This window comes from Sprattus sprattus (assembly GCF_963457725.1).
Source record: "Sprattus sprattus genome assembly, chromosome: 9".
Taxonomy (NCBI): Eukaryota; Metazoa; Chordata; class Actinopteri; order Clupeiformes; family Clupeidae; genus Sprattus; species Sprattus sprattus.
In genome coordinates, this window is record NC_137928.1 from 24,931,959 (window position 1) to 25,134,458 (window position 202,500).

At 43.6% G+C, this 202,500-nt stretch overlaps 6 protein-coding genes across 12 annotated transcripts in view; 3 read left to right on the plus strand and 3 right to left on the minus strand.

The window, feature by feature from the left end:
- Positions 1-1,500, minus strand: part of dner (delta/notch-like EGF repeat containing) — a gene marked incomplete at both ends in the record, with an annotated part of 51,704 nt that extends 50,204 nt beyond the window's left edge. Inside the window, one exon of the mRNA XM_080844747.1 lies at positions 1,234-1,500. Coding sequence (XP_080700873.1) covers positions 1,234-1,500 — 267 coding nt within the window. The remainder of the gene's footprint in view (positions 1-1,233) is intronic.
- Positions 1,501-7,732: 6,232 nt separating this feature from the next.
- On the minus strand, positions 7,733-71,283 carry trip12 (thyroid hormone receptor interactor 12). 6 transcript variants are annotated; one of them, XM_080844693.1, is made up of 44 exons: positions 71,110-71,283; positions 69,211-69,294; positions 66,487-66,517; positions 54,130-54,276; positions 52,800-52,928; positions 50,555-51,726; positions 42,634-42,739; positions 38,602-38,738; positions 38,195-38,278; positions 35,384-35,479; positions 34,809-34,960; positions 33,998-34,033; positions 33,710-33,805; positions 33,423-33,515; positions 33,013-33,174; positions 32,648-32,716; positions 31,956-32,121; positions 31,501-31,621; positions 30,732-30,888; positions 30,304-30,457; positions 25,193-25,421; positions 24,517-24,635; positions 21,768-21,978; positions 21,350-21,450; positions 20,934-21,105; positions 20,406-20,547; positions 18,966-19,157; positions 18,299-18,447; positions 17,385-17,542; positions 17,225-17,298; positions 16,754-16,953; positions 16,483-16,610; positions 15,319-15,470; positions 14,784-14,926; positions 14,191-14,347; positions 13,769-13,867; positions 13,358-13,472; positions 13,048-13,202; positions 12,416-12,580; positions 11,739-11,903; positions 11,375-11,488; positions 11,168-11,262; positions 10,358-10,461; positions 7,733-10,004 (listed from the first exon to the last, which is right to left on the minus strand). In XM_080844693.1, exons 4-44 carry the CDS (start codon positions 54,225-54,227, stop codon positions 9,808-9,810), a joined length of 6,564 nt encoding a protein of 2,187 aa, XP_080700819.1. In that variant the 5' UTR covers positions 54,228-54,276; positions 66,487-66,517; positions 69,211-69,294; positions 71,110-71,283; the 3' UTR covers positions 7,733-9,807. The 6 variants fall into 6 exon arrangements, with proteins under 6 accessions (XP_080700819.1, XP_080700821.1, XP_080700823.1 ...); XM_080844695.1 differs by lacking the exon at positions 69,211-69,294; XM_080844697.1 differs by lacking the exon at positions 52,800-52,928.
- On the plus strand, positions 69,707-74,447 carry fbxo36a (F-box protein 36a; the record flags this gene model as incomplete). The annotated part of the gene is made up of 4 exons (XM_080844700.1): positions 69,707-69,802; positions 72,238-72,346; positions 72,723-72,895; positions 74,229-74,447. 4 exons carry the CDS (start codon positions 69,707-69,709, stop codon positions 74,445-74,447), a joined length of 597 nt encoding a protein of 198 aa, XP_080700826.1.
- Positions 74,448-78,305: 3,858 nt separating this feature from the next.
- zbtb38 (zinc finger and BTB domain containing 38) lies at positions 78,306-93,631 on the plus strand. 2 transcript variants are annotated; one of them, XM_080844446.1, is made up of 3 exons: positions 78,306-78,569; positions 79,528-79,643; positions 89,034-93,631. In XM_080844446.1, the coding sequence occupies exons 2-3, from the start codon at positions 79,629-79,631 to the stop codon at positions 93,018-93,020; spliced, it is 4,002 nt and encodes a 1,333-aa protein (XP_080700572.1). In that variant the 5' UTR covers positions 78,306-78,569; positions 79,528-79,628; the 3' UTR covers positions 93,021-93,631. The 2 variants fall into 2 exon arrangements, with proteins under 2 accessions (XP_080700572.1, XP_080700573.1); XM_080844447.1 differs by lacking the exon at positions 78,306-78,569 and adding an exon at positions 84,449-84,542 and having other exon boundaries at positions 79,525-79,643.
- Positions 93,632-95,488: 1,857 nt separating this feature from the next.
- rasa2 (RAS p21 protein activator 2) lies at positions 95,489-143,935 on the plus strand. The gene is made up of 24 exons (XM_080844293.1): positions 95,489-95,565; positions 106,021-106,174; positions 107,910-108,013; positions 108,750-108,844; positions 111,722-111,798; positions 114,430-114,513; positions 115,128-115,200; positions 116,166-116,242; positions 117,198-117,299; positions 119,724-119,877; positions 120,404-120,552; positions 121,201-121,315; positions 121,449-121,523; positions 121,850-121,973; positions 122,702-122,808; positions 123,822-123,908; positions 124,366-124,443; positions 127,976-128,049; positions 128,740-128,846; positions 139,764-139,846; positions 140,225-140,433; positions 140,619-140,722; positions 140,965-141,145; positions 142,152-143,935. Exons 1-24 carry the CDS (start codon positions 95,508-95,510, stop codon positions 142,180-142,182), a joined length of 2,502 nt encoding a protein of 833 aa, XP_080700419.1. The 5' UTR covers positions 95,489-95,507; the 3' UTR covers positions 142,183-143,935.
- Positions 143,936-182,768: 38,833 nt separating this feature from the next.
- The window catches only part of LOC308370591 (transmembrane protein 255B), a gene marked incomplete at both ends in the record, with an annotated part of 82,345 nt that continues 62,613 nt past the window's right edge, over positions 182,769-202,500 (minus strand). Inside the window, 2 exons of the mRNA XM_080845270.1 lie at positions 182,769-182,903; positions 201,828-201,987. Coding sequence (XP_080701396.1) covers positions 182,769-182,903; positions 201,828-201,987 — 295 coding nt within the window. The remainder of the gene's footprint in view (positions 182,904-201,827; positions 201,988-202,500) is intronic.

Below are 202,500 nucleotides of genomic sequence, written 5' to 3' on the forward strand. Positions count from 1 at the left end.
ACACACACACACATAGGCACACACACATGCATGCAGATAGACACACAAACACAGACATGCAGATATACACACACACATACTCCATAAACACACACATTTATACACATAAGCACACACCCGCACACACACACATACACACACACACACACACACACACACACACACACACACACACACACACTTCATCAACATATACACTCACAGTCTATAATTACACAGGGAAATTAAACCTCAATGAGATAAATAAAATAGAAAGCAAAAGGGGAAAGGTCATGGCATCCTCTAAACTAAGGCACACTAAGGTCAGGAAAGCACTGCAAAAACAGAGTTGAAACCAACTGACTGAAGAAATAAGCAGATTAGAATGATGATGTAAAGCGTCCACGCAAACTTTGGAACCGGTGGTACTGACCACCCTGCACACAATGGAAAGGACAACACAAATTGTGGCATTACTGCGCCACTGTCGATGGTAGAATGCAGGAGAAGCAGCGGTCACACGTATACACATATACATTATCATATACAGTACATTATCAAAATGAACATGATCCACATCAACCTTCCTTTCAGCAACCATTGAGCTGTAACTCTGAAATATACTGCTTCTCTGCTGTGAGTACATGGTCTGTTTCCCATTCTACATAACCACACACACACTCATACAAATACACTCAATCAAACACATTACAACACAAACAGACACATTCATAGAAATAGTGTATTCTCATTGAGGATTAAAGCCTTGGACCTCTGAGCAGGTTGAAAAGAAAACACTGCTGTGCTATCGGCTCTACAAATACAAACACACACGTACACACACACGTACACACACACACACACACACACAAACACGCACACAGTCGTTGTGAGTCAGGGCTCTCGTCTCTCACTGTTCTGTTACCACAGCAACATAGCACTCCTCCTCACATCTTGGTGATGGCACATGGAAGAGTTCAGAGACTTGGTTATGAAAGCCCCAGCACACACACGCACACACACACTCACACTCATACTCACACTCACACTCACACGCACACGCACACACACACGCACACGCACACACGCACGCACACACGCACACACGCACACACACACACTGTAATGTCATTTGCCACTAGAAATGACCATAGAGTTCATGTATATCATGCTAATGTATGTTCAGTATGATAGTTACACATCCCTTCTATAGTTTTCATACACTCACCTGCACACGCACACACACACACCTACCTCACAGTTGTGGCCAGTGAAACCGGGGGTGCAGGTGCAGATGTAAGCCCAGGAGTCAGGTGGGTTCTCGAGGGTCCCCTCGACATCAGGTTGGGGGGCGCACAACCCCCCATTCAGACACGGCCGTCCCTCACAGGGGTCAGGAGGTGGGGTCATGGCGACGGGAGTGGTTGGGGCAGGGCTCAAAGGTGTGAGAGACACCCCCCCCACGGTGAAGACCAGGATGAGGAGGCGGAAGGCTTTCTGAGCAGCCATGGCGACCTGCATGTGTTGTGTTCACTTGCTTCTTCCGTCTAAGTAGGACAGTTTTCTTCCTCCTCTGTTCTTCTTCTTCTTCTTCTTCTTCTTCGAGCTTTCCGACCTGCGTTCACCGCTTCACTGTGTGAGACTGTGTGTGGAGGCTACTCGTCTGCTGCCTAGTTGACAGCCGCACATACGTGTGTGTGTGTGTGTGTGTGTGTGTGTGTGTGTGTGTGTGTGTGTGTGTGTGAGAGAGAGAGAGAGCGTGAGAGACGGAGACAGGCTGAGAGGATGCTGCTGATGCACCGTGTGTTGGCTCACTGAGAGAAAACGAGAGAGCGAGAGAGTAAAGTAGCCAGAGAGGGAGGGAGCAGGGGAGCGACTGATAGAGAGTGGGATGGGAGAGGGAGGGGGAGAGAGAGAGAGACTGATAGAGAGTGGGATGGGAGAGGGAGGGGGAGAGAGAGAGAGACTGATAGAGAGTGGGATGGGAGAGGGAGGGAGCAGGGGAGCGACTGATAGAGAGTGGGATGGGAGAGGGAGGGGGAGAGAGAGAGAGACTGATAGAGAGTGGGATGGGAGAGGGAGGGGGAGAGAGAGAGAGACTGATAGAGAGTGGGATGGGAGAGGGAGGGGGAGAGAGAGAGAGACTGATAGAGAGTGGGATGGGAGAGGGAGGGGGAGAGAGAGAGAGACTGATAGAGAGTGGGATGGGAGAGGGAGAGAGAGAGAGAGAGACTGAAGGGGGAGGGTTCTCTGGCACACGAGCAGCTGCTGATGCTGTGACGCCGGTTGACGACACTCCATCTCCCCCCACCATTCTTTCGATCACACACACACACACACACGTGCACATGCACACACACGCACAAGCACGTGCACGCACACACATGCACACACATACTTCGGTAAATGGAAGCAAATAAATATACCCGTTGTTACATAAGCATTTACCTCTAATAATATGTCACTTTCATCCTCCATGTTATTATTACTCTCAAATTCAAGGTGTCTAGACTCACGCTTGTCCAAACAGTCAGCCAGTATGCGTTCATACACAAGTGTGTGTGTTTGTGTGTGTATGTATACATAGCTATACGCATAAGGCCCATGTATAGAAGTCTCTGTCAGCATGTGCAAACCCGTATGATTCCAATGGTCCTCCAGGCTGGTGAAGGAGCCAATGCAGTGCAGTAAGCACTTGTTGGTTTTGATAAGGAAATGGCCCAGATTTGACAGCCGGCTAATTTTACCTTCACTGTCCCTTGGGGTCTTTGCTATGACACTCGCACACAACTTGTGGGAAGCAAGCAAGAAAGCAAGCAAGCAAGCAAGCAAGCAAGCACACACACACACACACACACACACACACACACACACACACACACACACACACACACACACACACACACACACATACACACACACACACACACACACACCTAACAGAAACAGGTGAAAACAGAGAGACTATCAAAGATTGTTTGTGTGTGATCGATAAGAGACTGTTGTGTGTGATCGATAAGACCTCATCAAGAATCTTGACACACAAAATCTTGATCGATGTTGAAGATGCTTCATCGCTGTAACTTCATGCAGACTGATGCGATCAGGAAGTCATACTCAAGTGGAAGGTAGGACTGGTTTAGTTCCCCTGGCGGAGTTGCGTTGCGTGCCGTGGTACAGCTTCCCTTTGATCGCAGATACAAATAACACACCCTGCCGGCATACTTAACATGATGAAGGTGCATTTTTTAATTGCCACTAACTTAACAATATCGATTGCAATTACATTTGTAATTGTGGCCTTTAATTACAAAAGCACTATTAATTAACATAATCATGCATGCAGTTCTAATCAAATTATAATGTTTGTGTTAGGCTTGTTTTATATGCACCACATATTCTGCTGTTGATGCAATAGACAAGTGTGAGACTGTTCAAATATAATACAATGGCATTTTGAGAGGGTGAAGGAAAATGGAGCTTTTGTTCATAATGCAAGGTTGAGCCACTGTGCTCCACCATGTGCACAGCTGTGAGCACCTTTGGGACAACAATCAAATGGAATCAAAATGGCTTCTACATATTCAATTGGTGGACCCTGATTAGATATTTACATATAAACTAATAAACATTCCACTTGAAAGTTGATACTATGAACCCGAAAAATTTGTCTCTTGACCAGAAAAGGCCTTTGTAACACCCACCCTCAATTTGAGAGAAGAAGCATTCTGATACCATACAGCAGGGGTTTTCAACTGGTTTTGTCCAAGGGACCACAATTCTGACTAGAAAGTATTCGCGGCCCACTGATGCATGTACCTGCACAAGCGTGTTTGTAAGCACCCCCGTCGCCACGCCCCCCTTGCACAGATATTCTGCCTGTAGCACTTGTCAGTGTAATTTCTTCGCTGAATATGGGTGTGCATTAGTATATTTCAGGCCATGTGGCTATTCAGACTATTTAGATTGACATATTTTTCTTATTTGAGAAAGAAAAAATCAATATAAAAAATATTTAATGGTGAACTGATCAACATAGGCTCATGTCACGGACCCCCTGCAATGCCGTCGCGGACCCCTGGTTGAAAACCTCTGCCATACAGCATCAAATACATACCGCACTCTATAGGTATTGTGGGGAGTCTTGATGAATAGGCCTTGATGAACTTACATAAATGAACTTAAAAAAATACATAAATGACCCCCCCTGTGGCACTTCTTTAAACAGAAAAAAATGTACCTTTCCATTTGATTGCATGACAGAACTACTCAATGTACACATTGAAGAACACTTTAGTTAGCCTTTCCTAGCACAAACGTACATCTTTATCTGCCCTCCAGATACAAAGGGACTAGCAAACCAGGTCCTAAGATGCATCTTCATCACTCTTCCAAGCATACGTTCACTGCTGTGTAAACTACTGGCCAAATGAGACTTCATGGTGATTGTTCTAAATGTCCGGGCTGCATGTGCGCTGATGCGGGACACTGCTTGTTGCCGTGCTACCTGGACAATCGATGACAATCTTTGCCGCTTAACTGCCCTTTAATTCACCCGGCGCATGTCTGTAATGAGACCCAATGTCAGCCTGCAAATCCTGCCTATGAAGAATTACTATGACACACACCACCCACATCACATTGTGTCAACTGCAGAAGCTTACATACCTCCACTATTTGCTACACACATACACAGAAGGCTAATACACTCATATTACAAACTTCACGCAGAGAACCACCATGTGGGCCGGTTAGACAACGATCATTCCAAAAACACAGGAAAATATAGCTGCAAGCAGCGATGGCGGTTTCCTCCTCCAGACATTGCGAACCAGGGAAAAATGTATTTTTGTGACAATTTGTCATTGTATAGAAAGATCCATGCTGCAGACTTGCCAATGGGATATTACATTTCAAATGCATTAATTTGAAGATCCTCAAGGGCCATGGCTTCAAGCTAAGAGTGAGAAGGGGTGTGGTCATCCCTACATTTCCTTTAATGTTGTGTGTGTGTGCTTGCGCGTGTCAAAGGAGCCTGTCTGTCTGTGTGTGTGTGTGTGTGTGTGTGTGTGTGTGTGTGTGTGTGTGTGTGTGTGTGTGAGAGAGAGAATCTGGAGCACACACGCGCAAAGGAGCAGAGAGAGAAAGACCTTCTACTGAAAATCACCCTAGAAATTAGCCAAGCATGCATGTTTCAAATATTCACCAAAAATCCACTTTTCATCTTACAGTCAACTTTTTTTCAGATTTGCGTACTTAACACTCTCAAGTGTCTTCACATGAACTTGTGATTGAATAAGAGTATCACTTTTTGACCTGTTGATGTGTAAAGCATTATTTTAGCGTTAACAATGTATCCAATTTGCTTTATATCAATCATTTTTTAAGATATGAAGTTGCCTTTGCACATGGGAACATGTTGTAGTGTCTTCCAGTGACATATCAAGTTTGGTGTTGATTTCACAAAGATTTGCCAAGATATGACTTTACTTCCTGTTTGGCGACTTTTCAATTGAATTTGAGTGGCTGTACCGGACAAACGGTTGTGAGGATCAAAATTATTTCCATAACTTTTGTGAGGCTAGGTCTGAAGATCATCTCAGGAGATTTTGAAGAAGATTTGCCAAAAATTGTAGGAGGAGAAGGCTTTCAAAGGTTTTTGATAAAACCGGAAATAGCGGAAAATCTATATAACCGGAAATTGACGCCATTGGGTGGTTTTAATTCGTCTTGATCCAGGGAATCCAATGGTACCTCATTTTTGAAAATCGGTCATACGGTTCAAAAGTTGTGTGTGTTACAAAAGTCCAACTTTGACCTGTTGGTGGCGCTAGAGTGGTGTAATTAGAGCCATGAAACTTGGTGAGAATGAAGAAGGGACTGTCCTTAATGAGTGTGCCAAATTTCACAAAAAGTTACCATATTGTTCTAGGGGCTGCCATTGACTTCCATTGCAGCAACGTAATAATAATAATAGGAAAGCCTACAATAACAATAGGTTACCTCCTACCGGAGGAAACCTAATAAACCACTGATCCGTGATGATCAGATCAGTGGATTATCCTCCTCAGGGGACTTGGGATAAACATCAAGAAATAAAATGGTTCCTGGTACATCCAAGTTTTCCTACTTGTCAGTGAAGGAAATAGCATTTTATATCTATTTGTAACGGTTGCTTTTATTTGAGGCTAGAATGTAAGCATTCTGGTTGAATATACTTATGATGGTATTATGGAATGACCTGAGTGGAGTGTGATGAGTGTTCTCACTCTCCCCTCCTCTTGGTCAAGTCAAAATGTCCTTGATGGCCCTGCGTCTCATGAATACAGGGCTTTTGAGATCTTAAATCTCACAGCTTGAGTTCTTAACCCATCCTATTAAAATTACGACCATGCGGACACTTACAATTTGTGTGTATCGTCACAAAAAAACGGCAAGTGCAATCTGTAGTTTTTTGTTCGGTCATTTTTAAGAATACCACCCTGCAAATTCATTGACCATACGTATAGGCCCCAACACTTGCATTAACACTCTGAAGAGTTGATTTCTTAGGTTCAGCATGACTTCCAACATCTCCCTGCCTATGCATGGCAAACGACACACAGATCGCTACATCCCGAGCCTCAGCCTAATCTTGGCAGTCTTAGAGCGATGATTACAGGTAGGAAGGAGAGGGGTCCATAAAGACCTGCATGAAAGACTGAGCTTGGCACATGCATCATCATCCTTGTCACAGCTTTACATATTAAATGTTCCGTAACACCTGTGTCACTGATCTTTGCGTTCAAAATATGCACTTTCAAATGAGAACACACCAAGGTAGCTGGTTCTACCAGGAGACTGCATATGAGCTTTGATTCATAGTGTCTGATTTGCTGTTACACACATACGCACACACACAGACTGATTTGTTCTCTGTGTGGGTAAAGCTGGGCTCACATAGAGAGGATTTATGCTTCCTAATCTCAGGCTCCTCACTCCCAGCCCGCTTTGGCCTTCTCCAGGAGAAGGGGTTCAAAAAGGCAGTGATGCCACATCACTCTGGAGGGGAAGTAACACATCCAGAGGCAGAATTTTGAGAACATGAGGTTGATGGGCTTCTTCCTCATACGATGACCTTTAAAGATTCTTTGAAAGCTGACAGTCACAAGAATATGACTTTCCCCCTCAGACTCTGTGTGACTCTGTCTCATAGTCAGCTTTTGAACTGAATCAACAACGCTGGTCATGTCAAGGCAATTTTCTTTTGCTGTATTGGACCAGGTTGTAGTTATGTGGACCAGACCAGGAACAACCAGACAAAACAAAGACAGGTGGACCGGTGATGCTGATGGTATTACAGCTGAGCTTGTGAAAGACACCATTTTTATAAACACTGATTTAAGTGTACAGTGGGTTAGGAGTTCCTGACCATCTGGTTCACATTCACCTTGTACAGCAACTTACATTTCACATTTTATCGTTGAACAGTTGTGTTTTACCAGAGTGCTTTCCGGTAGCCCACAGTAGGCTAGGCATTTCTCTTGATTGCATCCATGACCTTGAAGTTGTAAGCATCAACTTGCTCATAAATTGCTTAGCCAGTGGGATTACAATTCAATTCATAGCAACACCTAGTTTAACCATCCTTATCTGATTACAATACCCCAGGCATACAGCCTTTGAGTGAAAAATCTGATGCCATGATAATTGACCAGCACCTCAAGATCAGTCCAACCCATCCCACTCTAGAACCCAGTAAACGAACCACAACTGAGTCAAACAGTTACTTTATTTAAGTTCAGGTAAAAACACGAACCTGATGCAGTAAATTATTGCAGATCTTAAAAACCAGCACATGAACGATGGGGCACAGGAGAGGTGCGCGCTGCTGCCCCCTCCTGCCCACTGACTGCAGTGCACACCACGGTTTGTTCCAAGCCAGCAGTGCAAAAGAAAAAAAAAAGAAAACTACAGCAAGAAAGAAAAGAGATGAAAAGGACAAAAAACAAATGAAAACAAAACAGAACAAAATAGAAAATTCAAATAAAAAATGTAGAGCAGATACTACGCCTCAAACCAGGGCAGAAGATCTGCAGATAAACTTTATTCTGTTAACTTTTTTTTCCTTTTTTAATTCTGGTTTCATTTTCTTTTGTTTTCTGAAATGCTCTCTGGCCATTATTAAACAAAATGAGACCAGACATTTTTTCCCCCTTTCTTTTCTCTTCTCCTCATGTTCATGTGCGCTGCTTTTTAAAACGGGATTGTAAGGGAGACAATAAGCTTGGCTAAGCCAATGCCCAACCCAAGCCCCTGACACAGATTTGAGTTTTTATTTAAGTCCCCCATGTTTCCAGCAAGCGCATGCTACTCTATCAAACATGTGCCAAAAGAACTTTCCTTTTGCCTTCACCCCCCTCCCCTCCTTTGCTCGTTGTGCCACTTGAGGGGCGGTGATGGAATTAGGGGAGGCGGAGGGGGGGTGGTGGTGTAACTGTAGGCCAGAACATCATTTCAACTTGGGTATAAAACAAAACAATCAAGTAACAACAACAATAATAATAATTATAATAATAATAGTGATAGACACTATGCTTCTTTTTTTTTTTTTGTCACTACTTGCATTCAACCAACTGCAACTCTCACACATCTTCAGAAAAATCTGCCAGAAACAGTTAATAATAATAATGGGAAAAAAATGAATTCAACACACAAGGAGAGAGATGGAGAAAGAGAAAATAATAATTATTATAATTACAATAAACTGAAGCTGAACTAGAAAAAAAAGCAAAAACACACACAGGGTGGAGAAGGGGTGTAGGTGTGTGTTTGTGTGTGTGTGTGTGTGTGGTGGGGAGGCAAGGCTATATCACAGGAGACATATAGGAGTGGAGGAACTGACAAGAAAGAGAGAGAAGGGGGAGGGAGGGAGAGAGAGAGAAAGCACACACACACACACACACACACACACAAACACACACACAAACACAGACACACAGCTAACCCTATTAAATGTGTGTTGAGCAAAATCTGCAACTTTTTTTTTCTTTTTTTCTTTATCTTGTCTGTACAAATGATCTTTGGAGCTCTAAATGAACCTAGCCTGCTTAATGAGAGAGACCCTTCCCTCCACAACCACCACCCACCCCCCAAAGCACACACACACACGCTCGCTCGCTCACTCGCGCACACACACACACACACACACACACACACACACACACACAGTGATGGCGTCACCATGCCAGAGTGTCAGGAGGTATAGAAATACCCCTTGTTTGTTTGTTTTGAATGACACAGCGGTGCAGGTTTATAATGTTGTCAGCCAGGTATTTCTCTCCCGCCCCCTCAATCTTAGTAAGATTTTTTTAAACACATTACTCAACTACTGATATTTTTTTTTACATTTTTTTTTCTTTTTTTATGTTTTTAAGTCATAGGTTGTGTACATAGGGTGGGGTTGGGGGGAGAGAGAGAGACAAGAGAAGTGCAGCGTGAGTCTCCAGGTTTTTCTTCCCTCTCATCTCTTTCAGATCTGCAAGCTACTTTTGCATTTTTTTTTCCTACTTTTCTTTTCTTTTTTTTTTTTTGGATCAGGAAGGGTGCACGGAGCAGTGCATTCCCACAGGGCCAGACCAAAAAAAAAAAGCAAGAATTTACAAGAGTAAAACATAAGAAAGAAAAAACAAAAGAGAAAGCCAGAAAAAAAAAGACGGTCAGATGACAAAACTCCTAGGTGGAAGTCATGATTTCTCTGTGAGTAGGGGGGGAGAAGGCATTCTGAACGAGAGGAAGAGGGAGCGAGGGATGGCGCGAAGGGGGGAGGGCCGCAGAGAGGCGGCAACATCAGGAGAGGTGGAAGGACTGCTGGCCCTCGCGGGCCGCGATCAACAGTTTCTCGCGCATGATCGTGATGCTGGAGTAGTCGGGCAGCTTCAGGTAGTTCACGCAGGTCATGACCGACGGCAGGAAGTCATCCGGGTTCTCCGTCGACTCAAAGGTCTTCCGCACGATGGTCAGTGGTGGGTTCAAGCTCCGGAACCCTACACACACACACACACACACACACACACACACACACACACACACACACATACACACATACACACACAGGGTTAAAGAGCAGGAAAAGCTAAGCTCACGACTGAGGCTGCCTTTACACACACACACACACACAGGCCACAGCTTGGCATTTTAGAATGTATTTTCCGAAGTATGGAATTTTGTTAAGGGGGTAAAGATCAAGAAACAAGACAAAAAAACACCCAACACCAAAAGAACAGGAAAATAGGAGGCAGAGGCAACATGGCCGTTAGCACACTACACAAGGTAGCGATGAGGCCAGCGGACACAGAGAGTAATATGAACAGAGAGAAGGAGAGTGTAATGGTCTGACCTCCGACGGGCAGCCTGGGGCTCCCTGTGACGAACTGCAGGAAGAGTCTCTGCTGCTCCGCATCGAAGCTACTCAGCACCTCAAACAGGAACCGCACCGCCCGGCTACTCACACACACACACACACACACACACAGAGATATAGTGAATTACATTAAATTGAATGTACATCCATGTTCGTTCATGCAGTTTGCATTTTGCATGTTTGAGGCTTTTACTTAAGGTTTGTGTAAATACAGAAATGTAGGCAAAGCCTTGACCACAACTTAATACCACTGTATATACCGACATTACATTATGTAAGGGATAACGGCCGACGAGCTGTCCAGTTCTACGAAGTTAATGGACGCTGCGGGGCAAAGAACACCACGACGCGGAGCGGAGTGGTGTTGGTCCGCAGAAGTCCATTAACTTCGTAGAACTGGACAGCTCGGAGGCCGTTATCCCGCTTATCTCCCGTTTACAACATCCAAAAATGTTTTTATTATTATTATTATTATTATTTAGAATTTCCTTTATCTTTAGGAAATTTAATATGCATAATAACCTGATGAATTCTTGATTGGAAGCCTAGTGCTCCCGTTAGAGAAAGTAGTGCATTTTTTGAAGAAAAAAAAACCGTTACGTTGGTTGTCAATGGTAACCATTCATGAGCATTGATATGGAACGGCGATTTAACGTTTCTACTGGGACTACGTCCAAGGTGTCCGGTTATACGAACTTAATGTACACCCCATTAGCCAATCAGAAAACAGTATTTCGTTCCAGAGGGAGATAAAGAGGTGTGTGCGTGTGTGATGTGCGCGTGTACCTGTCGTGTGTGTAACCATGGTCTGGCCGACAGCATTCCATAAGTGTCTTCACATCCCAGGTCTCTGACTTGCTGCCACAGAGTAGCTGGTCGAGCTGCAGGAGAGAGTAAAACGTTACAGGGCGATACAGAGGATGGAGGGAGGAAAGGGAACACTGAGTATGATGGCGCTGGACCTTGCCCAGCTGGGAGAGGACACACACTCACCTCCTCTGGGTAGAAGTACTGCAGGTGATGCAGGGGGAAGACCGACTCAAAGCCTTCCCTGAAGGACTCAAACTGCCGTGACACGCCCTCATTTAGGGTCCAGAACACCACCAACTACAAACACAAAAGAACAAGAGAAAGAGCCGTTTAGGGACTTAAAGTACAGATGCTTTCAACACTCATTTACTCGTTTATACCCTTGTGTGCAGGTTCCTTGGGAAAGTATGGTTAAGCAAGTTTGAATGTTTATTTTTGTGGCTATTTTTTGGTTGCGCGTGTGTGTGTGTGTGTGTGTGTGTGTGTGTGTGTGTGTGTGTGTGTGTGTGTGTGTGTGTATATATATATAAGACAGACAGGTACCCACCCTAAGGTACTCTTCCAGGTTGTGGATGGAGACAGGCACATCTTTGCCCCCCTTCTTGAGCTCGATGTTGGAGTACCCGGGCAGGGTGAAGTCCAGCCCCAGGTCGTCCACTGAGCAGCCGTTCATGTTCAGACTCTCCAGCGCCTGCTGAAGGGTCTCCCTCGTCTGATAAGACAGATGGGAAGAGATTTGAGGGTTTAACTGAGGTGCAAAATATGCAACAAAGGCTCATCTATGGGTTAAACCCATTTTGTGGTTCCTAGAAGGTAGAGCGATGCATATGCCATAGTAATGATCCCAAAGCCCAGACTGATGATACGCAGCTTAAAGCACTATGGAGATGATGTGATGTGATGTGATGTGATGGCCAAGATAGTGAATGTGTGCCAGCAGAGGAATGGAAGTGACTATGCTGGAAATGTAGGATTCTAAATGGTCATGACATTTCTGTGATCCTACGGTAATGTGGTGGTTTGAGTTATAGTGGCTTGTGCTTGTGGCTGGGCTGTCTCCCAGACATGGTGTGTGTGTGTGTGTGTGTGTGTGTGTGTGTATGTGTGTGTGTGTGTGTGTCCTATGAAATGACTAATACAATATTCAGTGGAGTTCAAATGAGCAGAAATGTTGTATGAGTGTTTGCTTGTGTTTGTGTGTGTGTGTGTGTGTGTGTGTCTCACGTGGGAGCGGTCCTGTTCCAGTCTCTTCTTCTCTCTGATAATGTCCTCCAGGTGCTGGATGGACTTGGCCACACTCGGGTCAATGTTGACCAGGTCGTGAGAGCTGATGGATGTCTCATGCCGCAGCATCCACTTGTAGAAAGGAAGGCCCAGTGGTAGGTCCAGCTACAGTACACACACACACACACACACACACACACGTTAGCAATGTATAACAATAAAAACTGCTATTTGAAGATGCTCTGGTGTGATCGGTATTGCAAAACAGACTACATTACAGGCACATGAAACTACACTTCTAAGGTATGGAGTTACTTCACAACAATACAAATTAACAGGGGTCTGGATCCACATATCACTTCCTGTAGTTCGAACATTATTCCAGGATCAGGATTAACACAAACACACTCATCAGAAGAGCCCAACAGAAGAAGATGGGAACAGGAAATGGTCTAGTTTGATGGGATTATTAGAATGGAAAAATGTACGGGGTGGAGGTAAGATTCCTTCCAAAAGGTTAAAATCTGTGTGTGTGTGTGTGTGTTCATTGGTATTTTGTATGTGTTCCTCAGAGTGAGAGACAGAGCGATATAAAACAGGAAGACAGGACAGAGTAAACGAGATGGGTGTACCAGTCTGAAGTCCATGATGGCTTTGGCCATCAGCTTGCCCAGGAAGCGGAACTTCATTTTGATCTTGGCGATGTGCGCGGGTTTGGTGGTTCGGCCAAATGGCACGGCAAACAGCCCTCTGGAGCAGAACATGTACTTGGTGCTCTCCTGACTCCCTGCACAGCAGACAGACAGAGGGACAGACGAGAAGACATATTTCATATCAGGGGCTCATTGGAGAGCTGTGTTACAAAATCAGGTTTCTCTTCTGCCTGAACAAGTCTGTGTGTGTGTGTGTGTGTGTGTGTGTGTGTGTGTGTGTGTGTGTTACCTTTTGGGTTGCTGAGGGTGACCTCCTCTCCTCTCCACAGGCCCAGGTCAGCTCTCTGCAGCTCCTGAGATACTAGAGCATAGAACTCCAGCGTGGGGCCCAGACCAGTGCCCACCTGACACACACACAAAGAGAGAGATGTGAGGAAGAGAGTGAGATTGAGAGAGGGAGTTTAGGAAAGAGAGAGATAGATCAGAAAAAAAAGATGTGTGTGTGTGTGTGTGTGTGTGAGAGAGAGAGAGAAAAAAGAGAGGGGAAGGCAAAAGCAGAGAGAACTAATGTTGATTTGGAAAAGAAAGGTATACAGGGTGATTGAAACAAGTATTTAATTCAGTAGTCTTTCACGTAGTCCTGACCAATAATACCACACAGGTCTGAGGCGCTGACAGCTGATTGGTTGAGTCGACATACCTCATTCTCATACTGGATTTCCAGCATGGCTCTGGAACTGCCCAGGTCCTGCATCAGGGACTCAGCCTGCTTCAGCAACTCATCGCGGTTTATCGTCCGCTGCATGGGCAAACAGAGAGTTGTCAAAAAAACAACAACAGAAAAAACAACAAGCATCCACTACTGCATTAGCTAACTTAACTTGCGATAACTAGTCAGCACTTGTCTGCTCTCCACATCTCAGTGAACACTAGTGCCTTTAGTGCAAGTAGTGTCTAGAGCAGGAGGAGGCCTGGCAGCATGTGCCAACATCAAATGTGCTTTCCCTTGCTACATTTTTCACTAATTTCAGACATGCAGCAAGTATATATTTACAGACAGCAGGGTAAAGTGAGAGTGTGTGTGAGGGAGAGAGACGGCGAGTAGAGGAAGTAAGGAGGTACCTTCTTCCTGTCGAGGCGTGGAGCGACGCGGCTGTCCTGGGAGTCAGACTGATTTATCTCGGGGTTGGTGTCGAGCAGGCGCTGCATGGCACGGTCGCGGTCAAACGCGGTCACGTAGAACAGCATCTGCCGTGTGTCGAACGGGAAGAAGAAGGGGCTGCAAGGCAGGAGGAAAGGAGAGAGAAGGAGAAACTGTCACCATGACTGCGTGTGCGTCCTAGGGGTTAAAGAGAGTCTCTTCACACATATATGACATAATGCTTAGCTCTGCTGAATATCTGTAGAGCTATATATAGTTTCTATAGTTTTCCTTTTTGTCAAACTGGGTAAAACTCTTGTTAATATGCATTTCCCCTTTATGCACGCACGCACGCACACACACACGCACACAGTTAGACATAATTTAAACTTCACACCAGGTCAGCATCTATGGCTATTGTCATGGCAAGGATGGGTTACATGTGCGTGCTGTAACCCAGTCTTGTTTGGTGTGGAAGGCCAAACTGTGTCGATGCTAATCTCTTAATCTCTTCAGTACACTGGTATGATGGTAGTGTACGTACACACACACACACAAGCACACACACACATACCAGGTTTTGCCCAGCTCAGTGAGCCAGGTGGGGATGTTGCCGGTCATGATGACCAGAGGATCCTGCAGCTGGCGGTTGGCTTTGGCCGTCAGCTTGCTGTTGATGAACTCAGTGGTGGCCACCATCTCCTTACACACAGCATTCTGCAAACAGCCAGAGAAAAAGAAAAATCCTTCCTGATTCCAATCTTTACTAATAACGGCACAACTGTTCCGTTTTCTGCCAACGTAAGTGGTTTACAGCCGCATTTCTGCACATATAGATTGGAAATATATGTGTGTGTATTGTCTTGGGATGTGTGACAGCACTTTGTTTGGAGTTGTGTGTGTGTTTGCTCATATCATACCATGTAATCCAGTATTGTCTGATGGAGTGTGTGAGCATGTCATTCAGAGACACCTGTGTGTGTGTGTGTGTGTGTGTGTGTGTGTGTGTGTGTGTGTGTATACACATCGTACAGGCAGAACCAGTATCGTTTGATGGAGTGTGTGAGCATGTCATTCAGCGACACGTGTGTGTGTGTGTTTACACTTACATCGTACATGTAGAACCAGTATCGGCTGATGGAGTGGAGGACACGAAGCAGCAGGATGACGTCCAGGGAGGGGTCATCGAAGGTGATGGCCTCCGGGGGATCGGACATGAGGTATGTCTCCAAGGGGTTGGTGATGCTGGGACACACACCATCTACACACAGGAATACACACACACACAGTCAAAGTCAGTTGTTTTTTTGGCAGCCATGTTTAGAGCTGCCCACGTTTGCCGAGGTAAAATAGGCCCAATGAATAAAGAAGGACTATCCTAGACACATAAATGCTTTGTCAGGACTGAGAGGTATCCAACAGACTTAACACGGGTGCAATACCAGTTCCATACACCAGAGGGCACAGCAACACATTCTTCATGAAATTCAAGTCTAGTCTCATGGCGTCACAAGAAGGAGCCTGTGAAACTGAACCTAACTTAAGTAACAGTGCTTCAGAAGTAAGGTTGCTAGGTGACGGGGACGCTGGCGAGTCTAACGCCGCCCTGTCTAGCCCAGTTTTTGTCATATTTTTACTGTAATTTTAATTGATTCTAAATGTCAGTTCTTCTGTTGTATATAATAGCGTAGTTAAGTTAAATCGCTGTACATAGCCATTGATTTTTGTACTTTTTGATCTATTTAAAAATGTTATAAGGGTCTTCGTTAGTTCAGCTACCAAAACATCATTCCGGAGACTTGTTTTTATTTAATTTTTTATTGAGGCGAGGACGCTGACATCTTTGAAAGACTCTTAACATTGTCCGTCCCACCTGGAAAAGGGCTCTAAGGGAAAGGGCTCAGGGATCCAACCATCACACTCATCATACCCATCATACTCGCCTGGACGGACAACTTTCCAACTTTCCTCCATCTCACCACAGTGTAGCTAGCGAGGCTAGGCAGCATCCCTAATTGGTCACCATGGTGTTGAACTATACCAGCTCGCAACTCTGCCGACTTCACCCCACAACCACTCCTGGACTAAACAACCCCATCCTCAAAGAACTTGGGACTCCTTCGACGCCCTCTTAATAAGCACCTTGAGACATCTTTGTATGTGAAAGTGTGCTATACAAATAAAATGCATTATTATTATTAATAGAAGTGAATATGTGTGCGACAGAAACAACACCTGTGTGTGTGCTTATGTGTGTTTGTGCATGATCGTACCGTGCCACAGCTCGTCCTGCTTCTTGGCATTGCGGGGGGAGGTCTTGGTGGGAGCTGTCTGTGCTCTTCCTCTCTTGCCTCCCACTGCGTCCTTGGTGCCGTCCTCATCCTCCCTCACTGGCTTATACCTGCCAGACACACACAAATTACTTTTTTCCATGAATGCTGTATTGGTGCATGGATTCACAGTGCACAAGCACTCAAAACAATGAACAAGACCATGTATGGTTAAAGCACTTCTGTGTGTGTGTGTGTGTGTGTGTATGTGTACCAGATGGTGTGTGTTTTGGTCCAGATGCCGGCACGGCCCAGCGGGTTGGCCTCGTCGTCCGTAGACTCGCGCTCCTCCTCGGCCTGCAGGCTGTACTGGCGCACGGCCTGGTAGACGGTCATGTTGTAGGGCAGCAGCGTCTCGCCCATGTAGAACTGCAGCCGGTGGCGAACACTGCCTGAGTTCAGGAACTGGGCCGCCTGAGGGGAGGTCAAATGGAGAAAAAGTGCCGTTTTAGCACAAGTCAACCGTAGCCTAATATCACACTCATTGGTCAGAGGATCTTCAGCTGTATGTTGTAGCTGTGTGCTCATGGATACATTAGCAGATGAGAGACAGTGGCTACAACCACTTATAAAAGTTCCAGTTCTCAGAGTACCTTTCTAACCTGGAGTATTTATCTGTGGTACATTTAGTCATATAGTGTGGAACTGTAACATAAATAGATAGCACACTTCATAATAAACACACCAGTGATTCGTCAATTTCATCATCGGATCCATCATCATCACTGTCCTCATCCTCTTCCCTGATTCGTCCATAGCCTGTACAGACAGAGAAATGTGCTTGGATGAGTTCATACGAGTTCATGAGTTAATATGGATGCTTCAGGGTTAGCGTCTGTACCCACCTCGGACCACCAGATATCTCTCAATGGCCTGCACCAACGCAAGGGGGTCGATCTTCACCGGGCCTCCCTTCCACTGCTTGACATTGGTACAGTCCGGGTGCCTCTGCAGCTGGCACTTGAGCTGATGCGTGTTGAAAAACTTCAGAGCCTGGGAACCTCTGCGGACACACACACACGTACGTACGTCAGTCAAAACACTGGCATATTGAGGCGCTCGGAAGCGTCAGCTGGTACTGGCAGGCACACAATGGGACTAGCGAGCACTGGCACAATTTTGGCAGCCCACTCACTCTGTTAGTATGGGAGCAAGTTGGTTTGCAACAAACTCAGGGTCATGACACAGATATATTCCTGGCTGCTACTCTAAGTGAAGGAGCCAAACGGGAAAAACAAAGACGGAATGAGCGATTGAGGAAGGGAAGATATAAACAGCTCATTCAAGACCAGACAAAAAGAACACACAGAGAGATGGACAGGGAGGAAGAAAGGGACAAACTGAGTTAGGCTTCGAGCTAGAAAGGCAGATACATTGATGAGACTGGACAGACTGGAGCTGCTGAGAAAGAATGCAACCATGAGTGAGTATGTGAGAGAAAAGGAGAGGGAAAGAGAGAGAGACAGAAAGAGACATTGAGAGACAGAGAGAAAAAAAAAGTGAGACACAGAGCGAGAGAAAAAGAGTGAGACATCCAGACAGAGAGAGAGAGTATCAGACAGAGTGAGAGACAAATGAAGGCAGAACCAAGAGACAATATCTAGAAAGGTGACGAGCTCACGGAACAAAAAAAGAAGGATGAGCCGCACAGACAGCGCTGGACAGCTGGAGAGCAAACACCACACCAGAGGAGCTCAGAACAAGAGCAGACAGAAGATGGACAGACAGAGGGGAGGAGAGAATAGAGTGTGGGACAGACCTGCTGCCGTTGCCGTTTCCGGAGGGGAAGTCGTGCACCTTGACGGGGAACTGCTCCATCTGGCTCAGGCAGTTGTTCATCTTGTGCACCAGCGCCAGCAGAGGCAGGTTTTCAGCCGGGTCTATCCGTGCCTCCTGCCCTGGCATCTGCTGCAGTCACAATGCACAGGACACAGAATTCAGCCAATCAGGACACAGAATCACATCATTCAGAACACAGAATTGAGCCAATGAGGGCACAGAATTCAGCCAATAAGGAAACAGAATTACACCAATCAAGAGCACACACACTTTTGGGTGAGAACTTATAACAACATGCAGATTCCATACATATGTGTGTGTGTGACTGTGATAATTAACACATGCATTAGGATAGTTAGAACAACCATGCAGGAACGTCTCCACTTGCACTCAAAGGCACCAATCACAGCACCCAGTTTTGGATGAGAACCAAGTACAATATGGTACAGGGCAACAACAGACTGCATTTTACGTATGAGTGTTGTCTGTGTGTCTCATGTACATATGAACATACATGGAACATGGAACAACACATGCTTGGCATTGTATGCACGCATGAATATGGGTGTGTTCCTTGTATTCCTCGCAGATGTATTTGTGTTTGTGTGTGTGTGTGTGTGTGTGTGTGTGTGTGTGCTTGTCCTTACCGGGCATCCGCAGAAGACGTGCAGGAACCTCTTGATGCGCTGGTCGCGGCTGACGACGTTGCGATCGCCGCAGGAGGTCAGGTAGAGCAGCATTTGCTTGACCAGGCCACTATGCTGGATCTCAAACGACGACACGTCCGACTCCGACACAATGCCAGAGATCTCCACAAGGCACTCCACACCTTCATCCACCTGCCAAGCACACAAAACCCAGAGAGCACATTGAAAGATTAAAAATGTATCTGTACAATAACCTATGTCGCTTTGAAGAACAGCATCTGATAACTGACAACAAACGAATGCTATTACAAATAGTAAAATGAACATGAGTGGCATTCTATCATGTTAAAATAAGATACACGTCTATGATTTATGTTAAGGTTACAGAATAATTAAACGTTGAACAAAACAATCCCAATGGATTGTATGAAGTTGCTATTTCAGGTGGAGAAATTAATTCAAGTACTGTAGTACTGAATTGGTATTTGGGAGTTACCTCTTCTGGAGGTGTTGTTAGTTTAACTCAACACCTGATGAAGGACAGTGCTCACTTGAACCCCAGTGAAACGCTCACAAAGGAATCTTTGTTATTGTTGAGCATAATTAAGTATTGATAATGATGGTTGTAGTGCATCCTGTTGTGTTACAAGACTAAATTGCTGGGTATAACACTGAGGATTGGCCACTTTAGGAAGTCCCCAACCAATAGCACAAGGTGTTTCTTTTCCTGTGTGTAACTAAAACTAAATGGACCACAGCATTCTGGGAACAAGAATGTAAATTCTTCTCTCTCAAACCTTGACTTTACTGACTGGTACACACCAACAGGATCCGATGAAGTAAACCGCTAAAGACACCACCATGTCCATCTTGCCAAGATGTGTGTAAACCATCTTAATGATCACACTGTGATATTACCCAGACAGCTAACAGTCTGCCTCTTTGGGGTGCTGTGTGGGTGGCAGGGTGCCGGGTCTGGTGTTACACTATCTGCTGTGTCATGTTTAAGCTACGTAATGTGCTAGGTCATGTTCAGGTGTAACCTTGCATGCAGGTCTTCATCTTATACATAAAACATGATGAGTTCTTTTTAGCAACACAATGCGGTGTCTTTGGGACGAGCACTGGACCTACACTTCAAACAGTAATAGGATCTGATAACCATTTCATGGTTCAAATTATCTCATTGGAAGGTGCGACACTGGTGCTATTGTCATGACTTCATTACGAAGAGATACATGTTAACAGCCCTCCATACAAACACAGCCATGCCGTTATCTGAAACGATGCACTAAGCTACTGTGTGTATGTGTGTGCTGTATAGCCATAGATTGGATTTTCACAGAGCAGTGTGTACATGAATTGACTTGAAAGGAAACAATCTGAGTCTGTGTGAGTGTGTGTGTGTGTGTGTGTGTGTGTGTGTGTGTGTGTGCATACCTGAAGGCCAAGCTGCTCTGTGGCAGTGCAGAGTCTCTGTAGTACATTCAGGGCTGGGTTACTAACGTCCACGCTGTCAGTGTTGAAGTAGCGCTCCACAAACTTAACGGCCTGCTCCTTGATCCAGGCCTTAATCTTATCCCTACAGAACAGAGAGAAGAGACCGCTGTATTTAGTGTATATAAAATATATTAAACTATAGCTTTAAGGTGTGCTGAACATTTTTACTAAATAAAATCAAATTGTGTCATACTAGTTCATGTTAATTGAAAGTGTAAAGTGTGAGTAGCAAGCACTAAATTAATCGTGTAAAAACAACTGAAAATGACCAGATTTAATAGCACATTTCAAGACAAGAACTTAATTTGAAAGTCTACCACTCAATCATTCTTGACTTGCTGTTTTAAATAATTCCACTAGAAGAAAAATCTGATGCAATATTAGTTCCTATTCCAAAATAACGTCACATTCAGGTCACATGTCTCCACACATGAAAAACCCCAAGGAGAATCTGAGATGGTCGCCCACCTGTTGTTGGAGACGGAGTCCTTGGCAGGGGGCCTGGCGAGGCCGCTGACCCCAGCGGTGCGAGAGGGCTCAGAGCTGGAGTTATTGGTCTGGACCCCCAGTTTCCACGTCTTAGGGTTGAGGTTGGCCAGGAACGAGGACTTGGGTGACTGAGTGGTGGTAGGACTTTTGGCTATGGAGGAGAGAGGAGTGGAGGGAGAGAGAGGTCCGCAAGGAAGGTCAGACAGAAATGAGAAAACAACCAGCTACCTTCACACATCTACTGACAAGCGATAATCCTACAGAACACTTAGTAAACAGAACTGACAAACAGTGTTATAGACAGTCAGTTAACCTGTTTTAACTCCTACTACATGAGTAAACAGTGGTTGTGAATTGACTTCAGCTCAGTGTACAGGGAGCAGTGGTGTCCCTACCCTGATTGTCAACCTTGTCATCGTCTCTGGGAGGAGAGTACTTGGGCCTCCTGGGGCCACGCTTCGGGAGACGCTTCCTCTTCAGCACGTCACTCAAACGCCTGCCGAAGAGATGGAATAACAGAGCATTAGAGGACGTCAACGTCTGGTCTGTACCCATACTCAACATGAAGGCCAGCATGCAGCAATGAAATGAGGCACGGATGCAGAGCATTTTAGAGCCACACACAGCACCGCTGCAATGCAACCTACCTGCAGTAAGTTTAAACAAGTCTACAAGTGAATTCAAGTATGTGTGCTTGTCAGCATTCATCACCAATGGGGTGTGTCTCCACATTAGATCTCTAAACCAGAATGTGTGTGTGTGTGTGTGTGTGTGTGTGTGTGTGTGTGTGTGTGTGTGTGTGTGTTTCTTTACCCCTGTGGGCTGAGGTCCAGAGAGTCGTCCATGCTGTGCTGGAAGCTGGGGGAGCCCAGGTCAGCGGGAGGCTGAGCGTTGCTGCTGGCGCTGCTGGTTGTCGTGGTGATGGTGGTGGTGCACAGGCTGGGAGGGGTGCTGGAGCAAGCCCTGGGGGGGTTGCTGAGGAACGTCTCTGAATCGGCCAGCGTCTTCACCTGGTGCATCACTCCTGCAAGAGAGAGGGAGGAGGACGAGGGAGAGAGACAGACAGAGAGCGAGAGAGAGAGAGAGAGAGATGACTTGATTAATGGAAAACAAACACAGAAAGGACTCATCTTGTGCTTGGACAGTCTTGCTGTGCCAACTGTGATTCTTGCAAGTCACTCTGGCGTAGTGAGAGAGGTGAGGCTGTACTAGACTTGGACGGCACTTTACCAGACCTACTTTGATTCACTTGAAACTACAACCCCAGAACAGAATGCAATACATTTCTAATTCTAATGCATCCGTTTTCTCTGCGCACTTTTCAACTGCCTTGGTAGGGATGTCACGAGAACCGATACTTACGGTACTAAAATAACAAAAACACAGACGATACCCATTTTTTTTAAGCACCGTAGGTACCGTGAGCGTGTCTTTCAAGTATCATGACTAAACTAGGGAAATTCACAGGATGTCCTAGTTTAATATAGTTACACATAAATATGCGATTGGTTTGACAAAACATGATTACCCAATTTATTTATTTTTTTCGATGCCATAGACTCAATGTAGCCGATGTATAAGACGATTTGCCAGTGACAGCTGGAATTTCGCCGCGACCACACTGAACATTGATTGATTTTGTATTAAATACGTCCTTTAAAAAGCTCAAAACTCATGTTCATCTTGTTAACTGAATGGCTGCACTGTTATATCCACGGTTTTGTTTTGCACTGTTGTTTTTGCACAGTACCTTTTGAAAAGATGCCTGGAAGTCTGGAATGTGCCTGGGGTAGGGATGTCACGAGAACCAATACTTACGATACCTTTCGGTACTAAAATAACAAAACACACTGACGATACCCAATTTTTTGAAGTACCGTAGTTACCGTAAGCGCTGGTGCCAGCTGTTAGAATCGGTGCTCCAGTTCTTCTGGAACTGACGGGGGCAGTATACGCTTCGGTGTTCCAGTCGAAGTTTTGACATGTTTTTCACACGCAGATCTGCCATTTACTATTGTAAACGATCAAACTAGTGGATGCGGCCAGGTGTGAAGTGTTGTCAGACTGGAAATGGCGTATCGTATCATAGGCTCATTTTGGAAGATAATTATCATATCTGGCAACACTGGGAAGGCGGTCGACCAATGAGAGCACGCGCAAAAAGGTGGAACGTTATGTAGATACCCTTTCCAAAAGACGTAATATTAGTTTGTGAAACACCCAGAGAAACACAAATATCCGACGAGGCAAAATCGCGGACACTTTTGGAATCCCTGCGGACGCATTATTTAGGTCTCGAAAAGAGGACATGTTCGGGTAAAACAGGACGTCTAGTCACCCTACTTTTGAACATTATCCAAACGATGCTACCGTGTTCTTCAGACAAAGGGAGATTGTCTTTCAGGTGTTTAGGTTAGCTATGCTGTAGTTTTAACGTTAGCCTATAGCCTACCTTGGTTAGAAGGAGATAGAGAGAGAAAGAGAGCATGTATCTTGCAAGTATCAGGACTAAACTAGGGAAATTCACAGAATGTCCTAGTTTAATATAGTTACACATAAATATGCAATTGGTTTGATAAAACACGATTACCCAATTTTTTTTTTTCAATGCCATAGACTCAATGTAGCCTATAAGATGATTTGCGAGTGACAGCTGGAATTTCGCCGTGACCACACTGAACATTTCGATTTATTTTGTATTAAATATGTCCTTTAAGAAGCTCAAAACTCATGTTTATCGTGTTAGCTGAATGGCTGCACTGTTATCCACGGTTTTGATTTGCACTGTTGTTGTTTTTGCACAGTACCTTTTGAAAAGATGCCTGGAAGTCTGGAATGTGTCTGGGGTCACTAGTTGTTGCACTTTAACCATTAATTGCACTTTATTATGTTGTGCTATGCTATATTGCACATGTTTTGTATATCTTATGACATTTAGCTATTTTCACATATTTAAATAAAGAAGTTCATGTTTCAAGTTCAAGTGCACGGAATCTTGGAAAATCCTTTTTTTTTTTTTTTTTTTACCGTGGTATCGAAATTGGTATCGAGAATCGTGTTATTTTACTGATATTGGTACCGACTACTGAATTTTTGGTACCGTGACACCCCTAGTCTGGAGTCACTAGTTGTTGCACTTTAACCATTAATTGCACTTTATTGTGTTGTGCTATGCTATATTGCACATGTTTTGTATGTCTTGTGACATTTTGCTATTTTCACATATTTTAATAAAGAAGTTCATGTTTTAAGTTCAAGTACATGGAATCTTGGAAAATCCTTTTTTTTTTTTTTTTTACCGTGGTATCGAAAATGGTGTCGAGAATCGTGTTATTTTACTAGTATTGGTACCGACTACTGAATGTTTGGTATTGTGACACCCCTATGCCTTGGATTAACAAATGATCTGTGTCTAAAGTAAGATTTGTGTGTGTGTGTGTGTGTGTGTGTGTGTGTGTGTGTGTGTGTGTGTGTGTGTGTGTGTGTGTGTGTGTGTGTGTGTGTGAGTGTGAGTGAGAGAGAGAGAGAACATCAACAAGAGGTTATGTAAGAGGCATTTTACCCTCTCTTCTGAAGAAGACAGCGAAGACATCTGGTAGTTTCTGCATGAGGATCTCTGCCATCTGCAGAGAGCCCACTACAATCTTCAGGTCTTGACTCGACAGCATTGAGGCGATATGACTGTACACGTACACACACACACACACACCATATTATTCCCACATCCATGAGTCAATAACTACTACAGAAAAATCCAATAATTAGCTCATTTTGGTCTTATTTTTTCATCCAATTTCTACTTTAAATAGAAAAGGTCCACTACCTTACAAACATGAAAAGTCTTTCCATTTCCCTCAAAAGACCCCAGGTTTCAACTAAATTCTAAATGTGTTACAAGTACCTGCACTTCAAATCAAGGGTGAGTGCCAAGCACAAAGCTTCCCCCATATCTGCCTATTCCAGTGATGCTACTGCACTGTTTTGTATTTCCTATGTTGTGCATTATGCCTCCCTAATAGCACAGTTTCCACCCATTTCTGCTTTTGGTTATTGTCTATTAAACAGAAAGCTTGATCCTGCAATTTTTGATATTATTCTAGTCTTGGTTTCATTTAGAGCCAGGGAAAAAACCTGTGACAACAATTGCTATCTCCAAAAAGGGGCAACAATTGCTATCTCCTTTCTCCCTATTCTTCTGGCCGTTGCCTGGGGTCTCATGGCGGCGTGGCACTGCTCACCTGGATACTGCGTGGTTGCGCAGCACGTCCCTCAGCAGGTCTGCGTCGGCAAAGTAGATGATGCGGAGAATGGCTCTAAGGCACTTGTGTCTGACGGCAGGGCCGGCCGACGAGCTGTAAACCTCATAGAGCACGCCGAACAGCGTCTTGATGAAGCACTTGGCCAGCTCTGGGTCATCCTTCATCAGCTGGGCACGAGCGTCCTCACGACGCACCTCCTGGTGACTGCCTGAAGGGGGCAAGCGGAGAGACAGATCTTAGTCTGAGTTTGCATCTGTATCCATTTACATTTTATAATCTAGCAGACAATGACCTGAGTGGCGGTTTTTACAATTTAATGACCAATATCTACATCCAGTGCATTACTTTACATTTCTTCATGTTACCTAAAGGTGCCTATAAAGTGACTATCAGAAACTCAGTGGCGTGTAGATATAACCTTCTTTATTACACGGCTCTTCTTAATGCTGTAGAATGCTCCATTCACTTGAATGGGGCTTCCCAACGTTCTGCGGTCAACTATTTTCCGATAACTGACCGTTGCTATGGACTTAATGACCGCTGTCAAGGAAAGTGGCCTTTTTGCCTCTAATTCACGTCTTTCGTAGCACTCCGCAAGTAGTACGGTAACTTATCAATGGAGTTTCAGCGGACGGTTGAGCAGCTGTGTTCTAAAGAATGTTCAACTGTCTTTGAAGTTCAACGTCTTTGGCGAACTATTTCTCTCCTTTTAAACACTACGTATAGTAACAAATGCATTGTAAAAAGACACACGGTGTTAAGTAATTTGTTTGTTTTAGTTGTAACCGTATAATAAGCGGGATAATGTATAGAACACCGGTCATTGTCGGGAAAATAAGCCCCTTCAGGGTGAATCAACACCCCTCCGCTTTCGCGTCGGGGTGCTGTTCGCCCTGTCGGGGCTTATTTTCCCGACAATGACCTGCGTTCTATACATTATCCCTTACGTATGTGTGCTCCTTATTGCCCTTATTGTCATTATTCTACCAGAGGTGGCAACATTGTGTTTCATAAAGTAGTAGCAAGTAGCATATTTTTTTTTGTAGGCGGGGGTGGGGTCTGGGGGCCGCCGAGGCCCCCAAAAGCCAGAGAGTTCACGTGCTCCGAGATGCAATCTAGGTCATATTAGGACATGTTTTTCTGCAAAATAACTGCAGTATTGAGTTTATAATTTCCTCTTTTCCCTTTACTGTTGCACACAATTATACAAAGACATACACAAAAAAGTGTTTTATTACCCAAACACATGGTCACTTGGCACTGAACATTAGTCAACATAAAATAAATATTAATGTTTATCTACTGATCTGTGCTATGTATGTAATATCTGTAGGATTCTAACTATTTAAAGCATTTTTATAATCAAAATCGCTGAATTTGCGCATGCCCTGGTGAAACAGAGAGGAGACATGCGAGGTAAGGCAGCGACGAGCTGCGTCTCATTTCATATAATATTAATGTATTTCACATCTGTGTAGAAGCTATTTAGACTTGCTGATCTGACATAAAACTGCATTGAAAAAGCAGTATCTCTGTTTCAATGAAGGGGGCGTGCGGGAGCTTAAAAACACGACTTTCAATCGAAATGTGAAGTGATAAATAATGGTGGGAGACCAATGCTGAAGCTAAAAGTTTGTTTCAAAATACGGGATAGAAGATAGCTCGATCGACTACTCACATTCAAAGCCAAATTGCTATTTGGAACCCCAAGAATATATTTGGCTTTGAACGAACAGCGAAGACTACCGTAATTTTCGGACTATAAGCCGCGACTTTTTCCCCATTTTTCGACCCTGCGGCTTATATAACAGTGCGGCTTGTCTATGGATTTTTACAGCTAACGGCCACTAGGGAGAAACCTAAATCTTTTTAGAAAAAAAAAAAAAAAAAAAATGTACCATCCACAATGTTTACACATTTGCTTCAACACGCTGAAGTAGCCGCAAAGCAGACTTCTACCGCGAGTGGTACGAGACAGAACGACAGCGAGAAAGACGGACATTGCGAGCGCAAGACAGTTTGTGAGACACCCTCATTATGGAAAACAAACGTAGAAATGCATATGATGCAGCGTTTAAGTTAAAGGCAGTCAATTTGGCAGTAAACCAAGGAAATAGAACAGCTGCACGTAACCTTGGAATCAACGAGTCAATGGTGAGACGTTGGAGACGCCAGCAGGAAGAATTGTCTCAATGCAAAAAGTCAAAAAAAGCTTTCAGAGGTCACAAAAGCAAATGGCCGGAACTTGAAGACGTTCTCGAAGATTGGGTGAACACTCAAAGAACAGACGGCCGAGGAGTTTCCACCGTGCAGATCCGACTGAAGGCCAAAACAGTCGCCACCGAAATGAAAATTGAACATTTTAGAGGTGGACCATCCTGGTGTTTCAGATTTATGAAGCGAAAGGGACTGTCCATCAGGGCGCGGACGACTGTGTGCCAGCAACTCCCTCCCGACTACCAAGAAAAAATAACAAACTTTGGCGAATTCACACAAAGAAAGATAGAGGAATATTCCATCGGACCGGACCAGATCATAAATATGGATGAAGTGCCATTAACATTTGACCTGCCTCTCACTAGGACTGTTAACAAGAAAGGTGAATCGTCCGTCACATTGAGAACCACTGGACACGAGCGAACAAATTTCACTTGTGTTCTTGGCTGCACAGCATCAGGAGTGAAGCTTCCGCCAATGGTGATTTTTAAGAGGACTACAATGCCAAAAGAAAAGATCCCAAACGGCATGTCCTTTAAAGTCAACAAGAAAGGGTGGATGATGGAAAGCGTAATGAAGGAGTGGCTGAATGAGTGCTATGTCAAACGCCCTGGAGGATACTTTCGGCAAAAAAAAGCTTTGCTCGTTTTGGACAGTATGAGGGCGCATATCACAGATTCGGTTAAAGCAGCCATCAAGAGCACAAACTCCGTTCCAGCTGTGATTCCTGGGGACACAACGAAGCATCTGCAGCCACTGGACATCAGTGTCAATTGTGCGTTCAAAGTGGCACTACGCGTTCAGTGGGAGGCGTGGATGACGAGCGGCGAGAAATCGTTCACCAAAACGGTTCGCATGAGAAAAGCCACTTTCGCACAAGTTTGTGAGTGAATCCTGATGGCGTGGAGGAGTGTGAAAAAATCCACAATCACCAACGGGTTCAGAAAGGCTGGACTGCTGCGTGATGGAGAGGAGGACGCCGCCACACCTGAGGCCTTTCAGAGGCTGTTCGATTCCGACAGTGACGAAGAGGAGTTCGTTGGTTTTGAGAGCGACATCGAAAGAGAGGGGAGAGTGGCTGACGAAGCCCTGAACCTGTTTGTTTCCGACACTGAAGATGAGGACTTTTGTGGTTTTAGTACGGAGGAAGAAGACGAAGATTAGGATTAATGACTTGACTTTTCTGGTTACAGCCGTGTACTTCACCAAAGATGAAGAGGAGGGTTACGGTAGGCTAATAATGTATTTTAAGCAGCCGTGTTACTGCAATTTTAGGTTTACTGTCGTGTTACAGGCACTTTATTTGTTGATGATGTTTATGAAGATGAAGAGGAGGATTACGGTAATAACTTTTCTGGTAGGCTGATAACCGCATATTTTAAGCAGCCGTGTTACTGCAATTTAGACTTACCGTCGTGTTACAGGCACTTTATTTGTTGTTGTAGCTTTATATGTTCTGTAGCTTCTGTAGCTACTATTGCACTAAATGGTTGAAAACGTTATGCAACTTGTTTGTTCAAATGTTAATAAATGGGAGCTTCCCCAAACAGTTGCCTCTTTCCCGACAATCCCCTCTGTGCACGAACCATATGGTAATTAAACATAAAAAACCTGAGGCTTATAGTCCGGTGCGGCTTGTATATGTACAAATTGTGCAATTTAGCTTCTGCGGCTTATGTTCAGGTGCGGCTAATAGTCCGGAAAGTACGGTAAATATTAGCAAGGGGGAGCTTCTCACCCCTCATTCGCTAACATTACATCGTTATCAGAGTAAGCCCTTGCTCCGTTGATTTCACATTATTTATCTGAGGATTGTTTAATATCTATGTAAAGCCATTTAACATCATACAAGTGTTTGTGATCACTTTGAACCCAATACTGCTTTTAATTAATTTTGAGGAATTAAACTTTCCAGCTGAAGTTGTTTCCTGGTTGTTACGGTTAAATAGTTGCTATGCTAGCTTACTAGCTAGCTAAGGACACTTAAAATTACCTTCAACGATTTAAATGGAAGAGTTCAATTTGCATGAAATGATAGCTAGTTATCTAGCTGATGTTATGGTCTCCTTGATTGAACTATATACAATTATAATGGGAACTGCCTGTGCAACTTCGTATGAAACCGTTTATATTCACGAGTTCATATATCCAGATATTAACACGAGTTCATCACAAGCTAGCAACTGCCAACTGTATGTACCTTACCAATATGTGTGTAAAGAATGCTGATATGAAATATGAAAAACAACCAGTTGTCAATGTGCAAGCTGCCAATTGAATGGTGATTTAAGCTTCTCTATTGGGTTCATATATTTGTAAATCTGACACTGAAAGAGTCGGTGCCTCAGCAGCCACGAACCTCACCGCTAGTCGCTGGTCAACATTGGTAACGGCATGTAAAAAAAAATAAAGTACGGCCAATCCGATTGGCGCGTTGCCGGCGCAAGGAACGATTCATAATACGGGTTATAGGTGAGCTTTAGGGCTGGTTGGATGTCAACCCATGCACATGAATCCTCTATAAGAATGATATCTATTTGTTGGGAAATGCGTAGGATATTCAAGTCAAGCGTAGCAGCGTAATTGGGGTCTGGAAATCGTATCTGCTACGCCAAAATCGTGTATGTTGGCAGCTCTGTTCTACCCATTGAGCTGCGGTGCAGGATCAGTATGCTTGATCTATCTCTAGGAAGGTCAATTTGAATGCTTAGGTTTCTTTGTGCTAGGCATTCCAGAGTGTGTCGACCCGCCTGCACACACTGGGAGACTAGCAGACCAGAAGACGAGTGTGTGAGTGTGTGTGTGTGTGTGTGTGTGTGTGTGTGTGTGTGTGTGTGTGTGTGTGTGCGCGTGCGTTTGCTATGTGCTCTTACCAGAGTTGGGGTTGGCTAGTGGGTTGGGCTTCCTCTGGATGCCTCGGGCAGTGCCCGTGTCCTCGTTAATCTGCTGCATAGAGTTGAAGTCGATGGTGTAAACACGACCCAGTGTGGTAAGACTTATTTCATCCTCCCCATTCTGATGAGCCGTCTAAAGGAGAGAGCGAAAGAGGGGGGGTGAGGAGAGAAAGAAAGAGAGAAGAGAGTGCATATGCGAGAGCGAGAGAGAGAGATAAACAAGAGAAAAGAAGAGAATGACCAAAAAAGAGAAAGGCAGGATGGAAAGAGAATGAGGGAAGGAGGGAGATAATTTGATGTTGGGGAGAAAAAAAAGAAGCAATTGGCTTTAGGAGGTACCCAAATGACCAAACATTTGAAATATATAAAAAATATTGCTTGAGCAATGTGCTGTTGGTGAGCTGTACCTCTATGATGCGGCTGTCAATGCGGTTGTAGGGGTGCCAGAGGCCCCGGTCGTCCCTCCACTGCCAGATGGCCCCCTCTGTGGTCTGGGCGCTGCCTTTCTTCAGCATGGCGTCCACCGCAAAGATGCCCTCTCTGGGCAGGCATGGCATCAGCTCACTGCCAACACAAGGACACGGAGAACATGAGAACACTTAAATCTCATTAAGAGGAGGCTTCTTTGTCAGAAAAGCTGTGTTATTCATCTTTATATTTTAGTTGGCCAAGCTTAAGTTAAACTGACTGCAGTGGGCCATAGAGTAGTATTGCTGGACCTATTGTCTGTCATGTGTTTCGATCAGATAGGCCTCACATTTTCAAATGCAGATAAATCGTTTTTCTCCTTACATGAATAAAACAGGCCTTGAAAATAACCTCTGGGGACTACTTCATAAATGCTGGCAGACAGCTTTTAGACTAGCAATCCCTACAGCAAGGAAAGACTACCAATCCCCAGTATAAAATATTGAGCTAGGCCAGGGGAAAATCTTCCCACCATAAAAAACAATGCTAATCATCTTTCCAGGTAGGATGCCTATTCGTGCCTTTTCTGTGAAGGAATGGCTCTGTTTACCATCACAAAGCTCTCCAAGACTCAAAAGTCTCCTTTCTGACTGGCTGAACTTTATACGCACACAAACACACACACACTCAGTGAAGTGCTGGTTCAGTATCACTTTGACTGTGCTGTGAGAAAGAAAACGAAGTGAATGCAGCAGGGGCAGGAAGTACCATATGAGTGAGGTGAGCTCGTAGAGCTCCTGAGGGCTTCTGGGCACCAGGTCGATCTGCTGCTCCAGACAGCTCCCATTGGACGCTCCGCACAGCAGGAAGCGCAGGGTCTCTGCTATATCTGCACACAGGACACATACACAGTTACTAATGTACATCTCGACCGCCACTGACATACACAAGCCTGTTACTGATGGACTTGCACAGGGGGCCACGAGGCACAGTGCCACAAGGACAGCAGTTTTGTCCCAGTCTGTGAGGGTTTATGAGCATGGCCATAGCTACACATGTGAGTGAAGGAGAGTACAAGGAAGAGTGTGTGAGGATGTGTGTGGGTGCTTCTCAAAGGAAAATAGAGGTGACAATAAGTGGTTGTGTGTGTGTTTGTGTTTGTGAAAGAAAAAAAAAAAGAAAGAAAGAAAGAAGGAAAGAGAGAGAGGAAGAGAGAGACTCACTCTGCTTCATGAGCTGCACAGCAAGACTGGGGCAGTTGGAGCACATGAGGGAGAACATGCGCACCACCATTATGAACATGCCCGAGCTCAGCACTGGTGGTGTCAGCACCAGCAGCTGCTGCACGTTGGTCAGGAGGTCACGGGACGCCACCTGCTGCAGCAGGTTCTGGGGGAGGGTCACACAGGTCAAGGGTCAGATGGAATACACGACAAACATTCTTCAATGTACCATGCAGGGCACAAAATTAAGTGTGTGAGTTTTCAAGTGAGTGCAACAAACAGAGGCAATTTAAAATGCCTCAAGTTTTAGTCATGTCCGAACACTATACACAATTTCACAATTGAATACAATGCGGAATTACATTATCTGCAATAAGTTCATTCAACTTTCAATGAGATAACAGAAATGGATCCAGCTGTCATGAATGTCCTACATCAAGCCAACTTCACCACGGCCATCAATCCATCTAATCATGTACCCGACACCAAACAAATGGAACATGAAGCCATCATTTACCCGGCGACACAGAACTGGCGTTTGGCAGGTGCTAATTCTGCAGGTGCTAATTCTGCACCCTGGTAGCATGTGATGGAAATCCATGTTTTATTGCTTTATGTTGTTCACACAGAATCCAAGCATGTGTTGTTAAGTTAAACTACACAAATACACACACACAAATCGCTGCCCTTACCTCTTCATGCTGAAAGTTATCCACCAGCCGGGCAAAACAAAGACAAGTGCTTTCAACGGATTTCTTATCCTGCGGAAGAGACAAGAGGAAAGATATGGTCAGCCCGGTGATATGGTTACCTCAGACATCTGCACTGTAACCAAGGTAGAAATCACTGTGTTGGTGTGGTTGTATTAAGGTGCAAAAGTATGTGGCTTGTGTGGTTGTGTGCTTGTATGTATGTGTGTGCGAGTGATTTTGTGTGGGTGTGTTTATATGTTTTCTCTGTGCCTGAGTGTGTGTGAGTGATTGTGTTGCACAGTGTGTGAGTGGATGTGTTGCCTAATGCAAGTGAGAGTGTGTGTGTGTGTGTGTGTGTGTGTTACCTGATGTGTGAGTCTCTGCGTGAGCAGGGGCAGCGAGTCGGCCACAAAGTGGAACTCGTCTGGGGTAATGCTCTGGCAGCAGTTAGCGGCGATAGCCAGAGCGTTCCGCTGGGCGTTTATACTGAAGAACTCCAGGTACAGCAGACAGTCTGCCAAACCACCCTACACAGACAAGGAGGAGCAGAGAGAGGGAGAGAAAGACAAAGACAAAGACAGAATTAAAAAACGATTAAAACAATGAGAGAAACTTGCACAAGGCATTGCTTTAAAGTGTGATTTGATAATGAATTAACTCTTAAATCTGACACACACATAAACAGAGGTTAAAGGACAGTGGGACATTCACAGTGAGCAGCAGAGGCTCTTAAGTTGATTAAATCATCAGAGGATCTGATCAGACGGCCACTTACAGCCTGGAGAATGGCTTTGCTGTGTCGCCTTGACAACATCTCCAGAGCGGTCAGAGCCTGCTCAGCCACATCAATGAACTGGATCACCTGAAGCTGCACACAAGAGACACAGCAGTGAGTGAATGAGTGGCGCGCACACACACACAAGTCTCTGAAGGTAGACAGATGTTGTCTGTTGTTTGTCTTATTATGTATGCATTAATAACTGACTGATCAGTTACAATGTGCTTGGTTGAGGATGTATAAGTGAAAATTAGTCTGGGTGTATGTGTGTGTGGGTAACATACTTTCTCCAGGAAAACAGGGATGGCGTCCACCACCACGGCTGAGGAGCGTGGCAGAGCCTCCATCATATAGGTGAGGGCACGGGACGCGTGGTTCATCTGCACACACACACACACACACACACACACACACACACACACACACACAAAAAACACACACACACACACACACGTCAGTGAATAATTCACACACTGAAATTACTATTTAGATACTTCAGTGACACACTCACATAGTAGCATCAGTAGCACACAGACACACTTGCGTGAACACTACACACTGCTGATACTCACAATATCAAAGTTATGCTCCATCTGTAACAACTGGATCTGTGGAGGAAAGAGACAACATAAAAACGTAGTAATGCTTCTGGAGAGCAATGCAGAGACCCAACGGGTTAACAGTAAATGTGCATGCATCTTCACAGTTCAGCCATCACGGAGCCAACAATCAGACCAGTGCTCATCCACAGAGACTGATGTCAATGAGAAAGTCAGCATGACATGCTGATTCATTAACAACCAGCACTATGCAAAGAGCTCTAAGCCCAATTGATCAAAGTCTTCCATCAGGGAGTCCCAATCCATTTAATCTATACTTGAACATAACGGACAGATACAATACAATATTCTAACTCAAAGTCAAAAAGACTCCTATTGTCTTAATGTGTCCCAATTGCATTACGTAATTACAGCACTTGTTGCATACAAGGCTGGTGGGTCCCTCTTGGTCCAATTCAGATGACCCCTACAGCAGTCGCTGAAGGCTAATAGCTTCTAACTGACAAACAGGGAAAACTGCTGTGGGTGTTACAGGCTCCATTATGGAAAAGCTGGGGCATCTCCATGGGGAGAGAGTGGCTGTGTTAACGCGGGGCAAGACAAGAGGCACCTCCACAGCTCACTCTCCTTCAGCAGCCTTACCCTGACACATTTTAGCGACCCAAATTAACACGGAAGTAGATTGGCTGCCATTAGTGTGCCAACTGGGACTAGATCCAACCCCATTTGAGAAAGAGAGAGGTAGAGGTAGAGAGATAGAGAGATAGAGGTAGACAGATAGAGAGTGGGTGGGGGGAACACTAGCAGACAGTAGGGCACTGACCAGGGCGGGCACGACAGTCTTGACGGGGAAGCCTCCCAGCGTCTCCTCGTTGCCCATAACCAGGAGCTGACACATCTCTATGGCAGCCTGGAGCTGCTGGGACTCGTCACCTGTGGCCTGGAGGCCTTGCAACAGCTGCTGGGCCTTAGAGCCTGAGAGAGAGAGAGAGAGAGAAAGAAAGACGGAGAGAGAGAGAGAAAGACGGAGAGAGAGAGAGAGAGAGAGGGGGAGGGGACGAGGGGGAGAGGGAGGGAAGGGAAAAAGTGTAGAGAAAAAAATGGAGACATTAAGAAGGACAGTGAGTGTTTGGTGCAGGAGTAGAGATGGAGCAAGAGAGTAGGCGGAGGGTCAGGCAATAGAGAGGGATGGGGAGAGGGAAAAGGGCAAATAAAAAAGATTAAAGGTCAGAAAAACAAGAACTCTGACATAAAAAAAAACAGTCTACACTTATTCAGGCACACACTAACAAATCAATACAAGCACAGTGAAGCACACTAACACACATGACACACTGAGGTCACAGTGAAAAGGCTTGTTTTTTGTCAGTCACATGGCGTGTGAACAGAGGTACTCACTGGCCCCGCTGCCTATGGTCCTGTGGAAGAGTTGAGACATGCGCGGCCCCAGTGGTCCAAACAGGTGAGGGGGGAGACCTCTGGCCTCCAACAGGGCTGCAAGAGCAACAATACCCTCAGTTAAAAACTCTTTACAACACACACACACACACACACAGTCAGACTGCACAAAGACTATACCACACACACACACACACTCTCTCTGAAGGGCAATATCATCATGAGTTAAACACACAGTACCCACACACACACACACACACACACAGTCAGACTGCACCAAGACTATACCACACACACACACACACACACACACACACACACACACTCTCTCTCTGAAGGGCAATATTATCATGAGTTAAACACACAGTACCCCCCCCCCCCCCCCCCCCCCCCCCCACACACACACACACACACACAGTCAGACTGCACCAAGTCTACCACACACACACACACACACACTAGGGATGTCACAAGAACCGATACTTACGATACCTTTCGGTACTAAAATAACAAAACACAGACGATACCCCATTTTTTTTAAGCACCGGAAGTACCATGAGCGCCGGTGCCAGCTGTTAGAATCGGTGCTGCGCTTCTTCTGGAACTGACGGGGGCAGTATACGCGTCGGTGTTCCAGTCAAAGTTGACAGTTTTTCCACATGCAGATCTGCCATTTACTATTGTAAACGATGAAACTAGTGGAGGCGGCCAGGTTTGAAGTGTTGCCAGACTGGAAATGGCGTATCGTATCATAGGCTAATTTTGGAGGATAATTATCATATCTGGCAACACTGGGAAGGCGGTCGACCAATGAGAGCACGCGCAAAGAGGTGGAATGTAAGGGAGATACCCTTTCCAAAAGACGTAATATTAGTTTGTGAAACACCCAGAGAAACACAAATATCCGACAAGGCTAAATCCCGGACCCTTTTGGAATCCCTGCCGGACGCATTTTTTATGTCTCGAAAAGAGGACATGTTCAGGTAAAAGAGGACGTGTGGTCACTCTACAACATTATGCAAACGATGCTACCGTGTTCTTCAGACCAAAGGAGGTAGTACTTTCAGCAAAGCACCTGAAAGACAGTCATCTGTATTTGTTTAAAGAACTCAAGGATAGTTCTGATTCATACTGACAAAATCCAAATAATGCAGTTTTTCAGTTTTTTAAATCTGTCATACTGAAATACACATGATGTTTAAAATGATGGGCACGTGTGTTACAGTACGTAGTTTAGGCTAGCTATGCTGTAGTTTTAACGTTAGCCTATAACCTACCTTGGTTAGAAGGAGATAGAGAGAGAAAGAGGGCATGTATCTTGCAAGTATCACGACTAAACTAGGGAAATTCACAGAATGTCCTAGTTTAATATAGTTACACATAAATATGCAATTGGTTTGATAAAACACGATTACCCAATTTATTTATATTTCGTTATCTCAGTACTTGTACTCTGTGCAATGACAATACATTTGAATCTAATCTAATGTTGTGCTATGCGTTATTGCACATGTTTTGTATGTCTTATGACATTTTGCTATTTTCACATATTTTAATAAAGAAGTTCATGTTTCAAGTTCAAGTGCATGGAACCTTGGAAAATCCTTTTATCGACATTGGTATCGAGAATCGTGTTATTTTACTGGTATTGGTACCGACTACTACATTTTTGGTATCGTGACACCCCTAACACACACACACAGACTCTGAAGGGCAATATCATCATGAGTTAAACACACAGTACCCACCCACACACACACACACACACACACACTAAAGGGCAAAACCACCACCATATGCATATAAACTAGTTTAATACCTTAGACCACAGAAACACAACTTCTCATCAGTACAGCAAATGTCAATATCAGTAACATACACACTGGACCACCACACAGAAATTCACACTACTTTGTGATATCAATGTATAACCACTGCCACAATACTGCATAAGAACATCACAAAAACACATGCACTGCAGCATAAGACCATAGTGTGACCACTAACACACACTAACTGCACCATGAAATAAACACCGTCACACAACACTGAAGCAACATAACTGCTACACCACTGGTTAAGAAGATTCAGCACCAATGTTATAGTGCTGCTGTTGCTCCAGGGCTAATGGTGTAGCTATTGCCCTTGTGCGAGAGGCAGACCAAAGTAATCATGTTTAAATGTTTTTTGCTGACGGTCATGCAGCTGTGAAGCTCCATGAGATATACACAGCCGACCCATCAGCCAATTAAACTCAAGGTCATGGGTCGGGTTGAAAGATGACTAGGGCAATATGGGAGCTGGAAAAGACGCCCTATTTGGATCCATTTCATAAGAGTACGGGTGGACAAGGTCATGGAACACTGAGTAGAAGGTCTCTCAGGATTTAGAGGCAACTAAAATGTCACGTCATGTCTCTTCTTCCCACTACTTCTGTTTAGGTGCGTTTAATTCACTATGTTTTAGTTTAGTTGGTCAGGTGGTGAACTCTCCCTACTCTCTCACTCGCACAGACACAAAAAAACACAAGACATATTAAGCGACACTACTGGTTTAAGAAGGAAACCACACACCACAACTAACCCCAAAACTACATGCATCACAAGCACATACTATCCTTACATGAATCTACCACTAAACCCCCAGCCCCTGTTTACTTCAAAGTGCAGGCAAGCCCTAATGCTCTATAAATAAGGTCTAATAAAAGTATGTGGGCTGAAACCTCTAATTACTATGGGCAGAGTGACCTAATGCAGAGCAGTTCAGCTAATTCAGGATAGTATTCAGTGCGGCTACTCTAAAGTGATTTACCTTGCAGACGGCCCATTTCGGAGTCATCCGACTCACTCTCACCGGACGTGGTCATGCCTACAGCTCCAGCTACTGAGCTCGAGGCTGGGGAGAGGGAGAGAGAAAGTAAGAAGCAAAGACAAAGATGGAGAGACAGAAAGAGAGAGGGAGAGAGAGAGAGAGAGAGAGAGAGAGAGAGAGAGAGAGAGAGAGAGAGAGAGAGAGCGAGAGAGAGAGAATCAAATGAATCAAAGCAACAAAAATTCTAAAGATGGTAACCAACAAACTTGACATTTCCCCTTATGGAGGAAGTTATATTCAGCTGATCTGTAAAGGCGAATAGGTGGAGGTCTTTTATTGTGAGGTGGATAGGGGAGGGGGAGACTTGTTTGCCCATGGCGGATCAGGGGGGGTAAGCTCTTGGGTACCTGAAGCCCCCTGTGGTGCCTCGTCAGTGCGCGCGTTGGAGGAGTTGGCTCCGTCTTGGTTGTTGTCGGAGTCTGCCATTTTCTCCTGTCGGCGAGCTTCAGCTGCCCCGCGCTTGCCCAGGCCTGAGCCTCGCCGACTGAGGGTGGAAAGAGAGAGAGAGAGAGATGAGTGTCAGTCAGTCACTGCTTGCCCACGGTTCATATATAGGCTTCACTGATTAGAAAAACAAGGAAGCTGCTTATGGTACATGCATGTGTAGATAATTAGTGATAGGAAAGCCGGCACAAACGACTTGGAGTTTCTTCTCATTAGAGATGCTAAGTGTAAATCATGTGGTAGATTACTCTACTCAACTCTTCAAAATAAGTCATGACATGAAATTCGGTTGGATTTTTTTTTTAACCCCTATGCTGAACACCAATTTGCCCAAACATGTGAGCTTGAGCTCTTGAGCAGCAGTGTGTTTGTGTGCACGTCCATGAGCCAATGTCACTTGACCCAAACTTGGCTAAACACTATGACGGGTGACAGAACAGATGCAATAGCTAGGTTTAAAGCAGGACAGGGTTCACGCCGAGGCCATTCTTCAAAATGGCATGTTAACACTAAGAAAGTGTTGAACAGCACCAACTAATAAATGAACATTCAATTTGGTCATGAATATTTCCTAATCTCAACATTTATTTAACACCGGGGTAAGAATTATATTTTATTTCTTAATTCAATTTAACGATTAATCGAAGAAAAAGATTATCAAATAATAGTTGTTAGTTGCAGCCCAAAGTCAGTGTGAGAGATATGTTAAATGTGCCGATCTCTGGTAATTTTAAAGCAGCAATATGAAGTTCTGTTCCAAAACTAGCAAACTAACTACCTAAAAGGTATGCAAAAACCTTGCACACACCACCAACCCCAGTTGACACTGATGGAAGCTTGCCAACACACTAACTGGTGTCTTTTGGGAGTAAAGCTTGCAATGTCATGCTGTGAAAGCTTTTCTTCCATTTTCGCAGGGTGTTCCAGCCCGGAACACAGAACTACATAGGGCATATCCTGGATGGCTTATGGGACACAGGTGTTGATCTGTCCTTCACATGACCATATGCTAACAACATGTATTTGAGGATGGTACCAAAACAAGTTGCTATTAAAACCATACCTTAAGAAGTGTCAAATGATTGCATAATGTTACTTTAACAGGAAGTGTGACAGCTCAGACAATTCACAGATACAAAAAAAAATCCTTCCTGTGTGATTCTTTCCACATGCTGGCCTGACAGTGGTAAAAGCCAGGTTGTGGCAGGAAACCTCATAGCTTGGCAGGGTGATTATAATGTTTTGGCTTTTCTCATGAAAGATAGTGCACTCACACAAAGGGGATCTTATTTGGAACATATTTGACTCTGTTGGTAGATTGGGAATTGCGTGCTCTATTAAGCTGTAACAGGAGGACATTTTACTAGAGATTGCTTGCTCAGGCTCGTGAATGCCATCTGCACTTGTTTCACAGGCACAGGGGTTAGGGTGCCCATCAGGCCACATTTTCATTGTCAAGACAAAGAAACAGCGCTTGACAAGCACACCAAGGAAAACTAGCAGTGTTGAGGTAGTCTGAAAATTAAAGAGGAAGGGCCCAATCGGCTTGAGGGATAGGTACATAGGAAGAGGGGTGGCAGAAATGTGACAGGCTGACAGCATGAGCGTGTGTGTGTGTGTGCAAACAGGGCTCGAAATTGGCACCCGCCAAGCGCCAATGGCGTGTAGATTTTTGGGCTGGCGACTAAATTGTCTCCGATGCTCCGCCACTTGGCGAGTGACATTGCGGGGCAAATCTCCCGACTATTGCGCCCGTCATGGTTAAAAATAGCTTGCAACGCCAACACGAACAGTGGGAGAAGTGAAAGGGTAACAAAGTTCTTAGAATTTTAATACAACAATAACAATTTGCACGCAAATACAATGTTCTAATATTTTGCCAGCGAATACAAAGTTCTAATACTTTGAGCTTATAAAGTTCTAATATTTTGAGCGCGAATCAAAAGTTGAAACCGACTTAGTTGACCACACGCAAGTTAACGCAGTTAAACGAAAGCTAAAATAATGCGACGATTCATTGCCGTTGCATCACCTCAAGCAAAGGTGCAGAGAACATCTAGGGAGGAAGAAACAACAGCCACAACAGCAGCTACAGCTACACCAAGAGCATGTTGCAGTAGGTGGCTCATTGCGAATAATGGGGAGCCACGGCAGTGGCTGAAATACGTTGACGGTGGTAGTATAAGCGTATAGAAGAGCAATGGCTGAATAAGCTTATCGCCGACCGGTGGGCTCTCGCACGCCCCATTCAGTGAAGCAGAGGTACTGTTTGCCTTCCCTCTGTTTTTTCAATGCGGTTTTTTGTCAGATCAGTAAGACTATAGTATAATAAGCTTTTGAATATCTATGCTATAGTGTTAGTTGGACAATATTTATCTATCATATAGGTGTCATTTAAAAGCTTAATTTAGATTTTTTTTAGTAGACCTAATGCAGCGCTTCTTATGAGGTTAAATTAATTCATCTGAAGTACATTTTTAATGGCCAAATCTTGAATGTGCTTTAAAAAAAAAAGGTCATGCAAAGGTTAATTAAATAATTAACGTATCGTGAAGGAGGGCCTTTAAGGATTCCCGGGTACAGCATGATACAGCACGTGTTGCGGCTGTCACCAGCCAATTGGGCAATATTGGTTGATTTCTTTAAATCCATTCTGAGAGTGATTAACGATGATATTAAAATCATAGGTAAAGATTGTTTATAATCAAACAATGTCAGAGTAGGTCTGAAATGGCAGGTTTAATTTTGGCTGGTAAAAAATATAATTGGCTGGTATTTTTTTTTATCTACCAGCCATGTTGTCTGGTAAGGCAAAAAGTTAATTTCGAGCCCTGTGTGCAAATATGTGCACCTCTGTGTGTGTGTGTCTGTGTGTGAGACAGAGAGTGGATGACTCAGCTTATCCCATAGAGAGAGAAAGAAAGAGAGAGGGAGAGAGATGACGACAACATGTTTAACAGCTTTTATCTACTCCCTCATATTGAAGCATGTGTCTTTCAGCCCACTGGCTGACCTGAGGCAGTGTTGCAGCACAATTTTTTCACAATCATACTCAAAACTAAGTCCTTTCAGAGACTAAGAAAAAAAAAAAAGATCGTCATTAACAGACCCTTTTTTTAATGGATGTGAATGGGAACCCATTTTGGGACTTTTTGACTACAACATTAATATTGCGCTTTTGACAACACAAAACGGACTTCAATAAACTTTATTTAGCCCTGCCTAACAAAAAAAACATATTTTCCTTTTGTCAGGCCCTACTAACAACTACGGTAAACACTGATCAAATTTTGCTAGCTTGCGAACTTCTGTCACCAACCCACCCAAAAAAAACACCTAAAAACTTTTCTTCGCCTATGCAGTAATTTATAGCTGAATAATATATTTTTTCAACCTGTTATGGTTAGAAATATTTTCTAAATTACCTTCAGAAAACAAAAAAATCGATATACATTAAGTTGGAATACCTGGAATTCTCCATGCCAAACAGGAAATGATGGGATGTATACAAATAATTCCAAGATAAGGCTGAAGACCTAATCTCCAACTACCAATACAGCCCAAAATATGAATGCAGCAAGCAAGGACCGGCTGAACCTGGCTAGACAAGCCAGCGCTCACGCGGTTATCATGGCAATCATCGCATTCATGCTATATGATTCCATAAGCAGTCATGCTTTAATTTTATTGAATATTAAAAACTGAATGTAAGTAAAAATAATACTCTCTATGACCTCAAACAAATCTAAATCAAGACTTTTTAAGGATCAACAGGCCCTCTGTGAGAAGGACATGTTGTCCTGTAACCTCATCTGTTAAAAATAATGCATTTACTCTGTACTGTGATATGCTTAACCAATCACAGTGGGCTTTGTTAACAGGCAGCACCTTGAGGCCAGTGACTGAACAATCAGAGGGGATGAGTGTGCATGTACCTGGTGCTGGCGCAGGAGCCCGTGGTCTTCTGGCGTGTGCTCCGCCGAAAGCTGGGGAGCTCTGCTGGGGGAGACTCGCTGCGCTTCTTATTGGACTTCCTCAAACCTAGACAGACACACACACACACACACACGAGATTAGCATGTTAGAAAATAGCACACGAGTAAGAAAACACATGAACGCAAATATCAACCACACAATGAGATGACACTGTGGGAGGTAACTGACAGGCTGCAGTGAGCGTATGCCCTTGGAGAGGTCATCACACAGACTCATCACATACTACATTCTTTTTTAGACCCAGATTTTTTTTAATCATGAATAGCCTGCAGACCGTCTCACAAGCCTTTTCTTGTGGATTATGAACAAACATAACAGAAGAGGTCCGAAGACATGAAGTCCTTTACAAACCCTCTTTAAACACGTATAAGGACGCTCAAATGACGGCAAATTTATGGAGAGAATTTCCCATTCTCACCCGCGATTGTTTGGAGAGAACGCGCTAATTCACCAAACAAATACTTTCATATTAATTTTCCACCACTTGTGAGTCATGGTGATATCATTCATTGAGTTAATATCAATTGCACCCGTGAGGCAAGCGGGAGTTTGATAGAATGAGCCTGGTCTGCTCATATACAAAAGCTAACATTAACGTGGAGTAAACGTAAAAGTATTTACAAGCACTGACAACATACACTCACGATAAGGTACACCTGGCGATTCTCTCGCCGTTTACCTTTCATCTTTTAATAATGTAACTCATAAACACATTAAAACAAGTGCTGAGGCCGTCATTAAAGATGTGTCAATAAACAAACTTTTGAATCATGTGATCTGTCTTTTTCGCCACTGGTACTGAATTGCCAACCTTTGTATTTTGTGTAACAAATGTATTCATAACATCAAGCCTTTCACCCACTACACTTTCATGCTCCGGTACGTTTTTTTCCTTTGTCCTGCTGCAATAAATACGCTTACTTCACTCAAAATAAAACCTACAGTTCTGGCGTTGATTTGCTTTGCAACACGCACAATCCGTAGGGAACCTAATGGAACCTTAAGGAACCGTAAATCAAAACTTGGGTAAATTACGTGCTTACGCGCTGCGTCTAAAACTGAGTAAATATCGGCCTTAACAAAGGAAGATCAGGGAATATTTGTAAACCCTCACAAATGAAACCAAAACATGTCTGAATCATGTAAGAATTCCGCCACTTTAACCTGATATGTACTCTCTCACTCACACACACACACACACACACACACACACAGCCAGGCTTTTAGCTAGGATTTTTTTAGGGGGGGTCCATTTTGTCATTTAACCCAACGCGGTGGAGCGCGCGCGCGCCGCAGGCGCAAGTATCGTAGGGGGGTCTGGGGGCATCCCCCCCATCAAATTTTTTATTCCTAACTGTCTGAAACTCTATTTTACTGCATTTTGAAGTGCACATTTTGTGCAATTCAGGTAACATTTTTTGGTGTGTCTGTTGCAGTATTGTTGCTTAATTGTCACATATGATGTACATCAGTGTACCACACAAACTGAAAATCATACCAACACAGAAGAAATTCAAGCAAGAACTGCCATGTACATCTTGTATACATGCAGGGGGCTACTTGTCAGTTGATAGTCACATAGTGTTAGACTTGGCTGACCCAAATAAGAAGTTTACATTTTTTTTTTTTTTTTACTTTTTATGAATATCTTAGTCCTAGAGTCTTCCTTGACTAGTGATTACATATTCAATTTAGTTAATCTTTCATATATTTTGTGCAAGACACTTAGCCGTTATAAGCTATGTTTTTATGTTTTTATATGCTACGTGTATTATATGCTAATATAGGGTGACCAGATTTGAGTTTGTGGAAAAGATGACACTTCGTCGGGGAACCTGCCCCCTCCCCCGCGACGGAGTTTTGACATATTATTGTCGTGCCTGGACAACATGAATGTACTGTTTTTACTTCATATGCATTTACTGTAGTTAATGCAATACCTTATTTCAACTGAAACACCTCATCGTGTTGCTTCACTATATTTAAAATCATGTACTTACAGTTCATACATGTGTAAATAGTGTTACAAATCACGGATGCGTAATATGGCTTTTTATTGCTCTACACGAAACGCAACACAATTTCAAAATGGCACGGGGTTTATGCCCTGTTACAAGTTATCTCGAACAGACTGTGTTCCGTCACACACCTGTGTAAATGCAGTCCCAACACAGAACAACGACATGCAATTATTACAGTAAGGAACATTGTTGAGCTCTGTGCATTACAAACAGAAAGTATGCGCCCGCCGCACGGCATTATGGGGCGACTATGCCGGCACGTTACAATAGGCTATGTATTTACTGAATTAAAATAATTTCAGCTTGTCCCATGTCCATGTGTTTACGTGCTGTTCTGAAGTCACGTTGGTAGGATTTGGGTATAAATTAGGTTAGGATTAGGTTTACTTGAACCAGCGGGGAAAAAAATTCAACCCGCGTCAACACTTCAAAAGTAGCCCGCGGGAAAACTGCGGACCTGGCAACACTGCCGTTAACGTTAACGTTCACGTTCACGCATTAGACGTGTCTGTTTAGTGCTACGTGAACTATCTGTTCATTTCAATCTGTTATTATTTTCTTTTGTGATAGAAATATTATTACCGGAAAAACAGGGGATGAAAAACTCAGGGCGTCTGTAGGGCGTCTGCCTTAAAGTAGTGCGTCCAATGTTTTATTATTTTAGAACAGTGCGTCCGAAGACGCTCGGACGCATGCCTAGCTAAAAGCCTGCACACAGCACACATTTGCATGCTACACCAGAATGATCCATTCAAAAGTCGTAAGAACGCAAAACAAATTATTAAGCTGACAGGAAATGCAATATTTCTAGTCATCTTAGACTAGTCACTCTCTCTTTCTCACGTCTCTGGTGTTTCAGCATAAGGCTCAGGGTATAAATAGCCCTATCTGGCTGTTAGCCTGTGGCAAACCCCCTACCTAATGTCAGACCTGCTGCCACCATGAGGTAGAAACTCCCACCCCTCACAGCAATCTACCCCCACAGCAGACATGTAACGCGACACACACACAGGCAGAGAAGCAGTTCCTACTGCCACTACACACTCTTAAAACAAAGCGGAAAGATACACAGACAGACATACAGACAGACAGACAGGAAGTGTATAGATTGCAAGACTCAAAGCAGACCGAGAGAGACATACTTCGAAAGCAAAAGCGAGTGACAGAGGGACAAACACACAGGAACTATGCCCAGGGCACGAGGCGAACAGGAAGAGGCAGAAACAAACACGCTCGAGTGGGAGAGACGGGGGCTTTCTGGGGCTGTGGTAAGGAGCACTTCAGTGCACTCATAGCATCATGAAGATCAAGGACAATGGCTTATTCAGAACTGCTTGTGGAAAACTCACCCTCCTGAATCTACTCTCACTCAGGAATACTAAACTCGAGGAATTTTAGGCACTCATGGCATTTTGTTATGATGGCACCATATCAATTACTCTGTCGGGTTAAAAGTTGGTCAGAATAAGGTTTCACAATTGAGGCCTGCTGGTGAGTAGTTCCAAGACCAGAGGAAAGTGAAAGTTTCTACGGAAATGAAACAACTCACTAAAGGGGGGAAACTCCCACGTGCTCTGGATAATTACTCATCCCCACCCACAACCGTCGTCCCTAAAAAGAGTTCCTAAATGTCTGAAGGTCAGCTCGTATTGCACTTTCAAAATCACTACACAATCTACACCTGCTTCAGAGCATTTACAAACACAAGGCCATACTCTATTGTCTTCTGCCACCCTAGCCTTACAGCAACCCTTGCCATTGTGCCACAGGGCACTGCTGCCACTCTCTGTGGGCATGTTCCACCTGCTGTAACTTAGACAAACACAAACACACAGGGACATCTACTCACCATGACTGTAGAGCTCTGAAGACAAGAGGGCAACAAAGCATAGCAGGAGGCCACAACACCAGAAGGAACCGTGTGTGAAACCACCAAACAATTCTAGAATATGGCTCCACCAGGTGACCAATCCCTAGACAGCAGAGAGAGAGACTAAAAGCCTTGTTGACCGCTAGCTAGACAGACAGCTAGCTGACCACAGCGAGAGTGGTAGGAGTCCAGTATTAGCCCTGAGAGCTAAAATGTGTTGAATCATGGCGCTGTGGGCAGTGTACTCAAATATATCCTCTCCCCAAAATCTGATGCCCCTGGTGCGGGCAGTTCAGTCTGCCCGTTTCTCTGCACCTCTATTTCGGGCGCAGCACTGGTCTGGAGCAGAGCCCAATGGCACTGTGCCTGGCGTACCCACCTCTCAGTTTGGCATACACACACACACACAGGCCGGATCCCACAGCCTGCCCGGCCCAACTCTGACCCCCATAGCGGCAGGTATTCAACCCACAACCACCCTCACACCAGTGAGCTGGCATGCAACCCAGACCCCGTGTATGGCGCAGAGGTACAGGTCAAGGCTGGCGCCTATAGAGAATACAACACAGAGCACTGGGCTCTTAACATATGTGCAAGGAGGCCCATATGCCAACACAGGGCAATTAAAAAAACAACACAGGGCATTCCACCTGTGTATACAAAATATCCTCAACTTGTAACAAGAATCCCTCTGCATTCACCTCATCTGCACTAATGGTGTTCAACACAGAACCTAAACAAAACGAAGCTTGTTTAACCTACATAAAGGATCCCCCAATAACACACATCAGAGTAAGCCTAATATGATACCCGCCAGCACTCAACCCTGCAGACCTGCGAGAGATCATATGACCACTCGGATAGAGAAGTCATCCAGAAGCCAAGCTACAAAACCATTCCCCTCTGAACTTTACCCCAACAGGGTTACGTCTACATTTCCCACAATTCCTCCAATTCCTTGTAGTCCCACAGGCTACTCCTCCAACTCTGTCCCAGCGTTCTGAGCAGCAGCAGGAACAGAGAGAGTTCAGGTTGCCAGACCTACCTCCATGCCCCTCCATGGGTGCTGCCGCGCTGAGCTCTACAGCACTCACTACAAGCTGGGTATTTTTGGAACAGGAGGCTGGCACTGAGCTGGGGAAGTAACCCTACCCCCCTCCACCAAACAACAAACACACACAACTACTGCCACCACACACACAAACACGACTACCGCCACACACACATGCACACACACACTTGGAAATTAGCACCCGCAACTGGCTGGTGAATTTCTGAAGTGGCAGGTACATTTAATCAACCTACTAGCCGGTAAGGCTGCAGCAGTATAGAAATGTCCTTGCGGTTTGGGCAATTTCCTTACGGTACGCAGCAAAAACTGTCAGCCCGATTTTCACAAAACATGGTTGAAAAGTGTGGTATCATGGCAACATTAACAGACAAGCCAGTCATGAGGCTTTGTTGCAATCCCGAACAGCCACTTATATTAAAATGTTACGAGCCATTCACTTTTATTTGAATGCAATATTTCCATATTTCCTTTGTGTTTTCTAATCAATGAATGGTCGGTCAGTTGACCAGAAGGTTACAATGACGTGATACGCTTGCTAAATGTTATGTGTTTGCTCAGTGCAGAGGTCTAGGCGTGCTAGAAACGTTTTTTTTGATTTTCATGTTGAGGACTGAAAACAGACATTTCTGTATACGTGTAGTCATTAAGGCAAAAGATTAAGCCTTAAGCTAGATGAGGATGGCAGCACTCTCAGATAGAGGGAAAAGCTGTTATGATGGAGTCAACATCACAGTACACCTCCTAGTAGCCCGGTGTGGAGTTAATGCAGTTATTAATTTATTCAGATGAGGAGGGATTCCGAAGCGAAGTGTATTTATGTGTGTGTGTTAGACTGTGCCTTTGTTAAAGCTTGATGTTAAAAAGTAATTTTTTTGCTTTTGTGCATTTAAGTGTGTGTGGTGTGAGGAAAGATAATTAAAATGGATACCCATGAGTTTAAATATTAAATTCTTACTTAAGAGAAAATATATTGATTACAAAATGGCGGCTGATTAAAAAAAATTAAAAATATGATTCTACCAGCCACTTTCTGTCAGGGATGGAAATTACATTTTTTCTTCCACCACCCAAAACCACACACACAAGCACCCCGAAGTCTCTCACACACACACTAGAAATACTAGCACAATAAGATGCAGACACACACACCCACCCACCCACCCACAGACAGACGGACACCCACTCTGTTTAGAGCCAGACACGAGCACCAGTTAAAGACAGGAATCACGTGTCTGATAGAGTATTCATTGTGAATTATAATGTTGTCACATCACACATTATATACTATATACTAGATCTAAAACAAAGTGTGATTGTGTGCGTGTGTGTTTAAGGCCATGGAAAGTTGTCATTGTAACACAGCTGGGGAGGCAGAGTGATGTGTGTTTACATACAGCCTATGTGCCTTGGTGGACCTAATAATAAATCCAAGGGCCAAGAGGGCCTTGAGGGGTGACAGTGAACACTATGCGAGTCCTGGTTTATCTACACCTGTGTTTGAGTTGATTTCAACATGTGTTACAAAAGTGTGTGTGTGTGTGTGTGTAATTTGCGGTTATACTATTACTACTGTGAATGTTTCTGGGTCTAGTGACATTTAGGCAAGCGTACATGTGTAACCAGAGTAGTCACTGGCACACACCAATACACAACCAGGGCAGCATTCTGACTTGGCCCGGCAGCACCACTCTGTATCACTCATTTGGACTTGCTGGTCTTGCACCATCTGTGACAGACACACAATCTGCTCGTCTGTATTTAGAACCCCACCCGCCTCAAACAGCCAACCACCGACCACCATCCCTACTACAGTCTGATGCCTTCACCAGACCACCATCAAACTTACTGTATGCACTTCAGAACAATTCAGCTCCTCTTCAGTTCCAATATTCTACACTGGGTTGCAAGCAGAGACATGTCATTGGGCACCCATGCAAGTGTCTCTTTGGCCCTTCTCAGAGAAATGTCCACTAACTGACTGTTTGGTGTGTCATGCGTGCTGAAGTGCACACAGCTGTCACGGCAGGGTGCAAAGCAACGTGAGCAAGAGCTCACCATGCCAAACTATGACACTGTGCTTCTGTACAAATCGAAGCCATTCATTGAGAGCCATCAAGTAAGCATTTAGCATCTCTTTCAACTAATTCTTACAAGCAGCATAAAGGCAGAGAAACTTTTTTCTGGACTATAACATGGCAATAACTGGCTAAATATCCCCATGTCAGTAGGGATATAATACAATAACAATAATAAATAAAGACACAATATCTCAATCTCCAATAATCAAGTTTGTAGACACATACTTCCCCAAAATCCAAGCCATATTACAGCCAACTATCCTAGGTAAGCAAGCTACTTGCTCACAAAGCCCCAAACAGCTCTAAACATTAGCTGGCTTAAAGTCCGGTCAGCGTTCCTACTGGCAGTGCGAATACAAACAGAAATAAAAAGCCGTTGGAGGTATGTCGTTCTCGGCTTCTCTCCCCAGTGGGTAATCCCTAGAACCGTTTGGTCCGAAAGCACCTATAGTAACTTAACTAAATAGGCTTATCCAGGAAAGCAATTACCTATTATTTGAATCAGAAGAACGTGATCACTCCACTGACAACAATAAGTAAGGATAATGTACGTTATGAAATCAAATTATGAAGACCTTGGTGTCTTATGCAAATCTGGGTCTGCTCTGCACACATTTACAGCAGATGGTAGACACAAAATGTCTTCCCGTAACAATTGTGCGTTCTCACTCCTCTAGGTTTGTTTCCTGAAGACTATGCCCACATTTGATTATCCCCCAACCCTCTACCTTAGAGTATAATTAGAGGACACAATTTAACACAGTCACATTTTTACAGTCCAACACACACACAGAAAGGACACCACAAGCCCCCACTCACTTGCTAGTTTGGCCTGTAGTCCCGAGGGCCCAGGTTTGGAGGCGGTCTCAGTCTTGGAGGAGGATCCTGGCAGAGACAGCTTGGGCTTTGGCAGGTTGACTTTGGGACTGAAGCGAGAGGCCCACTCAAACTTTGAGCTGCCTGCTGCTGCCGCTGCTGCTGCCGCCGCGGCTGCCGCTTTGGCCTGTTCCTTGTCCCGGCCGCTGCGGCGCGGGGAGGGGCTGGACGCCGAGCGTGAACGCCGCGCCTTACTGCTACCCGCGGCGCTGCTGCTGCCTGCGGGCTCTCTGCCCTGCTTGTGCCGGGCGCCCGGCTGGGGTGGAGCGCAGCTGCCTGCGCCTGCTGCTGCTGCCGCCGTGGGCGCCGAGGACGAAGAAGAGGAGGAGGAGGAGGAAGATGAAGAGGAGGCAGAGGACAGGGAGGAGTCTGTGTTGTTGGCGGTGGCGGAGTTGGTGGCGTTGGTGTTGGTGGCGGCGCTACACCCAGCTCTGGCCGAGGCGGCCGACTTGGACGCCAGCTTGCTGGGTTTGGCGGCGGCGGAGGTGGAGAGCACTGCGGGGGCAGTGGAGGTGCGGCTGGGGGTTGGCCCGGCGCTGGATGAGGAGGAGGAAGAGGTGGTGGAGGAAGAGGAGGAGGACGAGGAGGAAGAGCAGGAGGCGCTCAGGCTGGCTGCAGGGAGCGAGTCCGCCTTCTTGCGCTTGTGGCTGGGTGGCGTAGCAGATGTGGACGGCAAGGCCCCAGGGGAGGAGGAGGAGGAGGCGGCGCTCTTCCTGGTGGCAGAGGCACTACTGCTGCTGCCACTCCCGTGAGTGCGCTGGTTAGCGCTGGCGTTGCCTTTAGTGTTTGTCTGCGCCTGGCTCTCGGCTGGCGCCCGGCGCTTTTTTGACTTGGATCCTGGGCAGAGCGGAGGCTTCCTGGCCAGTGAGGAGGCTGCTGTGCAGGCGGCCAAGGAAGATGAGGAGGATGAGGAGGTGCCCTCAGGTGCTGGGGGCAGGACTTTGGGCTTCTTGGCGGCTGAGGAGGAGGAGGAGGAGGAGGAGGCGCCGAAGCTGCTGGGCTCGGGGGCGGAGCTGCGCTTCTGGCCCCTGCTGCCCTCGCGTCTAGGCGGCTCTGAGGGGCCCGCCGCCTCTGGGTCCGCTTCTACTAGCAATGAACTCACCGACAGAGGGTTTCTGTGCAGAGGACAGAGTGGCCAGGATAGAGAGGGAGGAAGAGAGAGAGAGAGAGAAGAGTGGGGATGGGAGAGAGTGATGGAGAGTTAGAAAGAGTGATGGAGAGTTAGAAAGAGTGACGGACAGTTCGAAAAGTCGCAGACAATAGAATAAAAAAAACACAGTGGAGATGAAAGATGCAGGAACATCAGCAGACGCAAAAAGTAGAATGAAAGAACATACGAGAGGAAGAGGTGGAAAAAATGGTTGAGAAATTATGAGTAAGGGAATGGTACGTAGAGAGAAAGAGTAGAAGTGGCAAGAGAAACAGGAGCAAGTAAAAGATGAAGTGATATGTTGGGCAGAGAGATTAGATTAATGGAGGATGGGTCAAAGAGAGGACAAAGAGATGAGGGGAGGGAGGAGGAGGGAGGGGGTTGGAGAGAGATGGCACTTGTTAGAGCAGTTCTTAACACAGTCCTGTACACAGGCCAAAATCACAAAGCCTCATTCACATTCAGGCCTGGGGTGAATAGCCACAGCCACAAAAGACTGATCAGAACAACCACCAATCAGCTGAGACTACTGCAAAAGCACAGACTAATCCCTCACGAGCATACACTTGCACCCCAAGAGGAAGAGGGAAGGGGAATTCAAGAACATGAAAAAGATTTGAGAATGAAAGAATAAGAAAGAGAGTGAGAAACAAACAATGGTGGGGGAAGGGGGAATACAAAAACAAAGAAAGGTAGAACGGTGTCAGAAAAATGTATATAGACAGACAGTCCTGCAATGAAGATTGGACCCAGATAGAGATATACATCACAAGAGGCAGACAGCTGGCCTACAGACACTGAGCAATGGAACAGACAGACAGTCAGACATCAACAGACAGACAGCAACAGACAGACAAGACACCAACAGACAGACAGACAGACAGACAGACAGACAGAGACAGACAGACAGACAGAAGCAAGCAACAGAGCGGTAGAGCGAGACAGGGCTGAGGCAGAGGGTGAGGGTAGAAAGGCAATAAAGAGTGAGAGAGAGAGAAAGACAGAGAGAGAGAGACAGAGAAAAGGATGGAGGGGTACCTTCTGGAGCTGTGGCCTCTGGAGGAGCCAGAGGCTGAGCTGGGTGGGGCTTTGGGAGCCTTAGAGAGGTTAGGTCTTCTACTTTCAGGAGGGGAATGTGCGTTATGTTTTACCTGCCCTGCCTGCAGCCTGTAAGACCACAGAGGACATGACTCGTGTGGGACAGGGCGGCAGAGCACATCCACACATAAGACACCACTGCCAGTCAACTTAAGATCACCACCCATTCACATATGCACACCATCATATACAACTACTGCAATGTGTTCGCACTCAGGCACAATCTTAACCTGTGGTAACATGTGGTGTGAGTTAAGATGGCAGAGTAACCTCCTGTGCATGTGTGATACATCTTTGATGTATGAGCCTTTCAAACCTCAGAAATGAATCTGTGTTTCAAAGGTGCCTGACTGGCCTGAGGGGTTGGCTTCCGGTTTGACTACATTGGGAATTAAGTGCTTTGAAAGATTGATGGTGGGTGGGAAAGTTTTAAAATTGCAAATTCCACAACTATGAAGAGCCACCTTAAGGTACTGTCACCTACCCCTCACCCATTTACCAACACATTGATGCAGTGTGACACATGTAATGCACTGACTAAGACATGTGAATTGCATTAGACAGGTTGCAAGTTCATTACATCATACACAGACATAGGCACACAGGCTCTCACTCAAAATACTTACAGTGGCTTACACTTCATATAAATTATATTTTACCTTTCAGTTAAATTCTTAACTTCTATAACCAGTATAGAAAATGTATGTGTATGTGTTGCCTTTAAAATGCAACCTATGGCCTTCATATTGCTAGAACTTTGCTTTACCAGCTGAGATGTAGAACACACACAAGCGCACACACATTAATGCTACACGATTCACACTGATCACAATCACGATTTCAGCCTGTGTAATTACATTACTGCAAAAGGCTGCGATTCATTTATATTAAAAAAAATTGCGTGTGTGAATGTGACAACCTATTCTCTGTTTGTGTGCAGTGTGCTTATTGTCTACACCCATAGTAAAGAGATGAGTGAGATCTAACCAATGTGGCAGCTCAATATGCACCCTTTATGGACAGGGTAACATCATTCCCATTGTTTTGACTGTCCAGTTAAATATTTAATATGTTGTTCACATGCCTGTCTAATGTGCAGTTGAAAGGGACAGTACTGAGCTGCTCAAGCAAGTACTCATGATCCCATTTGTTTATGTCAATAATCACGATATGACTTTCAACAAATCATGCAGCGCTCCAACACACCCTCTCTACCTCTTTCTTTCTTTCTCACCACACACACACACACACACACACACACGTGACTCACCTTCCTGTGGCAGTGTAGTCTTGTGGCTGGGCCGCAGCAGTGTTCCTTTGAGAACGTCGCAGTGACCCCCCTGGATTGGAATTAGGCCGGTTGGACATTGGCACCTCTCTCCTGAAGGGACATACCCTTTCTAGACACTACCATTCACTGCAGAGACAGAAGAAGAAAGAGACAGAAACAGAAACAGAAAAGGAGAGAGAGAGAGAGAGAGAGAATGATTAATGACAAATTAATTACAGATAATTACACACGTGTGTGTGTGTGTGTGTGTGTGTGTGTGTGTGTGTGTGTATATACTGTATGTGTAGGAGTGTGATAGAGACAGGGTGAGTGTGTCATTCAGCACTACATGTTTCAATCTGTTTCTCAATCTGTTTCTGCTACCGACACACAGCCTACACATATATCAACCCTGTTGCCAATCCTTCACCAAGCCCTGCTGCCCCAGACACACACTGAGCCTGACCTACATCAGCTACCTGGGGACTCTTCCGATGATCCCCCCCCAAAAAAAGATATGCAGACAGGATATACTTAAATCTATTTCATTGAGGTCATTGGCACAAAACTCAGACGTAGTCTGCGAACAATATTATGCAAAAGAAAGGTTATTACCTGTTACTTGTGACCTAATCTATTTTTTTCTGCATACACAATGTCCCTCCACAATGTTTTGTCTGGTGGGCAGAGCCTATTCTTGGCCACACGTGTAAACTCAAACACACATAGCCCATGTTTACAGATGATTTTGTCGCAGTGAGTCAGAGAAAAGGAGCATAGGAGCATAGGGGGACAGGGGGTGGAGGGTGGTGGTGTTGATGTAAACAAACAGACCACCAGGTCACTGAGGTCGTTGTGCAGCAGCTTAGCCACCTTCCGCCCAAACACTACAAAGCTCCGCCCCCCCACCCCCTCCCCCAATCAGAAGCGAGACAAAGCAAACGGTGGCCAGAGACTCGTCACGAGACAGAAGCTGATCAATGGCTGCTGCTGCTGCTTCTGATTCACAAGGGACTAGCAGGCATAGGGAAGGTAAGCAGGCCGCACTGTCACACTGATCAATACAACCACCACCAAGGGGAGGGGGAATGCAGACATTGTTGTGATCAAAGGAGAAAGACTGAGAGAAAAGAGGGGAGAGAAAGAGGAAGGTAAAGAGAGAAGGGGGAGGACAAAAACAGAAAGAGAGAGAGAGAGAGAAAGAAAATGGAGTGGGATCATGACGTGACATGGTGAGGTGCAACGAAAGAGGAAAAGGGTGCCGTCCTTTACGCAGATGCTAGTTTGAATTTAAGGCTTCTTCTTTTTAGCCATTTTAGGCACGGTCAATATCACATCATCACATAGGGCATGGGCTGAGCTGTGGAGAGAACAGCAGCTACGGTTAGACAGAGAGGTAAGGACAGAGGGAGAGAAAACAGAGAAAAATGGATGCAGAGAGAGAGAAAATAGGATGCAGAGAGAGAGAGAGAGAGAGCAAGAAAAACAAGAAGCCTCTGGGTGTCCTTGCGTTCTCCTCAGTGTGCTTGTGACATGGAGGATTCCAACAGAGCGGGCATTGCGTCGAAGAGCATCCATCAGAGAGAACCCACAGGACTGCTCACTCCCCTCTCCTCTCCCCACACTCGCTCTGACTGTCCTACCCTAGCCAGCCCTCTATAGCTCCTCTACAGTGGAGTTAGCTCCCTGCCATGCAACACTAAAGTCGTTCCACTAGCCAGTGCAAGTGCAGGCCAACCAGGGCTAAAGAACCAGGGCCCCAGAGTATTGCCCTACAACCCGCGTTGGTGTAAACATCACCCATACCGCGCATCATCACAAGCGAATGAGAAGTTCGGTTGAGGTATCATGTGATTAGGTTTGGATGCAAGGTACCCACCTACAGCAGAGCCGAATACATTTAGACAAAGGATATAATGGAAACCAAAGTGGCTGTTTGTTTGCTTTAGTTAAACTTCGCTTTGTGGAACAGTAAACACATTTTTCATAATGTAAACAGACTAGTCGGACACCTCTTTTGCTAAAAAAATTATCAATACAATAAATAGCATAGGCATAGTTTGCTGTAAGATATCGCGGGCTAATGTTACAGCCTCAGTTATTTAAATAAGTAACCTAGCCTATGTTTTAAGCACTGTTGGCTAGCATAACATGCTAATCGTTCCTTGCAATAAATTAGCTAAACTACCATCACATTCAGATTGGAAAGTCAAGATAACATCCATACATATTCAGTTCATTTAAGCCAGCAGTGGTTTGCACTAAAATATGCTGAGATTTGATCCTCGTTGTCGATGATGATATGCAGTGTCTGTAGCCTGCCTGTCATGTGACAAAATCACGTTAAGTTGTAATAGACTTTGGTTTTAATTAGGGCTGTAACGATACACCTACCTCACGATTCGATTCGTATCACGATTCTTGACCCACGGTTCGATACACCCCACGATATTATTATTATTATTATCTTTTTACCTCACGATTTTTAAAATATATTTTCTAATTCACATTAGAATAAGTATGAGCTATAAAAAAAATTAAGAAACAATTTATAACCAAATATTGAGGTTTTTATTACTCAAAGCAATGCTGTTGAAAAACATTCAACAAACTTCGGAACCTGTTATCTATCTGCAGAGCAAATGTCAGGCTCATAAAAAAACATTAACGTGAATTAATTGATGCTAATACTTAGCGCGGTCTCTATAGGATTTCCCATATACGTTAGCATTAAGCTAACGTATTTTCTACCACAGTAAAACATGCAATACTATGTGATTGTTTTTAGAAAACGAATGTTACGTGATGAGATTACTAAAATGTAGTCTGCATGTCTGCTCAGTTTAGCAGTGCTACCCAAGCAAAGGTTTGAAAAGAACTTCAAGCTTCAGACTTTCTGTTAGGGAAACAGCTTTCTATCTGCCAAGCAAATGGCAGGCTCATGACAACACGCACAACCTTTGGGAGCATGAACTGCACTGAGTAAATTTTGCGCAACAATTAACCCCAACGCTGAAGCAAGCAGCCGCCTTTACTAGCGAACCAAACTTTTTGAGGGCATGTCGCGGTTCTGCCTCCTCGCATCGCGATGCAGGTTCGTGGCCCAGAGTGTCGCGATTTCTCGGTTCGATCCAATATCGTTACAGCCCTAGTTGTAATGGAGTCTAGTAGTTCTACAACTCAAAGTGTCTGTTTTTAATGGCCATCAAAAGTATTACAAATCATGTCAGTTGTGCTCCCTACTTAGGTGTTCACCCACTTTTGAACCAAAAGTGGAAATGCGGCTTTTTTTTTTAGACATCCACAAAACCCAGCCCTGGTTGTTACTACCCATCATGTATACAGTATATGTGATATAAGTAGAGCCACACTAATTTCCATTTATTCATGCGGTAGGCTGAGTATCTCTTTTTGACTACGTATGGGACTAACTACACTCCTGGAAACAGCTGATCTTATATTGCTACTGCCACTTCCTTCTTTCATTTGAACTTTACCACTGCTGTAGCTAATGCTTGCTGGATTTAAACCTTTTCTAAAAAACTCTTACAGACATAATTTGGTAACTGCCTTTACACATTTTAATGGCTATTTGGTCACACCTAGTATGAACGTATATGCATTATGAGATTTGTATGAGGACCATGCTCTGGGCGATGAGGGTGTAGTGTTCCATGAAGTATGGCCCCTTTTAACATGTCAATGCATCATTCCACTCCAGAGATATTCATATATCCATCCCTACATTTATCTCATTCTCCACTCCATCAATCACTCTCTCCGTCCCTCTTCTCAGGGTCAAATACCTTCCCCTCTTTCTACCACGTGCCCAGCGGAAGCTTATACGCCCCCTATCTGAACAAAGGGCAAGCGGAGTGCAATGATCTAAGGTTGCAGTTGAAAGCAAGGCAAAAGTGTAAATAGCCTGAACACACAAACAACATGCCTTGGGAACGAGATGGGGTGGCATAGGACGTGTTGAGGAAACCCAACAGTGAAACCTCTACAGAGCTGGTACTAGATCACAGTGGCCATTATGGTTGGGTTGCACAACTTGTCAATGCCTAAATCTGTTTGTTCAAGTTATCCGCCAGTTTTCAAACATACAATTCTTTGTTTTGGATTTCTGAATGGTTAGGCGAAAGAAGACATTTCAGTGAAGTCACTCATAAACATGCAAAAAATTCAAACTAGGCTGTACCCAGCGTAAGTTTATCGTCATTGTAGTACATTGCCTCTGAAATACAGTTCATCACTGATTTTGCCACACTGAACATATGAATGCTTTATTGACGCCTTAGGCTTATAATATGACTATTTGTGAAATCATAATAACATTACAAATGCTGTTTGTTCCACACATAGATTTAATTATTTCATACAATGCCACTTTAAAGTATGTGAACCCATTGAGCAGTTAAGAGATTTCTGTTGTTTTACCATGATCATCATCACCAATTTTCCATAGATGAAAAGTCAGGTTTATGTTTATCAACTGCATGTACTTGTTTAGAGGCAATTGTGTGAGAAGCCAAAAAACTACATGAAACATGTAATTAGTGTACGTGTGAAAGTAAGTGAACCCCCAGCTGCATTGGTAACGTCAAGTAGGTAACAGATTCGGTGAAAACATATTTGGGTACTTAATAAACAGTGCTAGTAGTCATCAACCTAGATACAATACAGATCTCTGGTCAGATTCTTACGATTTTATTCGTCAATCTAATGGAGTTCACCAAGACTCTGACCAGCTTCGTCTCAGTAGCATGGGAAGGCAGACGGCAAGATGGACCTTAATGATGCCTGAGTGTCATAATACATATTATTTCAAAGACTAGCATATCACTTTTTGCAGTATTTTTTTTGATGGACATGTCCATGTAATACCTATAATCAATATTACTTTGAACTAATGGTGCCAGACATAATGTTATGTTATGACATTTGACAGCAAACTGTTGGTAGTTGCACACGCTTGACGAAGGGTATTCAGCTGGTTGTAATTTAGCAATCTCACCACTAGATGCCACTTAAAAAATTGATTTTTTTAACGTATTTACGTAATCCCAGCCGATGTTCTTGGGCACACCCAAACAAAAAACAATGATCTGGTTGCAGTTACTCTGGTGCAGTATAATTGCAAAATGTGAGGAGTGGAGGAAATTTAGTAAGTGCCCTTGAACTCTTGTTTGAACTGTTGTTAAGTTGAGAGGGGAGGTCACGGGAAGATAAAAAGCAATTCGAATATGTAAAAGAAAATACTTTTCACTTGCAAAAATAAAGTTGATTCTACTTGAAAAATTGAAATTGCAAGTGTACCAAAAAAGAATAAAGTAGTTCATCCAAACACTAATCTACATCATAATCTGATCCAATAAATGTGGATCAAGCACGATATATTTTTTATCAACGTAGTATAGTGATCTTTAGTATAGTGAGTCTACTGATTGAACTACTGACTAACTGATTTTTGTACCACAGGGTTATTTTTGATAGATTTGTTGCCTTGACCATACAAACTAGAGATACTCCGCTCAGCATTTTTGGGGGCGATCACCGATCACCAAAATCATGATCTGCCGATTGCCGATCACCGTAACGCAGCACGGCGTTAAAGGGACAGATCCACCTTCATTTTACAGCCGTAATATATTCAGGTTCATGTCTATATGTCTTGTTATTTATCATTTCTGTAGAAACCACGGTCATCAATCATTCATATTTATCCTACCAATTCATGTCTTGCGAGTGTGTGTGTGGAAAATAAATATCGTTCTTCTTTTCATCATTGGAACTTTGGCATTATTTGTTCTTACCGGACAATATGTGACGATGGGCTATTATAGCTTTCATACGGATCCTTTTGAGATCCATTCAGCGCAACATCTCCCTATTTTATGTGCACAATTTGTAGAAATTAAACTTAAAAAAAATTCCAGATGGGATAACTCATTTTGCTTGCCATCGCCAAGCTTTGCTCTGCTGTTGAGTGACCGTTTGCCGGGCACGCAGGTTGAAAAGTCTCGCAATTAATTTACGTCACGTGATCTTTTTTTGGCTTTTTTGATCGGTGCTTTTCACGATCACAGATCAAGCAATTTTTACCAATATCTGCCGATCATGATCGGTTGCCGATCGATCGGAGAATCACTAATACAAATTGATGTATTTAAGGCAAAACAGATGTACATCAAAAAGGAGGACTGGAGGAACTTGTTTAATAACTAATCTTTTTAGCTTTAGTAGTAATATCTTACTCTAACAACCCAATACAATACACTCAACAAAGCCTTAGTGAGCCATTTATCCCATCTATAGGTTGTTCAGCCATTCTAGAGCTGTCCTGGTGACATATGCTATTTTCCCAATAGTTCCCACAGTTCATGCAGCCTGATTGTTGAACCATGCCTCTTCTGGAAATACAACACAGAGGAGGGCTGAGATCTAGTGGCTTTAAATCCACCATCCCACATTTAATCAAGGGGAGGGTGGAGGTTGGATCTGATTTCACCTGGGAATAAATGGCCCAGTCAAATGGATGTTAGGCTGGTGGTTCCAGCAGTGGCACAAGCACACCACACAGGCCCGTTTGTTTACACAGCGTTTCAATCTCCATTGTCCATCTTTGATAGTGATGTGATGACAGGAGGCAAAGTAGAAGAGGTGTGGGCTGGTATGTAAAGGGCCCAAGCTCTACACAAATCCCTACTGTACACTGGCAGGGCAGCAGGGTCGGGGTTACCTGTGTGCTCCCCTCAATGGCTTTTAAGCACTTTTTAACAAAGCCACAGTCTCATATAGCAGAGCTTTTGCAGGGTCATAAGGTTTAGGTTGGAGGGGTTTTGGGTTCATCCAAAACAAACCAGAGCTCTTTAATTCACCTAGTACAGTTCCCATAACCTTTTCTTCCCACCAGGTACTGAGATATTTCTATGTTGCCATATTTCATCAGAAAGCTTTAGCTCTGCAATACTTTATCTCTGCTGCTTCAGATGTTACTTTAGCATCTTATCTGATCAGTCATTCCTCAAAGTATAACATGACTTGTAGCACTCCTAAACTCAGACATAACTATTTTGGTTAGTGCAATATTTAATGGACATTCTTTTCTAGTAGCCTATCGGGTTCAAATCACTTCAACTATGTCCCAACCATACACCGCAAAAACGGTCCTCCCATTTATCATCTTGGCAAAAAGTCAAAATATAAAAATGTAGTCTAGACCAGGGTTTCTCAACCCATGGGCCGCTGCCCATTGGTGGGCCGCGGAGCACTATCATTGGGCCGCGAAAATGTTTCAGATTATTTTTTTTTACCCATTGGTGGGCCGCGGGGCGAGTAACTGATTTTAACTTGAGAACAATATTAATTAAGAACGTCAAAGTTAAGGCGTACATCTATGATATTATTGTGGCCGAGATTAATGTGATACACATTTTTAATGCAGTTAACGCAACTTTGTTTACTTCCGGTGTGCGTTGACATGAAACCGGTGGTGCCTGCAGTCAGTTAGGCAGAACCGAGACGGTAGTGAAAGTTGGAGAGAGCTGAGTGATTGTTTAGCGGAAAGTTTCTGTTTAAGAGGCAAAATGACGGAACAATCGACAAATCTAAAGTTGTATGTAGCATTTGTCAAGCTGAATTTAGCTGTCACTGAAGCAACTCGTCTTTAATCACCTTAATGCAAAGCACCCGACAGAAAGCAACCTCAGGTTAGATGGTCGCCAACCCACGCTATTCTAACGATTTACCGTGGAGTGGCAACATTGTGTTTCGCATATTCCTTGCTTGACGGCGAGAGAGCACGAAACATATACCATTAAACAACAGTGTCTAAAATACACGCTGTCTGAGGTGATTACTCGTAAATGTATAGGATTCGACGGACGTCAGTAACGTTGCATTAGTGTTGTTTTTGTGCGTTACCATTGGAGTGGATATGCTTTTCTGTGGACAGCTACCAACTCAAACGACTGCCCAGGAATGATTGGTGCTATTTATGTTGATAATAGATTGCAGCCACAGATTTAATTCATTATTTAAATTATTCTAATCATTATATTGCCCTATTTGAACCTATTTGTTTGCATGTCTGAAGCATCACTTATTTGAATTAGGCCTAGCTGAGTGGTCTTGTTTGCATGTTCCATCACTTGTTTTGAGTACATGCTATCTTTTGGATCCTGACTTGCTTGTTGTGCACAAATAGGCCTAGGCCTACAGCAATTCAGTTCTCTGTGTGTATTTATGTTGTTTTCGGGTGCACAATACAATTTTGATGCAATATCTAGAGTTAGATTTTCTTTTATTTCTTCCTAGGCTTCCACCTGTGGCAGGTGCTGATGTTGCTTTTTCTCACACATAACAATCACTTATTAATTAGAATTAATGGATTATAGATTCAATTAGCCTAATGGAATATAGATTCGCTAAAATAAGCGGGGTGTCTGTTGGGCCCCTACCTGTTACAAATACAAAAAGTTGGGACTCGGAGTCAAAAAGGTTGGGAACACCTGGTCTAGACCAAATATCTCAGTGACAATTAGTCTATACATCAAAACAGCATCATCATTTCTTAACCAAATATTTACGAACAGATACACAGTAAGCAAAGAGTCCAATTAGGGCTGGGCGGTATGACGGTATATGCCGTGTGACGGTATGAATGTGTCTACCGGGAGAGATTTTGCGATAGCGTTAAAACCGTGATACTTTTTTTTTTTTAATAATATTTTTATTAGTTTAAATTCATATATTCTAATTACACACCGAAAGAAAACGTATTTCTAAATATTTATTAATGTTTATGGTGACACACCAGTACGTTTTCGCCTGCGTCAATTATAAGCACTTCGTTCCACTCACAGCCTTGGTTTTCGAGATGATCATATGCTTTCCTCCTGCTTTTACATATACCGGTCTAATTTCTGTAGAAATGACTGTCATGTCTCGACAAGCAATGTTTCGACAAGCAAGCGTTAATCTAACTAGTGTTATTTTTGTTTAATTTGGATATTTTGTGGGCTTTAATCGCTGGCCAAATCGCATGGATCTCCCGCACAATTTCTCAACTAGTGCCTTTCATATTGACATAGGTATAGGAAAAGCGGAGTTGTAAACCGAATAAATGAGGCAGCAGGCAAGGAAATTACATGGAATCATTGTTTCATACAGCGCCAGGCATTGGCACTGAGCAAAGCTATTCGCGTTGTAAACTTCATTAAAGCCAGCGCACTTAACAACCGGCTGTTTGATCAACTGTGCTATGAATTTAGACATGACATTCATGCGTTCCTTATCCAAAAAAAGTCCGCTCTTGCCGAATTATTCACTGATGATTGGTTTATCAATCTGTCTTATCTGGCCGATATCCTTTCATCCCTCAACGCGCTGAACTTGAAATTACCGGTAAGACTTGTCTGTGGTGTCTTATAAAACGTGAGTTTTATTAAAGCATAGCGTGTGTAATGTGTAGCTATTTCATTCCGTTTGTTAACATTTCCTGCTGTCTGTGTCTGACCGTAGAGATTGCAGGGGAGTAAAATGCTCCGCTGCCGAAGTAGATTACATGTTTTTAACTACGGGGACGGGTTAATTCCCTTTCCTTTACGTCTGCTGCTGGTTAGGAAATACAGACAGCCGGAAAGGTTAACAAACGGAATGAAATAGCTACACATTGTGGTGTTCGTCGCCGGGACGAATAACATGACTCACTAGTCGCTATGTTAACAATGAATGGCTCTTTATTCAGCACATGTGTAGCATCTCTTAAGTGCAATCAAAATGGTGACGGCGCGTATATGCGCGTACAGGTTTTATACTGAACGTAAACACTATCACGCATGACATCACATGACACACATTACGGTTATTTTGTACCATTTCTTTATTAAATTTACAGAAACATCGATACCATGATATATACCGTACTGTGATATAAAATTACTCATACCGTGATAGAAGATTTTGTTGCCATATCGCCCACCCCTAAGTCCAATGATGAGCAAAATATGGTATTTGCAATTTCAACTGAATGAAGAGGAGAATATCAATATAGCCTTTAAGGTATAGATAATGATTTGCTCTAATTGATTTTGTAACTATAATAACCCCCAACATGTATTTGCAATAGGACTAGTAAGATTCATAATGATATCAATGATTGGATTTTTTTGTTTTGTTTTGTATTCTACATTTTATGTGGCCTAGTCTAGGAATTCTGCACACAGAAACAAAGCTATAAACCATTTCAGCTACGGGTGGAACACGCCTCAAAGACAGCATGTTATACCTACATCCAGTGCAGGTAACAGTTAGCATAATGCATTGTAAGCAACCAGGCGACTTAAATTTAAAACTGAGCAAGGATTATAAACAGTTACAATACCCATTCAACAATTTACAGGCAGAAGCCAGCATGCAAGAGCTGTAGTGTTAGCCAGCACATAAGCTGCTAGCTAGGATATTAGCATACTACTGGCATGACGCCACAAAAGAATCCCTTTGACAATGTTAAAAGGTGAATAAAACAGATAAACATAAATTCACCAGGTTACCTGACATTCTGACAATCAACTATGACACCAAATGGCATGGTTAGTAAGCCCAAACCTGACAATAGCATACAATCATTTAGATGGACAATTCTGTCTGTCTATGGCAATTAAGTTGAAGTCCTTTAGCATGCAGAAAAAGTGGGTAAGCCCTCACTTTCAGAATTGACTTGATTAGCTCATACTGTGCCCAGAGCCTAAAGCCATTTTCCCAAATGTTTTCTTTTGGTTTGTTGATGAAACCTTTCCGTTTTTCGCCGTTAAAACAGACTAAAATGGACTGTGCATTACTGTTGTCAGTGGCCTTTTTTTGGCTGGTTCTCCTCACTTGATGAATCAAAAATATGTAACATCTCCAGTCAGTTACCAAAATTAAAGGGCATACACATTTCTATTTCAATAATCAAGAATAAATGATTAGGCAAAAGGGCTTAGAGAGCTTGGTTACATGGCTAAAATGTACATAGAGCATGATCACTGCCTAATTCTACCCCAACCAAGAGGACATCTCAGTCAATTATCATGCTGATATATAGGGATCTTTAACAACTAGTCCTATTAAGAACCCATGGAGATGACTGCAATGCCAGATAGACTTGCGGCAAGAGAACACAACCACCTCATCATTGAGCTAATAGTAGCACATAGTATCATTAATAGATACCTAGGCCGGCACCAAATTCAGACATCTATGCAAAGCTCCAAAGCAGACACAAATTGACTAGTTAAACTGAATTTTGTGTTTTGCTCAAGGAAATGAAACCAGGAAATCAGACTGACTAGGAAACGCATCGTTCCAAGATAACCTTGTGACCTCCTAAAGAACTACTGCTGCTGCCCTGTTAATATATTTCCATTGTGATGTAATGCCAAAATATGGCTTGAGGTTCCAGGTTCGACTAGGCTTCATAGCAGGATATACATACACTTCAAAAAGCCTATTAGGAACTTTGCCTTGCTAATCACGTAAACCTAGGTTTCTTTTCACTAAACATCAATCAACACTGATCAAGCTGAAGTAAGAAATGACAGTTATTGGGCTTGCCCACAATGACAAAACAAACAGGCCACACCTAGAAAACCTCACAATGGATTCAAGTCATAAGTGACAGGTAATCTAAGTGAGTCCTCTAAATATTAACAATATCACTGTTAATATGTCACTATGCTCTGAAATAAGAGGCATTATATTAAAGATTAAACAACTATGGTTACATTCACAGTAAACTGCTTAGGCCTATATGTTACTCAACAGCATGCAGTCCTGTCCTAAAATGGTGGCAGCCTCAGCACAGATACTCCATTACAAACTGGTATGCTGGCAAAGAGAGTGCCTGTGTTATGACCTATCTTTTTGTGAATTGATTACCACCCATCACCAAATGTTGCCAAAATGTTCTTTTGCAGTGGGAAATGGGAATCTCACATTGGTCCCCATTGGACACGGTCACTCTCCTTATGAAGGTAGCTGTACAACCTGACGGCTTTAAAGATGAATGGGTCTACAAACATTGACAACCTACAAGTTATGTGCAGTATCAGTGGAATACACTGTGTAAGTGGTGCTACAGCAGACTGAAATCTATGTAATCCATGACACAGATCTGTTTTATCTGTTTTTAACACAATCATCTTCTGAGAGTTACCCATAAGATGGAACAGATCCCCCCACAGCCCCCCAACAAAGACTGTCTACAAACACAATGCAATCACCACCACCAGTCTCAGAAATTGCAGCTGTTCTCTACAACTCTACCAACCCCACACCGTCTGGACAGGAGACCCGGTCACCGTAGGAACTTACCAGCCGTGTGCAAATGCCCCCAACCAGCAGCCTAGGGTGACAAGGGAGGGAGGGGTGGGGGGGAAGTGGGGAAAGCAAATGGGGAGAAGGGAAAAATACTTTTTTGTGAGCTTTACATATGCAATAACTACAATCATGCATTTGTGGTTGGTCATTAAGGTGAGCAAACGAACACGGCGTCCATATTTGATTTGACAGTTTATATAAATGGGAAGTGGTGGAAAATTACAATACATAATAATCATGAAGGGAGCGGCCATTTTGTTCAGCGATTTATCATCTTGTCCCTCTAATTTCAACTACTTATCAGTCAAAATTCTATAGGTTTGGTACAATAAAATAACTTGGGCAGTTAATATAATCCTTGATTTGGAAATAATTCTTCAACACAGAGTGAGAGACAAATATCTTACACACAACTGGTCACTTACTTTCCCATCATAACTTAAGGGTGACCCTAATCAAAAGGCAAAAATGAAACTGCTTCTTCATGTTCCTCATAATTTCTTTTCTCTGACTAAGAGAAACTGTGGGCCCTTCCATTAAACAGTTTCTGGCTAACCTAAATCTCATTAACCAAAAGAAAATGGAGGGTATGCTTAAACTATCCATTAGAGAAACCTCTTCACTGCTGACTGGATTCCCCCCACCCCATATGGTTGACCACGTTTTCAGCCAAAAAAAATGATTACATCACTACTAGACAACCCCTGCAATGTAAGCCAGTTACGTGAACTTCTAAAACACCTTACTGCAATAGCCCAAATTGATACGTTGTCTGAAATGAATCAATCAATAAACGTTCTGTCAAACCGACAACTCGGCACAAGAAATGGCTTACCTGACTTCACCAAAATGACTATCAAAACAACACATAAATCTAACAATTACTAACTTACTCCGTACGTACCAGTTTTTTCAACCCACCTCAACATCGGTTTAATCTGACAATATAAATGCGAATACACACCTCAAATAATACATTCTTAAAACTTTAACGTTATGTTAGCCAGGTTGTCGTCAACATGAAAATACGACATAATCATCAAGGCCATTTTAGGGCCTGCAAAACATCCACGGTTTCGGTCATCTGCACTGATCTTCATACAATTTGAAAACAGACGACTGGATGGGTTGTTTCACCAAGTTATTATAGTTCAAATACGAAACAAGTGTAACAGTAAAAACGCGAAATAGTGTATAAGTGTATCTTACTTTCGCGGAGAGGCCTTCGTCTGACGTACTTAGCTGGCTAACTCACAGACACCGGTCTCAATTTTGTACACTGGAACGGACGATTACTTAGCGACACGTTTCATTCTTAAGGCAAATGCGGGTTTAGGTGTGACTTTAAACATCCGTTGCACAACTTAACATATTACAAGAAGAAAAACGAATGACGGCCAAATATGCGCAAATGCGTAGTAAACATTTCCTATGCGGTCACTAAGTGGTCATGTAATGCTAACAGTAGCTAGGTTTATGGCTAACACAAGACTAAACTCATTGATGTCAAAACAGTCCCAACACATAATGTCTGGCTAGCAAGCTAACGTACACATCGGTAACCCAACAGGCAATCACCTTCCAAATTCTATCCAATGACAACACTAACCTTAGCAAGCAATGCAGTGAAACTACTAATGTTAGCCAGTATCTTTTTATTACCAAGATAGCTCAGCATAAACAGCTAACGTTCGCTAGCTGACAAGCTAACCAACTTAATTTAATATAAAGGGTAGGAAGGAATGTGTTATGCACTCCTAAGTAAAACACGATACCAATGCTACACACTATTGTCGTGAAAAATCGAGTTAATATGTAAGGGGTTTCAAAGAGTGGATAACTTACTGTTCACTATCATGTCCTGTGTGAGGTTCCTTAATAACATAAACTAACGTTAAGGCTTGTCGACGTGTATAGACGCAGGGCTTAACAAACTACGTAAACAAATGCTTTGCTTGTTTGACCAAATGAGGTCCCAATGATTTGGCTAAGCAGTTGGCTAACAGAGCTGTGTTAGCATAGCTGGGCAGTCTGTAAATCAACACAGCCATCTAGAGCAGACTTCGTTCTGCAAATAAGAGCAAAGGCTAGCAAATTAACGTTAGCTGTCGATTTCCATATATTTTGTTGATCTACAGACAACTTCACTGCTAGTCTGACGAAGAAATGACAGAAAAGGTGAATTTGACAGTAGAGAAACCGGATTGTTGTTTTTTTTGTACAATAATAAATCTTCCTCAAAACACCTTATGAAAGAGTCATGGCCAGACACTGACAATTTTTCAGCAGCTCTTCGATTAACATATTTAGCTAGCTAGCAACTGGGCTAAATGGTTAGCTTGCTAACTTAGACAACTAACGTTAGCAGGCTACCCATTGAAAACACGTCTTCTTTTGACAATACATATTTGCATTCAAACACTACCATCGTCGAAATGCATAACGCAAAACCAATAACATTTACCTAGAGTGGTACCCTGTGTCTATCATACAAATCACCAGGCAATCGTGAAACGAAATGGCCTCTGAACCTTCTTTAGTGCTTGCATCACAGACACAAAAAAACAGGAAAGCAGGAACAGGATTCGAGAGATGACAATTGGAAACCATTTTTTTCGCTAGACGGCTCGCCGTTCTTAACAAACGTTCTCGAGAGAACTATTGATGTAATGGATTGAGATGTTCCTGTATGTTATGCTGGTAAAAATTAATTGTTACCTATATCTTCCAGTATTGTTGCTGTTACACAGTGCTGCAGCTTCACTCTCTCAGCTTTACCTTCATCAGCTGAGGGACCTGCAACTGCAATGTACGTCCGCTCAAGCGTGCCACATTCGTCCGCTAGGGACTATTTTAAAAACAAAACCTGCGCATTTCCTTTCACATTAAAACAGATACCCCAAGTTCTTTAGTAATACATTAAAATCAAAGTAATATATCCCATACAGTAAGTCATTACATTTGACTAGGTAATATTGATCGTTTACTTCACTGAATATATATCAATGCGCCAGGTCGTGACCCCTTAATCTTCACCATTTCAAGCTTTTCGTAAATATATATATCAAAACATATTAATATATAATTCAATCATCATTAATTTAAATGCAGATTCCCACCAAAGACTAAAAAATCATTAGATGTCACACAAAGCGAATCCTTTGATCAAAACGCTGTCCTGTTCGTTGTCATAGAAACGGAGTAGCGTCTCAACATGGCGTCTCTACTTGGCAGTACAGTGTTTGAAATAATTGGGCAGGGAAAGTCTCCTTCAAAAGATTTTTTCCAACTTGTCATAACGAAAACTGAGGTAAATAAATATAAATCCGATTTAATGGTTTTCTAAATATCACGCTAAAAACAGCATCTGTGGTGTTTATGATACAAGAGCTATGCATCTGTAAGGCTATGATAGCATAGCTGGCTAACTCGTAATTCAATTCCTTTGAATTGTAAACGACAAGTAGGTAAATAAGACGTACCATAATTTGTGTCTTTATTCACCAACTCTATAAGCAAATAGTTTGTATTGGCAGATTATAACTTCTCCTGGATACCCATGACAGCATTGAAAAGTAGTGTTAGATGAAAAACGAAAATGTAAAAGGTAGCTAGCGAGTTGCCATTGTCTGAAGTTAACGTTAGCCATCCAATCGCGATGTGTCAGGACCTTGATGTAAGTCAACGTGCAATTGACAAGCAACCTCGAATAACATTACATCAGTTTCCTAGTTCGAAACCTTGTTTTCTGTGATGTTACGCATAACCCACTGTGTCCACTACGAAGGTAGAGTTGACGTTAGCCAAGTCGGCGTGCTTAGCTAGAACAGCTTGTTCCTAAAATTGCCATAGATAACGTTAACGTCTACTCTGGGTAATTGAATAGCTGGCAGGCAACCATCAAATTCATGTCCAAACTGATAGCTTGGTATGTAAGGATAGCTTGCTAGCTATGTACTTTTACGTTAACTGTAACTTAGTGTTTCTGTGTTGATTCGATACAAGTTAACTGATAAATCAGCAAAGTTAAGCAACAGCTAATTTCTAAATGAATCGGGTTCACCAATACTGCGAAATAGTAAAGTTAGCCTAACCAGCCTCACCCTCGTCATGATTTCCCTATTCCTCGCCAAAGCAGTACATTGCTAACGTTACCCCAATATGCTGCTGTCAAAAGACAGTAACACCGAACGATGACTTGATATTAAAGTAAGTAACGTTAGTTACGTTATAATACACTCCACAACTAACCGGCCAAATTATCCATTAAGTTAAACCCTGTCATCTCGAAATTCTAAAGTTACGTCTTTAGAACTCAACAAAACAGCAAAAGAAGCTAGCGTGTCAATTAGCAAAGGCTCTGAAATACTGACATTATCTAAGGCAGCTAAGTTAGCTAGCTAGGTGGCTATAATAGTAGCTAAGCTAGGTGAGTTATTCTACACATCTAGTAAAACAGACTTTCTTGACGAAATTTGAGACAAAAGAACACTTTCATTATACCACGACTTCGCTGGTCTTGGTCATATATCGACAACTAACTCTTGAAGACATGGGAAGGAACATACATGACGTTGACGTTTTCAGGGTCAGCTCTCTCAGAGTTTGTCAACTTACAATTTTGTCTGTCGAGGTTACTGTTTTCTTGTCAAAGTATCTATTCAGGCATGGGCCCAGCAGGTCAAGAATCTTCTCAGTTAAAGAGCAGTTGACAGGTGGTTTCTTTCATCGTTCTCGTGACTTCTGTAACGTTAACGTCGGTGATGTGCGAGTGCTGACTTGCTGCCTCACCAAGTTATCAGCCATGGATGACGCTCGAGCAACGTTCGGCCTGTTGACGCTTTGGCAGTGGTGGTGTGTCTGTATACCCTGCCTACACGATAGTCTGGCCTCTACATTTTATTGTTTGTAGATATTTCACCATGTGGATCATTGGAAATAAACCAAAGAATGCTACATAATTTGTATAGGTGAACCTGTATAGGTTTAACCAGCCTATCCAGTCACCACCACCCATAATTGCCCCTATTTTATCTTTGCATTCAATGTGTGCATGCTGACACGTTGAGACGTTTTGTGTGGATCTGTTGACGATTTATAGAGACTGTCAATAATCTGACACAGAACAGACACAAAGAAAAAGTTCGCAGTGATATTATGGGACCAATCATACAATTTAAAAATCCCATCAGTCAGAGTTACATCATCATTACTAGTCCAGAAGCATTTTCATATTTGGCGACTAAAACTACTAACTACACCTTGAACAAGTCCAGAATCATATTCATTTTAGCCAACTAAAAGTACTTACTTCACATTTATCAGGAGCCTATATTTTATCTCTTGAGTGAGCCCTGATCTATGTTTTGTTTTTACTGTTTTGGTTCAGGTCAGGCTTGGGGTGAAACTTTCACTATGTTCATTTTGCATTCTGTTGAAAGAACCAAGGGGACATTATCTAACTTGATAAAGATCAAATTGAAGTTCAACCATTCAGTGAATTGTAATCCAATTATAAGTGTTTTCAATTGTATGCTTCTCTAGTGAAGACCTTAACTTTGTAATCTAATTATGTCTTAAAATGTCATCAGTTACTTAACTTTAAATGTTGTCACAGATACATGCTTAACCCCTAAAAGTAGTTATTTAACCTATTTATATCGATATGCATTAGATACATCCCAAACTCTGAAACTCCTGGTTTTATGCCAGAGCTCAAATGTGCTCTTTGCTGTGTTGCCACAGGTAATATGGAGGTCGTGGAAAATCTCCTTGCGGACGGAGTTCCGGGGTGCAGCACCGGGAGAGATGAAGGAATCCTACAATGACTTCTTACATGACGCAGGGCTGCAAAGTAAGATTTCCAGGAGTCCCCAAGATTGGCCTGGTCACCAGTCTGTAAACAGGCCAACAAACCATTTAACCTACACTAACTAGACATTGTTTACATTGGGGATATAATTTTGACTGGCTGTTTTCACAAAAGTCTGAGTATAATTTAGACTTATATCTAGAGTATGTGTGTGTTTCATCTCCTTAAATGCAATACATGTTAGCTTTTAAGTGGTCTACAATTCAAGACTTGGATACCTTATCTTAAATCACATCAGGTCAGTGTAGATATTTTCCAACAAACAATATGGGACCCAGAACTAGGCATAACTTTAGAGAGTAGCAGCATTTAAAGGTCCCCTTCGCAGTTTGACACCTGACAGGGTCTCCGTCTTCAGACCAGGTGGGTGTGGTGTTTGGCCTACACACCCTTGAGCACTGTAAGGCCTTGTGCGAGGGACACTACGACTACTTGCAGCGACTGCCCGACCAGCTGTTGCTCCGTATCCTCTTCTACCTCAGCTTCAGGGATGTCGGTCGTCTAGCACAAACCTCCAAAAGGTTCTCTAAGGTAAGGTCCATCTTGTGTTAGGGCACGGTTAGGGTATTTGGTTGATCAACCGATGTGTATGTGTGAGCTTAGATGACTAATTGATTCCACTTTCTTCTAAGTTTAAATGTGTTTGACTGCTACAATAGGGAGAAAGACATGGAGAAAAAGAATGACAACCAAACTCTTATTGCATCTAAGCCACACCTGGCAGAATAATACTGCATTATTTCCTCCTTTCTGAATAATACTGCATTAGCATATCATAGCAACAGTGTGGTGGTTTGAAGCAACATCTTTCAAATACACAGTACAGTACATCTCTCAAATATCACCACTGCTCTGCGACATTATTTGATTTAATAACACATTGCAAGCACGTATTTATGGGTGGTGTAGATTAATACGTGCTTGCAATGTGTTATTAAATCAAATAATCTGTTAATGTCGCAGGGCAGTGGTGATATTATATGCTAATGCAGTATTATTCAGAAAGGAGGACATCTGCCAGGTGTGGCTTAGATGCAATAAGAGTTTGGTTGTCATTCTTTTTCTCCATGTCTTTCTCCCTATTGTAGCAGTCACACACATTTAAACTTAGAAGAAAGTGGAATCAATTAGTCATCCAACAGTCTTTCCAGTACCAGGTTTTCAGCTACCAGTTGAGCCTCTTGGCCTTTGTGGACCACACAGGGCAATATTGACCTACAGGAGCACATCATGGCATTAAAGTGGGAATCAGCATGGCCGATGCTTTGTACCAGGCTGCTGCTTGTTTGTTTGTTTAATTCTGGAGATCCTTTCAACTTTGACCCCCCCTTTGGATTTCCCAAGGCAGACCATCTGGCCACCTGTAAAACCAGTAAAACCTCACCCACTCTCGCTCACTGACTCACGTTCGTTCTCTCGCTAGGGCTGATAATCTGCCAATCATCCGGCTAGGGAAGGGTGGTGTCAAATGGGGGGGGGGGGGGGGGGGGTGGCAGACCTTTGTCTTCCATGTGAATGATTGTGTGTGTTCTCTCTACTATGCCTTTGGGATCTGTTTGGTGACATGATTGTGTGTGTTCTCTCTACTATGCCTTTGGGATCTGTTTGGTGACACTGGTCTCCAGAGAGTTGTATCCTTCGTGTGAATGTGCACAGGTCTGCATTACACATCTACCATTACAACCATTTACTTGGACAGTTTCCCATCATGTATTATGATTTAACAGTCACATGAACCTGTGTGTGTGTGTGTGTGTGTGTGTGTGTGTGTGTCTGTGTGTGTCTGTGTGTGTGTGTGTGTGTGTGTGTGTGTGTGTGTGTGTGTTTGTATGCATGCGCACACCCATCTGTGTGTATGTCTCAGCTCTCAAACTCTTCTGAGCTGTGGGAACAGACCGTGCGTGTGCGCTGTGACGAGCTAACGCCAGCCATGGAGGGGCTGGCCAACGCCATGGGCTGGAGGAAGATCTTCTTCACCTTCTTCCATGACCAGCGGCGTGGCTCAAAAGCAGGCCTGGCCACAGATGCCCTGCCCCCAGCCACAGCCCTGGCCCAGGCCTCTGCTACCAAAGCACCTGAGTGAACTCAATGTCAGGGTCACACTGCAAACAATCACTTTTAAATAAGCACTTTTTAATAAGCATTTTTTTGTTCTTGGATGAATTTTATTGTGTGTATTTATGATTTTTTTGTTTTATATATACCAAACCATTGAATATGAGTGTGAATGTTCGATCATTTTTTTATACTGTTGATATATGTTTGAAGTGCCAAGGGCAGCTGATGGTGAAAACCTTTCTGCTGTGAGAGATGTTGTAACATTGCAAATTTTGTACTCCACTTTTTGTTGTTTTACTCTATGAATAAAAAAAAAAGAGTGAATGAATGAATGTGTTTTCTTTTCCTTTCGAATTTCACTCTTTGTACTTTTTTTCCTTGAACTTGTGGTGAGTTTATGGTGACGTGGTGGCTAGCCAATGGACTAAAATGGGAGCACTTTCTAATAGAAACAGCTTGCTAGAAGCCCACAAAGAGGAGGACTTTTTTTGAGGAACCACCTACGCACATGGTTATTTCTTGTCTTAAACATCTAAAACAACAATTGGAGACAATTTCAACAATTTCATTATTTCAGGGGCCGTATTCACAAAGAATCAGTGTCAGTTTTAAATTTAGGACTCCTATTTTTTTTTACTGAGAGCAATTCACAAAGTATTTTATCCCTAAAAGTAGACTTAAGTCTAAGACAGCTTAAAACTCCTCATGAGGACTCCTAAGTCACTAAGACTTATTCACAAAAAATCGTAAGATGGCTGTAGCCGACTTGGAATTGATAAAAGACATTGCTTAAACCGTGAAGGTATTTATATTGTCGTGGAATTAGCGCGGGATGCAATGACGCCTTTAAACAACGATGTGTCCCGAAGCGAAATGTTTGGAAACATAAAGATAGCCTATTTGGCTTCGCGGAAAACGCAAATGACGACACTGGGAATCATCAGTCAGCCGTTTAATTCATCAAACTATCAACGCACTGTAGACCCCACATCATCTAACAGTTTATCCAGTTGCCTTTGGACAATCGCCAATTACACAAGATCAAAGTAAATTCCATGGCGATCGCAGGAATGTCCAGTGACGACACACATTACAATAATTGCCCCATCAAAAGATGAGGACGTTTTCGCCCACCGTGGCCTGGATGTAGCCTACCGATGACTCGTGCATTTCAACGGAGAGCGGTCTGCAGCAGGTTTTTGAGACCAGCTGGATGCCGCTGGGGTGACAGTGGCTATTGGTCCTGGGACCAGTAGGCTTTCGCTTAAAGGCTACGTTTCACGTTCGTTTCGCTTGAAGGGCCGTATGTGCTGATATTTGAAGTGGTCAAGGGCTGGAAATATAATAGCCTAACAGTTTGGGTGCTTTAATTATTACTGCCTTGATTACATGCAATTGCCATATTTTATATTGATCGCTTTCTTTTTCTCTTAACGTGCAAAGTGTCATTCCCGTTGGATGCACAAACTTGTCATCATGCGTGTGCATTCTGCTAACTGCACTGTCCATAACTATTTAATATGACTTAATTTGAAGCCTAGCTTATTCTCTAATTTTCAGTTGATATAGTGGGATTGTTAGAGGGACGTCACGAATTAGTTTTTAATGAGAGAGCCTGTCAACAACCAATCACCGTCCTCACCCCTTCTAAACTCGTGCATGAGAATCGACGTCATCCATAGCAACGGTGCTTTTATCTTAAGCTTAGGAGTTGGTATTATCCTTAGTATGAGTAGGTCTCAGAGGCGTTTTGAATCACTTTTAAGAAATTACTCCTACGTAAAATGTTTTAGCGCGAGTTAGGAGCACTCTTAGTGGTAAGATAAAAAGCTTTGTGAATACGGTCCCAGATGACCAGTACAGTAATATACTTTTGTACATGTCTGTATAAGACTACAGTGCAATAATATAAAATAGTATAGTATTATTATTTGTATTATACAATTGTATAATAGTTTTGACCTGCACAGCTAAGGTGTGTTCTACAGGTCATTTCTGTCTTATGCCGGCCACTAGGGTGTGGTGTGCTGTGAGATCCGTCATAACATCCGCAGGGCTGCTGGTTAACAATTTCACATCTGAATTCTGAATCTGATTAAGTTATGAAATGTGTGTGAGCTATCCGTGATAACCCTTATTTGTTGACATGCCTCTGCAAAAGGTGACGTACTGATATTTGACATCTTTTTGAGAATCATTTAAAGTCAGTGTCAAACACTGCATGCATTTGGAATTCTCATGTCTTCCACCATTAACAAATGTAATGGTCATGCATTTGCCACTTAATATGATAAATGTTTTGATGCAACAAAGTGAAACACAACCATGAAAATAGAGTAATGAAAACCATTGTTTGTTGTGTCTTTTTGAAATGAGATAAACTCAAAGCACCCAGCAAAAGTTTCAACGTTTATTACCAGCCTGCAAGTCCCTGAATAAAAAACACAGAGCTTTTATACGTCATCACGGAATAGTAATACTATTCCGTGATGACGTGACTCATGTTTCAGTGGAAAGTTACTGTTGGGTGGTGAGGCCTGTAAGTATAAGACAACACCTGGATAGCAGAGTTACTGAAGGACATACATAATGTAGCTTTTCAAAACCCTAAAGGGGGTTTTAGACACAGACAGGGAAGGAAAGGGAGCAGAAGCACCTGTGCCACACAGACCATCTTATCTCTTAACCACGGAATGTTCCAGAACAGAACAAAATATACTTTCAGTAAGAGTGCTGGTAAACAAAGAACTTAGAAGACTCTGCATATATATTGGTTATGCACAATTAACTCTTTAATTTTAATTCACAATTACTTTACTGTTTATTTGAGTATATCTTCTCAATGACATAATTAACTGGAACTGTGTAACTTACAGTGGCCTTGATTAATCTTTTCTGGTAATAATTGGAGCACTACTACCACCTAGTGGACGCAGAAAAACATTGGTCTCGAAACCAATGTATCACTATTCGAAAAGCAGCCAGCAGAGGGCGAAGATGGGCATTGAAAAGAGTTTTACACAGGAAATTGGATGTCTGCAAATATGTGCAAAAAGCACATGCCATTTCACAACATTCTGGTTTAATTAAATTTGTATCAACAGCCCATATCTAATAATTTTGACAATCTTATATTGTAAAAAATTGAGAATAGCTTTTAGAAGTAATGGTACTTGTGTAAAATAATACAAATAATAAACATAACAACAATAATAATACATTTTTACTTACAATCAGTTATAGAGTTATAATAACAAAGTTTTTAAAGTAAGATACCAGGGTCATCTTGTAAAATTTACAGAATATCAAGGAAGCAAAAAGAACAGCTTATATTCCATTTAGCAAACCTGAAGCATGTACCTGTAAATGTCCCTATCTGAGAGACAGAGAGAGACGTGGTTCTGGTTCTGCTGTGGTCTATAATTAGCCTCCAGACAGCTGCGTGCCTCCTCAGCTGGGACTTTGAGAAGCGCGTGAGAGAGAGAGAGAGAAAGAGAGAGAGAGAGAATAATATCCATTACGTAACAATGAGAGGTCTGTTTCCAGCTCCGCTTCCTGAGAGCCGTGGAGGATCAGATCGTCCGCCTCGCCACTTTGTTTGTGCGTCTGGAGCGAGCCCTTCTTCTCTTTCCTCCACACCTCCCTCCCACCCCATCTCCTCCTCCGACACACACACACACACACACTCTCTCTCTCACTCCACCCCTCCCTCTCTGTGTCCCGTCGGGGAGATGCAGCGAGTGTGACGCAGCAGCGATCGAGGCCTGCAGACAGGCTGCTCGCAGTGGAGCGGAGCAGAGCGGAACAGCGGACCCTGTCTCTCTGCTCCCGCCTGGGCCACACGGACGCTGAGCCCGGCCAGCCAGCCTCCCGCCACCGCCGCACACAAGGAGGAGGAAAGAGACAAACACAGAGAGAGAGAGAGAGAGCGCGAGAAAGTGAGAGACAGAAAGGCAAATACCTCCTACAGCCAGAGCCCTTTGGCAGCAAGCAAGGGGGAGCAAGCAAATCGGACTCTGGCTCCGCTGCTCTCACTCCCTTTCTCTCCCCTCTCAGGCTAACCACGTAACCAAGGCTCAGCCTGACAGAGGCAGCTGGTTGCTACACTCCCATCGTAGTCAGCAAAGAGGAGAACGGAAAGAGGAAGGTAAATATGTTTTTTTTGCTGTTTTTTTGGGGTAGGGGAGGGTAGGAAGGTAGAATTGGTCAGGTCATCCTGATCTGAACGGATTAGAAAAAGAGGTTGATATTTTCCATGTCGCAAGGCCTTCACATGGGCCTGAAGGATCATCTGACATCGTCAGGGCTGAGGATACAGTCCGCTCTGTGTGACTGCGACAGACCTTTAAGATGGCTGTTTTTTTTTGTGTATGGAGTTGTTTCGGGTGTACACACACTCTCGCACACAACCACACACACACAAACAGACAGGCCAGACAGAGACCTGCACAGATCTGTCAGCGATCTGGCCTAACATTCAGTCAAAGTCCTGTTTCCAAATGTACAAGGCCTCTCGCTCAGCACTGTATGAAAGAAATAACAGACAGTAGGGGATTGTAGGTATTGTAGTCTGCTCAGTTTTGCACCCAAGCATTTAAGTGTAACAAGATGAAAACGTCTCAAATTCGACTTTTGCTTTTGATAACATGGATGCCAAACATTTCTGAGGTGTAGACCTAGGCAGAACAAGTATATCTGGGCTCTGTGGTGCATGTTCTTCCAGACGATTCCATGTTGCTATGTAGACTCTGTGTGTGTTCGTGTATGTGTATGTGTCTGTGTGGTGGTGAATAACGGACAGCCCAGAGCTTTAAAGAGTGTGGCACGCTTCCAAGAAGAGTTGATGTAAGCGTATGTTCCCAGCGTGCTGGCTCGTTCTGGGAGGGAGGCGTGTTTGTTTGCAGCAGCTGGTAAACTGGCTGAAGAACACATGAACTTTAAAGTGAGGCAGGCCAGTAAAGAAGGAAAAACCTAAAAACTACAACAAATCTCTACACTTCTCTGAATGAACAAAGCCTCAGAAGGAAGTAATGGGATAGAAAAAAGTACTGCTGGATCTAAACCCAATCAAGGGATTTTTGTAATTGTGCTCTCTGGCCCACAAGGGTGACGCAAGCCCAGTTCCTGGAAGAGCAGCAGCAGCGGCGGCTGACTTCAGAGGGGCAAAGTGAGGAAGGAAAGATAACGGAGACCTCTGCCAGGGAACATGAAAAAACACCAGGTAGGTCACACAAGCTTATCTTGCTCTGCTTTGCCAGTTTGACATCAGGCCATTTGTATTCCAAAGAGGTCAAATCGGCCCGGCTCTTAGCTTCGCTGATTTTGATTTCAGACTGCTGCTCTGGGCCCATAGTCTTCATTTACAGGGCGGGTCCGCCACAAACAGCTGCAAAGTCACTGAAGCGAGCCTGAAAGTGTTTAGATGCTTCTGGATTTCAGAAAGTAGTTCATATGCTTGTTCTACCTTGTGGCAACGAGCCATCGATCTGCCTTATTAGATTAACCAATGCTATGCTAACACAGTCCATACTCGTGACTAAACTAGCAGTCTAGGGGATCGGCTGTAACTCACCGTTAACAGAAGGTTCAGTCATTAGTTGGCGGTTTCGGAGCGGTTGGATCTTCCTGGCCAGATGCCTGAGCTTTATAACAAGACCGTCGTTTTTTAAAGGCAGCTAAGAGTCGCGGAAACTGACTGAGCAATGGTGGAAAGTACCGTCTGTGCGATCCTGCAGTCTGACTGACTCAGATCAAAACTAACAGGTCTACAACCACACCGAGGCTTAAGATTCTCACCGCCTGCAGACGCGGCCAGGGGCATTCAGAACTCGCAGAAATATTTCAATGTTCAAGTGGTTATAATTACACACAATGCACTTACATTGTCTTCATCATGGGAAACATTACTAGGACGGATGCTGTGCGTCTTTAGGGTTGCTGTATAGTGGCCTGTGTTAATGCGTGACAGGAAAATGGTGTCGGTGCACGTATTCTAACACATCTGAGCAATGCAGCAAAGCCAGAGAGAATCTACAACAATGGAGGAAACTTTGCATCGAGGTGCCGCTGTCTTTGATGGGCCTGCAAAACCACAATGGTTTGGGTTGGACTTCCTGTCCTGAATGTGTAAATGTGCTTTCTTGTGTGGGTTTGCAAGGGTGCTGAGGTATTCGCTTTGATCTACTATATCATGCAGAAATCTACTGCAGTCTTTCCTGTTGCTCTGGTGCTGACTAATGTGGGTGTTAAAGACGTACACACAGACTCCCCAATCTGTACCAAGTCTAAATTAGCAACTATATGATTATGGATGATGGGCTTACATTTCATGCAGAGTTGTCACTTTGTGTCATAAGACTGACATAACCATCCCATCCATAAACAGTTATTGACAACGAACAAATCGGCATTATCATAACGGTTGGTGTCCAATGACGTTACACTTTCATATTCCCATCATCTTTAGCAATTTCCATGACAGCTCGCAGTATTTTATGTGACACAACAGCTTTTGTTGCCATGAAGTAAAATATTTTTTATCATGACAGTTATACGTAAACAAAACATGATATCATTACATCAGTGGAAACTCACTGCCATGGCAGGATATAATATAAATCATGTGTATGACATCGTGACCCAGTCTTATGGCCGAGGGGTCAGTCAGGTAATATACAGCTATAATAGGATGGCATAGCTATATTCCAATGACAAAGAACAATATAATTGATGCAACCCAAAGCCACAATACGCCCAAAATGCCCAAGACTGCCTGTGATGTCTGTGCTGAGCTGTCACGCCTAATCCTTCGTACTGATTCTTGTGTGTGATGTGCCCTCAAACAGACACACGAGATGCCTGAAACTGAAGGCTGAAAATAGGAGCCTTGTGACTATTTCTGGCTCCAGAAGGACAGGGATAGGAAAGGGATGATAATGGAGGAAGAAGTGGATATTATGGAGCAGTGCGAGAGGGTTGGAGGCCAAACCGGTGGGCCAAGTGGCGACTGGGAGTAGGGGAATAAAAAGCTCAAGGGGGCTCAAAGGGGCTCCAGGTGAGTGCTGAGGGGGTGAGAATGAGAGAGAGAGAACACTGGCAGGCTTGGATGAAACTATTAGTGCTGAGGCATAGTGTTATGTGTCACCCCTGATGGATGACTGAGGATGAACTGTGGGGTCACAGGAGCTCGTCAGAGAGCTCATCTGTGTCCTGTCTCTTCATGGGGGTTAGAGTTAGCGGATCACAAGAACGCCCCTCCAGTTCTGGTCAACACTTTGAGATTTCTGCGGCTGTACAGAATTCAGCCATCAAATCTTGTTGAATAGAGCTCCTGATGGCCGGATCTCTGTTTCATCAGCTACTGACTGTCACCATCTCAAGGTCGATGCCTATTCTCCCCTCAGTGACACTGGCCAGGACAAATAGGCCACATTAGGATAAAGATCTGAACAGCTCTAATTCACAAACGTTATGGTGATTTGTGAAAGTATTAAAATCTTGCTTTTGAAATATATAGAAGACAACACTAAATAATAGCATATTATAATAAACATACCATAGTAAATGTATGGTAGCTTTCCACTTAAAGATTACTAATGAATTCCCAATATATATAATTTCAATTGATAACATTTCTATTACATTAAAATGAATACCTTTTCAAATCACAATTTAATAGTTTTTGCAATGATATTGTGCTTGGTGTCTCAAGCAGTTATCAAAGACACTGTGATCTCCAACCAATCTCGACCACCAATACTTTACAGAATGAATGAAAGGTCCCCCTTCACTCACTCCTTACTCTCCTTCTCCAAAGCCAAGGCTATAGGCAGCAATTACTGTTCACTTATTGGTGTACATAATAAGGCTAAGCCTTTGTGCATGAACACACACACACACACACACACACACACACACACAACCACCCACACAGCACTGGCCCTGCGCCAGGCCGCTGTGCGGCCCTTTTCTATTGTCCAGAGAATATTCAGGTAGCAGGTGGCCTTAGATACAGGAATAGCCAGAGCATCTGGTGGCTTACAGCCATCAAACTCTCTCAACAGCAACGAGGAAGAGGGAGGCTACGGTGAATATATGCAGAGCCAGAGTGACTGAAATTAGTCATCTTTATTGAATTCAGGGTGTGTGAGGCAAAAAGACATTCATTCATTTCATTCACCACTTCAGTAGATTTGTGCCCCTTTTAGTCAAAAAATATATTCTTATAACAAGTCAGGAATGCCTTTCTACTGTGTCTCATGTAGGGGCACAGAGCATACAACTGGAGTGACCGCCACATAGATTACCAATCAGCCTTCAGCAGTGGTTAGCAGACACTATTACAACGTTCTGCTCAAATGTGTGCTGCGCTTTTGGAGGACAGAGGCATGCTCTCTTAAAACAGCCATATGTGTAGTCTAAGCATGGAGGTATACGCCACTGACTGGCACCTGGAGTTCCCCCTCGCCATGACTACTAGATTATGCTTCCACCCCCCTCCCCCATTCATTCCTTGCTTCTCTCCCTCCCTCCCTTTCTCTCTCTCCCTCCCTCACTCACTCACTCGTTCCCTGCCTCTCTCTCTCTCCTTCACTCTCTCTGTCTCTCTCACCCTTATCCTCTCCTTCACTCTCTCCCTTTCCTCTGCCCTCTGCAGCAGTACCACGCGTGCTCCATGGTTGCATCAATCGGTGACCGCAACAAAGGTGAACCTTGTCGCCTCTCTCCCTCCATCCTGCTCTCTCATTCCAGCCGTTCCTCCATCATTTCACTCTTCCTTTTTTCGCAACCACTCCCTCCTTTGCTGTCGTTAATGTATTTTTTTCCCCTCCAATTGCTGCAGTACTCAAGAGCGTGGGAAGCATCGTCTAGCGATAGCATGCGTAGCACCTCTTGCTGCCGTCTCACTATGTCATAAATCTGCAGAGCAGACCAGTGCTCCGCTCTCCGTACTGCTAAGCTCAGCTAAGCTCAGCTCTGCTCACGGTGCTCGAAGCATCACGCTGCAATGTGCGATCACTTACTGTAGCCACATTCATGTGGAACACAAGAGAGGCACGGGGCATGATGCCGGCACAGCAGACAAAGAGAACGCCGCTTGTGTGTGTGTGTGTGTTAAAAGGTGTGAGACAGATGGAAGGCAAAAGGGTGTGTGTGCGTGTGTGTCTGTGTTTACACTACAACGTATGATCGTTCTAATTGATCTAAAATGATCTAACGACATTGTCGTCTGTGTATTGTCAGTACTGTCCTTAGCCTAGCTTAGCCAAGAGTGCTAGCCACGAGACAGACCTCGGCGTGCGTTACTGATCGTCATTGTTGTTGTTTGTGTTGAGTCTGCTGGTGACGTCGCTGCTGATGTTGCACCGTCGGTACGGAGACACAAGTGGCAGGGCTTTGCCAACAATATATCGGTCTTCACACGATCACCTTCCCTCGACTGATGTTCGCAGGGAAGCGATTCTCCACTCACTCTCTCTCTCACTCCCTTCCTCGCTCTCTCTCTCTCTCCACCTCTCCTAAGCCCAAGCCTAATAAAAGTTGCCATCCCTTGCTTTGCCGGGTGCAGTTCCTTCCATGCTCCCGCTGAGGCCAGACAACGAGAATGCGAATGCGGGCACAAGCATCCCAGGCAGGCTATTTTAAGCAGCGAGGCGATGCAGGCTATAGCTGCCGGGGGCGGCGCAGTACACAGGGCGACCCAAGAGAGCAGAACTAACCTAGGACCTCAAGCCGAACGCGGGGAAGGACCAAAGGACAGTCAGTGGCAGTAGTGAGAGTCAGAAATAGAGGGATAAAGAGAAAAAGAAAGAGAGACCGAAACACAGAGAGTGAGACAGCAGAAGAGAGTGCATGAGCATCAGATAGGAGGAATGACAAGCGCTCAGCCTCTGAGAGTACATCTGAGCAGCGGGCGAGTGTATTAAAAAAAAAGAAACGCCCTACACTTTCGCCTGCAGTTTGCTAAACAGTTTTTTTCCTCTCCTCTCTCTCTCCCTCTCTGTCTATCTCTATCCCTCGCTACAGTAATAGCAAACAAATTAAACAGAAGGGTTACTGCAAGATGTTTCGCAAGGCTTGCCCTCTCCACCATCGCGATCTCTGATTTTGCAAAAGAAAGGTACGTTCTGCATGCTTTTCCGTTTCCAAAACTAAACTCTCCTTTAGAAGGGGAAAAGCGAATATAATAATGCATTAAGCGGCGATAAGAGTTTCTGATGATGTTTGAAGGTTTTAGGTTCAGAGACAAAGCTTTTTCGCTCATTGTTTGACTAGACAGTATCGGTCTCAAGCCTTTCCAGTTGTGTGCAGGTCGTGTCGTGGTAGATGGTCTGAGAGTGTTTTTTTTTATGTTTACTTGCAAACATAAATGCTCTGCATCGTATTTTCAGGCACAGTGCATCTGGGTGTGGCACATACCCAAAAGAAAAGACAGCCATCAAGGGCGAATTAAACAGTTTCGCACTGGCTGCTAATAGGGGGGAAATGGAGGGGATCAGGAAGTGCTTACTGAGACTACGGTCATTTTGTTCCTGTAGAATGCAATAACAAATGCCAAAGATGGCGACTGGACATAAATGTTCTCTCTCACTCACACATACACTCCCACAAGCATGCAGGCAATGTAGAACTCTTGCCGTGAGCAGGTACACAGCAGTGAAAGCACACTTTCCGCACAGACCAAATTCGTACATAACTATGCATTTGTACATACATGCTACACACACATACACATTCACACAGACACAAAGACAATCCTGCAGCTTTTCACGCTAGCCTGCTAGGCTCCATCCGCTCTCAGACACGCCTTCCTCTCTTTCCCTTCCTCTCTGTCTCCCTTCGTCCATGGGAGCAGCAAATCCTCGTACAGGGAATCCAGTCGCCTGCGATTCATCTGAATCCCAATAACTGCTGCGCCACAGCATGTTGCCGTGACAACGGAGGCCTGTCAGACAGGGAGGCAGGAGGTTGTTTTCGCAGCGATCAGATGAGCGTCTCTCGCCCTTGCTCTCTCTCTCTCTCAGTAGCAGAGTGCCAGACTGCACAACTGAAATGAAACATTTAGATACACTTCACCCTAACCCTCATCCCTACATTCAGGGAATGCAATGACTATTACTTTATTACTATATTATACTCACAAACACTCAGGTTGTTTTCTGTTAATGCATAATTACAAGAAGCCTCAGGGACATGTTGCTGTGCAGTTAAGAACTACGCAGGTCATGTAAATCATTCCTACTGCAAGTGGTTTCACTTCTCTCTCTCTCTCAGTCTGTCTATCTCGTTCGTTCTGAAGGAACCCTCAGGGCAGTATTCGGGCACAGTGTTGTTAAATTAGCTTGGGCAAAAGACTCCTGTGGTGGGAACAGTGAACTGTGAACTGCCAAATCAAAACAATACCTCTGTAATCTGAAACAGTTTCAAATTGGAAACATCTAAGATCTGAAAAGAACAAAAGACCCCCATTTCAACTAGCGGCCATCTTCCCTAATCGAATCATTTTCATTTCAAAATGGCTGCCGCGCTACGAGCAACCTAGTAGCACCACCACAACATGCTACAAGCTCTGCAACAAAGCCACAAGACCTACCTATCAAACAACCAAAGAGCCCGATGCCCCACAGCTAGGCAACAATTACCCATTCAATTATTAGGTTGCTCTCGTCTATCCGTGTGAAGCAGAGAGTGAGAAAAGGTGTTTTTTTTCAGTTAGTCAGTTTCTGTCCAGCTTCAAGGCAGTTGAGTCGTCAACTTGAAAAAAAATGAAAGCTTGCTTGTTTGCGTCAAGATGTTTACGTCAAGATGTTTGCAACTGATGCATGTTGATCAGGGGACAGGTGGATGACCAAACCTGCTCTGCTTAGCATTCAAGCGAAATGTCAGTTTAGTTGTTAGATCATGAGAAATTGCACTGAGGTGCATTCCATTAGATAGATCTGAAAACAGCGGGAGCACACAGTACCACAGCCTTGACACACACACACACACACACACACAGACAGAGTGTTAAATGTCAGAACCACCGTTATTGTTTCAGTGGAATTATTTAAACACGTAGGCAGTGAGAACATTTTAAGATGCTTGCAGATGCTAAGCGTTGCCTACGCACTTGACCTTGTGCAACCACTTTATGTTCCAGAAAAGGGAAAAAATGACAGACTGGCTCTCAAATGAACTAATATAGGGCTGCAGACATGTTGTGGAGCTTCAAATAAAAGGCTTTTTGATCTATAAGGCCTATGAGGAACCCCATAAGGGTAAAGATGGGTCCATGGGAACCAGTAATGATAGTTTATTCACCATGGTATTTGCTTTGGCTTGTGTGTCCGGGCAAGTGGAGGCAGAATTGCTGAGCCACAGATAGTGACTCAGCAATTCTGCTGCTAGCTACACCCAATGTCACCCAGAGCCGTTACAGCTCACAAGAGAGGAAGTACTGTGCTCTTGTCTCTGTTTCACTTAAAAAGGACAGCATAAAACTGATATGTCATCACAGAAGCACGTTGAAACAATACACAAAACCAGGCATAAAAAGTGTCTTTGCTAATAGCACTTTATGCTAATGTCAGTACGAGTATTTATCAGTTGTGGTGTGAACTGCAGTGTACTTTTACAGATTTGACATACCTGCATTGTTGCAGATCAAACACATGGGAGAATTATTTATGTTTGATCAATTAAAAATAAATCGATTGATGTATACGCACTGTACCACCTCTTTTGCTAAGGGGAAGCACTAGAACAGATGGTGTAGCGGTCTAATTAAACAGAATAATGATTATCAATTGCCTCTTGTGAAAATGGTAGCAAAAAAAGCCAGATTATCGCTATGCTCTATTGAAAAGGGAATGCCTTATTATTTGCTGTACTCACAGAGTATGAGCAGGTCCCTGTCTGATCGCTGTAGGGAGTGGGTTTGGGGTACTGTTCCCATTAGTAGTGTGCTGATGTGTCACAGCATTCCTGGCCCAGTGAGTAAGAAGGAAGTGAGGGGGCGGTTGTCTGCCAATTGACTCCATCCCCACTCATCATGGTGGCACACTCTGTACCCTCAACCACTCACAGATCCAGTCCACACACACACGCACACGCACACGCACACGCACACGCACACGGCACACGCACACGGCACACGCACACGGCACACGCACACGCACACGCACACGCACACGCACACGCACACGCACACACACACACACACACACACACACACACACACACACATCTCCGGTAATTACATATGTGGTCCATGTCTGTCCAAGAGAATGCCCAACTCTTCAGAAATCATGGACCTGAACAGGGCTCCTTCAGTTCATTTCTTCCAGTCCAGTGTTTGACCGCTGCACTCACCGAACTTCCTTTTACTCAGAAGTGCCCTTGGATAGGCCCGGTGTTTGCACTAGTGCTCTGTGGACAAAGCATTTTATGCCTGATTCCATCTGCCATGATTTAGCCCTGGAGTCATGCTTTCATAACACTAGCAACCAGCAGTGCTGGAGTAAGTGGGAGCAAGGTATGTGTGTGTCTCTCTTTCTTTCACTCTATGTGTGTTTGTCTGTCCGACTGTGTCTGTGTCTGAAAGGGTATGAATCTCTTCATGGACAAGTTATTTGCCTCCTGTCCATTGCCATGATCTGTCTATACTTCTCTGTGTTACTGGAAGTTTTACCAGGAGAAATATGGAATAGATATGAGGAATACTGTAATACTTTAGACTAGAGTTCAAGATTCAAAACAGTGCATAGTATTATCCTCAATCTGTTGTCATTCCGTGCCTGATGTTTAAGAGAAATATTCCCTGGCATCGGGTTTTTACAGAAAAATGGAACATTCAGAGTTGTATAATTTTTTTGGGAGGAGGAGGGGAGCTTCGGAATGTGAAACACGCATTGGGCACTTCAAGGAAAACACAGGCCTTTGTCTTGGCACAACATCAGCCCCAGGCTATGAGTCCACTGGAGGAGAACAGTGGGCAGTAACACACAAATACTTCCTGTCTCATTAGCTTCCACTGCCATCTAGTGACTCAACTATGTAAGCTTCCCCACTCACAGATCAGACAGAGTCTGCCTGGGCCTCCCTCGATGTGGCTTCTAATTATTTAGAGTCCACATCGTTTCGATCAATTCCAGCTGTGCCTTTTCATATCGTTTTCTGCTGTTTTTGTCCATGACTCAGATGTAAGATATGTCCTCCTTCAAGATAATTGGAGCAGGAAGGGGAATTACTTTGCAGTTTTGCAGAAATATACCGGAGTATAATAAAAGAAAGACTAACTAAATAAACGTAGTTTATGAGAAATCAGGCCTCAACACTTCATATTACAAAACCCGCGTCAAACTGTAACTAATACAATGTAACACTGTGCAACCGTACTTTGACATTCTTTGGCATTGACTTTGTCACCCTTACCCTGGTTGTCTGAAAGCCTGAAGTATATCTATTTCTCATTACACAACATGAAATAGTATGGTTAGACTGTAGAACCATGTATTACAAAAGGCCAGCCAATGCATTTCATTTTATATTATCTATAAACATTCACTTCAAATTAATTGTATTTAATGTATTGCGAATGACCCGTGCTCTATGTGTCTTATGTGTGCAGATGACAGTGGCGTCCCCCAGCACTCGTGGCCTGATGGACACCTCGCACCCCCAGTCCGTCCTCAGCAAGCTGAGTGAGCAGCGCTCCCAGGGCCTGTTCTGTGACGTCACCATTGTGGTGGAGGATGTCAAGTTCCAAGCTCACCGCAACATCCTGGCAGCCAGCAGTGGATATTTCCGGAACGCCCTGACATCCCTGGACGTCCGGACATCTGGGCAGGTGCTGGAGCTGATGGACCTCAGGTCTGAGGTGTTTGCCAACATCCTTAACTTCATATACAACTCTAAGGTGGTATCGATGGGTGCAGAAGAAACCAAGTTGTTGGTGGCGGCTGGAAGGCGGTTAGGCATTCCCTTTCTGGAGAAGCTCTCAGAGTCAGACAAGCAAAGTTCAGGAGTCACACAAGGTCAAATTTCGGCAAACACAAAACAACAACAACAACCAAAACAACAGCAACAGCAACAGAAACAGAAACAGAAACAGAAACAGCAACAGCAACAGCAACAGCAACAGCAACAGCAACAGCAACAGCAACAGCAACAGCAACAGCAACAGCAACAGCAACAGCAACAGAAAACTCAAAAACCCTGTGCTCCAAAGAGAGAAACTCCAAGACTTGAGGAACCCGAATGTGCAAAAGGTCCGCGGATAACAAACGCCTTTTCTATTAAAGAGGTTGGAGCTGGGAGCAACCCTTTCACTCCTCTTGATCCACGCCACGGAGGGCAGCAGTCACCGAGCCTGGGTAACCTCCCGGCTGCCTGCCCTGCGCCGATCGTGACCTCAGCAGAGACTGAGCCTACCCAAGCCCTGTCCGAGCACTCGTATGCAGTGAGTCAGGGCCTACACAAGGCCCTGCAACCTGGCGAGGCAGGTCAGGTGAACGACAAGAAGAACAGCAAGCCTACCACAACACCGCCCAAGATGCTGACATGCCGAAACTTCGGCCCCATCAAGAAGCGCCACAGGCTCAACTGCACCCCTGCAAAGACAACACCAGCCCCATGCGACACATCAAGCACTCTTGCACAGGCGCCAGACAGCTGCCCTGTCCTGCAAAAAGTAGCATCAGTCCCTCCAGTAACTCCACTGTCCCCTTTATCCACAGAAGCTGAAGATGAGACAAGTCCAGTGCCTGAGTTGTCGCCTTTTACTGAGGACACTGCCCCGATAGAACAAGAGCCTCCTTCCCTAAGTCCACAGGAAAAGCCTGATGCACTGACGTACCGCTGTGAGTACTGCCCTGAGGTGTTGGGCAACAGAGCACTCCTCAACATACACACGCAGGTTCACAAGAGGAGGTTTGTTAGTCATTTGTTTTGTAAGCACTGTCACAGGAAATTCATGCACCTGAAAAGATTGCGCAACCATGAGCAAGTGTGCACCAAGGCTCTGAAAGGTCCCCCTCAACTTGAGCCACAAGGGAAAACCACAGACATCGCTGACAAAACCTCAGAAACTGCATCCAGCATAGATGACTCTTCTCAATCTTTGCCTGGCCTACACCTTAACGACACATTCACCCTTGACCCTACTCTGGAAAACCCACTCGCCCCACGGCACATCTTGGAGAGGGTTGAGAAAAGCAGTGGAGGCAACAGGTCTTACAGATGTAGTGTGTGTAAACGAGGCTATGTGACGCTTTCAAGTTTGAAGAGACACGAGAACGTGCACTCATGGCACAGGGCCTATCCCTGCCATTACTGTAACAAAGTCTTTGCCTTGGCAGAGTATCGAACCAAGCATGAGATCTGGCACACTGGAGAGCGTCGTTACCAGTGCATTTTCTGCCTCGAGACCTTCATGACCTACTATATCCTAAAGAACCACCAGAAGGCCTTTCACGGAATTGACCCGAGGTTGGCTGTGAACAAAAAGTCTGCCAATGGAGGCTTCAAAGGAAGCGTTTACCCCATAAAACTGTACCGGCTACTGCCCATGAAGTTCCGAAAGAAGCGTTACAAGTCATATAGCCACACATACTCTGATGCTGTGGAAGACCAGGCGATCGGTGCTGCACCAGGCGACTCCTCACCTGCCTCCCCGTTTGCCAGCACTCTTCCGAGCAGCCTCGATGGTGGTTGCTCTGGCCAGTCTTTGTTTTCTATGCCAGTCACTTTCATGGCCACCCCCAAAACACTGGCTGTTGGGATGCCTCGCGTCAGCTTCGAAAGACCATGCGACCAAGACATTGAGTTCCCTGATATGGACATGCCAAGCATTCCATCCGTGCTAGCAGACGGACAAGACGGACTGTCAGATGCTGAAGACAATGGATCACCCTTTGGATACACAAATTCAATAGAGTCAACAGAGGGAAACAGAGTCGCAGAAAACAACACTGTATCTCTGAGAGGCACAGGAAGCAACAAGAATAAAATGCCGTTCCTACACCTGAATCCCTCCGGTTCCATGGAAAGTGTGAATAACAGACTAGGTGATTTGTCTGCAGCGGCACACACTATCGAGGCCATGGCTAGCCAGCTGTTTCTTCCGAGTGATGAGAGCCTTAAGCCAGACAAGTCTGTTGGGGGTAAAACTGAAACGTACATCGCAAAACCAGCATGTCCTGGTCCATCTATAGATGGCCATGTTCTGCCCCTCTGTCATATTACTGTCAAAATTGGTAACGAAGCGATCATTCGCCGCAAAATCAAAGGCTCCAAGTTATTCCCAAGAAAGAGAAAAAGAAAGAGTTGGAGCCAGAGGGAGGGAACACATGAATCCAATCCAGTTGAGGATGGGGTTGGAAGTCCAAGCCTTCGTCTGAGGACAGAGGTTACCACATCCCTAGTAGAGACCGATCCATATGATGAACCTGACACCGACAAGTTATGGCGTCCATATTATTCATATAAGCCTAAAAAGAAAGGGAAGTTGCGGTCAAAACATAGAAGGGATAGGTCTGTGAAGTTCTACACAAGACCCTTGTCACTTGAGCCTTCGGGAAACTTCATGGAGACAGACTACAGTCCCAGGGAAAGCATTTCATCTGACAACACAGAAATCCGAAGAACCCTTAGAAGTAACAGCCCCAAAACAGCACACGCGTGCAGCATCTGCAAGAGCCTGTTCTCTAATGAGGCCTCTCTCAGGATGCACACCTTAAGCTGCAACCCGTACACCTGCCGAATGTGTGGAAAGCAAGCCTCTACAGTAGAGGCTCTCAATTTGGGGAGTCCGCTATCAGATGAGAGCCTGGATTTCGTCTGCAAAAGTTGCACGGAGGACGGTTCCTGTTTTGACAATGCCAATCGCAGTCCAGGTACCGAGAAACGCTATCGCTGCTCCTTCTGCCCTCAGCGCTTTCTTTACCTTGCCACTAAAAGGAGTCATGAAAAGAAACACCAAGAAAAATCTGGAAAAGGGTTCAGCTGCCAGTACTGTCACAAGGTCTGCAAATCCACCGCCCACCTGGCTTTACACGAGAAGCGCCACTTCATCAAGACTGAGGAGAGTGATAATGAAGATGGTGAGATGGAGACCAACAGCTCAATCCTCGCAGTCAACAAGGAGGAAGCTAAACTGGAGCCTTGGGAAGGAGCTGAGATCTGTGCTCCTGCTGCTCCAAAGGAAGAGGAAACAATACAGTCCGACAGCGAGGGGCCTTATCAGGAGAAAGATGTTGGAAGTGGCTATAAAAACCCTCCTGTGTTGTCCACCCGCACTGAAAACCCTTTTCTTGTGTCTCTCTCAGAGCTGCAGAAGAAGACGAAACACAAGCGAAGATACATTCTTGATCGTCCCAAAAGCTTTGGTCTACAGGGGGACAAACAGGACTCTGTGGGTAACGTTACACAGGGCCAAAAAGGCCATTTGCCTAGTCTAGGAATAAACAGTCATTCCAGTACTGGGATGAGCTTCTCATCCTTTCTGACAAAAGACCCCATCACCAAGGGACCTACCCATCATGCACCCAAGCATAGTCTATCCAAGACACAGAACCGCTTGTGGACAGAAGAACCTTATTTTCATGGGCACAAATAACTTTTACAGGTGGAAACGTTGCTGACGGAAAATAGCTTAAGTAATGAACTGTAGGGCAGGACCTGAACGCTAGATTATTTTGCACCTTAGCTGCAGTTATTGAATTCAATTATTTCATGTTCTCTTTGCAACATGAAGGACTTATTAACTAATATCTATGTAAATAGGGTTTTTGTCTTCACTTAAAATACAACTGGGTAGTTTTTCATGTTTTTACGAAGAGAAGCTGTTTTATTTTTCTATGTTTTTATTTGTCTTAACAACACATGTCTGCATTATACAGGTCACCCCACTTCTTGATGTACCCTATGCATTATGCATTAACTGCATACTAGTTAGGTGCACTTTGAGCATAAAACAGTGACATTAAAATGTTAGGTGATAATGTAACAGTCATATACCTGATACCTTTCGATTGCACCAACATGTCATTTCTGCACAAGTCTAAAGGTGTTGTGTTGTTATTTTAAGTGAGCTAACCACCTAAACATTTCACGGTTGACCTTTTTGCATTTTTCATGCAGCATACTGATTCAAAATGTGTCATTTCAGTTGTGTATTACATTCTGCATTTCCTAAAAACACAAGCCATAAATAGTTGGGCATCACAAAACCACAGAAAGACTATGCCATTCCTTTTTCTCAATAAACACTAATGTCTCATGAGCCGCTTATGCTTAATACTTTATCTATTTTAATACATTATCATTCAGGATATCAAGTTGACCAGGTGACCATAGATCATTTTTTACAGCTGGGGACTCCTGACCCTTAATAAAGAAAGAAAGAGAGACAGAAAAAAACAGATAAACTAAATATACAGACTCTTCTCCGCACACTGTTCCGGACTCTCTCTCTGCCCTGGTTTAAGATTGCTGACTCGTCTAGGCGGAAGTTCAAGTGCACACACTGTCTGTTTATTTAATCTCAGTACTCTCTCTCTCTCTCTCTCTCTCTCTCTCCCTCTCTCTCTATTGCTCCCTCATTCATTCACTCACACACACTTAGAGTCTTTCTGCGCCCTCAGGGGCCGGTCCATCTGAGAATCTCATTCCTTTTCCTTCACCGGCCTCCTGCACAATGCAGCATTCACAGACAGCACGTCCCACGTGACGGCATCGCCAGATGTTACCCCTTCCCCACACCCTCCAGTTTCTCCCTCCTTCATATCTAAGACAATCTCCCATCAGCTAACTTCTTTACATGAACCTCTCTGCACTTTGCATCCCAAGCTCAGGAACACTCCCATCCCACCCCACAATTCCTTTCCCACTCATGTGATTTCCTACCACGGACATCTGGGTCCTGTCCTGGGGGACTGTCGGCAAAGGCGCAGGAAGAGCTGGTGGTCAAATGGCCTGACCTGTAACATACAGATAGATATAAATAAAAACACAATATTCTATACATACATACATATATAAAAAAAAATAGAGAATAGAATAAAACCAGAATTGATTTTTGAGAAAGAGATGATAATTCTGTGTTGATAGAGTAATCGAGCTGTGACACCTCCACTGCTTATCATCAGAAGCCTTGGCCTAGCAAAGTAAGGCTGCTTTTCTATACACTGGGTGTGCTTTGTGAAAATGAGATCAGGTGAGAACATATTCTTGAATAATGTAACTCATGACACACACACACCCACACATGCACGCACACACACACACACACACACACACACACACACACACACACACACACACACACAGCTGAACCACTGGTCAGAATGGCAGAATCCCATAGAAGAGACTGATGTCTTTCACAGATGTAAAATACAAACACATAAGAATATGCCAACGGTTGTAGGGCAAATTATAACATATTTTTATATGCTTCGTCTTGCATGACAGTACAGTAGGCTTGTCCAACTTATAACCATGCAAATGAATGACATGTCCCATGCTACAACTTCCCACCTAAAAACCTACAGCCAAATTATTAAATTACATTACATTGAATTACATTAAAATAAAGACCAACACTGAAAAGGTTTTCATGATCACGTGAGCTGATGAGTCGGGACAAGATCGAGGTTGGACTTCTAATCTATTTTATTGTCTCGCATGTCACACTGTGACACAGTCCATTAGGCCTACTCGTCATGAATCCCCTTATCTCGTTTACTTGCCAATTTGAATCATCTAAGCGGATTCTGCATGGTATAGTGAGGCAACACATACTTTTCAGAATCGTTTGAAGTCGCGTCAGTCATTTTGTGATGACCTGAGGAAAACCACAAAAGGGTAGGCTATTGTAATCTTCCCTTTCGCAAGGCATCTATCCACCGGCCGGGCTTCCGTTTGTTGGAGAAGTTGTGTGCTCGTGAGCCGATTCACACAAATCCTTCGTCTGATGTCAGCGTGTGGCTTTAGCCAATCGAGCTCGTCGTGACGCTGCAGTGGGCTGGACCTAAGCTTGCATTCATAAACGGATGTGATAGTTAAGTGTTGAATGTACTGTACAGATATAGACAGAACTTGAACCATGGCGGAAGAAGACGACACGAGAATTCGGATTTTACAAAGCCTACGGGGAAAGATCTGTAAGTCCCGCGAGCTGCTTGATTGTGTTCAAAGTCTCAGAATAGAGAAGGCATTAAAAGTGATCGACATAAGAAAAAGAGGGGCGCGGTGCGATCAACACACACGCACTCTCATACACACAGAGAGAGACACTCAGTCACTTCTACTTGCTTAAAGCAGGAGAAGCATTGTTAACTAGCTAACCTTACTAAATGCGAATGACATAACTCCGTTCCCAATCAAAATTGCCTTTTCTAGCAGCGTTAGTGAACATGTAACTATATGCCTACTACTATCTATTTTCGATGAGGACACTTTTTTATATTACCACTCAGACAAACACATCTGAACGAGCATGCCGCTGTTCCATGTAATGCTAGCAAGCTATTATACTACCTAGCTAGCTTGCTAGTCATATTACCTATATCGCGAATCACAACAGATGATATTGCTAACCAAGTTAGCTATCAGAGGCTGCCTAATTATTTGGCACTTTGTAATTTGTTTGCAAAGGTTTTGAGATTCGGGGTGCCCCTGACACTATTCTGTGTCACGTTACATTCTTTATTACTTTGATCAAGCTGGCGCTGCTAACAGTTGTGTGAATGAATCACACTTACGTGAAATGCGGGTTAGATTGTGGCACTCAGTTTTCAACGAAACTTGCGAAATGCTCGTGGCAGGAAGTTGTCTCAGTTATATTATGAAACTAATAGGGGCTATGGGATTTGATTGTTAATCCCGTAAATTTGAATGACCGATGTATTCATGCGAACTGCCGCTGCTTTTATTTGGGTAGCTACCACAGCAGTTAAACTACCTCTAGCTGGTTAACTTGAAGTGTAGTAACTTGAAGCGAACTGAGGTAGAGGTATAAATGGCATACTGATGGTATTGTAGGAAGTGTTGACAATACGTGGTTAGATTACCAATGTATTACAATTCAGCAGAGAATGTTGTGTCGCTGTGCACATTGTAATGCAAACGTCAAACTTCAGTAAAACATAATACTTTATTGATTATGGTACACGAATTGTCTGAATTTGTAGAGGTCAATAGTTAGAAATTGTAAACTGTTTTCAGTGCCTCCAGCTACAACGAAAAAGTAAATTTCCCAATCGTTTCGACCAGTTCGACAGTTTCAAAAGTGAATACGAATGACTCGGGGTTATTTTGCCTCAACATCTATGTTACATAACTATATAATCATTTTGACCTCAAACCCCACACAACTGCTTTAAGTCACGTAAAAAATTCTTCTACTTGAGAGTCTTCTCTTAACATTTGGTGTAAAACTCCGGCTGCTCTAAGAACGGTTCTCTCGCTGCAACACAAAGGATTATTTATCCTGTTTTATCAATGGTTCCTCAGAGTTTACAAACAAACACGCACTCATTCCCAGTCCATTAAACAACGGTTCGTATTAAAGGACTATAATAGAGGTGATTAATTTACAGTACAATCCCAGTGGGTTTCCCAAGTGCCTCCTCAACTGGCTTCCTAAACACGGTGTCCTGCCGCGCTTCATTTTTGGTTAACCATCACTGCTACGGGCTTTCCGGCATTGAAGTAGCTATCAGTTCTCAAGCAAACACGTCCGTGTAGAAAAATGAATTACATTTAACCCAGTTACTGTTGTACAAACAGTGATATCAAAAGCTAAGCACCTGTGGCATTAAAGCACTGTGCTGTAACATTTGTCATTCTGTGGCTTTGTAAGCTGAAGGCAGAAGTCAAAGAGGTTGTTGTACATTTCAGCTTGAAGTTTAAGGTGATTTAATTAATTGACTATTACAAACAAAAAATCCTGAGCTCTCTTCAAAGTTGATAAACATTTCGGTTGGTCTTGTAAACTCTGCATCGTAAACGATGTTGCTTTTTTAATGTACTTTGGTTTAGGGAGAAATCAAATAGTTCTTGGCAATGATTGGTCTACAGTTGTCAGAGCAAATAGAGGTAGTACTGCTAAATTGAAGAACAAGAAACTATGTTGGTGATATCAGCATTGTCATGGTATTTTCTTTTGGAAAATGTACACGCATACACACAGCTTTTTTAAGCTATCTGGTCAGAGCCATACATTTTGCAGTTGATTAATTGTTGCACTGTATCTGGCTTGCTACATATTCACTGTTGTTAGCCAATGATGTGGTATGTCCCCAGTGCTCATCAGTAAACTGAAACCTTAGTTTGTTAATTTAGTACCCAAAAAAGCAAGTAATATCCAAATGCCTATTTTCAGGATTTTCTGAGGAAGACTTACAATTTTTGGTTGGCTAAGGTTATTTTTTTACCTGAGTCCGTTGGGTAACACTGGCCTAGCATGAGCATTCACCAGAGCAGGGAATACTGCTGGTGTGTTGTTTGCACAAAACACTTACAACGCTTCACCAAAAACACAAAAGGAGAAGGGCAGGCATACAGGATGTTTTGCGTGACATGCATGGATACTTCAGAATTGGGGTGCTGTGAACCGAGGGATGAACGCCCCCCCCCCCCCCCCCCCCCCCTTCATATAATCTCCATTAAAAAAAAGCATTTTCTAGGTTCACTGTTTTCTAGGCAAATCATATTTTGCGTCAGTGCTGCCAAGTCAACCACAAGTTTTGAATGTGCGCAGCTGAATGAGGTTTTGACAGGATGCTGGCAACAACGGCACGGCCACTCAAGCGTGAGCCAATTTATGAAACGTTTGTCCACCATGTGCGCCTGGAAGCTGCTTCATTTGTTCGGCCTTCATTTGCATTTGCTGTTTTTGTTCGTCTGGCATCATTCAACAATTAGGACAGCATTATCACTGTAGGGCTAGGCCTAGATGCCTGTAGTCAGTACAAACAAAAGTCCGATTGCATTACGATTCTTTCCAGTTAATGTTGTTTTGCTGACTGATGAAATGAACATCAGAATATTGAAAATGATCATGTATTTCAAATGGTAATTTAACCTGCTTGGTGAACAGCTGTGATCCCAGTGTGAGTCATGTTTATGACATGTTAAGAAACTTGAACAAGAAACTAGCACTTTTTAGTAGTGGGGTTATGATTGTTCAAAAGAGGCTCAATTTTTCATATAGTTGGTATTCATAGGTTGTCTGGCTGTGAAAGGAACTTTAGATCAGAAATATTGAATAAATCATGTCTTCAGGAAATCACTAGTTATACACAAGTTATAGGCCACAAGATATACTTCATGCTCCCATCGCTATTTTGTCTTATTTTAATGCAAGTCTTACAGGTTACTTTCAAAGCATAGCCAAATATTTTGTTCTTTGATTCAGATGGTGTCTCCTTTACACAAACAGAGTTATTTACATGCTGACATCAGATGCAGGTGTGACACACAGGTGTGAGTAAGCGTTCACACACCAAAAGTTGACTGAAGCTGGGCAGAAAGTGAGGGGTTTTAGTAAGGGATGTAAGAAAAAAAGATTCAGGTACAAATCATGATTCTTGACACAAAACATCACAGTTTTGAATAATCAATTATTTATTATTATTATAAAAAAAATGACCTGTACTTTATGATGATATGTGCAATATAACTATTGAAGACACAACTTTTCCTACACCCCTACTTTGCAGACACAACATTTCCCCAATTCAGTTTTCTAAGCCGGAGTCAGTTTAAAATAAAAAAGTTAAGTATATTAAATGTATTGTAACATTGAATCACAATATTTACAAATCAAAGTATTTTACAAATCGCAATATGTATTGAATTGACAACTAAATATCAGTGTAATACTGAATCGGGAGGTCTCTGGCAATGTACAACCTGTTTCAGTGGCACGCATCAATGAGCTCTGAGGAAACTGGAGCATTTAGAGGAACTACCACCACAGGCTTCTGTGTAGCAGCAGGACCTCTTACGAAACGGGCCTCTTCCTCTTGCTGCTGATAGAAGTCCTTGCTCACTCTCTCCCTCCCTCCCTCCCTCCCTCCCTCCCTCTCTCTCTCTCCAATGCAAAGGAAGAGCAGCACATCACTGGAGAAGTAATGCGTAGAGTTAAAGTTTAAAGGAGATGTGTCCTTTGTGATTAGCACCACCCCAGGTCGGCTGGTGTACATATTGTGACCACTCCCGATGGGTTTCGTCCATCAGGGAATGTATCCTATGCCTGTGCCTAATGCCATCTAAGCCATGTTGCTGCCGCTAATCTAGTCCAGTGGTGCATGTGATGGATGTGTTTCTAGTTTGATTGTCGCGGTAGTATCAAGTGGTACTGTGGTGACAGAAGGACTGACAAATGAACACACACACACCAAAACACCAAAATATATTTAAAGAGCATTCCGTTTCTATCAGTTTATCATTGCACAGATGTTGAAGAGAAAGCATGCCTGTTCGCTTCCAGCTCTCTAGCATCCATTGGGTGTGGCAAAAAGGGCCATCTCACTCTCACAGGCCCGAAGATTTTTACTGCACCAAATCTTGCTGACTTCTGTAGCTCTTACTTAGGCTAATGTGAACCCCCTTCTTCGCTTTGACCGTGCAAGGGGTTGCCCTCGTTTCCAGTAAAGACTATCTCATTAATGTTTTCCAGTCATCCATTCAGGCCATTTTCATTATCTCCGAAAGAAATCTGCAAAACAAATTTATAAATAGGCCATTGTCAATCCTTGATGTCCGAGTCTTTCCAACGATATTACAAAGGTCAGTACCAATCTGAGCAGCTGACCTATCAGATGAGATGAAACAAACTCATCATGGGACCCTAACTCAAAACGGCCATGCTCAATTAAACTGCGCAGCACAACAATTTGCTGTTGTCCTGATTTGTTGACACTAGATGAACACAAACAAACGGGCTTTAAGTCCTGTACTGACGAAAAAAAAGTTAAATGGACAATATGTTGCTGCAAAAATGTTAAAATAATATAGGCTTTTATGTGGCTAGTCATTTTTCTCTGCTGTGTGTCTTGCACCTGCTTGCATGTGAAATTATTTTCTCTCCAATTTCTGCACAGTTTTATTTTTTCTGTAGGTTACTTGATCTTCAAGAGTCAGTATCCAAATGTCTTCATTCACTACTGCCAAGGAAACCGTACACTGTCAGTGCCGTTTACACAGCATAAGAAGAATACATCCTTTCTCTCTCTCTCTCTCTCATGGACAGATTGTTTACTGAGGCTAAAACCACAGCAGTGTTGGACCGTTATGGAGGGACAGAAACACGATTTAATTGCATGCAACAAAAATAATCAGACTACAGGGGTCATAGGGTGCTGTATGCTGCTCTGGATGTGGGCACAGCATGAATGGCATTTGACCTTTCACCTCTGCCATTTGAGACATTTTTCCAGGGGGATGTGGACAGCTGTGAGGACCACTGCACTGTGCCGACTGGGTTGTGTTGCACTGTGCTGTGCTGTGCTGTGCCGTGCTGTTCTGTGCTGTGCTGTGCCGTGCCGTGCTGTGCCGTGCTGTGCCGTGCTGTGCCGTGCTGTGCCGTGCTGTGCCGTGCTGTGCCGTGCTGTGCAGTGTGACACAGGGCAGGCTGGAGGTTGTAGCAGTTGGCAGGTCAGGCGAGCGGAAGCTTAACGGAAGCTCAGGATTTCCTATAGGTTTCCCAGCCACCTCTCTGGGATTACGCATATTAATAGCTCTTTAAAGAGCTGAGCCGTATGCCTGCTTACACACACAAACACACACACGCACACGCACACGCACACACACATACATACACACACACACACACACACACACACACACACACACATAAACACACGCATGTGCGCAGAGAGAGAGCGGCATAGAGACACGCTACTGTCAAGTGTTCACGCCCACATACACATTTCTTCACATCCACACTAATGTACAGGCATGGATTAGCACAGATTTGTATTGCAAAGGTATACACACACACACACACACATACACATACCTACACAGGTAATTGCTAACAGGCAATGGTAGTTGTGAATTGGCCAACTGTGTGTTCATAATGGATGTAAATTAGTCATAGTCATAGAGTCAGAAGAGTCAGTGAACAGTCGTGCTGGCACGGCTCCTGTTTTTATTCTGGCTGGTTCTGCGGGGGTTACCTCAGGTTAGGCCAGGTGTGCAGGGTTCAGTAACTGGGGAGAGGAAATGAATCACCGGCTGCTATTAATTAGGCTTTTTTCCGCTTCAGAGGAGCGACCTGTCTGTGCAGGTAACAGAGTACGATGAAGATGGAAGCGGATAGCTAGACTGGTCACGGCACACACACACACGCACACACACACACACACATGCCCGCACACACATTCTCTGTCACACAAATATTAACTGTCACATGCACACACTCTCTGTCACATACACACATGTACATTCTCTTTCACTCACACGCACACACACATGCCATTCATACCCCCTTACGCGGCCCATTCATGAATTCTGCTTAGCTGCATAGGCTCCTGGTTAAGCTTTAGCCATTCCACTGAATGACCCAGGCTGGGCAAGAAGAGTGGGTGTTGGGCGCATCCTCTCTGTGTCAGCTTCTGATCCCGTGTGTGTGTGCTTACGATGGTGCGTGTGCGTGTGCGCTTACGGAGTGTGTATGTGTGTGTGTTTTCGCGAGATGGTTAGGGAGATGCAGAGGGAGAGAGAGCAATGGACGGTTTATAGGGATGCAATGCGCAAGGTCTCAGGGGCTTGTGGGAGCTCTGTGCTCTGGGTGTTGTTTGCCAGCGACACACGGCTGTGGTCTGACTTCACTTCCGTTGCTAAGCAGAATGTACGCAGCCCCACACTTCACAGAGCACCTGTGTGTGTGGGTGTTGGTTAAATAGAGCGATTGGGAGTTTAGGGGCTGCAGACCCAAGGGATGATGAGTAGGCAGTTTGTTTGTGTGTGTTTGTGTGTGTGTATTTGGAAGGGTGGCTTCAGTGGTGTTATTCTCCTTTTCTCTTCACCTTCTCCCGTTCCCTGGGGAGTCATAAAGAACCTTTAGATCCCATCAGAGTTCCCCGAGGACACTGGGTGCTCTTCCTGTGTGTGTGTGTGTGTGTGTGTGTGTGTGTGTGTGTGTGTGTGTGTGTGTGTGTGTGTGTGTGTGTGTGTGTGTGTGTGTGTGTGTGTGTGTGTGTGTGTGTGTGTGTGTGTGTGTGTGTGTGTGTGTGTGTGTGTGTGTGTGTGTGTGTGTGTGTGTTTTTGTCTATTGGAGCATGTGCTTGAGACGGAAACAACAAGAAACCGTCGACAGGAAGTTCTGGGCAGCCATTCCTGCCTGCCCTCAGGGTCTGTGTTGCTTATGAGGAGATGAGGCTCCTTCCCTGTTTGAGAGTGCAGAGGTGTTCTTCAGGATGAACGCACAGATTCAAATTTGTGTGTGTGTATGCATATATTATGTGTTTTCTGTCAGTGAATGTGTGTGTGTGTGTGTGTCAGAAAGAGAGGGAGCATTGCCTGGTGAGTAAATCTGGCCCACGGACCTCTGAGACATACGCATCCAGGAAAAATAATCCCAGCTGAGGGATGAACAGAAAGTGTGTCAAATTACATCGAGGAGATGATGTGACCAGGATTAGATTGGCCTGCATCCGCCCTCTTAACACGGAGTGTGAGTGTGAGTGTGAGTGTGAGTGTGAGTGTGAGTGTGTGTGTGTGTGTGACAGAGATTATTTTGATGTACAGAGTCATCTGCACACATCCATCGCAGCCTAGGCTATGCACTTTCTGGTGTTTTTTGTTTCTCTCTCTCTCTCTGTTTTTGTTGAGTGTGCAGGCTTTTGAATCAGACTTGCACTGGAAGCCAGGGGTGTTCTGGGAGGAAGTTAGCGCTTTGCGTCTGAAACCACATCTTACGCCAGCGATCCACCAAAGTCAGGACCTCATCCGCCCCGCTCACGTTGCCAGGCCACGGCAGTCTGTCCGTCTACCCAGCCTGGCACCGGTAGAACTCGCCCTTGTGCCTACATACCAACCCGGTGCCAAACGCGGAAGGAACCCAAGTGACCCTAGCCACAGAGGCATGAACCCGGGTGTTGCTAAACAGGGTTTAAGTTCAACCCAAGCAGCAGTGGATACTCTTCCAAGACCCATTTGTAGAATCAGTTTTGTGTTTAAAGTGGCTGTTCCATTTTTAGAAATGGCATTTTGATTCCCAAGCTTCTCACACAAAATGTTTTTTATCCGGTCGGGTAGGCCAGTTCTCAAGCAGTGAGCCGTGAGACCAAGTGAAGTGTGCCGTGGAACTTTGAGGAACCCATTCCATTTATATACAGACTCAGGCCATAGTAGTTTGAACTAGAGAGTGCGAGTGTGATTGCGTTGCAGCGTGTGAGACCTGCGAAAGGCCTCGGATATTTTTTATTGGATAAAGACTGTTTCTTTGCACTAAAAATGCGTGCATGAGCCTGGTGGCTCAATATACACAGCTCCCATCCATTCAGGGAAGGTAAGAGTTCACCATGAACTCAACTTATAGTTAACGTAAACAGTAATTATTTGAAAGGACATTTGCATGCAAGCACCAGGGCCATGTCAGAGCCGTATAGAAAGACGGTGTTCCTGTTGAATGTCTTTCCCAGTATACGGCACCCGGCACATGAACAGTTCCAAAGTTCCAAACGTTGGCGTAAGTCAACGCAACTATGTCTGTTTTAAACAAGTATGTGGAACTATTAGGCTACGCTTTAGTTGTAGCTGTTGAAATTAAGCATAGTTTATAGGCCTACATATTGTATTGTGTCATTTAAAACACATTAGCTAAACCGCTCAAGCCTAAAATGCCGATTTAAGCCTAAACTATTATGGTTTGAATTTGATTTATTTTATGTATATAATCTTATTGCGCATTAAAGGAAAAATACGCCCTTTAAAATAACTATTATCTTGGAAAACTTCAGGCACAGGTCATTGTTAATTTCAAGCTATTGAGTTACAGATAGTAATGAAATGTGAATTATTGGAATGGGCAGACAAGAATAGATTGTAGTTTGGGGCATGCATAAGTCTGATCTCATACGTAGACATGTATTATAAGTCTGATCAGATACGTAGAGTGGCTTTACCCATCATTTACCCATACGTGCTGTCATAGGGTCAACAGCTCTATGGGCTTCTCCATACTGCCAGCTCTCACCATACTGAGAAGTTGAGCAGAACCTTGCTACTGTGTGCGTGCACATGTATGTGCGCGTGCGTGTGTGCGGGTGCGTGCATGTGTGTGTGTGTGCGCACACATCTGATTCATTGCTATAGGAAATGATGCAAAGCAGAAAGGTGAAGACACTGCCTTACCACACAGATCCAGTCCGATCCCGCACAAATGACTGTGTGGACAGTCAAGACCGGAATTGAAAGATCGGATTAGAAAAGCAAATGGGAATGGTCTTCAGTGCGGACATGGTTTAGCAGCTGGCAGATACCCATGGCGATAGGCACTGTGTGTGATGAAAAGCAGATGGTTAACTCCGGAGACAGTCTACGACGCTTGCCATAATCAATGAAAGCTAATGAATCCAAACATATTTAATATAATTTTTGATAAAATAGATCTGGGAAGTGTTGTTGTGTTTAGATGATATGGCAGTAATGAAAAACCAGCAATACACAAACATGCCGTCATACTGGATATCAGGTTACAAGATTAGTCATACAGACACAACAGACCTTTTATTCAGTCTCTAATGATCAAAAGCTCATCCAAGTCCTGGTTTATGTCACAGAATCAGTGTACTCACTACAGATAGAGGTTTTGTCTATCACATGCAGAATGAGTGACCCTTGGTAATTTTTTTTTGTAAGGAAAAAAATCCATAGTATCATAGTTCTCATATCATAGTTCTACCTAAAGCCGCTGTTAACTTAAATATCTTTTTCATAATAATGTAAATACAGGAATTGATTTCAGAAGTTTATAGGCTGTTATAATATAGGAGCCTTGTGTCAAGTGGCATTAAGACCTCTCGTGGCCTGTTTGTGGTCTTGATGTTGAAAGGGATGCTGAAAGTGATGCTGTGTTGCGATCACGCATGATAGCATGGTGCAAAGGTTTATGCCTGACTGACTGACCGACCCCAATGTCCTTACCTCTAACGGGTCACCAGATAGAGGATTAAAAAATCCAGTTCCATGAGAGATCGTGGAATGCAGGTTTAGGCTACCCACTGACCTGCACTGCATGAAGCAAGTCGCTCTACATTGCGGAAATGTGACTTTGCGATGTGTATTCCGTTGATGCTTAAAGAAAGGTCATCAAGAGATGTTATAAGCCCAGCTTGGAAAGTGAAAGATCATACGGTGATCAGCAGCACCCTGTAGTCTTTGCAGCCAATAACAGCACAACAGCATCTTTTTTTTTCATTTGTCTTTTTTTTTGTGACATTTCAGACAGTTTTTGTGTTTTTTTTTCAGCTTTTTGTTGATGTTTGTGTATGGATGATAACAAGACAATGATTTCTTTATGACAGTAATATCTGTTCAGGGAAATATGTTGCTGTGTGATGGGTGACGGTGTGCTGAAAAGGTCATTGTTTGTTTTGGTGTAGGTGAAGCGAAGAACTTGGGCCCGGGCTCGGGGTCGACGCGACTGCGCGACGTCTCCACCTTCTGCACCATCAGTCTGGACCAAGAAGAGGTGTTTCGCACAAAAGTGTTCGAGAAAACCTTAAGGTTGGCCACAAAAAAAAAAAAAACACATACGTGCCCACACACTTTTTCTCTCTCTTAAAAACACCCACAAACCTGTGCACATGTATAATCATACTCACTCTCTCTCTCTCTCTCTCTCTCTCTCACACACACACACACACACACACACACACACACACACACATTCAGGCTGACATAGTCAAGAGTGTAACCTGAAATGAGGACATTTCCTTTCGCTAAAAATGTGTTTAAGCAAAAGGATATTTAATCTTCTGGTGTCTGCCTCATCCCCTAACAGACACAGACTCACACACACACACTCGCACACATGAATTCGCACAAACTCTCATACTCACTCTCAACTCAAGGCTTCCCTTCTTTAGGTATTTCACAACTATTTTCTCTCTCTCCCTCTCATAAATGTGTTCAAAGGGCTCTCTTTCGCTCTCTGTGAGGAAGTATTTCCACCCACGCATGTTCCCCTGCCTTTCTCCCTTACCATCGCCTTCTTCGTTCGTCCGTAGCTTTTTTTTTTTCTTTCACCTTGTCGTTTCGCTCTCTTTTCTCTTGCTGTTTTGTTTAATGATTTCTGTTGTTTTCAGTGATTTTTTTATTTTTTTAATTTAATTTATGTATTCATTATTTTTTTATTAGCATATTCCCTGATGCATATGGAGTTGTCTAGAGTTGAAAGTTGAAGTGTGTGTTCTTTTTTCCCCCTCTGTTTTCCTCCTTCCGTCCTCTCCTTTCCCCTCTCTTCACCATAGAATGTCAAGGTCAGTACTGCCTCTCGCTTTGCCTGTGATTTTCAAATCTCAAAACATTCTGAGTCAAGTGGCTCTGCCTGTCTCTGCCTCATAACATTGGGAAAGCCAAGTGTGTGTGTGTGTGTGTGTGCATGCATGCTTGTGCTTGATTGCTTGAGTGTATCTTTGCACATCAGTGCGGGGGCCTTGACCCTTGTTTGTGTGTGTTAAGTGAGTTTCCGGCTGATAGAGCTGAAGGGTGTGTGTGTGTGTGCATGACTCTGTGTGTGTGTGTGTGTGTGTGTGTCTGTATTTGGGGGGGGGGGGGAGGGGCTGCAAATACCATTACTTCCAGAAAACATCTTCTATGTTGTTTTGGACATGCCCTTTTGTTGGTAAGCGCATGAGTGGCACTAACACACATTCATACGCGTCAGACTTCTGCAAACCTGACTCAAAATGGCCACGTTTCAGCACAGCACACTCCTTTGATGAACTGAGTGTACCAGCAGGCTGGTCTGCTGCACTCTGAAATGATTCATTCCAGGTGCACTGGGGCTACAACAAGCAGAACCTTACAGAGCCAGAGAAGAAGACAGTCAGGTGATAGTAGCAGCCTGGCTAGTGGCCACAGGTCAGCCAGTTTCCGGTCATCAAATCCAATTCTGAAAGAGAGAGAGAGAGATACAAAGGGAGACAGACGGAGGGAGAAAGAGAGAGCGAGAGAGACTTTGACCTGTAAAAACCCCTTTATTGAACCATAATATGGATGAAGGACACTTAAAATGGCTATTATGTAACAATACCCCAACTACAGCACCTCCACTAAAGAGAGAGGGAGAAACCTCTAACTCTAATTCAGCCACAACACTGACACCACCACTGTATCTGATCTCCAAAGCTTCAGCATTTCCCAAACAACTGCTGCATCTTTACCGTTGTTATTGTTGTAGTTGTTGTTGTTGTTAATGTTGTTGTTGTTTGAAGAGAGGACCGCATTTTTTACCCACTTCTTTCCCTTTTTGTCTGGTCTCTTCCAGCCCGTTCTATGGAGAGGACTTTTACTTTGAAATCCCTCGGCCATTTCAGTGTCTGTCCTTCTATGTTTACTTCAAGAGCGTTTTTCAAAGGGATCTGCCAGTAGGTGAGTGGGTGTGTGAGTCACTCTGAGTGCCAGACTGTGTCTTTGTGTGTCTGTGTGTGTGTCTGTGTGTGTGTCTGTGCGTGTGTGTGTGTGTGAGTGTGTGTGTGTGTGTGGGTCCGCGTGTGGGTCCGCGTGTGGGTCTGTGTGTGTGCATGTGTGTGTGCATGTGTGTGTGCATGTGTGTGTGCATGTGTGTGTGCCTGTGTGTGTGTCTGTGTCTTTTTTTTATCAGACACTAAAAGAAAACAACACATTAGAAATACGAAGGCGGTGTCCTCAGTGGCTAGTCTGATCAGTGGTTGTTCCCTGTAGTCAAACGTCCATCTTGCACACGTGCATGTATGCAGAAGCATTATACAGCATAGTGGTGATCTGAATAGCTGCTACTAGATGCCTCTTGGAGGGATCACCATACTTAAGCTACAGGACAATTTCACTGCAAGAAATACTTCATACATCATATTTATATCATATGTATGCATAATACATTACATTTATTTATAATTTACCATGTATTTATAATTACATTTATTTATAATTACATTACATTTATTTTGTATTTATTTAATAATGCATTGCAGTAGACTTTCTTGACTGTCTTTTTAATGTATTATCAATATATCACTACCTCACAAAGACATCAAGACTACACAAAGAAAACTAAATTGAAATAGTAAGTTATGAAAGACTAATACTCTTTTATTGTCTGTGTGTTTGTGTTTGTGTCTGATTCCAGGTAAAGTGTCGATAAGGAAAGAAGATCTCAGTAAGATCAGTGGCAAGGAGAACTGGTTCACCCTGCAGCCCGTGGATCCAAACTCCCAGGTCCAGGTGAACCGGCAGCATTCAACCTCTCCTCTCTTCCCCTCTCCTCTCTTCCCCTCTCCTCTCCTCCTCTCCTCTCCACTCCTCTCCTCTCTTCCCCTCTCCTCTCTTCCCCTCTCCTCTCCTCCTCTCCACTCCTCTCCTCTCTTCCCCTCTCCTCTCTTCCCCTCTCCTCTCCTCTCCTCCTCTCCTCTCCTCTCCTCCTCCTCCTCTCCTCTCCTCTCCTCTCCTCTCCTCTCCTCTCCTCTGCTGTGCTGTGCTCTGCTCTCATGACCTCACAGAGGCTTTTGGAGTTTGGATTGGGCAATCAGGAAATGAGTAGGCTACCAGAGGTCACATGAAGGAGATGAAGCGTGTTCTTCTGTACAGCAGATTTGTAAAAACAGGCTTGTGACCATTTTATTAAGACTCCCCTTGAGACAAAAAAAATGAGATAAAACCTATTTTGTTCTTGTGCAACTTGACCATTTTGACTCCCCCCCCCACCCCCCCACACACACACAAACACACACAAACACACACACACACACACACACACACACACACACATATAAGTGCCATGTTTGGATAGGTGAAGATTCCTGAGATGGACACATTCTCATACCTCTCAACATGTTTGTGTGACTCTCTCCCCCTCCCCCTGTCCCTCTCTCCCTCTCTCCTTCTCTCTGTCTTGCTATCTTTCTCGCCCCCGTTCAACGCCCACGCACATCACTCTGTCTCTGCGTTCTTCCTGTGCACACTGACTCACCATCCTTGGTCTGGGCCAATGGCATTGCTTTCCAGGGTTAGTCACAGGTCTCAGTCCACGGGCGTCCAATTGCATCACGTCACCGGGGTTTACTCAGCAGGCTGGTCCAGTGGCACGCCGGCGTGGTGTGTTTAGTCCAGGCGTGTTAAGCACGGCCGGGGTCAAGAGAAGCGCCACTCGTTCCACATCCTGTTTGTGTGCTCTCTCTCCCTCTCTCTCTCTTTTTTCTTCCTCTCTCTCTCTCTCTCTCTCTCTCTCTCTCTCTCTCTCTCTCCCTGCTGTTGTGGTCATCGGCACTGTCTGTTTTGTACACAGAGGCGAGTCATCTCTCCGAGAACTGCTTTATTTCTCCTGCACACAGAGGAGAGAGGGGCAGAGAGAGAGGGAGGGAGGGAGCGAGGAAGAGGGAGTCTGGGGAATGAAGGAGAAGAAGAAGGATAGATAAAGAGGGAGACAGATGGAGATTGGGGGTTAAGAGTGGTTGAAAAGACAGGAGAAATGGAGAAGGGTAAGAGAGGAGATAAACATTGAAGACACCCTGGTAGAGTGTCAAAAAGGCTCAGTGTCATAGTGTGATGTTTTTGATTGTTAGGCTGGATTAAAACATGCATCGGCTCTTTTATTGCATTGCTGCTTTTTTTTACTGGATTGCCACTTGACTAGCTTATTGCCATGTTAACCCTGGCTGGCCTGGTGGGCGTTTGTTTAGCCTTGATAAGAAGTTTCTAGAACACAGGCACAACTCGGTGGATGTTCTGTGAAGCCCAGGCTGACCACAAGGCACCGTGGGACGAGGCAAGCTTCCCCGCTGAACGGCTGTCCTCTGCCACATCCAGCCACAGCGATGAATCACTGACATCCTTGGTGTTGCTTGATTAGTATAAACAGTGTTTCTTAGCTAATGTGCTCAGTGTGTAGAGAAGCTTACTCTGGTCTATGCTGTAAAATAGTATCATGACTGGCCACTGACTATGCCAGTTTTTCCTTTTTTGTAGGTATGTGTGTGTGTGTGTCTGTGTGTGTGTGTGTGTGTCTGTGTGTGTGTGTGTGTGTGAGAGAGAAAGAAAGAAAGAAAGAAAGAAAGTGAGAGAGAAAGAGTGTGAATGTGACTGTGACAAAAGTGTTATGTGCTGAATGAGCAGGCGTGCTGTGTATGTTGCCTAGCACGGTGTGGATCATTAACCCGTCTCTGGCTAAAGCTTATCTAGCAGCAGTACCTGAACTGCTCTGTGCGTGTGTGGGCGTTTTTGTTTAGCTCTTTCTTTCTCTCTCTCTCTCTCACTAACATTCTCACACACACACACACACACACACACACACACACACACATACACACACTTCCGATGTCAAGGCAGCCCTCTCACCACATCCGATGTGATAAAGCCTTTGAGCGTTTGCAGGAGTGACAAACACGTCCTCCTTGCGGTGGTGGTAACTGACAGGTGGGGCTCTCCTGCTGGCCTCCTCTGCTCTCCTCTGCTCTCCTCTGCTCCTCCACACTGGGTGGCCCGCACTGCCCTCTCTGCTCTGCTCTGCTCCTCCACACTGGGTGGCCCGCACTGCCCTCTCTGCTCTCCTCTGCTCCTCCACACTGGGTGGCCCGCACTGCCCTCTCTGCTCTGCTCTGCTCCTCCACACTGGGTGGCCCGCACTGCCCTCTCTGCTCTGCTCTGCTTTAAGCTGTTGTGGTCTGTTTGCCTGACTTTGATGTTCAATATTTTTTGCGTGTCACTCGCAGGAAATGGCTCCTTGAATCTTAAACTGAATGTGTTTAGGCGCTGCTCTTTGTATTGTGCCCCAATATTCTTACATGGATGTTGACACACAAATACACACACACACACATACACAGACACATACACCCAAACACATGCACTTACTGCATGTAAACCCAAGAAGGTATAAAGGTTCCCCAAGATACTGTGGGAAACATGAAGAATCGTAGATCACCATAGGTGTATGGTGTGTGTGTTGATATGTAGCATTCATGGCATTAATATCCCTATCTATTCTCTCTCTCTCTCTCTCTCCTGTCGTTCATTCTCATTCCTCTCTCTCCTGTCTTTCATTCTCATTCGTCTTTCTCTCTCTCTCTCTCTTTCTTTCTTTCTTTCTTTCTCTCTCTCTCGTAGGGGAAGGTGCATTTCGAGATGAAGCTGAATGAGCTTATCACAGAGAACGGTTCACTCAATCAGCAGCTGGCAGTTCAGTAAGTGACGTGTGTGTGTGTGTGTGTGTGTGTGTGTGTGTGTGTGTGTGTGTGTGTGTGTGTGTGTGTGTGTGTGTGTGTGTGTGTGTGTGTGTGTGACGGAGCCTCTCTATGATTCACCCTCTACACCTGCTGAGCCTGACGCAAACCTCCACAGTGCCAAACACAGCAACTACACCCTCAGACCACTGAAAGGTGCAGAACGCCATTCTGATCCAATACACTTCTTGTCAAATTCAGGAAATTGCTCGTCACGATCCTCTAGCTGCTAGTTCCGTTTGTACGCAAAAAAAAAGAAACCTCCCTTTACTCAGTCCTGGCTCTGTAAAGGGGTTAAAGAAATTGTGCCATACACTATTCCAGCCAATCAACGTCTCGCTTTAGGAGCATGAAGGGCAGGGGTCTAATTTGATTGGCTGTTGAATATCTACAACCTTTCACATTCAGGTCAATTTAAGGAATGGTGATATGGTTTTAGCAGTGTGTTCTGCAGCAGTTTTGGTTCAGAGTTTCATGCTTGGATAAAAGTGAACAGTGCTCCATTGTTTGTGAGTCTTTGGACGTCCGTGATGTCCCAGGAATGGGAGACGGTGTTCAGCTGTCTAACAGTGTGCTGCAGTTCATGACGCCACCTCACTGATTGGAACTCGGTTACATTTTGGCAGAGGGTCGGCTTTCCTTTAAAAAACTGCTATTATCCCAAAGTAGCAGGATTTTTTTGACGGTGTTGTCTAGACTTGAACTTGAACAGAAATATTGTCTTGACACACACACACACACACACACACACACACACACACACAAACACAAACACAAACACAAAAGGGCCTTGAGTGTGGCTCCATCCTCAGAGAGACTGTTCTCCTCTTAAGACTTTCAAAACAGCTCCTGCTCTGGTTATGCATCAAGTGCAGTGTATTTGTGCGTGTGTGTGTGCTTGTGTGTTTTTATGAATGTGCTAGGGTTGAGTAGGGAACACTTGATCATTGCATTCCAGAGGTGTCAACGTGAGTTTGTTCATGAGGTGTTTCTTACGCGTGTTTTTTTCTGTTTGTGTGTGTGCTGACGGTTCTTGTGCCTGCTCATTCAGTGAGCAGCCCGAGAAAGATGAGGAAGTGATGGCATCTTGACAGGAAGCTGGCACTCCACTTCCTGTGACCACTGTGGTTTCAGTGCTGCCGTCACGACGACGCAAACGCAACCCCTGCCCCCCCCCCCCCCCCCCCCCCATCATTATTATCTGTTTGTTTCTCGATTTCCTTCTCTCTCTCTCTCTCTGTCTCTTTCTCTCTCACTCTTTCCCCCCCCTCCCCGTCTCTTCCACCCTCAGTCTCACACTCTCAGTATCACTTTCTCTGTCTCTCTCACCCTCTCTCCTGCCTCCCTCTACCTCGGTCTCCATCTCTCTAGCCCCCCCCTCTCTATCCCTCTCTCTCTCTCTCTGAAGACGTGTGTGTGTTTTCACACCTCCCCACTCAGACGTCTGTTTTGCGTTTTTACCTCGGTGGCTTAGGGAGAAGATGTGTCGTCATGACAGCCTGGCGCCACTCTCTCTGTCACACACACGCGCGCACACACGCACACAAGTGCACACACACGCTCTTCCTGCTGCGTACCAGAGCTGCATGTTTCTTCCCTTTCTCTCTCGCACCCTGATTTCTCACTTGTCTTGTTTTTACTCATTCGTATTCATGATTCTAAAGCATAAGCTCACTTAGAAAGAGGAAGACATTGAGGCAGAGACCCACTCTTAAAATAATGTAAAAGTTCTACTACTACTGCTATTAATAAAAAGAATAGTAGGAATATTAATAATAATGTTAACATTAATAGTCATGGCATCAGACAACTGTTTGGTTGTGGACATGTTGAAAGCACTTAATTCTATCCACACTTGGCCGTGTCATGTGCACAGCTCTTCTCCTGGCTTACTTGGCGGGAACGTCAGTGCAGAGCTTTAGCACCGCCCTGTCAGTAAGCCAACGCTTGAGGCCAGCACAGGGGACGGGTGGGTGGGTTACCTCAAGCTGGGTGAGTAGGCCTGACCACCTGACTCCAGAGGTCAGGCTCCCAGGGTGGAGCGAGGCTCTCCGGTTAACTGGACTAGCGCTGGCTTAGCACGGCTCCTGGGGATCAGGTGGTGACGTTCGCCACGGGCTTTTTTATTTCAGTTAGGAAGGTACTGGTCACTCCACCGCCTGAGTAAATACTCTGCAGGTGTAAATGTCCATTTGAATAGCAAACCAAAAATATCTCTGTTAAATTTACTGGGAATAAATGTTTTACCACTGCGTGTAATTCATGTAATTCTTTAATTGATAAATGTGACTTTGCACTGAGGTGCATTTGAAAGAGAAAACCCATTTCCTTATGAGTTCTCTCACATTGTTAGCCGAATTTGGTTTTTGTTGATTATTGTTCCTCTGACACTATGGACAGGCGGGCCTGCAGGCTGTGCTCCAGGCATGAACCTCCATGTAGAAACGCCTCCATAAAAGGGAACTTCCTGTGATGATGTCATAAAGAGCACAACCCTGATAGGCTTTCAGAACAAAGAATGAGAGGAACTGCTGTGGTTAATCCTTTGACTTCATTAAACCATTGATTGTTTTTTCTTTCTCTCCTGTGCAGGAGTATCACGTGTCAGGGCCTGCCCCTCATCAGTGGGCAGAACTGCGACTCATATGCCACCGTCACCCTCGTCGGCCCCGGCAGGTAACACCTTCCAACCTAGACATGGCACCTACCATCCCATAATAATAATAACCCACTCAGCCGGGCCTCCTGCAGAGGCCATCTGCTGCCCCAGACTTAGGTGCTCCCGCAGTCCCATGGTGCACCTGGCTTCACTCGCAGCTCACACCGCAGGGTAACACTATTAACGCCGGCCTGCACAAGTCAGTTGAAAGATCATAGAAAAGTCAAAGATTGAAAAAGGAGCGTGCATTAGGTCAGATAAAAAAAACCTAGAAACAAAGTTGAGCGCATTGAACACAAAACATTCTAACATAATGGTTTTAACCTTAGAATCCTGTTGGCTGGCAGCAGCTCCTGGAAAATATTCCATGTTCCTCTCCACCTTTTGTGCCAAGGTGTTAATTAATGAACATTTCAGTATTTTGTAGAAGTCTTGAAAATTTTTTAACATTTTTAAACTTAAAAATGTATGTAGAATGTCTTCGATCTAAAAAAATTAAGTTTATTCTATATGGACAGAAATTGTGTTCCTAAACTGAAAGGGGTCTTCTACGGGAAAGCAGAATAGAGTGGCAAGAAAATTAAGAAAGTGTGCTGATCGCCCATGGCAACTGAACTCCTCTTTTACTCAGGTCTGACCAGAAGAAAACTAAAGTGAAGAAGAAAACAAGTGACCCCCAGTTTGAGGAGACATTTTACTTTGAGGTATACCCAAACCGTCAGTGTTATGTTCTCTCTCTTTCTCTCTCTCTCTTGTTCATCCTCTCGCTCTCTTACTCTCACTCAATTTATTTCCTTCTCTCACTGTTCTCACGTTCTCTCACTTTCTCTCCCTCTCACGCGCAAGCATGCACACACACACACACACGCACACGCACACACGCCCACTCACTCAAAGTTCCCACACCTTTTCCATCCTAATCTAACTCTCAGTCTTTATCAGCCCTTGGCTCATGCTGCTCAGCGCTGAGGGTAAATCAGTGACCACAGAGCAGACCTGGAGGTTGTGTGTAGACCTGACCTCAGACCTGTTGGACTGCACTGGGTCAGAGGTCCACTATGCTTTAAGGTAGTGGTCATACCTGATGACAGCCTGAATGTATGTTATTAAATTAACTCCATTTTGGGTTTGTCATGATGGAGCTCTCCCAGGGGTAGCATCAGTAGACCTGTTGCAGTATTGTAACAGTAGTTACTATCTTGTATTCCAATTTCTTTTTTTTATTGCTGACACTCTCAATCCAAAATTGTGGTCAGTAGTAGCAATGCAAATGCTTCAGGCATATCTGTCAAAAAAGAGGTCAACTCGGGTCAAAGAAGTCGACTCGGGTCAAAGTCTTTTTTTGGTGTAGAGAAGCCCTAGACACCTGTCGCTCTCAGCTCAGTTTTTGCAGAGATTTCATCAAGTGAATTAGGGTGTGGTTATACAAAGTAAGAAAAGATAGGAAGTCATGAAGGATTTTGCTCATGTTGTAAATTCAATAGCCAGTAAAAACACTGCTGTTCTTTTATTACAGATTTTGTTATTTTAAACCTTTGCCTAAAAAACTTAAACAAATGATTGTGTAACCAGTTTTCCACATCAAGCATGTGGTTCATGTGTGAACCGTCCACTGCTTCAACGCTGTGTGGGCACAAACTCTTCATTTGTCCTTTTTGGGTCTCTGTAGGTCACTCGCTCCAGCAACTACAAGAAGTCCACTCAGTTCCCGGTGGAAGAGGAGGACATTGAGAAGTTGGCAATCAAGTAAGCTAACTGTTTTGTGACAAAGCCTGTCCTTCCCTTCTCTGAGCTTTGTCTTTTTTCCCCCCATCTTCTCTTTTTTTTTCTTTCTTAAATTCACAGTATAAAGTGAATGTGTAGTAAACATACAGTATAGAGAAAACATTAATTACTGAATTGCTGCAAAGACCTCTTTTTTTCTTTTTCTTTTTTTTTTGCCTTAAAACGGACAGCTTTGATTGGCTAATGTTACACCAGGCCCGCCTTCTTTAGTAAGTGACCCAGTGCTGGCTTAAGGATGACCAGCGTTTTGGTTGTCATAGCGCTGATAAACTAATGCCCACACTCTCAACTGTTCCACGTAGCTAGCACTCGTGTTGGTCCAGCAGGTAAGGCCAGGTGTGTTCACACGTAGTGAGAAACCATAACCAACAAACCCCAGTCCGACAGCGAAGCGTTTGATTGCATGTGGTGCCGTGTGTGGAGCTTTGGACTGTGTTTATTGGTCTTGTGAGTGGACTGCATGCGTTTGGAGAGGGATGCCCATGCGTGTGGTCTGTGTGCTGGGCTGCACAGGAAGCTGGGTCTGACCCAGGAGGTGTTACTGTGTGTGTTTGCTGTGACGTGACAGATGTGTCTTTCTTTCCTCTCCTCTCACAGTGCACTGTTATGATGATTTTGAGGAAACTTAGATTTTTTTTCTGCTGATAATTTGTGTCTGTATACACGTCTGCATGGGACTGATTGTGTGTGTGTGTGTGTGTGTGTGTGTGTGTGTGTGTGTGTGTGTGAGTTTTTGTGTGTGTATCTGTCTTTTGCCACCCCTCCCGTCACATTATATTAATTTAATACGTTTTTTTTTATCTTGGTCTTGTTCTTCTCTCTCTCTCTCTCTCTTCCTCCCTCTCTCTCGCTCTCTCTCTCTCTCTCTCTATCTCTCTCCCCCGCCCGCTCTCTCTCCCGCCCGCTCTCTTTGCAGGGTGGAATGCTGGAACAATGGGAATCTGGTACAGGACGTGTTTCTGGGGGAGACAAGAGTGTCACTGAAGATCCTAAAAGATGACCACTGCCATAAAGCATGGTAAGAGCACACACTCCAACTCCAAATTATTACATTTCTAGTACACACACACACACACACACACACACACACACACACACTCACACTCACACTCACACTCACACTCACACTCACACTCCAACACTCAAGCTCATGCTATCTCACATAAGCCTCAAACAAATCCAGACCGAATGCACATGTATTTACAATAGCATACACACATAGACACGCAGGCATGCCAAAGACTGAGAGCACACAGAGACGTTTACACAGTTAGAATCTACTGCCTTAAATGCGCTCACAGGAGCAGGTACATACAAAGCCCGGTGAGCTGACATAAGTCCTCATGTTAATATTTGTTTTGTACCTACAAGCACACACACATTCATATACACTCATAGACACACACATTTACTACAGTGGCAAAACAAATTTGCACAGCATTTTGCAAGAAGTGTTTGTTTAGCTGGATTGGCATTAGAATAGAGCATACAGGGAGCTTGTATCTGTTCCTGCCTGCAAACACACTCACACCTACACACACATACACATACACACACACACACACACACACACACACACACACACACACACACACACACACACACACACACACACACACACACACGATCATGCACAATCATGCACAGACAGACCACACAATCACACATATGCGCACACACACATAATCACACACACTATCACACAGACGCACGCACACAGACCCACACGATCACACAGATGCACACACACAGTCACACACACTGGCACACAGACACCTACATCCACAGGAATGCTCAGCCCAGCCAGGTGAAACATGTCGTCGAGAGCAGATGGGAAGACGGATAGCATCCAGGCGCAGAGGTGCTGCCCTTATCCAGCCAATCAGAGGCCAGAGTGGCCCAAGGCTGACGTCAGAGGCCCCACTCACGTCACATCACTGGCCTGTCACGCTCACTCAGGGCTCCGCCTGTTTGGCACCCATGCACCCATGCCGCCTGGCACAGACACCCTGGCACAGACTGGTGCCCGCTCTGCAAGGTGCCTTTCTGAGTGTGTGTGGCTGCCTCCTGCCTGATGCATTGGAAACAGCACCACGGTCGAACAGTTATATGATGAGATTAAGCTCTGGTCTTGGGCACAAGTCGTGTGTGTGTGTTTGTGTGTATGTGTGTATGTGTGTATGTGTGTATGTGTGTATGTGTGTGTTTTGTCCATGCTTGTGTGTGTGTGTGTGTGTGTGTGTGTGTGTTTGTGTTTTGTCCATGCGTGTGTGTGTGTGTGTGTGTGTGGCGTGCAATTAAAGTTGTTCGCTGCAGTTATGCTACTTCCGCAGCCTGCATCTCCTATGTCCTTAGATCACTTTGAACACAACGTCCTGCCACCAATGTTGTGTAAACATTGTGTGTGTGTGTGTGTGTGTCTGTGAGTGTGTGTGTGTGTGTGTGTGTGTGTGTGTCTGTGTGTGTGTGTGTGTGTTGTGTGTGTGTGTCTGTGTCTGTTTGGAGATAAGGGAACCTGCAGATACTAATCTGCATGTTTTGAATGAGGGCGAGGAGACTGAAGCGTGGGCGAGAGTTTGCATGAGACCAACACACACATACACACTCTCTCACACACACAGTGGAAATCATATGCACACATCCTCGCACACACAATCCGTCTCTCTAAGTAACACCTATACACACACACACACACACACACACTCATTCATACACACACACACACACACACACACACACACACACACACACACACATTCAATCCATGCCTTATATCTTTTGCATGTGACTTATTGATGAATAAACGTTTTCAGAAGCTTTATGCATTAAACATACAAACACAAACACCTACACACACACACATACTCCCAAAAGCCTGATCTTCATGTTGATGTTGTAACCTGTACTGTTCTAGGTTAACATGCCTTCCATCTGTGCTTGACTATATTCCCTATATTGTGTAAGCTGGCCTTAACCTGCCCACAGTATAATACAGTGTCTGGTCTCTGTCCTTGGTTAGATCAGCATGTGATAAAGCCTGGTGCGGGCACCTTGTGTAGACTCCCTAGGCTGGTACCTTGTGTAGACTTCCTAGACTGGTAACTCTGGGTGACTGTGGGCTTCTAGCTTCTTCAGGAAACCACATTTTAAGCACATACATATCTCGCATGAGACCCCGTGGACCTTGTTTGGCGTCTCCGTGAGCTTGTCCTTCACTCCTGATTTCAATCCAGTTCAATATTTTTTGTCTGTGCGTTTGTTTTTGTGTGTGTGTGTGTGTTTGTGTGTGTGCTCGCTGTGTGTTTACGCCTGCATAGCTGAACCTGTCGCTCAGAGTCGCGTGTGGAGCGGTGTTCCGACCCGCCCTCTAAGAGCGGCCTCTTTCCCAGAGCCTGACTTCCAGGAACTTTTTCACATGTGCCCTGCTCTGCCCCTCTCCCAGGTACCTGCTCCTGCCCAAGGGGAACGGAAACAAGGCCAAGGTGGACGACCTGGGCTCCCTGCGGCTCAATGTCACCTACACAGAGGACACGGTGCTGCCCTCTGCCTGCTACGCCCAAATGCGCGCCCTGCTTCTTAAATCACCCGAAGTAAAGGTACAACAACGCCGCCCTGCTGGTCAGAAGATGGCACTAGCACTGTTTTTTCTCTCTCTGTCTCTCTCTCTCACTTTATTCCTTGTATTATAATTCACACTACCTCTCCTCTCCTCTTCTGTTTTTGTTTTTGTTTTTCTCTGCCTCTTCTCCATTTTCTTTGGCCTTTTGTAAAAGCCATAGTCATATTATGCTACGTCCCTCCAGCTTCCATGCATGGGCTCCGGTGCTGTGCTGTGTGTGAGCACACCTCCACTCCCATGACAAATAGGACAATATGTAGAAGTAGATCCTGCCAGCGAGGAGATACTTACATGTATGATGAGGATAATAAGTCACGTAATGACCAAAGACTCTTTCTCTCTCTTTCTCTTTCTCTCTCTGTCTCTTTCTATCTTTCTCTTTCTCTCTCTGTCTATCTCTCTCTCTCTCTCTCTCTCGCTCTCTCTGTCTCTTTCTATCTTTCTCTCTTTCTCTTTCTTTCTCTGTCTCTTTCTATCTTTCTCTCTCTCTCTCTCTCTCTCAGCCCATCTCTGCGTCTTCGGCTCATATCCTGGGTGATGTTTGTCGTGATCAGAACGAGGCCATGCTGCCAGTGGTCCGCCTGCTGCTGCATCACAACCGCTTGCTGCCCTTTGTGTCGGCCATCGCAGAGCAGGAGCTGGAACACACACAGTGAGTGGACACACGCACGCACGCACACACACACACACACACACACACACACACACACACACACACACACACACACACACACACACCCTCACTGAAGCACTCCATGTTCTGACGGAGCTCTGACTGCAATACCTATGAGCCTGGTTCTGTGGTGTTGCAGTGCAGGGTGCAGGTTTGGAACCCCATAGAACCAGGTTCAAGGTTTGAGGGGTTACTGCACTCTCCCTTTGTCACATGTCCCGCACAGTATCAGTCTCTCTCAGCTGCAGAGATGAACGCACACACACACACACACACACACACAAACACACACACACACCCTGCCCCACAAATGCCACATCCTGTAGGAAACGAAAAGCAAGCAAAGCACACACCCCACACCCCTTTACAAAACAAGAAATCTGCTCTTTAAAATCTGTTACAAAAGTCAAGTCTCAACTGGGAAAAAAGTCTTAAAGCTGTTTTGTAAATTTGTATGTTTGAATACACTTGTTTTATGTATCTGCACATGATCTAATGATTTTAATGCATGCAGGTTTAAATGATCCTGGGACCTCTGTTATTAATAGTCACTCTTTCTTTCTAACCCTCCCCTTTCTTTCTCTTTCTATCGCTCTTCTTCCCTCTCTTTTCATCCCTCTCTCCCAGGGAAGCCAACACCATTTTTCGGGGGAATACTCTAGCCACGCGCTGCATCGATGACATGATGAAGATTGTAGGGCGGAGCTACCTAATGGTCACTCTGAAGCAAGTGCTGGACGAGGTACACCTCCCGTCCCGAGGGGCTACGGCCTCTACAGAACCATATGAACAGAACCCATACAGATCGGGCATAATGATCTCTCTGTTCTTCTCTTTCTCTATCTCTGCATCTCCGTCCCTCTGTCTGTGTTTAGATTTGTGACTCCAATAAGTCATGCGAGATTGATCCCATCAAGTTAAAAGAGGGGGACAACGTGGAATCCAATAAGGTAAACTTACTCCCGCAGCCTACTCAAGCGCCTTGAGGCAATTTGATTATTTTGGCGCTATGTAAATATAATTGAATTGAATTGAATTGAATTGAGTGCTACCAGTGATAGAGTAGCAGTGGGACATTCAATGAAAGCTTAACTCCTCTAGACCTTTACACTCTTATGCTTCTGTGAGTAACTAAAGCCCTCAGATGGCCGGGATTATGACCCATTATGTCTGCGTGTGCGTGTGCGTGTGCGTGTGCGTGTGCGTGTGCGTACGTGTGCATGTGCATGTGCATGTGCATGTGCGTGTGCGTGTGCGTGTGTGTGTGTGTGCGCAGGAGAATCTCCAGGGATATGTACAGAAGGTGTTCTCCTCCATCACCCAGTCAAGTGCCAGCTGCCCCCCTTTAATGTGTGACGTCTTCAGGTCCCTCCGGCAGATGGCATCCAAACGCTTCCCTGGTGAGTAGATGGAGCCTGAGCACACACACACACACACACACACACACACACACACCTTATGGGATTTGTGAAATTGTCCACACACACAAACACACACGCATATAATGGTATTTGTGAAATTGTCCACCCACACACACACACACCTAATGGTATTTGTGAAATTGTCCGCACACATACACACACACACACACACACACACACACACATCAACCCACATAGATGTAGCACAGACAAATAACAGCCACAAATTCTGGCGGACACTAAGATATTAATATTCATATACTGGCTGTGCTTATACTCATCCATAATAACATATGCCTTAGCATCCACATAAACATGGACAGTGTGTAGTAGGTGCTGTTTTTCCACTAGATGGAGCCAGTCTTATAGTAGACAACTAGATTAGTCTCAACGTCTCTTTTGCCTTGGGACATATTTGTGCATATAAGAGCTATGTATTCAACTGCCTCTCTCTCTTTCCCTCTCTCTGTGTGCGTCTCTCTCTCTCTTCCCCACTCTCTCTCCCTCTCTCTCTCTCCCTCTCTCTCTCTCTCTCTCTCTCTCTCTCTCTCCCCCACTCTCTCTCCCTCTCTCTTTCCTTCTCTCTCTCCCTCTCTCTCTCTCCCTCTCTCTCTCTCTTTCCTTCTCTCTCTCTCTCTCTCCCTCTCCCTCTCTCTCTCTTTCTTTCTCTCTGTCGGTCTCTCTGTCCTTCTTTCCTCCTCTGGCAGCGGACCCTCATGTTCAGTACTCGGCGGTCAGTAGCTTTGTGTTCCTGCGGTTCTTCGCCGTGGCCGTTCTCACTCCACACACGTTTCAGCTGCGTCCTCATCACCCAGTGAGTTCCTCTCTCCGCTACTCTCATCACCACTCGTTTCTCTCCTCTCAGCCGGCACTGAGCTTTCAAATGAGAGCTCTAGTAGAACCCACTTGTGTCTGAGTGTGTGTGTGTGTGTGTGACATTTAGTGCAGACGCTGCATACTATTACTGCTATGCTATACCAAGATACATGACAAACACACAAACACACACACACAAACACACATCTGCCAACATTTCGGTTTTCAAATTAAGGGATGAATTCTCAATAAACTGCATGTAAACACACTGTTGCTGTTTGCACAGAAGTACGCTATTTTACGTGACATTAAGATTGTGTGTGTGTGTGTGTGTGTGTGTGTGTGTGTGTGTGTGTGTGTGATAACTTATGCAGTTGCCATATGTCCTTGGCTTACCTAACAAACAGATCTCTAGTATTTATCTGAACATTTTTCACTGGTCTCTGGTCTCTGGTTCTGATAGTGGGTTTGGACACAAGAAAAGGTATAATTTAACGATACCCTGATAGTTCACTTTATAGGTAAAGAAAGCAGGCTAGGGCATTACATAGTATGATATATGATCATTCATAATCTTGGTTTTGAAATGTTTTACAGATAATGTCATTTCAATCATTGCTTTTGAATGCTGCATGCCAGCACTTTATTAGCACCTTCTGTCTATGTGCCTCCAGAACTCGAAATGCTGTCAGTTTCACAGACACAAAGAAACTTTCCCACGCAACAGACACTCAATAATAATTTATACATGCAGACACTTTGATGCAAAATTCTCAGTGGCTGGATTCCTGCCCTGACATTTTGATAGAGGTTAAGTTAGCTGCTAATTCATTTAGCATTCAACTGGCCCACCTGCCTGCACGTGGATCAGCTGCACACACGCCCCTTGAATCAGGTTGTGTGTGTTAGGGTGCAGGTACCTGTGATAATTTTTGTGTATGTGTCTGTGTGTGTGTTCTTGACTGTATGTGTGTGTGATTAATCCTCTCACTTGGTCTCCCCTCCCCTCAGGATCCTGAGATCTCACGCACGCTGACCCTCATCTCCAAGACCATCCAGACACTGGGCAGCTGGGGCAGCCTCTCCAAAAACAAGCTGGTGAGTTGAACATGCATACACACACACACACACACACACACATAAAAATGCACAATCCCAGACGGACGGATGGAGGGACAGTTGAATGGATATAGACACACATACATGTTTACTTGCATGCACATTCAGATACACATGCATACAGAAGCATATGCATACACTTGCACACCTTGGCTCACATATACACATACACAACTGCAGCAAATACTCCAAAAAAGAACACACACACCCACACAGGCATGGAAACAGGCATAAATAACTCAACTCACTGTTTAGTGCTGGCAGTCTGAGTAACCATCCATCATGACAGACATATCTCATGTTGCAAAGAAACAGGGTGTTCCGGGAGATTTGGGAGATGGATTAGTCAATGTGTTGGCCTGGACCCACCTCTAAACACTCTGACTGTTCTGATTTTTGGCTCTCTGAGTGTTGTCTTTGTTGTGTCTCTCTGCAGTCCAGCTTCAAGGAGACCTACATGTACGACTTCTTCAAATCATTCCAAGAGGATAAATGTATAGAGAAGGTCAAAAAGGTAAAACATTTGTTTTTGGTCTGTTTTTTTTTCTTCATTTTTTTAATTCATTTTAAATTATTATTATTATTACTTTTCATAGGATCTTACTCCATGGTAGGCAGACACAAATGCACAAACTCCCAGTGAAAAGCTGAGCTGGGAGTTGTAGGCAGATGGTGAATTACAAGATAATTGCATGTGATCCAATTAATGGTGTTTTAGTAATCAATGAATGTGATCAGTCAGCTACAGTGCCCTCCACAAATATTGGCACCCCTAGTGAATATGAGCTAAACAGGCTATACAAACATACAGCCGCGGAAAAAATTAAGAGACCACTTCAAAATTATCAGTTTCTCTGGTTTTACTATTTATTGGTATGTGTTAAAGTAAAATGTACATTTTTGTTTTATTCTATAACCTACTGGCAACATTCCTACTAAATTTCAAATAAAAATATTGTCATTTAGATAATTTATTTGCAGAAAAATGACAATTGGTCAAAATAGCAAAAATGATGCAGTGTCTTCAGATCTCGAATAATGCAAAGAAAACAAGCTCATATTCATTTTTAAACTACACAATACTAATGCTTACACTTAGGAAGAGTTCAGAAATCAATATTTGGTGGAATAACCTTGATTTAAAATCACAACTTTCATGTGTCTTGGCATGCTCTCCACCAGTCTTTCACATTGCCGTTGGGTGACTTTATGCTACTCCTGGCGCAAGAATTCAAGCAGCTCGGCTTCTTTTCATGGCTTGTGACCATCCATCTTCCTCTTGATCACATTTCAGAGGTTTTTTATGGGATTCAGGTCTTGAAATTGGGCTGGCCATGACAGGGTCCTGATCTGGTGGTACTCCATCCACACCTTTACTGGCCTGGCTGTGTGGCATGGAGCATTGCCCTTCTGGAAAAAACATTTCTCAGAGTTGGGGAACATTGTCAGAGCTAAAGGAAGCAAGTTTTTCTTCCGGGACAACGTTGTACTTTGCCTGGCTGAGGTTTGTAAAAGACCATAAGGATTGAAAAAAGCGGACTGGAGGGTCTTCTAGTTCGTCTTCTCTGATGAGTCCAATTTTCAGCTTTGCCCAACACATGGTCGTCTGATGGTTAGACGGAGACCTGGAGAGGCCTACAAGCCAGAGAGTCTTGCACCTACTGTGAAATCGGACTCATCAGAGAAGACGAACTTAGAAGAACCTCCAGTCCGCTTTTTCAATCCTTATGGTCTTTTACAAACCTCAGCCAGGCAAAGTACAACGTTGTCCCGGAAGAAAAACTTGCTTCCTTTTGCTCTGACAATGTTCCCCAACTCTGAGAAGTGTTTTTTCCAGCAGGGCAATGCTCCATGCCACACAGCCAGGCCAGTAAAGGTGTGGATGGAGTACCACCAGATCAGGACCCTGTCATGGCCAGCCCAATTTCGAGACCTGAATCCCATAAAAAAACTCTGAAATGTGATCAAGAGGAAGATGGATGGTCACAAGCCATGAAAAGAAGCCGAGCTGCTTGAATTTTTGCGCCAGGAGTAGCATAAAGTCACCCAACGGCAATGTGAAAGACTGGTGGAGAGCATGCCAAGACACATGAAAGTTGTGATTTTAAATCCAGGTTATTCCACCAAATATTGATTTCTGAACTCTTCCTAAGTGTAAGCATTAGTATTGTGTAGTTTAAAAATGAATATGAGCTTGTTTTCTTTGCATTATTCGAGATCTGAAGACACTGCATCATTTTTGCTATTTTGACCAATTGTCATTTTTCTGCAAATAAATTATCTAAATGACAATATTTTTATTTGAAATTTGGTAGGAATGTTGCCAGTAGGTTATAGAATAAAACTAAAATGTACATTTTACTTTAACACATACCAATAAATAGTAAAACCAGAGAAACTGATAATTTTGAAGTGGTCTCTTAATTTTTTCCGCGGCTGTATGTCTTTGCTCTTAATCCTCTTGGTTTTTCACTCAAAATATTCACAAAAATCTTACCTAAAATTTTACCTAAAATTATTGAAAAAAAAAAAAAAAAACTCTTGACATTAAATAAATGTTTTTCCCCAAAACATGTGTGCCACACTTATTGGCACCCCTAAAAAAATCTTTAATTAAAATCTAACTAAAGTATATTTCCAGTCATATTTTACATTTTAAGTTCACCTTTTTGATAAGGAACTCTTATGAGGTCAACCATGACTTCCAGTTCCACTGGCGTACAAATATGAGGTGACACAGACCAAATTCCATTAGTCATTCATCACTATGGGAAAGACCTAAAAAACACAGTGACGATGTGCGACGAAAAGTTGTTGAGCTGCACAAATCAAGAAATGGACACAAGAAAATCTCTTTACAGTTGAAAATACCCATTTCCACTATCATGGAAATAATTGAGAAGTTTAAAGCGACAGGAGATGTTAAGAATCAGCCTGGAAGAGGACATGTCTGTACATTGACCCTACGCACCATGAGGGGGATGGTTCTACTGGCAAAATAATCTCCAAGGATCACAGCTGGAGAATTGTAGAGGTTAGTTGAGTATTGGGGTCAGAAAGTCTCCAAAACTACCATCAGACACCACCTACATCACCACAAGTTGTTTTGGAGGGTTGCGAGAAAAAAGCCTCTGCTGTCAATCAACAACAAACTAAAGCGCCTCCAGTTTGCCAAATGTAAGTCAGACTTTCAATGGGACCGAGTTATATGGTCAGATCAGATGAGACCAAAATAAAGCTTTTCTGGCAACAAACGTCAGCGATGGGTTTGGCGTAGACAGAAAGATAGCCATATAGAAAAGAACCCCATACCCAATGTGAAGTGTGGTGGCGGATCTTTGATGTTGTGGGGCTGTTTTTCTTCCAAAGGCCCTGGACATCTTGTTAGGATACATGGTATCATGGATCCATCAAATACCAGCAGATATTAAATGAAAACCTAACAGCCCCCTCCAGTAAGCCTTAAAATGGGCTGTGGTTGGACCTTCCAGCAGGACAATGATCCTAGGCACACCTCAAAATCATCACAAAAATGGTTCACCGACCACAGAATAAAGGTTTTGCCATGGCCATCACAGTCCCCTGACCTAAACCCCATAGAAAATCTATGGGATGAGCTGTAGCCAAATCTACAAACGTTGACCTCAGATTCTGAAGGATCTGAAGAGATACTGCATGTAGGAATGGTCTCAGATCCCGTGCCATGTGTTCACCAACCTCATCATGCATTATAGGAGAAGACTCAGAGCTATTATCTTGGCAAATGGAGGATGCACAAAACATTACATTAAGGGGTGCCAATAATTGTCGCACACATATTTTGGGGAAAAATATTTATTTAATGTCAATGTTTTTTTCTCTTTTAATAATTTTACTTCAATGAAAAGGTAAGATTTTTGTGAATATTTTGAGTGAAAAACCAAGAGGATTAACAGCAAAGACAAAACATTTTATAGCCTGTTTAGCTCATATTCACTAGGGGCACTGTACATGACTGTTCACTCTCTTTGGCTGTTCACTCTCTACGTCTTTCCCTCTCTCCTCAGTTCTTAGATGACATATCCTCCAATGTGAGCAAAGAGTCCAGTGGACTGGCAGACTCGCTGGTCCTTAAAGAGGGGTAAGTGGTCAGAGGAGTGAGTGGGGTGTGGGGGTATTGACTCGCTGGTCCTTAAAGAGGGGTAAGTGGTCAGAGGAGGGACTGGGGGTGTGGGATCCTCAGAGTGAGGCCAAGAGTATCTGCTTTGGGATGAAAGAGTCTGTCCTTTTTGGCGAATCCCTCATGAAATGCCAAAGTTGTATTTCTTGATTCAAGTTAGCTGGTCATAGATGGAGTAAGCAAAGACTTGGGAAGTCCAGCTGGCGAACATATCAATGTATTCCAAATGACAAAGTTTAGCCTTGAAGCCTCTAACTCACTGCACAATAAACTCAGTTCGTACAGGTACTGGTTACTGAGAATATTCTTTGTCGTCTTCACAGAATTCCGTAGTTCTTATAGGGCTACAGAATAAGCATGCTTACACAATGGTGTAAAAGGTTATCCACAGGTGTTCGCCAGGGGGAATGCTCAGGCTAAGAAATGACCCCAGGAATAACGTTAGAAAGACGTTATAAATAACTTTGTGAATAACTTTAAACCTGTCTTTGTGTTTGCCCCTGTGCGTATGTGTGTGATTGCATGCGGCATTTCTGTGTGTGTGTGTGTGTGTGTGTGTGTGTGTGTGTGTGTGTGTGTGTGTGTGTGTGTGTGTGTGTGTGTGTGTGTGTGTGTGTGTGTGTGTGTGTGTGTGTGTGTGTGTGTGTTTAGGGAAGTGCACAAGCGAGCACAGGGAAGGAAGCGTCTCGGAAAGAAGAACTTCAAGAAGCGCTGGCTCCGCGTGACCAACCGGGAGCTCTCCTATCACAAGCACCGAGGTATGCCCCCTCCCCCCCCCACCCACCACCACCTCCATAACCATGACGATGCACATAGAGCCTTCTCTGTCAGGGACTCGGGTGAACTCATGTGTGTGCTGCCATTTATAGCACTCATCAGTGTTAATGTGCTGCAGTGGCAAGTAAACATGCTGGACAGAATGATTCAGTGTTGTGGTTAGGGTTGCTGGCAACTGGGAGAGAGTGATGGAGAGAGAGAAGAGGTGAGCAAGAGAAGGATGGAAATGATTTAAGAAAGAGAGTTGGAAAGCAAGGTAGAGTGAGTAAGAGCTAGGGTGAGAACACTTTGGTAACTCTAACTGGCTCCATCACCTTACACTGGTGGGAAAGCTCAGATCTTGACTGACGAGCAGTTGACGCAAAATTTAAATGAGCGGAACTGATGTGAGCAGAGGGAAAGGAAAGACACACAAAAGAGAGTACGATGTGGACTGAGAGAGAAGTGAAATCGAAGCAAGCTCCTAGGAGCGTAACCTGAATGGATACTCGCAGAAACCAAAGGAGATAGCGCAGTAGTTACGATAATTAGCGCAACCCTATCCTGCGTAAACACTCACCGTCACGCCGTCAACCGGTGGTTCTGGGCCGCCATTCAGACCCGCTGGCTCGGGTAAGACCGGCACCGAAGGCCAAACTGGGGATTGATAGGCGGGACGGAAGCACACACACACACACACACGTCTGGCTACCTCCTGTAAACCAATAGCTAACATTGGGGTCACCGACCGACCACTGCTCCCACCCTCAACAGACACACACACACTTTCAATCTCACATGCTCACAAATATGCACACACACACACACGTATATATTTATATATATACTTGTACACAGATTATCTTATAACACTCACATTTGTAGTACATACACACTCTTACACACAAACAGACACACGATTACCTCTGTTAACCTAACATGACCCCTCCCTGGCCGTTGGTGGAAACTGAGTCCAAGACCAGCCACAGACAGTATTGTGTTTTAATGCATGGGGCTTTGAGCCAACATGGCCTCCACTGCAGCCTTATTAAGGCTCATAATTGGCCAGTTAGCCCCCATTGACCCTGCAGCCCTGCAGTGAGCAGTCATGGTGTGATGGCTTTTAGGCGCCAGGGGCTCCACTACCTCTTATATATATGTTTTACCTTTTATGTTCTCTTCTTCTCTTCTTTCTTTCTCGTCAGTGTTTATCCTCTTTCTCTCTCTCTCTCTCTCTCTCTCTCTCTCTCTTTCTCTTTGGTCCATCTATGTATTTGTTTATTAATGTATTTTTTGTTATTGAAAGGATTCTGGACTGGTTTTTGCTTATCTGACCCCCTTTATTGCGGCTACAACACAAGCCACACACAGATTAATTTATAATGCAGCCGTGTTTCTTGGAAAAGAGGGGGGACTGTGATTTATTTCACAGCCAGTCACATTCAATCTCATATCTGAGCATCTCTCTGTTTTCATTGCTGCTGGATCATGTTAGCATTAACAGCAGCAGTGGGTCATGCTATGTGTGTGTGTGTGTGTGTGTGTGTGTGTGTGTGTGTGTGTGTGTGTGTGTGTGTGTGTGTGTGTGTGTGTGTGTGTGTGTGTGTGTGTGTGTGTGTGTGTGTGTGTGCTTGCGTGCATGCGTGTGTTTGTGTGTGTATATTTGTGTTGGACTTGTGTTAGAGAGTGTCGATGTGAGTGTGTGTGTATATGTTCATGCTTATATCAAGTTGGTGTGTGTGTTTCATTTGTGTGAGTGTTTTTCAAATGTTCTGTGGGTGTGCATTTTATATGTGTCCTCTGAGGTGAAAGATACAGTGGGGAAAATAGGTATTTGAACCCCTACTGATTTCGCAAGTTTGGCCACTTTCAAAGAAATGTGTGATCTAGAATTGTATTGGTAGGTGTATTTTAACAGTGAGAAACAGAATATCAACAAAAAAAATCAGAAAACTGAATTTTATAACATTTATGACTTTATTTGCATTTGATGCAAAAAAAATAAGTATTTGAACCCCCAAGCAAACAGCAAGAATGCTGGCTCACAATGACCAGTTATGTCCCCAAGAAGCACACAGATTAGTCCTCATTAGGTCTAACAAGGTACACCTGATCTCAACTGGTGACGTTTATAAAATAAACCTGTCCAAAGAATCATACTTCACACCTTCAACCTCACCACCATGGGCAAGACCAAAGAGTTGTCCAAGGACGTCATAGATAAGATTGTAGACCTGCACAAGGCTCGAATGGGCTACAAAACCATTGGCAAGCAGCTTGGTGAGAAGCAGACAACTATTGGTGCGATTATTCGTAAATAGAAGCAACACCAAACAAATGTTAATCGCTCTAGGTCTGGGGCTCCATGCAAGATATCCCCTCGTGCGGTATCAGTGATCATTCGAAAGGTGCAGAATAACCCCAGAACTACACAGGGGGAGCTTGTGAATGATCTCAAGGCAGCTGGGACCACAGTCACCAAGAAAACCATTGGCGACACACCACGCCGTAATTTTTTGAAGTACTGCAGCACTTGCAAGGTCCCCCTGCTCAAGGAAGCGCATGTACAGGGCCATCTTAAGTTTGCCATTGCACACTTGAATGATTCTAAGGAGGATTGGGAGACAGAATGTGGTCAGATGATACCAAAATCAAGCTCTTTGGTAGGGCTGGGCGATTTTTCGATTTCGATTTTAATCGCGATGTAATTTTTTTCTACGGTTTTAAATGAGACGTTCGATTAGACGGCGCCTTCAAAAAAAAAAAAAAAATCAATGTTTTCACAGACCCGCGAATACAGCGCCGCACGTAGCCCATGGGCGTCGCGAAAATGTAGCCTAATTGGGGGGGGGGGGGGGGGGGGGGACAAGACCCCCTCACTTTTCAAAACAAGTCGTTTCGACCCCCCCACTTTTGCAGTCAAAATAGTGCGTGCGTGACTGCTGGTCTACTAGTCCATTATTCTTTCCATTGCTTCACAATTAAATCCGTTCAACTTTATCAGTGGGGAATACCCACAGCAATATAAATCCACTCCGCGTTTTCCTGGTGTACTACGCAGCCTCATCACGCACGCAGATTCAACTGTCATTAATGTTCATTCATTCTCTGATTTGATCGGAGCGTCGCGCTAGAAGCAGACCACATAAATGGACATACGGATTTTTTTTTCGAAGAAGAGGTAAGTCAGAGTTGCCCAAGTTTTACCTGTAGTGGACAATTAAGGACCACCCAATGGACATTATGTAAGGGATAATGTATAGAACGCAGGTCCTTATCGGAAAATAAGTCCCGACAGGGTGAACCGGACACCGACGCGAAGCGGAGGTGTCTTGCTTCGCCCTGAAGGGACTTATTTTCCGATGAGGACCTGCGTTCTATACATTATCCCGCTTATTATACAGCAACTTGCCAAAACAAAAAAATAACTTAACACAGTGTGTCTTTTTACAATGTATTTGTTACTATACGTAGTGTTAGAAAGCAGAGAAATAGTTCGCCAAAGACGTTGAACTTCAAAGACGTTGAACATTCTTTAGAACACAGCTGCTCAACCGTCCGCTGAAACTCCATTGATAAGTTACCGGACTCAATACTTTCGGAATGATACGAAAGACCTATATCAGAAGCACAAAACCCGTTGCCATTGACAGCACAGCGGTCATTATATGCAGGTCATTATATGAAAATAAGTACCTGCGAACGTTGGGGATGGCCCATTCAAATCAACGGGGCTTTTTGGAACGTTCTGAAGAGCCGTATAATAACTGGCTATAATCGTATTGTTATTGCCATAACAACCGTGAGCTAATCTGGCGTTAACGTTAGCTAGCTAATGGCAGTTTTTCTAACGACAGCAGCGACTAAACACACACTCACCAAAGAAGATTTTTTTTTTTTAATGTGTCACTCACTTGTATACCTCTCTTTGACTCACACACGAAAGATGATGTCAATGCCACAAATAAAATGAACATTGGTGTGCTGGGCATGCTGTCAAGCTTTGCCATGTATGAAAACTATTTCCCCTACGTGAACCGTTTACTTCTGGCAGCTTCCATCCTTAAAGACTTTGGGTTTCAATACACATTTGGCCATTTCTGACCTGAACAGTCATACTTTAATGAGGTGGTCAGTTTGAATGTAGCCAACATAATTATCAGGCCACCAAACCTATATCAATTGTGAATTTGATATGCTGATAACATGATTTACATCTCAGAGAAAAACATGGTAAAATGCACCAGAATGCGGGTATTTCCATGTACGTTTTTCAAAAAATTTTGGGGTGATTTTGTTCATATCGTGATATAAAATCGAAATCGAAAATTTTTGGGGGAAAAAATCGAAATATAACTTTTTCCCATATCGCCCAGCCCTACTCTTTGGCATCAACTCGACTTGCCATGTATGACGGGGGGGATGCTGAATATGACCCCAAGAGTACATCATACCCACCATCAAGCATGGAGGTGGAAACATTATGCTTTGGGGCTGTTTCTCTGCCAAGGGTACAGGACGACTCCACCGCATCAAGGGGACTATGGATGGGGCCATGTAACGTGGAATATTGGGCTTGAACTTCATTCCCTCATTCCCTCCCATTGAAAACGCAACCTTAAAGATTTGGAGAGGATCTGCATAGAGGAGTGGACCAAAATCCCTCCTGAGATGTGTGTAAACCTGGTGACCAACTATAAGAAACGCCTGACGTCTGTGCTTGCCAACAAGGGTTATTCCACCAAGTACTAAGTCATTTTTGTCAGTCAGTTTGGCTAGGGGTTCAAATACTTATTTTTTGCATCAAATGCAAATAAAGTCATAAATGTTTTGTAGATATTCTGTTTCTCACTGTTAATATACACCTACCATTACAATTATAGTTCACACATTTCTTTGCAAGTGGCCAAACTTGTGGTCGCCAGGGGTTCAAATACTTATTTTTCCCACTCTAAGTGCCTGTGTGTTTTAATGAGAGCGTGGGGCTGTCCCATAGACTAGACTGCCCACACTCCCACAGACAGTCATGGGGGCCTAAGCCACTCACGCTGCCAGGCAGGCTGGACTTGACCCGAGAGGCAGAAAGAGAGAGAGAGAGAGAGAAAAAATTGATTCATAGTTGAGCCATGAACTATAGAGAGTTGTTTTGGATTCACATTCTTCTAAGAATCAAAGAATCTTTCTAAGAATGTTTGCAAATATTTCCCTGTCTCCCTTTAGTCACCCCGCCACACCTCCTCGTTCTTGTGTGTGCTGCCATGCTCCCCGACTGGCCTCTCATCATTTGTCTCTGAATCAACCTTGTTTGCTTTTCGTTTAGGGCACGTGTTTAATTCTCTCCCTGCCCCTCGGTCTCTCTCTATCTCTTTCTCATTCTCTCCCTGCCCCTCCCTCTCTCTGTGAATGCTGGCCCATCCACCTCTCATTCTCTCCCTGCCCCTCTCTCTCTCTGTGAATGCTGCCCCATCCACCTCTTATTCTCTCCCTGCCCCTCTCTCTTTCTGTGAATGCTGCCCCATCCACCTCTCATTCTCTCCCTGCCCCTCTCTCTCTGTGTGAATGCTGCCCCATCCACCTCTTATTCTCTCCCTGCCCCTCTCTCTCTCTGTGAATGCTGACCCATCCACCTCTTAAGCTCTCCCTGCCCCTCTGTCTCTCTCCCTCTCTTTCTCATTCTCTCCCTGCCCCTCTGTCTCTCTCTCTCTCTCTCATTCTCTCCCTGCCCCTCTGTCTCTCTCTCTGTGAATGCTGCCCCATCCACCTCTCATGCTCTCCCTGCCCCTCTGTCTCTGTCTCTCTCTCTCTCTCCCTGCCCCTCTGTCTCTCTCTCTCTCTCTGTGAATGCTGCCCCATCCACCTCTCATTCTCTCCCTGCCCCTCTCTCTCTCTGTGAATGCTGCCCCATCCACCTCTTATTCTCTCCCTGCCCCTCTCTCTCTCTCTGTGAATGCTGCCCCATCCACCTCTTATTCTCTCCCTGCTCCTCTCTCTCTCTGTGAGTGCTGCCTTACCCATCTCTCTATGGCTTAGGAGCTGACTGTATTTGTGGGGTTTAATTGAAATGGAATCCTGGAAAATCTCTATAAGAGATCTAGATATTTAGGGCCTGATTTACTAATATGCGAGCGCTGCTTAATCTGCGTTCGCAAATTAACGCACAGTGTTTTTGCGCATTTTACTTGGTATTTATCAAACCAGATTGCGCTGGGCAATCTGTGTTTACTCCGCCCTATATAAGGCCTGATTTACTAACACTGCGACCGCTGCTTAAACTGCTGTCGCACATTAACGCACTGTGTTTTTGCGCATTTTCCGTGGTATTTATTTAGGAAGAGAAAATGAAGGTTCAGCGAGGTGGAGAGAAGACGAACTAGAAGACCCTCCAGTCCGTTTTTTTCAATCCTTATGGTCTTTTACAAACCTCAGCCAGGCAAAGTACAACGTTGTCCCGGAAGAAAAACTTGCTTCCTTTAGCTCTGACAATGTTCCCCAACTCTGAGAAGTGTTTTTTCCAGCAGGGCAATGCTCCATGCCACACAGCCAGGCCAGTAAAGGCGTGGGTGCAATCAATGGTTCCGATTACGTTCGGAAAGTTTGCGATTTCAAAGTCCACAATTGCGTTCAGAGCCGAACTCGTGGCATTGTATGGGTAGCTAGCGATAGTCATGGCTCTGTGTGTGTGTGGGTGTGAGTGTGTGCGCGAGTTCAATGCCTCTCTCTCTCTCTCTCTCTCTCTCTCTCTCTCTCTCTCGCTCTCTCGCTCCTGCGGGCAACGAGAGTGAAGTGTCTTTCTCCCGTGTCTGCGGGGCAACGTGAGTTATAAGTCAATGTTAATGTTGACGGTGGAAAGGGGAATTCACTTTTCCACAAACTGGTTGAAATTATCCGGAGGCCAATATTTGCAAATACGTTTTAACAACTGATGGAATGGAATGTGATCGCTGGGTGGAGGGTTGGATGTCTCTCTAATCTGGTCCAGTAATTGAAGTATTGCGTGGCTGGTTAACCTGTACCGTGTAATGATTTGTGGTTCGCTTAACTGAAAATGTGTTATACGAGTTGAAAAAATTATTTCTGTGCGCTGTCTCTGTCTTCTTTCTTCGCCTTGCTATTATCACTGCTGCCATATCAAAGTTTTCAGACTCAATGGAAATGCGCTTCCTAGTTAAGATGTGCTTTTATGAGGCGGAGAATTAGCGCGCAAATCATAGACGTGCGCTCGCCAGGCAGTTTAGTAAATTCCACGCAATACATCATTAGGCGCACTCCTCCCATTAAAGTGCGCTTCACGCCTACGTTACCACCCACGTCTCCGTGCCATCCCACCTGTTGGCAGGTACACACCCTAAAAGCGTTAATATGCGACTCTACTCAAATGCGCCCCCTTAGTAAATACCTTTTTATGTTTACGACCGCTATTTTACGCCAGAAATGGGCGCAATCCTGTTAGTAAATCAGGCCCTTAGGCTTTTATCAAGGCCAGCTATTTTTCCTATAAGCTATTTTTATGAACAGCTGATTTGTGTTCTCTCAAAACAGTATCTTTCAGAGGAGTTTTAAAAGTCCCAGGACCTCGGAGAGGTTGAGGCTATTTGATAAAAAGGTCCAAGGCGGGGTCCTCCAGTATCCCAGCATCCTGTGGGATTGGGAGGAAAAGAAGGGGAAGGGGATGTTCTGTCTGTGAGAAAGATGAGGTCCAGGCTAGAGTTTAAAGGGATTATTTACTCAACTCTGTTCTCAGAGGGCCTGTTTTGGGTGATAGTGGTGTGGAGACGAGTGCGTGCAATCTGTTGGGGTCAGATGGGGTCATTGTTTTGGATAAAGAAAGCTATATGCTACACATGCTTTCAAATCAACAACAGGGCTTCCATGCAGGTATCTCATTTGAATGCAGCTTTCTGTTATGAATGAGTTAAGCTATAAAACAATAACTGTTTCCCAGCACACCCATCAAACGCAGTACCGTCGACAACCATATTTCCACTGGGTAGCAATACTTGTGAGTCTTTTCCCTTTTATTTCCCTTTGCTTGTGCATGCAAGTTCAGGATGGTGTACAGGCCAACATAACAAGCATAGCCATCTCAAATAAAAATAAATGCCTGTGCCATAGTCATAAAAGCGGCATAAAACGGCTCCAAGTCCAAATTTCTCCACAAAGAAAGGCTGAGTTGACCGAAGCACAAACAGCCTAAATACATAGACCACCGGAAGAGACTGTTAATCTTGTTGCTGTCTGTTGAGGACAGGTGAGCAACCAGGCTGGAACTGAGACCTAGAATGAGCAAGTCTTATTTAATAGTGGTTGTATGCTAGTAATTCTAGTAGTACTGAAATACTTTTAGTATTGGTAGTAGTAGTATCCTAGTAGTAGTACTAAAAATAGTATGCTAGTAGTAGTAGTATGCTTATAGTAGTGCCAGTAGTAGTATGCTAATAGTAGTGCTAGTAGTAGTATGGTAGTAGTGGTGGTAATATTAGTATGCTAGTAGAAGTGGTACTTGAAGAAGTAGCAGTAGTATCTTATGGTGCTGTGTTCAGTCTTGCCCTTGATGTGTTCATAATGTTGAGTTGTTTAGCAAATGTAGCTTCAAGTATTGCATGATGCGCCTGAGATTGTGGAGTTGCTGGGGGTCTGGTAAATTGGAGATAATGTCCAAAGACAGGGACTATAAACCAGACAGCGACACGTGAAACTCAGCGAGAGAGTTAAAGAAGGCATCGCAGGTGGTAACGCCACGCCTAATGAGCTGCCTCTGACTCACCCCAGTCTCCTTCACTTAATGGCTTACGACCGTGTCAGGCTGTCAACGCAAGGCTTTTCGCACAGCCTAGAGTCGGCTCCCACCACTAGTGGACTACGTCTGGTCCTCGTCATGTTTTTCTTTTTTCTCCCCCCCCCCCCCCTCCATAAAATAAGGTTTGGACTTGGCCTGTAGTTGTGTTGTAAGCAGAGCTCCCTTTGTAAAACTTTAGGACTAGCAGCGTCCGCTTAATGGTCAAACTTGAGCAGAAGTCTTAAGATTGTTCAGTGTGATAGTTCAGTGTAATTAAATTACTACAAATGACTACAACTTTGTGTGTGTGTGTGTGTGTGTGTGTGTGTGTGTGTGTGTGTGTGTGTGTGTGTGTGTGTGTGTGTGTGTGTGTGTGTGTGTGTGTGTGTGTGTGTGTGTGTGTGTGTGTGTGTGTGTGTGTGTGTGTGTGTGTGTGTGTGTGTGTGTGTGTGTGTGTGCACGCGCGTGTGTGTGTGTGTGTGTGGTTCTTTCAGTTAAAAAAAGAGAGCCTGTGTTTCAAAGGGAGCATAAATCTCCTAATTGTTCTTTTTTGGGCGTTTGTGTGGGTGTGTGTGGAAGCCCAGACGTTGTGTAACTCTTGCGCCGCTCTTTCAAAGAGCTGACTGATCGCTCCTGCTCTCAGGTCTACTGTGCTCCCCCGATGAACCTGTGTGGTCTGCAGCCCACAGCGGCACCATCCAAGAGCCCTACACGAACCATTGGAGTAACCTAAATTGGGTTTCTCATACGAACGCCTTGAGGGAAACGGTGTAGTGGAACATGTGAAAGATTGTTTGAAATACTGCATGCATTTGGCCAATTAAAGGTTCATTTTGTTTTTTAATGAAGGCTGAATTTGGCAATTAGGGAGGATCAGATTGGTGTGGAAATTCACCGGTCTCTCTAACTCAATCTTCTTCTTAGTAAACAGACATTTTTTCATGCTTTTGATTTCTTTAAAAGATGTCATTGAATACTTCTTGGCTTGTGGGTCCCATGTTGAGGGGAAGGGCTGACAGGAAGTGGTGGATTTGTGTGAGTGTGGGAATGTCTGTGTGTCTGTCAGTCCCAGTGTCCTCTGGGTTGACACACAACAGACCATGACCCATCTCTTAGCAACTCATCACTGTGACGATGTGAAGACATGAGAAACACACATTTAACCAGGAGGGGTCCCCTGCCTGCATGTGTCTGTGTGTGTCAGGTTACTGTCGTCAGTTATAATTCTGCTCCTCTGAAAGAAAGGCTCTGTTGCACTGAAAGAGAGGGACTGAAAGAAGTGTTGGATAGAGAGAGAGACTGGGGGAGAGATGAAACTATGGAAGAAGAGAGTGGGAATTGATGGATGAAGCGAGTAAAAAGGAAGACGGAGAGAGAGAGGAAGACAGAGTGTGGTGTGGATCAATTGATGAACTCAAGAGCCTGAGAACAGTGGACATTTCCAAGAGAATGGAGAATGACATAGATGGATTGGAGCATTAACTTATTACAAGGTGTCTTTCTCTCTCTGTGTGCCTGTGCATGTGTGTGTTTGTTTTTGTTTTTGTTTGTGTGTGCGTGCATTTGAATGGAGGCATGCAAGCAAGTGAAATTATATTTTTGGTCTGGCTTGTTAGAACAGCAGAGAAGTGTGTGTGTGTGTGTGTGTGTGTTATAGAAAATACACACGAATGCATGTGTGTGTGTGCGTGTGTGTGTGTGTGTGTGTGTGTGTGTGTGTTGGTTTGAATTGTGTGTGTGTGTGTGTGTTTTGGCCCTTCTGCTGTGAAAAGCAGAGCTGTTGATCTGAGGGATGCATCACGTACAGAGAATGTGCTCTGTAAACACACAGCTGTTTGTGTTGGAGGCGGCCGCTTTGGCAGACCCCAGACTCTCTTTGCATTTTCTTCACCCTGTCAGAAGGATCACAGGGGTCAAAAGGTCAAAGGTCACAGTGCTGTCTAGTTTAAGCAGACGCACATAAAAGGTTAATCTAGGGTAAATGAAAACTGCAGGGGAACTCATTCGCTCTCTCTCTCTCTCTCTCTATCTCCTTCTCTTACACACACACACACACACACACACACACACACACACACACACACACACACACACACACACACACACACACACACACTCTTAAGCTGGGTTTTGTGTGTTGCAGGGAAGGATGCCTTGTTTGTGATTCCTGTTAAGAGCATCATGGGAGTGGAAAAGCTGGATGAGAGTGCCTTCAACCGCAAAAATGTAAGACACGCACACACACACACACACACACACACAGTGCAGGGAGGAACATGAAGATGTAAAGCAACCTTTCGTTATGAGTTTCAAATATAGGGAATATAGTCAAGCACAGATGGAAGGCATGTTAATCCAGAATGGTCTAACTGATGTACAGGTAACAACATCAACATGAAGAGCAGGCTTTTGGGAGTATGTGTGCGTGTAGGTGTTTGTGTTTGTGTGAGTATGTTTAATGCATAAAGTTTTTGAAAAATGTTAAGTCATCAATTTGTCCCATACTTTAATGTTGCGCACAAACCAAGTGCATGGGTTTTCATCCATTTAACAATGTGTCTGTGTCTGTGTCTGTGTCTGTGCCCGTGTGTGTGTGTGTGTCAGATGTTTCAGGTGATCCACGTTGAGAAGCCTCTGTACGTGCAGGCAGGGAACTGTGTGGAGGCCAGTGAGTGGATCGAGGTGCTCAGCCAGGTGAGCCGCTGCAACCCGGGCCGCCTGGGCACCTACCACCCCTCCGCCTACCTCATGGGAGCCTGGCTGTGCTGCCACCACTCCTTCGAGACCCAGCCTGGCTGCAAGCCCTGCACCATGTGAGTGACCACACACACACACGCCGAACACGCATACACATTCACACTGCTCCTCAGCGGATCACAGCGGCCCCGCCCAACTGCACACCTGACTGAAATGTTATGACAGAATGGTGGTACTAGCCCACCGTTAACTATTAACCATTAACCATCAACCGTCACCGTGTCTATGTTTTACATGTCAGGAGCATGCCGGTCAACATCCAGCTGGACATCGACTGTGACCGCGAGACTGAGAGGATCTTCTCCATGTTCTCGTCCAACCTCACCAAGCTGCTGAAAATGGAAGGCAAGGAAACCCTCTAATATTCTCCCTCACATTCTTTCTCTCTCTCTCTCTCTCTCTCTCTCTCTCGTCTCTCTTATTTTTCCCCTTCTCCGCACATATTAAAGTGATTTATCTTTTAAGTGGAACAGTAGTTGCGAATGTGCATTTCTGCACATTTGTGTATATACTGCGCATCATATTATATATATTATTTTTGTATATTTTAAGTGTTTGTGTGCGTGTGTGTGTGTTTCCTTCTCCAGATGCCTGTGCCAGCCTGTCTGTGTACCTGGGTCAGCAGAAGGAGCAGGAGGAGTACTCCCTCTTCACCATCCAGGACCCTCGGGAGACGTTTGGCACTATCCAGAACGTCCGCATGGTGCTCGAGGAGCTGCAGGCTCACCATGACACACACGGAGCCCTCGCAGACGAGCCTGGCTCCATGTAAGACCTCCTTACCCTCGTCCCTATTTCAGAAGCCATTACACTCTGTTGTATTATTACTGTAGGTTAAGGACTTTAGAATTCAGTCGATAAATTCATGTTTTTGTATTTGAACAATGTAAAAAATGCCTACATATCAAAATGGAGATCAGTGCTTCCTCTGCTGTCACTCACAGGCCCATTAATTATCCAGTAGTAGCCTAATTAGGGTTTCCTTTTAGTGGCAAATTGTAAGGGCCTGCTTAACCTACTCTGCAGGCCTTTCCCTTCGCAAGCTGGAGGAAGGCCAATATATTAATGTAATCTTCATCAGTCATAAGATAAACACTGAGAGGGAATTTTGAAATTTTGTTCTTCATTAAATGTTTTGACTAAGCCCTTTTTTTCGGTTTGATCAACCAAGAATATGTTATATCACAGACAGCAGTACTTCTGGTGTCCCCCTCAGGGATTGCTCTTGAAATACCCTCATGTGAAATACCCTCTAATGGCCGATGTGGAATAGACTAGCTTACTGAGTAAAAGCTCTATTGGAACTAAAGGTAGCAGCATGACAAACCTGTACCAGCAGCTGAGACAAACGCATGCAATGGGAGCAATGTAAACGTTTCTCTAGCTGTTGCCTACCAGTGGTGCTTTATTTTATTTAAAATAACTTTTATTTTGCAATAAGTGATGCACATTGACATTTTTGCCACTGGTAACCCAAAACCTTGGCAACGTCATATCCATTGACTTCTTGTCAGGTCCAGAATAGCTCTGAGCGCCACTGTTCACAGAACAGACCAGGTAGCCAAGAACTTGGTTCTACTGAGCCAAGAGCAATATACACCATAGCAATGCACATCATCTGTTGTATTCACAAGAAAAGGCAGCTCATGCTATTGAGCTCACAGTACTACAACGTAGTCCGGGGGGAAAAAAACCACTCTCAAATATTCATGTAATTCTAACAGAATGGAACTAGGACTTCTTGTGACATTTTTTATGTGTGATTATATTTCAGGGAAAATCCTATAGTGGGGAAGACCTCCTAACTGTGGACAGTAAGAGATTACATTCACAACAGCAGGGGAGGCTGTTTTCCCACACAGAGACAACTTGGGAGTTATGGCAAGGGGGACACAGTGAGGACCGCAGCGCCTCAACTCACTGTGCCTCGTCTGCCTCCCCACAGCCTACGCCAAGCCTTGGCCAATCAGCGGAGGCCTTGCTGACCAGCTGACCTCTCATCAAGGGCTTGGCTTGGTTGAGGATTTTTATTTCCCCTCCCATTTTAAGACGATTAAACGACCTAAAACGTTTCCCACTAGTGCCTCGGTCCAGTTATCAATGGACCAACCCTCTCATGAGAGAAAATCCTCCCGGGGCGAAGACAGAATCTGTTGGTTTTCGGAGACATCATATGTGCTGTGAACATGAGGGGGAAAAAAGAGAAAAGAAACAAAACTAAAAAAAAAAAAAAACAAGAATGACAGACATCACACGGTCGGTCTGTGCGATGAAGGCTGCTAAATCTCACCTCTTTATTTTTCTTTGGTTTGTCTTTTGGAAATCTCATCTTCTGAGCAATCATGGGGACCTCTGCTCTCTGGTCTCTGCTTGTTTGGGCCTTAGTGTCTCACATACTGCACTTGGAGAGAGCATTCCTTCATACCAGCCATTCCTCTGCCCCAACACTTTCTCTCTCCCTCTTATGGTCACTCCATCTCTATACACCTTCCTTTTTCTCTCTATCCATCCCTGCCTATCTTTCTGTCTGTCTGTCTCTCTCTTTCTTTCTATTCTCTTTTTTTATCTACATCTGTCTTTGCTCCCTTCTCCCCCCTCCCCTTCTGTCTCTCTCTCTCTCTCTCTCTCCCTCTCTCCCCTGTTCTGTTCTTTGTCTTTGAGGATGGTGTTGTTCTGCCTTAAGTTCTGGTTGGACGTATTCTCCTCCTCCAGCCTCCACTGGCTTAGGGAATTATGCTCAAGCACTTTAGACATTTGGAACGTTCCAGATGGAATCATTTAGATACATGGTATCAACCTGCTCCCTCTACGGATCAGTTTAATGATCATCAGTCCCTTGTGTAAGTCTTGTATGATAACATTTGTACGTTTGTAGATTTTTTTTAAAGAAAAGATTAGCTATTTTTCTTATGCCAAAGAAGACCATTTCGTAGGGTTGACAACTTGAGAAAGAGTTTTAAGTGTATTTTAAATACAGACATTCTGAAGAAAAAAAGGAATATTATCTATGTCCAGCTGTGTGTTCTAATGTTTTTTTGTTTGTTTTGTCCTTATCATTGAATTTTTTTTGTTGTTCAGTGGACTGTCATTCATTGGCCTTCACGTCAAATCATGTTTTTTTTTAAATGGCTTCAAAACTTTCCTTTTACACTCCTAGCAAAAGACTGTGTGGTGTGAGGACAGCACATGACACTACTCAGTAGAAAGTACTGTGATGTCATAACCCTGTCAATAATGCATTTTTTAGGGTTCTGATTGGTCCCATTGTTTGTCGATCTTTGCTTAGGTCATCCCTTCTGGCATGACTGACCTGTACAACCTGCATATAAATTCACTTTGTTAGGACAGATTTTTCAAATCAAACCCAAACTGGCAGACAGATGAATCCATGGTTGTTTGCCTCTTCAAAAAAAAAAAAAGAAACCGTGTCTGTCTTTTTGATAATTTCGTCCGCAACCATCAACCGGTTAATGGTCGTTGCATGAACGCATATCAAAGTGGAATAAGAAGTGTACTTCACCATAGCACAGGGTTTATCATGCATCTTAATGTCTTGGCTTGAGGGAAGAAACGGTCTGGTCCATCATATATTTCTGTGTGCTTAATTGTATTTAATTATTTTTGTTTTTTTTATGTCATTTTTTTCCTTCCTTTTAAGCAGACCTGTAATTATGTTTTAACACACACTGTGAGCTGATCACTTTGTAAACTGTGTTGCTTTGATGGTACCTTTTTTAAGTGAATAAATAATTTTAACACTCCCACCAATGCCACACTCTCATTACTCATGCGGTGTCAGCTGCTTGCCGGTTTTAGAGGAGAACCACTGGAGAACCATTGGAACGGTGACTGGCTGAATCAGGTGAGGTGGTTTTGGTTTTAGACACTTTTTTTTATCTTCCTTTTCACCCTTTATCTGTTTCTTTCTTTGTCAAGTTTTCAGATGGGTGTCAACGACTCCTAATTCAAACCTGCAGTTTGGTCCTGAGCGAAACTGTTAAAAGTGTAACTGATCTACTGAATTGGGCTCAGGGGTGATAATAATGATCGTGTGTTTGTGTGTGTGTGTGTCTACAAAATCAAGCTGCCCCCTGTCCAGGAGATATCCAGATATCCTTCCAATATGTTGTCTTGGTGTTTTGAAGGCATATTATAATCCATGGTCAGTGAGAATTCCAAGAGTTCATTCCTCAGGAGTCAGGAGTTTTTTTTACTTCTGAATAACTCTGGAATTTTTTAACCTGGGCCCTATTTTCCCATCTTTTTTGGTCCACCTTTTTACTAGGGACAAAAACGATTGAAATTGATTCAGTATTGAGTTAGGATGCTAAGACCGGCAAACGCAAAACGGCTATACAATGTAATCCCATGGGGAAAGCATCAGCCTCAGGGGAAATCGCTTGTTTTCACCACTGAGACGTTCACAATGTTGCTGTTAGTGTCTGACAACATTGAAAGGATCCCTACAGAGATAGACCTGTGTCAATAGCTGTAGAACTGTTTCTAGTCATTAGTTTGCCTTCCTCTTCTTCCAGCGCGGAAGCACTATTGACTGTAGAAAACATAGGATTATATTGTATAGCCGTTTATCAGCTTGAAGTTTATTCATATCGTAAAAACTAACATTTGCATAAATATCCATGGAGCCATGGTCCCACCAGCTCTTTTTAAACCATTTCCTACTGTTACCTGTGTGGTCATCTCCCTACCTGTTAACTGTGTGGTCATCATCCTACCGGTTACCTGTGTGCTCATCATCCTACTGTTACCTGTGTGGTCATCATCCTACTGTTACCTGTGTGGTCATCATCCTACTGTTACCTGTGTGGTCATCATCCTACCGGTTACCTGTGTGCTCATCATCCTACTGTTACCTGTGTGCTCATCATCCTACTATTACCTGTGTGGTCATCATCCTACCTGTTAACTGTGTGGTCATCATCCTACTGTTACCTGTGTGGTCATCATCCTACTGTTACCTGTGTGGTCAGGCTACCCGTCACCTGTGTGGTCAGGCTACCTGTTACCTGTGTGCTCATCCTACCTGTCACCTATGTGGTCGTCCTACTGTTAAATGTGTGGTCATCTTACTGTCACCTGTGTGGTCATCCTACCTGTCACCTGTGTGGTCATTCTACTGTTACCTGTGTGGTCATCCTACTGTCACCTGTGTGGTCATCCTACTGTCACCTGTGTGGTCATCCTACTGTTACCTGTGTGGTCATCCTACTGTCACCTGTGTGGTCATCCTACCTGTTACCTGTGTGGTCAGGCTGTCAAAGTGGCTGGAGGTAGTAGAGAGACCAAATCAGTGCCCGCATCATCATTTGACACAGTCAGACCCAGGCCTCAGCACAGTAAATATCACAACATATTCACACAATACAATGTTATAGAAATTTCACAAATTCCTCCAACATCTTGCATGCCTTCCCTTATGGTTATTTTTAGCTCAAATGTTTGCTGATTGTCTTTTCCCCCTCCCTGTAGAGGTTTCACAATCCTGCACTGATTGAAAGCAGTTTTTCAAGACATATTATATTTGCTTTCTTTCTCGTTGGTTAAACACTCTTTATGAAGACAATCACCTCTTGAACCGTGCAGTGTGTTTTCAGTTTGTCCAAAGTGGATCAGTGTTGTCCATGCGTGTTACTGGATCCTCTTCTCTTGGAGGGCTGCCCTGTAGGTGGCAGCCAAGGGTTAGGAGGAAGCTCAGAGGGTCTCCGTGTACAGACAGCAAGAGGCTATGATGTGAGTTTACCATGCAGACATAGCACTGCGTACCACACCGCCAGAGATGCAGGACCAAGAGTCATGTTCAAGTCAGAGAACATTAATTAACATATTAAGGTGACTTAGGTGTGCGTGCATGTGTAAAGAAACAAAGATTGGCGGTGGAAAGGGAGATTTAAGTTCAAATATGCAGAGTTGCCAAAATGCTGTCAGCGTTGGACCCCTTTTAATGTAATGGTTTGTTTTGATGTTATTAATTCATATTAATTAAGTTAACTCCAAATTTGTCTCTTGCCAGACTGACTGTTTTATCTCAGTTCATTTCAATGACCAATGTAGTAAATAATGTATTATAGTCTACTAAAGCCATCATAAAGTCTAGGGTTTCAAAATGAGCTTAACTGTATTTCTGGCATATACATTTCAGCTGTGTTCGATTCATTGAGTTTGTGGTAACAGTATGTTGGACTTTCAGTGCTGGTTGAATGACTGAGCTGGATGAGTTTAGGTAAAGTAAACAGAATGCAACCCCTACCCCCCAAAACAAATGTCCCTCCTTCAGTTCCAGCCAGTTGATCATAGACGTTTTTCATTTTTGAATTACATCCAGGGGACAGAGCCTGATCTATGGACCTGATTATAAACTTCAGAAGGGAATGCCTCAGCTATATGCTGCCAAGGCGTTTTAATAACAACAGTTCATGGAAGCAGTCCTGGGCCCTGTTCGGCGAAGAACTGAAGCTAGGATAATCAGTCTAGCTCGCTAAACGAGATAATCTAGCTCGCAAAATGAGAACAGGCTATACTGGTCTGGCGACGGGTGCTAAACTACTAAATCGTCAAGTTAATGTGTCCCAGACTAAACTCGTCAGCTAAATTGCGCGTGCACGTCCTGTTTCAAAAGGCAGGAAAGGTCGATCACCAAAACCATGATTTTTTTATAATAGTCTATAAGACTCATTTTATTCTCCGCTAAGGCAGGATATGACTATGAACGCGTTATGAAGAATTCAAGACCATAATCATGTCAAAATCCAACACTGCCGCCGCTGCGACAGCAATATAAGAAACTGTCTATAGGCTGTCTAACACCTGATATCTTTTCTGACGTTGAATATGTGACTGGTGCAGCGGTTAGAGCTCATGGTTTGAAGGAAACAGATTGCTGGTTCAAACCCCCTCGCCTCCGTACTAATTTACTTTTACATCTCCTTGTAAATCGCTTTGAATAAAACCGTCTGCTAAATGACTAAATGTAAATGTATTAATAAGAAATTCAATAAATTGAAGAAATTAAAATATATTGTGTGTATTTCTCTCTTCTTATCATGCATCCACCTTAATCATTTTCTACAAAAATGATATGCTATGGTGTAGTACACAGAGTACTTTATTCACTACTGCACAAAAACTAGACACGTTTGCAAAACTAGACGTTTGCAATGATGTAAGTTGCATTTGTTGATGACGTATGGTTAATAACATCGTCATTGTAGAAGGGACATGATAAAATCAAGATCTTAGGTAGGTAAAACAACTTTTGCCGATATCTCCGTAAGGGAGATGGGTTATGTGCTCAAATTTCCTGGGATCAAAGACGTTATGCATCCACTCGCAAAAAAGCGCAAGACATTCAATGTTCGTCTGTGGTGTTTGCAATAAATGACTGTGGGATCCCTCCTTTTGCCGGGGGGTGTGGCAAACTTAATCCAGGTACTCTTATTTTAGCCTGCCCTGGAGCAGGTTAGTGCTAAGAGATATGTTACTATGGTAGTTGCTTCGCCGAACCCGATAAAGGGGCGTTCTCTTTTTTTAGCCTGGAATCTAGCTGGCTAAACCGCTTAGCGTGCTACGCCGAACAGTACCCAGGTGTTTTCCAGGTGCATAGCCACACAAAATTCAAAATGGTTTTCCAGGCAGCATCTTAAGTTTTGTTGTTGTTGTTGTTTGCCTTCCCCGTTGATTAAACTCTCTTTTGTAAGACAATCACCACTTGGACCAGGGCCCAATGGTGGGCCATATGGTGTGGTTTTAGTTTGTCCACAATGGATCACTGTCGTCCATGGGCACTACTGGATCCTACTCTCTGCTCTCTCATCATCACACGCACGCTCACACACACACTCTTACTGCTGGCCTTGGCTTAATCGGGCTCCCGGGCGATCAAATAAGTTTGTGTAGCCCGGCCATCGCTCATTAATGTTAGCCATTCTTTACTGTTTTCCCTCAGATTGTTCACCAGTAAGAGTGTGTGTGAGCGTGCATGTGATGATAAGAGGAGGAGTAGGGGGAAGGCAACACACATTTGACTCTTGCTTAAGGACCAGTCTGTCATAGAACCAGTTATTATGACGGTCATATAGGTGTAGTCGGAGTTTTTTTTTTTTTTTTTTCTGTTTGCCGATTTTCTGTCAGCGATTCCCGGGACACTGAAACACCGAGGTGCACGAAATTTGGTGGGCATGTAGCCCCACTAGATGAGCGTGGAAACATTGATTTTCGTTTTGATCCGTTGCACCCCCGGTCGGACTGGACCCGTTTTAGAGAGGGTGGGGCGATTTCAGTTTTCTGTGAATAAGTCGAAAACCGTAGGGCTTAGGAGGACCACATTTTTTTTGTATGTTGGTCTTAAGAGGCCACGTCAACCATTCCACTACCACTTATTTCATGTATAGCGCCACCTAGTTACAAATGAAAAAGCAAAAATGGAGTGTTGTAAAACATTTTAATTGTAAGTTGACAAGGTCAGAACTGCACGAAATCGGAGGTGTGGATCATTATGACACCTTCTGACTGCACATTAAGTTCGGTGGAATTCCGTTCACGGGGGGGCATGCAATAAATTGATTTATATGATTATACACCAACTGGCCTGTAGGTGGCGCGACACAGTTTTCTTCGAATATCCCGAGAACCGTAGGGCCTTGGAGGGCCAAATTGTTCTTGTATGTTTGTGTCAAGGGGCCATGTCAACCCATACCATAACCAGTCATTACATGTATAGCGCCACCTAGATAAATATTAAAAAGCAAAAATTAGGTGTTTTAATCAAATATATGTCAAAGTGGTCGGAAAATTACCAAATTTGCCATGGACATCAAGCATGTAACCGTCCATCTTCGGTAGAGTTTTTGTCCATGGATGAAGCAAAATGGCTCTGTAGCGCCCCCTAGAACATTGCAAAAAACCCTGCGCATTGGGGTTATTTTGGCGTAGCTTGACGGAATTCGGTACACGTCTTCACCATGCTTGGACGCACCAAAAAGTCTCTTGGCGCCATGGTGGCACATCCACAGGAAGTCGGCCATTTTGAGTGGAAGATGCGTTTTGACAGCGTTTGCACACCTCACATCTGATCGAACTCCTCCGACAGCTTTAATGGTAACGCCTTGAAATGTGGTCCGGCTACTCTTCAGCCATGGGCGACTAAAAGTTATATTGGATTTTCTCATTAGTCGGAAGGTGTGGGCGTGGCAGACCTTCAAACTTTGCCAACTTGTTAGTGCTTGCCGCAAAACACAAAGTCTCTTATAACTCAATCGCATGTATGTCAAAGTGCTCGAAAAATTACCAAATTTGCCAGGGACATCAAGCCTGTAACCGTCCATCTTCGGTAGAGTTTTTGTCCATGGATGGAGCAAAATGGCTCTGTAGCGCCCCCTAGAACATTGCAAAAAACCCTGTGCATTGGGGTTATTTTGGCGTAGCTTGACGGAATTCGGTACACGTCTTCATCATGCTTGGACGCACTAAAAAGTCTCTTGACGCCATGGTGGCAGGTCCACAGGAAGTCGGCCATTTTTAGTGGAAGATGCGTTTTGACGGCGTTTGCACACCTCGCATCTGATCGAACTCCTCCGACAAATGTAATGGTAACGCCTTGAAATGTGGTCAGGTTACTCTTCAGCCATGGGCGACTAAAAGTTATATAAGATTTTCTCATTAGTCGGAAGGTGTGGGCGTGGCAGACCCTCAAACTTTGCCAGTGCTTGCCAGTGCTTGCCACAAAACACAAAGTCTCTTATAACTCTTGCGTACATTGTTTGATCCAGAGAAAATGTCTTAGGGTGGACGCTAGATCCAGCCCAAACGCGTACATATGCCTGACTGATATCACCTATAGCGCCACCTGTTGGTGGTTGGAAACTTCACTTTGTATCCACACCTCTTTATTTGACCTGTTTGAACAAACTGCATTGCAAAAGAAAAATATACCAAAACAATCCACAAAAAAATCTATCACAAATAATTCCTTTAATACATAAAAATGAAACACAAACCAATTTACACACACAAAACACATAAAAACACACAAACACACTGACAACCATGACTCATTCTGTGCCAAAACCTACTGAACAGTTCGGCGGTCATATTTTTTAACGCTTTTTAAATGCGTTACGTCTAGTTATTAAAGGGGATGAAGCATCTTGACCATAGGCTTAACATAAGGCATTATCAATCACACACATATTCATTCATCCATTCTCCCAACAGCAAAAAAAAAAAAAACATCTGAATAGTGATCTTGATTGGGCTGGACAGCGATCTTCAATGGGCTGGAGAGCGATCTTCAATGGGCTGGACAGTGGTGCTCAATTGGCTGGATAGTGGTCTTTAAGCATAGTAATAAAGCTCACATTAACTTTCTACAGAGGCAATAAGACATAGCAGTTGGGCTGTCAATCTGATAGTGCTATGTTCTATCCAGTTGTGTTTTGTGATTGTAACTGGACTATACGGATAGAAAGTACTCCAGTTCTGTGGCAGGAGTTTGGTTCTCTTAAGACAACAACAGAGAAGAGGGATGGGGGGCATCCTAGGGCCAGCCACAATATTGACCTCAACAAACTAGGGGTCAGCCAGGAGGCGTTCAATCTGTGTGATCAATCTGTTTCAGTGAAGGTTAAGTATGATTCATCTGTTTTAGTGAAAGTTAGGTATGATTAATCTGTTTCAGTGAAGGTTAAGTATGATCAATTTGATTCAGTGAAGTTTAAGTATAAGTATGAAAAGTCTGTTTCTGTGAAGAAAGTATCCAATAATGTATGTATTTGTATTCACCCGTCGCAGTCACTCTCTGTCTGTGTTTCACTCCCTTTCTCAATCCTTCCCTCATGCCCAGAGCCACCAGAGTTGCCTGCTCTGTACTCCCTGCAGATGTGGCAGCCAGGGTGGCCTTGTCTGGGCTTTCCATATGTTTCAGTGGAGTTGAATTTCTAATAAGCCTCTCTCTATCTCTTATCCTTTCTCTCTCTCTCTCTCTTCTGTCTTACGCAATTTCTCCATCCTTCTTTTATATCCAGAGCCGTTGAAGCTGCCTGCTCTGTGGGCTGGGAATCAGGGGTGGGAATCTCAAGGTTCCCTTTATGTGTCCTTTGGTCACGTTTGCCTCACATGACCGTCCTCCTCATGCAGCCATTGGCAAACGTTGTTTGCTCTCCCTTGTGTGTTTAACAGACTGATTCAATGTTCTGTGTGGTGCATATGCATGTCTGTCAGTCGAACGGAAAGAAAAGACAAGGTTTTCAATTCAGTTTTTTTTGTTGTTGTTTATTTAGAATGCAGCAGAGAGGAATCTTTTCAGCTGGTGTGGTTAGCTTTCAGTACCACTTGAGAATTCATTCAAATGCCTCTGTGAGGGGCCGCTCGGTCACACCATGTTATTGGGATGTGGCGATTAGAGAGGATAGTGACAGTGCACAAGATGATGGTTTTCGTACAAAAATAGATATTTGTACACCAGCCTACGTATTTCCGCCTGATTTGATTTCAAGCTCATACGTAGTCTTGCCCAGCCCCGCCTAACATCGTTTCCAGGCTTCACCCTACAACCGCACCAATCAGCGAATAGTTCAGAGCTGTGACACAAAACTCGCCTTGCCGAGGTGCATGTAGTCCAGCGGAGTTTGTAGTTTACCAGCATTGTCTCAACTCTCGAGAACATCAGAAAATTAAAAGGAGAACAAGAGGATTGTCTTGTAAGTTTTATGATTGGAAAGGACGTCGTAGCTCTTCTCCCAACTGGCTTTGGGAAGAGTTTAATCTACCAGATGGCCCCGTTAGTAATGGAGAGACCGAATGCTTACCAAACGTTGCTGATTGGTTAAGGGAACTCCAATGATTTTAAACCTCAAGCTAAGCACCCGCCCATCTCGGAAACGAAAATGCATGGGGTTTTGCCAGACTGACTGACGGAAAGAAATGGAGTCACAGGCTGGTAATGGCCAGGCTACTAGATTGGACCAATAAGCTCCAATTGGATCTAACCATGTCAGTGGGGTAACCCTCCCTGCATTAGTCCTATAGTGCACATAATACATTACATTAACAGATACATCAATCCACCACCAAGTTCACCAATGTTCCCATAACAACACATTTACCATGTTTACACCTTTAACACATACCACCCATGATATTAACAAACATACCTAACAAACAAACCTTACATACCTTTGCGCCCTCTTCTATGTCTCCAACCAATATTTTGACATGGGTGTGTCATTTGACTAAGTTCGTCGCCCAGAAGAGCTATAAATACATTTCCACGTTTTCCAAATCGCCCTTGAGCCTGCGAGACAAGATGCTGTCATTTAATTGGCTGAAGTGGCAGAGTCAGAAATACTTTGTGAATCGTGGCTTGCAGAAAGAGAGCTGGAAGTAGTCTGACAAGGTTAGCTACTAAATACACCAGGAAATAATAAAGCCTCATATTAGTAGGCCTATTTCGTTTGGTCTCATCATTGATATTTCTTACCCTTTTGTGCTTTGAAAGTAGGAAAATTCCACCAAAAAAGAAGAGAGGTATCAGATTTGTTTTCACCAACCAGAGAGTAAGTAGGTAGCTGTAGCTTTCAAGAAGCCCATGGTCGTTGTTAGTTAGCTACTAGGGAAACTACCCACACAGTAAAAACCTGGCTTTATCACCACCCATTCTACAATGGAAACAAGTTGTCAGTGTGAAGAGCATGTAACTTTTGCTTGTACTAAATTTGTCCCTATCTTCTGCAATCTTTTGACCAGTGTGTTAGCAGCAGGTGGTCTTGTTGAAGCCAGAATGATAAAGCTAACCTACCCACATAATGGGACCATGCTAGTTTAGCCTATTACCAGCAGGCTTGCAACTCAAAAGTGATATTAACTGGTAGTAAGTAGCAGTGGCGGACCTAGTCATTTGGGGGCCTAAGGCGAACATAGCCAGGGGCCCTCTTCATCCGTCCTTTTAATGCAAAAAAAAAAGGGCCACCTCAAAGCAGGGGCGGACTGGGGGAAAAAAGTGGCCCAGGAGTTGTCTGTCAGAGCGGCCCACTTAATATATGGCGCGTTGCCCACTCAATGTATGCAAAATACCCATACACATAACATAATTTTGGATGATTACAAAGAAATAACATTATATATGTTTTTTAATAACAAATTTGCCTGGATGGACACATGAAATAAAATGATACTGGCTATTGTAACACTCCAAGGTAGGTATAGTTTGCTAGATGAATATGCTTAACTCTGGGCTAGTATCAGATGGTTATATTATATGTATAACTACAGAGCCTTTAGGAATAAATGTCAGCAGAGAAAGAGTACACAATTTTTTTGATAAGGATTAGGGCGACCTACATTAAGCAATATCAATTTTTTTGTAGGCTGATTAACTCATACAGCAATACCTTTTTGTAGGCTATAGTAGATGGCAGCACACAATCAAAATATTTCCCCTCTACCTACATAGCTACAGTAGCTAGTTATATGGAAGAAAGTTGCATTCAGGAGCCTTCATAAGCAAACATGATTTGGCTCCACATTAAATTATCCCACTTTTTCATTATCCACATGTCTCAAATGTTGTATGATGCAACATAGCTTTACAGGACACATAAAATATGTCCAGTAACAACGTAAAGAAGGGGGCAACATATAAGTCAAAACCAACTATATTTATTGACTGATCTCGAAAGTACTCAGTGTTAGGGCAAAAAGCGAACATTCACACTGTACAACCTATGAAAAGTGACAGCGGTAGCCTACAAATAAAGGAATACAGACCGCGTTAGCCACTTCACAGCGTGCTAGCCATGATTTTCTTTCGTTCCAATTCTTGGATGTAGCCAGGAATCATTCCACCCTTTGTAGAAACCTGTTGAATCGATACATTTGGTGTAGGAAGTCCTAATTGTTTTGTTGTCAATTTATCTTAATTAGTACGCCGACTAAAAATTAGTTTCTTTCAAGGAGTGACTCCAGTTGTTGCACTGAATGTTAGACATCTTGACAGAATATGCCTTGACCGTCTTTTTTAAACACATTCGTCCTTATACTTATGACGAAAGAATGGAGCATGGCGAGCCCTCCCGGAAGCCATGGAAAATGCATTGAGAGCCCTCTTTTATGAAAGAGAATGGATTTAACATTAGAGTGAGAGAGATGTAGCTGCCAAATGTGAGGACCCTGCCTGATGTGAGTCCGCCAATAGGATGTCTAGAGTCCGCCGCTGCCTGATGTGAGTCCGCATGCGCAAACACAAACGGTTTACGGCAGAAGGCTCAGGAGCAAACTATCCAAGACGTGCATTCTCATACATGGTTTAATATCAACGTATCTGGCTTCTCTTAACGCATAATGTAGGTTTATTTAACGTAGTGTTTTATAATTTTGTCAACGGTTTACAGCATAAGGCTCAGTGTCAACATATGGGGCTATGTTGTATTACTGTTACTAGTAGGCTAATGAATGCACTGCTTAACTAATAATTCAATAAACATGAAGCTTAACATCATAAACTTTGGTGGATTTCAAACGTAAACAAATGCGCTTGTCATTCCACTTCATGCTGTAGCCTACACCACCAGCATTACCTGGCTCGTTGTACTACAATAGTGTCGCAAAGTTTGCGCATGCGGCCTCACATCAGGCAGGTCCTCACATTTGGCAGCTACAAGAGATCTGGGGCGATTTCCATTTAGCCCCAAATAGGGACGCCGCCTTCTGAAGCACAACTGTTGCCTGATTCGACATTTGGTAATTTCCGACAGAGAAAAAAAATCTCCTTTTCCTGAAGGCAGTTCGTCGCCACAATCGCCCTTAAGGTCCGCCGCCACTGGTTTGAACTTTATTGTAGAAATGAACAGAACAGAACATACGATGGGGTGTACACATCAGTGGTAAGGGTAGTGTTGCATGCTGGGTGTGTGATTATGTGTGTGTGTGTGTGTAGGGTTGTTAAAGGTGTCTACGAGCGAGACACGCAAGTATTAGGCTAGAGTGATTGACATTTAATAACAAATAAACATAGTAAGACTGACAGAGGAGATTAGATTAGTAAAGAAAATAGTAACCATGAGTGTGAATACAGGTCACTAGGAGTAGTATAAATAGCAGACAGTGATTCCTCATTGTTATCATTAGAGGTGTATAATGTATTCTGTGAAGCAAGGAAAACTGTCGCCACCGACAACATCTGCGGGAGGGCCGGTTGGTTATAGACTTGGGCCATCCCATCGGTGCCTGGGTGGGTAACTCGTCGGGGGCTTTCTGCTGGGTGGGGACCTAAGGCAGTTGCCTAGTCCGCCTTAATGGTAGGTCCGCCACTGGTAAGTAGGCCTATATGATCCCTTGGATAGTAATAAGGCTATTTCCGTTTCCTGTTATCTCTCGACCAATGTCAGCAGTCAACTAAGCATTGTTTGTGTCTGTATTAAATTGATAAATTGCTGTGCAGGAAAAACAGCAGCCGATGTGGAGCAGGGTAATGATGAATTAGCACCAGGGGTTCAGATGAGACGTTGTATGGTCCATTTTGGAAAAGATTGGATTAAAATGCATTTTTAGACAATGTCCCACTGGCTATTTTGAGAATAAATGTTATACTTGTAGGTAGTAAAAAGGTGCAATAAATTGGGATGCCCAAATGTATGCATCATATCATTCATTAATACATGATTCCATTGCACAGGAATCCAGTAGGCCTACAGATGATGTAGGCCTAGTACAGCTCCATAAAACCTGAACAAATGACCTACCTATTAAAAATTAATTTCAGAACAAACAAATGCATTCCATGTACTTCTCATTAGGTAATTTTGTTCATTAAGGCATTATTTTGAAATGCATTCAGGAAACTTAGAAATCCAGTGCAGATGTAGTGCAGGTTGAGGAAGCAGCAGCTGGACCATCAGGGTTTCAAGTGAGGTCTTACTCATGTTTGGGATATCCAAAAAGGACAACAAGAATAAGTGTCCCTACCAATGCTGAGACCAAACCTACGCCCTTGCCACCAGCCATCCAGGATTTGTACTATGTTGTTTTGTGTTTCCTGGCTGGAACACTTGAAGAAAAGCTTTCACAGCATGACTTTGTCAGCTATACTCCCAAAACCCACCAGTTAGTGTGTTGGAAAACTTCTATCAATGTCAACTTGATTGATAGGATTGATTTATTGATTGATTCCCACAGGGAAATTGTAAATCAAAATGGCATTAATAAAAGCAGAGCTAGGACTGAATGTAGCCTCGTACATAATGTCACTCTTAATTGGGGAGAAAAAATGCAAGCATGAATGTGTCTCTAACACACACACACACACACACACACACACACACACACACACACACACACACACACACACACACACACACACTTGAATAACCCTCTTGCCTCAGGGGTTCTGAACCACCTGAGCTCGACCTGAGCTTAAAACTGCAGGCAGTCTTCCTCTGCAGTCTAAGTATGAGTATGTGAAGTATGTGAATAAGCTGTAACGCCTCCATCTGTTGGGTCATAAAGAGAAGGGAATGAAGGCTGGGTGGGGGCGGATGCTTCAGAGAAGGATGCTGGATATGCTTCGCTAAGTCATAACACATGCCTCCTCTGGCTGCCCTCACTCCAGTTCAGTTCCGTGTCTGTCATCACTGCTGCAGAGCACTGGGCCAGATTCACTCCTGTCTGTGGTGGAATGAGAGCTGACCGAGCTGACTCAAAACATCTTTCTTTGAAGAAGGAAAAAGGTAGTGTTTTTTTTTTTTGCTTTGAGAACAGGTTCCACGGTGATCTTAAAACACTCTCCATGTATTATTTTAGGGCGATGGTGTGCACCTAAGCATCAAGATAAACATGAAATTGAGTGAAATTATCCATGAGAGAAAAATGGCTGCAGCAGAAGGAATACCTGCCAAACAAAAACTAGATCAGGAACCGGTGAATGTGAGTGACGGAGCCATTTTTTGCAGCCTTGATTCATGTATTTGGGGTACAGGATAAACATTGCGAAAGCGTACAGCCAAAACCAAAACTTCCCTTCAGGCGTTGTTCTCCACCATCTTCCAAGACTTTGCACAAGAGTGCTTTCTTTTCATCTACATCTGGTCATTTAACACAGCCTTTAATCTGAGGTTACGTCCAGTGCCGGCAGTTCATATATTTGACCATTATATTATACAGTAAACCATTATATGTGCTCCCTGGCAATGGAACCGATGAACTTGTTGTTAGCACCCTGGAGGTATTAGAACCACTGCACCAGTGAAGCGCAGGAAACTTGTTGAACAGCAATAGACCTCATTTCCTTGGTCTGGCACTTGTATTAGGTTGCATTAGGCAACCTTATAAAACAATTCTGGTGTCACTGTCTCCTCTGTTCTCTGCTCATTTTCCTTCTTTGTCGAAATAAACAAACATTGCATTCATTCAGACCAAATCGCGTTGTGTCATGTTGCAGCCTTATGCTGAGTTGAAGCATCTTAGGGTGCAATTACAGCCTCAAGTCTTCTTGGGTATGACGTGACAAGCTTAAACACCTGGATTTTCTGCAGATTCTTTCAAGCTCTGTCAGGGTGGACATGGACCGTCTGTGGACAGCCATTTTCAGGTCTCTCCAGAGATGTTCAATTGGGTTCAAGTCAGGGCTCTGGCTGGGCCATTCAAAGAGAGAGCTGTCCCTGTTCCACTCCTGCGGTGTCTTGGATGTGCTCTTAGGGTCATTGTCATGTTGGTGAATTTTCATCCAAGCCTGATGTCATGAGAGCTCTATACTTTCAGCTTTCCCTCAACCCTGACCCAGTCACCCAGTCCCTGCCACTGAAAAATATCCCCACAGCATAATGCTGCCACAGCCATGCCTCACGACTGGGATGGTATTGGGCAGGTGATTGCCAGATGTGATGCTTAGTACTGAGGCCAAATAGTTCAGTGTTGGTTTTATAAGACCACAGGATCTCGTTTCATATTCTGAGAGTCTTTTATGGCTACTCTGCCATGAAACCCAGATTAGTGGAAAGATGCAATGATGGGAGAAACTTCAAGAAGGACAACCTTCTCCACACAGGGTCTCTGGAGTTCAGTCAGAGTGACCAATCACTCAGTTTTGCCAGGCAGCCAGTTTTGGAACAGTCCTGGTTGTTCCAAACATCTCCGATTATAAGAATTATGGAGGTCACTGTTCTCTTGGGAACTTTTAAAGCAGCAGAATGTTTTATAGACTTCCTCAGGTCTGTGCCTCCACACTAACTCTGTCTCTAGCACAATCTCTAGTCTCCGAGCACTACAGGCAGCAGCTTTGACCTCGTGGTTTGGTTTTTGCTCTGGTGCATTGTCTTCTGTGAGACCTTATATAGACAGGTGTGTGCCTTTCAAAATAATGTCCATTAAATGTAATTTACCAAAGATGAATCAAGGTATTGAGAAATGGGAGGCATAGGGAGGGTCATAGTAAAGGGTCTGAAAATGTCAATGTGATATTTCTAGTTTTTACTTTTTCCTGTTTCACCTCAATGGACAGCACCCAAGAAGAGAAACCCTGGCTTGCTCTTGGGCAACAAACTGCAAGACTTTGCTAAAGAACACAAAAAGAAGCCTGATGAATATTGCAAGCACATTCTTTGGTCAGATGAAACCAAGATACATTTGTTTTCCTCAGATTGGCTTCAGCACAGGGGAGGAACTATAGGGGGTGCACCTGGGCCGGTGGGTCTTGGGGTAGCCAGGGGTTTTTCGTGGCGCCGGCGGTTACAAACATGGGGTACGGGACTGTAAAATGTTTGGGAACCACTGCCTTACACCACTGACTAGGGCCCATCATAATAGCCTGCAACTACGTTATGACACTGCTCCAGCATATTTGGCATAAACCTGACCGGAACCATCACAGTGAATGCATAGTCCTGGCAGTGAAGCACTGAGGTGGGAATTCGTTGGTATGGGGCTGCATGTGTGCAAAAGGTGTTGGGAAGATGACATTAAAAGATGGCATGAATGCCTGTGGATAAACCAAAATACTGACAATGAAGATGGCTCCCAGTCTACAGAATTTTGGCAGACGAGGAATATTCCAGCATGATGATGATCCAAAGCACACTGCCAAAATCAGGTAAGAGTGTCTAATAAACAAAAACTATGACCTGGCCAAGTATGTCACCTGACTTGAATCCAATAGAAGACCTTTGGGGTATTTTAAAGAGCAATGTAAAGCAATACAGCTGGAAAATGTCCCTAAAGAATGGCAGAACATCTCTCCAGAAGTTTGTTCAACACTGCTCCAAGCAAAGGAGGATTGAACCGTTCATTAATATAAAAGTATTTTAAAAATAAAACATTTGCATTTTGCATTAGGTTCCTGCTGTATTTTTAATATACTAAATCTAAACTGTTAAGTTTACCATTTTAAGTTAAGTTAACTTTAAAGTTCAGAGCAAATACCCTACTGTTTAACTTAGCAGTAGTGCAATTACTTTCAGGTGATGCAATTTTGAATCATTTGGTATTCAAGTTATATTGCACAGGGGTGTACTCAGACTCACTTCAGCTGTAAACTATAGTACCGCTGTGATTGAAATTTCTGTAGTGAAACATTAGGGTTAGCAGTTGGCACCTGCGTGTCTAGTATGGGTGTTTGAAAGCACAAAAGACACGCTGGCCACAGTTCACTTGTCAGAGTTCATATTGCACTAGTCCTGGTTCTCTCTGAACTGCCTGGCATGGATGGAGCTTTCTCAAGCAGAGATGCCTGTTTGTTTCTCTCTCTCTCTTTCTTTCTCTCTGGTCTGTCTGTTCGTCCCTCTCTGCCAGGTCTTTTTGCGAAACGCGGAGCAGCTGGACTCTCAACGTATTTCTCAAGTCCTCTTCTGCTTCGCTGGAAAAGACAGTGGGTAGCGGACCCACCGAACATCCATCCACGTCAAAGGTGCCTCCGCGAATGAACATCAAACACTGCCCAGGCCATCTGAAGAGCATACGCCACCCCTATCTCCAGTGCAGGTTTATTGTATTTCCTCAAATCAAGTATAAATCTGCCAGGATAATCACATGCACATTTAAGGAAGTACGACATCTTGGCAGTCTTCAGCAGCACAGGTCCACGCAGGTCAATCACAGATGAGTTACATCTGTGGTTTATGATGTCTCCTAGGGTGGATCCTGTGGTGTCTTGTGCCTGAGCCACATGCGACGGGACACAAAGGTGAGCTCTATTTGATGGCATGGAACAGTCTGGGCAGAAGGTTCTGGCAATGTGTTTTCCCCTGCATGGCTGTGCTGTGGTTCATGAGGATGAAGCAACTAAGTGCGAGACAAAGTCATTTTAGTTGTTTGATTGTTTAAGGTCTTTTCGTTGGAATCATAATCCATAATAGATCCATGCATGTTGCAGCACAGAATGCTTTCTGTACACGAAATAATGACGGTAACACTTGGCGCCCCATTGGGGACAGCTCTGTCTATGAGACCCCTGGTGTGCGGTAGCTGCAATGTGTGCATGTAGAAGAGGAAGACAACTGATTGCCCTATTAAAGCGTGATTGTGCTGACGTCTTTTTCTTGGGATCCAGTGGAGTTCCAAATGAGGTCTGATGCAGCTGGTTGAGATAACACTCCACTCCTGATTAGGGTTGGGTATCGAGAACCGGTACCAATACGGCACCGGTTCCATACAACCGGTACCTACCCGGACCGAAATGCAACGCAGATTTCGGTGCTTCCTTTCGGTATCTGAGCCGATTTAAAAATAAAATATATTATTATTAATTTAACAAAACTAGCGATAGCTAACGAGAAGTAACGTTAGTGACGTATATCTTTTTGAGTACGATCTGTATACTTTTTTGGGTTGCTAACAGATTTCGTGGGGCACATATAAAACTGCTCCATCTCCCAATGTAGACTGTCGCCTGTGTCGCATTCCATATGAGACTAGTGGAAACGGGATTTGTGTTGAGGAGTTGCCATGGTAATGGGTTGACTTGTGTGTGGTTTCGGTTTCAAGATAAGTGTGGTTGTTCTAAGCAGAAGTTGGATACGCTTTATTAAACGGAGAGCTACCGTGTCATCCAAAGATATTCCTTCTCAGTGTGAGTTCTTAAGAGAGCACTAACTCGGACGCTACAATAACATTGCAACAGTCTAATGACAGCGAAGAGCAGGTAGCCTTGCACAGAGCAAGCACAAACAGAGCTAGCCATCAATATAACGGAGAAAATGCCGAAAGGTAAACGATCAAAAGTGTGGCTGTATTTCGCACAAAAAGATTCAAACAACGCGACGTGCATCATATGCAACAACAAAATTGCGTGTAAAGGGGGGAGAGAAGGCAAGAGGCAAAGGCAGATCAGGAATCGCAGACTTAAGACTAAACAGAAATGCCAGCAGCCCTAAACCTAAACTCTTAAAGGGGCAGTACACATTCACGAAACCAGTGGGTTTAAATAAATGCAAACAAAATAATATTTTTTTTTACTCTGAAGGCAAATATGCTCATATTTCTGTAAAAGAATTACTGAAGTGTGAAGTGTGTGTACAGAGTGTGTTTTGTATTTATTTAAGTATACGGTAAACAGTTGTTAAAATGTAATATATTGTTCATAGTTTGAAGTTAAAAGGTTTGAAGCCAAGTGTTTTTGTATTTATTTTTATTTATAGTATACCTTAAACAGTTAATATATTGTTTAATTTGAAGAAAACTATTTGCCTTGGCAATAAATAAGCCTTTAATGTCTTTAATAAAAAAAGTATCGGTTCTGGCACCGTTTAGGCACCGGTATCGTTTTAAAAGTATCGGTTAAGTACCGGTATCGGAAAAAACCCAAACGATACCCATCCCTACTCCTGATGAGTGTTTCTGGGCAGCTGTGCACACTATGCCAGCTCCAAGAACAGGATGTCAGGCCTGTGTGTCTTTGGGCCTCATTTATAAAAAGTCGCTTAGAAACCATCCTACATTTTGTCTAAGACATTTTCTGAAATGATAGTAAGTGAGATCCACACAAATCGAACGTACACACAAAAAACACGTGTACGCCAATCCTTCAGTTTTAAATCACAAATGGTCGTGGAATTGTGCGCAACTGAATCTCCGCCCTCAAAACGCCCCTATTTAATCTACTCATATTCTCAATGCACAAACAGAGCGCATTCTCAATGCTCAAACTCTCTGTGACAATGGCAAGCAAGAAAGAAACATGTAAAAAGAAGAATTATAGTGATGCTGACATCGACGTTCTGCTGATGGAAGAGCAGATGCGGGCCAAAACATTGTTAGAAAGCCTGTCTGGTGGCGTAATGGCAAAAGAAAAGTGTGTGACATGTAGTAGACACGTCTCCGAAGCACCAGCGGGCGCACCTGCGGGAACACCTGCGGCACGAGCAGCACCAGAAGCCGCATCGGGGCAGCATCAGGGTCTCGCCGGCCATCGCCACCTTCCCTTAAGCATGCCTTTGCTGCGCTCCACTACCGACCGCGCACGGGCATGTGCTGTATTGAAATGGGCTTCCTAGGCTGTCTGAGTGTGCGCAATCTATATGAGAATACAATGGGAACCCTGTTTTACGCAGGAAATCCTCTTTCATATTTTGCTGTTCCTGGGCACTAAAAATCTAATACATTGCGGTCATATAGAAGGCAAAATTCTGCTTAATGATGACAAAGCTCTAACAGAGCCGTTCTCGGCAAACGGAACCTGCTTATCAGCCATACATCATCCTGTGTCAAAAAGTCTGCGCGATCACGAAAAAACCCTTTCTCTCATTATTGCACAGTTGGCAATATCCTCTAACAACGACAATGCAGCCATATCTCCTATAGCCACTATAGACTTTTTATAGGCTATATCGAGCGAAATGTTTTACAATTGTGAAATTAAAATGGAATACCTATAAGATGTGAATTTCATTCATGTGTGAATTATTCTAATAGTTTAATTGATTTTATTGAGCAAAACATTAATTTGGCCTTTTACCATTAGCCCTAATGGTGACGGTGGTGCTGACGACAATGATGATGATGATGATGAAACTGCGTGTCGGCGCTCGGAGAGTTCTGAATTCCTGCAGTACTCCAGTATTGCCACAAGGAAATGTACTTACGCGAACTAGAACCAGACGTAGAGATACCTCCTTTTCCACGTCTAAAACGTTTTTTATAAATCTGTACTCTGACGTGGATTTGATCGCACGCACACTGTAGAGATCAAATATGTGCGTAAGTACGTTTTATAAATGAGGCCATTTGAGTTGAAAACATGACCTCTGCTCATCTTCACTGTGCCTGTGTATTTCACTCATGGGTATCATTATGATGAACCCACAAACAGCAACAGAGAAATATATAACGAATAAATAACAGCAGAATAAAATATCCCAAACTTCCCTGTTCCACCGAGACTTGGACATCACATGCTCTCAACTAAGCAGGCAAACCCTCTAGCCCTGGTGTCTCCAGGGCATTCCTTGGGTCTATTGACGAGCTCGCTCTCCAGATCAGAGATCAGTTTGACAACGCGGGCGCCGGGCGCTTGTTTGTTTCCCATCTATCCCATAAGTGACCCCACCGCACTGAGCACTGTTATCAGAGCGGTAATGTAACGTGTGGTGGCGTCGCCTCACTTTCCACAGACAGAGACAAGAGAGACCTCTTTGTCTGGGCACTAACGTCAGATTCTCATCACCCCTTTGATAAGACAGAGACAGGGGTTGGATGCGCAAATTCTGGCCTTCTTACTATGACTGATGCCTTTCACTGTGTGCTGATCTGATGTAATTGGATCCCCGATTGGTGATTACAATCTTCATTGAATTAATAAATCCTGCTTTGGAACAGCACTGGACACAATTTATGTGAAACAGGGTTGAGACTGTAATATGATAAAGGCCATAATAGAGATGGTGAGGGTGTGTGTATGCGTGTGTGTGTGTGTGTGTGTGTGTGTGCGTGCAAGTGTCTGAGTGTGTGCACATGAAATTATATGTGAGCATGTGTTTGTAAGAGCAGGATTATGTAATGGAAAATCCTGTTTCCTTTATCTCCCCATATCACACTGTGAAAATAGATACCACCCTTTTTAATAAATCCCACTAGCTGAGAAATTTTACGTACAGAGACATAAACAGACCACTTAACACACAAAATACATCCAGCTTTACAACACTTAACATGTGCAGGAACTCAAAACACAATGCCCCATACACTGGCATCAGTGCACCAGAGGAGGTTCGTCCATTGAGGAAACGGAGGAAGGACCTCGCCAAACTTTTTGAGAATTTTTTTTTTTAAATTGAACTGACTAAACTCCTTTAAAAATGCAGTTGGATATCAGTATTTAATACTATGCATATTATTATTCGTTTCCCTGAGTTAAAATAGCATTAGCACCCCCTATCGTAACCAGAAATTACTGCACAGAGGACGTCCTCCCTTTTGCTCCATTGAGATCAATGGATTCGGTCTCTGATACTGGCGGCTTGTGGGGCTCATTCACTTACATTGCCCAGGGGAGGAAAGACCTCCCTAGCGTTTGAGTCTGCGTCATCATCGCTTAACCAATAAACAACGGATTTGGCGTTGGAGGGAGGGGATTAGACATTAATACCGAAAGAAGTTTTCCAATTCGACCATTCTGCTGAAGGAAATCGATATAACTACACTCTTAGAGATTGTAGTAGAAAGATTGCAAATAAAGGGATGTGCAATGGAGAATAAAGATATTGTTCATGTTTTATTGAACAAACAGTTTCATACATTTAGCTACAGAGAGAAGGTTAGTATCAGAACAACAAGGAGACAATTTCCAAAAATCCAAGTCACTAAACCCAATGGTAAAACCGCTGCCGTTAATGCTAACTGGTATGCGAAATACTCATGGGTCAATGGTACTGTCATGCTTAAAAGTGACCGGGTGCCAAAAAGAGCCCGGGTGACGTAATGTTGAGTTTCGAACGGCTCTTGAGTGACAGTTGCTATGCCAACGCTAGCAATACGTCACCCGGGCTCTTTTTGGAAGCCACAGCCTGACACCTGAGACCAGCTTGCTTGTATTTGACCTGCAATAAACCAACCAAAAGAACCATGTGCTCGATTTTTGACTTTGGTAGGAAAGTTGTTGATTCACTAGTTTGTTATAGTATCAAAGTAAGCACATTTCATCAGCTAGCTCGTGCTAGTGTAACGAGCTATCTCGTTAGCTATAAGCTATTCATCTGTTGTTTTGCTTAAATTAAGAAAGTCCTTAATGTGTTTTGATTTTTAGACACATCTGACGGCACCCACAATTAAATTTGAACAAAACAGGGCATTGTTTGCTCAACATTTTACTAAAGAACAACGGGGATTGCTAACAGCTTACGACATGCTAGCAGCGAAACCTATTGACATTGATTACTTACAGGATACCAGCAGGCAGGTGTTGCTAAAACTTTTTAGTCGTTTAATATTGTGCCTTATTACACGGCTCTTCTTAATGCTGTAGAATGCTCCATTCACTTTAATGGGGCTTCCCAACGTTCTGCGGTCAGTTATTAGGAAAATAAGCCCCTTCAGGGTGAAGCAACACCCATCCGCTTCGCGTCGGGGTGCTGTTCGCCCTGTCAGGGCAATGACCTGCGCTCTATACATTATCCCTTACTTAACAGACACTATGTAGTGTCGAAGTAGTTGTTCGAAAGTCATCAGCTACTTTTTAGTCGCTTAATATTGACGCACAAAAGGAGGAATTGCTAATCGCAATATAGATGCTAACGGCGAAACCTGTTTATGTGCTTACTTACAGGAGACTGGCAGCCAATATTAAGCAGCTAAAAAGTACCAGATGGCTTTCGAACAACTCTTGATACTCTTTGACTGATAGCCAAATAGTGTCCGGGTATGTAGTGTCCGATAATGCACAATATTAAGCGTCTAAAAAGTAGCTGATGGCTTTCGAATGACTCTTGAGACTCTCTGACTGATAGCCAAAAATGCCGGGCTATGTGGCGTCCAGGTTACGTATTGCTAGCATTGGCATAGCAACTGTCACTCAAGAGCCGTTCAACACTCAACATTACGTCACCCGGACTCTTTTTGGCACCCGGTCACTTTTAAGCATGACAGTACCATTATAAACGATCGGCTATACTGTTTTATTTAAATCGTTTATAGGTCTATTGTAAATCTGACTGTTCTTGTTCAGCTGACCTTCTGAATGGAAATGGTTAATGAATGTTTCAGAACGCGATGTGTTTCGTATCTAATCTAATTAGCCTATGTTGTCACTTGGGCATTGGCCTCATATTGGGCTACTCTGAGTGATAGATGTAATAATCTGGCATAATCTGAGCAGCAATTATAGGACGTTTTTGTTTTTGCAATTTTAGAGAGCAGAGGTAATTTACTCAGGGTATGTACTTTTTCCATAGGCCAATTTCTTTTATATAGGCTTAAAACATCTGCTAAGACAGACACATAGCCTAAACATAAAAATATATTTCTGTTTAAAATTAAACTTAGTCAAAGTCAGTCCACCCCTAAGTGATCAATGCACATAAATACACAATACAATAAACCATTTATGAAGCATTTGTTCATAGTTTGTTTATCATTTATAAATCGTTATCCCAACATTTACAAACCTTAGTAATGTATTTGTAAACGAGTAGTAAAGTATTTATGAACCTGTTTTCTAATGATCTATAAGAGTTTTTTATAAGGACATTAGTTAGCGATTAATAAATGAGTATTAATGTATTTACAAACATGTTTCAAATTATCTATAATATCATATTTAAGGACATTAGTAAGCTATTTTTAAATGAGTATAGATGTATTAATGAACACGTTTCAAATGATTTTCTAACGATCTAAAATACCATTTATAAGAACATTAGTTAGCTATTTGTAAACGAGTAGTCATGTTTGTATGGACATTTTTCAAACCATTTTCTAATTATTTATAAGATCATTAATAAGGTATATAATAATGGTCTGCTCACATTTTTTAAATCATTTACAAATGAGTAAGCAAGCAGGTTTCAATGAGTTAGTAATGATTCATAATATCCTTTAAAAGGTATGTGCTGATGGTCTGCTCACCATTTATGGGTCATCATGAATAACCTTTGTCATGCATAAGCGATCATCCAATTCATAAGTCTATACTTTATAAGCATTTACAAATGGCCAGTTACTGAGGAACATACTATAGAAACCATTTACTTACCATTAGTAAAGTGTTTTGCATGGGTTGATATAAAGTGGGCACTGTCTATACTTTATAAGCATTTACAAATGGCCAGTAACTGAGGAACATACTATAGAAACCATTTACTTACCATTAGTAAAGTGTTTTGCATGGGTTGATATAAAGTTGGAACTGTCTATACTTTATAAGCATTTACAAATGGCTGTAACTGAGGAACACACTACTGAAACCATTTACTTATCATTAGTAAAGTGTTTTGTATGGGTTGATATAGACAGTGCCAACTTTATACTTTATAAGCATTTACAAATGGCCTGTTACTGAGGGACATACCATTAGTCGACACTTCTGCAGCAACAACTCCAAAAATGACCTCAAACGTTAGGTTGTTAAACATATCAATGGCAAAAACACACAACACAGCATCGAGGGAATGAAGTGAAATTGGAAAACATTTATTTAAGAAACTACACTCACAATAAATTCACATTTAAACATGCATTCTAATATGCTAAACACAACAGCAGCAACAACAATGGAACTTTAAATAAGGGGATCAGCTAATTAGTTTTATTTATTGGCAAAAGTTTGCCAGACTCTTTATATGCTTTTAATTTGGTTACAATGCTTTCGTCCCCCTCTATGGCATCCTTACACCTCTGTGTAAAACTAGAGAGCTCCTCCGTGGAGGAAGAGTCGGATGACGCGTCGGAGGAATCAGGCCCTGACTTGGATGAAGCGCTTGAGTCGGTTCTCTGCGACTGACTTTTCTTCGCCTCTGGTGGACTGTCCTTGTCCTTTTTTTCTTGCTGCTTAAAATACCAATCACCTGTAATACCAATCACCTGCACTCAGTGTATTATAAACACTAGAATTACAATGCAGTTACATAAATATACCACAAAATGGCGCTCTAAGACCACAAATGGAAAATACATGCATTGCCTGGGAGTCTAAACTCTAGCTACCACCACGATCCGAACACGTGGATCTCCGTGGTACAGTGTAGGAGACAGGCTAGAACAGGTCGATGCAAACGTACGTGAGGAAATGACTAGTATGAAACCACTAGTGTCAATCAACATAAACACGAAGAGAGTAATGCTAGCAGGAAAATACAATTATTCACTTACATCATCAGTAACGCATAAGGCAACACAATGTTAACTTTATGTTAGCATTAGAGATTATAAGCACGTGGTATTAGACCATGAGGGCACGTATGGGCAGGCACGAAAAGGTTTCAAGTTCCCAAGTGTATTGTCAAATATGGCAAATTGACTTACTCATAGCCAGTTGTTCCCTCAGGAAGTCCCTCTCAAATAGTCATGTCTTTCAGCATCTCCTGCTGCCAGTCCAATTTCTGCCTGGCCATCTCCAGCTCATGGCGCAGTCTAGTTGACGTAAATTGGGCATTAGGAGCGAGTGTGGTCCTAACTAAATGTTTGGGGGAAAGAATACAACTTTTCAACAAAAATTCTCACACCGTTAATTTCCAATAATGAAGGTTAATCATATGCAAATTCAGCAAGAAGGGAATTAGTTTTGTTAGTCTAAGGTTACTAGCTACGTAGTGTAACAGGTGGAACCAACCATAGGAAAAAGTTATATTAAATGTATTATTTACTTAAAGCTTCAAACAACTATTTCACACTGAAACACTTTCCACCCTGTTCATGACAATATTCTTAACACAGATACCTGTCCTACTCAGCGGTGAGTTCTTGAACTGAAACAAAAGGCACAATAACCAGAACACAAAATATCATTGCCCCGTACCAACATGCACTAAATCCACTGTGTGTTAGTAACACTAGCAACATACATTCATAAATGCAATAAACTTATATACATAAATGCAACAAAAGAACGTTTTGCCCATTAAACACATTACACAATCAAAATTCAATGTTTTTCACATTCACTATGCTGTTCGTTGCACTGTTCTGTTCAACGTTTAGTTCAAAATGGTTGAGCCACGGTCATCAAAGTGTATGGAAATGTTCCCAAGATGGATATTACCGTCCCGGACACTTTGCAGCTCATTGACGATGTGGAGTCACATGTGAGAGGGTATTACTTACCACAACATCAATCAGTAGCGTGGGAGAGAGAACATTTCCATACACTTTGATGACCGTGGCTCAACCATTTTTTGACGGAACTCGGACAGAGTCCCTGAGGCGTTTAGGGAAGCACAGCAACAGCTAATTCAGCTCGAAGTTAGCTTTGTGCTGTGGACGGAGATACAGGACTGTCAACGAGAGTAGCCAGCCCGGCCACTCATTCGACGATCGTGTCCTGGCTCATCAGTTCCCGACAGCTCTTGGACTGCTGCAACGACATCTCCATTCCTGCCTTGCCAACACTGGAAGGAGGACGACGAGGGAGGTGTTTCCATTGTGTGGTGCTTTTGGCGCGAAGTAGCTATTTGGTGCGAGGCTCCACCACTCTCCAGAAGCTAAACAGGCCTGCAACGCTCTTCTGAAATCTGTTTGGGTACCCAACAATAGTGTGTATATATAAGTTTGTAATAAGTAAATAAGTCTGCCGGCTTAGAAATAATAGGGTTGTGACGGTTTTTGTGTGTTTGTATGCTAATCGCAAATTTGTATGCTAATCGGATGCTTTGCTTCTAGCATGCTAGGTTATGCTACACTGATAGGTTGGGTTATAGCATGCTAGGCTATGCCATGCTTGGCTCACGTGTCTGATAAATGTTTCTGAGGTTAGGACTGGACGCAGTCAAATGAAAATTAGTGCTTTGTGTGTATTCTGTGTGGTTATACAAATATAATCTTTCATAATTCTATTTCAAGTAAATGGTTAAATCTATTCCCTTGTGTACTTGATGTTTATCAGTAAATAACTAGTTTGGTAATCGATAGGAGTAGCCTACTAGTTTAGGTTTAAGAGTGATATGCATACATAAGTGAACCTAAGCAGAAGTGCTAGATTTATAGTGAATTGCTTTATTTGGTATTGGGCTATATAATGGTATTATAAAGTGCTTAAATAATAGTGTTAGCAGTAGGCTTTAACCTAGAATTAATTATATATAGAAGAAACAGTTAAGGAATTCGGCAGCGCACTCCAGTAAATAGCTAGGACAGCTAGGGGGCACTACACATGTTTAGTTAGCAATTTACGTTGAGGCTGCTTTTTAAGTGTCCTTCAACATGAAAAAGATACATTTAAAAATTCATTGTTATGAGTCTAATCATTTAAGTGAGGTTGTAACTTATTTCCATTTGCATAATGGACAGTTTGTACATGTTTAGTTAGTCATTTAAGTTGAGACTGCTTTTTTAGTGTCCTTCAACATGAAAAAGATACATTTAAAAATGAATTGTCATAATATGAGAAACACAAGCACAGGATAATTATACTTGGCTATAATTTCTTGCTGATCTTGTGCATTCTTCATGAAGAGTGGTACATTGTACTGACCTAAGACTTGTTAAAGTACTCTGTGTTAAAAACAAAGTCATTTCTCAAAGTCATTCTCAGTCATTTATCTTAACCCATTTCTCCATTCAGCCTCTGAAAGCATTTGGGAGTGAGACAGAAAAAAATATTTGCTTGACATTTTGTACATAAAGTCCAGTTGCCAGCACAACTTGGAACTAGGTTCCCAGATTATTTTCTGTCATGATTTTGAGTTTTCTACTTCAAAGGATCTGTGATGTGTCCGCCTGGCAAATTGGTTTGAAAGTGTTTTTAAGTCTCAGGTAGACTTTGATGTCCCAGAGGTCCAACTGGGGATGTCCTCAACAGTCCACAGAAGTGCCTTTATTCCAGTTGGAACCAGATGAGAAGCCAGAGGATGGGCAAAACGGGTAAGAATGGCGATGCATCAGGCAGCGGCCCGCGTGACAGAGGAAAGAACGACTGAATTAATCCTGGGAATGTTTGTTCATACTGAGGCTTTTTGGACTGTCGACAAGCACGACCATAAGAGACACACAAATTCAAAACACACATTGCTAACGTATCATTCTTTTCCCAGAGGCTTCCCGGAACAATGACCGACCCACCTAGCCATGGCTTAAGTCACTGTTTTGGTGTTTCAGCAAATTCATTTGGTTTTGGTTTAGAATAGTCGTGTTTTTGTTTTGGTTGCATGGCTAGCGCCGATTATGAAGCCGCTCCAGAGGTCAGAGGAACACTGTCCCAGCAGCGCTGGCAAGCACCAAAGAGTGCCATGGAGGGTATGATGCTGCCCATGTGAGCGCTCTGCTAATCATGTCATGCGGCAGACACTGTGGAGGCAAACGTAAAGGCAATGTCTGGGTCAGTGCTGATACTGTGTGTGTGTGTGTGTGTGTGTGTATTGGTCTGCGTGAATGTGTGTTGTGTGCGTGTGTGCATGTTTGTGTAGGTTTGTGTGTGTGTTTTCATAGGTGTGTGGTTGTGACTGTTTCCATGTGATAAAGAAAGTGCATGTTGTGTGTCTGTTTTAGGAGTTTAGATACAACAATAATGTTTGGGGTGAAATTGGCCCTGCTTACATAAAATCATTCAAAAGCGCCTTTGAACAATGAAATCATCTCGGTTATAGATATAACCTTGGTTCCCTGTGTAAAGGGACCAGATGTGATGGACGGGAAATTACCTGTTCATTGACCAATCGAAGCACTTTCTATTCACGCCGGAAGGCCGAATTGCGGCAAATCACCGCCCTGAGCCCGCCCCCTCCGGTCCCTATATGTTGGGATCGATCACGCCGCACGTTCTCTGAAGCCTACCAGAAGAAAAACACGCACTGTGCACGCAACATTATCACATCTGGTCCCTTTACTCAGGGAACCGAGGTTTTATCTATAACAGAGATGTTCCCTATCGCAGTTGGGACTGCGATGTGATTGACGGGACCGAGTCTAACCCCGCGTGCAACAGTGTCGGCCAACATACATATACACACGCCAACCCATTCGCCTTGCCCTCATAGAGGTTCATGTGGCGGTGGCAGTGTGCCTTATAAGGGGAATGAATTCAATATAAGTGAAACGGGATCACCAATCCCATGCTTATGAATACTTACACCCATCTGCGCCGTCCGCCTTTAATCCATAAAGGGAGACAGTCATGCAGTTGATAATACATTGCATGTTGCATATGATCACAGATCACTCGCCTGCAACACACTCTGCAGGAAACCGGGCTCCGCCACATCCAACATGTAGTAATTAACACTTCCAACCCAGAGGGCTTTTTTTGACTCTGTTAGGTAGTCTGCCATGCCTGATATTTTTGTATATTTCACCTAACTAAAAACCATTAGGGAAAAGTAGAATTTATGATTAAAAATCTAAAGACACTAAAATTAACTCTAGCTTTAGAGGTGCTCAGACTTTTTACAAAAAACACATTCTAAATATTTTGGAAGTTTTATTTTTTACTCTGAACCTTGTAAACATATGTGTTTGCTCCACATAGCTGAGTTTAGCATTCAGAAAGTGTGTGTGATTTCTACACTAATTATAAGAATTTTACAAGGTGACACTTTTTTCCACCTAGACCACTATGCATATTGATGAAAGAGGTGTAAACTGCCCTGTGAGTGCCCCTCCCCAGTACGGCTCACCTGTCAATGGCCTTGGACTGTCATTGTGGCTATCTCTCCCCCACAACCATCAGCTTTGAAAGTACATACAAGAAATTGCAAACAAGCTTGGTGCATAAGAAGGTGAATTTAATAAGGTGCATAAAAGTAAAGGCATAGTAGGTACATAAAATAAGGTGCATAAAAGTAGGTACATAAAGGTAGGCATCATTCACCATGTCCTCGCTTGGGTCACTCATGTGCACATTCCATGATATGGTTTGGTACCTGTCTCTTACCATCACATCTGCCACAAAAGGGATGGACAAGATGGTGTTTCTCCTCCAGTAGTCAGAAATGTGATCCAGCTTGATCATGCACATGTAGAAACCAGTCCAATGTATCTGTAGAATTCAGCAACTCCAACATCAACCCATTTGTACTTTACACCTCTGGCAATGCTCCTAGCAACTTGCTTGTTGGTGTTCTGGCAGAGGGTTTCCACAGCATCCTCTGAAAAGAACAACTTGAAGAGGTCTAGAGGAGTGTGGTTGTCTGCTGCATTCAGCTGCACACCAGGCTCCCTTGCAGGAAAAAACCTCAGTGCTGATGGAGTTGCATCATTGTCACCCTCTGACTTCCATGACGACAGATCTAGGTTAGGCTGACAGCGTGCTCTCTTCCTTGGCGGTGTAGGTGCAATGTTCTCCAAGTTTCTGTAATAAAGTAAAATACAATTAACTGTTGCTCTTTCATTTTATGTTCGGGCATTGTAACACATATCACTTTAGCACTCTAACGACTACAGTTTCGATCACAAACACCTCCTAGTTTTGATTCACACCTACCATACGCGTCATAATAACACTAACGACTACCCACAGTAGTAAGACACGTTTTTAGCGATTGCAATTTACATCATCCGCTGCAATATAGTCACCATGTAGTTCTATGTTTTACTAATCTCAGAACAGACAACAATCGTTTATATGTGTAGCCTGTTATCATTTACCCAACTCTGTTAATTAAATATGTTTTCTACTACAATAGTCTTAGCGACATAAAGTGATTGAATCGCTCTGCAAATAGTAGCATACTAAACATTCCATTCAACTCATAGCATACCGACGTGCATTTTACTCGCTATAACAGTAAGACACGTTTGCATTTTTACATCAATGGCTGCAATATAGTCACCAAGTATGTTTTACTTATATCAGCACAGACAACCAACTCGAAACGTCAACAACAATCGTTGATATAGCCTAACATCATTAACGCAATTCTGAGAATTATATTCTACCATACAATAGTCTTAGAAGCATAAAGTAATTCATTCACTATGCAAACAGTAGCATACTAAAATATTTCGTTCAACTCAGAGGAGCATTTTACTCCCTATAAGTTAATCAACAGCATTCATTACAAGAGCTAGGTGAACAAATAAAACTTACTCAACAGGGATATCCTCAACGGGGTAAAGACGAAGCTCAAAGTGCATGTGTTCATCTTCCATATCGTCATCGCTCTCATCCGAGGATGTGGTTTCCTCCTCGCTGACTAGGTCTTCTTGAATTTGGCGCAAGGCTTCGGCAGCAGAGAAGGAGTTCGCCATCATGTATCTCTTCAGTCCAAATGTAAACATCCTTACATGCTGCCTTGTTTATACGGAAAAATGGGGCGTTTTCTCACGTTTTACTGCAAAGTCATTACCCAATAGCGATCGGAGATTTACCATGATCTTATCATATGAATAGCCCTAATCTGCTAATGGGTGGGCAATCACCGGTTGCTTATACACTCTGAGAGAGAAATATGCGAGGCTTTACCTGTATTCTCCTTACAAAGTGCTCATTCATTTGTTTGTTTCGAACTGGATATATTTGAAAACTAGAAGATTCAAGCTTTCTCAGGGTGTTAGTTTTATGTTTGGAGGACAAAAACTCGCGGAGATTTTACATTTTATTAATAGAAATACCACCAAACGCCCCACGGGCGCACATCGTTTTGGAAGGGTTAATAAAGGTGTGGCGAGAGCTCCAGCTTGCAGCTTTGCAAATGTCATCCACTGAAACGCCCTTAAACAGGGCCCAAGATGACGAAACCCCACGAGTCGAATGCGCACGAAGCTTTTCCGGGGGGTTCCAATGACAAATTTGTATAGGACAAAGTGATAGCCTCCACCAGCCACCGGGAGAGGCTTGACTTTGCCAGAGGTTTGCCTTTGGCGCTTGCACCAAAGCATACGAATAACTGATCCGATTGCCTGAATGAACCAGTGCGCTCTACATAAGTGCGTAGAGCGCGCACTGGACAAAGCTTGTGCAAACACTCCTCCTCCGCTGATGCGAAACGAGGGGGCGAGAATACGGCCAACTCAATGACCTGGTTACGAAACGGAGTTGTCACTACTTTGGGTGTATATGCTGCGTTAGGCCGCAATACTACCCTGTCCCCGGCAATCGAAAACTGAATGCACGATGGGCTGACAGACAGCGCTTGCATGTCACCAACGCGCTTCGCTGACACCAGTGCCAGGAGCAGCGCGGTTTTTAAAGAAGCAAACTTTAAGTCCACCGTTTCTAGGGGCTCGAACGGAGGACCCGTGAGCGCCCGTAACACCACTAGCAAATCCCAAGAAGGCAATAGGTGCCTGACAGGCACTCTAAGACGCCTTATCCCAGCCATAAAGCGCGAAGCCAATGGATGATTACCTGGATATTTGCCGTTAATGCCAATATGGCAGGCGGAAATAGCTGCTAAATACACTTTGATAGTAGAAGCCGCCTTTCCTTCATCAAATAATTGCTGTAAGAATTCTAGGATGATGCCCAAAGCGCTATCAATAGGGTCGTGCTGACGTGCAGCGCACCATCGCTCGAACATGCGCCACTTGAGCGTATACAGAGATCGGGTAGATGTTGCCCGAGCGCTCTGTATAGTATTCACCACTGAATCTGACAGGCCTGACGCTAAGAGCCTGTTCCTCTCAGGAGCCAGGCCCTGAGCTGCCACAGCTCTGGCCTGGGGTGCCAAACCGTCCCGTGAGCCTGTGAGAGGAGATCCCTGCGCAGAGGGAGCTCCCACGGAGGCTGCACTGACAATCTGATTAGATCCTCTAACCATGGCTGACTGGGCCAATGGGGTGCTACTAATATCAGATCCAAACCCTCCTCTTCCACTCTGCAGATTACCTGATGTAGTAGAGGAATCGGAGGGAATGCGTAAAGACGCATGTTGGGCCATTGCTGGCTCAGCGCGTCTACGCCTAACGGAGGGTTGTCGCCTCCCAGCGAAAACCACAGAGGGCAGCAGGCGTTTTCCCTGTTCGTGAACAGGTCCACCTGTGCCCTGTAAAAACGAAGCCAAATCTGGTCAATCACCTAACGGTGAAGGCACCAGTCTGCTGCTTGAGGGTTGCCCCGTGACAGCAGGTCGGCTCTGTAATTGAGATGACCTGGTATATGCACTGCTCTGAGAGAGGGAATGCGCTTCGCTGCCCACAGGAGCAGTCGGTTTGCCTAATGATAAAGCGCAGGGGAGCGCACCCCCCCTTGGCGATTTATGGAGGCCATGGTGGACATGTTGTCTGTTCTGACGAGAACATGACGCCCGCTTAGTATGTGTATGAAATGTCGAAGCGCTAGGAAAATCGTTCGCAGTTCCAACACATTTATATGTGACGTGGCTTGTGTTGATGACCAGAGCCCTTTCACAGAATATCCTTCACATATCGCACCCCAGCCTGTAGTGGAGGCATCTGTGGTGACGATAACGCGGCTCGCCACTGAACCCAGTGGAGACGCTGCCGAGAGGAAACGCGGGGATCGCCATACGGCCAAGGCCTGCCAGCATCTGCGATCCACCGTGATCAAGCGAAACTTGTCTCTGGTGGAGTCGAGCTTCAATGACAGATACCACGCCTGGAATGGACGCGTATGAAGCATCCCGAGGGGGCGCGCCACTGCCGCGGCTGCCATCAACCCCAAGAGCTTCTGACAGCGAAGGGATGAGACCCTTTGCCCTAGTCTGAACAGCTGCACGCATTCTCTGATGGCATCTTTTCGTGCTGGCGACAGACACAACGTCATTGAAACGGAGTTTACTGTCATGCCCAGGAAATGCACCGTTTGCTGAGGACACAGCAAGCTTTTTTCCTTGTTCAGAACAAATCCGAGGCGGTACAGGTGTGCCACCACAAGATGGCACTCCTGCACCGCCTCTGCTTCTGAGCAAGAAGTCAGGAGCCAATCGTCCAGGTAGTTGAATAAGCGAATGCCTATTCTTCTCAATGGGGCAATGGCAGCTTCTACGCACTTTGTGAATACTCTCGGAGCTAGGTAGAGACCGAATGGAAATCTGGGAATTGGTATGCTATTCCGCCGAATGCGAATCTCAGATACTTGCGGTGTCTGGGATGAATCGGAATATGGAAGTACGCATCCTTGAGATCTAACGTGATCAGCCAATTGCTCGGCTTTATGAACTGAGTCAGCCGGCGTGGAGTCAACATTTTGAACTTCAGCGGCATGAGTGACTTGTTCAGTATACGTAGATCTAATATAGGGTGAAAATTCCCGTCCTTGGGGACGAGGAAATACTTGCTGTAATGGCCTGAGTTTGCATTCTCTGGCGTCACTACGCTTATAGCCCTTTTCACGAGTAACGCATCTATCTCCTGTTGAAGGAAGTGTGCGCGAGCTCGCGGCACCCTTGATTAAATTACACTCGTGAACCTGGGCGGAGGCCTGGCGAATTGTAGAGTGTAACCCCTTGAAATCGTTCTCAGCACCCAGGGCGAGACTGCGCATGCCCGCCAGCCCAAAACGCAGTCTGCCAGCCTGGGGCTTATATTGAATTTGTCGGCTACTAGGCCGCTCATCACCAATCTGTCTAAACCTTGATCTGACCCCACTCCTAGGGAGGAGGGTGAGATCTGGGGTTTCCCCCTCATGGTTTGAATAAAAAATTGGTTTTGCGAATGTAACGGGTGCATCGCGGGAGGGGGAAAGCAAGCTTGTCTTGTGTCTGCGCCTAACGGGACAGTTTCGAGAAAAGGTGACTGTAGTGCATTTTCGTCGTGCTGGACATGGGGTTCACATGAGCGCATCTGGCGACCTTCCCAGGTGGTGGCGGGCACACCACCTCCCCCCCTTTCTTTTCAGGGGGCGACGAACATCAGGGCGCCGGCGGTCTGCCTCGCCCTCTCGTACCACGTTGTGTGGGTTTGTGTGTGGCCCCGGAGCTTGTCTGTGCCGCTGGCTGCTGCTGCTTGGCCAGGGAGAGCCACAGGTACCTCTGCGTTGCCACAGAAGCCCCCATGACTCGCCCCAGCCCCTGCGACGAGCATCTGGTGAGTCGGAGAGACAAATCCGTTGCTCTCCATAGCTCCTCCACTGTCTCATCGTCCCCGAGACGAGCTGCGAACTCCGTGAGGAGCTTTGCTTGGTAGTGTTGGAGCAGCGCAGACGTGTTCGTGGAACACGCCGACTGCCCCGCAGCCAGGTAAGCCTTCTCGGCCAGAACCGCCATATGTTGAGCGCTCTTGGTGGGTAGTACGGGTTTCTGGCCGAGGCGCATCGTGGGGCAAGCAGGGGAGAGATACCCTGCTATGGTGTCCTCCACCGGCGGAAAGGAGAGGTAGCACCTCTCTTTCGCACAGTCCAGACGGAGGTACTCCGCAAACCCCGGAACCGGAGCGCGCCCTGAGTACTGCGCAGCCCATGAGGTTTCCAACTCCTCGTGAACCTCTTCAAAGAATGGGATATTCGAGGAAGCTGGCTGTGGTGGGTCACCATAGTACTCTCCATCCAACAATGCAGAACGCACGCTGGGCGGAGGGGGGAGGGGGAGACCAAGCCGGCTCGCCGCCCTCACCGCTACCTCGTGTAGCTGGTGACCCAGGTTCCGGGAGAGTGCCGCAGGCTTCGTAGCCCGCGGCGCGTCACCCAAAACCATGTCTGTGACCTCGTCCTCGTCCTCGAACGAATCCTCCAACAGACTCTCTCCTCCGGCGTCGACGTCCAACTCGTCGAGCTGAACGTCGAGCTCAGATAGCGGCTCTGCGGCCTCCACAGTCACCGCGACTGGGGCCACGTGCGCGCCGGGGAAGAGCCTAGGCAGAGCGCACAGCGGCGATGCTGGTCACCCTTCTCTCGGGGATGGCCATAGTCCGGATAGACCTTGGTCATTGTTGAAAAAGAGGCACAATTAGCAAGAGCTAAAACAACGTAGCACGTTGTAAGCAGTAGTGAACCGGCAAGTCGGAGACGAGCGTGGTCACCAGCTAGACAGCAGCTTGCTTAAGCGTAAAATATCCTTGTAGCACTCAGAGCTAGTAAGGGAATAATCCAAACTCACCAACTCGAAAGAGTAAGATAAGCACACAAAAGGACAAAAGGATACGCAAAGCGTGTAGAGTTTGGTTCTGACGGTCCGTAACCTCAAAGGCAAAGGGTCGAAAGAGAACGTGCGGCCTGATCACCCCCAATATATGGGGACCTGAGGGGGCGGGCTCAGGGCTAACCCTAACCCTTTGGACTAGACAAGGCCAAAAGGAAAGGATGCAAAGCCAATTAGTCAAATCAGGCCTACTCTTGATTTGAAAAACGAAATACAAAATTCTGGGCCATTTAAAATGCATCATGCTCTGAATCATTCACTAACATCCTTTCCACAATATTAAACAACAAATAAGTAACAAAGGCAACAAGTAAAAGAACATTATTTTACAACTATTAACATGGGCTATAAGCCCAGCATTGTTTGTGGCAAATGTGAATGTTAATGGATGTTTCAGAATGTTGGTTTATGTGCATTGATCACTTAGGGGTGGACTGACTTTGACTAAGTTTAATATTAAACAGAAATATATTTTTATGTTTAGGCTATGTGTCTGTCTAAGCAGATGTTTTAAGCCTATATAAAAGAAATAGGCCTATGGAAAAAGTACATACCCTGAGCCACATAGTGTGGGTAAAGGGGATAAGTAAACAAAAATAAAAATGAGCTTAGAGGCATTTATCTAAAGGTGTAACAACACACATGCACGCACTAACGCGCAAACATACAATTACACAAATCTTAAAACATTAAGTACATGTGTATGAAGGGAATGTTTTGCTAGATATCAGTGCCAATGATGTGTGGTAAATATCAGTGTTAATGATGTGTGGTAAATATCAGTGTTAATGATGTGTGGTAAATATCAGTGTTAATGATGTTTCATAATGATATGTAATAATGATGTTTGTTAATGATGTGTGGTAATGATGTGTTAATGATGTATGGTTAATATCAGTGTTAATGATGTGTGGTTAATATCAGTGTTAATGATGTGTGTTAATGATGAGGTAATCATGTGTGTTAATGATGTGTGGTTAATATCAGTGTTAATGATGTGTGGTTTATATCAGTGTTAATGATGTGTGGTAAATATCAGTGTTAATGATGTGTGGTTAATATCAGTGCTAATGATGTGGTAATGATGTGTGATAAATATCAGTGTTAATAATGTGTGATAAATGTCAGTGTTAATGATGTATGTTAATGATGTGGTAATGATGTGTGGTAAATATCAGTGTTAATGATGTGTGGTAAATATCAGTGTTAATGATGTGTGCTAATGATGTGTTAATATCAGTGTTAATGATGTGTGGTAAATATTAGTGTTAATGATGTGTGTTAAATATTAATGTTAATGATGTGTGTTAAATATTTATTGGTGAGTCAATTGCATTCTGGATAGAAAACAGAAAAAGTAGACAAAACAGCCTTTGGTATTTAAAGTTTACTGGCGAATATAGTTTCAATGTTGGTATAAAAATGTCAGAAACTTGGTTGATGATTTAGAAAAAAAAAAAAACATTTTGCTGCTCACACTGCCCTAAAAGCCTTTATAAAAACATATTGTAAAAAGAAATCATCCTTATAAAGACTTTTATTTACATTTCATATACAGACATTTACAGGAAAACAATCACTCGGCCACCCAAAGGTCCTTTGAACTCGTCTCACAGCATGGCCTTCAACCAAGACTTGGTCACATAAAACAATCCATTTTAAACATGAATCTCCATTATAAAGTGTGCAGGATGACGCTTTAGTGCAGGACGAGAGTACAGGTACATGTGTCCTTAAAGGGGCTGTGCTTCATAAAGTCAGAGAGCAGTATAGAACATACTGTGTACAGAAAGAAGGAATGTCTCTTACCACTATATCAGGGTTTGAACTGGAGCTGTTAAAAAGAAACATCTAGTTTCCGCAAAATTGGTCCTCTCTCGTTTTATCTGCCTTTCCTTAAAGTGCACTACTGTTTGGCAAAGAGGGTTAGATATTGTGTACTTGCTATGCTTGTTCTGCAGTTGATACATCACAGGTCTACTTGGTCTTCCATTGGTCTATTTGCGGTTCCAGTAAAAAGTTTGCTATTTTTCTGAGGAACACTGACTGCGGGTCTGATGAGAAACACTCAATATGTCCCTTTATACTTTTGATTTTGTTTTACCCATTCTGCATCACTATTGATGGCGGTAGATCAGATCACCATTTCACCTGTTACAGGATGATTCCATATACTTATGAATTGTTAGGGTTCTATGTTTGTGTGACTAGCCAATTCCAATGGAATATTTTGTGATGCCAAAGGAAATTGAATAAAAAGTGAAAAACTTGAATTGGAATGCCCAAGAAAGTACAAAGAGTTTGGATTGGGACAGGAACCTATCCTTGTGTTATTAAGAAGGATCCTGATTGGCTTCCATTTTTTGTTTGTTTTTGGGACTGGATTATGTTATTCCCTGGATATAATCTTTTCCCTTTTTTCTGCTGGATTCGGAATTGGACAGAAGTTAACTTTGAGTATTTTTCACTCGATATGAGAAACAAAGTCTATGAGTAGACAGGTTTTGTGTTTAAAGGCTCACTTTTTGTATTGCTGATATTCTACATGATTGATAATGGTTTTGATTTTTTTAATTACTTCTTTTGTAAAAAATCTAAACAATGTAATGACCTTTTGTTGCCCATTGCTGCTATAATTTACCTATTGAATATATAGGAATGCTATGAACACCGGATGTTATGACTTGCCATGTGACTGTTCCTTTGCCTTGTGTAAGTGGATCTCTGTAACATGCAGTATAATATGTGAAATGGCTGAATGTCTGTAGCTCACACCACACTACAGTATAATGGTGTCTCTGTTCAGGCCTACTCCTCGAATGCTGCCCACAAACCTTCAACACTATCCCTCTGAAACGTATACATTTTTCTAACGCCATTGCTCTGTGTGAAATACAACTTACTTAGATAGAGGAGGTCAATGAATGGATCAAGTCACACTTTGTGCTTAAAGACTGTGTTATGTATATTCACAAAGTAAAAGCTAAGCCATGTTACTGACCAAAACAACACTGCTTTGGATTTGCAGGTTGGCCAGGTGAGATATCGGCTACAGGTTTGAGCATAGCTAAGTCAATTGCAGTCTTGTGGATGATCTGTGCAGAAGTTTTTTCAGTGATTTCATTAGTCAATTGAAAGAGATGTCAGTTTGCACCTTGGCAAACCCAAATGGTGACAATTCACAGCCTATGCACGTAAACCAAATCGAATTTTATTTAAATGTGCCGAATGAGGGTTGTTTGTGACCATGGGCTGGGGGTGGTCTCTGTGGTGATGACCTCTTAGGCGGCGTAGCCTTGCAGTCTGTAGGGCAGCATGTTGTAGAGGGGTGCAAACGGTGGGGGGTTGGGGTCTGGCTGGGTGGTGCCCACGGAGTCACTTGCTGAGCTACCCGCCGACAAGTACAGGGAGGCTCTCTGTGAAATACAAAAAATGGAGAGAGAGATGAGGAATGGAGAGAAAGAGAGAGATGAGGAATGGAGAGAGAGAGAGATAAGGAATGGTGAGAGATTGAGAGAGGTGAGGAATGGAGAGAGAGAGATGAGAAATGGAGAGAGAGAGAGGAGGAATGGAGAGTGAGAGAGATGAGGAATGGAGAGAGAGAGTGATAAGGGTAAATGGGGGGAGAGAGAGAAAGCGAGAGGCACAGGTAAATGGAGAGAAAGGAGAAATGGAGAGAGAGAGAGAGAGACAAGAGTAAAGAGAAAAATAAATAAAACAGGGAAAAGACAATGATATGTTATGGACAGCTTTTTACCAAGAAACAGACCACATCACCACACGCTTCTCCCTAAAGGCTTATCGGGATAAGCAGGATCTTAATGTACCTAAGGAAAATAAAAAAGGCAGTGCTAACGAGAGGGGCAATGAGTCGGACGTTACAAAACACAGATTGTTATGATGAGAAGTATTTGGAAACACTTTTTATATTAGATAATACAGTCATTAATAGTCATCAATTGATTCTAAAACGTCTATCAACTCCCAGCTGCTAGCCAACTCAATCACAATCCTACCCATAGACTATCCAACAGATGCTGCGCCCGTAATGTGTTACATGTCTTTCTCTAATCTTCTCTCCTTCTCGCCCTCCTTCACTTCATCTCTCTGCGCTCCACCATAATCTGTGAGAATAGCTCACTTCATGAGAAAATGTATTTTGGCAGTTTGCTTGGCTGTGATTTTTTCCCCACCTAAAATGTTTCTTTCCATCTTATTTTTAAGTGGTCTTTTCTACAGTGGTGTGTGTGTGTGTGTGTGTGTGTGTGTGTGTGTGTGTGTGTGTGTGTGTGTGTGTGTGTGTGTGTGTGTGTGTGTGTGTGTGTGTGTGTGTGATCTGTCCAGGTGCCAGGGGATGTTTTGCGCTGTCACCACTCCAAAAGCAACAGTGCACTGCGGATCGCGTGCTCCAGCATCGATAAGCGTGACGAGATTCCGAGTTTGGAATTAGCCGGCATTTCGGCAGACATTCCAACGACTCCCAAATGCAAGAAAAGGGGGTGCGTTTGAGGACAGGAGGTCATCACCAGTCAGGAAGTGCTGCCGCTGTACATGCGGAGTGTCATGCAAGTCAAAGGCATGAGTCAATTGTGGGTAGAGGACAGGGCCCTGAGGATAGGGGTTTGCACTGGAAATGAGTGGATAGGAGGGGTAAGGAGAAGAACCAAGAGACTGAGAACATGTAACGCTGGCCTAAGATCTATGGCCCTCATTCTCGACAGCAGTTGGGAAGACTTTCAGAAGGATTTCAGAAGGAACTCCACTTCGCAGGATTTAGGAAAACATTTGCCATTCTCCATAGTTTTTTCTTCTGTGCTTTCTTCTGAACTTCAAAAGACTTTCAGAACGCGAAATAGCAGTCGTAACTCTGCCGGAATCTTCTCAAATGCGATTCCACGGGCCATCTTGTGGTTTTTTGAGGAATCGCGTTGAGGAATGACATTTGAAAAAACTCCGTGTTAAAAGGGTTAACGGTTGAATTTGTGAGAACCCCTTGGTGATTGCGTTCACGTCAACTCTACAGACATCCTCGGATTAAACTAATTAAAATAATAATAAATACGAGAATATTTGTATCATTAACAATTACGTTTCACTTTGGACGAAGCGTCTGCTAAATGTACACGAACACTGTAAATGTAAGTGAATAAATAAATAAACACTAAGCCCAATCTCTAAGAACTGTAACTGCACCTACTGCAAATTATACGCCTACTCGTGACCAGTCTTCACACCTATGGTGGCTATTTTGGTTGACAGCACTGACTGTGATTTATACTACTACTCGTGACCTGTCTTCACACCTATGGTAGCCATTTTTCGATTTTTTTTTTTTTTTAAAGTGACTTCTTAAATGTGTTTTACGGACTTCGGAAGTTCAACGTAAGAAAATATCTCCATCTTATTAATAAACACCTGTTAAGAGTTGCTTTCGTGTGGATTTGGGAAAATCCGACAGCACACTTGGTTAATGGCTGCGTGCCCTAATAAGGAGCTGGCGGGGCGTGTATGTATGCAAATCCACTTTTACGAGAACGCGCATCAATCTAAGAAACTAATCAGAAGGAACACAGCTGAGAAGACTTCAGCTGCTTATGAACACATTTTCAAGCGTACGGGAATGCAGCGGAAGCGTTTCTCTTACGTTGTTTTTGCGAAGTCGTGTAAGAAACATTTCGGAAGAATTACAGAAAAATATCGAGAATGAGGGCCCATGATGTAAATGTAAAAAGCACTCACACTGTCAATGTAAACAGCACTCACACTGTCAATGTAAACAGCACTCACACTGTCAATGTATACAGCACTCACACTGTTAATATATACAACACTTACACTGTTAATGTGAACATTACTCACACTGTTAATGTATACAGCACTATCACTGTCAATGTAAACAGCCCTCACACTGTTAATGTATACAGCACTGTCACTGTTAAGCCCAATTTTAGTCTATTGACACTCTATTGAAACCGTCGCTGACAGAAATGACGTCCTGGTCTACACTTTTAACCGTCACCTGGAAGTGTCCCACTGTCATACAAGTGCCCAAATCATACAAAATTCAAGCTACGTGTCTGCTTACGTCAGTACGTTGAGTGTCACGTGACCGTTGAGCAGAGGAGACTGTTCACTGAAGCATAAATGCAGCAACATGAGCAACACTCTTTTTTGCCAGCGACCACATGCTGAGCGACACTTTCCAATAAGTATGAATTAAGCTTTAATGTATACCCCACTGTCACTGTTACTCTATACAGCACTGTCACTATATAAATCACTGTCACTGTTACTGTATACAGCACTGTCACTGTTAACGTCAGTGTTATGTCCCATATTCACAGTCCTGCAAGTCACAGCCTAAAGTTGTGAAGGTTAATTGGCCGAGGACATTTTCTGGACATTCGCCTCACTACTCCGCTGCAGGACTTTCTGAAATGATAAGGCTGCTATGCTAGGAGGGTGTCTCTGGTCAATGGTTTCATCTGGTCTGGCAAGTACCTACTTGTCAAAGATCAACCCAATTCTGTTGCAACTCTACATTAGGGGTGTCTGGCCCATATCCATTACCAATGAAACAAGGTGTTGTTATTTTATTTATTTATCCATTTGAATATTACTAGTGGAGACTCACCGGGTACAGCTGATTTCCAGGCTGTGCACTTGGGTCTGCCAACAGAGGTGCTGAGGCTAGGGAAACAGGCTCTCCAAGGGGGCTAAGAGGGGTAGAGCGCCACCCTCTGGCCAGTGCAGGGCTCACCATGCCATTTTTCTGCCAATCCAAAGTATGCGGCCAAATTAGAAACAGAGTAAGGCACCATGACACAAAACATTTTATTTACACTTCTTATAGGTCTTATAGTTCTGAGAGTTACAAAATGAAGCATAAAGTCTTAAGCAAAGCCAAACATGAATACAGCGCTCTTGGGATGTCTCTGTATTGCTGTGTATGGAAAGGTTGAAAGCTGATGGGTTTGATTCCCCAATGAATCACTAAGACAAACATTAAAACTCATAATGAATGAATTAATGGATGATGGATGGATGAATGACTGAATGATTGGATGAATGAAAAGCCATTATGGGTCATCAGCAGAGGTTGTGTTAATGTCATTGGTCTGCATAGTCCAGTGGGACACTGGTGAGAAACAGACACTTGGTTGAAGCACAAACACTCCTCAGACCCAGCTCGCTAGCTTTAGCAGTATGTCTGTCTAGCCTTGTGGACAGGGGCAGAGCCACGGGCGGGCATGGGTGGGCGTATGCCCGCCCAGATTGACTACTCGCCCGCCCTTCTTAGACACTGCGATAAATTTACTTATCGCAGATTGAAGTCTGTTTCATCACTAAACACGCTGAACTTCCTTGCCTGAAATTACGTTTAGGATAAACGTCTTCACAAAGTCATTTACAGTGTTTTTAATCTCCAGAATTAACATTGATTTTACAATGTTTCTCACCACGACTGCTTGCGGCAGATGCCAATTGGTGTCAATTGTTGGAATGTGCAAGGCTACCTACTTATCGTGTACAATAGGCTACACATTAAGGGTTGCTAAAATCGGTTATAATGAACACAGTACATAAATGAACACAGTATTTCATCAATTAAACTGATTTTGGTGAAACAATGTATAATGAGTAGATAGACAACATATGGGAAAACATTAATACAACTTCTTCAGGGGGTAATAAAACATTGTGAATTACGAACATTCACATGGGTTTATGGGAACAGCCACTTTGCAGCAGACGAGGCGCTGACTGCATCTGCTGTCATCAGTAGAAACAAAAACTTCCTCCAACAACATCACTTAGGCATAGAGTCTAGCCTATGCGCAAAGTAGCCTAACTTATTCTTTTTACGACATTGAAGGGGAAATATACTGTCACTAATGGTGAATGTTTGATTTTATTGTAGTTAGATACGGTACGGTAACGGTAGATGGACTTTGGTGCCGTATTATAGCCTACTACACTGCACTACACACTACACTTTCAACTGTGATACATTTGTATGTTGTTTGCCGCTATTCGCCGAAATTGAATTTACTGTGTTCGAGACTAATGGAGTTAGATGTTTGCTACTTGACTGTATTATAGGTTAGTGTAATCTTGTATATTTATGGTGGGGGATATGCTTTGTGAACTGTGTTAGGCCTATGTTTATCAATCGGTAGCCTCGATATTCAGAATGTTTTGTATCTTTCGCAGGGTTAAGGTAGCCTAATGTTATGATTATTACCATGCTGTCTGTGATGACATTCTGGATTCTTTTGAGTTAAGGAAATTAAATGTCTTTATTTTCCAGCAAAGGAAGCCTGGTCTGTGCGTCAACAGGAAGGAATTAGTCTGATTAAGTGTGCATTCATTAGAATTAATACAGAACTGACTGATGGGGATTCCCACCTGTTGCGCACGTACAATTCTGACCTAAGATCAGAGAGCTACGCGCGTATAGCGCTCCAAGATCTTTGATTCTGACCCAGTGGCGTCAAGGGAAGCCCACCACCATTCATCAGTGATAAATACAAGTTCTTACTCAATTTACATATTGTGATTGGGACGTTTACATCCTCAATAGATCCTCAAACGTGGATATCATATTCAATTCGCAAACATTTATCAGTTATGATGTCCGTTTTTCATACTTATGAGTCACCACCTGCCCATTAAACATTTTAACAATAGTCAGTCTTAACTCTTAACAAAAAAAAAATATTTTCATTCAAACGTATTGTGGCAACCCTTAATGTGTATTGTAGCCTACATCATAAGTAGGCCTAAACAATCCTGTACCTCTATTGTAGAATTATGAGAAAATTTACCGAACGATAAGCCAAATAGGGAGCTCATTGGCGAGCTTTACACTCGAGTTCGCCCAAGTTACGCCCCTGAAGTTGCACGTTGAACAGGCTAGTTAAAAAAAAAAAAACGGTTGATAACTCCTAAACCCCCTATAAGGTAGTGGTATGTCTGAACACTGGCTACCATTACATAGGCATTATCAATTTTAGCGAAGTGGAGATCAGGCCCACCCAGACTTACTCCACGCCCACCCAACTGTCACGTTCTGCATCCGCCACTGCTTGTGGAGGATTCCAGTCATGCAGCCCTGCGACTGCGACAGATTCTGGATTTTTGTCAGAGCATTTCATTTAATCATTGCCATTTGGATGAACAGAGAATTCAAGAGAAAGGAGGTTGAAGAAACAAGGTTGAAGAACCTTGTGATGGCCATCCCTGAGGTGCAGAGTGCCGAAATAGTGATGAAGGATATGTCTCTGGATGAGGGGAAGGAGAGAACTGGAGAGAGAATGGACGGAGGTGAAAATACTGAGATGTCCATCCACCATGCTAAGACGGCTACTGCTAGTGTAGCAGCTGTGGTCGGTGGTGTCTCTGGAGATGGCTACTAAATGCTACTGCAGATGCTAGTCCAGCGGTTGTGTTGGATTGTGACTGTGGACATGGATAAAGCTAACACTTTTTTATCACTTTTTAACAGCTGATGATGCAGATGACCTAGCAAATGACCTAGCTGGTGAAATTGTTCCAAGAGTTCAGCAAAGAGGACTGCGGTGAGTTCAACATTTTTATATGGCTTAAAGCAGCAAAACGGATCAATAGCTATTCGCTAACGATATGCTAGCAGCTCAAACTAACAGAATCTCTTGAAATGTGCTGACTTTGTCATTATGACAAACTAGTTACTCAACAACTGTCCTTACACAGTCAAACATCAACCAAGTGCAACACAAGACAAAGCAAGACGGCGAATAAGCTACTTACTAGTTCGGCAGACAGTAGAAAGCCCGGCGGCCACAGGCAAAACTACAGAACGAAGTTATATGCCTGGTATGGACCATGGTATGGCAATGGCACGGAGGCGATTCTCCATATTAAAAGTCATTGTGTAGCGCCCCAATTTTTTTCAAGCTGTTATTTTAAGGTTAAACTGCTTACCCTTACCCTAATCCTGAAGTATAATTGTTGCATTGTGTTTCTTTAACATCCTAAAGGAGGTGTAGTGGACGCCTGCAGGTTTATGTTGTGACATGTGGACAGAAACCACCCTCCTAGTAAATCTACCATCCCCTTTAGATTCATGATAATGATGCATGTTAGTCTGTGCATTATCATGAATAGACAAATCAACCACTCTTTGTAAATCATGCATTTATCAAGCATTTTTAAATGAGATTGCACACAAATATAGAGTATTGTTACATTGGCGTATGACTACTAGCTGCACAGGTATTGATTTCAAATCTGGTCCAGTTCATTCTGTCCACTGAAGAGAAGGAAAATGAGTGAGTTCTTATAAGCGTTCTGCCAGCAATACTAACCCACATTGTCCCCTGACCAATACCACTACTGGTTTTTAACTTCAAACAGGGCCATCTGGTAGTGCTCTTGGCTGGGGAGTGTGCTCCCTTCCCCTCCCTTCCCGTCACCAGCACCTCCACCACTCTATTGCCATGGGTTAGGTCGTGGCCTTGGTGTCTATAAGTAGGTTTTTTGGCCCCTGTCTATTCCTCTATAAGTCTGACGGTATGAGTTAGGATCACAAGCTCTAGACTGGGTGTGTGCCAAGCACTATATATATTTCGTCAGTTTTATTTTTGTTTCTTTCTTGGATTAAACTTGTTAAGGTCACCCCAGTCTTTGGAGTCCATCTGATAGAAATAGAATTTCATGCTTCATTTAAATTCTCCTGCAAGGGCTGTGTGTCCCGTGGTACATCTTGTCTATTGAATACACACACTGTTCCCGAACTCCCAAATGGATTCACTGGAACATTCTTCATGCTGTGCTCAGCTAACTCCACTCCAAAAAACACCTAGGGCTCAGTTGAGGCGTTCAGAGGCGAACAAGCCTATGAAGTATGGACCTGTAACAAAGCATCCAGCCAGCAGGGTCTCAAGAGAACCTGACTCACTTAGGATTTTACTGTTTGTTTCTAATGCTATGAATGGTCCAGCGCCAGTCTTTATTTCTAATCTCCTGACCTTCTGGTTTTACATTGATCTAATTTTAAATCGAAAGGTGACCGTTTTTTGTCCTAAATCATGTAATAGCCTTCCATTTTATACCAGATCTGCTGCCTGCTTACAGACTTAGGGCTAGACCAGACTAGAAATTTTACACACTGACCTTCCCTGGATTGTAATTTAATTTAATTTAGTGCATTTTACTTCAGTCTGAGGCTGCTTTATGGTTTTTGGTCCTACTCCTAATTCTAATCTGTTGGTCTTTTATTGTGTTTTCCTCATGCATTTTATGGTTGTATTTATGTATTACCAATTTCCCTTTTATTACTTGTAGATTATGCCTACTTATCTTCATTTTTTCTTTGTTTATATTCCTTTTACTCATATCACTTTTATTAGTTATTTAGAATGTATTTTTGTGTTATGTCTTTCATTCTTTCCACTTTATCACTTTTTTGTTTTAGTTGTTTATTTCCTTTTATTTCCTTAATACTTGTTTCATTTTTATATTCATATTTGTATTTCTATTTAACTTGCCTGAATTCACGTGTAACTTTATATACTGTAAATAAAGTTGATTTGACTTCTATCTACAACAGCATACTCTTCACACACCCAGCGGGGACCCTGAGGTCTGCTGCTGGACTGAGAGTGAGTTTTAGAATGACTGGTTCGGCTTCTGGCCAAGGAATCTGAACTGGATGCTCTTGTGTAGCTGGCTGCCGGGTTGCAGTCCCTTGGTTGATAACTATGCATATTTTTTATGGTATATATTCAAGCTCTTTTGGGCAAAGAGCTCTTTATCTGTGTGTCTTTTAAAAGAGGAAGAGATGACATCAATATGTTTTTGGTAAGACAACCACAATACACACACACATTTTTGTAAAGATGCTGTGGCAACTTTGGTGTTCGTTTGATGATACTTTTGGAGAGTAACGTCACATATTACCCAGCAAAAGCACCCAGACATGGCACCACCATGGTAAGGCATTGGATAACCAGTGAGGGGTAATGTTGCAGGGAAAGCATCACCTCACATGAGACCCCCCACAAACCCAGACTGCTCATCCACCCACTAAGTGGCCCAAATGCTGTGATCAACTGAGGACCATAAGTGAACAATAGAGCCTGCCATTTTAAAATCAATTTACTAGCTTACTAGCATACTGTCCTTCAGAGATCTGATGAGCACTTGTTCAGTGTCATCAGTCCATAGGGCATTATCCTGGCAAGACCTTGTGCTGGCTGATTTTAAAGGGAACAAAGGCAAGTTACTTTTCCTGGAAAGCCTTGACCACATATCTAAACAGTTTCAGACAACATCATATTCCATTTTTTGGCTCACATGAGGACAGCGGGCCCTAATTTAATAGATGGGTTCTTACATGCATCAAAGAAGTGCATCGCGTAAAGCTATTTTAAATACTAGGGGCACATTCATTTGGTTATTTCATAACATGCTTAAAGAGTTCAGTGCCTTCAACGACAGACCGACGCTTTTGTGTAAATAGTTTTGAGGGAGGCACACTCCTATTTCCTTATTTTCAAAGTCTGATAGGCACATCTTATCTCTACACAGTTAGACAGCATAGCGCTGAGTACTCAGTTACCTACTTAATTGACTGATTCCTCAACAGAATATGTTCTACGCCCCTCTACACCCCTACTGGCTTTGCAGTGGCAGTGCAACAGCTTTTAGGTGGTGAATGGGCATAATAATGGGGGTGTATACCTTGCCAAAAAACAATTATAGCATTTTTCCCCCCGATGATACCGATCAACCCCCCTGGCTCATGGAGTAATTGTAACTAAGATAATTGTCAACTAATTTGCCTAATTGTGTAAATATCATGCAAAAAAAATTATCTTCTGTTGGTAAAACATCACATACTGATATTCCTAACATCTTTACTGCATTCATTGACCCAGCAAATGTACATTTTGACGTCAAGATTGACCTTCTAAGTGACTTGGAAGCTGATATATTGACATTTATAGGTTTTACATGCTAAAATCTTGGAAATCCAAGATGGCCGCCTTCCACCATCTTGATTAAGTGGAACCCCCTCTAAATTGAAAGGTATAGTGATGGAGAGCATGTGGAAAAAATGTGGTGCTTTTGTCCGCCGTGTCCCCATTTTTTTGCTAAGCCACCTGATTATAATTAGCCTGAGGTGTGGATAAAAGCCAGGCGGTTTGCTCTCTCACCATGTGTTTGGTGCTGGTGCTTGGTACTTACTACTTACTATCTTACTTTGTGTTTTGGTTATAAATTACATTTATGTTGCGGCTTAAGAGCTGGGTCGTAACAGCTGATACAAAGACTATGCTGTTAGATCTGATTCAAAGACAGTTAGATCTGATACAAAGACTATGCAGTTAGGCACAACTAAACGCTAAGCTGCACAGACAGTGTATAAAATAATCAAACATCATGCCTTCAGTATTGCGCAACAAAAAAAGAGCCACAAAAGTAATATTTGGTTTTGTATTTTACTCACTGAGTTAAGAGCACTGGTCAACACGTCTTTCTCTCATTTCACGTTTTAAAGTAGCCTAACGTCACTATGTACATGCAATACACATAGAGAAAGAGCGCATTTGCTCTTTCTGCAGATGGGATCATTGTCATAAAATATTGACATCTTTTCACTGTTTATTAAATATATTTTGTTGCTAACACATGCTCCTGACACTACTGTAGTTGATAATCGAGTCTGTCTTGTATTGTTGATTACATTACAGTAGCCCTTCACTTCTTTTCAGCAGTCAGGTGAGAGTTATCGCTCAACGAAAGAGCAGGAGAAGGTCATCAAGTTCAACACTGCCTATAACATAGTGAGAGAGGAACTCCCGTACACAAAATTCTAATCCCAGATCAGGCTGTTGAAGAAGCACGTGTTGAAACACCAAAGGCAATCAATTACAACACATACAATCTATCTATCAATCCAGAAATCTCTGTGTGTCAGTGTGCAGTGTGTCCTTCTAGGGCGTATCTCCCTGACGGTAGTTACGTTAGTTATGAGATTTCGCATGTAGCTTACGCATGTCATGAACCTGTGCATCCTTGATTTCGAAGATTTTTGAAATCATAGTTCGCGAGATATTTGTATTTTATCGTTTCTCGTAGGCACTATGGGTTATCGTTTCCCGTAGGCACTATGGGTAGTGAGGCATTATGGGTAGTGTAGTAATTCAGAGAAAGAGGTGAAATGCACTGCCGCCCTCAGAATAAACAGGCGTCACACAATTTATTCTGTGTCTTGATCAATCTATAGAGTTGGTAGGGTTTAATTTTGACCTGTTTAGCCTTTATTGGGCCAAAGTGTGTGATGGCTGCGTGCTCAAATTGATAGCAATATTTCCAGCAAGTCCCACTGACCGATTGTGCACCACAATCAAACAATATACGCGTAGCGGTATTAAACTATCCTGCCTTCACTCAAAGTTCAGAATAGCGTTGGATACGATAAAGAGGTCCGCATTCAAATTCTTCTTGGTGAACAGATACAGACTTTTGCTCAGGTAATCTTAAGACAGTGATTGATTTTATCTATTTGTTTATTTTTAAGCTTCTTTATATTAAGTTTCAAAGTAATGTCTAGAGTTGTACAGTCATCTAACAGACAGGGAATAGTAATCCATCAAAATATTCATATTGTTTATTAGTAAAGCGTATTTTTACAGTACATTTCTGCACTTATTTGACTTACAACTTGGCAAACTCATTTCATAAGCATGGTTGAAATGTAACTGTGATTACAGCACTTATTCATGGCATATGCAAAACGCATGAATTTTACTCTATAGCCTACAACTCTCTCTCTGAATTCATAGTTTGCGAGATATTTCTATTTTATCATTTGCGTTAGGCACTATGGGTTATCGTTTGAGTATACACCTCTACAAATGGTAGCTTATTGATAAGCCTCGGAGGCTTTCAGATTGTCCATTGCTTTCCCATCTGTTGCTATGGAGTCCACGAAATACGCGCAAATCTCGCTGTAAGCTATGTTGGGCCACGTTGTCATGTTATCCTCACAGACCTGCACTGAATTCGGGTGGGGGATAGTAACGCCATCTCCAGTCAGCGCAAATCTCGCTGTAAATTATGTTGGGCCACGTTGTCATGTTATCCTCCCAGTCCTGCACTGAATTCGGGTGGGGGATAGTAACGCCATCTCCAGTCAGAGTATTTAAACTGTGTTCCCATTGTAAGGACATTTATTAGCTTACGATCTGTCTGAGAGTGGGCTGTCAAAGCTAGCATCATCGAAGTCATACAGTACAGTAGGCTACATACATTCAATAAAATTAACCTACATTTGAGTCCAACTGCATGACCATTCTTACCCTACACTTACCCTTACAATAAAGAAGTGATCCTATTTCAACCATAACTTCATTTTAAATAATTTCTTTCTTTATGACATTTAGTTTATAGTTTAGACAGCAACGTTGACATCTATATTCAACTGCATCCACTACATAATCTCAAACTTTATTTGTTGGTATATCTCCAAAAAGGCTAACATTAAAACATTTCTTGAAGAAAAGGAAACATGCATCACAATAATACTTCAGTGTAACCTGTACCTATGTGGAGTGCAAATATGTCTTGCTATTACACTACCCAACAGCTACACCTACGTCTGCTAACACTACAGAATGCATGATTCCTACGGGCACTGCACTAGTAACAATTAAAAACACAAAGTACATATAAAAACTTATAAAAACATGCAGTTGTTATGCATGGCATTTATTTCATATCATTTCTGTAATGTTGTCTTTTAGAAAATGACTTACTTTGTCAGCCATTGCTCACGGCAGAGAAATTTTGCAAATATCAGTCTCAAGTCACTGTCCAGCTTTACAAACCAGGGTATTGAAACGCACACAACTATTCATCAGCATGACAGACATTGATAGATGCCATGCTGTACCAGAAACAGAAGGGTGTGACCACATCATGCACTGGTGCGTCCAACTGAAAAAGTGTGTGGCACTGGAAAAGACAGCCTGGGGCCCTGTGTGCATCTGCAACACCGACAATGTGGTGCCAATTAGAGATCTACAGATCCACTCCACTGGTTCTTTTCTGTCATCGAAGACCAGAAAAAAACATCTGCTTAATGTACAGAGATCACACACACACACACGCACGCACAGGCCATGCATGGAGTGATGAGCATCTAAGTAAACCACAGCAGTCCAATCACTGTCACTCATAACCTTGACCCCTTGGGAACATGCAGCTCATCTGGGCCCATCCACAACACATGAGAACATCTCCATCTCATCTCTCTCTCGTCCTCTCTTTGCCTCTCTCTTTCCCCTACTCCCTCCCCCTTTAACTTACACAAGACACATGGTTGGTTTTCTTTCTGTTTATATGTGCCTGTGTTTCTGATGCCCACTTTTTCTTTGATAGTTTCCCGCTTTCTTCTCATTTGTTTTCTCACTCAATCCCCCCCCCCCCCCCCCCCCCCCACCTACACCTCCTTCTCCTCTTCGTTCTCTCTCGCATGGCCTCTTAATGTAATCTAGCCATTACTTCAGTTAACTTGTTTCAGCAGAGGGATGAAACATATGACTCTAGATACAATCTCCTTTCATCCGCAGTGACATTTACAATTAAACTTTCGCCCAGAAGGGAGAAGGTCTGCCAGAGCACAACTCATTTGCCCTGCCTGCCTGTCTACCCCCCCCCCCCCCCCCCGCCCCCCCGCCCCCCCCCCACCACCAACCCTCCCAGAAGCACAGGGAGCACTGGGAAAACCATAACAACTCAATGAGCTCGTACACAACACAGGCAATGCGTGAGGAATGGTCGTTATGTGGAAATAGACTAAACACACATGTGCTGAATACTCACACACACACACACACACGCACACGCACACACACACGCACAGACACACACACAAAATCTATGCATCCACTACACTTCACTTTGAAGAGAATACATATACTGGAGCTGGAAGTACTTCTGCCTTAAGGCCGAATTATGCTCTGTTTTAGACGTAACGCGTAAGCACTTAAGATACACAACCCCCCCTTGCGCGGTAAAATACCCCCCCTTACTTGCTTAAGTGCGTCGCCCAAAATTCCTGACTATGCGACTAAAACACTACGGCCCTACACAGCTCGCAAAGGCTGTGATTGGCCGGCTACCACAGCCTTTCACACAGTCTCACGTTTCCGGGTTAATAGCATACAGTCTTTTTTAGACCCAGACATTTTTTTAAATCATGAATACCCTGCAGACCGTCTCACAAGCCTTTTCTTATGGATTAGGAACAAACATAACAGAAGAGGTCCGAAGACTGAACTCCTTTACAAATCCTCTTTAAACACTTATAAGGACGCTCAAATTACCGCGAATATCCCATTCTCACCCGCGATTGTTTGGAGAGAATGTGGTCATTCACGAACAAATAGGTACTTTCATATTCATTTTCCGCCACTTGTGAGTCATGGTGATATCTTTCATTGAGTTCATATTGACGTGAATCCATTAATTGCACCAGCGAGTTTGATGGAATGAGCCCGGTCTGCTCATACAAAAGTGAACAGTAACCTGCCGTTACCTTGTGGCCAGCACCATTGTAGTTACAAGCATTGACAACATGATGAGATTCTCTCGCCGTTTAACACCTCATCTTTGAATAATGTAACTCATAAACACATCGATTTAAAGCCTGTCGCAGTCATTAAAAGATGTCAATAAACGAACTTTTGCGTCATGTGCTGTCTTTTTCGCCACTGGTACTGAATTGCCAACATTTGTATTTTGTGTAACACATGTATTCATAACATCAAGCCTTTCGCCCACTACACTTTCATGCTCCGGTAAGTTTTTTTTCCTTTGTCCTGCTGCAATAAATAGGCTTACTTAACTCAAAAAAAAATCTACAGTTCTGGCGTCAATTTGCTTTGCAACACGCAACACGGCTCACAAGCCTTGCAACACGGCTCTGCGTCTAAAACGAACCTTAAATCAAAACTTGTCTAAAACAAGTTCCTTGTGTAAATTACGTGCTTACGCGTTACGTCTAAAACAGAGCATAATTCGGCCTTTACAGTCCCCTTCTCTGCTTCTGTGTCTTTCGCCCTCTATCTCTCTCTCTCTCCCCTCCTATGCTACGGTTCATATCTCTTCCACACTGCACCATTCTGTCCTGCTAAGTCTCCCCCTCTCCTGTGCTTCCCTAATCTCTCTTATCTTCCCTAAACTCTCTCTCTCGTGCTTTTCTCTCTCCATCCTCTTTTCCTTGGGCCTCCCCTCTTACCTGTTTCCCTGTCTCCCGCTACCAACGCACTGCCTATTATTTCTTGGTACGTCTCATCCGTAAGGAGTTCCAGGGACTATTAATGGCCACTTCCTGGAAGCTCCATCCTGTTGCAGTTAAGTAGTTCAATGTGAAATATGGGCTTCCTCTGGGAGGCCTACACCTATCAGTTAATGACTTTTACAACAGCATCTCTGCAGTCAGTCTACAGGCACACACACCCCCCCACACACACACTTACTGCTGGCTTTGTGAACATATTAAAAACTCCTCAGTAGTAGACAAAGTATGGTAAACATTAATTAACAACTTAACTTTGTTTCAATGCACTGCAACGAGCCACTTCAGTCACATATCAGCTGAGAAGGCAGGTCACATTGTAAGGTTGTAAATGGCTGCCTAGTGAACGGTTTACAGGACATCTGGCACATCCTGTCTCCCCTCCTCCCATAGTTCATTTTTCAGTTTTACGACTCCCTGTTACAAGAATAGATGGTATTTTCATGAGTACCTGTGTGTGTGATGTTCATCTAGGTATGTGGCATGCATTTCTGCAAACAATTAAACTTGGTGTGCATGTGTGTCATGCTCATGTGTTTGCATATGCATATGTTCATTATGCATGTAAAGAGTATGTGAGTATGTGTGTGAGCTAACGACTTAAATTAGTTGTACTGCACTGTGTGTGCTACAGCTCAGTGTGTCTTGCAAACTAGGCAATTAAAGACCCGCTGAGAGAACATTTTCACTCCCACTTTACACAGCACTCTAACATTCCCCTTTGACCTGTGAATTATACGCATGTCTACGCAAAAATTCCCAGGCTTGGCACAGACATTTTGAGGGGCAGGTGCTAAAAAAAAATCGCCATCGCCAAAATTATTAATGAAATTAATAATAATAATAAATAAATAAAAAACACAGTAGGATATTTTCAACTTAATCATTTATTTTTGTTAACAAACTAACTCAAATAATCTCCTGAGCATAACTCAGTCCTACACTCTGTCTGTCCTTCCTCATCCATGATGGGCTCCTCTAAACCAGGTAGGGTTACCGATTCTCCCTCATTTGTTTTACTAGTTGATGGCCTGATCCAAGATAAAAGAGAGCTGCTACCCTGAGTTGCTTGCTGCAGTTCCCTGTCCTTCTGCTTTTAGAGTCTCTCTTATCTTGGCATTATGATCAAGAGTGACATTATCTCTGTAAAGCTGACAACACAGTACACACAAAAAAATGTTGACGCATAAGCAGCATTACACTAATACTATACCACAATATACCTCACCAGACTGTCATGTAGCTCAACCTTTCATTTAAATAATTTTTAAATTAAAAAAAAATAGTGAACTTGTCTAATTTGTAGAACAGTACAACTACCTTTAAATGCTCTGCCTGCCTGCCTGTTTGCCTGCCTGTCTGTCTGTCTGTCTGTCTGTCTGTCTGTCTGTCTGTCTGTCTGTCTGTCTGTCTGTCTGTCTGCCTGTATCTCTCTCCCTCTCTCTCTTCATTAAACATGACAAACGTCAGTAAACAGCTGAACACGGCTTTGAAATCACAGATTTCTTGAGTTTTGTGTTTGTTTCTGTTTTTTTAGGAAACGTCGGACCAGTTGCGACGTAATGTTTTCAGCGGCGCTAATGTTATGTTTAATTTATCACCAAACAACGTCGGGGGATTGCACAAACACCGTCATTACCTGTTTGTCTGATGCTGGGGGTCAGAGAAAAAGTAGGCTGCAGCATTATGGCCTGGCGCTCAGCACTGCATGAGCAATAAGAGGAGGAGGAGGGAAGTGCGCGGTGGGGCTTGAGCGCCGCGGAGCATGTCGGGGTGAAATTCTCTGAAATTGATGACAGAGAGAGTCATTTTTATCCTTAAATATCGATGAATGAAGAAAAAATGTGGCTCCAGCAGAAGGGGCACTTTTCTCATCCAGGGCAAAAGTGCAGGTGCTTGAGCACCACTAGGGGTCTATCTGTGCACGTGCCTGGATGTTCCCCAAGGTTTAATCATGGTACACTTCTTTTTCCAGTTTTTATATTAACGATTTACCATCCGTATTCCAAGACCTTGAGGTTCTGATGTACGCAGACGACACTGTGATCTTTGGGTGGGGTAAGAATAATGAAGAGGTCGCTGCTAGGCTTACAAAGGTCATGGTTGATGTGTCTGACTGGTTAACAAATGATATCTTCAGCTCAACACTTCCAAAACCGTTGCTATGTTTTTTTTTCTCGAAAAACTGAACCCAATGTTTTTATTTCTGTTTAAAGAATCAATATTGTGAAGGAGTAGAAATATATTGGTATCTTGATTGATAATCAACTTACTTTTAAAAAACATGTTAAAAAATATGCAAAAAAAATGTATTTACCTTGGCCAACCGAAGCTGCTAAAATGTACATGTTCTCTCTGATTTAATTTCACTTTAACTACTGCTTACCCACCTGGTCTACTGCCAACTCCACTACCCTCAAACCAGTCATGTCTCTTTTCAAACAGGCTCTTAAAATACTTGACAAAAAACCTTAATCACACCATCACTGTTCAGTCCTCCATAAGTACAGACTTTTAAGTTGGGACAACCTGATCACATTTAATAACTGCTGTTTAATGTTCAAAATCCAGTTTGACCTGCACCCCCCTGCATCAGACTGAAATTAAAATCCACTTATATTTTCAAATGTATTTATGAGTTCACATGCACAAGCATGTTCTCCGAGCAAAACTAATTACCTCAGCTGCATAAACCAATTACAAACAGCTGCAAAATATGTGGTCGGAAAACCTTTTTTTGACTGCAAAATAACTAAATATCTAAGTGGCAGCCATAATAAGAGCTGGTCGAATTCTCTTCACGCTAAGGAAAGGTGCTTCAGTGCTTCCTTTCCCATCTCCTTTATTGTTTCTGTCAAGTGCTGGTCTGCATTCTTGCTAGTTTGTGCCTCGAGAAGCTTCAGCCAAGGTATCTAGCTTGCTGTTCGCCTGCATCCCTCGCTAGCTAGCCTGTTTTCTCCCAAGCTAGATTGCCACTCATTTTTTTATGCTCACAAAGGACACACGGGGTGAAACCCTCTCACAAATGAAACTACTCGTTAACCCTTTTCATCCACAGTTAAGCCTACACACTGTTTCATTTCCATAGGTTTAGTTTAAACTAATTTCTCCATATGAAGTCAACTTTTTTACTCTCTAGCTAATGCCTTGAATTACTTATAAGTCTTTCAACACAGAGTAATGTAATATTGTTGACTTTACTGCTTTCAGTAGACAGCCTTATCAGCCTTATGCCAGGCACCTCTCTTGCTGTTTAACTAAGCATCTCCATCAAACCCTATGTGCACCTCAGGCACAGCCATCCCCAGCCACAGGCATAGGGACTCAACCCACTCTTTAAGGCAACAAATAACTGTCTGTTCAGGATAACACCCCCAAGCTCTAAGACAGTGGTCCTCTGACACCTTTATACTGTCCAGATCAGATTTACTGGATGTTAGACAGATCGGAGCGCCCTCCCTTTCTGAACCGTGTTCATATAGCTCTGACCAAGTAATCCTTATTTGTTTGCATCCTTCGGGTGTATGCAAGGATCCTGCCTGACTCCTGACGATAGTGCAGTTGACTCCTGCAAGAGGCTTTAGGGCGCTTGTGTACTTGTATATCTTTCAGAACTCAAACTCATAAAAATGTTAATGTTACAAATGTTACAGATTTGTCACACAACTTCTGCCAAATCTACAGATAAATGTCTCCATAAATCACAAGTTGCAATACCAGCATTATGCAACTAACAAGTAACTATCCACACGTGTGTACACTACAAAACGGCATTAAATCATTTTCAGCTCTCTTTCTCTCTCTCTCTCTTATTTACTATGGTGGTTGCTCACTGATACTTTTGGCATATTCAACCATGAACAGCTGAGAGCGTGTTCCACAACAATCCCTGTGAGTGAAGAAGTTTTTTTGTATTTGGAATATATGAATACTGTGCCTTTTTCTGGAAATATCCGTGTTCTTATGTGTTTACAGTCATGCCACTCACCAGGTCCTTGATGCTTCCCAGCACAGCGGTGGCCATGATGGCTAGCACGAAGGCTAGCAGGTTTAGGCTGGTCAGCAGCCACATGCACACGTAGAGAGACAGGACCTCCTGGCAGCTCTTCACCCCCACGAACTCATAGTAGTTATTCAGGTAGCCACCACTGCAAAGCAAAGCCACACAGTAGAAAGATGGAGAGTCAAAGACAAAGAGTTAACTTTAACATCCTAAAAAGAACCAGCTCCAGTGGCAAAAATACAAGTGGGTGTAAAATGAGATGGTCCCTGTACTGTAAATTATAAACCATATAAATAAAACACACCTGGATAAGACTGTCCCAAAGCCCGAGTGTTAATACAATTACGTTGAAGTATTCAGCAGACACTTTTGTCCAAAAGTATGTAGTATGTGAATGCGTGTCAGATGAGTGGTGTTGACCTAAGACAATGGATTAGATGTATGGGTCGGGCGCTTTCAAGTGCTTCTGTTTTGACAAGTGCCTCCCTGCCTTTGAAATCCAAAGGGCCAGGAGATGCAGTAAATTCACTGCTTTTCCGAGTTTTATATACATTTTAGGGAGCAGAGCCACATGCCAAAAGCCATTTCCATTTTACAGCCATTTCTAAGGAAGACTGTGGGGTGCAATCATATCATGGGGTTTGTTTGATCATTTCAT

Coding starts and splice junctions, on each gene's coding strand:
- trip12 (XM_080844696.1), bottom strand. CDS start 54,227: ATGTCCAACCGGCCTAATTCCAATCCAGGGGGGTCACTGCGACGTTCT. Junction 17,543..18,298: donor GGAAACGGCAACGGCAGCAG/GTCTGTCCCACA, acceptor GTGTGTCCGCAG/AGGTTCCCAGGCTCTGAAGT. Junction 11,489..11,738: donor ACCTGGAAGAGTACCTTAGG/GTGGGTACCTGT, acceptor TTGTGTTTGTAG/TTGGTGGTGTTCTGGACCCT.
- rasa2 (XM_080844293.1), top strand. CDS start 95,508: ATGGCGGAAGAAGACGACACGAGAATTCGGATTTTACAAAGCCTACGG. Junction 128,050..128,739: donor TCGCTGGTCCTTAAAGAGGG/GTAAGTGGTCAG, acceptor GTGTGTGTTTAG/GGAAGTGCACAAGCGAGCAC. Junction 128,847..139,763: donor CTCCTATCACAAGCACCGAG/GTATGCCCCCTC, acceptor TGTGTGTTGCAG/GGAAGGATGCCTTGTTTGTG.